Genomic DNA, 277,070 nt, shown 5'->3' on the forward strand with positions numbered 1-277,070 from the left:
CAGCCCCCTTGGTGTTTGCCAAGAGGCACCGAAAGGACTCTCAGACCATGAGAAACAAGATTCTCTGGTCTGATTAAACCAAGATTCAACTCTTTGGCCTGGATGCCAAGCGTCACATCTGGAGGAAACCTGGCACCATCCCTACGGTGAAGCATGGTGGTGGCAGCATAATGCTGTGAGGATGTTTTTCAGGGGCAAGGACTGGGAGACTAGTCAGGATCGAGGGAAAGATGAATGGAGCAAAGTACAGAGAGATCCTTGATGAAAGCTACTCCAAAGCGTGCAGGACCTCAGACTGGGATGAAGGTTCACCTTCCAACAGGACAACGACACTAAGCACACAGCCAAGACCATGCAGGAGTGGCTTCAGGACAGGTCTCTGAATGTCCTTGAGTGGTCCAGCCAGAGTCCGGACTTGAACCTGAGTAAAGGGTCTGAATACTTATGTAAATGTCATATTTCATTATTTTGTTTTTTTAATAGATTTGCAAACATTTCTAAAAAACAGTTGTTGCTTTGTCATTATGGGGTATTGTGTGTAGATTGATGTGGGGGGGGATGGGGACAATTTAATCCATTTTAGAATAAGGCTGTAACGTAACAAAATGTGTAAAAAGTCAAGGGGTCTGAATACTTTCAGAATGCACTGTATGTCTGGCTCTCAGGCGTTGTTGAATATGTATTCAGCAGGCGTAGGTGCTATCAGCAATGCTCATGGCATTACATGCATGCACCTGCTTGTCTCTGTCTCTACACTTCAAAGGACTTCTCCCCACTACAGTTCAACCTGTCAGCACAACAACAACATTCGAAAGGGCGTCTCCTAACAGTTATTACATAATGATGGGTTATTAAAATTTAAATTAAAATGGTCATTTGGAAAATATGACCTTTCTCTTCTCCCCTCCCATTCTCCCTTTTTCTTTCCGTCTACCTCACACCCTGGCAAGGTTTCTGGCTCTCTCTGTCTCTCTTTCTCCCTCCTCTCTCTCACACTGGCAAGGGTTCTAGAGTCATCGTTTCCCATAGCTGTTGGGTGGAATGCAGTCTCAGTAAGAACATTGGGTGCAGTAGTGTGGTAGGCAGGAGACAGCTACACCCCAAATTAAGTGTGAGAATCTCTTTCTCCGTTTCATGTAATGTACAGTACCAGTCAAAAGTTTGGACACACCTATTCATTCAAGGGTTTTTCTTTATTTTTACTATTTTCTACATTGTAGAATAATAGTGAAGACATCAAAACTGTGAAATAACACATATGGAATCATGTAGTAACCAAAAAAGTGTTAAACAAATCCAAATGTATTTTATATTTGAGATTCTTAAAAGTAGCAACCCTTTGCCTTGATGACAGCTTTGCACACTCTTGGCATTCCATCAACCAGCTTCATGAGGTATTCACCTGGAATGCATTTCAATTAACAGGGGGGCCTTATTAAAAGTGAATTTGTAAAATGTATTTCCTTCTTAATGCATTTGAGCCAATTAATTGTGTTGTGACAAGGTAGTGGTGGTATACAGAAGATATCCCTATTTGGTAAAAGACCAAGTCCATATTATGGCAGGAACTGCTCGAATAAGCAAAGGGAAACAGCAGTCTATCATTACTTTAAGACGTGAAGGTCAGTCAATCTGGAAAATTTCAAGAACTGAAAGTTTCTCCAAGTGCAGTCGCAACAACCATCAAGCGCTATGATGAAACTGGCTCTCATGAGGACCGCCACAGGAAAGGAAGACCCAGAGTCCCCCAAGACCCAAGTTCATTAGAGTTACCAGCCTCAGAAATTGCAGCCCAAATAAATGCTTCACAGAGTTCAAGTAACAGACACATCTCAACATCAACTGTTCAGAGGAGACTGCGCAAATCAGGCCTTCATGGTCGAATTGCTGCAAAGAAACCACTACTAAAGGACACCAATAAGAAGAAGAGACTTGCTTGGGCCAAGAAACATGAGCAATAGGCATTAAACCGGTGAAAATCTGTCCTTTGGTTTGATTAGTCCAAATTTGAGGTTTCTGGTTTCAACCGCTGTGTCTTTGTGAGACTCAGAGTAGGTGAACGGATGATCTCAGCATGTGTGGTTCCCACCATGACGCATGGAGGAGGAGGTGGTGAAATCAAAAGGTGGTGACACTGTCAGTGATTTACATAGAATTCAGGGCACACTTAACCAGCATGGCTACCACAGCATTCTGCAGCGATACGCCATCCCATCTGGTTTGTGCTTTGTTTGTGATAATTTGTTTTTCAACAGGACAATGACCCAACACAGCTCCAGGTTATTTGACCAAGAAGGAGAGTGATGGAGTGCTGCATCAGATGACCTGGCCTCCATAATCACCCAATCTCAAACGAATTGAGATGGTTGGGATGAGTTGGACCGCAGAATGAAGGAAAATCAGCCAACAAGTGCTCAGCATATGTGGGAACTCCTTCAAGACTGTTGGAAAAGCATTCCAGGTGAAGCTGATTGAGAGAATGCCAAGTGTCCAAAGCTGTCATCAAGGCAAAGGGTGGCTACTTTGAAGAATCTCAAATATAAAATATATTTTGATTTGTTGAACACTTTTTTGGTTACTACATGATTCCATATGTGTTATTTCATAGTTTTCATGTATTCACTATTATTCTACAATGTAGAAACTAGTATAAACAAAGAAAAACCCTTGAATGAGTCGGTATCCAAACTTTTGATTGGTACTGTATGTCTGTGTCTGTCAGCGTGTTTTGACATGGAGACAAAAAATGTTTTATCACATGTTCAGATCCTTTCTCCCTTTTTCTCTCATCTCAAGTTTCATTCTTTTCTGTTCTTTTTATTTTTTATTTTTACAATGACACACTCTGCCATGCCCATGTTAATGTAACTAGATGACTTTACGCAAACAGGTAAATGTTAAGGGGGTAAAATATACATGGCTTTTAGAGATGAACTGATATTACATTTTGTATACTGAACAAAAATATAAACGCAACATGCTACAATTTCAAAGATTTTGCTGAGTTACAGTTCATTTAAGGAAATCAGACAATTGAAATAAATTCATTAGGCCCTGATCTATGGATTTCACATGACTCGGAATACAGATATGCATCCATTGGTCACAGATACCTTAAAAAAAAGGTAGGGGCGTGGATCAGAAAACCAGCCAGTATCTCGTGTGAACACCATTTGCCTCATGCAGCACGACACATCTCCTTCACATAGAGTTGATCAGGCTGTTGATTGTGGCCTGTGGAATGTTGTCCCACTTCTCTTCAATGGCTGTGTGAAGTTGCTGGATATTGGCAGGAACTGGAACACGCTGTCGTACACGTCGGTCCAGAGCATCCCAAATATGCTCAATGGATGACATGTCTTGTGAGTGCAGGCCATGGAAGAACTGGGACATTTTCAGCTTCCAGGAATTGTGTGTAGATCCTTGCAACATGGTGCCGTGCATTAAAATGCTGAAACATGAGGTGATGGTGGAAGATGAATGTCACGACAATGGGCCTCATGATCTCGTCATGGTATCTCTGTGATTTCAAATTGCCATCGATAAAATCCAATTGTGTTCGTTGTCCATAGCTTATGCCTGCCCATACCATAACCTCACCGCCACCATGGCGCACTCTGTTCACAACGTTGACATCAGCAAACCATTAGCCCCAACTTCCTCCCCAGTGGAGGACCCTCCTGCAGGGGAGGATACAATGGAGCTGGACCGCTGGCCTCAGAGGGTCTACCACAGGGTTGCCAGGATGATACAGAGGACTTGGAGAAGACACGTGGTGGGTGGCACCACAATACGACACACACACAGACTGTGTAACCTCTCCATCTCCTATATGTAGGATACACGCGTTTCTAGTACTTCAAGAACCTTGTGAGGTTCTTTAACCAGGGAGACCCTCGACTCCTGCTCAAAAAAGTAAATCCCAGTGAGGTAGCACCCTACACACACACACACACAGACACACACATACATTGACCATTATGAATGGTACTATGGTTGTTATTGCAGAGAGATATTCTGGATGCTGCGGCAGGCAGGGGTCCAAATCAGATTCAGACTGGGAGGGGTGTTCATTTTGACAGTGCTAAAAATGATGAAAAAATACCTATCACTCACGATACTTGTGCCGGAATTTATTTAAAAAGCTATCTGTGATGATTTATGCAATACAAATAGATGTGTGCATGCTAATGTGAGGTTTGTTTGTCCTTTCCCACATAGACCATCTTTCCACCGAGCATCCACTATAAGATCTACTATATAGATCTACACCCACGACCCATCCTGGACATGTGTGCCAATAGCCCCAAAGGATACACACCCTCCCCCAGGCAGGAGGCCCGTCCCCAGGCAAAAATACAACCAGAGGCCCCTGGTGCAAGACGAACAGGCTGGCTGGTACTTCCGCATAGAGAACAACGGCTGGAGACTGCTCTCTGTGAAGGTGGGGCAGAAGTTCAGACCCAATGATATCACACTGTATCGCATATGGGTTCGTTCTGTATGATACGGTTGGAACCGCGAAGAGATACTATGTTGTCATCATTGCTTTAGTGCAGTACTCAGTCCCTCTGTGAAAGAAGATTATAATTTGAGAAGTCTATTGGTTCAGGTTGCTCTGTTAGGTGACATCATCACATTGGAGACCAATGGCAGGAAGGTGGAGTTCCACCATTCCAAACTGCAGTCAGCAGCACGTGAAGAGGAGGAGGGAGATCAAGTGGCTGAAGCAGATGTGAGTTAGTGAGCATCCTTACCTGCAATAGCACCACTCACTATGATATTCGCTGATCTGTATGCCTCAAACAGCGTCATTATTGCTAATCTACACTGAGTATACCAAACATTATGAACATCTTCCTAATATTGAGTTGCCTCAATTCGTTGAGACAGCTGCAATGCAGTGTACCCAAAGCAACAATGTTTTTTTTTACATTTCTGCAGGTATATTCATGACTGGAGGAATGTATGCACCAGTAATTCCTCTGAGTCTTGCAAAGGTACAATGATTTATTCCTTGAGTTATGGCACATTATAACCAAACCAACAACTTCAACGGGATTATAGCATCCCCCTGTGGTCAAAGGGAGTAACAACTCTCTCTCTCTTTATCAATTTCGATTTTAAAGGCTTTATTGGCATGGGAAACATATGTTTACATTGCCAAAGCAAGTGAAGTGGATAATAAACATAAGTGAAATAAACAATACAAATTAACAGCAACATTACACTCACAGAAGTTCCAAAAGAATAAAGACATTTCAAATGTCATATTATGTCTGTATACAGTGTTGTAACGATGTGAAAATAGTTAAAGTACAGAAGGGAAAATAAATAAACATAAATATGGGTTGTATTTACAATGGTGTTTGTTCTTCATTGGTTGCCATTTTCTTGTGGCAACAGGTCACCAATCTTGCTGCTGTGATGGCACAATGTGGTATTTCACCCAGTATATATGGGAGTTTATCAATATTGGGTTTGTTTTCAAAATCTTTGTGGATATGTGTAGTCTGAGGGAAAATGTGTCTCTAATATGGTCATACCTTTGGCAGGTTAGGAAGTGCAGCTCAGTTCAGTCAGCTCCGTATCCTCCAGCCTCATCAAGTCAGAACGCTCCAGGCCAATCTCTCTGACTGATGGCTGACTGACTATATCACTGACCAGACCAGAAAATTGCAATACAGACTAACAGAGACTACTAAACCATGACCGTATGCAGTGAGATTCAATTCAATGTGAAGAGAAATTAAGCAAAGTGGTGAATGTCACTTTATGTTGATATTACATTTTATATATTTGTGGATTAAATATTGGATTCTATATTTTTTCTACACCACCGTTTAACAAATTGTAATAAGTCTAAGGACATCAGATGTTGGTAAACCAGACACAATGTGCGTCGAAATGTTATACCTATTCATGTTCAAATTATCACTCAAAGAAGGACACACAAAAATGAGGGGGCACCCGGATTTGAACCGGGGACCTCTTGATCTGCAGTCAAATGCTCTACCACTGAGCTATACCCCCAACTTACAATGTTTGAAACTGAATTCATATATAAAGACAAATCTGCCTGACTGTATATAAAGTATTATAAATCATATACTAATACATGTACATAACAACGCAACAATAGTTTAGACAGCGGCAAACGTACTTTCCTTTTTTATTTCCTTCTACTAGCCTGGTTGTATTTATTTAATCTGATTCGGATGTGTCGTAAAACTGACACAACCCCAACCGGAAGTTTTTTTTAACTGAAAGTGAAAACAGCCTCATCAGAGCGACAATGGTAGCTATCATATTAGCAACATTTGTTGTTTAATTAATACAGTAAATGTGTAAAGTTGATGTTTGTGCGAGTTAACTATATTGTTTATACGAAATACCAATGAATCGTGGGGTTCTGGACCTTCATTACTAGCTGTATTTGTAGAGACGTTTTGATTTCGAGTAACTTAGTCACTCGTGCCAGTGAGCGAGGAGCTAGCTAACGCTAACTAGCAGCGACGAGGGAGCCAAAGTTAGCTAGATATCTCTGTTTGGTTAATGTATCTAACTTACGCGAAAAACAAATCAGAAGCCGAAAGCCTCAACAGAAGCTGGAGAAGCAAGCAGAGTGAGACGGGCGGAAAGGACGGGACAGGCAGAGCAGTGGCTGTATGCTAACAGGATAGGCCATAATTCCAATATTCTTTGCTGATAGCGATGGTGTTTCCATAAGTGGGTGAATGTCCAATTTAGAATGTATGGTAACCCCTCAACTCTTCACTACCTCTTCCAATTTAAATGATTTCGAGAGAAAAACGTGAATAATGACAATGTGTATTATTTTATGACTACTACAGCGCCAGCGAAAACACACATCCTTTCTAATTGAGTGAGGCATCAAAGCAGACAACCCACCTGCCTTCGTTTGGGTAATTTTAATGATAAACAATGCATTCTAAAATAAATCACTATCACCTTTGGTGAGTTTAGACCATTAGCTAGCTAACGTTAGCTTCATAGCAACGCGCCAATTATCATCCGGCCTGTCTTTTGTTTCGTGACAACTAACAATGTAGCAATTCTCTGACGTTAACTCGGTTGTTTGGGTTGCAGCAAAGTGTTACTATTCCTCTGTTATAATTCTAATCGAGTTGTTCTGTTGTTCGTCGCCAGAATACCCGTGGACTCAGATCACAGCTGAAAGACAGTGTACCGGTGACGGGCATGGGTCCACAGGTTGGGGCTTATGGCGTTCAGGACACACTCAGGAGCGGGTGAGAGTACTGTCTCTGTGTTGGACACTCATTTAACTCAAAGTATGAAACTAGCTAAACTATCAGTTTTTGATATAACTGCCGTTTTCTCCTCTCCCTCTGTTTCTCTCTCAGATTTAGCAGTGTGAAAAATGAGCTGCTTCCCAGCCATGTGTTGGAGCTTTCAGAAAAGAATGTGAGTGACCAACACATTTTGTAACAGTATTTTTATTGAAATTTCACAATTTTCACCCATATTAAGAGATACAACAGAGACAAAGCACACAGAACAAAAAGAAAAACAGCCCCCACTTACCCATATCTACGTGCATATATATACACATACATACATACACATACATACACACATATACATATACCCATGCATATACACACACATATGCATACATACACGCACGCACACACACACATATACACACCCATACATACGCACACCATTTTCCTCTTCCCGCTCTGTGCTTCTCACCCCATCACCATCATTGCGTCTCTCAATACATACATTTTAAACAAACTTACAAACAGAAATTAAACAAAAAAGCTCAGTTTAAACCAAGAGGTTAGGTTCCACACATGGAACGTAAAGTGTAGTTCTGAAATACATAGATCCCCGCCATTCTAAGATAATCCTTGCAGCATAATAGCTGATACCTCAGGTTCTAGATAATTTAGATAAGGTTCCCATACTTTGTAGAACTGTGACCAACACATTTGACGCACAAGGTCCTGTTTTACTGAGCTACAGTCTATGCATCTTTTCTGCGAGTAAATACAAGTCTTCAGGCATTTATCTCCTAACCATCTCTGCTACTTTAGCTCCAGCATTGAGTGTTTTCTCCTCTCCCTGCAGTTTCAGCTGAACCAGGACAAGATGAACTTCTCTAACCTCAGAAACATCCAGGGCCTCCACGCTCCCCTCAAACTACAGATGGAGTACAGGGCAGCCAGACAGGTATACACACACCATCTCACACACAATAGCATATCTCTGATCTTCATTGAAAACAAGAAACAGTGTCTGAGCAATTGCGATAAATAACTTTCCAACGTATACCTTCCCTCTTTCCTCCCCATCTCAGATCCAGCGCCTGCCATTCCTGCAGAGCTCACACCTGGCTCTGGACACTCTCAAAGGGAACGATGAGAGCATCAGCTTTGAGGACATCCTCAACGGTAAGACACACTAACAGTAGGTTTTCTACAAAGGTGGAGAGCAGAAAAATGATCAGGAACTAAAGCCAACAGGGAACACAGTTGAAGTGAAGCTGATGAGAACTCACGGCTATGTTGTTTTTCTGATGTGAACATGGTGGAAGTTCACCACCATTTTGTGTCCATCTCCTTCCAGATCCAGCCCAGAGTGAGATGATGGGTGAGCCCCACATCATGGTGGAGTACAAGCTGGGCATGATGTAAGAGCCATCCGACCCCAGGACGTTTGTGTTTACCCGCTGTTAACTAGTTACCGTGTGACAATGCATCTGCTTTAGAGATGGTCACTTACTTTCTCATGTGAGACCGCACTCAAGACTTTTGTATCATTGGATTCTTTTGTTTCTAATAAATCCTGTAACTCAACCATGATGTTGATTTATTGCTGGTGTGGTAATGTTTTTGTTGTACTTAATATCTAGAAATACACACTGAAGCACACGATGCATCAAATGTTTTTTTATTGTTCATACAAAGGCTAGATTTGTTGCAATGAGCTATGGTTAGTGGTCCTTATTTGGTACATTGATTGTGTGTAGGTTTAAAACTCTAATGATTTATCTTATCCATTATGACCACACACACATCTGTTCGTCAGATGCCCCTGACAGTAATTACTCCCCCTTGTGATCAAAACAACACTGAACAGCGCCCTCATGCTTCAGCACACCTGCCACCTGTGAGGACACCAGATCCACCACCCTCACCTTACCGTCATGTCCTGCAATCGCCAGCCTCTGGCAAGACGGGCTGAAATCCACCTCGTTGCTAGACTCAATGGTGAGCACGTCCTGATGTCACATAGCATGAAAGCACAACAAGATTCGCAAGTCGCCGGCGGGGCTGAAGGAAGCATGGTTAATGGAGCTGCGGCTGCTGTAGAGTGTCTTGAGCACACAGGTGTCCCACAGGGACAGGGACTTATCAGCTGGGGAGGTGAGGAACTCTACACTGTCTACACTAGTGTGGCTGCACAGTGTGTAGCTGCACCTTTCAATCTGCAGGCCCTACATCCTTAATAATAACTAGGCAAGTCAGTTAACACATTCTTATTTTCAATGACTGCCTAGGAACGGTGGGTTAACAGATTTTTACCTTGTCAGCTCGAGGATTCAATCTTCAACCTTAAGGTTAACTAGTCCAACGCTCTAACCACCTGATTACATTGCACTCCACGAGGAGCCTGCCTGTTACACGAATGCAGTAAGAAGTCACGGTAAGTTTCTAGCTAGCATTAAACTTATCTTATGAAACACAATCAATCATAATCACTAGTTAACTACACATGGTTGATGATATTACTAGTTTATCTAGCGTGTCCTGCGTTGCATATAATTGGTGCGGCATTCGCAAAAAAGTACTGTCGTTGCTCCAACGTGTACCTAACCATAAACATCAATGACTTTCTTAAAATCAATACACAAGTATATATTTTTAAACCTGCATATTTAGTTAATAATGCCTGCTAACATGAATGTCTTTTAACTCTGGAAAATGTGTCACTTCTCTTGCGTTCTGTGCAAGCGGAGTCAGGGTATATGCAGTAGTTTGGTCCGCCTAGCTCATTGCAAACAGTGTGAAGTCTATTTCTTCCTTAAAAAGACAGCCAACTTCGCCAAACGGGGGATGATTTAACAAAAGCCATTTGTGAAAAAAGCACAATTGTTGCACGACTGTACCTAACCATAAACATCAATGCCTTTCTTAAAATCAATACACAGATGTATATATTTTTAAACCTGCATATTTAGCTCAAATAAATCCAGGTCAGCAAGCAATATTAGGCTTTCGACTCTGTCAATAACAACATTCTTATTGGCAGACTCCACAGCCTTGGTTTGTCAAATGATTGCCTCGCCTGGTTTACCAACTACTTCTCTGACAGAGTTCAGTGTGTCAAATCGGAGGGTCTGCTGTCCGGTCCTCTGACAGTCTCTATGGGTGTGCCACAGGGTTCAATTCTCGGGCCGACTCTCTTTTCTGTATACATCAATGATGTTGGTCTTGCTGCTGGTGATTCTCTGATCCACCTCTACGCAGACAACACCATTCTGTATACTTCTGGCCCCTTCTTGGACACTGTGTTAACTAACCTCCAGACGAGCTTCAATGCCATTACAACTCTCCTTCCGTGGCCTTCAACTGCTCTTAAACGCAAATAAAACTAAATGCATGCTATTCAATCGATCACTGCCCGCACCTGCCCGCCCGTCCGGCATCACTACTCTGGACGGCTCTGACTTAGAATACGTGAACAACTACAAATACCTGGGTGTCTGGTTAGACTGTAAACACTCCCTCCAGACTCACATTAAGCATCGCCACTCCAAAATTAAATCTAGAATCGGCTTCCTATATCGCAACAAAGTATCCTTCACTCATGCTGGCAAACATACCCTCGTAAAACTGACCATTCTTCCGATCCTCGACTTCGGCGATGTCATCTATAAAATAGCTTCCAAGACTCTACTCAACAAACTGGATGCAGTCTATCACAGTGCCATTATTTTGTCACCAAAGCCCCATACACTACCCACCATTGCGACCTGTACTCTCTCGTTGGTTGGCCCTCGCTTCATACTCGTCGCCAAATACACTGGCTACAGGTTATCTACAAGTTTCTGCTAGGTAAAGCCCCGCCTTATCTCAGCTCACTGGTCACCATAGCAGCACGCACTCCAGCAGATATACAGTGGGGCAAAAAAGTATTTAGTCAGCCACCAATTGTGCAAGTTCTCCCACTTAAAAAGATGAGAGAGGCCTGTAATTCTCATCATAGGTACACTTCAACTATGACAGACAAAATGAGGGAAAAAATGCAGAAAATCACATTGTAGGATTTGTTATGCATTTATTTGCAAATTATGGTGGAAAATAAGTATTTGGTCACCTACAAACAAGCAAGATTTCTGGCTCTCACAGACCTGTAACTTCTTCTTTAAGAGGCTCCTCTGTCCTCCACTCGTTACCTGTATTAATGGCACTTGTTTGAACTTGTTATCAGTATAAAAGACACCTGTCCACAACCTCAAACAGTCACACTCCAAACTCCACTATGGCCAAGACCAAAGAGCTGTCAAATGACACCAGAAACAAAATTGTAGACCTGCATCAGGCTGGGAAGACTGAATCTGCAATAGGTAATCAGCTTGGTTTGAAGAAATCAACTGTGGGAGCAATTATTAGGAAATGGAAGACATACAAGACCACTGATAATCTCCCTCGATCTGTGGCTCCACGCAAGATCTCACCCCGTGGGGTCAAAATGATCACAAGAACGGTGAGCAAAAATCCCAGAACCACACGGGGGGACCTAGTGAATGACCTGCAGAGAGCTGGGACCAAAGTAACAAAGCCTACCATCAGTAACACACTACGCCGCCAGGGACTCAAATCCTGCCGTTCCAGACGTGTCCCCCTGCTTAAGCCAGTACATGTCCAGGCCCGTCTGAAGTTTGCTAGAGAGCATTTGGATGATCCAGAAGAAGATTGGGAGAATGTCATATGGTCAGATTAAACCAAAATATAACTTTTTGGTAAAAACTCAACTCATCGTGTTTGGAGGACAAAGAATGCTGAGTTGCATCCGAAGAACACCACACCTACTGTGAAGCATGGGGGTGGAAACATCATGCTTTGGGGCTGTTTTTCTGCAAAAGGACCAGGATGACTGATCTGTGTAAAGGAAAGAATGAATGGGGCCATGTATTGTGAGATTTTGAGTGAATACCTCCTTCCATCAGCAAGGGCATTGAAGATGAAACGTGACTGGGTCTTTCAGCATGACAATGATCCCAAACACACCACCCGGGCAACGAAGGAGTGGCTTCGTAAGAAGCATTTCAAGGTCCTGGAGTGGCCTAGCCAGTCTCCAGATCTCAACCCCATAGAAAATCTTTGGAGGGAGTTGAAAGTCCTTGTTTCCTAGCAACAGCCCCAAAACATCACTGCTCTAGAGGAGATCTGCATGGAGGAATGGGCCAAAATACCAGCAACAGTGTGTGAAAACCTTGTGAAGACTTACAGAAAACGTTTGACCTCTGTCATTGCCAACAAAGGGTATATAACAAAGTATTGAGATAAACTTTTGTTATTGACCAAATATCTCACTGGTCACCCCCAAAGCCAATTCCTCCTTTGGTCGTCTTTCCTTCCAGTTCTCTGCTGCCCATGACTGGAACGAATTGCAAAAATCTCTGAAGCTGGAGACTCACATCTCCCTCACTAGCTTTAAGCACCATCAGTCAGAGCTGCTTACAGATCACTGCACCTGTACATAGCCCATCTGTAAACAGCCCATCTATCTACCTACCTCATCCCCATACTGGTATTTTTTTATTTTGCTCCTTTGCACCCCAGTATCTCTACCTGCACATTAATCTTCTGCCAATCTACCATTCCAGTGTTTAATTGCTATATTGTAATTGCTTCGCCAGCATGGCCTATTTATTTCCTTAACTTACCTCATTTGCACTCACTGTATATAGACTTTTTGTTTTCTTTTGTTCTACTGTATTATTGACTGTATGTTTTGTTTATTCCATGTGTAACTCTGTGTTGTTGCATGTGTTGAATTGCTACGCTTTATCTTGGCCAGGTCGCAGTTGCAAATGAGAACTTGTTCTCAACTAGCCTACCTGGTTAAATAAAGGTGAAATAAAAATTAACTAGGTGAAATTGTGTCACTTCTCTTGCGTTCATTGCACGCAGAGTCAGGGTATATGCAATAGTTTGGGCCGCCTAGCTCGTTGCGAACTAATTTGCCAGAATTTTACGTAATTATGACATAACATTGAAGGTTATGCTATGTAAAAGCAATATTTAGACTTAAATATCCGTATTTCACTGAAAGAATAAACGTTTTGTTTTCGAAATTATAGTTTCCGGATTCGACCATATTAATGACCTAAGGCTCGTATTTCTGTGTGTTATTATGTTATAAAGTCTATGATTTGATAGAGCAGTCTGACTGAGCGATGGTAGGCACCAGCAGGCTCGCAAGTATTCATTCAAACAGCACTTTTGTGCGTTTTGCCAGCAGCTCTTTGCTGTGCTTCAAGCATTGCGCTGTTTATGACTTAAAGTCTATCAACTCCCAAGATTAAGCTGGTGTAACCGATGTGAAATGGCTAGCTAGTTAGCGGGGTGCGCCCTAATAGCGTTTCAAACGTCACTCGCTCTGAGACTTGGAGTAGTTGTTCCCCTTGTTCCCCTTGCTCTGCATGCCTGTTCTCATCTTCTGAGCAAGGGACTTAAACGTTAGCTTTCTTACATGGCACATATTGCACTTTTACTTTTTTCTCCAACTCTTTGTTTTTGCATTATTTAAACCATATTGAACATGTTTCACTATTTATTTGAGGCTAAATTGGTTTTATTTATGTATTATATTAAGTTATAACAAGTGTTCATTCAGAATTGTTGTAATTGTCATTATTACTTTTTTTGGTCCTCCAATAATCAATATCGGTATCGGCGTTGAAAAATCATAATCGGTCGACCTCTAGTTTCTACAACTTGATTGGAGTCCATCTGTGGTTAATTCAATTGATTGGACATGATTTGGAAAGGCATACACCTGTCTATATAAAGTCCCACAGTTGACAGTGCATGTCAGAGCAAAAACCAAGTCTTGAGGTCGAAGGGCTATGGGCCGTAGAGCTATGAGACAGGATTGTGTCGAGCCACAGATCTGGAGAAGTGTACCAAAACATGTCAGCAGCATTGAAGGTTCCCAAGAACACAGTGGCCTCCATCATTCTTAAATGGAAGAAGTTTGGAACCACCAAGTCTCTTCCTAGAGCTGGCCACCTGGCCAAACTGAGAAATCAGGGGGAGAGGTGACTAAGAACCTGATGATCACTCTGACAGAGGTCCAGAGTTCCTCTGTGGAGATGGGAAAACCTTCCAAAAGGACAACCATCTCTGCAGCGTTCCACCAATCAGAACTTTATGGTAGAGTGGCCAGCCGGAAGCCACTCCTCAGTAAAAGTTACATGACTGCCCGCTTGGAGTTTGCCAAAAGGCACCTAAAGGACTCAGACCATGAAAAATAAGATTCTCTGGTGTGATGAAACCGAAATTGAACTCTTTGGCCTGAATGCCAAGTGTCACGTCTGGAGGAAACCAGGCACCCCTCAACACCTGGCCAATATCACCCCTGCGGTGAAGTATCACCCCTACGGTGGCAGCATCATGCTGTGAGGATTTTTTTCAGTGGAAATGACTGGAAGACTTGTCAGGATTGAGGGAAAGATGAACGGAGCATGGTACAGAGATCCTTGATGAAAACCAGATCCAAAGTGCTCAGGACCTCTGACATGGGGTGAAGGTTCACCTTCCACCAGGACAATGACCATCAACACACAGCCAAGACAATACAGAAGTGGCTTCAGGACAAGTCTCTGAATGTCCATGAGTGGCCAAGCCAGAGCCCGGACTTGAACCCGATTGAACATCTCTGGAGAGACCAGAAAGTAGCTGTGCAGCGACACTCCCAATTCAACCTGACAGTGCTTAAGAGGATCTTCAGAGAAGAATGGGAGAAATTCACCAAATACAGGTGTGCCAAACTTGTAGCGTCATACCCAATATAACTCAAGGCTGTAATCGCTGTCAAAGGTGCTTCAACAAAGTACTGAGTAAAGGGTCTAAATACTTATGTAATTGTCATATTTCATTTTTTATTTTTTTAAACAGTTTTTCCTCTCATTATTGGGTATTGTGTGTAGATTGATGAGGAAAAAACATGTAAATACATTTTAGAATAAGGCTGTAATGTAACAAAATGTGGAAAAAGTGAAGGGGTTGAATACTTTCCGAATGCACTATATCAGTTTCTTTGGTTTTACTATTTATGGGTATGTGTTTGGGTAAAATGAACATTTTTGTTTTATTCTATAAACCACTGACATTTCTTCCAAATTCCTAATAAAAAATATTGTCATTTGGAGCATTTATTTGCAGACTGGTCAAAATAACAAAAAATATGCAGACCTCGAATAATGCAAAGAAAATAAGTTCTTGAACAACACATTTCTGATGTTTTAACTTAGGAAGAGTTCAGAAATCAATATTTGGTGGAATAGCAGGGCGTGCGAGACCTGGAGAGGCCTAGAAGCCACAGTGTCTCGCACCCGCTGTGAAATTTGGTGGAGGATCGGTGATGATCTGGGGGTGCTTCAGCAAGGCTGGAATCGGGCAGATTTGCCTTTGTGAAGGACGCATGAATCAAGCCACTGCTCTGACAATGTTCCCCAACTCTGAGGATCATTTTTTCCAGCAAGACAATGCTCCACCAGACCACCAGATCAAGACCCTGTCATGGCCAGCCCAATCTCCAGGCCTGAATCCCATTGAAAACCTCTGGAATGTGATCAAGAGGAAGATGGATGGTCACAAGCCATCAAACAAAGCCAAGCTGCTTCAATTTTTGCACCAGGAGTGGCATGAAGTCACCCAAAGTCACTGTGAAAGACTGGTGGAGAGCATGTCAAGACGCCTGAAAGCTATGATTGAAAATCAGGGTTATTCCACCAAATATTGATTTCTGAACCCTTACTAAGTTAAAACATGACTTTTGTGTTGTTGTCATTTTCTGCAAATAAATGCTCTAAATGACAATATTTCTATTTGGGATTTGAGAGAAATGTTGTCAGTAGTTTATAGAAAAAAACTAAAATGTTAATTTTACCCAAACACATACCTATAAATAGTAAAACCAGAGAAATTTATCATTTTGCAGTGGTCACTTAAATTTTTCCAGAGCGTATATGTACAGTAACCTGTCAAAAGTTTGGACACACCTACTCATTCAAAAGTTTTTATTTATTTGTACTATTTTCTACATTGTAGAATAATAGTGAAGACATCAAAACTATGAAATAACACATATGGAATCATGTAGTAACCAAAAAAGTGTTAAACAAATCAAAATATATTTGAGATTCTTCAAAGTAGCCACCCTTTGCCTTGATGACAGCTTTGCACAATCTTGGCATTCTCGCAACCAGCTTCATGAGGTAGTCACCTGGAATGCATTTCAATTAACAGGGGGGCCTTAAAAGTTCATTTGTGGAATTTCTTTCCTCAGTGTGTTTGAGCCAATTCATTGTGTTGTGACAAGGTAGGGGCGGTATACAGAAGATATCCCTATTTGGAGAAAGACCAAGTCCCTTTTTTGGCCCGAACAGCTAAAATAAGAGAAACGACAATCCGTCACTACTTTAAAACATGAAGGTCAGTCAATCCAGAACATTTCAAGAACTTTGAAAGTTTCTCCAAGTGCAGTCTCAACAACCATCAAGTGCTATGATGAAACTGGCTCTCATGAGGACCGCCACAGGATAGGAAGACCCAGAGTTACCTCTACTGCAGAGGATAAGTTAATTAGAGTTACCAGCCTCAGAAATTGCAGCCCAAATAAATGCTTCACAGAGTTCAAGTAACACACACATCTCAACGTCAACTGTTCAGAGGATCCTGCGTGAATCAGGCCTTCATGGTCGAATTGCTGCAAAGAAGCCACTACTAAAGGACACCAACAAGAAGAAGAGACTTGCTTGGGCCAAGAAACATGAGCAATGGACATTAGACTGGTAGAAATCTGTCCTTTATTTTGATGAGTCTAAATTGGAGATTTTTGGTTTCCAACCACAGTGTCCTTCTGAGACGCAGAATAGGTGAACGGATGATCTCCGCATGTGTGGTTCCCACCGTGAAACATGGTGGAGGAGGTGTGATGGTGTGGGGGTGCTTTGCTGGTGACACTGTCAGTGATTTATTTAGAATTCAAGGCACACTTAACCAGCATGGCTATCGCAGCAATATGCCATTCAATCTGGTTTGCACTTAGTGGAACTGTCATTTGTTTTTCAACAGGACAATGACCCAACACACCTCTAGGCTGTGTAAGTGCTATTTGACCAATAATGAGAGTGATGGAGTGCTGCCTCAGATGATCTGGCCTCCACAATCACCCGACCTCAACCCAAATGTAATTTAATTGAACCTTTTATTTAACTAGGCAAGTCAATTGAGATGGTTTGGGATGAGTTGGACCACAGAGTGAAGGAAAAGCAGCCAACAAGTGCTCAGCATATGTGGGAACTCTTTCAATACTGTTGGAAAAGCATTCCTGGTGATGCTGGTTAAGAGAATGCCAAGAGTGTGCAAAGCTGTCATCGAGGCAAAGGGTGGCTACTTTGAAGAATCCCAAATAAGTAAAATATATTTTTATGTGTTTAACACTTTTTTGGTCACTACAGGATTCCATATGTGTTATTTCGTCATTTTGACCTCTGCACTATTATTCTACAATGTAGAAAATATCAAAATAAAGAATAACCCTTGAGTAGGTGGGTCCTAACTTTTGACTGGTACTGTATATCTATAATGCAGCACCCCCACCCCCAAACTACTTCCCACAGCTATGCTACTAGGGAAACAATACAATGACTGGATACAAAATGGGTGTGCCATGACATCCAGTGTTGTAGTGGAGGGTATACACAGTATAGCCCCTAATTTTTCAGAAGGCTTTGGGTATACTCACTTCTTAATCCCCACTGATACCTATCAAAGTGGTGTAGTGGAAGTATATGCCATATCAATTAATACGGCTGATTGATCAGGTCAGAATGTTTAGCTTAAAATGTTGATAAATTGTTATTATAATTTCTTCACATTTTAGGCGCAACAATGTACACATGACGGTAGGCCTAGGCTTGAACGTTCCAAAAAGCGATTGCTTGAAACACTGCTTTAAATTGCACACTGCACATGCGAGTGGTTTCAGACAGAAATATCCCTTCCCGAAATTTTGAAAGAGGGGGATTTAAAGATGCAACAACCATCATGGGTTCCTAATATGACTAGGATAATCCCTTTGGTTGCTAGACAATGAAAGAAAGTTGAAAGAAAACCAATAGAACAGGAGAACACATATGAGTACGTCTTTATAAAAATATTATTGACTCCACGTTTCTATGGTGGGATTTTGGCTATAGGATACTTTGAAGCAAGGTACGACATGCCTCATATGAAGTAAAACGTCTAGGCAGTGGTTAAAAATACTTTAAAGTACTACTTAAGTCATTTTTTGGAGTATCTGTACTTTACTATTTATATTTTTGCCAACTTTTACTTTTACTTCACAACATTCTCCCCCAAAATAATGTACTTTTTACTCCATATGTTTTCCCTGACACCTAAAAGTACCCATGATTTGACAGGAAAATGGTCAATTTCACACTTTTATCAAGAGAATATCCCTGGTCATCCCTACTGCCACTGATCTGGCAGACTCACTAAACACATACTTCATTTGTAAATTATGTCTATCTGTCAATTAAAACATTAAGAATAAATTGTGCTGTCTGGTTTGCTTAATTTACAGAATTTGAAATGGTTTTAACTTTTACTTTTGATACTTAAGTACATTTTAGCAGTTCCATTTACTTTTGATGCTAAAGTACATTTTACTCGTAGTATTTTACTGGGTGACTTTCACTTTTAGTTGAGTCATTTTCTATTAAGGTATCTTTACTTTGACTCGAGTATGACAATTGAGTACTTTTTCCATCACTGCTTTTAGGTGTCAAACAATTAAGGAAAAGGAAAAATATAGCGATGCCAATGATAGGCTTAACTCGCTTCTGGTGGATGGAAAGGCTTTCCCAAAAACATTCTTTATTAAATGTTAACTAGCTACAAAGTAGCCTATGTTATGTTTAATTCCAGTGGCCATTTATTTTGCAAACTCCTTCTCATGTACAACAGAAACACTGCTAACCAAATCAACAGTGCTAGGTTCCTGTACACTTGAATTAAAAGGCAACTAACAACTACACTCGAAAATCGACATTTCTTAGTTTTTTTCCCCCAGATCTCAAAAGTGGTCTCCTGATTTGGTTCAAGCATTGTCATGGTATTAGAACATTAATTTGTTTACCCTTATTTTACCAGGTTAGTTGACTGAGAACACGTTCTCATTTACAGCAACAACCTGGGGAAGAGTTACAGTGATGAATGAGTCAATTGTAAAATGGGGATGATTAGGTGACCATGATGGTATGAGGGCCAGATTGGGAATTTAGCCAGGACACCAGGGTTAACACCCCTACTCTCACAATAAGTGCCATGGGATCTTTATTGACCACAGAGTCAGGAAACCCGGTGAATGCCCCATCCAAAAGATAGCACCATACACAGGGAAATGTCCCCAATCACTACCCTGGGGCATTGGGATTCGTTTTAGACCAGAGGAAAGGGTGCTTCCTACTGGCCCTCCAACACCACTTCCAGCAGCATCTGGTCTCCCATCCAGGACAAACCCTTCTTAGCGTCAGAAGCAAGCCAGCAATGGGATGCAGGGTGGTATGCTGCTGGTAAATATTGTATGTATATTGTAACGCACTCTAGGTAAAATATATCGGACTTTGATGTTTGTAAGTCTTTGTGGAAAATTTTCGGCACTCAAAAGTTGACAGTCCGGTGTGGAATCGGTACCGGTGACCCCTGTATATAGCCTCGTTGTTGTTATTCCTATTGTGTTACTTGGAATTATTACTTTTTATTTGAGTCTACTTGTCAATCTATTCTTCTTCTTGAACTGCACTGTTGGTTAGGGGCTTGTAAGTAAGCATTTCACGGTAAAGTCTACACTTGTATTCGGCGCGTGTGACAAATAAAGTTTGATTTGATTCGATTTTTGAACGCTTCGTGTTGCCATGGGAAACATAACTGCTGGACGAGATAACACGAGATTTTGCGGCAATAACGTTGCCTGTCTCTTCACACAAACATGGCGGACTACCGAGAAGCGCCCTTGGCCACTCGGCCAAAAACGTTGGACCCAGCTGAATATTTCAACCTTTCGCTGGACCAGAGACGTGCCGAGGAGGAGAGGGCTGGTTTAAGGGCTCAGCTGAAGAGACAATATCAGATGCAGCTAAACAACCCCCACAGAAAAGAGCTTATTGTAAGTACAGAGTGAGCTAACATGCTAACGCTAGCTAGCTTGCTAATGTCAGACCCACAGTTCACCAGTGTAATGCTAACGTTTGGTAGCCAGCAAGCATTCGCTAGCCAGACTGAGAAACCGACCCGACAAGTTAATGTACCTGCATTCGGCATTTGAGCTATTTAGCAAATGCCGTCTTATGTATATCTACGTAACTAGTTATCTTGCTAATTTATAATCCAACATCACAGGAAGTTTTTGAGAGTAAGCGATCTAACGTTAGGTAAGCTGGTTTTGTGATGCCTGGTGTTTGCTACTTTAGTTGATGTGACCTTGATGTTAGAATTTCATAGTCATTTTGCTATTTAAACAATTTTGGGTTGCATTCAGTAACATGTATTCTGGGACGACATGACTGTTTGCATTCAACCTTTTCCGCCCTGCGTAGTAGTTGACTGCAATAAGACTGGCATCGACTCTCAAAAAATGGCCATCATTAATGACAAACTTTTATTTGTCACCTGTGCCGAATACAACTGTTGTACACCTTACCGAGAAATGCTTACTTATATGCTGCTGCTTTTGTGTTTACAGGAAGACCCTGCCTTGACACGCTGGGTGTTTGCACGCACCAACCCCTACAACCACTTCAGAGCCACCAAGAAGACGTCGCTGCTAGGTGGGCTCTTTGGAGTGGTGCCCCTCTTCGTCCTGTACTACGTACTGAAGACTGACAGGGTATGGATGAGATGACACAACCCCTTATCCTGCTCATTTCCTGACATTAGGGGTCTATTTGAAATCCACCATAGCCTCTATACTAAGGCACTTTATTTAGATATGAAGGGATTGAATAGATTTGAGCAATATGGTGGACATTCCTCCCATCACAGGGCTTGGTGAAGTTATTGCCATATTGATCATACTGAAATAGTCCTTTGCCTTGGGTTAGGGGTTGATTTGCAACTGTTATGTAGTGTGCTGAAGATTGATCTTACAAAAATGTTTGAGAGAAACCTTACAAATATTATTGTCAGACAAAGCTTCAAAGCAGATTCGCTCCCCATAATGAAAAAAGTATCACTTCACCATGTCGATGAGCTAAGATGAATGAACAGAGTGATTTAATACTGTCTCTGAGGTCTCATACATCACTGCCATATTAGGCTACATTTGTGTCTGTTAGATGACTAGTGGGCACAGTCTGATGGCCCTGTTTGAATGTAGTAGGCCTACCTAACTATAGTCAGGAGGAAGAACATGTGCTGCTCATGTCTAAGTTCATCTTATACTCTGCAACCATTCTCTGTAGTGTCTGTGACATTTTAGTCTACATGGCACCCCTTCCTCCATTGTTATTGAGATCCTCCCCCTGAATCTGTGCCTGAATCAGAGAGATGTCACAGAGACCTTGGTACTGAGTGTGCCATTGTCACACTGTGCTGTAATTCCTCTGCTATTTTTCCACTGAGAGGAAGAAAAACGACCCTGTATTTATTCATGAGACATTCATTCATATTCTAAGCAGTGGAGGATGAGTAGGTTGCTTAGGTGATGATGCCATCTCTCTGTTGCCATGGGGACCACACTAACCCCCCTCTGTCTCCAGGACAAGAAGGAGGAGCAGATCAAAGCTGGGACCTATGATCGCAAGTTCAAGCTCGCGTACTGAGTTTGCTCATCACGGACCTCCAATGTAAAGTGTTGTAGAGATGTCAGTGTGTATCTATTATTGGTAACTGAATAAAACTTCCGTTATTGTTGAAAACAAAATGAGTGTTTGCCTGTCATTACAAACATCGAAGGGCTAAGAATGACATGAGCAGCAAAGTAATGAAAACACGCTAATAAGACTTCCAGAGTATTTATTCATTCATTTCTGTCCAGTGCAATTTATCAATGAACTGGTCAAAGAAACGAGCATCGACCAAATTAACCAAGCACTCAATATTACGCTGTGAGTGATATCTGAGGGATAATCAACAAGAGGCTATTCGTTCTAAGGAAAAGGAATGAACGACGTTGAAGGTGTGTTCCACGGCGTGACAGCGGAGTGACAACCTTCCACGTAGATGCATTATTTTACAGTTGGAACATCCACTGACCTACGGAAGTAGGTAGCAAGTTTACTGGATAGCTACATTAGTTGCCTTGGTAACCAAACAGACTTGCTAGTTTAGCTAACTAAACCATCAGTCCTAGCTCACTATTATGAAAATAGAATTCAACAATGGCAATGTCTTCAATTCGACTTCTGCTTTCAAAAGCAGCTCATACATAGAACATGTAAGAATGAACTAGAACCATTGAATTCTACCATGCTAATTTACCCTGCTACTGTGCTTTATAGGGAAATAATGCAAGCTCTAGAATGCCCTTCAAGCCATTCAAAAATGGGTGTTCAACAATGCCATTGTATTAAATGTATTGAGCCACAGTGTTGTCGTGTTACATTAAATCCTAGAGGATTTTCTGGTGATCTAGGGGAAGTAATGACTGTTCTGCCTCTGCTCTACTGTTTGCTGGGCCTCCAGTTGGGGTCAAAGTGTTTGCGGAGTGGCTGTCAGTAGCTCTTGTCCAGCCTCTAACACGTCTCTAGGCCCCACTTAGTTACCTCCATGCTGAACGACTACTCAAACATGAAGAGGGATGTTACTGGATGTCCCACTATGTACAGCTGTTCGATAATTGTGATTACATCGTGTGTGTTACCATGGACCCCTCGGTCACCCTCTCGTTTGAGGGGAGTGGTGCTGTTCTTCTCGAAGTAGTCTCCGTCAGGGCCGTGAGGGGTCATCATGCTGGAAGCCCTCCTCCTTGGCCTCTTATTGGCTCTTAATCAGCCCCATGAACTCACTCATACAGTTCCCTGGAACACAGACAGGGGGTGCTCTGACATAACACAAACACACAAAGGGACTAGTGACAGGGGAAAGGTAGTCACTAGAGGGGCATGCTAGAACGAACAAAGGTGTCAGTAACAGAACTAAAGACAAGCATAAGAAGTAGCTATTTGTGAGAGGGAGTAGCTATCTCTGAGGGTTAGTGTGTTTATTATACTGTGGTAGTAGGGGGGTCTAAAGGTGTGGTCAGCCACACCCCAGCGCGGGGGGAAGATGACAAAGTCAGCGATGGTGACTCCTGGACATGTGGACTTGGCCGTCAACACCGTGAAGATGGAAGGATCCTGGTGCAGAGATGGAGGAGAGGAAGGATAAGTATTTGTGGGAAGATCTAAATTCCATACTCCTGGCATCCTCTCCTTGTCACCTTCTCAAAACCCATTGGAGGAGAAGGTCAGAGGGGAGGGACCTCTGACTTTTTGCCTGTGTGTGAGGTTCTCACTGCATGATCGAAGGCCACACTTGATTACCATGAAGTTCTCCAGGTTGTATTTGTTCGGTGTGTAGTTCCCATGCCAGGTCACCAGGTTAAAGGGAGAGAAATCCTACAAATATATACACAAGAAGAAACAGAATAATAAACAAATGTATAGCAGGGACCGCAGCAGCACCGCTTGGTCTACCGCACCTTTGAACTTGAGATATAGCCTTACCTCAAGCCAATGTTCATTTTAGGTAAGAGGGCCCTTGATATTCAGAATTGAAAAAACAGCCGTAAAAACTGCATGAAAAAAAGAAAAACAAACTCAGGGGGAGGATAAGGGCTGATTTAAAACACAATGTACCTCTTTTCATTCTCTGCTCTTTTTTTATATTTACCCCGTTCTTTGTGATCCTCAGCTCCAGCAGGTATTATGCCGTAATTGGCTTCACAATCAAACTTTCCCAAACTTTCAGCGCTCGGGGAGAGGGGGGAGAGGGAGACGGTGTAGAGATATTTCTTCATCTTGATTGTTAAAACCAGAGCAATTTTATATAGCAGTGCTGTTCTGATAATGTCACTGTGAAAGAGACATTCAATGGTACCTCTAAAATCAATATAATTCATTACAGCTCAAGCTGTCTTCAGGGCTGACCCATGTACCTTGTCATATGTGCGCAAGCGCAAGCACACACACATTCTCACACACAGATATTCCTCCTACTCCCACAGACATACACCATAAAACACATACTAGCACACTTGCATACAGTACAAACACACACACACACAGTCACCATGCACCCAGGGGGTCTGAGGACCCCAAGGCAGGTAATCTCTTGGGCATTACAGTTCCTGTGATAACTCTGGCAGACTCGATTAAAAACGTAGCACAAGAAAACACACACACACAGACACACACAAAACAAAAACATATTGGCCCAGTCAAGCAAATAATAAGTTAATTTGAGCAATTTCATCTCTCTGCAGGAGGACCAAACAGCAGGATGAGACGCAGCAGAGATGGAATCTGCCCCACCCACTCCACTTCCAATCTGTGTGTGACACACACGCACTCCTTGCAGTCTCAGGTTAGGTGGGGGGAAAGAGCAAGCCCCAACACCTGGTCCGAACCCAGAGAGGGAGACAAGAGAGAAAGAGAGGGTTGGATGGAGAGAGGTTAACGAAAGAAAGAAGGGTCCGGTGTATACACCATGCAAATATTCCCTCTAACACAGGTATTTCCACAGTTACCTCCCTCACACACACACACACACACACATCCTTTCGCCCTGTCTCCTTAAAATCTCCTACTGTCAGACAAAATGAGTCGATCCAATTACCTGCTCGACAGGATGCGTTCAGAGCAGGGCGGGAAATCATTCCCCAGTGAAATATGCTGAAATTAGTGCTTAACTCAAGCAAGGTTTTCTCCCCTTCTGAAAGGACAGGCAGGTATCTGGCGGGAACTCCTGGACGAGCTAACTAATTATTAGTGATTAAGGCTGGTAAGGGAGACGAGACCGGAGCCTGCTGCTGAGAAGAACAGTCAGGCGTTTCACGTTAAATCATTGGGGATGGCAGTTCAATGTTCTGTATTAACTCACAGCTAACTGCTAATAGAACCCAATAGCTGTTCTGTATTAACTCACAGCTAACTGCTAATAGAACCCAATATCTGTTCTGTATTAACTCACAGCTAACTGCTAATAGAACCCAATAGCTGTTCTGTATTAACTCACAGCTAACTGCTAATAGAACCCAATATCTGTTCTGTATTAACTCACAGCTAACTGCTAATAGAACCCAATAGCTGTTCTGTATAAACTCTCAGCTAAATGCTAATAGAACCTAATAGCTGTTCTGTATTAACTCACAGCTTACTGCTAATAGAACCCAATAGCTATTCTGTATTAACTCACAGTTAACTGCTAATATAACCCAATAGCTGTTCTATATTAACTCACAGCTAACTGCTAATAGAACCCAATAGCTGTTCTATATTAACTCACAGCTAACTGCTAATATAACCAAATAGCTGTTCTGTATTAACTCACAGCTAACTGCTAATAGAACCCAATAGCTGTTCTATATTAACTCACAGCTGACTGCTAATATAACCCAATAGCTGTTCTGTATTAACTCACAGCTAACTGCTAATAGAACCCAATAGCTGTTCTGTATTAACTCACAGCTAACTGCTAATAGAACCCAATAGTTGTTCTGTATTAACTCACAGCTAACAGCTAATAGAACCCAATAGCTGTTCTGTATTAACTCGCAGCTAACAGCTAATAGAACCCAATAGCTGTTCTGTATTAACTCACAGCTAACTGCTCATAGAACCCAATAGCTGTTCTGTATTAACTCACAGCTAACTGCTAATAGAACCCAATAGCTGTTCTGTATTAACTCACAGCTAACTGCTCATAGAACCCAATAGCTGTTCTGTATTAACTCACAGCTAACTGCTAATAGAACCCAATATCTGTTCTGTATTAACTCACAGCTAACTGCTAATAGAACCCAATAGCTGTTCTGTATAAACTCTCAGCTAAATGCTAATAGAACCTAATAGCTGTTCTGTATTAACTCACAGCTTACTGCTAATAGAACCCAATAGCTATTCTGTATTAACTCACAGTTAACTGCTAATATAACCCAATAGCTGTTCTATATTAACTCACAGCTAACTGCTAATAGAACCCAATAGCTGTTCTATATTAACTCACAGCTAACTGCTAATATAACCAAATAGCTGTTCTGTATTAACTCACAGCTAACTGCTAATAGAACCCAATAGCTGTTCTATATTAACTCACAGCTGACTGCTAATATAACCCAATAGCTGTTCTGTATTAACTCACAGCTAACTGCTAATAGAACCCAATAGCTGTTCTGTATTAACTCACAGCTAACTGCTAATAGAACCCAATAGTTGTTCTGTATTAACTCACAGCTAACAGCTAATAGAACCCAATAGCTGTTCTGTATTAACTCGCAGCTAACAGCTAATAGAACCCAATAGCTGTTCTGTATTAACTCACAGCTAACTGCTCATAGAACCCAATAGCTGTTCTGTATTAACTCACAGCTAACTGCTAATAGAACCCAATAGCTGTTCTGTATTAACTCACAGCTAACAGCTAATAGAACCCAATAGCTGTTCTGTATTAACTTGCAGCTAACAGCTAATAGAACCCAATAGCTGTTCTGTATTAACTTGCAGCTAACAGCTAATAGAACCCAATAGCTGTTCTATATTAACTCACAGCTAACTGCTAATAGAACCCAATAGCCGTTCTGTATTAACTCACAGCTAATAGAACCCAATAGCTGTTCTGTATTAACTCACAGCTAACTGCTAATAGAACCCAATAGTTGTTCTGTATTAACTCACAGCTAACAGCTAATAGAACCCAATAGCTGTTCTGTATTAACTCACAGCTAACTGCTAATAGAACCCAATAGCTGTTCTGTATTAACTCACAGCTAATAGAACCCAATAGCTGTTCTGTATTAACTCACAGCTAACTGCTAATAGAACCCAATAGCTGTTCTGTATTAACTCACAGCTAATAGAACCCAATAGCTGTTCTGTATTAACTCACAGCTAACAGCTAATAGAACCCAATAGCTGTTCTGTATTAACTCACAGCTAATTAAACCCAATAGCTGTTCTGTATTAACTCGCAGCTAACAGCTAATAGAACCCAATAGCTGTTCTGTATTAACTCACAGCTAATAGAACCCAATAGCTGTTCTGTATTAACTCACAGCTAACTGCTAATAGAACCCAATAGCTGTTCTGTATTAACTCACAGCTAATTAAACCCAATAGCTGTTCTGTATTAACTCGCAGCTAACAGCTAATAGAACCCAATAGCTGTTCTGTATTAACTCACAGCTAATAGAACCCAATAGCTGTTCTGTATTAACTCACAGCTAACTGCTAATAGAACCCAATAGCTGTTCTGTATTAACTCACAGCTAATAGAACCCAATAGCTGTTCTGTATTAACTCGCAGCTAACAGCTAATAGAACCCAATAGCTGTTCTGTATTAACTCACAGCTAATAGAACCCAATAGCTGTTCTGTATTAACTCACAGCTAACTGCTAATAGAACCCAATAGCTGTTCTGTATTAACTCACAGCTAACAGCTAATAGAACCCAATAGCTGTTCTGTATTAACTCACAGCTAATAGAACCCAATAGCTGTTCTGTATTAACTCACAGCTAACAGCTAATAGAACCCAATAGCTGTTCTGTATTAACTCACAGCTAACTGCTAATAGAACCCAATAGCTGTTCTGTATTAACTCACAGCTAATAGAACCCAATAGCTGTTCTGTATTAACTCACAGCTAATATATAATATAATAATAATATATGCCATTTAGCTGACGCTTTTATCCAAAGCGACTTACAGTCATGTGTGCATACATTCTACGTATGGGTGGTCCCGGGAATCGAACCCACTACCCTGGCGTTACAAGCGCCATGCTCTACCAACTGAGCCACAGAAGGACCACAACAGCTAACTGCTAATAGAACCCAATAGCTGTTCTGTATTAACTCACAGCTAACTGCTAATAGAACCCAATAGCTGTTCTGTATTAACTCACAGCTAACTGCTAATAGAACCCAATAGTTGTTCTGTATTAACTCACAGCTAACAGCTAATAGAACCCAATAGCTGTTCTGTATTAACTCGCAGCTAACAGCTAATAGAACCCAATAGCTGTTCTGTATTAACTCACAGCTAATAGAACCCAATAGCTGTTCTGTATTAACTCACAGCTAACTGCTAATAGAACCCAATAGCTGTTCTGTATTAACTCACAGCTAATTAAACCCAATAGCTGTTCTGTATTAACTCGCAGCTAACAGCTAATAGAACCCAATAGCTGTTCTGTATTAACTCACAGCTAATAGAACCCAATAGCTGTTCTGTATTAACTCACAGCTAACTGCTAATAGAACCCAATAGCTGTTCTGTATTAACTCACAGCTAATAGAACCCAATAGCTGTTCTGTATTAACTCGCAGCTAACAGCTAATAGAACCCAATAGCTGTTCTGTATTAACTCACAGCTAACTGCTAATAGAACCCGATAGCTGTTCTGTATTAACTCACAGCTAACAGCTAATAGAACCCAATAGCTGTTCTGTATTAACTCACAGCTAATAGAACCCAATAGCTGTTCTGTATTAACTCGCAGCTAACAGCTAATAGAACCCAATAGCTGTTCTGTATTAACTCACAGCTAACTGCTAATAGAACCCAATAGCTGTTCTGTATTAACTCACAGCTAACAGCTAATAGAACCCAATAGCTGTTCTGTATTAACTCACAGCTAATAGAACCCAATATCTGTTCTGTATTAACTCACAGCTAACAGCTAATAGAACCCAATAGCTGGTCTGTATTAACTCGCAGCTAACAGCTAATAGAACCCAATAGCTGTTCTGTATTAACTCACAGCTAACTGCTAATAGAACCCAATAGCTGTTCTGTATTAACTCACAGCTAACTGCTAATAGAACCCAATAGTTGTTCTGTATTAACTCACAGCTAACAGCTAATAGAACCCAATAGCTGTTCTGTATTAACTCGCAGCTAACAGCTAATAGAACCCAATAGCTGTTCTATATTAACTCACAGCTAACTGCTAATAGAACCCAATAGCTGTTCTGTATTAACTCTCAGCTAATAGAACCCAATAGCTGTTCTGTATTAACTCACAGCTAACTGCTAATAGAACCCAATAGTTGTTCTGTATTAACTCACAGCTAACAGCGAATAGAACCCAATAGCTGTTCTGTATTAACTCACAGCTAACTGCTAATAGAACCCAATAGCTGTTCTGTATTAACTCACAGCTAACTGCTAATAGAACCCAATAGCTGTTCTGTATTAACTCACAGCTAATAGGCCTCACTTTAATAGTCTGTACAACTTTTCTCAGGGCCCGATTCAATCAGATCCCCTTTAGCCGACATCCGCATAGCTGATGTTTGCATGGAGTCAATGGTGAAACTGTGTTAGAGCTGTCAAATCCACAAGCAGCTCCAGGTATTATGCCTAAAGCAGACGTTGCCATTGGCTGTCGCATTAAGAGAAATCCCATGCAGCCTTGTTGACAAGTTGTAACACTGAAATGTGAGATGTAATCTACACCTGACTGATAGAAATCCTCATTATTTCTATATAGCCTACACTTTCTTGTTCTGAACTTCTAATGCGAGTGGGGTGGGCGTGGCTTCATGGCAATGATCACAAGAGCAGCTGCTTAGCGATTTGACAGCTCCAACACAGTTCCACCTCCGTCATTGCCAAAACATCAGCTATGCGGGTGTCGGCTATCGCCGGTTAACGCTTGATCTGATTGAATTTATGCCTCAGTGTTGGGATGGCTAGCTAAACGCTAAAATAGTGGTGTCCCATGTATACATTATTACAAGCTACTATCGTGAATTATAATGCTGTATATTGTCATGTTTGTGCAAGAACATGCACCCAAAGACACACACGTTTTTACTCACGCACATAGCAGAAATAAGCAAGCACGTCCTCACACACACACACCTGTTGGCTGGAGAAGAGCTTGCCCTGGTACTTGTTGATGACAGTGTAGCCTGTGGCTACCTTGCAGTCGTCATATCATGCTACCGGAGTCAGAGAGTTGACAAGGCATTGACACGTGGAGGGGTGAACGGTTGTCACACACACCTATGGGTCCCAGGTCGGTACACCTCCAACACGTAGCCTCTGGTCTCCCCGAACACATCCACACTGAAATGCATTTCTTTCTGCAACACACAGGGAACATGCAGGTGAGGTAATGGAAAGGTGAGGAGGATGGGTAAGAGAGTCAGGTGATGAGAGAGAGAAAAAGGTTAGAGGAATCTGGTGAGTCTTGACACAGGTAAAAGGAACAGCTGGGATTGAAAGGTTGAAAGGTGTTGCCATCTCACCTGGATGACGCAGATCTCGTTGGGTTCCACCATCAAATTCCCAAACTCTGTAGTGATCACAATCTCCCCCTGCTGGGGCACTGCAAGAGGGAGGAAAGTGGGAGAGTATATAAGACTGCTTATGTTATATTGTGTTTATGTATACTTCAAAAACCAAAGGCATATTTGACTGACAAATGAGAAAGTCTCCGTCTGAGTTGTTGAAACAACTGAAAAGCAGAGACTACTTTATTAAAAACTTGATATTGGGCATAGAGTTGTGAAGATCAAAGATGAGAGAGATCAAATTGTGTATGTAGTACTGTATGTATCATACAATGGAGACACACACACACCTGTCAACCATGGAGGTGTTGCAGGTGAACATGTGGATGCCGATCCTGTTGTGGGACTTAGTGTCTCCTGCTCCACATAGGGTGTGCAGACCCTATGATTGACAGATGGGAGAACCAATTAGACCCAGGAAAGAAGATAGGCTGTACCAGAAACAGCTAATCGCTATCATGGAAAGCCAGAGGGTTTAATGGATTTGGAGATGCTGAATGGCAGCAATTGCAGCTAACAGTGAGAAAAAAAATCAAAACCAAATTTCTGTTTCTTCCGCCTAATCTCGCACTCTAATTCTCTCCATTGTCTCACTTTCCAAACCCTGTCCATTAAATTTCTCTCTCGCTCTACCTCTCTACCTGGTTAGGGTCAGGTTCCACTTCATCCCACTTCTCTGTTAGGATCCCACAGTGCATTGCGGTGTACAGCTTGTGACGGACAAACGGCAGGATACGGTAGAACCAACTGGGAAACAAGGAAATGGAGTTAGGAAAGAGAGAGATAATATCTGTGTATGTGCATGATTAAGTGTATGAAAAAAGTCCTGTTTATTACATTTTTACATTTTAGTCATTTAGCAGAAGCTCTTATACAGAGCTATTTTCAGGGGCAATGAGGGTTAAGTGCCTTTCTCAAGGGCACATGGACATGTTTTTTTCACCTAGTTGACTCTGGGATTCAAACTAGCGACCTTTCGGTTACTGTCAGGGTTGTGGAGTAACTGATTACATGTACAAAAAAAACTATAAATGTAATCAGTTATGTTACAAGCAAACATTTTGTAATTAGATTATTGGATTACATTATGGCATCTTTCTGTATTTCCAATGGCATTTAATTCAGAATTTAAAAAAGGCGCAGGTTTACATTTGTTCAGAGACCACTATCATGACAAACCAAATGCCTTTGCTGGATTGTATTTTTGTCTTATTCTAATGCCTCTTAAGAGGAAAGTAATCAAAAAGTAACTAAAAGTAATCAGATTACGTTACTGAGTTTGGGTACTCCAAAAGTTACGTTACTAATGACAATTTTGGACAGGTAACTAGTAACTGTAACGGATTACATTTAGAAAGTAAACTACCCAACCCTGGTTACTAGCCCAATGCTCTTAACTGCTAGGCTACCTGCTGCCCTATACCTAGTGTTAACATGCGCCCTCTGTCCACGTTCTGATTGTGCCAACATTTTTAGATAAGTGTCGATGATTAAAAGACACATTTTGATTTGATTGTTCTGACCACCTCTAGAGGTAGCCAGGCACACATTGTGTCTAGATATCAATCAGGTATAAACAGATCTGGATGATCAAACTATTTAAATCCTCATTATACTGGTCTCTAAAATCATTGACAGGCAGTACCATTGACTTATGGCACCAATAATTGTCTTAAAATAAATACATTCCGAATATCTGTTAAATAATTTGCATACAAGGAGGCACCAGCTAATATCGTCTCATGCTGACACAGTGGATGGATGAGACATATTTTAATACAATGTGTAGACATGACAAACCTTGATCAGATAGGCTGTATCAAAAGACCAATTAGTAGCAAAAGATCAGAATTGGGCTGCCTGTGTAAACGCAGCCACAGTGTTTAGATCTTATTGATCAGATCATGAAACTCACATATTAGCCCCAGGTGTAAATGAGACTTCTGTGTAGGCCAATGTATTACACCATTATTTATTCAATCTGAGCGATGAAGGAGAAGTTTCTGTCAATAACTAGGATATACCTCATCTTATTGGTTGGCTGTGTGCAGGTGAAAGCGTAGCCGGAGAGTTGTTCAGCGTAGAGGCCGTAGGGACACACCTGAGGGTTGTTCTGCTGAGACAACAGAGCTGGGTTTAACATCCTAGAGGGGAGTAACGTACACTGGTATACCGGACACCCCCGCAGCCCCCTGCTTATGAGCTCTTGGGGCCCATGCGCCTGTCATCAATGTCTATTATTTTTGTTATTTAATACATTATTTTGACAGTAACCCCTCCAAAAAGTAATTCGTAAACCTTTTTACTTCCACAGGACGCTAAGTATTTGTTTCTTGGGGCACAACTTTCACTGGGGACGAGGGGGACATGACCCCCCCACATTCTAAAATTGTGTTTTGTTCCCCCCTCTCCCAGTTGTATTATTGCATTGTGATACAAAATGAGTCACTGGTGTGCTTTAGGACCATGCAGATTCCTCAGAGCGGTTGGGTATGCTATTTTCCGGTTTTAGACGGCTGGATTTAGAACCGCATGGACATCACAGAGCATGTGGACAGGCTAGCTGTGTGGAGGGAAAGCATCTAAAATGCTGGTGTATAGGACCAGCACGGGAGAGATGAACAGAGGCAGCTGCTGTCTGTGTTTGTTGCGCTTTTTCTCTGAGACGTAAAAGCAAGCAGAGCAAAAAATGGCTACTCTTTAGTTGACTGATCTAGCTGGCAAGTTAACTGCTGTTTGATATAAAAACAATGTATTTATTCCCAGCACTGAGCTAGTATTGTAACTGACATGTTACGTTAGATAATGTTTCATCGCCTCTCCAGAGAAGTGAATGAACTTCTAGCTGCTAGTTTAGTTAGCTAGTTAGTAGCTACCACAGTCAGTTCAGCTCTAGCTAGCCTCTAGCTATCTGTCATTTAGCAGTATCAAACAACTCTTGTGTGTATGGAAATGTTTTGTAGCCTTTGTTTTGTCCTGTTTCAACAGAAGTAAATGTGACGACGTACCATTGTACCATTAGTTGGCTAACTGTAACTAGCTAGCTAGCTCACTAACGTTAGCTATTATTTTTGCTTCAATCACACTAGACCTGAATCAAACAATGAAAGCAGCAGCCAAACGATTGAAGACTGATATTCTGACCTTTTTACCGCGCAATGCAAGTTTTTATTAGTCAGTATAGCAATGTAACGTTGTTGATCTGTCAGTTTCCCTAGCTAATGTCTTACTTTTCACACTGACACGGTATAAACAGCTCTACAGGCTTCACTGTCATGGTGCACAATCAGTACACAACACTGTGCTCATCATGTCTTAGCAGGATCAGATGGTGACAGATTTCCCTGCAGGGTCAGACAGCCAGGGAAGACCAGTCTACGGCACTCGGGTGAGTGGGAGGCCCCAGTGCACAACTGAGCAAGAGGTAAAGTACATTAGAGTGTCTAGTTTGAGAAACAGATGTCCCGCAAGTCCTCAACTGGCAGCTTCATTAAATAGTAGGGTTAGGGTTAGGGTCAGTCTCAACGTCAACAGTGAATAGGCGACTCCGGGATGCTGGCCTTCTAGACGGAGTTGCAAAGATCCTGGGTCTCGACCCTGCCCTGTGCAACTGGGTACTGGACTTCCTGACGGGCCGCCCCCAGGTGGTGAGGGTAGGCAACAACATTTCCACCCCGCTGATCCTCAACACTGGGGTGCCACAAGGGTGCGTTCTGAGCCCTCTCCTGTACTCCCTGTTCACCCACGACTGCGTGGCCACGCACGCCTCCAACTCAATCATCACGTTTGCGGACGACCCAACAGTGATAGGCTTGATTACCAACAACGACGAGACGGCCTACAGGGAGGAGGTGAGGGTCCTCGGAGTGTGGTGTCAGGAAAATAACCTCACACTCAACGTCAACAAAACTAAGGAGATGATTGTGGACTTCAGGAAACAGCAGAGGGAACACCCCCCTATCCACATTGATGGAACAGTAGTGGAGAGGGTAGTAAGTTTTAAGTTCCTCGGCGTACACATCACAAACAAACTGATTTGGTCCACCCACACAGACAGCATCGTGAAGAAGGCGCAGCAGCGCCTCTTCAACCTCAGGAGGCTGAAGAAATTTGGCTTGTCACCAAAAGCACTCACAAACTTCTACAGATGCACAATCGAAAGCATCCAGTCGGGCTGTATCACCGCCTGGTACGCCAACTGCTCCGCCCACAACCGTAAGGCTCTCCAGAAGGTAGTGAGGTCTGCACAACGCATCACCGGGGGCAAACTACCTGCCCTCCAGGACACCTACACCACCCGATGTCACAGGAAGGACATAAAGATCATCAAGGACAACAACCACCCGAGCCACTGCCTGTTCACCCCGCTATCATCCAGAAGGCGAGGTCAGTACAGGTGCATCAAAGCTGGGACCGAGAGACTGAAAAACAGCTTCTATCTCAAGGCCATCAGACTGTTAAACAGCCACCACTAACATTGAGTGGCTGCTGCCAACAGACTGACTCAACTCCAGCCACTTTAATAATGGGAATTGATGGGAAATTATGTAAAATATATCACTAGCCACTTTAAACAATGCTACCTAATATAATGTTTACATACCCTACATTATTCATCTCATATGTATATGTATATACTGTACTCTATATCATCTACTGCATCTTTATGTAATACATGTATCACTAGCCACTTTAACTATGCCACTTTGTTTACATACTCATCTCATATGTATATACTGCACTCAATACCATCTACTGTATCTTGCCTATGCCGCTCTGTACCATCACCCATTCATATATCTTTATGTACATATTCTTTATCCCCTTACACTTGTGATTTGATTTGATTTGATTTATTTGAGAGACAACTAATGCTCAGTGTGCAAATGTGTGTATTTTTTCAATAAACATTGGAGTCTAAATATAGTTTACACGTTGTCAACAATCTAAGCCAACCCCATCTGTTTTGCCTGATAGTTGTGCACAAGTCGGTTTTGTTGCTAAGCAACCAACCATCTATGGAATGTTACCTGACCTTCAGGTAAGGCTCCTGGACAGCAAGGGTCTTCAGATGAGAACTCATTCCCAAACCCACTCAGGTACTGGAAGAGATCAACAAATTAGGGGACAGACAGTTGGCTGGACAGTGATAGGCCTAGTCTTTAAAACAGACATATTGGGTGATATTGGGACAGTATACCTGTGTTTTTGCTTTTGGTTTAACATTGATAAGAACTTTGATTGGCGTCAATGTTGAGTCGTGCGACTTGTGTCATCTGTTTGCATACTTGTCACACAATGCAAACATACATGACTACTCTGATAGACATGCAACTCCACAGGGCGAGCCCTCTTACTATCTTTATCTGCTACACTGGGAACGTGGCTCGCGGTCAAATCCAAAAATGGTGCTGAGTCACCGCGGAGTCTGAAAAAGCGCACGGGGCTGTTTCCAATAATGCGCGCGCACACGTGAGTCTACATTTCTTGCGGAGTATGCTACTTTACTTTATGGAGAGAAGGGGAGAATAATGTCTAAAGTCTCAGTAAACAAAACAGTGGTAATATAATAGATTATATAAATGTTAACTGACGTTAATTGATAAAAGACACTCCAGAACTCTGCGTTCCACAAGCGACTTGGGCACAACATCTGAGCATCTGCTGAATCCAGCCCGATGATTGGGTAGAAGGAAACGCCCCTTCAGCGCACCGCTTGACAGCGAAAGTAGCCTATAGATGTATAGCCTACACACAGTTAAGTCTTACATATTGTAAGATTTCTGACATTTGTTGGTGCGATTGATAGCTCCATCCACCATAAAGTAAAACGTTCAAATGACATTGGAATAACAATTATTATCTTCACTATATGTAAAATAATATATATATAAAATGAAGAAAACAATTAATGAAAAATTTATGAAAAATAACAGTAAATCTCCGCAATAATATATAACCTGAACATTGCTTAATCATAAATGGAGGTAACATTTACTGAAGTTATGCCTCCTTACCTTGAGCCCAGCCATTGTGCTTACTTAGGAAACTGTCCAACTGAAATAAATACGTTTTCAATGTCCAACACCCTTGTTAAAACTTAACTATTTATCTCCAAACTTAACTAGGTTAGCTCCATAACCTATCGGTCACACAACCCCAACGTCCCGTGATAGAGTGAAGAAGAAAGGAGGGATGGATATGGCATCAATTAGGACCAGACTCAGTCCGTGACGTATATGGGGGGTTCTCTCTGAGAGAAGGGGTTAGATGTAAAAACAAAACAAACAGAGAAGGGGTGGAGAGACTGAGGTCGGGTTACTTAAAAGTGGGCAAACAAGGACCAAAGTCATAGCCAATGCAAATTACAACCAACCCCAAGCCACCTTTTAGATACACCATGGGTCCAATGGACATGAGACGTTTCACCGGTTCCTGTGTTCCAACCACATTGACGGTTATGGATGCACCGCGCGGATAGAAATAGAATCCATATCTATGGTGACCCCGGTAGGCCTACTTCACTAGCTGGCGATTTTGGAAAGGACAATAGTGGCAATATCGTCAGGCCTGTTGAGCATGTGGTATATCAGCCTGGGTATAGGCCTATGAATCATTGAACTTGGTATAGCCTAATAATCAGGCATATAGGCCTATATAATTGTGGATCAAATCGAAATGGACAAGCGATCTCTGGGATAAAGATTTGGAAATTATTGATTATTTTTTATCTGCTTGATAGCCTATACATACTGGGCAAAAACTGGATGAATCAACGTTGTTTCCATGTCATTTAAACTAAATGAAATGTGATGACGTAGAATCAACGTGGAAAACGGATTGGGTTTGGGTCATCAACATAGGGAATTTGTACTTTTTGTTAACCTTTTTTGTTAACCTTTTTGTTAACCTTTTGAACCTACAGTAAATCCAAGTGCAATCGAATTGTCATTTGAACAACATACAATATACATAACAAAATACGAAAAATATCTACATTATTCAAAATGTATTCAGTTAATTTTGTCAAAGGAGAGGACAAAACTGGGCACACCTAATCTCCCAGCAGTATCAAAAATAATCATTTTCCCTTTCTCATTCTTACTCCCAATCCACTCTCCTGTCTATTTCTTTTCTTTTTGGGAGGTGTAAGACTAGGGTAAATGATGGCAATTCTCATAGCGAGGCGCAAATAAACTCTGTGCGGCAGAAGTAACTGTTCTCCAGCGAGGCGTGCAGTTGCCGCGGGCGCCCCGCTGCGAAGCAGTTAGGGTGCCGCTTCTCAGACGAGAAAGCCCAATTGCGCAAAATATCGCGACCCAGTCTGCGGAAATTGATCTGCTCCTTGGATGGAAAAAAAAGTGATTTTAATTTCGCCTCCGAGTTTGATGATGGAATTCTAGAGTATTTGTCACCTCTCCAGGTAGGCCTGTGTGTTTTAAGAGAGGCTGAAGTAGTGAAGAATGGAGGAAAGTAGCCTATTCCATCCAGATGGTTGTATCTATGCATGAGTGAGTGGGTAGTAAATGGTTTGTTATTAGAGGCCTGCTGGACTCAATGTCTTGATGGGAAAAGGCATCCATATTTTAGCTCACCTGATACAAACCCAATCCACCCACCCAGCACGAGGCCTTCACACAGCACGTCAGATTATCTGGACCAGTCTGCATTTTGACACGGTTGAAACATAGACAAATATTTAATGACAAATATTTCTTGTTGTCTGTCACTTGTCTGTTGTATGGCGTAAAAAATACAAAACTTGAACACAACAAAACAATTGTCTTGAGAGAAGGCCTTGCCACGGGCTATACCAAAGACTGAATATCTCCTATCCCTCCTTTTCTCCTCTCCACTTCTCTCTCTCTCTCTCTCAACCTCTCTGAGTTGAGTCTCTCCTGCATTCTACACCACTAATGCTATGCAAATGTTTTAATATAAAGATAAAGACTGTTGCCATGCGTTACGCTCTCCTGGTTCATGCCCTCAGGTTTCCACGACGATAGTTCTAACACAAGAGCAATATTCGGGAGACATTAAACAGTGCCCTCTCTGACACACACACAAACACACATACACACTCTCTACACATGCCTTTTAGCACCCACTCCCAGTTTCTAACACATCACAGTGTCACAGAATAGAAAATTACACTCTCCACCCACAGAGAAAATTGCTTTGGAATTGCTTGGTTATAAAGATGTGCTTTAAGAGGTAGAGAAAAAAGATAAGTAATACAAAAAAAACACAGCACACAAACATAATTACTTTAGCGCTCTGTGGACAATTCATACTGCTGGTTAATCAGTGGATTTACCAATTATATATCAGAAGATATTTGTAGAGTGTGTATGTGTTGTGGTGTGTGTGTGTGGGGGGGGTGTGTGAACGAGAGAGCAAGAGAAAAGAGGAAATGTTGAATTACTCATGAATACATTACTTTTCCATCTCGCCAAGCGAAGCAGAAATGCAATCATCGCTGCTTAGAGGACTGTCTGGAAGGCTTCAGCTGATGGTCCCCTCATGAGGGCAAAGGTCAATCAGGGGTCACACTAGGTTAAAGGTCAAAGGTCTTCCTGAGTGATGAAAACAGTAGAGGAAGGAGCCTGGTGTCGCCTTAGTCTTGAGGAGTCAAGCAGAGGAACTGGAGAAGAGGAAGGTAGAAGATGAGATGGAGGAAAGGAACTGAAAGAGTAAAGGGTATCATCAACTGTTATGGAGATAGAGATGTAAAGAGATAGATAAATGATTTCCCTGATAATGGTTTTGGCACTAAGTCTCCTATGAAGGAACTATGATCAGACTTTAAAGGACAGTAAAGGGAGGAAGGAAAGTCATAATAAACGACATACAGAGAGAAGTAGAACAGCGGAACATGGATAACAGAGGACACTTGAATTGAATGTTCAGTCTCTCTATCTCTCACTATGTCTATCAGTGAGTCTGTTAAATCCCACCTTTCTTGACCCCTGGGCGACTCCCACAGGGACAGAGAGTGTGCAGTTATGACTTCCTTACTGTGGGGGGGACTGTGTGTATGTGTGTGAGGGTGTGTGTGTGTGTGTGTGTGTGTGTGTGTGTGTGTGTGTGTGTGTGTGTGTGTGTGTGTGTGTGTGTGTGTGTGTGTGTGTGTGTGTGTGTGTGTGTGTGTGTGTGTGTGTGTGTGTGTGTGTGTGTGTGTGTGTGTGTGTGTGTGTGTGTGTGTGAGAGTGTGTGTGTGCGTGCATCTGTGTGTGCATTTCTTACTTCCTAACCGCGGGGTGTGTATGGGGCCAGGCGATGGGAGAGGAATAAATCCCAATAGAGATTGCAGGGCTACGCTGCCTCCCACTGGGCACCACCAGACCTGCAGGCCGGGATCCAAGAGTTGTTCTCCCACTAAATGGTTCAGAGGGGCTGCAGAGGCGACCGAACCACCACCCCACACACTGGGGCTGCCTACAACCTAATGATGATGCTACAGACACACACACACACACTTTGACACACACACAGATATACTCACACACAACACACAAGCACACCCAAACCCACAGAAAATGACAGACTCTCCTCAGGTCTTCATCCCACTTCATGCCACTCAAAACCTCTGACACAAACAATACCAATATATTGCACTGCACTGCACTGCACTCTCTCTCTCTCTCTCTCTCACACACACACACACACACACACACACACACACACACACACACACACACACACACACACACACACACACACACACACACACACACACACACACACACACACACACACACACAAACACAAAAAGTTTTGCACACACACAAACACACACTTCCCTCTGACAGCCATGCACCCCTGACCACTCTATTTTCCATCAAAATGTAACAATATGATAACTGTCGAATTCTGTAAAGGAAGATGGGGAACGGGTGAAGAGAGAAAGAGAGGAGAAGAGTAATAGAATGACTGGCATCATGCCACATCGCTTGGCACAACGTCTGACCACCCTCCACACACACACAGCCCACACTGTGTCTTACGTGTCCCACCCACTCCGGCCATTTTGTGGCGGCCCGGGGAGCTAATTCCATCTGAGATGAAGTGTCTGACAAGCCACTGGGTAGCTGCCGTGATCAGGATCCAAATCCAGCAACACTGAATGCCCCTCAGGAGGACATTGCGGCTCTACATGCCTCATTACCAGCTCACAAGGCTCACTGTGGCGGCCATTTTGTGCCAACCGCAGAGTGTCTGCTACCCAGTTTCCCTCTAGAGGGTAATAAGATGCCTGAGGTTACTGAAGTAAATACAGACATGTAAGAGTGATCCACTTAAATGTTTCCAACTTTGTCTCGTTTATCATAATGGCAGCTTCAAAGACATCCTAGAACTATAGGCGATGATTTGATACATGCTGTTACTAGGCCTCGTACTGTTGGACATCAAGTCTCTTCAACATCAAGTTCACTCATCTGCCTGATATGCTACCAACCTCGGCCACAAGGTGCTAAAATCACCCAATTCAATATGGTTCTGAGGGCCTTAAACCCATGTCCACACAGGAACACATCAAAACACCCGGGGCCCTTGTGCCCATGCAGCTCCAGCTACAAATCTGTCCCACCTCCAAAGCCCTCCAAACATCTTCAATCTGGTCTCAATGAGTTAAAGTAGAGGTTTTGTTTGGCTCTGGCCTCAGCCATGGAAAGCGCACAAATGTCCGAGGCTTTAGGTCAAGCATCAGTGGAAATCGCAGCAGTGGAAATGGCCCATTATTACAGAATCTGACCACCTTGTTTACACCACACACTCTGCTCAATCCAGATCCAAAAGAACCTCAAATGTTTTATCTTTTGGCATCTGCAGTGCCAACTCTGAGAGAACGTTTAACTTGAATCAAAGCAGCTGAATACTGGGATAAATCTCCAAGGGTTTAGGCCTATTAATACATCTCCAAAATAGCCTATGAACTGATTAGCCATTTTCTTATAAAGGCATTTTTTTCACATTATAATGCAGTTTATCCTATCACGCAGATTGTTTCTATAATTTACATAAAACTCAGACAAGGTCAGATACCAGTGAGGTCCTTAATTTTTCCTAATCAACCATCATTTGCATCATGCCATCCACCACATTATTGCTGCTAACTGAATAAATGGACTTCTTCAGACTTGAGTGGGACAGGTACATTTTGATAAGCTCACAAGATAATTTGCATACATTACTTTGATTATCTCATAAAGGGGAGAGGTGATTCTTCTGCACCAATTGTTTGGAACTCTATTAACTGAACGGCTGCAATCAATAAAAAGGAAAATGCACACAAGTTCATGAGTTCTGTCACCTTCGCGCTACCCGTTTCGAGCTTGCCTAGTAGTGGAGACACAACAGTATCAGCAAACACCGTCGATGGACTTATAACAGCAAGTGGCTCGAGTGCCTTGATCCCTGCGATCAAAGCTGAGCGGAGAAAATGGGGCGGCCAGATTGCTGCAGTGAACGTGCCTGATTTATCTCGTGTTCATTTACAATTCCTTGGAATCGGGAAGGGCCCTGGGTAGACCCCGCAGACATCTTTCCTGGTCATCTGTAGAATGTAGGCTAAGAACGCCCTATAGAACGAAACCATGCACACAACGAGGTCTTACATGTGCTCCTTGGGCTTCTCAAAACAGTACCGCATAAATAGGCGACCACACATATCGCAGTCGATACGCTTGATGACTACAAAGTGTATTTTTTATTGTCATCATATTCTGTGATATTGGAGAATGGTTGGTTGCAACATATTTCATGAGCTTAACGTTGTATATGCATGGGCCAAAACACATTTGTAACATAAAGGCCAGCATGCATGGGCACTTCTGCTAACAGGCTTTTCTTAAGCAGAGTGATGGGCCCTGAGTTTATTTTTACTTAATCATTGAGGAGAATGAAGCCTAATCTTGGGGTTGAAATATTTAAGTCATTAATTATTTTCCTTACATAAGGGACTAATTATCCAGTCAGTTGAGTGAAATTAGAGCCCTTTGTTTTTTATCAGACCACATTATGGTTGGAAATTACCGATGATGACTGCATGTGCCGACGACTTTGTTGTTCCGATCATCGCCTGTCATTCTGAACCTCTCGCTAACAAAGTCATTAAATTGACTCCCTCGCGCTTTCATTATGCGGGGTTGTTAATAACCGCTAATTAACGTTGCTTACACGCGCCTTTAAAAGCCCCAAGCCCCATCCGTATCTCTCTCTTTCTTTCTCTCCCCCTGCTAGCCTGCCCAGGCAGAGCAGCATCCAATTACTTAACAGCGAAAGAATGAAGACAAGACACCGGCAGCGGGGCCACGACACTGGAACCTCGTGCGGGTGGATAACCTCACTGGCTCATATTCGTGTTGCATATTCTGTCAGATTCTGTCTGAACACAGGCTTTAACAACGTGTCACTATGACTGCGTTTACACAGGCATCCCAATTCTGATATTTTGTTCTACTAATTGGCATTTGACAAATCAGATCAGCTGATTGGAAAGATATCTGATGTGATTGGTCAAAAGACAGATTAGTAGACCAGATATCAGAATTAGGCTGCCTGTGTAAACCCAGGGTCTTTGTTATACGGTATCCTTGGGACGTCCATAACCCCCACTGAAGGTGACATTTAATAGGGATAAAGTAAGAGTAAGTTTTTATTTATTTATTTACAATGATGGCCTAGGTTAGCTGCTTTGTTCAGGTGCAGAACAACAGCTCGGGAATTCGATCCAACTAGTCCAAAATTCTAACCACTAGGCTACCTGCCGCTCCAGGATTAGGTAAAGGTTACGGTTAGGTCAGTCAACGCACAGAGAGAAAGAGAGGGCGAGAGAGATGTTGGTTGGTTACAATGGTGCCTGACCTGATAGACCTAGAACCTGTGTTGACCACCAAATATATATGTACAACTCTGTCCTAGTAGCATATGCCAGATATTCACAGTGTATATAATGGACACGAGACTTGCATCGGAGACATTCTACAACCCAGCTTCCCCAACATAATATTCATAGAAGGCTATATGAATAATCGCATCATGTAAATCACCACGTGATGTGATGTCAGAAGATAAACCACATTTACTCTCAAGGAAAACAATCACGAGATCGGCTTGTTGATTAATTATGCAATTATGCGTAATTGTCGAAAATCAGCCTTAACCAACGGAATAAAATATGTTAATTAATTAAAATCAAGACGTAAACCCTTACATTTTGTAATGAGCACTTGCTGTCAGTTAATGTTACTCCAGTTCACAAGTCTCTGATTATTAGGCTATTAATGGGTTATTAGGCAGATCTCTCTCCAGATGCAGTGACAGACAGGTTGATTAATCCAGAAGATGGCGCGCGTGGAATGGATGGAAATAATATGGAGGTCGTTGGTCCAACCTTTTACGCATTTGTGTGGACACAATGGACACGAAAAGAGACAGAGGCACGCACACACACACACACACACACACACACACACACACACACACACACACACACACACACACACACACACACACACACACACACACACACACACACACACACACACACACACACACACACACACACACACACACACACACACACACAATATCACATTGCAAAGCGGTGATCCATGGAACACTAGCTGGAAACGTTCCTAGATCTAAGCATTTTGAACGACACACCTGTGGTTAGGCCATATCCTTAACCACTGCCCCGGGACCTGTTGCTGTTTAACTTATACTAGAGATGGGGTGTGGAAGAACTGACCCTAAAGTCAGTAGTCTGCTGAAAGTGACCCCCAATACTTAGCCTAGTAAATTGACCCTGTGGTGAAAATGGTTTCTAGTGCCTATTCTGTTGCACATTAGGCTACACTTGCACGAATTCCAATTGTGACTATAACAGCAAAGTAACACAATACACTACATACGTGCATCGGGTGTAAAAAATTATCAAGTTAGGGTGTTATGAAAATACAAAACACACTTTGGCAAAGGGTAAAAGAGAGGGGGAACGGAAAGAGCTCGAGCCACAGTCGGACACTGCCTCCCCTCCTTCCCCAACTTCTGCCACCCGCATGCGGCGTGCTAAATAGAGCGAACATTGAAAATGTGAAAACTGCGCTTATTTCGTCCCTCGCTAATGTGTGCTGGCATAATTAGTGCGTTTAAACAAAGCGCGGATGTCCTGCTGGCTCAAACCGCGGCTGACATCTCTCTTTTCACGGGTTAATAACAGAGCGCGGATAAATGAATCAAATCGTGGCCCCCAAATTACATAGCGACGCTAAATACCCGTCTGTATTACATGCATCTGTTTGTGACCGCGGAGGAGAAAAAACGGAACATTTTATATTGTTATTAAATCTCATTACTTTGCTGATCTGAGAGCAGAAAACGAGGCCTGGAGTTTCTGACTCAATAAACGCGGCGAATTGTTTGTAATTGTCAGTAACGAGGAACATTTTGTTATGGTCACACGTTAGAGGCCTAATTAGAATGAATTAATGAAATCCTGCCTGCAATTTGCACCAAGATGAGTGAATCGTTTTGAAATAAGATCTGGCATACAAATAATGCGTCATCCTTAAAATGCATTCAATTCAATTAATTCAATATCCTATTGAATATTGTCTATGACATAACTGAATCTTGGGCATCTCCTGGCCATGGATCTACCGTGCGCTCTAACCAGAAAACCTAATTCATTTATTTTCACAAAATAACAATACCGTTCTTTGGAAATCCATGAACGAGAACTCAAACAATCAGAAGGTTCTATCACTTTTAAAAAGTTTTACAATTTTCTGAAGATATGTTTTATTGTTATTTTTCATGTTCTTCTGAATCTTAGTAACTGGGCAGCCACATAAAGGGAGAGAAGCAGAAGAAAGAAAGAGTCAATTGTAGCTTGTTGAAGTTTTGGGATTGAATTCTGAAAATGATCCTTTTAAAAGTGATGGGCTTGCGAGGCGAAGGATGGGGTCACGCCATTTTCAGCGGGTTAAAAAGACTTTCATTTAAAATTACATTCTCGATCCATCTCCCCTCTCTGGCGCCAGCCTGCAAGGCGTCCCGGCTCCCCACGCGCCTTCTCATCATCGCCATGCACCTTCACTTTTTAAGTCAATCATCCGGCAAGCAGACCATCTGATCGCCTCTGCAATTGCCGGAGAGAGGCTACGCAATTAGTGTTTCGTGTTGAAACAGTGTGTGTGTGTGTGTGTGTGTGTGTGTGTGTGTGTGTGTGTGTGTGTGTGTGTGTGTGTGTGTGTGTGTGTGTGTGTGTGTGTGTGTGTGTGTGTGTGTGTGTGTGTGTGTGCGCGTGAGAGATGGAAGGTGACAGGGCTTTTGAGAGCGTTTCTGTGGCTTTTGAGAGCGTTCTGTGTAATCAATAGCAATCAATTTATCAAATTGTCATGATAATTTGGTAGTTATTGCAGTGATTGTTTAATTATATTTACAGCTAATATAATGCAATTGTTCGTTGAAAAGGAGAGTGTATGAAGGTGCTCTACTGTAAAAATCCTTATTGTGTTATAAAACATCTAGCCTGTAATCTTACATTTGTCCCGTGTTTTTCTAATTTGTCCTGGGAATACAGAATATTAAAGTCCTAGTTTGCATTAGGCCTAATATAGGCCTACAGAATAAAATATGTCACTATTATTCGGAATATTTCTAAGATTACATAGGCCGAGAGTTTGGTATTTTTCATTTTCTCTCTTATTAGATAGGCTATTGATCCGAGGGACTTGATGGAATTAAAGTATGCTATAAAACGAGGGTGACAAGGCTCACAGTAAACTATGAACTAATACTGACCTTGCCAAACAGCCTATCGAAATATGGATTATTTAGTTGAGTTAAATAATCCAGCCAGGTCAACAGTGAAGCTCTCCCAATCTCACATCAGAATTAGACATTCATCCATGTTTGTCAAATGTCACATTTTTCTGTTGTTCCAAACGTCACATTTCGTGTTTAAGGTGATGTTTAGGCATTAACTCCGAATTTTTAAGGTTAGGGTTAAGTTTAGCCATTAACTCTGAAACCTTAAAGTCCAGCGTTTCCCAAACTCAGTCCTCGGGACCTCAAGGGGTGGCCATTTATTTTTGGCCCTAACACTACACAGCTGATTCAAATTATCAAAGCTTGATGATTAGTTGATTATTTGAATCGCCTGTGTAGTGCTAGGCAAAAAACGAAAACGTGCACCCCTTGGGATCCCGAGGACCGAGTTTGGGAAACCCTGGGTTAGGCATTAACTCTGAATGGTTAAGGTAAGTGTTAAGATCTGCGATAGCCTTAAAATAAAAATATCGAAAACAACTTTCGATTGGTGGATCCGGACATATCGAAAACAACTTTCGATTGCTGGATCCGGACATGCAACTTTTGGCACCAGAGCTAAGTTTCGGCATTAACTCTGATAGGCTTAAAACAAAAATATATTAAACTACTTTCAATCATTGGATTTGAACATGCAACTGTTAGCACCAGAGGTAGATGCTTACGCTCATCTACAACACCCTAGCAAAAGCGAAACCTGAAGGTAACAGAGCTCACTGTTGCCCCTAGTGGCCGGTTTCTACATCTAACTTCCTCAGACATGGATGCACATCAAATACTGACTTGTTTCATGGGTGCAGCCCAGCAATCATGCATCAGTTCTGCCCTTCAGTTAAAGGAAAACTCCACCTCAACTATCTTTTTAATATTTGTTTAGTCCATTGTTGATACACTCCCAAAATGTTTTGCATGTCAGTGTGAAAAATGTCACGCTGCTTGTTTAGCGAGAACCAGCTCCTCCCAATTTGGCCCATACACAAACTCGGGACCTCTGTCTTGCTAGCACACGTCTTCCCTCAACTGTTTTACCCGATCGTACCACCTCAAAAGCGAACTAATGAGGCAACACAAGAGGGACACTTCAGGCTGACAAAGTTTCACACATTGCCATGTGCTACATTCAACAGGGGCCTCCCGAGGGGCACAGCGGTCTAAGGCACTGCATCGCAGTGCTAGAGGTGTCAGTACAGATCCGGGTTCGATCCAACCCATGAGCCGGCACAAGAAATTGGCACAGCATAGTCCGGGTTAGGGGAGGGTTTGGTCGGCTGGGATGTCCTTGTCCCATCGCGCTCCAGATTTGGTGCGGCTGGCTTCCGGGTTAAGCAGGTCAGTGTGTCAGGAAGCAGTGCGGCTTGGCGGGGTAGTTTTTCGGAGGACACGTGGCTCTCGACCTTCGCCTTTCCCGAGTCCGTACAGGAGTTGCAGCAATGGGGACAAGACTGTAATCACGAAATTGGAGAGAAAAAAGGGTAAAAAGTACCATAAATAAATAAATAAATAAATACATAAATAAATAAATAAATAAAAACGTACTCAACGGCGACCCCAGCATTGAGCTAAGCGCCACTGTAGATCCGGGTCACGGCACCACTGTAAAGGGCATCACGCTGCTTGCTTAGCGAGTACCACCTCAACCCAATTTGGCCCATAACTGGTGTGAACTCAGGACCTCACAAACACCTGACCGCCCTCCTCAAGCATCTTAGTCAATCTCACCACCTCAAAAGCTAGCGGGAGACTTCAGGCTGAGGAGTAAGTTTCACACATCCCATCCCATCCCAACATACAGTATATAACCTTCAAAATACAGAAATACAAGTTTTGCATCACATGATGCTGCATTTTGCAACATACCTGCTGTATTTTTGTATTTTGAAAGTTATATACAATATATATTGAAAACTTGATTGCTGGCATGCAAAAAATTTTAGACTATGTCAACAATTAACTAATGAAACAAATACCCAAAGATTGTTTTTGGGTGGAATTTTCCTTTAACTGAAGGGCTGAACTATGATGCATGATTATTTAACTCGACAAAATAACCCATATTTGGATAGGCCAATATAATGTCTTTATTATTGTTGTTGTTGTTCTAATTATTATTATTATTATTGTTACTATTGTTGGGCTATTATAATTGTTATTAGCAGCATATTATTTGTAGGCCTACAATATCCTTTTGAAATCCAAAAGGAAAATCGAATACTGAGTTCAATCCATCGGAACCGGGTTCCACCGCAAGCTTTGTTTTTCTCCGTTTCTCCAAAATTAAGTTTAACAGCTAAAATATATAAAGCTTCTCTTTCCCCGACGCGAGCCAATCAGGGGATATAACACACGTCAATGCGAACACGCGGAGAGCGGGGCTTGAGCCAGCCAACAGTTTCTGTCATTAACGGTGGGTATAGGGAGGGATAGTGAGAGGAACAATCTCGGAACGTCAGAGAGAGAGAGAGAGAGAGAGAGAGAGAGGGAGAGAGAGAGAGAGGGGGACATTGAGAGAGTGAGGGAAAGAGATAGAAAGAAAGAGAGTGAGGGAGGGTGAGTGAGGATCATATTTAGGCTACTGCCGCTCTCCTGTCAAATAAGCGCTTCACTAAACAGATCAAAATGACTAGTCAGTTCGAAGAAGATATCCACGACCGGGGAGAATGTAAGAGTAAATCGCCCACTCTGCTCTCCTCCTATTGTATAGACAGTATTCTGGGCCGACCGAGCCCCTGTAAAGTCAGGCTGATAGGGGCGCAAAGTTTGACAGCTCTACCCGGGAGACAGGAGCACGACAAGCAGACCGAAGGTAAGACAACCCCGCTTATGAAAACATGGCTCGCCAACTTTGGAAAGGGTTTCTAAATGCTCCAATGACATGTTTTGGTTGTTGAATATAGCCAATATAACGGTGTGTGTTTATAACATGATAATAAACCATCAACATACAGCATTGGCTACAGTTGACTGCGGAATGGAAGTAAACATTTGCTAATAATGGTCCATCAGATGTAAAAGTGTCTGAGGTTGTGCGACAGTGGAAAATAAGATATCTGTCAACTTTATCGTCGATACGATACATAGGCTACTCAAATGTGCATGCAATTGTAGACAGAAATAATACATTTTCAAGTTTATTCAAACATTCTCACTTTAATGCATTGTGCATAACTTTGCATTGGACTGTGTGCCTTGTTGCGCTCCGGTCTCCATTTGCTTTTCCTGCACTTACACATGTCTCGTCGTCCTCTCCATACCTTTGACACCCTCACTATCGGCTCGACTAAAGATCTCATATCCCTAGACACAGACATGCACCTTCCACCAAAGATGCGCCGGCTCTACGGACCAGGGGGGAAGTACCTGGACCACGGCCGGGGTTTAGTTCATGACATAGGGGAGAAATTGGACAAGGAGAGGCTCCTGGTGGACCAAGCCTGCGAGAGCCTCAAAATCATCCAGGCTCCACAGGTGAGCATCAGCCGGAGCAAATCGTACAGGGAGAACGCGTCCCTGATCCGGGGAGAGGGAGGCCAGAGTCCCACTGAAGGGCCGGAAGATGGGCCTGGACTAAGGCTGGGCGAGTTAGGTTCGATGAAGTTTGACGAGGACGCGGGAAAAGAGGAGGAGAGCTGCGGGGAGACGATGGGTCTCTCCCCGAAGGACGACGAGAGGGAGAGCCTCCACGCCGGGGATGGAGACGTGAGGGACGGCGAGGACAGCGTGTGTCTGTCGGCAGGCAGTGATTCAGAGGAAGGAATGCTAAAACGCAAGCAAAGAAGATACAGGACTACATTCACCAGCTATCAGCTGGAGGAGCTGGAGAGGGCTTTCCAGAAGACACACTACCCCGACGTCTTCACCAGGTACAGTATTATCTACAGTTACAGCACAAACTCTGGTATTCATTCATATGCAACATCCCTAACATTAACGCCATCATTGTTGTAACACCTACAACAATGTCACCCAACCATGACAACATTTCGTTAAATGCACGTTTTGGATAGACGTTTCTATTTCACCGTACACTTTTTTCGTCTAAGCCTCATTAGTTGTATGCGACATAACGAACAAAAAGTAGCAGTGTGCCTACTTTAGTAATAATACTAATCATAATAATAATAACGGAATAGTTGAAGTCGGAAAATATAACATTATTTTATCTTTACAGAGCCTGAGATACAACTACCAGAGGCAAACATATAACTCAGAATAATGTGAAAGAATGTCACAAATCTGCTATATCATACAATGGTGTATCAACTTTTATAACATGAGGTCAAACACGCATAAGCCTTGTCATTTATGATACCTATATTTGAATTGTGATGTATGTGGTAACAACATTAAAACCCTTTATCGTCACTATTTATTTATGTAATAAATAGTAGGCCTAAAAAACAGTCCACTTTTTATCCACTTAGGTAATTCAACCCAGCTATAATTCGAGACTGATGAGTTGACACCTACCATGTAGCCGAATCAGTGCCTTACATAAGGCAGAACAATAGCTTAAAGTGGGAGAACCAATCCGTTTTGTCACATTTACCTAATCTCATTGTTATCGGCGATATGGATATTATTCTCATATGGAAAATTAGCTGGTGGCAGCTTGTCCGTGCGCACTGCTGATCTATTCAACGAAATGTAGGATTCTGAGCCTGCCCAAGCTCAATAGTATAAAACGCACACACACACATACACCCACACACATGCACACACACGATGACGCGCACGTCAACTCTTTCTTTATTCATTCATTAGCTGAAGGTCTAGGCTACGCATCTCGAGAGAACAGAGAACGTGAAAACAGCATTTCACACAAATCATCTGTTCCTGACAATTAAAGGCAAATAATGTTTTTGGCAGTGTCAAATATTAAATCGTGTCTGTTCTTTCATTTTTGTTAAGGCTACACATATAATTCTATTTCAGACTCATTATGTTTTGCTCCACAATCACGTCATGGAATGCAATAGTTTTTCTTCTGACTGATGAATTGAGAGTAAGTCACTGCTAAGGCTGCTCTAAATAAAAAATAAAAAAAATGTTTAAATGTAACCTTTATTTAATTAGGCAAGTCAGTTAAGAACAAATTCTTATTTACATTGACGGCCTACCGGGGAACAGTGGGTTAACTGCCTTGTTCAGGGGAAGAACGACAGATTTATCTCTATTTATCTTGTCAGATCGGGGATTCGATTAAGCAACCTTTCGGTTACTGACCCAACGCTCTAACCACGAGGCTACCTGCCTCTAGATACGTTTTTTAAATTACATTAAAAAAAAAAAAATTATACACGAGTAAGTCCTACTTCTTTTTTTGATGCAATAGACTACAAAATGTAGGCCTTTAAGGGAATATCAAATGTAAGTATTTTTTGAAAACCTAATATTATTGTAAAAGCAAATGTATAGGCCTATGTGTTTTCAGGACCCCACATGTAGAGTTGAATATTTAGATTTGAGATTAGATTTTTCTCATTAGCCTATTATCTTATTATAATTGTAATATTACAGAATGGAATATTACTATGCATAATGAAATGAACAACAGGCTTCAGAATGTCAATTTTTTTCATGCATGCAGCAGACAGACTGGTTAGCCTATCACTTTCAGTAAGGTAAATCATCTGTAGAACACGTTCAAGATAAGGAATATAAATTATGTTTTGAACGGGGATTTGGAAAATATTATTTAACAATGGCAACATGAGCCAAATAATAAATATGCTATTGTTGATCGATGTTTTTGTGCGTTTATTATTTCTAAGGCGAAATTGTGGTAATCAATTTGTGCATGTATAGACTTCTATTTCAGCCAAGCGCATGATGACTTTGTAATAGTTTGGATGTCATTATTTCCAAATTCCACCATTATGTTGTTCCACTGACTCTAAAGAAAGCCATTGTATAAGGCAGCTATTATGGGGAAAAAAGACACATTACAATCACCCTGACAATGTTCCTCAAACCATCGTAAGGAAAATAGCATAAAGGACCGTCGTTTCTCTGTGGGTTTTCGGTGTCTAAAAAATAACAATTTTCTTGTATTGTTACGGGTGCGGGAGAGATAAAAAAAAAACATTCGAGTTCTTGATCAAAAACGGTAACCTCTTTTCTTGCCTTTTCAGAGAAGAGCTTGCGATGCGGCTGGATCTGACCGAGGCGCGCGTCCAAGTAAGTGGCTTTTTAACGTTTTATTGCTGCAATTACGGCTGTCTGTCGCTTTCAACTAAAATGGTTATATAATAACATTAAAACATTTCAAATAGGTTATTGAAATAAATAGGCTACCAAATTAGAAACGAATATAAAGGCCAGTACCACTTAGGCTTAGAGTATGTAATGAAACAATTCCTATTTTATTATTATTAGGTCTTTGTCTTGTTATAATAATCAAAAACGTCAAATGCATATTTATACAATGTAGGCCTAACATAATTTCCAAGCATCTTCAGATTTACACCTTCATAGAATCATAATTTTACTAAGTCTATAATTATTTGTATTTCCCAATATTCCTACGTTATTTGCTGTTTTTTGTGTTGACATGACGCATACAATAAAGTTGGCACAAGTTCAGGCCTTTAGCAGTAGCTATATAGATAAAAGTCTTTATGAGGGTCTGAGTGATTTACCACCCTGAAATGTGTTAAATGACCCCAATCGCTGCGTAGCGAAGCTCCATCCTGTTATTGGAAGTTATTACATGCACGGAGGGACGTTTTAACGGTAATTAAGCGGACGCGGACGATTCATAAAAGCGCACTTAGTCCAAGAGCAAACACGAGCTATTCTCAGGGAGAAAATGGTGTTTGAATTACCATCGCCGGAACGAGAGAGAGAGAGAGGAGGTGTATGAGAGGGAGGAAGAGAGAGAGAGAGGGAGGGGGAGATGGAGATGGAGAGAAAGAGAAGAGAGGGGAGGGGGAGAAAGGGGTGGCTGCAGAATAATGCTATTTGATTTCTCATTTTGTGATTGCAATAGAGCCGCATTGATCCGATGCTTTGCACTTGGAGCGAATGAGGGACCATTAAAGGTGTTTGCTCCCCCCTCTCCCTCCCCTCCTATCTCTCCATAGAGAGCGTGGCTTGCATGTATTAGCCCAGGGCTCATAACCAAAGAGACAGTTCAAACACAGCGATGCTCCATCCGGGGTTACGGCCGGTATAAAACAACAGATGTCCCTTCGCCGGACCGTAGGTGAACAAATCACTTAACGGGCGCCATCGGGAGGTGATATAACTCGTACATTCCCGAGGGGCCGTGTAATGCTAAACAGCTTCCAACGGAATAGTGTGTGTGTGTGTGCGCGCGCAGGGCTAATATCGTTCACTTCCTCTTACTGTTGACATTTTCTTCCATTGTCAGAGCCCCTGTTTCAGCAGCGCAATAGGCAAGGGGGGGGGCGTGGGAAAGTTAAATACCCTTTGGAAATGACTTGTTCAACATTTTGAAGAATTTAATTTAAAGCGCATTAATTGTTATTGGACTCTGTTCAGCTGCTATTCTCCCCATCCTTTGTTAACACGGTTCTTAATTACGGCGCGCCACACCGATCTCAGTCTATCAGTCAGACTGCAGGGGGAACTGATTTTAATTAGCTAACTTTAGACTAACGGACCATGAGGGAGCGCGGGTTTTAGTGCTTGTGTAATTACCGCTGACTTTCTGCCTGTTTGTCACCTCATGAACCAGAGCGATGGGATCTTCCGTTTACACAGGAGTTTGCGCTCGAGCAGGTTCGATGTGGCACAGCAAGGGTTTCCCGGTCTTCCAAATATAGGCAGCTGCCTAAATAACCTTGTCACCTTATATCGCTCCAAAGTTGTTCATGTTTCTCAATATCAATTTGTAGGAAGCCAGCATAGGCAGACACCTTTGTTTTTATTCTGCTAAAATGTATCTATTCAATCAATCTAATAAACCTATACAAAATGAAATGTAGCCTATGTTAGCTAACCTCTGACCTCTCTCCCACTCTCTCTCTATAGGTATGGTTTCAGAATCGTCGTGCTAAGTGGCGTAAGCGTGAAAAGGCAGGTGTCCAGACGCACCCCTCTGGACTCCCTTTCCCTGGCCCCCTGTCAGCCGCCCACCCCCTCAGCCACTACCTGGATGGGGGTCCCTTTCCCCCACACCCTCACCCTGTCCTAGAGTCTGCCTGGACAGCTGCTGCTGCCGCAGCAGCTGCATTTCCTGGTCTAGCTCATCCCCATAGCAACCACTCAGGCCAGCACCTAGGGACACCGCTGGGCCTCGGAACATTCCTGGGTACAGCTGCTATGTTCCGTCACCCCGCCTTCATGGGACCCACCTTCGGCAGGTGAGACAATAGGTACCTCTACTTTCATAAACTTGTATACTTAATACCTGTACTGTACCCTATAACACCACCTCACTACTGTACCCTATAACACCATCTCACACCTGTACTGTACCCTATAACACCACATCACACCTGTACTGTACCCTATAACACCACTTCACAACTGTACCCTATAACACCACCTCACTACTGTGCCCTATAACACCATCTCACACCTGTACTGTATCCTATAACACCACCTCACACCTGTACCCTATAACACCACCTCACTACTGTATCCTATAACACCAACTCACACCTGTACTTTACCCTATAACACCACCTCACTACTGTACCCCATAACACCATCTCACACCTGTATCGTACCCTATAACACCATTTCACACCTGTACTGCACCCTATAACACCACCTCACACCTGTAACCATATAACATCACCTCACACCTGTACTTTACCCTATAACACCACCTCACTACTGTACCCCATAACACCATCTCACACCTGTATCGTACCCTATAACACCATTTCACACCTGTACTGCACCCTATAACACCACCTCACCCCTGTAACCATATAACATCACCTCACACCTGTACTGTACCCTATAACACCACCTCACACCTGTACCCAATAACACAACCTCACACCTGAACTGTACCCTATAACACCACCTCACACCTGAACTGTACCCTATAACACCACCTCACACCTGTACCCTATAACACCACCTCACACCTGAACTGTACCCTATAACACCACCTCACACCTGAACTGTACCCTATAACACCACCTCACACCTGTACCCTATAACACCACCTCACACCTGAACTGTACCCTATAACACCACCTCACACCTGTACCCAATAACACAACCTCACACCTGAACTGTACCCTATAACACCACCTCACTACTGTACCCTATAACACCATCTCACACCTGTACTGTATCCTATAACACCACCTCACCCCTGTACCATATAACACCACCTCACACCTGTACTGTACCCTATAACACCACCTCAGACCTGTACTGTATCCTATAACACCAACTCACACCTGTACTTTACCCTATAACACCACCTCACTACTGTACTGTACCCCATAACACCATCTCACACCTGTATCGTACCCTATAACACCATCTCACACCTGTACTGCACCATATAACACCACCTCACACCTGTACTGTACCCTATATCACCACCTCAGACCTGTACTGTATCCTATAACACCAACTCACACCTGTACTTTACCCTATAACACCACCTCACTACTGTACTGTACCCCATAACACCATCTCACACCTGTATCGTACCCTATAACACCATCTCACACCTGTACTGCACCCTATAACACCACCTCACCCCTGTACCATATACCACCACCTCACACCTGAACTGTACCCTATAACACAATTTCACACCTGTACTGTATCCTATAACTCCACCTCACACCTGTACCCTATAACACCACCTCACACCTGTACCCTATAACACCACCTCACACCTGTACTGTATCATATAACACAACCTCACACCTGAACTGTACCCTATAACACCATTTCACACCTGTACTGTATCCCATAACACCACCTCACACCTGTACCCTATAACACCACCTCACTACTGTACCCTATAACACCATCTCACACCTGTACCATATAACACCACCTCACACCTGTACTGTAGCCTATAACACCACCTCACTACTGTACTGAAGCCCATAACACCATCTCACACCTGTACTGTACCCTATAACACAACGTCATTACTGTACTGTATCCCATAACACCACCTCACACCTGTACTGTACCCTATAACACCACCTCACTACTGTACCCTATAACACCATCTCACACCTGTACTGTATCCTATAACACCACCTCACACCTGTACTCTATAACACCACCTCACTACTGTACCCTATAACACCATCTCACACCTGTACTGTACCCTATAACACCACCTCACTACTGTACCCTATAACACCATCTCACACCTGTACTGTACCCTATAACACCACCTCAGACCTGTACTGTATCCTATAACACTAACTCACACCTGTACTTTACCCTATAACACCACCTCACCACTGTACTGTACCCCATAACACCATCTCACACCTGTATCGTACCCTATAACACCATCTCACACCTGTACTGCACCATATAACACCACCTCACACCTGTACTGTACCCTATATCACCACCTCAGACCTGTACTGTATCCTATAACACCAACTCACACCTGTACTTTACCCTATAACACCACCTCACTACTGTACTGTACCCCATAACACCATCTCACACCTGTATCGTACCCTATAACACCATCTCACACCTGTACTGCACCCTATAACACCACCTCACCCCTGTACCATATACCACCACCTCACACCTGAACTGTACCCTATAACACAATTTCACACCTGTACTGTATCCTATAACTCCACCTCACACCTGTACCCTATAACACCACCTCACACCTGTACCCTATAACACCACCTCACACCTGTACTGTATCCTATAACACAACCTCACACCCTATAACACCATTTCACACCTGTACTGTATCCTATAACACCACCTCACACCTGTACCCTATAACACCACCTCACTACTGTACCCTATAACACCATCTCACACCTGTACCATATAACACCACCTCACACCTGTACTGTAGCCTATAACACCACCTCACTACTGTACTGAAGCCCATAACACCATCTCACACCTGTACTGTACCCTATAACACCATCTCACACCTGTACTGTACCCTATAACACCATCTCACACCTGTACTGTACCCTATAACACAACGTCATTACTGTGCTGTACCCTATAACACCACCTCACACCTGTACTGTACCCTATAACACCACCTCACTACTGTACCCTATAACACCATCTCACACCTGTACCCTATAACACCATCTCACACCTGTACTGTATCCTATAATACCACCTCACACCTGTAATGTACCGTATAACATCACCTCACACCTGTACTGTACCCTATAACACCACCTCACTACTGTACCCCATAACACCATCTCACATCTGTACTGTACCTTAAAACACCACCTCACACCTGTACCCTATAACACCATCTCACACCTGTACTGTACCTTAAAACACCACCTCACACCTGTACCCTATAACACCACCTCACTGCTGTACCCTATAACAGCACCTAACTACTGTACCCTATAACACCACCTCACACCTGTACCCTATAACACCACCTCACACCTGTACCCTATAACACCACCTCACACCTGTACCCTATAACACCACCAAACTACTGTACCCTATAACACCACCTCACACCTGTACCCTATAACACCACCTCACACCTGTACCCTATAACACCACCTCACACCTGTACCCTATAACACCACCTCACTACTGTACCCTATAACAGCACCTAACTACTGTACCCTATAACACCACCTCACACCTGTACCCTATAACACCACCTAACTACTATACCCTATAACACCACCTCACTACTGTACCCTATAACACCACCTAACTACTATACCCTATAACACCATCTCACACCTGTACTGCACCCTATAACACCACCTCACCCCTGTACCATATAACACCACCTCACACCTGTACTGTACCCTATAACACCACCTCACACCTGTACTGTACCCTATAACACCACCTCACACCTGTACCCTATAACACAACCTCACACCTGTACTGTATCCTATAACACAACCTCACACCTGAACTGTATGCTATAACACCACCTCACACCTGTACCCTATAACACCACCTCACTACTGTACCCTATAACACCACCTAACTACTATACCCTATAACATCATCTCACACCTGTACTGTACCTTAAAACACCACCTCACACCTGTACCCTATAACACTACCTCACACCTGTACTGTACCCTATAACACCACCTCACTACTGTACCCCATAACACCATCTCACACCTGTACTGTACCTTAAAACACCACCTTACACCTGTACCCTATAACACCACCTCACACCTGTACTGTACCCTATAAAACCACCTCACTACTGTACCCTATAAACCACCTCACTACTGTACCCTATAACACCACCTAACTACTATACCCAATAACACCATCTCACACCTGTACTGTACCTTAAAACACCACCTCACACCTGTACCCTATAACACCATCTCACACCTGTACTGTATCATTTAACACCACCTCACTACTGTACCCTATAACACCACCTCACTACTGTACCCTATAACACCACCTCACTACTGTACCCTGTAACACCACCTCACACCTGTACTGTACCCTATAACACCACCGCACACCTGTACTGTATCATTTAACACCACCTCACTACTGTACCCTATAACACCACCTCACTACTGTACCCTATAACAACATCTCACACCTGTACTGTACCTTAAAACACCACCTCACACCTGTACCCTATAACACCACCTCACACCTGTACCCTATAACACAACCTCACACCTGTACTGTATCCTATAACACAACCTCACACCTGAACTGTATGCTATAACACCACCTCACACCTGTACCCTATAACACCACCTCACTACTGTACCCTATAGCACCACCTCAAACCTGTAATATACCCTATAACACAATCTCACACCTGTACTGTACCCTATAACACCACCTCATTACTGTACTGTACCCTATAACACCATCTCACACCTGTACTGTATCCTATAAAACCACCTCACACCTGTACTGTACCCTATAACACCACCTCACTACTGTACCCTATAACACCATCTCACACCTTTACTGTACCCTATAACACCATCTCACACCTGTACTGTATCCTATAACACCACCTCACACCTGTACCCTATAACACCACCTCACACCTGTACCCTATAACACCACCTCACTAATGTACCCTATAACACCACCTCATTTCTGTACTGTACCTTATAACACCACCTCACACCTGTAGTGTACCCTATAACACCACCTCACACCTGTACTGTATCCTATAACACTACCTCACACCTGTACCCTATAACACCACCTCACACCTGTACCCTATAACACCACCCCACACCTGTACTGTACCCTATAACACCACCTCACTACTGTACCCTATAACACCACCTAATTTCTGTAGTGTACCCTATAACACCACCTCACACCTGTACTGTATCCTATAACACCACCTCACACCTGTAATGTAACCTATAACACCACCTCACACCTGTAACCTATAACACCACCTCACACCTGTACCCTATAACACCACCTCACACCTGTACCCTATAACACCATCTCACACCTGTACCCTATAACACCACCTCACACCTGTACTGTATCCTATAACACCATCTCACACCTGTACTGTACCCTATAACACCATCTCACACATGTACTGTACCCTATAACACCACCTCACACCTGTACTGTACCCTATAACACCACCTCACACCTGTACTGTACCCTATAACACCACCTCACACCTGTACTGTACCCTATAACACCACCTCACACCTGTACTGTACCCTATAACACCACCTCACTACTGTACCCTATAACACCATCTCACACCTGTACTGTACCCTATAACACCATCTCACACCTGTAATGTACCCTATAACACCACCTCACACTTGTACCCTATAACACCACCTCACACCTGTACCCTATAACACCACCTCACACCTGTACCCTATAACACCACCTCACACCTGTACCCTATAACACCACCTCACACCTGTACTGTATCCTATACCACCATCTCACACCTGTACTGTACCCTATAACACCACCTCACACCTGTACCCTATAACACCATCTCACACCTGTACCCTATAACACCACCTCACACCTGTACCCTATAACACCACCTCACACCTGTACCCTATAACACCACCTCACACCTGTACTGTATCCTATACCACCATCTCACACCTGTACTGTACCCTATAACACCACCTCACACCTGTACCCTATAACACCATCTCACACCTGTACCCTATAACACCATCTCACACCTGTACCCTATAACACCACCTCACACCTGTACTGTACCCTATAACACCACCTCACACCTGTACTGTATCCTATAACACCACCTCACACCTGTACTGTAACCTATAACACCACCTCACACTTGTAACCTATAACACCACCTCACACCTGTACTGTACCCTATAACACCACCTCACACCTGTACCCTATAACACCACCTCACACCTGTACCCTATAACACCACCTCACACCTGTACTGTACCCTATAACACCACCTCACACCTGTACCCTGTAACACCACCTCACACCTGCACTGTATCCTATAACACCACCTCACACCTGTACCCTATAACACCACCTCACACCTGTACCCTATAACACCACCTCACTACTGTACTGTACCCCATAACACCATCTCACACCTGTACTGTACCCTATAACACCATCTCACACCTGTACTGTACCCTATAACACCACCTCACACCTGTACCCTATAACACCATCTCACACCTGTACCCTATAACACCACCTCACACCTGTACTGTACCCTATAACACCACCTCACACCACCTCACACCTGTAATGTAACCTATAACACCACCTCACACCTGTACCCTATAACACCACCTCACACCTGTACCCTATAACACCATCTCACACCTGTACCCTATAACACCACCTCACACCTGTACTGTATCCTATAACACCACCTCACACCTGTACTGTATCCTATACCACCATCTCACACCTGTACTGTACCCTATAACACCACCTCACACCTGTACCCTATAACACCATCTCACACCTGTACCCTATAACACCATCTCACACCTGTACCCTATAACACCACCTCACACCTGTACTGTACCCTATAACACCACCTCACACCTGTACTGTATCCTATAACACCACCTCACACCTGTACTGTAACCTATAACACCACCTCACACTTGTAACCTATAACACCACCTCACACTTGTACCCTATAACACCACCTCACACCTGTACCCTATAACACCATCTCACACCTGTACCCTATAACACCACCTCACACCTGTACTGTACCCTATAACACCACCTCACACCTGTACCCTGTAACACCACCTCACACCTGCACTGTATCCTATAACACCACCTCACACCTGTACCCTATAACACCACCTCACACCTGTACCCTATAACACCACCTCACTACTGTACTGTACCCCATAACACCATCTCACTACTGTACTGTACCCCATAACACCATCTCACACCTGTACTGTACCCTATAACACCATCTCACACCTGTACTGTACCCTATAACACCACCTCACACCTGTACCCTATAACACCATCTCACACCTGTACCCTATAACACCACCTCACACCTGTACTGTACCCTATAACACCACCTCACACCACCTCACACCTGTAATGTAACCTATAACACCACCTCACACCTGTACCCTATAACACCACCTCACACCTGTACCCTATAACACCATCTCACACCTGTACCCTATAACACCACCTCACACCTGTACTGTATCCTATAACACCATCTCACACCTGTACTGTACCCTATAACACCACCTCACACCTGTAGCCTATAACACCATCTCACACCTGTACTGTACCCTGTAACACCACCTCACACCTGTACACTATAACACCATCTCACACCTGTACTGTATCCTATAACACCACCTCACACCTGTACCCTATAACACCACCTCAGACCTGTAATGTACCCTATAACACCACGTCATTTCTGTACTGTACCCTATAACACCACCTCACACCTGTACTGTACCCTATAACACCACCTCACACCTGTAGTGTACCCTATAACACCACCTCACACCTGTACTGTACCCCATAACACCACCTCACACCTGTACTGTACCCCATAACACCATCTCACACCTGTACTGTACCCTCTAACACCATCTCACACCTGTACTGTACCCTATAACACCACCTCACTACTGTACCCTATAACACCACCTCACTACTGTACTGTACCCCATAACACCATCTCACACCTGTACTGTACCCTATAACACCATCTCACACCTGTACTGTACCCTATAACACCACCTCACACCTGTACCCTATAACACCACCTCACACCTGTACCCTATAACACCACCTCACACCTGTACCCTATAACACCACCTCACACCTGTAGTGTACCCTATAACACCACCTCACACCTGTACTGTACCCTATAACACCACCTCACTACTGTACCCTATAACACCACCTCACTACTGTACTGTACCCCATAACACCATCTCACACCTGTACTGTACCCTATAACACCATCTCACACCTGTACTGTACCCTATAACACCACCTCACACCTGTACCCTATAACACCAACTCACACCTGTACTGTACCCTATAACAACACCTCACACCTGTACTGTAACCTATAACACCACCTCACTACTGTACCCTATAACACCACCTCACTACTGTACCCTATAACACCACCTCACTACTGTACTGTACCCCATAACACCATCTCACACCTGTACTGTACCCTATAACACCATCTCACACCTGTACCCTATAACACCACCTCACACCACCTCACACCTGTAATGTAACCTATAACACCACCTCACACCTGTACCCTATAACACCACCTCACACCTGTACCCTATAACACCATCTCACACCTGTACCCTATAACACCACCTCACACCTGTACTGTATCCTATAACACCATCTCACACCTGTACTGTACCCTATAACACCACCTCACACCTGTAGCCTATAACACCATCTCACACCTGTACTGTACCCTGTAACACCACCTCACACCTGTACACTATAACACCATCTCACACCTGTACTGTAACCTATAACACCACCTCACTACTGTACCCTATAACACCACCTCACTACTGTACTGTACCCCATAACACCATCTCACACCTGTACTGTACCCTATAACACCATCTCACACCTGTACTGTACCCTATAACACCACCTCACACCTGTACCCTATAACACCACCTCACACCTGTACTGTAACCTATAACACCACCTCACTACTGTACCCTATAACACCACCTCACTACTGTACTGTACCCCATAACACCATCTCACACCTGTACTGTACCCTATAACACCATCTCACACCTGTACTGTACCCTATAACACCACCTCACACCTGTACCCTATAACACCACCTCACACCTGTACTGTACCCTATAACACCACCTCACACCTGTAGTGTACCCTATAACACCACCTCACACCTGTACTGTACCCTATAACACCACCTCACTACTGTACCCTATAACACCACCTCACTACTGTACTGTACCCCATAACACCATCTCACACCTGTACTGTACCCTATAACACCATCTCACACCTGTACTGTACCCTATAACACCACCTCACACCTGTAGCCTATAACACCATCTCACACCTGTACTGTACCCTGTAACACCACCTCACACCTGTACACTATAACACCATCTCACACCTGTACTGTACCCTATAACACCACCTCACACCTGTACCCTATAACACCACCTCAGACCTGTAATGTACCCTATAACACCACGTCATTTCTGTACTGTACCCTATAACACCACCTCACACCTGTACTGTACCCTATAACACCACCTCACACCTGTAGTGTACCCCATAACACCACCTCACACCTGTACTGTACCCCATAACACCATCTCACACCTGTACTGTACCCTATAACACCATCTCACACCTGTACTGTACCCTATAACACCACCTCACTACTGTACCCTATAACACCACCTCACTACTGTACTGTACCCCATAACACCATCTCACACCTGTACTGTACCCTATAACACCATCTCACACCTGTACTGTACCCTATAACACCACCTCACACCTGTACCCTATAACACCACCTCACACCTGTACTGTACCCTATAACACCACCTCACACCTGTAGTGTACCCTATAACACCACCTCACACCTGTACTGTACCCTATAACACCACCTCACTACTGTACCCTATAACACCACCTCACTACTGTACTGTACCCCATAACACCATCTCACACCTGTACTGTACCCTATAACACCATCTCACACCTGTACTGTACCCTATAACACCACCTCACACTGTACTGTAACACCACTCACACCTGTACCCTATAACACCAACTCACACCTGTACTGTACCCTATAACAACACCTCACACCTGTACTGTAACCTATAACACCACCTCACACCTGTACTGTACCCTATAACACCACCTCACACTACTGTACTGTTCCCTATAACACCATCTCACACCTGTACCCTATAACCACCACACCTGTACTGTACCTATAACACCTCACTACTGTATCCTATAACACCATCTCACACCTGTACTGTACCCTATAACACCACCTCACACCTGTACTGTATCCTATAACACCATCTCACACCTGTACTGTACCCTATAAACCTCACACCTGTAACTATAACACCACCTCACACCTGTACTGTACCCTATAACACCACCTCACACGAGTACTGTACCCTATAACACCACCTCACACCTGTACTGTACCCTATAACACCATCTCACACCTGTACTGTACCCTATAACACCACCTCACACTTGTACCCTATAACACCACCTCACACGTGTACCCTATAACACCACCTCACACCTGTACCCTATAAAACCACCTCACACCTGTACTGTAACCTATAACACCACCTCACACCTGTACTGTACCCTATAACACCACCTCACTACTGTACTGTTCCCTATAACACCATCTCACACCTGTACCCTATAACACCACCTCACACCTGTACTGTAACCTATAACACCACCTCACACCTGTACTGTACCCTATAACACCACCTCACTACTGTACTGTTCCCTATAACACCATCTCACACCTGTACCCTATAACACCACCTCACACCTGTACTGTATCCTATAACACCATCTCACACCTGTACTGTACCCTATAACACCACCTCACACCTGTACTGTATCCTATAACACCACCTCACACCTGTACTGTAACCTATAACACCACCTCACACCTGTACTGTACCCTATAACACCACCTCACACGAGTACTGTACCCTATAACACCACCTCACACCTGTACTGTACCCTATAACACCACCTCACACCTGTACTGTACCCTATAACAACACCTCACTACTGTACCCTATAACACCATCTCACACCTGTACTGTACCCTATAACACCACCTCACTACTGTACCCTATAACACCACCTCACACCTGTACTGTATCCTATAACACCACCTCACACCTGTACTGTACCCTATAACACCATCTCACCCCTGTACCCTATAACACCACCTCACACCTGTACTGTATCCTATAACACCATCTCACACCTGTACTGTATCCTATAACACCACCTCACTACTGTACCCTATAACACCATCTCACACCTGTACTGTACCCTATAACACCACCTCACTACTGTACCCTATAACACCATCTCACACCTGTACTTTACCCTATAACACCACCTCACTACTGTACCCTATAACACCATCTCACACCTGTACTGTACCCTATAACACCACCTCACACTTGTACCCTATAACACCACCTCACACTTGTACCCTATAACACCACCTCACACCTGTACCCTATAACACCACCTCACACCTGTACCCTATAACACCACCTCACACCTGCACTGTATCCTATAACACCACCTCACACCTGTACTGTACCCTATAACACCATCTCACACCTGTACTGTACCCTATAACACCACCTCACACCTGCACTGTATCCTATAACACCACTCACACCTGTACTGCACCCTATAACACCATCTCACACCTGTACTGTATCCTATAACACCACCTCACATGTACTGTACCCTATAACACCACCTCACACCTGTACTGTACCCTATAACACCACCTCACACCTGTACTGTACCCTATAACACCAATTCACTACTGTACCCTATAACACCATCTCACACCTGTGCTGTATCCACAACACCACCTCACACCTGTATTGTACCTTATAATACCACCTCACACCTGTACTGTACCCTATAACCCCACCTCACATCTGTACTGTACCCTATAACCCCATCTCACACCTGTACTGTATCCTATAACACCATCTCACACCTGTACTGTATCCTATAACACCACCTCACACCTGTACTGTATCCTATAACACCACCTCACACCTGTACCCTATAACACCATCTCACACCTGTACCCTATAACACCACCTCACACCTGTACTGTATCCTATAACACCATCTCACACCTGTACTGTACCCTATAACACCACCTTACACATGTACTGTACCCTATAACACCACCTCACTACTGTACCCTATAACACCATCTCACACCTGTACTGTACCCTATAACACCACTCACACGAGTACTGTACCCTATAACACCACCTCACACCTGTACTGTACCCTATAACACCACCTCACACCTGTACTGTACCCTATAACAACACCTCACTACTGTACCCTATAACACCATCTCACACCTGTACTGTACCCTATAACACCACCTCACTACTGTACCCTATAACACCACCTCACACCTGTACTGTATCCTATAACACCACCTCACACCTGTACTGTACCCTATAACACCATCTCACCCTGTACCCTATAACACCACCTCACACCTGTACTGTATCCTATAACACCATCTCACACCTGTACTGTACCCTATAACACCACCTCACTACTGTACTCCTATAACACCATCTCACACCTGTACTGTACCCTATAACACCACCTCACTACTGTACCCTATAACACCATCTCACACCTGTACTTTACCCTATAACACCACCTCACTACTGTACCCTATAACACCATCTCACACCTGTACTGTACCCTATAACACCACCTCACACTTGTACCCTATAACACCACCTCACACTTGTACCCTATAACACCACCTCACACCTGTACCCTATAACACCACCTCACACCTGTACCCTATAACACCACCTCACACCTGCACTGTATCCTATAACACCACCTCACACCTGTACTGTACCCTATAACACCATCTCACACCTGTACTGTACCCTATAACACCACCTCACACCTGCACTGTATCCTATAACACCACCTCACACCTGTACTGCACCCTATAACACCATCTCACACCTGTACTGTATCCTATAACACCACCTCACATGTACTGTACCCTATAACACCACCTCACACCTGTACTGTACCCTATAACACCACCTCACACCTGTACTGTACCCTATAACACCAATTCACTACTGTACCCTATAACACCATCTCACACCTGTGCTGTATCCAATAACACCACCTCACACCTGTATTGTACCTTATAATACCACCTCACACCTGTACTGTACCCTATAACCCCACCTCACATCTGTACTGTACCCTATAACCCCATCTCACACCTGTACTGTATCCTATAACACCATCTCACACCTGTACTGTATCCTATAACACCACCTCACACCTGTACTGTATCCTATAACACCACCTCACACCTGTACCCTATAACACCATCTCACACCTGTACCCTATAACACCACCTCACACCTGTACTGTATCCTATAACACCATCTCACACCTGTACTGTACCCTATAACACCACCTTACACATGTACTGTACCCTATAACACCACCTCACTACTGTACCCTATAACACCATCTCACACCTGTACTGTACCCTATAACACCACCTCACACGAGTACTGTACCCTATAACACCACCTCACACCTGTACTGTACCCTATAACACCACCTCACACCTGTACTGTACCCTATAACAACACCTCACTACTGTACCCTATAACACCATCTCACACCTGTACTGTACCCTATAACACCACCTCACTACTGTACCCTATAACACCACCTCACACCTGTACTGTATCCTATAACACCACCTCACACCTGTACTGTACCCTATAACACCATCTCACCCCTGTACCCTATAACACCACCTCACACCTGTACTGTATCCTATAACACCATCTCACACCTGTACTGTACCCTATAACACCACCTCACTACTGTACCCTATAACACCATCTCACACCTGTACTGTACCCTATAACACCACCTCACTACTGTACCCTATAACACCATCTCACACCTGTACTTTACCCTATAACACCACCTCACTACTGTACCCTATAACACCATCTCACACCTGTACTGTACCCTATAACACCACCTCACACTTGTACCCTATAACACCACCTCACACTTGTACCCTATAACACCACCTCACACCTGTACCCTATAACACCACCTCACACCTGTATCCTATAACACCACCTCACACCTGCACTGTATTCTATAACACCACCTCACACCTGTACTGTACCCTATAACACCATCTCACACCTGTACTGTACCCTATAACACCACCTCACACCTGCACTGTATCCTATAACACCACCTCACACCTGTACTGCACCCTATAACACCATCTCACACCTGTACTGTATCCTATAACACCACCTCACATGTACTGTACCCTATAACACCACCTCACACCTGTACTGTACCCTATAACACCACCTCACACCTGTACTGTACCCTATAACACCAATTCACTACTGTACCCTATAACACCATCTCACACCTGTGCTGTATCCAATAACACCACCTCACACCTGTATTGTACCTTATAATACCACCTCACACCTGTACTGTACCCTATAACCCCACCTCACATCTGTACTGTACCCTATAACCCCATCTCACACCTGTACTGTATCCTATAACACCATCTCACACCTGTACTGTATCCTATAACACCACCTCACACCTGTACTGTATCCTATAACACCACCTCACACCTGTACCCTATAACACCATCTCACACCTGTACCCTATAACACCACCTCACACCTGTACTGTATCCTATAACACCATCTCACACCTGTACTGTACCCTATAACACCACCTTACACATGTACTGTACCCTATAACACCACCTCACTACTGTACCCTATAACACCATCTCACACCTGTACTGTATCCTATAACACCACCTCACACCTGCACTGTACCCTATAACACCACCCCACACCTGTACTGTACCCTATAACACCACCTCACTACTGTATCCTATAACACCACCTCACACCTGTACTGTACCCTATAACACCACCTCACTACTGTACCCTATAACACCATCTCACACCTGTACTGTACCCTATAACACCACCTCACACCTGTACCCTATAACACCACCTCACACCTGTACCCTATAACACCACCTCACACCTGTACCCTATAACACCACCTCACACCTGTACCCTATAACACCACATCACACCTGCACTGTATCCTATAACACCACCTCACACCTGTACCCTATAACACCATCTCACACCTGTACCCTATAACACCATCTCACACCTGTACTATACCCTATAAAACCACCTCACTCCTGTACTGTACCCTATAACACCACGCCACACCAGTACTGTAGCCTATAACACCACCTCACACCTGTACTGTACCCTATAACACCACCTCACACCTGTACTGTACCCTATAACCCCACCTCACATCTGTACTGTACCCTATAACACCACCTCACACCTGTACCATATAACACCACCTCACACCTGTACTGTACCCTGTAACACCACCTCACTACTGTATTCTATAACACCACCTCACACCTGTACTGTACCCTATAACACCAATTCACTACTGTACCCTATAACACCATCTCACACCTGTGCTGTATCCAATAACACCACCTCACACCTGTATTGTACCTTATAATACCACCTCACACCTGTACTGTACCCTATAACACCACCTCACACCTGCACTGTATCCTATAACACCATCTCACACCTGTACTGTACCCTATAACACCACCTCACTACTGTACCCTATAACACCACCTCACATCTGTACTGTACCCTATAACCCCATCTCACACCTGTACTGTACCCTATAACACCATCTCACACCTGTACTATACCCTATAAAACCACCTCACTCATGTACTGTACCCTATAACACCACCTCACACCTGTACTGTACCCTATAACACCACCTCACTACTGTACCCTATAACACCATCTCACACCTGTACTATACCCTATAAAACCACCTCACTCCTGTACTGTACCCTATAACACCACCTCACACCTGTACTGTACCCTATAACCCCACCTCACATCTGTACTGTACCCTATAACCCCATCTCACACCTGTACTGTACCCTATAACACCATCTCACACCTGTACTATACCCTATAAAACCACCTCACTCCTGTACTGTACCCTATAACACCACCCCACACCAGTACTATACCCTGTAACACCACCTCACACCTGTACTGTACCCTGTAACACCACCTCACTACTGTACCCTATAACACCATCTCACACCTGTACTATACCCTATAAAACCACCTCACTCCTGTACTGTACCCTATAACACCACCCCACACCTGTACTGTAGCCTATAACACCACCTCACATCTGTACTGTACCCTATAACCCCATCTCACACCTGAACTGTACCCTATAACACCACCCCACACCTGTACTGTAGCCTATAACACCACCTCACATCTGTACTGTACCCTATAACCCCATCTCACACCTGTACTGTACCCTATAACACCATCTCACACCTGTACTATACCCTATAAAACCACCTCACTCATGTACTGTACCCTATAAAACCACCTCACTCATGTACTGTACCCTATAACACCACCTCACACCTGTACTGTACCCTATAACACCACCTCACTACTGTACCATATAACGCCATCTCACACCTGTACTATACCCTATAAAACCACCTCACTCCTGTACTGTACCCTATAACACCACCCCACACCTGTACTGTAGCCTATAACACCACCTCACACCTGTACTGTACCCTATAACACCACCTCACACCTGTACTGTACCCTATAACCCCACCTCACATCTGTACTGTACCCTATAACCCCATCTCACACCTGTACTGTACCCTATAACACCATCTCACACCTGTACTATACCCTATAAAACCACCTCACTCCTGTACTGTACCCTATAACACCACCCCACACCAGTACTGTAGCCTATAACACCACCTCACACCTGTACTGTACCCTATAACCCCACCTCACATCTGTACTGTACCCTATAACACCATCTCACACCTGTACTGTATCCTATAACACCATCTCACACCTGTACTGTACCCTATAACACCACCTCACTCCTGTACCATATAACACCACCTCACACCTGCACTGTATCCTATAACACCACCTCACTACTGTACCCTATAACAAACACCACCTCACACCTGTACTGTACCCTATAACACCACCTCACGACTGTACCCTATAACACCATCTCACACCTGTACTGTACCCTATAACACCACCTCACACCTGTACTGTATCCTATAACACCACATCACACGTGTACTGTACCCTATAACACCACCTCACACCTGTACTGTACCCTGTAACACCACCTCACACCTGTACTGTACCCTGTAACACCACCTCACACCTGTACTGCACCCTATAACACCATCTCACACCTGTACTGTATCCTGTAACACCACCTCACACCTGTACTGCACCCTATAACACCATCTGACACCTGTACTGTATCCTATAACACCACCTCACACCTGTACTGTACCCTATAACACCACCTCACACCTGTACTGTACCCTGTAACACCACCTACACCTGTACTGTACCCTGTAACACCACCTCACTACTGTACCCTGTAACACCACCTCACACCTGTACTGTACCCTATAACACCACCTCACTACTGTACCCTATAACACCATCTCACACCTGTACTGTACCCTATAACACCATCTCACACCTGTGCTGTATCCAATAACACCACCTCACACCTGTATTGTACCTTATAATACCACCTCACACCTGTACTGTACCCTATAACACCACCTCACTCCTGTACTGTACCCTATAACACCACCTCACACCTGCACTGTATCCTATAACACCATCTCACACCTGTACTGTACCCTATAACACCACCTCACTACTGTTCCCTATAACACCATCTCACACCTGTACTATACCCTATAACACCATCTCACACCTGTACTGTATCCTATAACACCATCTCACACCTATACTGTATCCTATAACAGCATCATTCATCCTCAGTACTATTACGTAGACAGAGCAGGCCCCCCTGACCTCTACCTTTGTTGGTCTCAGTAGGATGTTAGTTTTCAGCCCTGAATGTTGCTTGGGGTGTTTTGCTCATGAGACTATGTTGGTGTGCATTCATGTCAGTGTTGATAGTAATTAGCTGACAGTGTGATGCTGACAACCAAGCTGTTAGCGGAGGTGCCAAAACAGACACACACTCCAAACACATGGCATGTATCTCAATAATCTAAAGTGGCTTCCTCTTCTTATATCCTTTTTTTCTGCACTGGTGTAAAAATGCTGGTGATTGCAAATACCTGGAGAAGCCATTTACATTCTGGTCTAACACTCTCTTCTTTCTCCCATCCCTTCATCGGTCATCCCTGCTTCTCTTTCAGGCTCTTCTCCAGTATGGGCCCTCTGACCAGTGCTTCCACCGCCGCTGCACTCCTCCGCCAGCCTGCCCCGCCCGTCGAGACTCCCTCCATCCCTCCGCCAGTCCTCTCCGAACCTTCTTCCTCCTCTCCCTCCTCCTTAGCTGCAGCGGATCGCAGGGCCTCCAGTATTGCAGCTCTGAGGCTGAAGGCGAAAGAGCACTCTGCTCAGATCACCCAGCTCAACATCCTGCCCAGCGGAGCTCCTGGGAAGGAGGTGTGCTGAACAGCTGTTACCCCACCCAGCACTCTCTTTCCTAAGCTTCTGTCCATCCCCTGTCCCCCCTCTCCACCTCTCATATCCCTGCAGATCTGGGAAAGGAGTGGTGGATGGATCCAACCCTGACCCCTGATCTGTCTCCTAAAACCTGATCCTCTCTGGGCTGAAGACTCCTTTCCCAACAGCCCCCCTTCCCCATACCTCTTACCCTCAAACAAAAAGCACGACCAAATTCAAATAGCACTGGCAAACCAGAGCGGTGTGTGTGTGTGTGTGTGTGTGTGTGTGTGTGTGAGAGAGCATCATCCCCCCCCCCCACTCTTCCAGGTCTCCTGGATGGGTGTAACCTTTAGCTGTAGAGCCCTTTCTTCCAGAATTTGACACACACACACCTCCATATTGAGTTAACCCATCTCTAGCTCATGCTTCCTGGTTCACAAAGTCCACTTTCTTTTCTGTGACAGATATAAACTACGATCTCAGCAGGGTAAACTCCATGACTACCTGCTGGTTGGACACACACATACACACATGCGCGCTCACTCGACTCCGGGGAGAGAGAAAGAATGAACCAGAACTAGGAACAGTGGAGACTGTGGCATTTGTCTGGACCACATGAACTCAGTGCCATAGCAGTCTGAGGAGGTCTCCATCCAAGCCAAAGCAACCAACCTGTCCATAGACCTTTCTGTCCTCTGCAACCCAACCTGTTGCTGGCTCAATAACCTGCATCGAGTTTGTTCTTTTGTCTTCACTGATACTTACATTATCATCTGGAAGAGTTATTGGAAGAAAATCTACAAATGTTCAGCTAATTGAGTTTGACTAAAGGACAAATGAAGTGAAGTTTAGATTCTATCCAGTGTCTCTTATATCTGAACTGTGTGAGAAAGAAAGTAAACTGCTGTAAATATTATTGTAAAAATGAAAAACAAAACAAAAAAGGATGATTTTCAAAACAGAGCCTTGTATATTTCAAAAAGACAATGTTTTGAGATGTTGCACTTGGTGTAGTGTTTTATGAGTATGAATGTGTCCCTGTGTAAAAGTCCCCCGTGTTTATGGAATATCATAGGTTTTTAGATGATTATTTATGTCAAAACTGTTCCACAACAGATTGAGTGCAGGGCAGGATTTATTTTTAATTGTTTAAAGTGATTGTCTACATTTCCTGGTTTAATAATAGATGGAAAAAAGAGAATTGAATAAATGAAAGTGGTGAAATGAAATATGCTTTAGATTATTATTTAAACCCCTTATAGAACTGACAAATGCCCAGGAATTAAAAAATTGTGAAATAGAATTATAGAACTATTAATAAAATTGTTATGAATAAACTGATGTTGTCTTGCATATTTATAAATAATATTATAATGAATGCCTCAAAACAAAATTATTTTATGAATCCATTCTATGTTTGAAAAGGAATTGTAAAATGATAGCATAAAGAGTTAGATCCAATGAGGTTGTTTTAATGATTAAACGTGGAATTACATTCATCACATTTCCTTTAATTATGCGAAATATTCAGACCCACTATCATAGAATTTCATATAATATAGGTCTATATCAAAATAACCTTTATTATAAGTAATTGCTTATTAAATTGCAGGACTTACATTAATTTTAAAGAATATTACCATAATTTAACAATTTAAAAGTAGTTTGGAAATAGATCCAAAACGGATCTAAATTGTTTTCAAGTTTAATTTAAAAAGAGAGGCTCACCAGAAATGAAAATAATTCAGTTGTGAGTGTGAGGAGCTGAGAACGGGAGTACAGTCCTATTTTCATAGGCACTATGGTGGCTGGTCACCTTGGATAGGCTAACTGAATGAGAAAATAGATTAGTTCAGCAATGGCAGATATAATTCTAGGCCGCTGTGTGCGTCTGGTCTCTCCAGCCGAGTTGACAAAATACAGACCCATATATTCATGAGCTAAATCCCCACATGCGAAACGGGCGACAAAGGCGAGGGGTTTTCAATTAGATCACCCACTTTATTTGGGGCCCTCTACAAAACGCGCTTTAAAAACTTTTAAAGGCGCTAAATTGGTGTTAACATCGGTAATGCCATGTCGATGGAAGCGAGTCCCTTTGTCATTAATGAAGTAACAAACCACTTTATCAAAACGTCTTTCTCTCGAGTCCCCCTCTTCTACCCTCCCTGCTTTCATCCATCCCTCTACCCACGATTTAATTCCCAAATCCCTAAGAAGCGGTTCTATTACGCGCCATCAATGCGCTTCCTTTCACCTAAATCATTCTCGCCCGTTTGACCCGTCCATGGTCTCGGACCAAACCGCGTGAAATTACCTTTCGGATTAATTTAGTCCGTTTTTATAGTCTCGCTCTGGTGGAAACCCTTTTCGTTCATCGGCCTTGTTTAATACACCTGCTAATCCAAGACATAATGACATCAGATCAGATGGATGTAATGATAACGCAATCAAAGATGGAAATTATGTGCGTCTCGGAGAGACAGAGAGAGACAGAGAGAGACAGAGAGAGAGAGAGAGAGAGAGAGAGAGAGAGAGAGAGAGAGAGAGAGAGAGAGAGAGAGAGAGAGAGAGAGAGAGAGAGAGAGAGAGAGAGTGAGAGAGAGAGAGAGAGGTGGGGGTGGCAAACTCAACTTTCTCCGGCTGGATCAGTCCTAATTTGACACTTAATATTTCCATAAATACCGCGTACTAAAGACCCCCCTTGCCACCCACCTCGAGCCTGCATTACGCGCCAATCTGACCTGCTATGTACACACAACTGCACACTCGCTCTCTGCGCTCAAGGGACTATTACGCAAAATAAAGACACACAAAAAAAAAAATAATAATAATTCTCTTGTACCCAAACCCTCCCCTTCTATGTGAACTCTGAGTGTTTTCAAAATTCTCATTCTATGGGGAAAAAAGACCAATAGAGCGTGTTTTTATGTAAAAGATTGTATATGAGGTCTTATTGTGAAAATTACTAATGAATGGCAGACCTATTTGCCCCTAATATCTAGGGAATGCCTGGGGCTTCGCAGGAGGCAGGTGACCCGCTGCGCTCGAGGCTTAAACTTTCTTTCCAGAGCGAGAAAAAAACGAGAAGATTGAAATAAGTTGTCGTGGCCACGGGGGCACTTGTTCATGGTTCTACTAATTCTCACTTGTTAGGTGCGCGAACATTAGAGAATATTGAACATTCTTTGACAGAGAATGGCCTGTAGATTGGATAGGCTCTCGGATTCAAACGACTTTGTAAAAAGGCCATAATGTAGGTCTATACATCAAATAATGAAAGTTCCTTTTAAAGATATATCTATGAATAGTTTCTGAATATAATAATATAACATTTTCAAATAGGGGACATTTTGAGTAAAAATGAGAATATATAGACCTATGGCCAACACGACCACAATCTTCTTATAAAGGTTGCCTATTAGAGATGTCTAAAATTGCTCTCCACAATGACGCACCCATTTCATCATATAGCTTACATCCCTGGTCTGCGCGAGACTGATTTGACCGCTGATTTCCGACTCTCCAGGACCCTCTCTCCCACCGAACCCTTCCAACAGAATAGCCCCAATCACTCCTCTCCTCACCCCGTTCCCGTGAGGCGCTCTATAAGCTGTTTTGATGAGGAGCCATCTCGCCTCCCCTCGGACTAGTGACGCAGACTGATGAGAGGAGTTGGGGAGAGAGAGGAGATGGAGGTGAATAAAAGGAGTGAATAGGTAGGCCTCTGGCACTCTAGTCCTTTTTTCCTTCTCCCCCTTAATTCCATACGCTCCCCTTCGCTCTCATCCAATTAGCTGGCTGTATTAAGCGGTTTATCGTCTCATAGCTGTCCTTTCATGACGAACAAGAGGGACACAGGAATAGGACCGGCTCTCCCTTTGACACCCTTCCTGGTACTTACATGTTCCACCACGCTATGAATAATAGGGATAGAACAGGCCGCTAATTACCTCATCAAAGAAGACCTTGTCTGACGCTTTGCTCAACGCCGCCATTCTGGTCAAAGAGGACAGGCAATAAAGCTTAACATCACGCACACAATACGACTTGTTCGCTCTTTATTAGTCTAGGACAACGTCGAATTATTGCGAAGTCTTGTTTGGGAGGTGATTCTGGAATCACCGCCTTATTGAAAAACCCAGTTGTTCGCCCATGCAGGAACGCACGTGGATTGACGTGCACATCGCTGCTGCTGTGAATAGGATGCTTTTTCCTTCCGCAGAGCTCGAGGAAAGGAAAGCATAAATACAAAAGCCGCGCCATTGATGATTTAATCTGGTAAAAGTAGAATAAAAACTGCCATTTGGTGTTAAACCCACCTTCACGATGTGATTTAATAAATATACTCAACAAAGATAAACGCAACATGCAACAATTTCAAAGATACTGATTCACAGATCACAGAAGGAAATCATTAAATTAAAATGAATTCATTAGGCCCTAATCTACGGATTTGACATGGACTGGTCAGTGCCACAGCTATGGGTGGGCCACCCATTGGGGAGCCAGGCCCAGCCAATCAGAATGAGTTTTTCCCCACACAAAAGGGCTTTATTAGACAGAAATACTATTCAGAACCCAGTCAGACAGATGTGGAGGTCCTGGGCTGGCATGGTTACATGTGCTCTGTGGTTGAGGCCAGGTGGATGTATGGCCAAATTCTCAAAAATGACATTGGTAGAGAAATTAACATTCAGTTATCTGGCAACAGCTCTGTTGGACATTCCTGCAGTCAGCATGCCAATTGCACACTCCATCAAAACTTGAGATATCTGTGTCATTGCGTTGTGTGACGAAACAGCACATTTTAGAGTGGCCTTTTATTTCCCACAGCACAAGGTGCACCTGTGTAAAAAAAATCATGCCATTTAATCAGCTTCTTGATATGCCACACCTTCAGGTGGATATAGTATGCTGGCAAAGGAGAAATGCTCACAGGGATGTAAAATTTGTGCACAAAATTGAGAAATAAGCTTTTTGTGCGCATGGAACATTTCTGGGATCTTTTATTTCAACCCATGAAACACGAGACAAACACTTTAAATGTTGTGTTTATATTTTTGTTCTATATATATATATATATATATATGAAATGCCACTATATGCACACACACACACAATAGGGAATGGTGGTTTAAGTGTTGAGCCTACTTAAGGTCTGTTCTAGCAGTCTGAGGCTGGCGTGTAGTGATTTCTGAAGCGGCGTTTATGGAAATGGTTCCTGCAATGATGATGAGACCTAGTAAAAATGATCAGTCTGTCATTATACATACACAACTACAGTGAAGGATGGAGAACACACAGTGGATATTCCCTAATATACTAATTTAAGAGGCCCTTAGACACACTAGAACACACACACACACATTCCTACTGTCACACACATCTCTCAAAGCCACCAAACAGCTAATTGAAAAGGCCAGTTCATACAAACATTTATCAACATACAGTACCAAGGAGATTTTCATTTAGTTATTTCACTTTTATTTAAGCTTCAGTATCAAATGTTGTACATAACACTTTCCGTATCTAAACAGAAGATTATGAATCTAAATAAAAAAAATACAACATTCAGAATGAGAAATAGTGGAAAATTACACACATTAAAAAAACAATTTTCATAGCAACAGAAAAGGAAAGTGTGAAGGAGGCTATTCCAATGACATCACTTAAACAGAGGAAGGTTGGAGAGCGACATCACCTGTTCAATACGGACATTAAAGAACAACTCCTGCCCCCCCTCACCCCATCTATTTCACCACCGATCCTCTCTCTCTCTCTCTCTCTCTCTCTGTCCATCACACACACCCACACCCACGAATGGGGGTAATTTTAACAAGTGTCCAATCACAGCAGGAGTCCAGTATACTCACTGGCCAGGGCTTGTATCATTGGCTAATTCCATGTGTGTGAGAAGTCATCTGCCTCCCTCACCCAGTCATCCTCTGGTGTCTCGTTTAGCTGTTTGTCACCCACCACCACCACCACCACCACCACCACCACCACCACCACCACCACCACCACCACCACCCCCCAAAAAGTGTGACTAGGTCACAGAGTGTGTGTTCGACAGTGTGTGGAGGGAGTAGAGTGTCTTTAGCCATCTCAGCAGCCAATCATAATGGGTTGATAAGAGACAGATGTGCTGATATGAGAGCAAGGGTCACACCGACAGGCTGTAATCTTTCACACACACATCACTATGTAAATCAAGGCCAAATTTCATACAAAGACCCTATACACTCTGTCCTCCTAATCGCATTCAAATGTAGTAAAATGATCATACATACAAAGAAAAGGCATCAAGAGCCAAGGGTCAATGCAACTTCATCAAACACACAAGCAACATGTACAACAAGCATTACCAGAATCATTATATGCCGTAACACCCATGCAACATGAGGGATGACAGTCACCAAGAAATATGTTGTCTAAGAAAACAAGTTTCTTTTCAGTAAACCAAGTCACATCCATAATGATAGTCACATCCAGAGGAGGTGGGGGCCTTCACTGTCCAAACGTGCATGCTTATAGGACTCCACAGCTGTAAATAATTAAATCCCCACTGGCCAATAACTGTGAAGGAGGAGTTGACGCAGGATTTACTTGAGGGAAGTGAAGGCTTGAAAGAGTTTGGAGAGGTTGACCTCAGAGTAACTGCTGGCAAGGAGGGAGCGGTCTGGAACATCTTTTAACTTCCTGTAGACCTCCATCTCTGTCTTCCATAATTTCTTAACCCTCACTGGAGAGGAGGATGAGAAAGAGAGGAGAGGTGGAGAGAGAGGGAAAGGGAGAAGAGGGAAAGAGGGGGAGAAGATAAATAATCGAGGAACATGGTCAGTCTAAGACAGCGTTCAGAAGCACAACAGTGTCAAATGTTGCACTGTAAGACAATATTCTCTCTGGTAGAAATACAGGCTTTGGGATTTATATCACTCTTAACTGGAGAGTTGAGGGATCTATAGTGGAGCAGTGATACTATCACTTCAAGTTGGGCTATGGGGTCGACACACATTTTGTGTCAGATGGAAATTCATGACTTTTCGATGACTTAACTACATTTCCATGACCAACAATTGTCAGCGTCTATGTACATATAAAAAAGTAAGCATAATGTGGTGTCGACACAGGCTGCTCTCTGATCCCATGTACCACCTCCTGTCGTTGTGCAAGGCACTTAACCCCTGACAAAGTGGAATACCTATTAGGCAACTGTATAAAACACATACGGTCAACCCTCAGTCTGTAGAGCTATTGGGTGTGCAGGCTCTTGATCAAGCTCTGCTCAAACACATCAGAGCCAGTTTATCAAGGTCTGGTTGAGCAGCTAATTTCTAAAATGTGGTTTGTTAGAGGGGGACTGGAATAAAAGCCTGCACACAAAGGTATTAGCTCTCCTGGAGAATGGTTGACCACCCTTGATGTATAACATTGCAACCAAGTACATTTGTCTTTGTAAATAATTTGCTTATTCAATATATCAAAAGATAGCCCCACAAAAATGGAGGAGACAGGTGGCAACGGGAGGTGGTAGGGAACTGGTCTATCTGCCCAATATAAATTATCAAAACTGGCGGAGGAATAAGAATAGCATAAATAGGAAAGTACGGCAGTTTAACTAGAGGACCAGGATGTTGACAGCTGTGCCATAAGGGTGCAAAATAGCTGGGAAGAGATTTTTGATGTACAGATTCCATGGTATGTATGAGTTGATATATAAAACAACGCATAAAACAATATTTGTTCTTAACTGACTATATAAATCTAACATACAATCTACCTGCATAGAAGCCGCTTAACTTTGACATTACATTCAGTCATCTTATAGAATCCCATCCAGTGTCCCACTGAAGCAACGAGGGCCAACACCCTGACCAAGAGCACATCCACAGGTCTCCCACCAAGTCAAAACTGGGACCCTCGTCCAGATCTCCCAACAATGCTAAATAAAAGGTCAAAAATAATAATAATACAAATGTCGCAGCTCTGCATTTTTTTTTTGTGAGGACACTGGACCATTTGTTCTGGTTTTACATTAGGTATCCTGTTTCTGGTCTCAGGTTTAGGAATGGCTGAAAAAGCATAATCTAAAATCCGGGTTGGTGGCCGAGCGGTTGGGAGCTTGGGCCGGTGGCCGATAGGTTGCTGGTTTGGGTCCCAGTTTTGACTTGGTGGGTGGTTATAAATGGTTATGGAAGGCTACAAATCCTTGTATTCCGCTGAAGCAAGCCAACAAATGTACCTCTTCTAGTTTAGCTCTATTTATCGAAGCTACCTTAGAAGTGTTTATTCTGCAGGCTGACTAGAATCTATTGAGTTGCAAAGTCCCATACATGTGGATGCTAAAATCAACTGGAAGTACCTACAAAAGTTTTGAAGGAACATAATCCAAAAGAAATGCCATATCAATTTTTCCCCCCTAAAATTACTGTTTGTGATTCACAGAGGGATGAGTATTACTTCTAGTATTACTTCTATCTGCTCTGATGACAAGTATTTTTCTCAGCTTCTTAAAATATATACAGTGTGGCAAAAAAGTATTTAGTCAGCCACCAATTGTGCAGGTTCTCCCACTTAAAAAGATGAGGCCTGTAATTTTCATCACAGGTACACTTCAACTATGATAGACAAAATGAGGGGGAAAAAATCCAGAAAATCACATTGTAGGATTTTTAATGAATTTATTTGCAAATTATGGTGGAAAATAAGTATTTTGTCAATAACTAAAGTTTCTCAATACTTTGTTATATACCCTTTGTTGGCAATGACAGAGGTGAAACGTTTTCTGTAAATCTTCACAAGGTTTTCACACACTGCTGGTATTTTGGCCCATTCCTCCATGCAGATCTCCCCTAGAGCAGTGATGTTTTGGGGCTGTTGCTGGGCAACACAGACTTTCAACTCCCTCCAAAGATTTTCTATGGGGTTGAGATCTGGAGACTGGCTAGGCCACTACAGGACCTTGAAATGCTTCTTACGAAGCCACTCCTCCTATGCCCGGGCGGTGTGTTTGGGATTATTGTCATGCTGAAAGACCCAGCCACGTTTCATCTTCAATGTCCTTGCTGATGGAAGGAGGTTTTCACTCAAAATCTCACGATACAGGGCCCCATTCATTCTTTCCTTTACACGGATCAGTCGTCCTGGTCCCTTCGCAGAAAAACAGCCCCAAAGCATGATGTTTCCACCCCCATGCTTCACAGTAGGTATGGTGTTCTTTGGATGCAACTCAGCATTCTTTGTCCTCCAAACACAACGAGTTGAGTTTTTACCAAAAAGTTATATTTTGGTTTAATCTGACCATATGACATTGTCCCAATCTTCTTCTGGATCATCCAAATGCTCTCTAGCAAACTTCAGACGGTCCTGGACATGTACTGGCTTAAGCAGGGGGACACGTCTGGCACTGTAGGATTTGAGTCCCTGGCGGCGTAGTGCGTTACTGATGGCAGGCTTTGTTACATTGGTCCCAGCACTCTGCAGGTCATTCACTAGGTCCCCCTGTGTGGTTCTGGGATTTTTGCTCACCGTTCTTGTGATCATTTTGACCCCACAGGGTGAGATCTTGCGTGGAGCCCCAGATCGAGGGACATTATCAGTGGTCTTGTATGTCTTCCATTTCCTAATAATTGCTCCCACAGTTGATTTCTTCAAACCAAGCTGCTTACCTATTGCAGATTCAGTCTTCCCAGCCTGGTGCAGGTCTACAATTTTGTTTCTGGTGTCCTTTGACAGCTCTTTGGTCTTGGCCATAGTGGAGTTTGGAGTGTGACTGTTTGAGGTTGTGGACAGGTGTCTTTTATACGGATAACAAGTTCAAACAGGTGCCATTAATACAGGTAACAAGTGGAGGACAGAGGAGCCTCAACCTGTTACTCCTCTACCCCCTACTTTTTCGAACATTCTGTTAAAAATCGCAACATTTCAGCACCCTGCTACTCATGCCAGGAATATAGTATATGCATATGATTCGTATGTGTGGATAGAAAACACTCAGACGTTTATAAAACTGGTTAAATCACAGCTGTGACTATAACAGAACGTGCGTTTCATCGAAAAGCGCAGGAAAATCTGATCACTGAAAATGGGAAAATATATCCATGCGCCACTTGACCGTGTTGTTGAATGGGAACCACATTAAATGGGGCAGAGGTTACAATACCTACAGCTTCCACACGATTTGCCTACGATTTGTTTCTTGGTCAAACGGACACAAGGCAGCGCATTTCTTCCGGTCTCCGACCGGATATTTTGGTTGAGATTTACCCGGACATTATTTCCAGACGTACAGCTATAGAATATACATTGCCTCGTGATCAATTTGATAGATTATTAACGTTTACTAATACCTAAAGTTGCATTACAAAAGTATTTCGAAGTGTTTTGTGAAAGTTTATCGGCAACTTTTTCAATTTAAAAAAATGACGTTGCGTTAAAAAACAATGTTTTTTTCCTTGATCACACAGTCTTCATAGATCGATATCTAGGCTAAATATGGACCGATTTAAACGAAAAAAAGACCCAATAGTGATGTTTATGGGACATCTAGGAGTGCCAACAAAGAAGATTGTCAAAGGTAATGAATGTTTTATATTTTATTTGTGCGTTTTGTGTAGCGCCGACTATGCTAATTATTTTGTTTACGTCCCCTGCGGGTCTTTTGGGGTGTTACATGCTATCAGATAATAGCTTCTCATGCTTTCGCCGAAAAGCATTTTAAAAATCTGACTTGTTGGCTGGATTCACAATGAGTGTAGCTTTAATTCAGTACCCTGCATGTGTATTTTAATGAACGTTTGAGTTTTAACGAGTGCTATTAGCGTAGCGCATTTGCATTTCCAGATGTCTAGATGGGACGCCTGCGTGTCGGGTAGGAGTAAGAGGTTAAAGAAGAAGTTACAGGTCTGTGAGAGCCAGAAATCTTGCTTGTTTGTAGTTGACCAAATACTTATTTTCCACCATAATTTGCAAATAAATTCATTAAAAATCCTACAATGTGATTTTCTGAATTGTTTTCTCTCTCATTTTGTCTGTCATAGTTGGATTGTGCCTATGATGAATTACAGGCCTCTCTCATCTTTTTAAGTGGGAGAACTTGCACAATTGGTGGCTGACTAAATACTTTTTTGCCCCACTGTATATACAGAGACCTTTTCCACATTTTGTTACATCAGTTTTATTCAAAAATTAATTAAACACATTTTCAATCTACACACAACACTCCATATTGGCAAAGCGAAAACAGGTTTTTAGATTTTTTTGCAAACGTATAAAACATTTAACAGAAACACCTTATTTACATAAGTACTCAGACTCTTTGCTATGAGACTCTAAATTGAGTTCAGGTGCATCCTGTTTCCATTGATCATCCTTGAGATGTTTCTACAACTTGGAGTCCACCTACGGTAAATTCAATTGATTGGACATGATTTGGAAAGGCACACAGCCGTCAATGTAACGGTCCTACAGTTGACAGTGAATGTCAGGGCAAAAACCAAACCATGAGGTCGAAGGAATTGTCCATAGAGCTCCGAGACAGGATTGTGTCGAGGCACAGATCTGGGGAAGGGAACCAAAACATATTTGCAGCATTGAAGGTCCCCAAGAATGGCCTACATCATTCTTAAATGGAAGAAGTTCGGAACCACAAGACTCTTCCTAGAGCTGGCCGCCTGGGACAAACTGAGCAATCGTGGGGGAGAAGGGCCTTGGTCAGGGAGGTGACCAAGACCCAATGGTCACTCTGACAGAGCTCCACTGTTCCTCTGTGGAGATGGGAGAACCTTCCAGAAGGACACCCATCTCTGCAGCACACCACCAATCAGGCCTTTACAGTAGAGTGGCCAGACGGAAGTCACTCCTCAGTAAGTCACATGACAGTACGCTTGGAGTTTGTCAAAAGGAACCAAAAAGGACAGACCATGAGAAAGATTATAAAGTCTGATGAAACCATGATATAACTGTTTGGCCTGAATGCCAAGCGTCACGTCTGAAGGGAACCTGGCACCATCACTACGGTGAAGCATGGTGGTGGCAGAATCTGTGGGGATGTTTATAAGCGTCAGGGACTGGGAGACTAGTCAGGATTGAGGGAAACATGAACGGAGCAAAGTACGGAGAGATCCTTGATGAAAACCTTCTCAGGACCTCAGACTGGGGCGACGGTTCACCTTCCTGGGGGCCTCCCGAGTTGCGTAGTGGTCTAAGGCACTGCATCACTGTGCCACTAGAGATCCTGGGTCAGAGTCCAGGCTTTGTCACAGCCAATTGGCCCAGCATCGTCCGGGTTAGGAGAGGGCTTGGCCGACAGGGAAGTCCTTGTCCCATCGCACACTAGCGACTCCTGCGGCAGGCCGGGCGCAGTGCACGCTGACACGGTTGCCAGATGCACAGTGTTTCTTCTGACACGTTGGTGCGGCTGGCTTCCGGGTTAAGTGGGCATTGTGTCAAGAAGCAGTGTGGCTTGGTAGGGTTGTTTCTCGGAGGACATACAGCTCTCGAGCTTCGTCTCTCCCGAGACCGTACGGGAGTTGCAGCGATGATACAAAACTAACTACCAATTGCATACCACGAAATTGGGTGGGGAAAAAAATGGGGTCAAATAAATAAATGGTTCATATTCCAACAGGACAACGACCCTAAGCACACAGCCAAGACAACGCAGGAGTGGCTTCGGGACAAGTCTCTCAATGTCCTTGAGTGGCCCAACCAGAGCCTGGACGACACGATCGAAGATCTCGAGAGAGACCTGAAAATAGCCGTGAAGTGAAAAGTCAGGGTCTGAATATTTTCAGAATGCACTGTATGTATGTACAGTTGAAGTCGGAAGTTACAGCTTAGCCAAATACATTTAAACTCAGTTTTTCACAATTCCTGACATTTAATCCAAGTAAGAATTCTTTGTTTTAGGTCAGTTAGGATCATCAGATTATTTTAAGAATGTGAAATGTCAGAATAATAGTTGAGAGAATGATGTCAGCTTTTATTTATTTCATCACATTCCCAGTGTGTCAGAAGTTTACATTAGAGGTTGACCGATTTAAATCGGAATGGCCGATAAATTAGAGCTGATTTCAAGTTTTCATAACAATCGGAAATCGGTATTTTTGGGCGCCGATTGATAAAAAAAAAACATTTTTATACCTTTATTTAACTAGGCAAGTCAGTTAAGAACACATTCTTATTTTCAATGACGGCCTAGGAACGGTGGGTTAACTGCCTCTTTCAGGGGCAGAACGACATTTTTTCACCATGTCAGCTCGGGGGATCCAATCTTGCAACCTTACAGTTAACTAGTCCAACGCAATAACGACCTGCCTCTCTCTCGTTGCACTCCACAAGGAGACTGACTGCCTGTTACGCGAATGCAGTAAGCCAAGGTAAGTTGCTAGCTAACATTAAACTTATCTTATAAAAAACAATCAATCATAATCGCTAGTTGATTATATTACTAGATATTATCTAGCGTGTCCTGCATTGCATATAATCTGACTGAGCATACAAGCATACAAGTATCTAAGTATCTGACTGAGCGGTGGTAGGCAGAAGCAGGCGCGTAAACATTAATTCAAACAGCACTTTCGTCCGTTTTGCCAGCAGCTCTTCGTTGTGCGTCAAGCATTGCGCTGTTTATGACTTCAAGCCTATCAACTCCCGAGATGAGGCTGGTGTAACCGAAGTGAACTGTCTAGCTAGTTAGCGCGCGCTAATAGCATTTCAAACATCACTCACTCTGAGCCTTGGGGGTTGTTTCTCTTGCTCTACAGGGGTAACGCTGCTTCGATGGTAGCTGTTGTCGTTGTGTTGCTGGTTCGAGCCCAGGGAGGAGCGAGGAGAGGGACGGAAGCTATACTGTTACACTGGCAATACTAAAGTGCCTATAAGAACATCCAATAGTCAAAGGTTAATGAAATACAAATTGTATAGGGAAATAGTCCTATAATTCCTATAATATATATATATATATTTTTAACCTTTATTTTACTAGGCAAGTCAGTTAAGGAACAGTGGGTTAACTGCCTGTTCAGGGGCAGAACGACAGATTTGTACCTTGTCAGCTCGGGGATTTGAACTTGCAACCGTCCAGTTACTAGTCCAACGCTCTAACCACTAGGCTACCCTGCCGCCCCAACCTAAAACTTCTTACCTGGGAATATTGAAGACTGATGTTAAAAGGAACCACCAGCTTTCATATGTTCTTATGTTCTGAGCAAGGAACTGAAACGGTATCTTTCTTACATGGCACATATTGCACTTTTACTTTCTTCTCCAACACTTTGTTTTTGCATTATTTAAACCAAATTGAACGTTTCATTATTTACTTGAGGCTAAATTGATTTTATTGATGTATTATATTAAGTTACAATAAGTGTTCATTCAGTATCATTGCAATTGTCATTATTACAAATAAATACATTTTTAAAAATTGTACGATTAATCGGTATTGGCTTTTTGGGTCCTCCAATAATCGGTATCGGCGTTGAAAAATCATAATCGGTCGACCTCTAGTTCACATACACTCAATTAGTATTTGATAGCATTGCCTTTAAATAGTTTATCTTGGGTCAAACGTTTTATGTAGCCTTCCACAAGCTTCCCACAATATGTTGGGTGAAATTTGGCCCATTCCTCCTGACAGAGCTGGTGTAACTGACTCAGGTTTGCTCGCACACACCTTTTCAGATCTGCCCACAAATTTTCTATGGGATTGAGGTCAGGGCTTTGTGTTGGCCCCTCCAATACCTCGACGTTGTTGTCCTTAAGCCATTTTGCCACAACTTTGAACGTATGCTTGGGGTCATTGTCCAATTGGAAGACCCATTTGCGACCAAGCTTTAACTTCCTGACTGATGTCTTGAGATGTTGCTTCAATATATCCATATAATTTCTCCCTCATGATGCCATCTATTTTGTGAAGTGCACCAGTCCCTCCTGCAGCAAAGCACCCCCACAACATGACGCTGCCACCCTTGTGCTTCACAGTTGGGATGGTGTTCTTCAGCTTGCAAGCCTCCCCCTTTTCCTCCAAAACATAACGATGGTCATTATGGCCAAACAGTTCTATTTTTGTTTAATCAGAACAGAGGACATTTCTCCAAAAAGCATGATCGCCGTCCCCATGTGAAGCTGCAAACCGTAGTCTGGCTTTTTTATGGCGGTTTTGCAGCAGTGGCTTCTTCCTTGCTGAATGGCCTTTGAGGTTCTCGTTTTAGGACTTGGTTTACTGTGGATATAGATACTTTTGTACCTATTTCCCCCAGCATCTTCACCATGTCCTTTGCTGTTGTTCTGGGATTGATTTGCACTTTTCGCACCAAAGTACATTCATCTCTAGTGGACAGAACTCGTCTCCTTCCTGAGCGGTGTGGTCACATGGTGTTTATACTTGCGTACTATTGTTTGAACAGATGAACGTGATACCTTCAGGCGTTTGGAAATTACTCCCAAGGATGAACCAGACTTGTGGAGGTCTACAATTATTTTGCTGAGGTCTTGGCTGAATTCTTTAGATTTTCGCACGATGTCAAGCAAAGAGGCACTGAGTTTGAAGGTAGGCCATGAAATACATCCACCTTCACACCTCCAATAGGCTAATTGACATAATTTGAGTCAATCAGAAACTTCTAAATCCATTACATTTTCTGGAATTTTCCAAGCGGTTTAAAGGCACAATCAACTTAGTGTATGTAAACTTCTCACCCACTGGAATTGAGAACTAGCTGGTTGAGATAATACCAAGGGTGTGCAAAGCTGTCATCAAGGCAAAAGGTTTCTACTTTAAAGAATCTCACATATAAAATCTATTTAGATTTGTTCAACACTTTTTTGGTTACTACATGATTCCATATGTGTTATTTCATAGTTTTGACGTCTTCACTATTATTATACAATGTGGAAAATAGTAAAAATAAAGAAAAACCCTTGAATGAGCAGGTGTGTCCAAACTGGTACTGTACGCATGTATGTACGTATATCCCCCCCCCGATTTATCAGCACCCCTACTTCCTGTAGCTATGGGCCAGGCCTACCTGCCCAACTGTCTCTCATCGCTCTTTGAGCAACGTGCCCACTCATCTCGCACACAGGTGATACTCGCAAACACAGATGCGCTAAAGTGTCATTCCGATATTGGCTGATATGTTGAGAAAGGCCCGAAGGGGTGTGGTATATGGTGCCTGGATAAAGCCCTTAACCGTGGTACATTGGCCATATACCACACACACCCCAGAGGTGCATGATTGCTATCATAAACTGGATACCAATGTAATTAGAACAGTATTTTTATTTTTCATAGGGGTCTGATATCCCACCGTTTTCAGGGGGTGGGTGGTATACGGTCAATATAACATGGCTAAGGGCTGTTCGTATGCACGACTCCACAAACCCGAGGTGCCTTATTGCTGGTTAAAAACATAATTAGAACGGTAAAAATAAATGTTTTGTCATACCCGTGGTATTACAACCCAGTTTCTAATCTCCAATTAAGCCTTTCTTTGTACCACTTTCATACAAAACATATACAGTATATATTCTAAATACGCACATATTAATCCCTCTATCCGATTCCACTCTCCTCTACTACACTCCTACTACCCATCCTCCTCTCTCTGTCATCCCTTCTTTCTCTCTCTCATTTTCTTCTCTGTGTGGTGCATTAGTGGGTGTTGTATAAATACACAGGGACAGGCTGCCCAGAGGGAACAAAGGTTAAACACACACACACAACAGAAGATGGCATGTGCAGGAACTGAGAAGGGAACAGATGGAAAAAGAATGATGTGCTCACTTCCTCACTAACACACACACAGGTTGGTGAGGCTGACCCAGCCACCACAAGCAACCATTACTAGATAATCCTCCCCTCAGAGGAAGGAGAAAGTGAGACAAAGGGAGGGAGGAGAAATGGCAGGAAGGGGGAGAGAAGAGAGAGAGAGGAGGGGGACTATTTATCTGAGTCATAGAGCGAGGGGGGACTATTTATCTGAGTCAGAGCAAGAGGAGGGAGTCTATTTATCTGAGGAATAGAGCGAGAGGGGCAGACTATTTATCTGAGTCAGAGCGAGAGGAGGGAGTCTATTTATCTGAGGAATAGAGCGAGAGGGGGCAGACTATTTATTTGAGTCATAGAGTGAGAGAGGGGGGGAGACCATCTGAGGAATAGAGCGAGAGGAGGGAGAATATTTATCTGAGGAATAGAGGGGGAGTCTATTTATCTGAGGAAGAGAGCGAGAGGAGGGAGAATATTTATCTGAGGAATAGAGCGAGAGGAGGGGCAGACTATTTATCTGAGTCATAGAGCGAGAGGAGGGGGGGACTATTTATCTGAGGAATAGAGCGAGATGAGGGGGGACTATTTATCTGAGGAATAGAGCGAGAGGGGGGAGAAGAAAGAAGATGATGCATGATCAAGCGAACGCAATCATGTCATCATTTCTGAAAGGTAGGAGAAAATAATTCTTTTTTTTCTCTAGTCTTCCTCCTGCTTTTCTTCATTCTTTCTCTTTTCCCCCTCAATCACTGTGTGTGGAATGGATAAAAGAATGATTTAAGAGTCAGAGTGAGAAAGAGAGGGAAGGAGGGAGGGAGGGAGAGAGAGAAAGATAGAGCCCAGTTCTCAGTAGGGGTTGCAGTTCAAATAAATGGCCTCCCTTTAAAAGAGCGAGTGAAAGGAGAAAAAGAAAAAAGATAGTAGGGAGAAAGGGAGGAATGAGGAGAGGAAGAGAGACAAAGCAAAAGGAGAAACGGAATGAAAGAAAAGGAACAGGAGAAAAGACTAGAGAAAAAGGCATGACGGAGAGAAGGAGACACCACGCACACAAGGCCGGGCCTGTCTACAGTGTATCAGGGCTGTGCGGTGCTCCACTCTATCTAGGTATACAATAACAAGGGTATAATTAAGTGTGCATGATGAAGTTAATGGAGATGGGCCAAAGCAATCCTGGCACCAACACTAACGTGATGAAAAATAATGGTGCCGGGCCATAGCGCTTGCTAACGCTAACATGAATATTCTATTAGCGCATGGCTGTTAGCAGCTAGCGTAGCGGGCAACTGGGACAGGAGTTAATTTAATCACCCGTCGGAGCATGGTGGAGCACGGTTAGGACGGGGAAACTTCTTTGTGTGAGGGTAATTGCACAGAAAGAATAATTGATTTGACAATCGCACCCACGGATTTACTGTCCTTATATGGACTGGTAGGGAGGGAGGGTTAAGGGAGGAGGGAGAGAGATCAGGAGAGAAGACAGAGAGTGGCAGAGGAAGAGAGGAGAGGGGGCAGGAGAGAGGAGGGAGGAAAATAGAGTGAAAGGAGGGGGGGGGTACAGTGCTGTGACGAGGGGCAGAGGAGCTCTGTATGTGATTGAGGCATCAGGAGAGGAGAATTTATATCTGATCAACGCAGAGAAATTAAATTATGGTTCACACACACAATCATATTCTGTTCACCACAGACAGCGAGACAGAGGAGGAAAGAGAGAGGGAGTGAAGGAGGGAGCAGACAAAGCTGAAGCGTGCCAGTAAATGCTGTGGAAGTCATTGATATGAGATGTTTAATTATTGCCAAGAATGAGATTGTTTTATCATGGGGGAATACTGCTGGTAGCTAGGTGTGTGAACGTCTGTGTATTCTATTAGCGATCTCCTGCCGGGGAGGAAATTACCTCTATGTTTAACTCAGTCACAGCAATCGGGCACAATAATGTAGGGTATATGTAGATCAGACAGATACCCATCTCCTCTCGGGTAACAGAAGAGTAGTTGCTGCAGCAAACACAAACCATGTCGGACTATCGAGGTAAAGATGGAAGAAATATCAGTGAAAGCAGAAACACTATTTGGATAGTCCATTTGTAGACGCTCTACAGACTATCAGTAACATTTCAACTAACTACCTACTAACCATAACCCTTACCCTAATCACAAGTTCAGCAAGCATTTGCTTATCAACAGATAGATTTCTCAGCAGATGTTCATACTACCAAATAAAGTGTGCCCGTGAAATCAAAAGGTTAAGGAAACTAAACTAGGTTAAAGGTGTGGTAACCCAGCAGGTAAGGAGTGTGTAGGGCCACTGTTGTCTGGCCCTATAATCCGAGCAAAGCTTCCCCAGAGAGTGTAATACAGTAATATGTGGTATTACTGCCCCGGGACCAGAGGATAACACACACAACATGTACTTTACAGCTGCACGGGTCTGTGTGTGTGGGTGTGCGTGTCGTCCCAGTCAGTCCACTAATCCAGTCACACCTAGAGTTATCCCAGTCTGAGCGAAGCCAGGGTGTGTGTTGTGAGGGTGTTGTGAGGGTGTGCGTGTCGTCCCAGCCAGTCCACTAATCCAGTCACACCTAGAGTTATCCCAGTCTGAGCGAAGCCAGGGTGTGTGTTGTGAGGGTGTTGTGAGGGTGTGCGTGTCGTCCCAGTCAGTCCACTAATCCAGTCACACCTAGAGTTATCCCAGTCTGAGCGAAGCCAGGGTGTGTGTTGTGAGGGTGTTGTGAGGGTGTGCGTGTCGTCCCAGCCAGTCCACTAATCCAGTCACACCTAGAGTTATCCCAGTCTGAGCGAAGCCAGGGTGTGTGTTGTGAGGGTGTTGTGAGGGTGTGCGTGTCGTCCCAGTCAGTCCACTAATCCAGTCACACCTAGAGTTATCCCAGTCTGAGCGAAGCCAGGGTGTGTGTTGTGAGGGTGTTGTGAGGGTGTGCGTGTCGTCCCAGCCAGTCCACTAATCCAGTCACACCTAGAGTTATCCCAGTCTGAGCGAAGCCAGGGTGTGTGTTGTGAGGGTGTTGTGAGGGTGTGCGTGTCGTCCCAGTCAGTCCACTAATCCAGTCACACCTAGAGTTATCCCAGTCTGAGCGAAACCAGGGTGTGTGTTGTGAGGGTGTGCGTGTCGTCCCAGTCAGTCCACTAATCCAGTCACACCTAGAGTTATCCCAGTCTGAGCGAAGCCAGGGTGAGTGAGAGTGAGAGTGGTCACATAGTCGTGTGTTTAGGCCTGGGAGATGAAATATAAATTTCTGAATAGTTTCAACACGGTGTGTTGTTGAAAACTATACAATAAAAGGTGTAGCCCTTTACACTTGTACCCGTATAAGGGTTGAAAATAGCAGACTTGGACACTGGTAAGTGCCTAAACTGTAACACAGTGGCTGTACAGAAACATGCTATACGTGATGTCAGAGCTCAGGCTCTGTCGCTTCACAGCGCTGTATGGGTTTTGACTTACAGCCGTTCTGAACTTGAGTACCGCGCCCGACTAGAAGTTGCCCCCCATCCCTCCTGGTAATCGGGTAACTTTTGCAACTCTTTTGTTGTCTGAGCGAGGGACATTCTGTAAACCACGAGGACTCAATGTATTTTGAAAGATGAGACAGTGAGGATTATATTATAAATACAGCTATGATGTCATACAAGTTTGCCAAACACCCGTGAGTCCAAATGTGCACTTCACATTTCCACATCATGAGACTCATGTCAGTGTCAACATTTCTGATCACTATGTTTGATGTACAGTTACAAGTTGACATGGTGTCATATCCTGAACAGAATGAGCCCGTTTGTTGTATTGTGAAGGAAGTTTGCCATGGACCAACACATCAGAACGCACTCATGACTCCTTTCTATGCGCACCAGATCGGCTTCTCAGAATTGCCTTGTGAAAGCCTACCACTGTAAGATTGTATCTTAGAATTTAGCTAGTCATGATTTAGCTAGTCATGTTGGCAATAGAACAAGCATTCAAATTATGCCCCACCTGACCCAGATTGCGATTTATAAATGGGACAGTTTTGGATTGTGCAAATAGTAATTGTGTGCTGGCGGGGAAGCAGTGCTGTGTTCCAAACAAAACAACTACAAGTGTGCTTGCTCTAGCTCCTCAACTGCACAGCTAGGAGAGCTCAAAAAAGCACTGTATAGTTGAAGACACTTCTTTTAGTCATAAAAGTGCATTGAAATTACTTAGACACTGCACACTTTGGAGAGGTTTGTGGCTACTTGGAAACACCAGTTAGACCTCTCAATCAAGCCCTTATGATTATTTTTTATTATATTGCGCCTACCCAACATTCTTATCATGTTACTGAATGTATCCAGAATATTTTCAGATTATATTAACAAATGCAGTGAAAGTACAGTAAATATAAAATGCACATAAAATCAAAACAGTGTAATGGTTAGATTCAGTCATGTGATAGGTGAACTGTTGTGTACCTCACCTTTAGTCTAATCATTTCCACAGTCTCCCAGTTCCTTTTAACTGCTACCATTGTTATGCATTCCATATTTCTTCTGTAAGAAACATTTCAATGTAGCCCTATCCATATAGGCCAATTCCCACGATCGTAAAGGGTTAAACGGTTATTTCTAAAGTTGACCAAACAAAGAACCTGACAAGGCCAGACGCAAAAGAAGGAAATAATGAAAAGCAAGTAAAGAAAGCAAGGCAGAAAAGGGGAGGGAAAGAAAGGATTGGCGTTGATTTCTCACATCAAAGAAAGAGGGGGAAAAACACAAAAGAAAAGAGGCTATAATCATGTTAGCCCTCCTCGCCGCCTCCACCTCTCCTCCATCCCCATCCTGCCATTCCTGCGCCATCCGTCTCCAGAGTGGTCATCTATTGATTACAACTTATATTTACCTCCGCTGCCTTGCTCTTTCGCTCCCTCTCTCTGGCCCTCGCTTTCACACATGAGTCTACACACACACACACACACACACACACACACACACACATACATACATACATACATACATACATATTTAATCAAATAAATAAATCTATTCGCAGAGCGACCCTTTCTAATCAAGTGACATCAATCAGCGGACTGTGGGTAAGGGGCCTCCGGAGCGAGCCCAGAGCGTGGTGTGTCACGGCTAAATGGGTCCGGGAGGAAATATACGCTCCATGTCCTATTAAGGCAGAAGGGCTATCCTTTCATCCGCTTGCCTATTACTCCCCCTATCATTTCCCCAAATCTAAAACCTGTTTTCAATCAACACTGGCAACAGAGTGGCTGTCGGAGAAAAGGAAGAGAGCGGGAAAGAGAGAGATGGAGAGCTCTTTCCCTCTTTCTCTCCGTGATTGGAGCAGTTTGCATTCTGTGTGTGTACGATTGTGTAAGATTCTCTGTGTCTGTGTGTGTGTGTGTGTGTGTGTGTGTGTGTGTGTGATTGAATCTGTCTACGAAATTAGGGCTGTCGACTCAAGGAGCTGAGTGTCCTTAACCCAACCCCCTCATAGCCCACGCCCATCCACCAACGCATGGGTGTGTGTCTACTAGTGATGCGTTGGTCAGCTGTTTGTTCATCCACACCTGACTAACTATGTGATAGTTCAAATCTGAGGCCCACATCCGAACCAAACACGCAAATATAGAAAATGTGATGTACAGTCAGAGGCGGAGCAATTTTTTGACAGGCGTTTTAGATAGGCCTGTGTTTCTGCTTATAATTTCAACATTTTGGTTGTCTATTTGTTAGTCAACTTGTCTATAACTAGATACATGCAGCTTATCTTCAGTCATTACTTGTTGCCTTCGAATACTAAATAAACCCGATAATAATCGATATAATGAATTCTTCAATCTAGTTGACATTGGTAAAGTTCTTTCTTCACTGCTTCACTCGGACAGCAAAGGGACCGGGGCGAAAATGCAATAAAAAAAAATAAAACGTAAATGATTTTATGTGCAAGATTTCCAAAATACATCAGTTAGACCAGTTTTAAGGAAATTAAAAGCTGTGAAAACTCCCTAACATGTTTTGGCTTGGATGCATATTTTATGATGCTGATAAAGATAGCACCTTTACAGACAGTCCCTAACCACGCATTCATTCTCTCAAAATGCTGAAAGAAAGAAATCATTCTGCAGGAGTAAATGTTATATTAGGCTATGTGAGAGGTTACAGACCTAGTCAGTGTCCAGATTTCAGACGACTGTTCCATTTAACCATCTGAACATTAGCCTACAGTTCCCTCGACATGCCATGTTAAAGTCCCCGTCGTGTGACTTGAATTTATATAGCGCCTCACAATCATCACATATGACATAGCCGGCACCGCTATCATGCTCTTTTACCACGTCACCAAATCGTTCCCAAACATTAAACTACTGTTCTGGCCCTCCTATTTATTTTCATCTGTCCATTTTGAAGCTTTCCTCTCATTAAATTAAACTCCGATAGTCTTTTCTGCCTCAGTGGATCAACGTCAACTTTTTCTGATCCCAAAGAATTTGGCAATTGGTGTGTATTTAGCGAGTGTACAGTTCGGCACTAAAGCGTAGGCTTAGGCTACGCACTAACGTCAAATAACAATAATAAACATTTTTAATGTAGCCTATAGATAAGAATGATATATATGGATTTTTTATGCATTGTTTTCTCTATTCAACCCACCTTTCATCCACCCACCCTTCATCCACAAAATATTTAATGTCCCTCAGCCTGCCCGCCAGGTGGATTTAACCGCGGGAACTGTGGGTTATGAGTCAACCCACGTATCACTAGTGTCTACACGTGAGTGTGACAGTCACGACAATAAACTGTATGTGCGTCTTAATACATAGGCCTCTAAGATGTATGTACAGTAAGTGGGTGTCAATTGTAATATTGATTGAATGCTAGTGCGTGTGTAGTTTTACTTCTCTCGTCGCTCTGTAGTACTTTGCTGACAGCGTACTCCCAGTCGAAGATGAACCTGTAGTAGCACAGCTGGGTGTACAGGGCTTTCTCAGAGTACTGTGGAGAGAAAACACACATTACTACACACTCATCAACAGGTACTGTAGCAGTCAAACCTGTAGTTTGTCAAATGAGAGAGAGAGAGAAAAAAGACTGTTCCAAGTCCCTTAATCCAACCCCAGTGTTACTAGCACCCAAGGTGCTCTGATAATATACAGGCAACTGCCAAAATAATGGAAATGCTAGTAAATTAGGGATATGAAGTGTTTTGAAAGCAGGTGCTTCCACACAGGTGTGGTTCCTGAGTTAAGCCATTAACATCCCATCATGCTTAGGGTCATGTATAAAAGTGCTGGGCAAGTCATTATTTTGGCAACCATAGCTATGCCCCCATAGGATGACAATACCCCCATCCGCAGGGCACGAGTGGTCAATGAATGGTTTGATGAGCATGAAAACGATGTAAACCATATGCCATGGCCATCTCAGTCACCAGAACTCAACCCAATTGAACACTTCTGGGAGATTCTGGAGCAGTGCTTGAGATAGCGTTTTCCACCACCATCAACAAAACACCAAATTATGGTATTTCTCGTGGAAGAATGGTGTCGCATCCCTCCAATAGAGTTCATGACACTAGCAGAATTGATGCCAAGGTGCATTGAAGATGTTCTGGCTCGTGGTGGCCCAACGCCCCCTGAAGACACTTTATATTCACGTTTTACCTGTATTTAATCAGATGTCATAAAATATACTGTCTCAACCTCCACCTCTTTCACTTTCCTCCCACATTCTCGGACCATGCTCACATCCCTGATCCTCTTATTTCCATCTCTCATCTATTTCCATCTCGCCATCCTCCTCTCAGGGAGCATGACCAATAAAGCCGTAGTTTGGTTTGTTAATTTCAGCAACAATTAACTCTAGTCGCACGCCTGAGTGAGAGAGAGCGAGAGAGAGAGAGAGAGAGAGAGAGAGAGAGAGAGGCTGAGATAATGAGGTAGTGGGTGAGAGCGAGAGAGAGGGAGGTAGAGAGGGAAATGAGGGAGAGGAGAGGGAAGAGAAAGGGAAAGAGATCTGATCATGTGTAAATCACCTGGCTTATAGTTTGTTGTGATAAGGTTTTTGAGAAAGAGGAGAGGCAGCTGAACAACAGCCTCCGTCAATGTGATTGCATGAGGCCATTATCACAACGCTAATTACACTGACTGTTACATTCAACTACAGGACACCCCCATAACTAGCATCAGGGGTATGTAGTATGTTATTATTATGATGCGTGTATGACAGTGTTAGTATCCGTAATACCGGTGTCCGCGAATGGATTGTGTTTTCAATGTCCATTAATGAGTGTGTGTAGTGTTTAACAAGTGTGTGAGTATGCATGTACACCACCATTCAAAAGTTTGGGGTCAATAAGACATTACCTTGTTAAAAAAAAGAAGAAGCAAATTTCTTGTCCATTAAAATAACATCAAATTGATCAGAAATACAGTGTGGACATTGTTAATGTTGTAAATGACTATTGTAGCTGGAAACGGCAGATGGTTTATCAAATATTTACATAGGCGTACAGAGACCCATTATCAGCAACCATCACTCCTGTGTTCCAATGGCACGTTGTGTTAGCTAATCCAAGTTGATCATTTTAAAAAGGCTAATTGATCATGAGACTGGTGTTTTGCGGGTACTGTTCAATGAATCTGCCATTTGAGGACTTGCAATTATGTTAGCACAGCTGAAAATTGTAGTTCTGATTAAAGAAGCAATAAAACTGTCCTTCTTTAGACTAGTTGAGTATCTGGAGCATCAGCTTTTGTGGGTTCGATTACAGGCTCAAAATGTCCGGAAACAAAGACCTTTCTTCTGAAACTCGTCAGTCTATTCTTGTTCTGAGAAATGAAGTCTATTCCATGTGACAAATTGCCAAGAAACTGAAGATCTCGTACAATGCTGTGTGCGACTCCCTTCACAGAACAGTTCTAACCAGAATAGAAAGAGTAGGAGGCCCCAGTGCACAACTGAGCAAGAGGACAAGTACATTAGTGTGTTTAGATTGAGAAACAGATGTCTCACAAGTCCTCAAATGGCAGATTCATTGAACAGTACCCGCAAAACACCAGTCTCAGTGAAGAGGCGACTCTGGGGATGCTGGCCTTCTAGGCAGAGTTCCTCTGTCCAGTGTCTGTGTTCTTTTGCCCATCTTAATCTTTAATTTATTTGCCAGTCTGAGATATGGCTTTTTCTTTGCAACTCTGCCTAGAAGGCCAGCATCCCGGAGTCGCCTCTTCACGGTTGACGTTGAGACTGGTGTTTTGTGGGTACTATTTATTGAAACTGCCAGATGAGGACTTGTGAGGCGTCTGTTTTAGAGGTCGACCAATTTATCGATTAATTAGGGCCGATTTCAAGTTTCCATAACAAATCGGTAATCTGCATTTTTGGACATCGATTGTGGTTGATTACATTGCACTCCACGAGGAGACCGCGTGGAAGGCTGACTACCTGTTACGTTAGTGCAGCAAGAAGCCAAGATAAGTTTAATGCTAGCTAGCAACTTATCTTATAAAAAACAATCAATCTTAACATAATCACTAGTTCCAACTACATATGGTTAATGATATTACTAGTTTATCTAGCTTGTCCTGCATTGCATATAATCGATGCGGTGCCTGTTCATTTCTCATAGAATCCGCCAACTTTGCCAAACGGATGATGATTTAACAACCACATTCGCGAAAAAAGCACTGTCGTTGCACCAATGTGTACCTAACCATAAACATCAATGCCTTTCTTTAAAATCAATACACAAGTATATATTTTTAAACCTGCATATTTAGTTAATATTTCCTGCAAACATGAATTTCATAATTATGACATAACTTTGAAGGTTGTGCAATGTAACAGCAATATTTAGACTTAGAGATGCCACCCCTTAGACAAAATATGGAACGGTTCCGTATTTCACTGAAATAATAAACGTTTTGTTTTCTAAATGATAGTTTCCGGATTCGACCATATTAATGACCTAAGGCTCATATTTCTGTGTGTTATTATGTTATAATTAAGTCTATGATTTGATATTTGATAGAGCAGTCTGACTGAGGGGTGGTAGGCAGCAGAAGACTTGTAAGCATTCATTCAAACAGCACTTTCCTGCATTTGCCAGCAGCGCTTCGCTGTGCTTCAAGCATTGAGCTGTTAATGACTTCAAGCCTATCAACTCACGAGATTAGGCTGGTGTAATGTGAAATGGCTAGCTAGTTAGCGGGGTGCGCGCTAATAGCGTTTCAATCGGTGACGTCACTCGCTCTGAGACCTTGAAGTAGTTGTTCCCTTTGCTCTGCAAGGGCCGCGGTTTATGTGGAGCCATGGATAACGATGCTTTGAGGGTGACGGTTGTCGATGTGTTCCTGGTTCGAGCCCAGGTAGGGGCGAGGAGAGGGACGGAAGGTATAATATTACACTGGCAATACTAAAGTGCCTATAAGAACATCCAATAGTCAAAGGTATATGAAATACAAATGGTATAGAGAGAAGTAGTCCTAGAATTCCTATAATAACTACAACCTAAAACTTCTTACCTGGGAATATTGAAGACTCATGTTAAAAGGAACCACCAGCTTTCATATGTTCTCATGTCCTGAGCAAAAAACTTAAACATTAGCTTTTTTACATGGCACATATTGCACGTTTACTTTCTTCACCAACACTTTGTTTTTGCCTTATTTAAACCAAATGGAACAGGTTTCATGATTTATTTGAGGCTAAATTGATTTTATTGATGTATTAAGTTAAAATAAAAGTGTTCATTCAGTATGGTTGTAATTGTCATTATTACAAATCAATAAATAGAAATCGGCCGATTAATCGGTATCGGCTTGTTTTGGTCTTCGGTGTTGAAAAATCATAATCGGTCAACCTCTAGTCTGTTTCTCAAACTAGACACTAATGTACTTGTCCTCTTGCTCAGTTGTGCACCAGGGCCTCCCACTCCTCTTTCTATTCTGGTTAGAGCCAGTTTGCACTGTTCTGTGAAGGGAGTAGTATACAGCGCTGTACGAGATCTTCAGTTTCTTGGCAATTTCTCGCATGGAATGGCCATCATCTTTCAGAACAAGAATAGACTGACGAGTTTCAGAAGAAAGTGCTTTGTTTCTGGCCATTTTGAGCCTGTAATCGAACCCATAAATGCTGATGCTCCAGATACTCAAGAAGAGTCTAAAGAAGGACAGTTTTAGAACTAGTTTTCAGCTGTGCTACCATAATTGCAAAATGTTTTTCTTATGATCAATCAGCCTTTTAAAATGATAAACTTGGATTAGCTAACATAACGTGCCATTGGAACACAGGAGTGGTGGTTGCTGATAATGGGCTTCTATACGCCTATATAGACATTCCATAAAAACAATCTGCCGTTTCCAGCTACAATAGTCATTTACAACATTAACAATATTTACACTGTATTTCTGATCAATTTGATGCTATTTTAACAGTCAAAAAAATGTGCTTTTCTTTCAAAAACAAGGACATTTCTAAGTTACCCCAAACTTTTGAACGGTAGTGTGTATATGTACAATTGAAGTCAGAAGATTACATACACTTAGGTTGGAGTCATTAAAACTAGTTTTTCAACCACTCCACAAATTTCTTGTTAACAAACTATAGTTTTGGCCAGTCAGTTAGGACATCTACTTTCAGCTTAACAAGTAATTTTTCCAACAATTGTTTACAGACAGATTATTTCACTTATAATTCACTGTATCACAATACCAGTGGGTCAGAAGTTTACAAACACTAAGTTAACTGTGCCTTTAAAGAGCTTGGAAAATTCCAGAAAATTATGTATCGGCTTTAGAAGCTTCTGACAGGCTAATTGACATTATTTGAGTCAATTGGAGTTGTGGATGCATGTACCTGTGGATGCATTTCAAGGGCTACCTTCAAATTCAGTGCCTATTTGCTTGACATCATTGGAAAACCAAAATAAATCAGCCAAGACCTCAGAAAAAAATTTATAGACCTCCACAAGTCTGGTTCATCCTTGGGAGTAATTTCCAAACGCCTGAAGGTATCACGTTCATCTGTACAAACAATAGTATGCAAGTATAAACATTAAGGGACCACGCAGCCGTCATATCGCTCAGGAAGGAGACGCGCTCTGTCTCCTAGAGATGAACGTACTTTGGTGTGAAAAGTGCAAATAAATCCCAGAACAACAGCAAAGGACCTTGTGAAGATGCTGGAGGAAACAGGTACAAAAGTATCAATATCCACAGTAAAACGAGTCCTATATCGACATAACCTGAAAGGCCGCTCAGCAAAGGAAGAAGCCACTGCTCCAAAACCGCCATAAAAAGCCAGACTACGATTTGCAACTGCACATGGGGACAAAGATCGAACTTTTTGAAGAAATGTCCTCTGGTCTGATGAAACAAAAACAGAACTGTTTGGCCATAATGACCATCATTATGTTTGGAGGAAAAAGGGAGAAAGTTGCAAACCGAAGAACATCCCAACAGTGAAGCACGGGGGTGGCAGCATCATGTTGTGGGAGGGCTTTGCTGCAGGAGGGACTGGTGCACATCACAAAATAGATGGCATCACGAGGTAGGAAAATTATGTGGATATATTGAAGCAACATCTCAAGACATCAGTCAGGAAGTTAAAGCTTGGTCGCAAATGGGTCTTCCAAATGGACAATGACCCCAAGCATACTTCCAAAGTTGTAAGGGGGCCTACAAACCTGACTAAGTTACACACGCTCTGTCAGGAGGAAAGGGCCAAAATTCACCCAACTTATTGTGAGAAGCTTGTGGAAGGCTACCCAAAACGTTTGACCCAAGTTAAACAATTTAAAGGCAATGCTACCAAATACTAATTGAGTGTAAACTTCTGACCCACTGGGTGATGAAATAAATAAAAGCTGAAGTAAATCATTCTCTCTACTATTATTCTGACATTTCACATTCTTCAAATAATGTGGTGATCCTAACTGACCTAAAACAGGGAATATTTACTAGGATTAAATGTCAGGAATTGGGAAAAACGGAGTTTAAATGTATTTGGCTAAGATGTATGTACACTTCCGACTTCAACTGTATGTATGTATGTATGTATGTATGTATGTATGTGTGTATGTGTGTATGTGTGCATGTATGTATGCATGTATGCATGTATGCATGTATGTATGCATGTATGCATGCATGCATGCATGCATGCATGTATGTATGTATGTATGTATGTATGTATGTATGTATGTATGTATGTATGTATGTATGTATGTATGCATGCATGCATGTATGCATGCATGCATGTATGTATGTATGTATGTGTGTATGTGTGCATGTATGCATGTATGCATGTATGTATGTATGTATGTATGTATGTATGTATGTATGTAAATGGTCATCTATGGCCATGCGAGACACACAGCTGTTGACCCACGATGCACTGCCTGGTCAATAATTAACCATGAATCCCATAATGGATCCTTGGTTACCGTTGCCAACGCAGAGCACACACAAACTAGCCATACACACAAAGTCGCACTGGACTTGACTGACAGGTGTCGAAGAGGCGTGGCTAAAGGTGTTACAGGTCGTTATTGAATTTAGAGCACACACAACCACACAGGCACAAACACCTCGTCATTCGGCTCAGTGCTTTGTTCTTGTACTGACACCATTTCAATTTGCACCACAAATCTACTGCATTTTCAGCCTGGCTGCCCAAAGAGCAAACCAGCTGTGAAATTGCCTCTCTAGGGAGCGAACAACCCCCCCCACAACCTCGCTAACTACCCCCCTCACTCAATCTGCACACACACACCCATATAGTAGGTGCACTTCCCTTTCTCATGCAAGTGAACCTGTAAAGTATGGGCTGAGAGGGAGAGAAACAAGGGGAGAGAGAGAGAGAGAACAGGGGGAGAAACAATTGTGGGAGAGCAAAGAGGGGGAGTGAAAATTGAAAGGGGATGAAAGGGAGAGAAAAAGGGGGAGATAGCATACAAAATGGGTCTAAATAGCTAAACCACAGCCAACAGTCTAAAACAGACCACAAAAGCCCACACAATAAACTGAACACGGTAAAATGACCCCCCCCCAAAAAACTACAATTAGTATTCTATTCAGACAGGTACTGGGAGGTCAATGACTACATGACAAAATAAGTGTGTAACTAAGACAGTCTCGTGCTCAGTATGAAATTCTTTCAGTAAATACAGCACAGTCAGCCATCACTAGTACTAATCCATAAACACTGGAGCTACATCTAAAGGTTACATGCCATACACTAAGTGTACAAACATTAAGCACACCTGCTCTTTCCATGACATAGACTGACCACGTGAAAGAAATGATCCCTTATTGATATCACGTGTTAAATCAACTTCAGTGTCAGGTTAAAGAATGATTTTTAAGCCTTGAGGCATTGTGTTTGTGTGCCCTCCAGAGGGTGAATTGGCAAGACAACAGACTGGTAGATGGTAGTGGGTGCCAGGTGCACCGGCTGGGTTTTTCATGCTCAACAGTTTCCCATGTGTATCAAGAATGGTCCACCACCCAAAGGACATCCAGCCAACTTGACACAACTGTGGGAAACATTGGAGTCAACATGGGCCAGCATCCCTGTGGAACGCCTTCGACACCTTGTAGAATCCATGCCCCTGAGGGCAAAAGGGGGCGTAACTCAATATTAGGAAGATGTTGCTAATGTTTTGTACACTCAGTGTATATTCCTCCTAGACACTGCTAACCTGCAGATCCAGTTGACCCCTTACACACACACACCACTGTAGCTGCAAGAGAGAGGAGAGAGAAATCACTGTGTAGCTGTGCGTTGTGATATCTGATAGGGTTTAACTCAGACATTGTAGCGTTGGGTTGAGTTCTCCCAGCGATCTGCTTCACAAGCCTCCATAATGAGTCAATATATGTAAATCTTTACTAGCCAAACACTGCAGGAAACAAAGACATTTAACTGGCGCTCCCGCTCGCTAGCGCAGCCCTGCACCAATGGGTAATTTCTCCCCATTCACAAGGCATAATTGCCTGCTATTTGAAGATATTCATGCTCAATTTTTGAAATTAATTTCAATTGGGGGGAAATGTAGAAATGTCAGCTTCAGTGAAAGGGATTTGATTTCAATTATCCTCGCTCAAAGGCCCTGTGATTTCCAAATACACTTAAGCGAAATTATGACAAGAATTTTTGTTCGGTGAATTTCAGTGTTTAAAGAGCGATTAGGCGATAATGGGGCGGCTTTGAGCCGGGAGTGAATGCAGCCGTCTCCCTCTGAAAGGCACTCAATTATCTCTGATTGCTCCAGCTATAATGTATCAAATAGAGATACCTGCTATTGCCGTAATTTGTGTGAAAATTAACATGCTGCAATTTCCACTAGAGAGGAAAAAAGAGCTTTAATGGGCGCCTGAACGTACATCAATAAAACTGAGGGAGAAAGAGAGAGGGAAGCAGGGAGAGAAAGATAGATAGGGAGAAAGACAGGGAGGGAGAAAGAGGGAGGGAGTGAGAGAGAGAGGAAGAAAGAGGGAGGAGAGGGACAGGAGAGAGAAAAAAAGAGTGGGAGGGGACTGAGCGCATTGGCTAAACCGAAAATGAAAGGGAAAAAAGAAGCGATAGAGAAACAGAAAATGAGAGAGAGAGAAACAGAAAATGAGAGAGAGAAACAGCACATCAGATACAAAACGAAAGCAAGGGAGGGGGAGATTGTTAAAGAGGGAGAGAGAAAGAGAATTTAATTTACTGAAAATATTACAAATTGCACCTGTGCATAACTCCCTCAAATTACTAACCAATCAACAAGAGTGGCTATTACTCCTCTATTACATGGAGATCAGAGTGAGGAAGAGAGTAGGGCGAGAGACAGACAGATAATGGGGGGGGGGGCAAGGGAGGGAATATGAGAAGGGGAGAGAGGGAGGTAGCAGGAGGGGGAGAGAGAGCAAGCAGAAAACACATCACTGACAGAGACAGGAACGAGGCTGTGGAATGAAGAGTAGGAAGAGGATAGAGGGATAAGATAAAGGAGAAGGGTGGAGGCAAAGGGGAGAAAGAGGGGATGACGGATAATGAGATAGAGAACGAGAAAAGGATGGAGGAATGAAAGTACAAGAGGGGAGAAAGAGGGAGAGAGAACAGAAAGGTGGGAGCAAGTGAGCGAGGAGTGAAAGGGAGGAAGGCTGAAGGAGGAATGGAGGGAGCAGGGGAGAACAGGAGGGACGGAGGGAGCGGAGGAGAGAAGAGGTGGGTTAAGTTAAGGGTAGAGGGGTGAGTTAAATGTTTTATTCAGCCAGCAGTTTAAAGTGGCAGGGCCCTCAGGCACAGAGAAGGACGCCTAAGTGGCCGTGGTGACAAGACAAATTGGCCTTTTGGGTTTCAACCTGTCGCCACACAACCCTACACACTGCTAGAGAGAGATAGAGGGAGAGAGAGATAAGGGGAGGGAGAGAGGATGAGGGGGGAAAAAGAGGGGGAAGAAGGGGGAGAGAGAAGAGGGAGGAAGAGGGGAAAGGGAGCTTGGGGAGAGAAAGGGGGAGGATCGAGAGAGAGAGAAGCTTGAAGCTTGTAGGGAAGGAGGATGAAAGTGGAGAAGGAGTGAAAAATAGCGGAAAAATGGAGAGAACTACAGAAGAAAAATACATTGAAACATCAGGGATAAAACGAGAGGGAAAGAGACATCAGATCAAGTGAAGGCAGAGAGACACAGATAGAAAAACATCTACCCTTCAGGCTAACCTGGTCTTCATAAAGGAGACAGTTTAAAAACTACCAGTACCCTCCTACAGACACACACTCAAGGCCGTAAGAGGCCTGTGTAGAGAACAGAGGATACCCTTATCAGTGTGTGTATGTTGTACTTCAACATGAATTACAAGTGTGTGTGTTGGGAAGGCCTGTATAAGAATCTCATTAAAGTATGAACACAACAGTTGAGGCAAGGACAGGGTGGGAGGGAGGGAGAGTGAAAGAGGAGAAATATGGAGGGGAGGTAAATAAAAAGGAGAGCAAAAACAAGGGAACGTGAGAGGGGAGTGAGAAGAGATCATTTAGACCATGTGAATGGAGGAAAGGATGAGAGAAGAGGACGAGAGGAGAGGACGCGAGATGCGAAGCGGAGGACTGAGACAAGGAGGGGACAAGAAGAGAAGGGGCTGAGAGAAGAGAAAAGGATGCGAGAAGAGGATGAGAGAAGAGAACGAGAGCTCACTTGCTTTCAAAATGGCTCTACAGCACCATCACCTGGACAAACCATCCAACATCGATAAGAGTGAGTGTGTGGGTGTGTGTGTGTGTACACATCCAGTGTGTTTATGCAAGTGGATTATATGTGTGTGGTGTGTTCATGCTTGTGGGTGTATGTGTGTTAGTGTGTCTCTGTTACCTCTGGTTTGAGTGTAGAGCGTGTGCAGGCAGGACAGATGGGTCCAGATCTGGAGAAGGATATAGGCAGCCTCCTAGTCCGGTTCTGACAGGCCTGGTCCTCACACACCAACCAACCCTGACATGGAGAGAGGGATAGGAATGAAGAGGGATTGGGGGGTGAAGCGAGATGGCATGAGAGAGGGACAGAGAGACAGACAGAGAAGGATGGGGAGAGAGAAGCAGAGGAAATATAATGATTTTACAACATTGTATTCATATCAAGGAAACTTTAAAAAACAAGGCGAACTTGCTGGAAACAATTACATAATTATCTGCCTAAATACACATAGATCAACTTTCTCCCGCCTTCTCTCTGCCTCCTCCCTAAATGGTATATTCTCAAATTTTCCAAGACAACCCCTCTGTGTGAATAAGGCACATCTGCTTGAGCCTGGGGGTCCTTCCCTTTTCAGACAGGCAGAGCAGAGGGCAGCAGGTGGTTAGGACCCCTGGGGTGAGTCAGTGGCCTTGGACAGGTGCAGAACCTACTCCCTCTGTTCCCCTCCGCCCAATATCTCCCTGGCCTGCCCTTTCGTGTTGGGGTTATTACCCAAATAATAACAGTTCAAGACATCCAACCCCTTACTACATACTGCACCTGTCCTATCACCTCACAAACCAAATCATCCCACACACACACAACGACCCAGTTGAGCACTCTAAGGGTGAGCCACACACCCCTATGCACCAGTCACCCCATAACTCTCCCAGATATACTAGGCCACAGAGAAAAGGAGGAAATATGGAGGTCTCTTTTCCCCTGTATCAATTACAATCATAGAGTAGACAGATAAACTGAAGGGTCTATTGTACTGTTATCAATCTCATTAACCTGGCTGCAACCACACACACACACACACACACACACACACACACACACACACACACACACACACACACACACACACACACACACACACACACACACACACACACACACACACACACACAGAATATTATCAGAGCCAACAGAGCAGTTTAATGTCCCATGATCCTCGTGTCTGTGGCGGTTGGCAATTTAGATAACGTCTCTGGCCCAGGGGGTTGTGGGTAATGCTGTGAACTCTGGGAGATTGTAATTGAATTGGGACATATGTGTGTGTTTGATTTTCGTTTATAGGCGATTGGCGGGATGTGGTGTGTGTGTGTTCATTAGGGATGTTATTGCCCGACTGTCTGATCCCAGAGTCTCCTGAGGACATAAGCCTAAACACACAGCACTGTTCCCATGGGCTGGAGATGCATGCGAACACACACACACGAGAAAGTGTATATTAACTGATAAAGTCCTGTGGGTCTTTGAGTGAAACTGAGCAAGAGGAGAGAAAGAGAGAAAAACATTAAGCCAGAGAGAGAGCAAGAAGGAGATGGGGGGGCTGATAATGACATAATTACAGCAGTCACTACCTGACACACTGAATCCAGCCGTCAGATGACTTCCACACCATTTAACTAAACAGATTAAACTGCAGTGAGACAAGACACAGAAACTAGCCTTACACTCCCTCCCTCTCCATCCCTAGTCCTCTCCTTTCTGTTCTCCTTTCACCCTCTCATTTGCACCTCATCCCATTTCTCCTCTCCCTCTTTTATAACATGCTCCCCCTTTCTTCCCCTGTCCAACTCTCTACCGCCTTGTCTCCCTCCATCCAGGGTGTGATAATGAGGCAGATAGTTGACTTTGTGGAGGGTTACTGTTTCACACAGTGATCTCAGACCAGTGGAACTCAACACACAGGAATCAACCTGGCGCACGCACATACACACTATTTTGACTGGTGGTTCTCAGGATAAAAGGACTAGAGAGAGAAGAGACAAGAGGTTCTAGCTTGTAAGGAAATCAATCCTGCCAGCTCTAGAGTTGAATAGGTCTGAAACCAGTCCACTTTTGTAGACAAAGCACGCAACCACGCAGGCAGGGACACGCACACACACAAACACGCACTCACCTCTCACTCTCTGAATAGAGCTGAAACCAGTCCACTTTGTACATCCTCCGCTTAATCAAAGCGGCTCCATTCAGCAATTTGACCTTTTGTTCAAAATAGGATTATCACCTTCTTCTCTATTTATTCCCTCCCTCCCTCAGCCAGTTTCCAGGGGTGACCCACATGACGAGAGTAATTGCAATAATTTGTTAAACGCCATGGCAACGGGTGTTTGAAAGGGGTAAATAAGAGGGGGGTCGGAATGACAAAACGAACCAACGACACTCGGGGGGGTGAGAAAGATAGATAGAGAGGAAGATTGATGGAGAGGAAGAGGCAGAAGAGAGAGGGATCAGTGTTTGGCCAGTCTAGCAGAGCAGGTTTATTGATAATAGCGGGGGGGGTTAACGTCTCTGTAGGAACACACGCGCACAGAGGTGCAGGCCAGGGCTTTCAGTCTATCTGGCCAGACAAACAACTCCATTTGAGCTCTCCCTTCGTCTGAAAGAAATCCTTAATTACCACTCTTCATCGCCCCCTCTGTGTGTTTATACACACGTGTATTCCTAGAGTGTGTGTGTGTGTGTGTGTGTGTGTGTGTGTGTGGTGTTAGTATTCAGTGGCAGCAGCTGTTTCACACATTACAAAGGGGGCGAGGGGCTCGTTCCCTGAGAGAGTGTATGTGCGTGTTTTTTGGGGGCACATTCGCCCCACTAATTGATTTCTGCTCAGCACTGTGGGAGAGTAACACCCCCTCCCCTACCTCCACACAATGCTCAATCTAAAAGACTAGCAGGCAACGCCACTCCAATCTTCCACTGCATTCCACAACCCTGAAGACAGCATCAGCGCTAGTTCTAGAAAACATAAGAGTTCTACTAAGCAAAAGTTCTGAAACCAATACAGAGAGTTCCAGAACAGTTCTAAAACCCTCCACACTATTTCTCCAACTAAAGATATCCAAATACAAGCTCCAGTCAGAGCCTGACTACTACAGTGAGCACAGTGTAGTGTATTCCAGGAAAGCACTTAAGCCTGAAAGAACTAAATTAAGTCCATTTGCAGAAGGGCGAGGGGTGTGTGTATTTATGTGTGTGTAGCAGAGGGAAAGGCCATTGTTCGGCATTCAGTAGAGAGTAGGAATAAATTGTAATAGTAAATCTGAGCAGGACAAAACTGCCTGCAATAAACCACACACACCTCTCTCCCCCCTCTTACACACCCCCATTGGTACTCACGCTGTAGTATTTCCTGATGTGCTTGCGGATGTCCAGTAGCAGCTTGTTGCTGATGTGTGTGGGGTAGTCCAGAGGACGCCCCCCACAGGTCGGGTTGCAGCATCGCAGCAGAGCCGCCTCCACCATCGTACCCTACACACAAACAGGATGGGACTTCGTCAGCACAGTGCTGGCGCGCGCACACACACACACAGGACCAGTCAAAGCCTGCTCTCCAGGTTTAGCAGTGGAGAACTCAGGACTGTAGGAATCATGCAGCACCACATATATATACACATATTATTTACGAAAGATGCATTTCTGTTTCGTGAGTCCGTCAGAACATAGGCAGTAGGGATGAGCACGTGTTCTCTTGATAAGTGCCTGAATTTCACAATTTTCCTGTTCTGCTAAGTATTCAAAATATAAGGAGGACTTTGGGTTGTCAGGGAAAATTGTATGGAGTAAAAAAGCACAATATTTTCTTTAGAAATGTAGTGAAGTAAAAGTGAAAGTTGTCAATAATATAAATAGTAAAGTACAGATACCCCCCAAAAAACAACTTAAGTAGTACTTTAAAGTATTTTTACTAACTACTTTACACCACTGGTTTTGCGCCTGTGCCAAATGATAGAATTGTCAACTTCAATACCGGTGCTCTAAAAAGTCAGGTAAATAATACTTACTTTTGTGGATATTTGGTGAAAAATGTCGATCATTTGAAGGGCCAACACCACAGACAATTGGCAGAGTAAGTTCAAATATAATTTTATTCAACATTCCGGCTTGTAGAGGACCTGAGAGGGCCATTTCCAGAATCAACACTGTCATGTTCCAGAAGTTGAATTTAGAAATTCACCGTCTGGTCCCCAGGCAAGTTTAGGGGCTGGTTGAGTTTTGTGGGGCTAAGTGAAACATTATCCTCCACTCTTTCTTAGCCACAGTGTTCGGTGTCCTTTTATAGTTGCCTAGTGAATTATGGTAGACCTACAGTAAAGTTAACATTGGGTAAGTGCAAATGGCAATAATGCAACTCTTAAGTTTGGCTCACTCCCTTTTCAAATACTGTACTTGGAGAACAGCAAAAACAAGCAAAAATTCCCCAGCCATTATCACATTGCTTGCTGTAACTTCATTCACCTCAGTCGATCTACAAACTCATAGCCTATTAGCTATATAATTAGCTGCTACACATTAAAGGCCCAGTGCACTCAAATTTGATTTTTATATACAGTTGAAGTCGGAAGTCTACATACACCTTAACCAAATTCATTTAAACTCAGTTTTTCACAATTACTGAAATTTAATCCTAGTAAAAAATTCATTGTCTATGTCAGGATCACCACTTTATTTTAAGAATGTGAAATGTCAGAATAATAGAGAGAATGATTTATTTCAGCTTTTATTTATTTCATCACATTCCCAATGGGTCAGAAGTTTACATACACTCAATTAGTATTTGGTAGCATTGCCTTTAAATTGTTTAACTTGGGTCAAATGTTTCGGGTGGCCTTCCACAAGCTTCCCACAATAAGTTGGGTGAATTTTGGCTCATTCCTCCTAACATACCTATTATTTGACCATGCTGGTTATTTATGAACATTTGGACATCTTGGCCATGTTCTGTTATAATCTCCACCCGGCACAGCCAGAAGAGGACTGGCCACCCCTCATAGCCTGTTTCCTCTCTAGGTTTCTTCCTAGGTTTTGGCCTTTCTAGGGAGTTTTTCCTAGCCAACGTGCTTCAACACCTGCATTGCTTGCTATTTGGGGTTTTAGGCTGGGTTTCTGTACAGCACTTTGAGATATCAGCTGATGTACGAAGGGCTATATAAATAAATTTGATTTGATTTGACAGAGCTGGTGTAACTGAGTCAGGTTTGTCGACCTCCTTGCTCACACACGCTTTTTCAGTTCTGCCCATAAATGTTCTATGGGATTGAGGTCAGGGCTTTGTGATGGACACTCCAATACCTTGACTTTGTTGTCCTTAAGCCATTTTGCCTTTGGAAGTCAAACTTCGGAAGTATGCTTGGGGTCATTGTCCATTTGGAAGACCCATTTGCGACCAAGCTTTAACATCCTGACTGATGTCTTGAGATGTGGCTTCAATATATCCACATAATTTTCCTCCCTCATGATGCCATCTATTTTGTGAAGTGCACCAGTCCCTCCTGCAGCAAAACACAACCACAACATGATGCTGCCACCCCCGTGCTTCACGGTTGGGATGGTATTCTTCGGCTTGCAAGCCCTTTTTCCTCCAAACATAATGATGGTCATTATGGCCAAACAGTTCTATTTTTGTTTCATCAGACCAGAGGACATTTCTCCAAAAAGTACAATTTTTGTCCCCATGTGCAGTTGCAAAGCGTAGTCTGGCTTTTTTATGGCGGGTTTTGGAGCAGTGTCTTCTTCCTTGCTGAGCGGCCTTTCAGGTTATGTCGATCTAGGACTCATTTTACTGTGGATATAGATACTTTTGTATCTGTTTCCTCCAGTATTTTCACAAGGTCCTTTGCTGTTGTTCTGGGATTGATTTGCACTTTCCGCACCAAAGTACGTTAATCTCTAGGAGACAGAACGCGTCTCCTGCCTGAGCGGTATGACGGCTGCGTGGTCCCATGGTGTTTATACTTGCGTACTATTGTTTGTACAGATTAACGTGGTACCTTCAGGCATTTGGAAACAACTTTTCTTGGATGATTTCTTTTGATTTTCCCATGATTTCAAGCAAAAAGGCACTGAGTTCTTTTGTAATTTTTTACCTTTATTTAACCAGGCAAGTCAGTTAAGAACAAATTCTTATTTTCAATGACGGCCTAGGAACAGTGGGTTAATTGCCTGTTCAGGGGCTGAACGACAGATTTGTTTGTACCTTGTCAACTCGGGGGTTTGAACTTGCAACCTTCCGGTTACTAGTCCAACGCTCTAACCACTAGGCTACCCTGCCGCCCCAGGGTAGGCCGTGAAGTGCAGTGCCTTGCGAGGGTATTCGGCCCCCTTGAACTTTGCGACCTTTTGCCACATTTCGGGCTTCAAACATAGAGATATGGAACTGTGTGTTTTTGTGAGGAGTCAACAACGGGTGGGACGCAATCATGAAGTGGAGCGACATTTGTTGGATGTTTCGAACTTTTTTGGCGAATCAAAGACTGAAAGGTTCGGCGTGCAAAATTATTCAGCCCCTTTACTTTCAGTGCAGCAAACTCTCTCCAGAAGTTCAGTGAGGATCTCTGAATGATCCAATGTTGACCTAAATGACTAATGATGATAAATACAATCCACCTGTGTGTAATCAAGTCTCCGTATAAATGCACCTGCACTGTGATAGTCTCAGAGGTCCGTTAAAAGCGCAGAGAGCATCATGAAGAAGGTCATAATTCATAAGGTGAATGCACCAATTTGTAAGTCGCTCTGGATAAGAGCGTCTGCTAAATGACTTAAATGTAAATATAGACAGATCAAGTAGACCCCCAGCCAATCTCCCCAGCCTGCAGACCCCCAGCCAATCTCCCCAGCCTGCAGACCCCCAGCCAATCTCCCCAGCCTGCAGACCCCCAGCCAATCTCCCCAGCCTGCAGACCCCCAGCCAATCTCCCCAGCCTGCAGACCCCCAGCCAATCTCCCCAGCCTGCAGACCCCCAGCCAATCTCCCCAGCCTGCAGACCCCCAGCCAATCTCCCCAGCCTGCAGACTCCCAGCCAATCTCCCCAGCCTGCAGACTCCCAGCCAATCTCCCCAGCCTGCAGACTCCCAAGCTCCAGCCAATCTCCCCACTCATTCACCTGTCAGAACAGGCTTTCATAGGCACCTACCTGGACTGCTAACACAATGGAAATTCCACAACTAGTAGCTAACTACTTCCTATCTGCTAAGGCCTAAACAATGTTCTCATTTAGTCAGTTACAGGACTGGGGAGTGTCTCAACAGGGCTATGCATTTATTGCACTGATACACACATTTCCACACAGTGGTACATCCACACAGTAGTAGTGGTATTCCTACAGGGTTTCCCTGCTTTTACAGAAATGGTGGATGGGGAGTTGGACTGACAGCCGGACGGCAGGACAGCCGGGCGTACACATACAGCAAAAGTTTGAAGTTGGGTTTTCATCCCCAGGAGATGACTAGAAAACATCAATTGATTTTCCTTCTTTCCCTCCCTCGCACTGTTTCTTCTCTTCTCTGGTTTTGATAACAGCCGTCTACCTCTCTCTATTTGATGTTCTCTTCCTCTCCCCCGTCTGTCTTTCCCATTCCCTCCAGCTCTTCTCCTCTCTTGCCACCCCCTTTCAATCTCCCTGGCCTCTTTCCTTCACTCCCCCTGTATCTCAAGTCAAGGCCCGCCTGAGTTGTTAGACCATGTTACCACTAATTAACGTACCACCTTATCAGTGTGTGTGATGTAAAAACCATGGGAGGACAAACAGAGGGGAAAGTGTCAGCTTCAAGAGTTTCTCTGCGACAAGAGAAAGCTGTGTCCGTCTAACTCATTACTGAGTGATAAGAAAATACACACCTCCCTTTTCCAGTGACCTCGGTTCAGGAATGGCTGTAGTAGGTGGGTAGGAGTGTAATGTGAGTGAGTGAGTGAGTGAGTGAGTGAGTGAGTGAGTGAGTGAGTGAGTGAGAGAGAGAGAGAGAGTGAGTGTGAGAGTGAGTGAAAGAGAGAGTGAGAGTGTGAGAGAGAGAGTGAGTGAGAGAGAGAGTGAGAGAGAGAAAAAGCACAAAAGACAGATCGAGATGGAGAGTGTGTGTATAGGGGTTTAGGAGCCTTTAAGTGCAGGAGTATAAACTATGTCAATGAACACAGACTGTGTGTATGAGTCAGTCCTGTCTACAAACAAGGCATGAGGTACAACACTGAAAGACTATAGCCTACTCCCTAGGAAGTATCAAACGTGTGTGTACGTACCGCTCCCTCAAACACATTGTCGTAGACGTTATCAGTGGTACAGAGAGGGCAGGTGAATGTGAAGCGTTCACAGTCTTTATATTTCTCCTCATCAGTGAGTTGGACCGGAGCTCCTAGGAACCCATCTCCCTCCTCCTCTCTCTGCGCCTGCTGCTGGGCCCGGAACTGACTGGGGTCCAGACCTGGGGAACACACACACAATCAATCACAATACCTACACAGAAGGTATTGGCGTCAGTTATAAACACACTGCTACTGAACAAACACACAAAACCAGTCTGAGGCAGAACCAATCAAGACTACATTGTCTGAATGTGTGTGGCAATGCACAGGGGTGAAGTTGACATAAAGTGCATTTGGAAAGTATTCAGACCCCTTAAACTTTTCCACATTTTGTTGCATTACAGCCTTATACTAAAACGGATGAAATATTTTTCCCCCTCAATCTACACAAAATACTGCATAATGACAGAAAAAAAAAAAGATTTTTGCAAATGTATTACAAATTTAAAAAATGGAAATATTACATTTACATAAGTATTCAGACCCTTTACTCAGTACTTTGTTGAAGCACCTTTGGAAGCGATTACAGCCTCGAGTCTTCTTGGGTATGATGCTACAAGCTTATCTGTATTTGAAGATGTTCGATCGGGTTCAAGTCCGGGCTCTGGCTGGGCCACTCAGGGACATTCAGAGACTTGTCCCGAAGCCACCCCTGCATTGTCTTGGCTGTGTGCTTAGGGTCATCGCCCCAGTCTGAGGTCCTGAACGTTCTGGAGCAGGTTTTCATCAAGAATCTCTCTGCACTTTAGTAGATTGAGGGAAAGATGAACGGCGCAGTCTCCTAGTATCTGCCTCTGAAAAACATACCCACAGCATGATTCTGCCAACACCATGCTTCACCGTAGGGGTGGTGCCAGGTTTCCTCCAGACGTGATGCTTGGCATTCAGGCCAAAGATTTCAATCATGGTTTCATCAGACCAGAGAATCTTGTTTCTTATTGTCTGAGTCCTATAGGCCCCTTTTGGCCTGAGATTCTTTTAGGTGCCTTGCAGCAAACTCCAAGCGTCCTGTCATGTGACTTTTACTGAGGAGTGGCTTCTGTCTGGCCACTCTACCATAAAGGCCTGATTGGTGGAGTGCTGCAGAGATAGTTGTCCTTCTGGAAGGTTCTCCCATCTCCACAGAGGATCTCTAGAGCTCTGTCATACTGACCATCGGGTTCTTGGTCACCTCCCTGACCAAGGCCCTTCTCCCACGATTGCTCAGTTTGGCCGGCGGCCAGCTCTAAGAAGAGTCTTGGTGGGACCAAACCTCTTCTATTTAAGAATGATGGAGGCCACTGTGTGTTCTTGGGGACCTTCAATACTGCAGAAATTTGTTGGTACTCTTCCCCAGATCTGTGCCTCGACACAATCCTGTCTCGGAGCTCTACGGACAATTCCTTTGACCTCATGGCTTGGTTTTTGCTCTTGACACTCACTGTCAACTGTGGGACCTTACATAGACAGGCGTGTGCCTTTTCAAATCATTTCCAATCAATTGAATTTAACACAGGTGGACAACAATCAAGTTGTAGAAACATCTCAAGGATGATCAATGGAAACAGGATGCAGCTAAGCTCAATTTCAAGTCTCATAGCAAAGAGTCAGAATACTTACATAGAAGGAATTTCGTTTTTCTATTTTTAAAACATTTGCAAAAATGTCTAAAAACCTGTTTTCGCTTTGTCATTATGGGGTATTGTGTGTAGATTGACGAGGGACATTTTTTGTTAATCAATTTTAGAATAAGGCTGTAAAGTAACAAAATGTGTTAAAAGTCAAGGGGTCTGAATACTTTCTGAATGCAATTAAAATGTAAAATTAAAAATGCATATATCAAGGCCAGCAAAAAAAAAAGTGCTCAAAAGTAAGGAATATCGCACAGCATCACATTGACTAGGCTGGATGCTGTGACAGAATTGAGTTGCCTAACTCATCTTTCTTCTCCATCCACAGGACATAAAACAATATAGAGGTAAGATATAGATTTTGAGACATGACATGTAGTATTTTTATATTTTACCATATGCTGTTAATAATAATGAAAAATTCCTGTTCTTTTTCGAAGATTTCACAAAACATGGGGTCGCATTAGCTTTCAGAAATCTGCATTTTCAAAACGCAGACATAGAAAAAAATCTGTAATGAAAAAGATTTAATCTGCATTTTATATTGAAAGTCAGTGTTTTTTTTGCTTCAAAAGAGTGGAATTCATGTTGTTTCTATTTTCAAAGCTTATTACATTTAATACAGCTTGTGTCATGCCAATTAAGCTTTTAGCGACCCGTGGAATAAACTTGACCATCACAATATGTAAATCCTCAAAGTTGCTGCGAGAAAGCTGCACGGCTGTCAGAGCTCGGTGATATCGGATGCATAAGGTTACGAAATCAGACTTTGTTGATATACTGTTAATCAAAAGTTAGAAAACCCCTACTGAACGACTCAGAACATTAATAAATCATATTTGTAATATGGTAAAATGTATTTTATAACATAAGGAAGAGATATTTTATCACCAAATCACTCTGGGGAGAGTGGGAGGACAGAACCCTAACATATGGTATGGTGGAGACTGTAGAGGAAAAGGTAGAGAGGAAGGACAGAGAGAGCGCAGATCGTGAGGGAGGTGTGATAAAAACAAACCGGAAATATCAGATTTTTGTAAGGATGCCAAAACAATCAAATCACTGTGTGTGTGCAAGCAGCTGAGATAATCATATCATTAGAAGCTGAGCAGCTGAACACCCATTTGGTATTCCCAGGTGAACCCAAACACTGACACACAGAAAACACACACCTTCCATGGCTAAGTGAATAATGTGTTAGTAAATCAGTGTTGAGGACTAGGCCACAGAACCACCCACCTCCCCTATAGCAACATACACAGTGCCATCTACAGACAGAATGTGAAGACCAAGGACACAGGTTTCTGTTAAGAACTATATATCTACTGTCTCTCATCTCTAAGGCCAGGATTGTTTCCAGACCATGTGACCTTATCAGTGAAAACTTCAGGCACCAGGCTAGGAAAGCCTCTACAATTCTACTCTAATAACAGTGAAACAGTGCTGAGAACTGAGACCCACCCAGCCATGAAGCGATGAGGACCCCATCGATACCCTCGATGGGCTCACAGATCCTGCCCACCACGGGGTGCACCTGCTGGGCAAGGTAGTACTGGGTGTCCAGGCTCAGCCCGGCCTGCTTCTGGAGCTGCTCCAACGCGTAGGCCCTCTGACTGGCTGCCAATGTAGAACCATCCTGGGGGAGAGAAGAGAGGGAGAAGGGAGAAAGGGTCAGAAACACTTCTGACTGAAAGTCCCTCTCCAAAAACACACATCTGTAAACTCATAATACACTTGCCATCACACACACACTCCCACATCACTACCTGGCAGATGATGTAGGAGACTGTGTCGCCAGCTTTAACCCTTCGTCCGCTCTGAGAGTTGATCCACAGAGCCACGTGAACATGAGGAAGAGACTTCTTGTCTGGGTAGTCCTGGGGGTCCTTAGTCAGGGCCTGGGAGAAGGGAGGGGAGATGAGGGAGAGAAAAAGAGGGAGAGAGCCAGGGAGGGGTGATGAGGGAGAAAAAGCGGGAGAGAGCGAGGGTGGGGTGATGAGGGAGAAAGAGAGAGAGAGGGAAGAGAGATGAGGGAGAGAAAAAGAGGGAGAGAGCCAAGGAGGGGTGATGAGGGAGAAAAAGCGGGAGAGAGCGAGGGTGGGGTGATGAGGGAGAAAAAGAGAGAGAGGGAAGAGAGATGAGAAAAATAGGGAGAAGATACAGTGGGCATTGATACAGACTCACACTGTAGACACGCATACCAACGCAAAGAATGTTGAAAAAACACACACCTTGTGTATCTCATACTGGTTGAGCGGAATGGTTCCGTTTGCGACCTTCTCTCCCAAATCCACAAGATGACGCTGGATGTTCTCCACGATGACATCCCGGTTCTGGTCCGACAGGATTTGACCAATCACATAGCTGAGAAAGAGGTGGAGGAGGAAGATGGGTAGAATCAGATCATTGATTAACATTGCCACGACTCAGGGGAATCAGCCAGAGCAAGGTTTGAACCAGCCAACCCTGCAGCAACAGCAAACACACTACCTTCTGTGCCAAAATGGTTGAGACATCTTGGCATTATACAAGAGGAAGAAGGGGATGAGTGGAAGTACAGTATATAGCGTTCTCCAGTTGATGAGTCCACCTACTTGCCACACTCCTTGGCGAGGTCACACCAGTCCCTTCTTACGATGTCCAGCCCCTTGAGTTCCTGCTTGGTGCTGTAGCGGCCATCCCCCAGCGGCTCCACCACCAGGGCGGCGTACTTCTTCTTCTTCAGCAGCAGTAGAGACTTGAACACCCCGTCGATGTCAATCTCCAGGAGCTTGTAGAGCTTGTTCACCTCAGCTTTCACCTGGGGAAGACACAGGCAATGTTAATCTCTCTTTATCCATCTGGCATTCTGTTCTCTCAATTCCACTTTCCATGCCTTTATTTCACCATCAACCCACAAAATATAACTGTTGGAGTTAAATTACGATGGAATCTCTTTCTCTAGACCCCTCTATTTCTCCCTCCCTCCCTCCTCCCTTTCCTTACCTTGTTTCCTAGTTTGTAGACCTCCTCCAGACTGGAGCTGTTGGTGTTGATCATGATGGAGTCTGTGTCGCCGTAGATCACTTCCAGGTTCATCTGACACACACAGGAAGTCAGAGGTGAGGAGTGGGGTCTAAAGTAGTACTGCGTTCTAAATGGTATGGAAATTCCCTATTTAGTGCAAGTCTTTTAACCAGAGCCCTGCGCCCTGGCTAAAAGAAGTGCACTATATAGAAAATAGGGTGACATTTTGTGCGCACCACCTAGCTCTTGGTCATCAGTAAGGATATTGTTACATTGTTCTTTCTAACATGGCCATGTAGTAACTACTGGTGAGGTATTCCATTGATCAGTTAGGTTTAGAGTACAACAAGTACTCACCTTCTGAACCATGTCTTTGGTGTGCATCAGGATCTAAAGGAAACCGTATAGAACATCATGAATACAAAAGCACTCAAATAGCATAATGAACTGTCAAGTAGGGCTGTTGCAGTGACTGCATTACTGCCAAACTGGCAGTGACGGCTGTCAAATTCCACGTGACTGTTGAGTCACGGTAACCTCCTCTTATGCACTCTGTACATGCGTTGGTAGTACTCAACTCACTAACGACCATCAGGTCCTAATGGTCTGGGACTCAGGGCTCTACTGTCCCTCCATCAGGTCCTAATGGTCTGGTACTCAGGGCTCTACTGTCCCTCCATCAGGTCCTAATGCCCTGGTACTCAGGGCTCTACTGGCCCTCCATCTGGTCCTATTGTCCTGGTACTCAGTGCTCTACTGTCCCTCCATCAGGTCCCAATGGCCTGGTACTCAGGGATCTATTGTCCCTCTAACCACTCTGACATCAATGCAAATGCAATGGAAAATCAAACATTTATCAAGAGTCTCATGCTCTTAAAACTGACCATTATTTTGTATATTTTTTTTTTTACCTCACTGTGATGATAAATGTGAAGAAAAGAGTTCAACAATAGGTTGAAACTCAGTAGAAAACATGGTTTTTGTGGATGTTGTTTCAAAGGCAAACAACACTAATGGACAGCACTTTAAGGTGATTCATTCAAAGCATTTAAGACGTTGCATGTAGAACACCCATACGCACATTAGAGCTTATGCACATGCCTATTTGAGCTCAAGCATAAAAAAAAATCATTTTTTAAAATTGTATTTTTTTTTTAAATAATGATTGTACCGTTATACAATACCTAGCCTAATATCCTACCGCATATGTCCAGTCTATACTCTAAAATAAAACAATTATAGTAATCACCCTTGAGTGTAGACTGTATTATTATGCATACTGGATGGACTGGTTACCTTATGCTACGCTCCAAACTTTCTATGCACGAGTCTGGGAGAGAACGCATAGGGCCTAGGCAATGATGTTGGTTCACTGATTGTGTAGAGTGGCTTACAGAGTTAGTCTACTATTATAGTGAATTTGTATTGTATACACTGTTTGTGTTTGTGTGTGTGTGTGTAAATATACTTTATTTTTCCCCCCACTGTCTGGACTGTGGCCCATCTAATGATTTCAATGTCAGAAAAATCCGCTGTTTTTGCATCTTTGTGTGTGCGTGTGTGTGCGCGCGGTCACGCGTAAATCCTTGGTGATTTGCTATTAAATGGAGGATAATTGGCTAATAGGGCCATTAGTCTCGCTGCAAAGGGCCTTCAAACCCACACACACACACACACACAGCGAGCCTAATGACTCCTAATGGCCTCAATAGCCAACAGAGTGAGTGACGGACCAGAGTGGGAATGAAAAAACAAATGAAGCGAGCGAGAGAACGAATGGAGCTGTGCTCAAATGGGGACAGGCAAAGAGAAAAAGAGAAGAAACACAGTGAAACCAAGAGTGAAGTGTCCGTTCAAATGCATCACGGAATGGTGTAAGAGAAAAATGGACAGAATAAGGAAGAGAGAGAGCGCCTGAGGGATAGATGGACAGACATTAAGGCACTCGTGCCTGTGTCCTCTGTAGCAGATGGATCCTAACAGGTGGGGGTTAAGTGTGTGTGTACAGTGCAAGGATCAGGAATGCTAATCTGAGGGTGGGGTAAGAGTGACTGGGTGCAGTTTGACCTGACACCAGCAACATGTCCCTTCACACACGCCCCAGGGTTTCTGTTAGCCGGTAGTAGACGACTTTTTGCAGATAAAAAAAACCCGAAAGGCGATAAATAAAATCTCCGCTGGGCAATTGTCCGGGAGAAGAAATCGCATCACAAAATAACGCTATTTATCCTATTCATTTATGAAAATACCAGTCAATGTAAATACATGCTTATCGATCTATGGGTTAATTTGCATGAATTTGTGGAATTAAATTGGAGCATGCGCATACAGCCTAGTTTCAGCTTAAAATCTGTCAGACAGCACATGAGTTGCAGCTACAGCTTGCTGCTGGAGTGAAATGTGTTCTATAAGCCCAATCATATCATCTAGGAACAATTATGAATTTAATCATGTTAAAAACAGTTTTGATAGCCACGATTTAAAAAAAAGCTACCATTTATATTTTTTCTCAACTGGTAATCGAAGCACACTTCCCATTCAAGTGCATATAATGGTAGGCAGGCTTCAGAGCGTCACATACCACTTTGCAATGAGCTGGAGGCAGTACGCATTTAATGGCTTGAAACATGAACGTTTTAGTACATTAGGAGGCATGTTGACCTTACTTCAAAGTAGCCTAGCCAAAATACGACCAAACGCGGAGGCAACTATTTTATAAACATTTCCATATGCCAATGAAACCAGTAGCTTCTCTCTTATGTTCCATTTGTTTTCAAATGAACTTTCATTGTCATGTAGCCAAATGCACAATCCTAGTCATATTAGCAACCCATGCTACTTGTTGCATCTTTAGATCTCCCCTCTTTCTACATTCCTAACAAATATTATTTTTTTTTGACAATGGTGTCATCCTCCTAATAGCATTATGGAATGAACATTCACGAGTAGCTGACTACATCGTGCGTATACTGCTCTTAAAATGTTAATAAATTAAGCTAAACATTCATATGTTGCTGTTTTTTATTTATTTTTTAAATGTAGCCTACGCTTACTAGTTGTATGAATTTGGGCTCTATCGTCCCACAAATGTCCTCAAATTAGTTTGGAATAGGCTATTTCTTTCTCGCAAAAATGACAAGCTGACCAATAGAATCGGTTAACTTTTCTATTACGGGGAATAAAAGATTGACAGAGTAGTGATTTTGCTGTTCGTTACTCGTCTTGCTGGTTGAGGAAAAGTAAATGGACAGTTATTCTAACATTCAAATTTGCAACGGATTTCAATAATGAGCACGCATGCAGTTGCTTCCTCAAGATGCATGTTCTGTTAAGATTAATTATCATAATCTGTCATTCTGAGCACCGTGGGTGGACGCCCTAAATCAGGCACCCAATGTATATGGGTCTGGTAAGTTTCTCAAATGTCCAGTAAATTAAAATGCTGCAGGTCAAATGTCAGGTGCCACATTTTCTGATCTGAAACGCTGACACACACACACAACCCTACGCAGGGACAAGGACAGGGCTATTTGAGACCGACAGCGCGGGGAGAGGAGAGGTTACGAGTGGTTTCCCCTCCCTGAAATTAGAGTGGGACTTAAGCTTTGTGGGCTGCTACATACCTCCGATACAGGATGGAGGGAGATGGGAGGGAGGAGGGGAAGTTTGAGTAATTACAGCACAGCCTCGTCCATTAGAGACAACCACCAAGGTCATCCTACATCACATGCACGCGCAGGCACATGGACACGCAAACACATATGCCTAAGAATGTAATATTGTGCCTAAAAATGTCAAAACAGTGAAGAAAGAGATGGAAGGAAAGAAAGCAGCTGAGATTAAAGAGGTGGAGCGAGGGAGAGGAGGTGAGGTAGTGTTCATATAATTGATGTGTGGTCTGGACGTATTTAGACAGTTTCCCATCTGCTGTCAGTGACCACAGGGTGGACCACTCAAGGAGCCACCCCACTGAAAGATTAGCCATCTGACCATGACTCTGGAATTTGTGTGTCGTATCCAAACCGACGACTGCACTGTACTAACCACCGCACTTCAGAAAATAGTCACACCTGGTGACTTTTTCTTAAAATTAAAATACTTATTTTCCACCATAATTTGCAAATAAATTCATTAAAAATCCTACAATGTGATTTTCTGGATCCCCCCCCCCCTCATTTTGTCTGTCATAGTTGAAGTGTACCTATGATGAAAATTACAGGCCTCTCTCATCTTTTTAAGTGGGAGAACTTGCACAATTGGTGGCTGACTAAATACTTTTTTGCCCCACTGTATATATATAAATATAAAAGAGAGAGACAGAGAGACAAACGGAGAGAGAGAGAGAGAGAGACTGTCCCCGACAAACAAATCTTGGTCAACCGAGAGTCGCCCTGTTCTTTCGACCAATCCATTGGTCTAAATGTTTAAACTTATTTTTCCATATATAGGGTATCTGTCTATGTGTTTGAATAAAAGCAACTACATATGCACTGACCTTGTCTGATGCTTTAAGCATAGCCTACTGTTTGATTAAATAATTAAGACACACAAATTACTCAAGAAAGAGCCCAATGGTCACACTATGTTAAAAGAAATGACAGCGAGTGCCTGTGACTGGCGCACGTAGTCTCGCTCTTCTCCCTACTGCTGCAAAAAAGGCACCACAGCACAGCAAGTGTTTATTGCAACATTTCAGAAATTTAGTTTCTTACTCGTTTCTAACTGAAAAGTTCTGTTATCCAAATCCATCATTTGTTTAAATCCCTCGACCCTTGCTCTCTTTACGTGAAACATGCAAGCATCAATAAATTGGTTATAACAAACTCTGTACACAGTAACACATGACACCAAAATGCATGCAGAAAGATGTGAAAAAGACACTCAAAACGGGCGATTGTTTACTGGTTGCTCAGGAGGGAAAGGGGAAGTCAGATATATGGAGGACTTGATTTAGTTGTGGAAAAATGATGGATATAGGAGCAAGCATTGGGTGAGTATTGTGTGTGCCAAACAGTTGCTGCTCGATTACAATATTTTTTTCCTGCCCATTTAGAACAGTTTAAACACTAAAAAAATAACTGCACAAAAGTCTGTACGAATGAAAAAAAGAAATATATAAACCAAGGCCGATTGCTCAGTTTCCGTTTTTTCAGCAGCAGACTAATACCTACTATACAAAACTAGTAATGATAACGAGATTACTTGATCATAATATTAATCGTTATAATAAGAATAAGGACATCAAGAAAATGGAGGATAAAAGAGTGAAAGCGGTGTGCATATTATGTGTGACAAACAGATGCTAGATTACAATATTATTTTTCAGCCTGTTTGGAACAGTGTACACACTAAATCAATTACAAGTAACACCAGTTTGTTCTAATGAAATCTTTTTATAAAGCCTTTATTCCAGCATAGCAAAGATTAAAAACAGCTGAAATTGCTTTAGCTGCCATTCTGCCATTGCATGAGGCTTGGTGCTCACGAAATCAGTAGGCTATTAAACAAACACTCAAACAGGCAACAGAAGCAAGAGGTCTAATTTCTGTAGATATATACAGTCCTTGTACCAAACTACATTATAGAATAATAGTGAAGACATCAAAACTATGAAATAAGTTCATGTAGTAACCAAAAAAGTGTTAAACAAATATTTTATATTTGAGATTATTCCAAAATAACCAGCCTTTGCCTTGACAGTTTTGCACACTATTGGTATTCTCTCAACCAGCATCACCTGGAATGCTTTTCCAACAGTCTTGAAGGATTCCCCACATATGCTGAGCACTTGTTGGCTGCTTTTCCTTCACTCCGCTGTCCAATCATTCCAAACCATCTCAATTTGGTTGAGGTCGGGGGATTGTGGAGGCCTAGTCATCTGATGCTGCACTCCATCACTCTCCTTCTTGGTCAAATAGCCCGGAGGTGTGTTGGTCATTGTCCTATTGAAAAAAATGATATTGTCCCACTAAGCACAAACCAGATGGGATGGCATATATCCGTAGAATGCTGTGGTAGCCATGCGGGTTAAGTGTACCATTAATTCTAAATAAATCAGTGTCACCAGCATAGCACCCCCACACCCCCTCCTCCATGCTTCACGGTGGGAACCACACATGCAGAGATCATCCGTTCACCTATTCTGCGTCTCCCAAAGACACGGCGGTTAAAGCCAAAAATCAAATGTCCATTGCTCACGTTTCTTGGCCCAAGCAAGTATCTTCTTCTTATTGATGTCCTTTAGTAGTGGCTTCTTTGCAGCAATTCGACCATGAAGGCCTGATTCATGCAGTCTCCTCTGAACAGTTGATGTTGAGATGTATCTGTTACTTGAACTCTGTGAAGCATTTAACTGGGCTGCCATTTCTGAGGTGCAGTTAATTGCTTATTTCTAAGGCTGGTAACTAATGAACTTATCCTCTGCAGCAGAGGTAACTCTGGGTCTTCCTTTCCTGTGGCGGTCCTCATCAGAGCCAGTTTAATCACATCACTTGATGGTTTTTGCGACGGCAGTTGAAGAAACCTTCCAAGTTATTGAAATGTTCCATATTGACTGACCTTCATGTCTTAAAGTAACGGACTGTTGTTTCTCTTTGCTTATTTGAGTTGTTCTTGTCATAACATGGACTATCTTCTGTATACCACAACTGATTGACTCAAACGTATTAAGGAAAGAAATTTCACAAGTTAACTTTTAACAAGGCACACCCGTTAATTGAAATGCATTCCAGGAAATTACCTCATGAAGCTGGTTGAGAGAATGCCAAGAGTGTGCAAAGCTGTCATCAAGGCAAAAGCTGGGTGTTTACTCGTCTCTGCTGCCTCTGCCGCATTTTTCTCAATCCCAATACGCTGGTTAACTTTGCGCTTAAGCACATAGCAACATAGGGAAAGGCGCAATTCTACGGCGCACTGAAGTTTGTTTCAGAACCGCGGACAGTGACCATATCAAACGCAGAAGAAAGCGCATTTGTTATAATATTAGATATATTAGTGTTGCACCATATACAATTTCAGTATCACATGTCTTTGAATGACGGACTGTGCCATCCCTGTGGCCTCCGCAAGGGATTAATCCACCGAGACAGGCTCGAATCAGACAGGTGCACCATGAAAGATTAAAAAAATAAATGAGACTGCTCGACTAAAGAAATCTCGGTCGATCAACAGCCTATCGACCAGTCAACTAAATAGGGTCAGCCGTAGAGTAGATGGGTGAGATTTTGTATATATTAAATCCATTTTGAATTCAGGGTATAACAAAATGTGAAATAAGTGAAGGGGTATGAATACTTTATGAAGGCATCGTAGTCCACACACACAACTAAACAACGCCACTCATGTTACAGATAAACAACTAGTTGTGGTGCCACAGGGACAGATGAATTATGATAGTGTAGTTTTGTGAAGATCGACTATAGCTAGTTACATACACTCAATCTTCTCTTTCCCTTGTTTTCCTCACCCTTTCTATCTTTTATATATATCTTCATTGTGTCTTCTCCTAAACTGCATTATCCATTGCTCTCTAACACTCTAGACTCCCTCTCTCACCTCCCTTCTCCACTTCACTCTACCTCTCCCCCATCCGTTCCCCTTCCCCTCCTGTCAGTGTATAATTAGTCTGGTCAGTAAATTAGCGGCTGGCTGACGGGCCCTCCTGCGGTGCCAGGGGCAGGTTCACAGACTTGAGACCTCTGGGTAACAGAATGACGTCCACAGGCGTCAAGCTGGGTTTTACAGGTCATCACTGAACGGGAGGTCAGAGTTCAAACTGTCACACAAGATGATACAGATACACCCAGGGAAAGACTTGAGATGTTCAGACTGTGATAAAGGTATATGTCCTAAACAGACGGGGAGAATGTGGTAAGGTAGAGATGGAGGAGGTGGCAGGGGAAGGAGAGAGAAGACGTGGCAAAAATAAGGAAAGACAATAGATGCAAAGGGAGGGAAGAAAGGAATGCAATGAGGAGAAAATGTATGGAAGGTAGGACAGGAAGTAACAGATGGATAAAGCCTATGCCCTAATTGATCAACGGTCAAGGCACTGGCAGTCAAAATACGCATGTCCCCTTAACACATTTCCTCACGCAAGACACCAAAAAGATATTTGCTCAGTGAAAGGGAATTCTGCACCCTCTACCCCAACACACACACAGTCCGCCCAGATCAGAGGAGGTATGTTAAGCCCTGTCAAAGAGCGGACACCCACACTCCTGTCAAAGAGCGGACACGCACAGACTTTCACACACTACATGAGTGACACACACCTGTCCTAGTGGATTCCTTGGCAGTGCGGTCATGTGTAATCTCAGGAGGGTACATCTGTTGTAAAACTAGGTCCGATTTAATACAACCACCTCACCTGAAATGTTATTTGTCACATGCTTCGTAACCAACAGGTTGTAGACGAACAGTGAAATGCTTACTTACACGCCCTTCCCAACAACGCAGACAGACCCGCAGAAAAAGAAAAAATAGAAATAGAAAAGTAAAACACGTAATAATAAATACACAATGAATAATGATAACTTGGCAATATACCAGTACCAAGTCGATGTGCAGGGGTTTGAGGTCATTGACGCAGATATGTACATATAACTAGGAATAAAGTGGCATAATAAACAGTATCAGCAGCGTATGTGATGAGTCAAAAAAGTTTGTACAAAAATAATAAATGCCAATAGTTAACCAAATAGCTACCCGGACCAACTATTTAGGAGTCTTATGGATTGGGGGTAGAAGCTGTTCAGGGTCCTGTTGGTTCCAGACTTGGTGCACCGGTACTGCTTGCCGTGCGGCAGCAGAAAGAACCGTTTATGATTTGAGTGGCTGAAGTCTGGAAAACTTGTAGGTCCTTTCTCTGACACCGCCTCGTAGAGGTCCTGGACAGCAGGGAGCTCAGCCTCAGTGATGTAGTGGGCCGTGCGCACTACCATCTGTAGCGCCTTGTGGTCGGATGCCAAGCAATTGCCATACCATGCAGTGATGCAGCCAGTCAAGATGCTCTCAATGGTGCATATGTAGAACTTTGAGGATCCGTGGGCCCATGGCAAATATTGCGGGTTGTCGTGCCCTCTTCACAGCTGTGTTGTTGTGTGTGGAACATTATATCTCTTTAGTGATGTGGACACCGAAGAACTTGAAGCTCTCGAACCGCTCCACTACAGCCCCTTCGATATGAATGGGGGTGTGCTCTGCCCTCCTTCTCCTGTATTCCGCAATCAGCTCCTCGTCTTGCTGACGTTGAGGGAAGTTGTGGTACCGGCACATCAATGCCAGGTGTCTGATCCCCTCCCTATTGGCTTTCTCATCATCATCAGTGAGCAGGCCTACCACCGCTGTGTCGTCAGCAATATGAACCTGTTTAAAGGTCTTACTCATATCGGCTACAGAGAATGAGATCACACAGCCGCCGGAACAAGTGCTCCTCTGCGTGGTTCAGTGTTGCCTGCCTCGAAGCAAGCAATGAAAGCATTTAGCTCGTCTGGTAGGCTTACGTAACTGGCCAGCTTGGGTTTCACTTTTCAAACTAACACGGAGTACAAGCCCCGACACATCTGACAAGCATCAGAGACTGCGTAGTAGGATTTGATCTTAGTCCTGTATTGAAGCTAGAGGTCGACCGATTATGATTTTTCAACGCCGATACCGACCATTGGAGGACCAAAAAAAAAAGCCGATACCGAATAGTCGGACGATTTTTATTTATTTGTAATAATGACAATTACAACAATACTGAATGAACACTTATTTTAACTTAATATAATACATCAATAAAAATCTATTTAGCCTCAAATAAATAATGAAACATGTTCAATTTTGTTTAAATAATGCAAAAACAAAGTCTTGGCGAAGTAAAAGTGCAATATGTGCCATGTAAAAAAAGCTAACGTTTGAGTTCCTTGCTCAGAACATGAGAAAGTTGGTAGTTCCTATTAACATGAGACTTCAATATTCCAAGGTAAGAGGTTTTTAGGTTGTAGTTAATATAGTATTTATGGGACTATTTCTCTCTATACCATTTGTATTCCATATACCTTTGACTATTGGATGTTCTTATAGGCATTTTAGTATTGCCAGTATAGCTTCCGTCCCTCTCCTCGCCCCTACCTGGGCTCAAACCAGGAACACATCGACAACAGCCCCACTCGAAGCAGCGTTACCCATCGCTCCACAAAAGCCGCGGCCCTTGCAGAGCAAGGGGAATAACTACTCCAAGTCTCAGAGCGAATGACGTTTGAAACGCTATTAGCACGCACCCATTAACTAGCTAGCTATCCTTTCCTGTGGCGGTCCTCATGAGAGCCAGTTTCATCATAGCGCTTGATGGTTTTTGCGACTGCACTCCAAACTTTTAAAGTTCTTGAAATGTTCTTTATTGACTGACCTTCATGTCTTAAATGATGGACTGTCCTTTCTCTTTGCTTATTTGAGCTGTTCTTGCCATAATATGGACAAATAGGGCCATCTTCTGTATTTACCCTTACCTTGTCACGACACAACTAATTGGCTCACTTTTTTGGTTACTACATAACTCCATGTGTAATTTCATAGTTTAATGTTTTCACTATTATTTTACAATGTAGAAAATAGTAAAAATAAAGAAAAATAATCCTTGAATGAGTAGGCATTCTAAAACTTTTGATCGGTAGTGTAGGTAAAACGGATTTCAGTTCCCCGGCTACTAGGAGTGACGCTTCTGGATGAGCATTTGTTTGTTTGCTTACGGTCTTATACAGCTTGTTAAGTGTCGATCTTAGTGCCAGCATCGGTTTGTCATGGTAAATAGACAGATGCAAAATAATCGTGGTAAATAGTATGGTCTACAGCTTGAGGTAATCTAACACAGGAGAGCAGAACCTCGAGTCTTAATATTAGAGATCGCGCACCAGCGGTTTTTAACAAAGCGACAAACATCCCCCCATGAGCTTACCCAACAATGTTGTTATTTTCTCTACACACACAGCTCAATAGTATTACATATACTGTCGTCATACAACAATGATCCCAATTATTACCTACAACATTAACTTTACATTACAATCAGATACTATGAGCTTAAAACTCTACGAAGAAAAATTTGATTTACCCAACTGTTAGACAGTCATTACCATTTTCATAAATTACACTTACAAATTCCTCCCACCCGTTGTTATACAGTAATAACCATGTAAATATTTATGTTATGAAAAGCCCTATAGAAGTTTAGTACTTTATTTTCAGTCTGGACAACGAGATAAGTAGATACACTCACACCCATTGAAATATACACTACATTTCCAAAAGTGTGTAAACACCTTCTTGTCGACCATCTTACTCCAAAATCATGGGCCTTAATTTGGAGTTGGTCCCGCCTTTGCTGTTATAACAGCCTCCATTGTTCTGGGAAGGCTTTCCACTATATTTTGGAACATATCATGGAAACCAAGAAGCCTAGCCCAAACCATGAAATACAGGCCCAGATCATTATTCCTCCTCCACCAAAATTTACAGTTTGAAATATGCATTGGGACAGGCAGCGTTCTCCTGGCATCCGCCAAACACCGATTCGTCTATTGGACTACCAGATGGTCAAGTGTGACTCATCACTCCAGAGAACGCGTTTCTACTGTTCCAGAGTCCAATGGCGGCGAGCTTTAAACCACTCCAGCCGATGCTTGGCATAGCGCATGATCATCTTAGGCTTGTGTGGGGCTGCTCAGCCATGGAAACCCATTTCATGAAGCTCCCGACAAACAGTTACAGTGCCGATGTTGCTTCCAGAGGCAATTTGGAACTCGTTAGTGAGTGGGGACAGACGGTTTTTATGCTCTATGCTTCAGCACTCTGTAGTCCCATTCTGTGAGCTTGTGTGACCTATCACTTTGCGGCTGAGCCGTTATTTCCACTTCACAATAAAAGCACTTACAGTTGACTGAGGCAGCATTAGCAGGGCAGAAATTTGACTGACTTGTTGGAAAGGTGGCATCCTATGACGGTGCCAGTTTGAAAGTCACTGAGCCCCTCAATATGGGCCATTCTACTGCCAATGTTTCTCTATGGAGATTGCATGGCTGTGTGCTGGATTTTACATAACTGTCAGCAACGGGTGTGGCTGAAATAGCCAAAACCACTAATTTGAAGGGGTGTTAACATGCTTTAAGATATATAGAATATTTACTGTATTTGTTTTGCTCAGACAACAGAAAACATACTTTTTGCCATAGTATACCTCTCCCAATGTGACTATTTTTTAAGTCCAGGCATATTACCAGCCAATCACACTATTTAGGAAGATTGGGGATTGTGCAAAAATATGGACTATAACACACACCCTGAGGGAGAGAGATGGGTTCAACTAGTGTATGGTGTACTAAGATACACATGTCCATTATTTATTCTTGGAAGTGGCTTCATTGATTGTAACAAATGTGAGTACAGGGGAAAAGGGGATACCTATGAGCACAGGGAATAGTATTTACCCAGATCTTATCACACACACAGGATTAATCCTGCCCACCCTCCCCTGGTACCCATAACGACTAGGGATGTGACAATTACATAACAAATCGTAATGTTTAAAACAGCCATTTATCGGTTTTCCATTAATACAATATATATATATTTTAAAATCCATGCAAATTCATAATGCTGCTGCCAGCAATGGTTTGCGTATCGCGATGCATCCCTTCCAGATGGTTAAGCATTGCACCTGTACTACCATTTCTGTTAGAGGCCAACCGATTATGATTTTTCAAAGCCGATACCGATGATTGGAGGAAGAAAATAAGCCGATACCGATTAATCGGATGATTTTTATTTATTTGTAATAAATGACAATTCCAACAATGCTGAATGAACAATGAACACTTATTTTAACTTAATATAATACATAAATAAAATCAATTTAGTCTCAAATAAATAATGAAACATGTTCAATTTGGTTTAAATAATGCAAAAGCAGTGTTGGAAAAGAAAGTAAAAGTGCAATATATGCCATGTAAAAAAGCTAACGGTTAAGTTCCTTCTTCAGAACATTTGAAAGTTGGTAGTGCGTTTTTTAAAATGAGTTTTCAATATTCTCAGTTAAGAAATTTTAGGTTGTAGTTATTATAGAACTATTTATCTTTATACCATTTGTATTTCACATACCTTTAACTACTGGATGTTCTTAAAGGCACTTCAGTATTGCCAGCCTAATCTCGGGAATTGATAGGCTTGAAGTCATAAACAGCGTTGTGCATCCCAGCATTGCTAAGAGCTGCTGTTTGAATAAATGCTTTACGAGCCTGCTGCTGCCTTCCACCGCTCAATCAGACTGCTCTATTAAATCACATACTTAATTATAATATAATAAACACAGAGAAATACGAGCCTTTGGTCATTAATATGGCCAAATCAAGAAACTCTTATTTCGAAAACTAAACGTTCAATCTTTCAGTGAAATTCAGAACCTTTCCGTATTTAATCGACCGGGTGGCAAACCCAAGACTAAATTGTTATTTTTTATTTCACCTTTATTTATCCAGGTAGGCTAGTTGAGAACAAGTTCTCATTTAGAACTGCGACCTGGCCAAGATAAAGTAAAGCAGTGCGCCACACACAACAACACAGAGTTACACATGGAGTAAACAAGCACACAGTCAATAACACAATAGAAAAAAGAAAGTTTATATACATTGTGTGCAAATGGCATGAGGTGGTAAGGCAATAAATAGGCCATAATAGCAAAGTAATTACAATATAGCAAATTAACACTGGAGTGATAGATGTGCAGATGATGACGGGCAAGTAGAAATACTGTGCAAAAGAGCAGAAAAGTAAATAAAAACAATATGGGGATGAGGTAGGTAGATTGGATGGGCTATTTACAGATGGCTATGTACAGCTGCAGCGATTGGTTAGCTGCTTAGAAAGCTGATGCTTGAAGTTAGTGAGGGAGATATAAGTCTTCAGCCTCAGCGATTTTTGCAATTCGTTCCAGTCATTGGCAGCAGAGAACTGGAAGGCAGCCAAAGGAGATGTTGGCTTTGGGGATGACCAGTGAAATATACCTGCTGGAGCGCGTGCTACGGGTGGGTGTTGTTATCGTAACCAGTGAGCTGAAATAAGGCGGAGCTTTACCTCGCATAGACATAGATGACCTGGAGCCAGTGGGTCTGGCGACGAATAGGTAGCGAGAGCCAGCCGACTAGAGCATACAGGTCGCAGTGGTGGGTGGTATATGGGGCTTTGGTGACAAAACGGATGGCACTGTGATAGACTGCATCCAGTTTGCTGAGTAGAGTATTGGAGGCTATTTTGTAAATGACATCGAAAGAAGTCGAGGATTGGTAGGATAGTCAGTTTTATGAGGGTATGTTTGGCGGAGTGAGAAAAGGAGGCTTTGTTGCGAAATAGGAACTATTTGGGCATAGACCTGGAAAGTATGACAGAACTTTGCAGGCTAACTCCTCCCCCTTTGGCAGTTCTATCTTGACGGAAGATGTTGTAGTTGGGGATGAAAATTTCAGAATTTTTGGTGGCCATCCTAAGCAAGGACATCAGAGTTGGCGGAGTGTGCTAAAGCAGTGAGTAAAACAAACTTAGGGAGGAGGCTTCTGATGTTAACATGCATGAAACCAAGGATTTTTCGGTTACGGAAGTCAACAAATGAGAGTGCCTGGGGACACGCAGGGCCTGGGTGAACATCCAAATCACCTGAGGAACAGAGGAGGAGTAGGATGAGGGTATGGCTAAGGGCTATCAAAGCTGGTCATCTAGTGCGTTGTTACATTGCATAACCTTCAATGTTACGTCATCCTTGTGTAAAATTCGGACAAATTAATGACGGTCTTTGTTAGGAATAAACGGCCTTTCAACAGTTCGCAACAGGCCAGGCGGCCCAAACTGCTGCATATACCCTGACTCTGCTTTTGCACTGAACGCAAGAGAAGTGACACAATTTTGATTTTAAGAAAGGCATTGATGTCTATGGTTAGGTACATTATTGCAACGATTGTGCTTTTTTCGCAAATGCGCTTTTGTTAAATCATCAAGTTGAAGTAGGCTGTGATTCGATGATAAATGAACAGGCACCGGATTGCTTATATGCAACGCAGAACAAGCTAGTTAACCTAGCTAGATGAAGTAAGCTCTAACATCTAATTAGGTTCACCTGGAAACACTGACCAACACTTTTTTTCCTACCCTGTCAATTTCCCCCTGGTTTATCCATTCGTTGTCATGTCAAAGAATATATTCAAGGTGCTGGCCACTATATTGCAACTACAGATTTAGAATAATCATTATATTTCCATGATTCCAACAGTTCAATTAACTAGGCCTATATTTTGTTGCACATATACTGCGTGGCAGTGTGGAAATGATAATACAGTAAGTGTGCAGTAAATTTAGAAATTGATCAAAATGCTGAAAATAATTTTTGTTTGGAATAGGATTAAACAGTATGAACGGAGAATGCCCCATTGAAATCACTTATTTGTGTTGCCACCCATGTGTCATTAACTACTCAAAGCATATTTGAACTTTTATTTAAAAACATAAAATACCATCAACTACCGCCATACCATCAAAAAGTCATTAGATTTGTCTATAGCACCGAGCCATAGATCTATCCTGTTTGATTAGCCATCAGTCTGACAAACATACACGGAGTGTACAAAACATTAAGGGCACCTTCCTAATATTGAGTTTCACAACTACCCTTTTGCCCTCAGAACAGCCTCAATTCGTCAGGACATGGACTCTACAAGATGTCGAAAGCATTCCACAGGGATGCTGGCCCATGCTTTCTACAGTTGTGTCAAGATGGCTGGATGTCCTTTGGATGGTGGACCATTCTTGATACACACATAGGAAATTGTTGAGTCTGAAAAACCCAGCAGCGTTGCAGTTCTGGAACAACTGGTGTGGCTGGCACCTACTACCATACCACATTCAAAGGCAATATTGTCTTGCCCATTCAGCCTCTGAATGGCACACAAACAATCTAGTTAGGTCTCAATTGTCTCAAGGCTTAAACATCCTCCCCATAATCTACACTGATTGAAGTGGATTTAACAAGTGACATCAATAAGGGATCATAGACTGACCAGGTGAAAGCTATGTCATGGAAAGTGCAGGTGTTCTTAATCTTTTGTACACTGTGTATATGTACACAAACAAACAAACAATCTAGCACCTAAGAGCTTTATTTAAAAAAATGGATTGATGACTGATTGAATACAAGTGCTATATAGCTTTATGATGATACTGTATCTGTGTGTGTAATGTGATTTGATTGATTGATTGGTTGAAAGTGCTGTATAGCATCATGATTTAGTTTATTAGAATTCTCATTAAATGTTTCTCATGCAGCTCCTACTCTTCCTTGGGTACCACATGATTATACTGTGTGTGTGTGTAAAATGGGAGGCGTGTTGTAACTATGACAATTTATTATGGAAACCCCTGAGGTGATTGTTAGAATAGTATGTGTATGGTTGAGGAAAAGAAAGTGAGGGAAGGAGTGTGTGTGTCAGTGAAAAAGAGATTATTATCCTGACCACAAATTATGCTTGGGAGGTATTCTGTATATACCGGGGTATTTGGAAATAGCCACAGGAGGGTTTTTCAATACCGTTGAAACATTTTCTTTGAAGTTATTCAAAACATTTGAATATTTGTATCTATATTTTAGGTAAATATCTGCAGTCAACTTGTGCAATGCGTTAGGAGATGAAGCAGATCGCGTTCTTCATTTCACAGGTCACATTATTTTACATTATGAAGCTCAAGTAGTTCACCAGAACAGTTGAGCCAGTCAGGTGTTTGTTTGTAAACGCGGGAGCAGGCGAGTCCAGCTGTGTATCGACGGGGGTCGCGTTTTATATTGAAAGTCCGTTTTTTTTTCTTTCTTCAATCAAGTGATCAGGGAGATGGAACTATAGTTTTCCTTCACAGGAAATACATTAGTGCAACACATTCGGCAGTAAATAGCTTCATTTTCATCAGATGACAGATGTCCAACACGACTTGGCGACAATGAAAAAGCCAAGTATCTTTTTCAAAAACTATGCATGGCCACCATATTTTAATGTTTAGGCCTATCGTAGAAAGAATGTAGTCAGCTACATTTCCTAATGTTTTGCTTAAAGTTGATCTTGCATTTTACCAGAGAAAAATAGGCTGTAGTGCTGTCTGCTGATAGAATGCCTGATGGTGATGATAGAATGCCATTTTCTAAATTCTCATCCGAGTTTAGAAGTGCAACTGAAGCACAAAATTATTCTGATGCCGAGCAGAAATTACAATAAGAATTTTAGATGTGTTTACAAAACACAGCAAGATATTTCTTATGCGTTTTATGTTTTTCCCCTGCATGAAAAATGCAGAATTCTGTGTTAGCAAGTTAAACTTAGGGGTTGTGTTATCTAAGTAAGCGGCTGAATTGATAAGGTGACGGGGCATCATATTGTGTTAGCTTTCTGCTGTGTTTGAGAAATCAAAGCCCCTTGGATTAGTTATTTGTACAGCTGCTATTTTGATTTCCTTGCATTTTTTCTCCTCTCAGTTCTTAGGCCTGTCTGCTCCCCCCCTATTCTCTGAGCAAAGCAGGCAGGCCTGTTGCCCTAGCGACTTCAGGACTCCACACAGACACAGCTGTAGATAAGCAGCTAGAGAGCCAGTGCCGTTCTTTCTTCAGACAAGCATGCCTCAAAACTGTTCATTTGCACAATGTCTCTCGTTCACATCTGCTTGTAAACGTCGAAACTCACCAAAAATGACATTCGGTAGCTCCTATGTATAACTTTATGGGCAGGATTGCAGGTCTTTGCAATTCGTTTAGCTCGTTGGCATATTTAATTAGCAGCCTCCATGGAAATTCGCCATTACTTGTGCTTATTTTGTAAGCATTCTGGTACTAGACGCCCAATGGGCTTTCTTGCGTTTTCTGGTGACCCCTTGCGTAGTAAGCCGGTAATAACGTAATTCCAGGGGTGAGAGGACAGTATGACGATATGAAAGTATGGATATCGCCCAACCCTACCACAATGGAATAATATTTGTTCCTCTGATCCCCTCTGTTACTGTTCCTCTAGTTCAGTGAAAGCAAGGGAAGTGATGTTGAGAGTCAGGGCTCAGCAGCAGGCAGGGAGGAAGAGTTAAGATGATTGGAGGGATAGAGATGTGGAGAGGAAAGGAAGAGGAACATTGAGAGGGAGAGCACACCAGAGGGGAGTCTATAGTTCCAAGCATGTGCAAAGCTGTCAAGGCAAAGGGTGGCTACTTTGAAGAATCACTTCACTATTATTCTACAATGTATAAAAAAGTTAAAATAAAGAAAAACCTCTGGATACACCTGCTCATTCAAACTTTTGACTGGTACTGTACGTTTTCACCTTTCCACAGAGGGGTCATATTAGTGTGTTGCCCAAACTGTTCGGACGCTACAGACAGAAGTTGGCAGATTGGCTGTGCCGAGGGTCGTAGAGCAAAACAGATACCACCATCGTGTTCGTGAGAGTCTCTTTCCATAGAGGGGTCATACTAGTTTGCAGGCCAAACCGTTCGGACGCTACAGATGATTGTACGAGAAGACCGATTTTCTGGATGTCTCACGGTCTGACAAACACCGCTCTCGCTCTGCCACTTTTCACCGCAGATGCAGAAGTGCAACATCGGCAGATGCGGTGCATTGAGTAGCATCCAACACGAAAAAAACAGATGCATCTTGCTTAAACTGAGATTTTTATGTTTTTTATTTACGCAGGGGAGCAGACATCGACTCTTGGGGGTTAAAGAGGTTGTGCTCTTTAAATTTAAGTTCACTTGTAATTGTCATTTATTCATTGTTTTTGAGCTGTGTCTGTTTGAAAATGTGTGAGAAATGGTACTTTATCTTGAAAATCCTCAGTAACCTACAGCAGCATTATAGAATTCTATTGGGGTCTAAAGGGTTACGAAGGCGACACTCCATCTTAACTCCTCAAATTTTACTGGATTGGTTGAACACTGCAGAAGACAACCTCCAGTTTTTTTTCTTTCATTCTCACAAAGGATCTAGTGGAGGAACTAGGTTCAGCTGTTTATTTTATGCCTGGCTACATAAATTAATCTATCGGCAATCAAAGCTGTATCTTGCAATGGAATGTTGTATCTGGCAATTTCTTGGCTTACAACGGTCTCGCAACTTCAGTAAAGCAGGGCATTCAACATGCAACAGACTGAAAACTGAACACACACCCACGTTATTTGAGCGTGTGAATGCTAAGCATCACGTCTTGAGGAAACCTGGCACCATCCCTACGGTGTAGCGTGGTGGTGGCAGCATCATGCTGTGGGAATGTTTTTCAGCGGCAGGGACTGGGAGACTAGTCAGGATGGAGGAAAAGATGAACAGAATAAATGAGAGAGATCCTTGATGAAAACCTGCTCCAGAATCCTCAGGACCTCAGGCTGGGGTGAAGGTTCACCTTTAAACAGGACAACGACCCTAAGCACACAGCCAAGAAAAAGCAGAAGTAGCTTCGAGACAAGTCTCTGAATGTCCATGAGTGGCCCAGCCACAGTACCATTTTGTACATCTAAGTCTCTACCTTCATCAAATGTAAAAAAAAAAAAAAAAAACACAATTTCAAATGTTGCTACATAAGACTGAATCGAGCGGGTCGGTCACATATGAATACGCCCCCAGGCGAGCCAGAGCGAGGGAGAGGGGTCAGGCAAAACAAAACATGGTGCGCACATGTCTCAGTCATCTGAATCTCTCAATGTCTTGACTCGCAAATTCACAAAAGTAGCCGAAAGTTCACATTTTTCTCAGGTTTTATTTAAAATTGCACAACTTCACCCAGGCCTTTATAGCCCATCATCTAGTTGGGCTATAATGTGGAAAATAATGTTTTGTGATAACTGAACTGTGATTGAAAAAAAAAGTTTAAACATGCACACCCCTAATAACAACCGTCCCCGAGCCTTAGCGCCATGCCTCTTCTTTCATTCTACCCCCTTAGCCCTCACCTACGAACCTGGCCATTCCTTCCATGCTGACTTCCCCAGGCGTCTTGTCAGTTTTTAAACACAGTCATAGACTCAATTACAACAAAGTGTTTTAGGTGTCCTCCGCAGTCCTGAAATATGGCCCTACCCTCACTATGCACACACACGGCAGGGTTTCCATCAGGAAAATGCAGCACCGGACATTTGACCAGCAGCATTTTAATTTAATGGACCAATATACATCCACCCACGGTGCTCAGAATGACAGAAATCACTTTTATATTATGGTTCTTTGTCTTAACAGAACATGCACCTGCGTGCGTCCTTCTTACCAAATTCCAAAGCACATCTTCAGAAGAAGCCAAGAAGAGAAGTAACAAACAGCAAAATCACTAGCCTATGTCAATCTAAAATCCCCCATAGTAGAACAGTTTAAGGTAAGTATACATGTTAAGCCAACTTGCATCTGTTATTTGTTCTGTTATTTAATGTTTCAACTAATTCATCTGGTTGTTATATTCATTATTTTATTTTATTATAAACCAATTCACATGTTTTATTAAGTTCTTGACAATGTGTAAGTTCCCACTCGTGGCCAGTCTCAAAGCTGAAAAAAAAAAAAAACGTTGGCTTTGAGGCTACCCTCAGATAAACACTTAAAATATATATTTTTAGTAGGCTTTCAGATAAGTGATCATACTTTATCTACAATTGAGACTAATGTGCTGATATATGCACGATAGCCTATTTCATGAGCATTCATTCCCATTTCTTACCAATTGAATATATGGGTTTTTCATGCTAGCAGTTGTGCCTGCATGTGAGTCTCACTGTAGCAACATAACTTGATGAACGAACTACAAGGTAGACTTCAAGTATTCACAGCTTACATTTTTCAATGCATTTTGTCTTATTTTGCAGTTAAATTGACCTTGCATTGTTATACAGTGCATTGGGAAAAGGTTTAGAACCCTTCCCTTCCTCATTTTGTTACATTCCAGCCTTATTCTAAAATGTATTCAATTTTTTTCTCATCAATATACACACAATACCCCATAATGACAAAGCGAAAACCGGTTTAGAAATGTTCGTAAATGTATTAAAAATTAAAAACAGAAATACCATATTTAACTAAGAATTCAGACCAGAGATGTTTGAGGAGCAGGAGTCCACATTCTTTTGGTAATGTAGTGTAGATTGCATTTTTGTAAATTTGACATTCATCTCAGGTGGGTTTAAAGGGTACAGTAGCCCAAAAAGCACTCCCTCTATACATAATGTAAATGACAATGAAGCATTATTGTTCAATATGCTCAATACTAACTTAGCACAACATTGTAGTTTATAAAGTATATTTATACCCCAAACCATTGGTTTCCAATATGTTATGAGTAGACTTTGCTATTCTGTCTTTCTCACCATAAATCACTTTTGTTCCAATTAAGGCCAGTATGATCCTATTACGCCTGGTTGGCATTGAAACACATGTGGATAGGTGACTTGATATGCCTAATAATCAATGAACATGAGCAAAAATATATATAAATTTCTTCAGATTTAAACTGATTAAAAACACACTAGTCATGCATATTGTGGATCTAGCTATGGTGCCTTTAACAAGATTAAAATCAATTATAAACATTTGTACCCTCTCAAAGACGTTTGGAGTGAACAAGTAGTCGTTGATGCAGAGAGAGAATAATTAGATCAGGGTTGAGGGATATCAGGGACAGAAGACCTACAAAGTGGTGGACAAAAATGCAAACAAATGGAGGGACAAGAAGATGACTATTGGGCGACCACTCATGCACTTTTTGGGTGGGGGATTGTTGTCTCATTCATCCATTCTGATTCTGTTTTTTGGTCCACCACCGGTATCTTTTTAATACATAGAGAGAGATTTAAAACTGTCTTCAGATAGGCTTTAGGGAGACAAGTAGATTAACAAGAATAGCAGTACAGCAAATGTAAATAATTTCAGATAATTAACTGAAAGTTGTGTGTGTGTGTGTTACGGTCATCTTTACATTGCTTCTTATCCAGAGGAACAGTGTGGGTGCAGGGTTGAGTTTTAACTAGGGATGCAGGATATATCGGCGAACATATCGGAATCGGCCGATATTAGCTAAAAATGCCAAAGTTGGTATTGGCCCCATGTTAACGCCGATGTGATAAACCGATGTCAAAGCTGACGTGCATACCAATATAACATAGGTGAATTACGTAATGACACCACATAAAATTGCGCTACACGTGCAACATAGCATTCCCATCCTAGCCCACAATGTCTGCTGTGTGGGTATTTGCGGGAACTGGATATTGTCGGGAACTGGAACTGGAACACGCAGTCGTACACGTCGATGAGACGTCCAGCGACATGGGGTCGTGCATTATCATGCTGAACGATGATGAATGGAACGACAATGGGTGTCTCGGTGCATTTAAATTGCCATCGATAAAATGCAACTGTGTTCGTTGTCTGTAGCTTATGCTTAGCCATACCATACAGTCACCATGGGGTATTCTGTTTACAACGTTAACATCAACAAACCGCTCACCCACACGGCCATACAAGTGGTCTGCCGTTGTGAGGCCGGTTGGACGTACTGCTAAATTCTCTAAAGCGACCTTGGGAGGCGGCTTATGGTAGAGAAATTAACATTAAATTATTAGGCAACAGCTCTGGAGGACATTCCTGCAGTCTGCATGCCAACTGCACACTCCCTCAAAACTTGACATCTGTGGCATCGTGTTGTGACACAAAACTGCTCATTTTAGAGTGGCCTTTTATTGTCCCCAGTTCCTTGATATGCTACACCTGTCAGCAGGATGGATTATCTTGGCAAAGGAGAAATGCTCACTAACAGGGACGTAATAAGATAAAGAAGCTTTTTTGCATATGATACATTTCTGGGATCTTTTATTTCAGCTCATGAAACATGGGACCAACACTTTACACGTTGCATTTATATTTTTGTTCAATGTAAAATGTTAAAGTTTCAAACAATTAAGTATATGTTTTCTAAATGCATACGGCCTCCAGCTCATTGCAAAGTGGTGTGTGACGCGCTGAAGCTTGCCGACCTTTGCCCATATGCACTTGAATGGCGAATGGGAAGAGCACTTCAATTAGCCTACCAGTTGAGAAATAAAAAATAGAAGAACTTTTTAAATCGTGGCCATAAAACTGTTAACACATGATTGCATTTAGAATTGTTAGGCAACGATTGGGCTTATAAAAGCACGTTTCACTCCAGCAGCAACGAATGAGCGGATGTTTGAGAAGTTGTAGCAGCAGCTCTTGTGCCGTCTGAACGATTTTCGCTCATAGGCTCTGTATCTGCATGTATGTGATAAACATAACTAACGAAAAATATACACGTGTCAATTTAATTTCCTACAGACCGATAAGCATGATTGGGTCAAATGTATTTCCATCAATGAATAGGCTAAAAAGCATTATTTTGCAATGGGATTTTTTCCATCTTCTCCCGGTAAATTGTCCAGCGCCAGTTTCATTTATCGGATTTTATTTTATTAAGAATTGGCCAGCTACTACTGGCTAACGGAAACCCTGACACACACGGGTCAGAGTTCAAACTAAGTAGCGTTCCACAACCATCAACAGCTCACACAACACCATGCGCCTGTTATCCCCTCACTACTACACCTTGTTACCCCTTTAACAATAAACCTATCCAAAATAACCATTGTGTCAAATGTGATTGTACATTACATCTGTGTATGCCCTCCTCTACCCCTGGCTCCCACACAAGGGAACCAAAAAAAAACACATTGGGGACATCTGTGCTGGACCCTGAGCCGTGTAAACCTAAACCCTCCACTTAATGCTCCCCATCCCCTAATACCCCCACATACCAGGGATGGGGGGACCGGGGCACAACAAATCTTTCCCTACAAAGGCCAGAGTTCAAACAGTGGAGTTGTCTCTCTGCCTCACAAACACACGCTTGTACACTTATGCGGGTGCAACTTGGCAGAAGGCTGGAGATAAAGGAGGGAGATTTCCCTTCCAACCTGGTAAATCAGACAAGAACATCCACAGCCAGGGGGCTGTCATCCCCTCCTAAGCCCAGGCATCTTAACCCCTCCCTGGACTGAGAACTCACCGTGGCCCCAGGCCTGACCTGCTATTCCCAGAGGGGTTTTGTCTCAGCTTAGACAAGAGTGAGAGAAAGAGGAGATCCCACACACAAACAAAGAGGGGACCACAAAGGGAGCTGCAAAAAGGCCTTTATAAGCAAAGCATTCTGGGTGAGTGGTGGTGTCGTGTAATGTTTATTTATAAACAGCCCTAAAATCAGATCATAAAAGGAAAGCATATTCAATTGATGATAGGTGTGTGTATATGGTGATACAGGACAGCTATGCGGTTTTAGACAAGTATAAATACACCAGAAAACACACTACAAACACCCAGCTGCCCTTTTTGGCTCCAAATCACTAAAAACTAACTTGGAGCTACTTGGCTTTCATCTGTCAGAAGTTTAATCTGAGTCAAGGTCTTTCCTTTTCAAAGTGACTTCTTAGAACTGCTTATTTTAGGGTTTATACCGTTGAGTAGGGATTGAATTAACAATAGAATTAGAACTTCCTCTAATTTTATAGAAGGGGAGAATCCTGTGTACATCACTGATAACTTACTGAGTCGCAGTTCGGCTCTGCAGCAGAACTATACAGGACAGCCCTGGGCTTAATGATGGTCCTATATATTCTACTGTCACAGAATGAGGTGTGAAATTAAGCTGGGCTAAGACCAAACCCAAGGCTCAGGGCTACACAGATACAGATATGGCACACCCGTTAATGTTGGTATCAGTCACTCACTCTCACAGAGCTGAACCAAACACACAAGCACACGCCCTGACCTCTATTAGGGAACACAATGGCGCTGTAAGGGGATCCCAATAAACAGCTCCCTGAGGATAACTGGAACACCAGAGGTATGTGTGGATATTGTTAGAGCTCATTCAATTAATACAGGTGTGGTGTGTGTGGTGACCAGCTACAGGTAAACCCCTGACTAAAATCAGAACTCTGTCACCTTCAGCATCCCCTGCTGTCCCTAAGGCTAAGAGGAAAAAGTACACACTGTTGCTACCTCACAGTCCAACCACAGACGATGAAATGAGATGGAGCAGATGTATTCAGAATCAGACATTACATTTGTCGATGCAAAAAATGAAAAGGGATTATCAATATCAACAGAAGAAGAAAAAAATGTGGAAGTAAAAGTAGTGGTGTGTGAGAGGCTGGTCTTGGACTGCCCTCTAGTGGGATTTGCTCCAGCATTCATACTTGACCAGTCGTTCGCTACAGTATACCCAGTAGGACGTAACTCACCTCTCTACCCTTGTGTGTAACGAGCGCGGCCAGTGGCTTGGCGTAGAAGCGGCTGAAGCTAAAGCCCAGACAGCCGTACATACTGTTAGCCGTCAGCTTCAGAGCCTTCTGACGGATGTCATACTGCACACAGACACAGAGAGATAGGACTGTGTTAGTCAAGAAAAGCCACCACCTACGCATTTCAGCTTCAAGCAAGTGTGGTCTGGGTTATGAGTAACAAATCAGGTTTCTGAAACTGAAAATCACAACAACAGAGAGAAACCTGACAGCTGAAGTCGTTATGCATGTACCTGCAGGTAAAGGTCAGGGTTGATGTCTTGTGCTTTCATCAGCTGTTTCACTTGTTTACGTCGTTCGACCAGCTTGCGAATCTCTTTGGGCAGAATTCCCATCTCCAGGTCGGCGTCCGGAACCTCTGGAATCTCATCAGGGTCATGCTCCTTTTGGCACAGAAAAAAGAAATGGTACTGTTCAAATACACACACACACACAGTGAGTCTCTCTCCGACTAAGACATACATACACACACCTCAGTCTTCTTGCGTGTGCTGTGGGCCTCTCTCTGTACGGTGGTGAAGCAGATGTTGAACTCTTGAATGATGGAGGGGTACAGACTGTTGAAGTCCAGCAGCAACACAAACTTATCATAGAAACCTACAGGGAGTGAATAGGAGTTACTCCTCACAGACCATTTCATCAAAATAAAATACATTTCGGTGCCACTCAGAATTCTTTGCTCCGGTGAATGTCACACTCTAGGATGCATTCTGACTAGCAGGGTACTTCATAGAAACACACGCCTGTCATTTTGATGGTGTCATTTTTATTTTTATATAGCATGATTCATATTAAACAAAGTCTGTAACAAAACAATAGTTACTACACACACCGTGTTCAATATGAAACCTAACGGAACTGTCCGTTTTATGGAACACACAAACCTTTTTCTGACAGTATGCAGGAAGCGAGTACAGTAGCCTCAAACAAAGACCATTTTATTTGGAGGGGATTACATTTCTGGGAATGATTAAAAACAATCCAATACATGCTACAGTACTATTGATGAGGTGTGTAGACAACACTTCAGGTAAGGACAGGAGAACGTCCCCACATGTTACTTTGTTACAGCATGGACATTTTGGGGCAAAATTCACACAGAATGTTACAAAAACATAATAGAAACTTGAGACTTCATAATGCACATATTGACCCCCCCCCCACCCGACTCACCCACTTTGGGGTCCAGTACCAGTCCACCTGCATAGGCTGCTTTCTTTCTTCTACTCTTCCCTTTCCCAGAATCCCCCTCCTCCTCTCCCACTGCCTGAGTGAGGGAATGTGAGAGAGCAAAATGGAGAAAGTGAGATGGAGAGCGAGAAAAACGTATAGAAACAGAGAAAGTGAGAAAAGGAGAGGTGAAGGTAAGAGAGAAAGGAAGAAAGTCCATCTTGCAGTAGGTCCATACGGTGAGTGAGTGATGACAGACAAATCTAAAATGTTTTATTACATTGGTAGGTTTCCTGTTCTTTTCAGTGCCAAAACCTAAATAAGCCAGACCTCGAAATCCCTAAAAACATGTGTGTTTAAACTTTAGTTTAGTGCATTTCTCTACCCTCTGGCTACGACACAAAGGAAACTAAATCAAGTGTCTAGTATTGGCCTCATGCAAGTGTGTATACCAGTTCTTGTTGGGCCTTCTTGAAGGAGGGTTTGTCAGGCACGATGTAGTTCTTGTCATGGAAGGCATGGAGCAGCAGATACTCATTCCTTTCAGAACGACCCCCCATCAGAGTACGAGACTAGAGCGAGAGTGAGACGAGAGAGAGCGAGAAAAAGAGAGAGCGGGTTCATGTGTTAAGAATTACTCAGCATTTCACTCAACGGTGCGTGTGTGTCTCTCTCACCAGCACGTTGCCTGCTATGTTTGTGATCTGCAGGGCGAGAGGCAGCACGTTGAGCTCACACATGATCTGGAGGATCAGCTTGGCATCCGTCCATGTCAACTCCAACAGGTACAACAGGTGGGGGGAGTCACTGATGGAGGGACAGACACAACAGGACCTTTACAGCTGAACTTTAGATTTTTATTGTGGGACCAATGTCGTGGAAGGATCAGAATTTGTTGGTAACATTTGTAAGATGTTTAATATTCATCAAATGTGTGTAAGTTACTTCACATTAGAATGGTATTTTTGATAATACTGTGGCGAGGTTGCAGTTATCTGTTCTATGTCAAAACTAAGTTGCATGGGCCACAGAGAGGGGAGAGGTCAAAATGTCATCATGTGTAAACATATCTTTTACTCCCTACCTTTTCTAGTAGGGAAAGAAGGGTGGCAGTGTCTGGAATCATTCTATGCTCCCTCTAATGTTGCTTTTATCATAACCAATAGCCTCACCCTCCTCTCCGTGAGTTTGTCCAGGAGGTTGTATTTTGAGTGGGTTGTATCTAAATGACAATTTGATATATGCCTGTTGATATGGAGGATTTGGTTTATGGTTCTGGGGTTTGGGAAAGGAGCTGAACGATGAATTATGTCTATGCTGTCTGACTATGTGTGTCTTTGCTATTAAAAGGAACTCAGTTGCATTGTAAGGGGACTTTCAGAAAGTTCACTGGGAGACACTGAATTATCTGAGAGTCACAGGATTGTGATAAGAGCTCATATAATTAAAGATGGACTTTTATAACTAACTCTGACGTGTGTGTGTGTGTGGTTTGCTCCCATGATTTGGTAAATAGAGGAAATTTCCACGACACCAAGCACTCATATGTACACACACACACACACACACACACACACACACACACACACACACACACACACACACACACACACACACACACACACACACACACACACACACACACCTGTAGAGGTTTTTGATGTTCTCAGCAGGTATAGTGGCTCGCTCAGTCTTCAGCACCTGAGCAGCCAGCTCAGTCAGGTGGTAGCTCTTACAGCGAATCAGCTCCTTGGCTGAAATCTCAACGTCACACACCAGACGGCCACAGGTGGCGCTCTTCTCTGCAAAGCCACTGCGACCCTACGCAGTACAGGCACCAGAGAGGAAGACCATTAACACCCACTCGAACCTCCACTATCCTTTGCTGTAGGCCTAGATATGGACCAAAGCCACTGCAAAGGAGTGAGACATGTCTCCTTCATTATGCTTGCACTTTAGCTCAGTGTGCTAACATAATATTGAGTTACTCTGAGGACCCAGGTTTCGAGTCCCTGATACTCACCCCTAGTTTGGGCATGTTGGACCTCTTGAGGCGTCCGATCTTGGACCAGTGGGGGACCTTACACACAGTGATTCTCTGAAGGAGCACTTCCAGGTCAAAGCCAAATATATCATGACCCTACAGGAAATAGATGAGAAGAGAGGTCAGCTGGGGTGTAAATATAGAGAGCAGTAATACACAGTGGATTCTGAAAGTATTCAGACCCCTTCCCTTCAACATTTTCTTAAGCCTAATTCTAATTCTAAAATTTAAATTATTTTTCAGTCAACCTACACACGATACCCAATAATGACAAAGCGAAAAGGTTTATTTTTTTTGTAGCAAATGTATAAAATAAAAATACCTTATTTACATACAAAAGTTTGGGGTCACAGACATGTCCTTGTTTTCCATGAAAACATACATGAAATGAGTTGCAAAATTAAAAGGAAATATAGTCAAGACACTGACAAGGTTAGAAATAATGATTTTTAATTGAAATTGTGTCCTTCAAACTTTACTTTCGTCAAAGAATCCTCCATTTGCAGCAATTACAGCCTCGCAGACCTTCGGCATTCTAGTTGTCAATTTGTTGAGGTAATCTGAATAGATTTCACTCCATGCTTCCTGAAGCACCTTCCACAAGTTGGATTGGCTTGATGGGCACTTACGTACCATACGGTCAAGCTGCTCCCACAACAGCTCAATAAGGTTGAGATCCGGTGACTGTGCTGGCCACTCAATTATAGACAGAATAACAGCTGACTTCTTCTTCCCTAATTAGTTATTGCATAGTTTGGAGCTGTGCTTTGGGTCATTGTCCTGTTGAAGGAGGAAATTGGCTCAAATTAAGCGCCGTCCACAGGATATGGCATGGCGTTGCAAAATTGAGTGATAGCCTTCCTTCGTCAAGATCCCCTTTACCTTATACAAATCTCCCACTTTACAACACCAACAATCACCCCCAGGCCATCACATTGCCTACACCATGCTTGACAGATGGCATCAAGCACTCCTCCAGCATCTTTAATTTTTTTCAGCATCTCACAAATGTTCTTCGTTGTGAACCGAACACCTCAAACTTAGATTTGTCTGTCCATAACACTCGTTTCCAATCTTCCTCTGTCCAGGGTCTGTGTTCTTTGCCCATCTTAATCTTTTATTTTTATTGGCCAGTCTGAGATATGTTTTTTTCTTTGCAACTCTGCCTAGAGGGCCAGCATCCCGGAGTCGCCTCTTCACTGTTGACGTTGAGACTGGTGTTTTGCGGGTACTATTTAATGAAGCTGCCAGTTGAGGACTTGTGAGGCGTCCGTTTCTCAAACTAGACACTTGAATGTACTTATCCTTATGCTTAGTTTTGCACCACTCGTTCTATTCTGGTTAGAGCCAATTTGCGCTGTTCTGTGAAGGGAGTAGTACACAGTGTTATACCAGATCTTCAGCTTCTTGGCAATTTCTCGAATGGAATAGCCTTAATTTCTCTGAACAATAATAGACTGACGAGTTTCAGAAGAAAGTGCTTTGTTTCTGGCCATTTTGAGCCTGTAATCAAACTCACAAATGCTGATGCTCCAGATACTCAACTAGTCTAAAGAAGGCCCACCTTTTTGAATCTTTAAAATCAGAAAAACAGTTTTCAGCTATGCTAACATAATTGCAAAAGGGTTTTCTAATGATCAATTAGCCTTTTAAAATTAAAAACTTGGATTAGCTAACACAATGTGCCATTGGAACACAGGAGTGATGGTTGCTGATAATGGGCCTCTGTACACCTACAGTGGCAAGAAAAAGTATGTGAACCATTTGGAATTACTTGGATATAGGCATAAATTGGTCATCAAATTTGATCTGATCTTCATCTAAGTCACAGCAATAGACAAATATAGTGTAGTCCCTAACCAGAAACCGTGGATTGATGGCAGCATTCGCGTGAAACTGAAAGCGCGAACCACTGCTTTTAATCAGGGCAAGGTGTCTGGCAACATGACTGAATACAAACAGTGCAGCTATTCCCTCCGCAAGGCTATTAAACAAGCTAAGCGTCAATACAGAGACAAAGTGGAATCTCAATTCAATGGCTCAGACACAAGAGGCATGTGGCAGGGTCTACAGTCAATCACGGACTACAAGATGAAATCCAGCCCAGTCACGGACCAGGATGTCTTGCTCCCAGGCAGACTAAATAACTTTTTTGCCCGCTTTGAGGACAATACAGTGCCACTGACACGGCCTGCAACGGAAACATGCGGTCTCTCCTTCACTGCAGCCGAGGTGAGTAAGACATTTAAACGTGTTAACCCTCGCAAGGCTGCAGGCCCAGACGGCATCCCCAGCCGCGCCCTCAGAGCATGCGCAGACCAGCTGGCCGGTGTGGTTACGGACATATTCAATCAATCCCTATACCAGTCTGCTGTTCCCACATGCTTCAAGAGGGCCACCATTGTTCCTGTTCCCAAGAAAGCTAAGGTAACTGAGCTAAACGACTACTGCCCCGTAGCACTCACTTCCGTCATCATGAAGTGCTTTGAGAGACTAGTCAAGGACCATATCACCTCCACCCTACCTGACACCCTAGACCCACTCCAATTTGCTTACCGCCCAAATAGGTCCACAGACGATGCAATCTCAACCACACTGCACACTGCCCTAACCCACCTGGACAAGAGGAATACCTATGTGAGAATGCTGTTCATCGACTACAGCTCGGCATTCAACACCATAGTACCCTCCAAGCTCGTCATCAAGCTCGAGACCCTGGGTCTCGACCCCGCCCTGTGCAACTGGGTACTGGACTTCCTGACGGGCCGCCCCCCAGGTGGTGAGGGTAGGCAACAACATCTCCTCCCCGCTGATCCTCAACACGGGGGCCCCACAAGGGTGCGTTCTGAGCCCTCTCCTGTACTCCCTGTTCACCCACGACTGCGTGGCCACGCACGCCTCCAACTCAATCATCAAGTTTGCGGACGACACAACAGTGGTAGGCTTGATTACCAACAACGACGAGATGGCCTACAGGGAGGCGAGGGCAATCGGAGTGTGGTGTCAGGAAAATAACCTCACACTCAACGTCAACAAAACAAAGGAGATGAACGTGGACTTCAGGAAACAGCATTGGGAACATCCCCCTATCCACATCGACGGGACAGTAGTGGAGAAGGTGGAACGTTTTAAGTTCCTCGGCGTAAAAATCACGGACAAACTGGAATGGTCCACCAACACTGACAGCATGGTGAAGGCACAACAGCACCTCTTCAACCTCAGGAGGCTGAAGAAATTTGTCGTCACCAAAAATACTCAAACTTTTACAGATGCACAATTGAGAGCATCCTGTCGGACTGTATCACCGCCTTGTACGGCAACTGCTCCACCCACAAGCGTAAGACTCTCCAGAGGGTAGTGAGGTCTGCACAACGCATCACCGGAGGCAAACTACCTGCCCTCCAGGACACCAACACCACCCGATGTCACAGGAAGGCCAAAAAGATCATCAAGGACAACAACCACCCGAGCCACTGCCTGTTCACCACGCTATCATCCAGAAGGCGAGGTCAGTAAAGGTGCATCAAAGCTGGGACCGAGAGAATGAAAAACAGCTTCTATCTCAAGGCCATCAGACTGTTAAACAGTCATCACTAACATTGAGTGGCTGCTACCAACATACTGACTCAAATATCTAGCCACTTTAATAATTAAAAATTGGAAGTAATAAATGTATCACTAGTCACTTTAAACAATGCCACTTTATATAATGTTTACATACTCTACATTGCTCATCTCATATTTATGTACTGTACCATCTACTGCATCTTGCCTATGCCATTCGGCCATCGCTCATCCATATATTTATATGTACATATTCTTAGTCATTCCTTTGTTGTGAAATTGTTAGATATTACTGCATGGTCAGAACTAGAAGCACAAGCATTTCGCTACACTCACATTAACATCTGCTAACCATGCGTGTGACCAATAAAATTTGATTACACATACTTTTCCCACCCTGCACTGTGAATGTTTACACGGTGTTCAATAAAAAACGTAGAATTGCGTGTTATTAGTTTAAGCAGTGTGTGTGTGTTATTAGTTTAAACAAATAAATCCATTTTAGAATAAGGCTGTAACATAACATTTTGAAAAAGTCAAGGGATATGAATACTTTCCGAATGCAATGTATGAAAATTACATAAAGTATCTCCTATGCAGCGCATATTCTCAATTAGCTTATTACATCACTCATAAGTATCTCACATGAAACTGGTCTGTATCTTTATGGTTCTGCTATGTAGCTCATACGTAGCTGGTATGTAGTTTCCCGTCTTACTCACCACCACGATGTCAGGGTCAAGTTTGTGCATCTTGGCCAGGAAGAATCCCAGGAGAGTTCTCTCAGTGGCTGCTATCTCCACCTTACCATTCTGACAGAGAGGGCGAGAGAGAAATTAGAGGGTTGGGGGAGGGGGAGTCAGTGATCAAGTCAAAGGAGGAGAGGGACGCATTTCTATGTATTTGAACAGGGCTCTGACTCTTCACCTGCTAAAGGACAGGATTTCAGATAAACCAGTGTGGTGTTGTTCTGTCATCACTCACCTTCTTCTTTACGGCATCCATGAAGTCATAGGGGAAGATACAGTCGTTGGGTTTACTGACCACTAAAACACACAAAGGACAGAACACTGAGTAAGCAAACATTTGAGACCGTAAAAAAAGCCAGAACATCCTTCCCCTCCCCTCCCCCCCTCCCTCCCTCCCTCCCAGGTTGTGACACCAACTCACCACAGAAGTGTGTCTGGTAGGGGGGTTGAGGGGGGGCCTTGTCCAAGTGGAAACTGTGGTGGACCAAGGCAGCCAGGGACACAATCTAGGGATGGACAGGAAGCAGGAAATAATAGGTAAGGTTCAGGCCAGTTGCATCACTAATTATTTAGTCAAGTCTAATTGGTCAGAGTCACTATCACACGCAATCACACCACACAGAGAGTCAGCGAGAGAGAGCGAGAAACGGGGTTCGTACAGACAGTGGCATGTTAAATTTAAGGACTTAAACACGAATATTCTAATATCCCCAACATTTTCCATACGCACAAAAGGCAGGGTTGAATCTACATTTGTCGGGCATTTTAGCTCTCAATGTGACGTTAGGTGGCACCTAATCATTCAGTTCTGTACCTGCCTGGCTGAGTGCCAGTGTGGGTGAAATGAGCGAGCTCACAGCACGAAAATCACAAGACCAATATATTTTTCTAATATTTTTGATAAACATATTTGTTCATAATCTGTGCTCCTCTCAATTTAATTCAAGTACATTTCAAGTACCAACTTGAGAAAATGTCGATTTTCAAGGTATTCCAGTACTTCAATTTCAGAGTGCCTTATTGAAGTACTTTAAGCACTTTGTGCAAACCCTGGATAGAGAGAGAAGGTGGATGGTTTCAGAAAACTCCAGACATGTAGGATTAATGTGTAACCATGGCTTTTCAGCCCTTTTGCTGCTCAGTGGCTGGAAAATTTGAAGAATAACATGCAAACACAAAGGTAACGAACGAGCTGTGGTGCCACGGAGAGGGTGTAACCAAAGCTAATCTAACAGGCCATCAGATCACAGAAAACATATAAAAGATAACAGAAACATATGGTTTCTACCATAACAAACCATCCCTACACTAGCCATAACAGGATTCCAATGGAGACCATCAGGGTTGTCGCATCCTAATAAAGGGATTATTTGCTATCTTATTGTATTTGAAGCCATATCCTTTCATATTTACCTACCCACAATAAAAAGGAAAGTAAAAAGGAAACCTTGTTAAGACAAGTGTTGCACTACATGCAATAACATCCACTATCCATTTTGATTGGAATGTGCATTATCTATCTATGGGCCAATTGATTTGATAAGAGATGGGCTCATTGTTCAAGTGAATGACAGACTTAAGTCATTTACTAGATTACTCACAGTGAGAGTGTAGCAATATAACTCATAGAATGGGAACATTGTCTCCTCAGACCGTGTCAATGCCATAGAATGGGAATATCTGTTCTAGTGTCTGAATGGGAATGTGTTCTAGGAATTCTAATTATATGGGTTAGTTAAAGGGTACTTGTTCCACTTGTTAGTTCCACCTAGACTAAAAACTGCAACAAGAAAATAACAAATACATTTTTAATGACATACCTACAGTAGGAGAATAGGCTACCAGTGCAGCAAGTAAGCTTTCTTGACTTGGACTGTCGGAAATAAAAAATTTTCAACACGTCTGACCTTTGTTAACCAGCTGCTCTTGGTGAAAATGTGTTTGGAGTTACCTTTCTAACTAACAGACTATGTTAGAGTTTACACCTCCTCTTCCAATTATAATATATCTACCAAATATATTACATTTTAAAATGTTGATTACTTCTCCTTGCCATTATCATTCACCTGATAAGATGTTACATTTCTCCCCCGTTTAGGTATGATGGTTTGCCTGGGAGGGGGTCCCTGGGCAAGAGAAGGTTGAAAACCCCTGATCTTAACATATGACAGACCTCGTTGTGGTGTGTCTTGGGGTTCTGTACAGTCTTCAGGCTGATGGACATGACAGTGAGAGGTGGAGGAGGCAGGTCTTTGACCACAGTGACCAGGTCACTACGCATCGCCACTGCTTCCACCTTACACCAGCTCACAGGCACGCTGCTCAACTCTACAGGGAGACCGGAGAGAGGGTTAGAGGTGTGTGTTGCTTGATTGTGTGAGTGTGTGACTATGAGAGAGTGCGTGTGAACATCTGTGTGTCTCAGAACGTGTGTGTCGTCTTACGTGGGGTCTTGATGTCCAGCCAGCAGGGTCCTTTGATCTTCCTGCTGAGGAGGAAGTGCTCCAGGCTGGAGGTGTTGGTTCCAAACACCTTGGAGAAAGTCGCACCCTTGAGGTCCGAGGGCAGAGACGGATACTCAGCCTGCACAAAAAATACAATAACAATGGATAAGAGACGCGCGCGCGCACGCACACACACACACACACACACACACACACACACACACACACACACACACACACACACACACACACACACACACACACACACACACACACACACACACACACACACACACACACACACACACACACACACACACACACACACACACACACACACACACACACACACACGAGAGAATACTCACAGAGTATCTGACTTCCAGGTACTCGGACTCTGTAGGGACATCAGCGATCTCAAAGGCGTAGCTCTTCTCCACTTTCTACAGACGGTAACAGAGAGCACAGCCAGCCTATCAACTAATCATTCAACGTGTCTATAATAAACATACTAAGGAAGTCATAAAATGAACATTGGTTCCCATGTTTAGGCTACTTCCTGTTCTCTGCTAAGAAAGGGAAAGGAGGATACCTAGTCAGTTGTACAACTGAATGCATTCAATTGAAATGTGCCTTCCGCATTTAACCCAACCCCTCTGACATCATTCTGTAAGTCTAATCCTTCTCTATCTGGTCCGAGGGGAGACGGGCACAGACCTTGGACTTGAACTTCATGATCTTAAACTTCTCAGAGAGGTCATTGACCTCCTGGTAGACATCCATCATCCCCACCGGAGTGTCTGTCTCCTCGCCTGTCTTTGGGTTCACCATCTGTCAATAACAACACACAACCAATAAGGAGACCCATTATAAAAACACACAACCTACCAGAAGAGCAATCACAAAACACACAACACAGTATTAGGTGGAAACGTCAACATTCCATAATAAAGCTCATCAGAGACAGTTTGGGTCACAGTTGATTCCAATAGTAGTCTAACATTGTGTGAAAACGTGGATATTCTGGAGTAGCTGATCATGTGACAGGAAACAGGACTCACGCGTTCGCGGGGCAGGAAGTGCATGGTCCTATCGATGTTCTTCACTGACACACAGCAGCTGACGTGGGCCTTGGCTGACTCGATCCACACCTTACCAAATAGGTACACCACACCTGGAAAACACATTACATAACCATAAAATTACCACATCTTAAACATGCCACATTTTGTTTGGGAAGGGCTCACTTTCTTGGTTGTTTTAGTGAGGATTCCTGGACATCTGATTGGTAATATGAACTCGGTTGGCTGTAATAGTCTATGGGTTAAGTAAGACCACACCTGTTTGGCTGTACTAGTCCATGGGTTTGGTAAGAACTCACCTGGTTGGCTGTATTGGTCCTCGAAGGCATCCAGCCAATAGAAGCGGAACATGAGCTCTCCCTCTGGCCCCTCGGCCAATGGGAGACGGCTGGGGTCGACTTGCACCTCCACGGGGGCCTCACTGTCCCCCTCCTCCTGACCCCAAGTCCCCCCCAGCTTGCCCCTCCTGGAGGAACAGAATATATGGGCTAATAAGGTTCTCATGATCCAGTGGTTGCTACTGTAAACCAGTGGAACTAAAAATACTTGAAAGTTCTACTTAAGAAGATTTTTGGGGTATCTGTACTTTACTATTTATATAGTAAATATATAAAGAAAATAATGTACTGTTTACTCCATACATTTTCCCTGATACCCAAAAGTACTCGTTACATTTTGAATGCTTAACAGGACAGGAAAATGGTCTAATTCACACACTTATCAAGAGAACATCCCTGGTCATCCCTACTGCCTCTGATCTGGCGGACTCACTAAACACAAACACTTCATTGGTCAATTACGTCTTGAGTGTTGGAGTGTTCCCCTGACTATCCATAATATAAAAGAAAGTCATGCCGCCTTTTAGAAATTTAATTTACTTTTGATACTTAAGTATATTTAAAACCAAATACTTTAACTCAAGTAGTATTTTACTGGTTGGTTCACTTTTATTTGGGTAAAAGTAAAGATACCTTAATAGAAAATGACTAAAGTATGACAATTGAGTACTTTTACCACCACTTATGTAAACACACACACATTTTTTTTATTTGGCCTCGACTCATAGTATAACCCATAGAGATAGAAGACTAGTGCCCAAAAGCCTATTTCAGCATTGGCAGCGCCACTGTGGACTTTCACCATTTTTGAAGTAGTCAACTTGATGGGACTTCATATGGGTTAAGGAAGGACCACATAATTCCTACTCAAGTCACCATGAGGGATCAGCCAATTAATTATACGTGAGCAAACATTCCATAAATGCAGGTGCCAGTAAATAACCAACTATGACTTTATACCTGTTCAAACAGTATGCAGCCTTTCAGTTTGTTTGCCAACTCATAAAGTAGAAGAAAATTGACTACTTCAAAATAGAGATGGCCTCAATGGCACTGCCTGTGCTCTCACAGACACCATGGGACAGATACAATGATGCCATGTCTAGCAAAGTCTATGGTAGAACCACTAACAGGAGACAAGCAAGCAGACACACACTCACAGTAGGACCAGGTCCTGTGGTTCTGCTTTAGGGTCCACTTTAACAGCTGGTTTGGTCTCTGGCTCCTCCTCTTCATTTGCAGGCCCCTCCTTTTCCTGTTCAAGCCCCACCTCCATGGGTTCATCAAAGTCCACCCCATCAAACTGCAGAGAGTTGTCCTCTGGGAGAGAAGGGAAGGGAGAGAGATTGATTGAGAGATGGACAGACTGACAGCTATTGGGGAAAAGGCAGCGTTTCCCCTTGGATCGTTGGTGTGGCCAATGGTGCACTCTCCGACTGAACATTTTAGATGCCCTCTTAGCTGTGGAATCAATTTAGCTGTTTTAAAGCTAATTTCCAACAATTCTATTCATTTGGCCATGGGGCTTAGAGAAAATGTGCAGTTTTAAAGTAACTGTCCAGTGAAATTCTCCCTTTTAAAAGTTTACATTCTGTTAAAAATAATGTTTTTGTTCTGTACTCGTATGTGGCCAATGCATAAATTGGGAGAAAAAAATAAAAAGCACTTAAAAACCCCACCTCAAACTTCTATCTTAGAGCATTTCAATACTTGCTATTTCCTTACAGAATATGTCATATTCCTGAGGAAGATGAGCTGGCAAATCAGCGGTCTAGAAGAGGATGAGCTGGCCAATAAGCGGCCACACCATTCAAACAAAAAAAGCTGCCTTTTAATATAATTATACTGAACAAAAATAAACACAACATGCAACAATTTTAAAGATGAATCAGGCCCTAATCTATAGATTTCACACAACTGGGAATACAGACACGCATTGGTTGGTCACATATCTTTAAAAAAAAAAGAAGTTTTTTAAAGTACGGGCGTGGATCAGAAAACAAGTCAGTATCTGGTGTGATCACTCTCTACTGCACAAGCTCTCTCTAACTCTGAATGCTCGACTATGAAAAGCCAACTGACAATTACTACTGAGGTGCTGACCTGTTGCACCCTCTACATCTATTGTGATTATTATTATTTGACCCTGCTGGTCATCTATGAATGTTTGAACATCTTGGCCATGTTCTGTTATAATCTCAACCCGGCACAGCCAGAATAGGACTGGCCACCCCTCAAAGCCTGGTTCCTCTAAGTTTCTTCCTAGGTTCCTGCCTTTCTACTGAGTTTCTCCTAGCCACCATGGTTTCTGTACAGCACTTTGGTGACATCGGCTGATGTAAAAAGGGGCTTGATAAATAAATTTGATTGATTACCATTTGCCTCATGCAGCGCAACACATCTCCTTCGTTTAGAGTTGATCAGGCAGTTGATTGTGGCCCATGGACTGTTGTCCCACTCCCCTTCAATGGCTGTGCGAAGTTGCTGAATATTGGCGGGAACTGGCTGTACACGCTGTATTACATGTCAATCCAAAACATGCTCAATAGGTGATCCCAAACATGCTCAATGGGTGACATGTCTGGTGAGTATGCGGGCCATGGAAGTACTGGGACAGTTTCTGCATCCAATAATTGTGTATAGATTCTTGCGACATGGGGCCGTGCATTATCATGCTGAAACATGAGTGGAGGCGACGGATGAATGGCGCGACAATGGGCCTCAGGATCTCATCAGGTCATTTACAAGTCCATGCTAGGTAAAGCTCCGCCTTATCTCAGTTCACTGGTCACGATGGCAACACCCATCCGTAGCACGCGCTCCAGCAGGTGTATCTCACTGATCATCCCTAAAGCCAACACCTCATTTGGCCGCCTTTCGTTCCAGTACTCTGCTGCCTGTGACTGGAACGAATTGCAAAAATCGCTGAAGTTGGAGACTTTTATCTCCCTCACCAACTTCAAACATCAGCTATCCGAGCAGCTAACCGATCGCTGCAGCTGTACATAGTCTATAGGTAAATAGCCCACCCATTTTCACCTACCTCATTCCCGTACTGTTTTTATACTGTTTTTATTTATTTACTTTTCTGCTCTTTTGCACACCAATATCTCTACGTGTACATGACCATCTGATCATTTATCACTCCAGTGTTAATCTGCAAAATTGTATTATTCACCTACCTCATGCCTTTTGCACACATTGTATATAGACTGCCCATTTTTTTCTACTGTGTTATTGACTTGCTAATTGTTTACTCCATGTGTAACTCTGTTGTCTGTTCACACTGCTATGCTTTATCTTGGCCAGGTCGCAGTTGCAAATGAGAACTTGTTCTCAACTAGCCTACCTGGTTAAATAAAGGTGAAATAAAAAAAATAAAAATAAAAAATCTCTGCGCCTTCAAAATTGACATATTTGAATGCAATTGTGTTTGTTGTCTGTAGCTTTTGCCTGCCCACACCATAACCCCACCGCCACCATGAGGCACTCTGTTCACAACTTTGACATCAGCAAACCGCTCACCAACAACGCTTTACAGGTTGTCTGCCATCTGCCCGGTACAGTTGAAAACCGGCTTCATCCTTAAACAGCACACTTCTCCAACGTGCCAGTGGCCATCAAAGGTGAGCATTTGCCCACTGAAGCCGATTACGACACAGAACTGCAGTCAGGTCAAGACCCTGGTGAGGACAACGAACACACAGATGAGCTTCCCTGACAGGGTTTCTGACAGTTTGTGCAGAAATTCTTCTGTTGTGCAAACCCAGTTTCATCAGCTGTCAGGGTGGCTGGTCTCAGACGACCCCGCAGGTAAAGAAGCCGGATGTGGAGAGAAATAATCTTTGCGTGTATGGAACATTTCTGGGATCTTTTATTTGAGCTCATGAAAGATGGGACCAACAATTTACATCTTGTGTTTATATTTTAGTTCAGTGTACAATTTTTTAGAAGGAAAACTATTTCACTCATATTGTAAGTAATTATAGGTCATATATTATAGGAACCCGGAAACACTGGAAAGTTCCTATGCTATCCAAGTGATTCAAACATAAAATCAATGGCGGCCCCATGCCATTTTTTTTATTTTAGATTTTCTATTTTTTATTCTGATGGTTTAGTTCTCAAACGTGATATTATTAAAAAATATATAGCTCCATTATCTTTTCTACATACTTTATATCTGGTTTTAGTCATTTAAGTTTACACTGAAAATGTTTTTACATCAGATCTTTTGGAGTAGCATCCACAATTAAGCAGAATATAGGGGAAACACTGAAAGGGTTAGCCGAGAGCTGGTTTACCAAAGAGATTGAAGGAAGAATCCAAACTATATTTTAGTAGTTACTTGCTTAGAAAACTGTTAATACCGTCCCAAATGTTTTGCATGTCAGCAGTGATGATATTGTACTTTCAAGAAGCAAAAATGTGTCACATGCCACATCAAAAATGCATCATGATGTGGCAAGCGACACCTTGCTTCTTGAAAGTTTCACTGACATGCAAAAATGCAATTTCAGCCTGGGGTGCCTGGTCTTAATACAGTCCCCAAATGTTTTGCATCTACCTATGAATTTTGGTACATTAACATTAGTATTTCATTTTAAACATTAGTTTACCATTGTCATGACATTGGCCTCTTTGGGTATAGCAAGCCCCATCCCCCTCTCCCCCTTCAACTAGGTTGCTGTGGTCAGAGACGTCGTAAATTCCTGAGAAGACCCTGTCACAGGGTCATAGAGGACAAAGGAATTCCTTCCACCTCACAGAACTCGAGGTACGAACAAATTTCATGTTCCAGAGAAAGTATAAAAGATCGGTGAAGAATCCAGCTACGAACTGGTCCGTTTGTCACAACTTGGGGAAGCTCATGGGAGACGGTGTGGCCACATTACCATAACGCTGTTTATATAATAGCCTCAGATATGAGGTTTACATCTAATTGTTGTATAAGATGAATGAGTGAGTATGATACTGTTTGTATTGAACTAAATCAGAGGACCGCCGCTGAGCCCAGTTAGGGTCAGACATCCTGGGACAGCCCTTCCCGAATAAAACCCCCACTCGGGTTTTCGATCAGCAGACCGAGCTTACCTCAATTACGAGATGGCTAAAGGTTGCAGACCATGTTTTTATCCTTTAGGAAGAAGACAAAGAATGTAAAACATTGCTGAATCTTTTAACCATACCATGTGGTTAAACTCTTAGAAAATCAATAGACAGAATACGAACAAGTCTTTGATATTAATTACTAGTCTGCAGCTAGGAATTCGGTTCACTGAACGTGAAGAACGACAACCGCCGAAACAGCCGTTCTATAAAGAAACAAATGAATGTCACTCTGAACTATCCACTATAACCACGATAGAGAGAGACGGACAATTCTACAAAATAAATGAACTTTTCACCAGCGATCAAGACGACATACCGAGCGTAAATATATATATTGATTGCAATTGTTCCCGAATGAGTGAGTGTTCATGTGCAAAGGATTAGCATTTCAATTGTTACAATTATCACTTTGTAGTGACTTCTTAGTTGACCCCCACTTCCCCTTTTGTCTAACAAGCCGCCTTGCCGGTTTAGCCCACTAGGGCACATTCTCATTTCATGTAACCACATTTACCTTGTTTGTTTGTTTGTTTACGCATTTCTGTGAATTACTTAGTAATAAATAAATAATTTAAGACAATTGATGTATGGATGACTCATAGTGAAGACTGGGTTCGTGCAGATAACCAACAATTTACAACTTTGGAATGAGACTAAAGTGAGGTAAAGTAAATAATTAATTAATTCGAAGACTAATTGATCAGATAAAATATCTGAAAAGTTATTTTAGGAAATTATAACTTTGTAATCTGAATATTTTTCCTTGGTGCCCCAACTTCCTAGTTAATTACATTTACAGGATTAATCAGTTGATTGCGTAATTCTAATTACAGAGAATCTTTGATAAAAACTATGTCTTCAATTTAATGATAGGAAAGACACGACACCATACTATCAACGTTATGAATTTTTACCACTTTAAAATGGACATACAAACATTTCAAAGCTAACTACATTGAATTACATAATTTCAAAGGCCATTTCAAAGAGAATGTTACAAACTGGACTACATTTAGTAACTTACTTTGAAGGGACGGTGATTGTGTCTAAATAGGCATTTGGTAGTCTTAATTCAGTGTACTTATCTTTAACTGACATTTCCTGAAAGTCAGACTCATCCCACAACTAATTTCTCTAAGCTTCAGAAGCATCTGCATCCACCAAATGTTGTGTGGACAAAATTCCTGTCATTCCCATGAAGAAAAGACAAATACAGGGGGCAGAGATTGGGGTGCCTTGTGAGAATTTGTTGGCGAGTGGTCAATCCACCTCTACCATCCGTTCTATTGGCCAACATGCAATCACTGGAGAATAAACTGGATGATCTCCGTTCGAGAGTATCCTACAAAGACATGTAATATCTTATGTTTCACAGAGTCGTGGCTGAACGACGACACGGATAATAAACAGTTAGCTGGGTTTTCCGTGCATCGGCAGGACAGATCAACTACGTCAGGTAAGACAAGGGGTGGGGGTATGTGTCTATTTGTCAATAACAGCTGGTGCGCGATGCCTAATATAAAGGAAGTCTCTAGGTATTGCTCGCCTGAGGGAGAGTACCTCATGATAAGCTGTAGACCACACTATCTACCAAGAGAGTTCTCATCTACATTATTCGTAGCCGTCTATTTACCACCACAGACAGATGCTGGCACTGAGACTGCACGAAACCTACTCTATAAGGCCATAAGCAAACAAGAAAATGCTCCCTTGCCCTCCATTTGGAAAATCTGACCATAATTATATCCTCCTGATTCCTGCTTACAAACAAAAACTAAAGCAGGAAGTACCCGTGACTTGCTCAATACGGAAGTGGTCAGATGACACGGATGCTACACTACAGGACTGTTTCGCGAACACAGACGGGAATTTTTTATTTTATTTTTATTTCACCTTTATTTAACCAGGTAGGCTATTTGAGAACAAGTTCTCATTTGCAACTGCGACCTGGCCAAGATAAAGCATAGCAGTGTGAACAGACAACACAGAGTTACACATGGAGTAAACAATTAACAAGTCAATAACACAGTAGAAAAAAAAGGGGAGTCTATATACAATGTGTACAAAAGGCACGAGGAGGTAGCCGAATAATTACAATATTGCAGATTAACACTGGAGTGATAAATGATCAATGATCATGTACAGGTAGAGATATTGGTGTGCAAAAGAGCAGAAAAGTAAATAAATAAAAACTGTGGGGATGAGGTAGGTGAAAATGGGTGGGCTATTTACCAATAGATTATGTACAGCTGCAGCGATCGGTTAGCTGCTCAGATAGCTGATGTTTGAAGTTGGTGAGGGAGATAAAAGTCTCCAACTTCAGCGATTTTTGCAATTCGTTCCAGTCACAGGCAGCAGAGTACTGGAACGAAAGGCGGCCGAATGAGGTGTTGGCTTTAGGGATGATCAGTGAGATACACCTGCTGGAGCGCGTGCTACGGATGGGTGTTGCCATCGTGACCAGTGAACTGAGATAAGGCGGAGCTTTACCTAGCATGGCCTTGTAGATGACCTGGAGCCAGTGGGTCTGGCGCCGAATATGTAGCGAGGGCCAGCCGACTAGAGCATACAAGTCGCAGTGGTGGGTAGTATAAGGTGCTTTAGTGACAAAACAGATGGCACTGTGATAAACTGCATCCAGTTTGCTGAGAAGAGTGTTGGAAGCAATTTTGTAGATGACATCGCCGAAGTCGAGGATCGGTAGGATAGTCAGTTTTACTAGGGTAAGCTTGGCAGGGTGAGTGAAGGAGACTTTGTTGCGGAATAGAAAGCAGACTCTTGATTTGATTTTCGATTGGAGGTGTTTGATATGGGTCTGGAAGGAGAGTTTGCAGACTAGCCAGACACCTAGGTACTTATAGGTGTCCACATATTCAAGGTCGGAACCATCCAGTGTGGTGATGCTAGTCGGGCATGCGGGTGCAGGCAGCGATCGGTTGAAAAGCATGCATTTGGTTTTACTAGCGTTTAAGAGCAGTTGGAGGCCACGGAAGGAGTGTTGTATGGCATTGAGGCTCGTTTGGAGGTGAGATAGCACAGTGTCCAATGACGGGCCGAAAGTATATAGAATGGTGTCGTCTGCATAGAGGTGGATCAGGGAATCACCCGCAGCAAGAGCAACATCATTGATATATATATATACAGAGAAAAGAGTCGGCCCGAGAATTGAACCCTGTGGCACCCCCATAGAGACTGCCAGAAGACCGGACAGCATGCCCTCCAATTTGACACACTGAACTCTGTCTGCAAAGTAATTGGTGAACCAGGCAAGGCAGTCATCCGAAAAACAGAGGCTACTGAGTCTGCCGATAAGAATATGGTGATTGACAGAGTCGAAAGCCTTGGCAAGGTCGATGAAGACGGCTGCACAGTACTGTCTTTTATCGATGGCGGTTATGATATCATTTAGTACCTTGAGTGTGGCTGAGGTGCACCCGTGACCGGCTCGGAAACCAGATTGCATAGCGGAGAAGGTACGGTGGGATTCGAGATGGTCAGTGACCTGTTTGTTGACTTGGCTTTCGAAGATCTTAGATAGGCAGGGCAGAATGGATATAGGTCTGTAACAGTTTGGGTCCAGGGTGTCTCCCCCTTTGAAGAGGGGGATGACTGCGGCAGCTTTCCAATCCTTGGGGATCTCAGACGATATGAAAGAGAGGTTGAACAGGCTGGTAATAGGGGTTGCGACAATGGCGGCGGATAGTTTCAGAAATAGAGGGTCCAGATTGTCAAGCCCAGCTGATTTATATGGGTCCAGGTTTTGCAGCGCTTTCAGAACATGTGCTATCTGGATTTGGGTAAAGGAGAACCTGGAGAGGCTTGGGCGAGGAGCTGCGGGGGGGCCGGAGCTGTTGGCCGAGGTAGGAGTAGCCAGGCGGAAGGCATGGCCAGCCGTTGAGAAATGCTTGAAGTTTTCGATAATCATGGATTTGTCGGTGGTGACCGTGTTCCCTAGCCTCAGTGCAGTGGGCAGCTGGAAGGAGGTGCTCTTGTTCTCCATGGACTTCACAGTGTCCCAGAACTTTTTGGAGTTTGAGCTGCAGGATGCAAACTTCTGCCTGAAGAAGCTGGCCTTAGCTTTCCTGACTGACTGCGTGTATTGGTTCCTGACTTCCCTGAACAGTTGCATATCGCGGGGACTGTTCGATGCTATTGCAGTCCGCCACAGGATGTTTTTGTGCTGGTCGACGGCAGTCAGGTCTGGAGTGAACCAAGGGCTGTATCTGTTCTTAGTTCTGCATTTTTTGAACGGAGCATGCTTATCTAAAATGGTGAGGAAGTTACTCTTAAAGAATGACCAGGCATCCTCAACTGACGGGATGAGGTCAATGTCCTTCCAGGATACCCGGGCCAGGTCGATTAGAAAGGCCTGCTCACAGAAGTGTTTTAGGGAGCGTTTGACAGTGATGAGGGGTGGTCGTTTGACTGCGGCACCGTAGCGGATACAGGCAATGAGGCAGTGGTCGCTGAGATCATGGTTGAAGACAGCGGAGGTGTATTTGGAGGGCCAGTTGGTCAGGATGACGTCTATGAGGGTGCCCTTGCTTACAGAGTTAGGGTTGTACCTGGTGGGTTCCTTGATGATTTGTGTGAGATTGAGGGCATCTAGCTTAGATTGTAGGACTGCCGGGGTGTTAAGCATATCCCAGTTTAGGTCACCTAACAGAACAAACTCTGAAGCTAGATGGTGGGCAATCAATTTACAAATGGTGTCCAGGGCACAGCTGGGAGCTGAGGGGGGTCGGTAAGCAGGCGGCAACAGTGAGAGACTTATTTCTGGAGAGAGTAATTTTCAGAATTAGTAGTTCGAACTGTTTGGGTATGGACCTGGAAAGTATGACATTACTTTGCAGGCTAACTCCCCCTCCTTTGGCAGTTCTATCTTGACGGAAGATGTTATAGTTGGGTATGGAAATCTCTGAATTTTTGGTGGCCTTCCTGAGCCAGGATTCAGACACGGCAAGGACATCAGGGTTAGCAAAGTGTGCTAAAGCAGTGAGTAAAACAAACTTCGGGAGGAGGCTTCTGATGTTGAAATGCATGAAACCAAGGCTTTTTCGATCACAGAAGTCAACAAATGAGGGTGCCTGGGGACATGCAGGGCCTGGGTTTACCTCCACATCACCCGCGGAACAGAGAAGGAGTAGTATGAGTGTGCGGCTCAAGGCTATCAAAACTGGTCGCCTAGAGCATTGGGGACAGAGAATAAGAGGAGCAGGTTTCTGGGCATGGTAGAATATATTCAGGGCATAATGCGCAGACAGGGGTATGGTGGGGTGCGGGTACGGCGGAGGTAAGCCCAGGCACTGGGTGATGATGAGAGAGGTTTTATCTCTGGACATGCTGGTTGTAATGGGTGAGGTCACTGCATATGTGGGTTGTGGGACAAAGGAGGTATCAGGGGTATGAGGAGTGGGACTAGGGGCTCCATTGTGAACTAAAACAATGATAACTAACCTGGGCAACAGTATACAAGGCATATTGACGTTTGAGAGAGACATACAGCGAGGCATACAGTAATCACAGGTGTTAAATTGGGAAAGCTAGCTAAAACAGTGGGTGAGACAACAGCTAATCAGCTAGCTTAACAACAGCAGGTAAAATGGCATTGACGAGGCAACGGGGCCGACAGATAAAACAAACAAGCAGAATGGAGTACCGTGATTAATGGACAGTCCAGCGTGCATCAGCTATGTAGCCAAGTGATCAGAGTCCAGGGGGCAGCGGTGGATGGGGCCGGGGGGCTGGACTGGCGAGTGTTATCCAGGTTAAAAAAACTAACAATGACTAAATAGCTTGTAGCTAGTTAGCTGGTTAGCTTCTGGAGGTTCTTGAGTGTGTTCTAAAAATTTAAAATAATAGCGATTCCGTATCACATTGGGTGAGGCAGGTTTCCGGAAGGTAGAAACACATTTTTTAAAAATCGGGAAGAGATAGAAAGTACATATGGGCCACTGCGTGTTTGGGACGCGGCGATGCAGACGGTTAGCAGGCCTGTGCTAACAAGCTAACAGATTAGCAGGCCGGGGTAAACAAGGTAGTAGTTAGCAGACCTGGGCTAAACAAGCTAGCAGTTAGCATGCCGAATTAGCAAGCAAGGAGATAGCGAGGGCTAGAGAGTTAGCCTTTGGAGGACGTCGCGATGGGGTGAGTCTGTTTATTCCTCTTCATGCAGTGACATCGATAGACAGGTCGTGGGTCCGGGTATTGTAGCCCAGGAGTATGCTAGGAGCACAGGAGCTCTGGCCGGGCTAGCTTCAAGCTACGTGGGTGGAAACGCTAGCCAGGAGTAATCAACCAGGGTTGCGGTTTAGCTCGATAGCTAGTTGTGAAGATCCAGCTGAAAAATGTTCCGTTTGTGGTGGGAATCCGGGGATAAAAAAATAAATAGGTCCGTTATGCTCTGGTTAGCGTCGCGCTGTTCGAACTGGCGAGAGCTTTCCTAGCTAAAGGTTAGCTGATGACCGGTTAGCTGAAGACCGCTAGCATAGCTGGTGGTTTGCTGGCTAGCTTCAGTTGAGTAGCTACATTGGGTGAGGCGGGTTGCAGGAGAGTATTTGGAAGCTTAGGTTTAGCAAAATGTTTTTAAAGATATGCGAAGAAAAATATCTAAAACGAAAAAGAGACGATATTTACAGAGACGATACGACAGGACGACTTACTGCTACGCCATCTTGGACGAAAAAAAAAAAAAATTATATATATATATATGGGGCGGCAGGGTAGCCTAGTGGTTAGAGCGTTGGACTAGTAACCGGAAGGTTGCGAGTTCAAAACCCCGAGCTGACAAGGTACAAATCTGTCGTTCTGCCCCTGAACAGGCAGTTAACCCACTGTTCCCAGGCAGTCATTGAAAATAAGAATGTGTTCTTAACTGACTTGCCTGGTTAAATAAAGGTAAAATAAAAAATAAAATAAATATATATATATGTTCGGGGATTCATCCAATGGCATTGAGGAGTACACCACCTCAGTCACAGGCTTCATCAATAAGTGCATCAACGACGTCACCCCCACGGTGACCGTACGTACATGTCCCAACCAGAAGCCATGGATTACAGGCAACATACGCATCGAGCTAAAGGCTAGAGCTGCCGCTTTCAAAGAGTGGGACACTAATCAGGATTTTTTTTTTTTAAACACGCTATGTCCTCAGACGAATCATCAAACAGGCAAAGCATCAATGCAGGAGTAAGATTGAATCCTACTACACCGGCTCAGACACTCCTCAGATGTGGCAGGGCTTAAAAACTATTATGGACTACAAAAGGGAACCCAGCCGCAAGTTGCCCAGTGACGTGAGCCTACCAGACGAGCGAAATGCCTTTTATGATCCTCAAAAGCTCTTCAACTGCACCATCGAGAGCATTCTGACCGGTTGCATCACCGCCTGGTATGGCAACTGTAAGGCGCTACAGCGGGTACTGCGTACAGCCTAGTACATGACTGGGGCCAAGCTTCAGCAATCGAAGGATCTATATACGAGGCGGTGTCAGAAAAAGGCCCAGAAAATTGTCAGACTCCAATCACCGAAGTCATAGACTGTTCTCTCGGTTACCGCACGGAAAGCGGTACCGGAGCACCAAGTCTAGGTCCAAAAGGCTCCTTAACAGCTACTACACCCAATTCATAAGACTGCTGAACAATTAATCAAAAGGCCACCCGGACTATTTACATTGACAACCACCACCTATTCTATTTAGTAAATATTTTCTCAACTTTATTTCTTGAACTGCATTGTTGGTTAAGGGCTTGTAAGTAAGCATTTCACAGAAAGGTCTCTACACCTGTTGTATTCGGCACGTGACAAATAAAATATAATATGATTGCCGATTTAAACCAAATGCTGGATTAAAAAGCACTTTCAATTTATATTTTTAGTCTAGAACTAGGCTTAATCTGGGTCCAGGAAACCGGCCCAGCGAGTGCTAGATTAACTCCTAGTCTGATTTCTTACCCTCCTCAATTTCTTCCACCTTCACTCTCTTCTTCTCCACTGGGACGGAGGGCCTGGAGGTGGGGAGGCAGGAGGGCACCCGGGGAGTCAGCTCACCAGGAGGAGGGTGTTTCACCTTTGACCCCTGGGCAGATGGAGACTCCTGCGATGGAGGGAAGTGACACATTACAACAGGAAGAAGACCAGGGGTGTACTCAGTAACGTTTGGCCTTAATGGAATATTAGAGGGGGCAGGGATCAATGGAGAGAGAGAAGTGTACCTTAGAGGATTGAGTTTTGATGGAGAAGGGGTTCATGGTAGTTCCGAGGGCCTTCTTCTTCTTCAGAGTGACGACCGGAGAAGTCAGGGGTGACGGCCTCTGAAAGAGGGGGCAGATGGAGACACTCAGACACACTGATAGCGTATTCACCCCCAGTGAGTCCATGTCTTCGTGAAAAATAATCAAACAACAAGCTGAAATCTAAGCATCTACCAAATGATCTAGCTGAACTTGGTTTAAGAAAGGGGAATTACAGGAGCTGGACTAAACCATACACAGCAAGCTGACAAAAAAAAAACATTAAGGCTGAAGCGTTGTTGAACCACTTGCGGAGTAAACTTCATGTGCGAGTGAGCTGACATGCACTATTTTTTCCCCGCTATGAGAAGGTGTGGAGGTTGACAGGACAGGAGAGACTGACATCAGAGTGCAGGTCCTGTAGAATGTCCCCTAGTAGGTCATCTTTGGATAGGTCCACATCTTTCTGTAAGAGACACAAAACACACAATCCTGGTTCAATTACAAAATAGAAACAAATGGACTAGAACACTAACTATTTAGTGTTTTGGATTGCATGTATAGGGTCAAAGAGGGTGAGAAACACACACCCATGATTAGCGAAGCGACTTTTGATAAACAGGTGCACAAACACTCACCTCAGCAGGTTTCTTGACGTTGCTGTTCATGAAGAGGTTTTTGATGCTGTTGGGTTTGGCCACCGCTGCCTTCTTAATGTTATTCTTAGAGTCTGCTCCCTTAGCGCCTGCTTTACCTACACACAAACAAACAACAATTAGGCTGGAGACACACACAGGCTTGTTTTCACACAGACACACAAACGCACACATGGTTCCTACCTTTGGCGCCTTTCTCTAACACATCATCCGCCAAATCCTCATCAAAGATTTCTCTCCCATCCTCCACATACCCTGTGCCATCTGAGAGAGAGAGAGAACTTGCTATAACTTGGGACTGAGAAGACAGAAAGGTTCTGAAGGCATTTCAGACCAACTCACCATCATCAATGATCCAGTCATCATCCTGCCTTTCTCTCACCATCCGAGAGTACTGTTCCTCATCCACCTCCTCATACACACTGGTCAAATCCTCCACCTACACACAGCACACACAGATTGCACACACAGATTCCACACACATGTTAAAACAAGGCTTGGCTATAACACCCACACGATAACGTACACTCTACAACTTGGTCACTTAACACACAGATTAAAAGGGGCGGACACAAACACACCTCTGTCAGATCAGGACTTGGACAACACCCACACACAACTCTCACCTCATATTTGACTTTCTCTCCCTTCTTGGCTCTCTTGAGCTGCTCCAGAGCTGACTTCCTCCCTGTCTTCTCCTTCTTCTCCCTCCTGGAGCGACCCATTGCCAGGCCGCAGTCATTCTCTGGAGAGAGAAAACAGGAAGAGAGTGAGGGGTGAGAGAGATATGGAGTGGGGGGAGAGATTGAGATGGAGGGAGCATAAAAGATGGGGGAAGAAAGGGGCAGAGAGAAAGCAGAAAGAGTTAAAAGACGAGAGTTCAAAACCCAGTTGTTCTCCTACAGGCATTTCAGGCAAGTGACTGCCAGCTTTTAAAAGAGATTCTCCGGGTACTGTTGTATATATTTTTTGCCAGTAGAAAGTAGAACTCAGGAGTGGTCGCTGAAAATGGTGTATTACTTCACATATTTGCAGATAAAGTAAGGACACCACATCATTGCGCTCTCTCTGCTGTTTCCACTGAGCTGTTGAGAGCCGCTCTGCAACCTCATTGGATTACGCTGGGTAGGCCTCTTGCTAGAAGAAAAACGCGAGGAGCTGAAGCTCATTGGCTAGAACTCTTAATTGCTGTGGACTGGCTGACCTGGGTGTGGAATTAAGGGAAAATGGCGTCCAGCACAGCTCCAAGAAAAGTTCCTCTCAAACTAGGGATTTTGTGGCTAATTGAGGTAAAACATTAGTTCTGCGCATATATTATATACATGTATTAACTACAGAGACACGTGTAGCTCAATGCGGGAGGTTTAAAAAAAATACTTTGTCGCCAAAGTACCAGCGGAGTATGTCTTAATTAAAGTATAAAATGTCAACATCACAGTAGCTAAATGGCCAGTTAACTGTGGGTAATTATGCAATTTATTAACATTAGGTGTTAATTTAATGGCACGTAGCTAGCTAAATGTAGTCATTCTATTAACGTGAGTTGCTTGCTTTGTTGTTAGCCCACGATAGTTAGCTGACAGCTTGTTGGCTAAATCGTTTCGGGTATTCACGCTAGCTTGTTTGCAGTAATATTCCGGTCAGACTCACCGCCGTCCGGGTTGTCCACGTCCTTCTCTGGCTTAGAAACCGGAGACATTGCTAGTTATTTCAAATGTATTGATAACCTTCAGCTCTTTTTTGGTAGCTAGCTTCACAGTTCAACGCAACAGAAGATTTCGCGCCAAAGCTCCTTCCCGGTGAAAGTCATATGCAGGAAATGACGCAAAAATAAAGCAACCAATCAGAATATCGCCGGAGTTTCGATTCTTGGCATGGAAATGTGGTTCAGTGTCCGCTTGATGGCGATGTTGTTTCATAGTCCATGTAGCCTACAGTAATGTTCGCAATGTCTTCATCACGTTATTAGTCTGGGCTGGGGTTGGGACAATAAGCAGTGGTGGGAAAAAGACTCAATTGTCATACTTAAAAGTGAAAGTGAAGATACCTTAATAGAAAATGACTCAAGTAAAAGTGAACGTCAACCAGTAAAATACTACTTGAGTAAAAGTCTAAAGTATTTGGTTTTAAATATACACAAGTGTCAAAAGTAAACAGAATTGCTAAAATATACTTAAGTATCAAAAGTAGAAAACATTTTAAATTCCTTAGATGGCACACATTTATAAAATAGATAGCCAGGGGCACTCTCCAACATAATTTCCAAACAAAGCATTTGTGTTTAGTGAGTCCGCCAGTTCAGAGGCAGTAGGGATGACTGGGGATGTTCTCTTGATAAGTGCGTGAATTGGACCATTGTTCTGTCAAAATGTAATGAGTACTTTTGGGTGTCGTGAAAAATGTATGGAGTATAAAGTACATAATTTCCTTTAGAATGTAGTGAAGTAAAAGTTGGCAAAAATATAAATAGCAATGTAAGATACCCCCAAAAATGACTTAAGTAAACATAGTTTAAGGTACTACTTAAGTACTTTACACCAATGAATGTTGTTCATGGTGAGTTTGTTTATTGCTTGCTTCATCAAGAACACTCGTGCTCTTGGTCTCTCTCTCTCTCAATTCAGTTCAAAGGGCTTTTTTGGCATGGAAACATGTTTACATTGGCAAAGCAAGTAAAATAGATAAACAAAAGGGAATTAAACCATAAATGAACAGTAAACATTACAATCACAAAAGTTCCAAAGGAATAGAGACATTACAGATGTCATATTTTGGCTATATACTGTGATGTAACGATGTGCAAATAGTTAAAGTACAAAAGAGAAAATAAATAAACATAAATATGGGTTGTATTTACAATGGTGTTTGTTCTTCACTGCTTGCCCTTTTCTTGTGGCAACAGGTCACAAATATTGCTGTTGTGATTGGACACTGGTATTTCACCCAATAGATATGGGAGTAAAGGTTGACCGATTAATCGGAATGGCTGATTAATTAGGGCCAATTTCAAGTTTTCATAATAATCGGTAATCTGCATTTTTGGACACCGATCATGGCCGATTACATTGCACTCCACGAGGAGACTGTGTGGCAGGCTGACTACCTGTTAAGTGAGTGCAGCAAGGAGCCACGGTAAGGTGCTAGCTAGCATTAAACATATCTTATAAAAAACAATCAATCTTAACATAATCACTAGTTAACTACACATGGTTGATGATATTACTAGGTTTACTAGCATGTCCTGCGTTGCATATAATCGATGCGGTAACTGTTCATTTATCATTGAATCACAGCCTACTTCGCCAAACGGCCGATTTAACAAGCACATTGTAACGGCGTTCTTCTGTCGAAGGAGAGTAGGACCAAAATGCAGCGTGGTGGTTACTCATGTTCTTTAATGAAGAATTGCGATACATGAAATAAATAAATACAAAACAACAAACGGAACGCGAAAACCTAATTACAGCCTAATTACAGCCTATCTGGTGAACACTACACAGAGACAGGAACAATCACCCACAAAATACACAGTGAAACCCCGGCTACCTAAATATGGTTCCCAATCAGAGACAACGAGAATCACCTGACTCTGATTGAGAACCGCCTCAGGCAGCCAAACCTATGCTACACCCCTACTCAGCCACAATCCCAATGCCTACAAAAACCCCAATACGACAACACAATAAACCCATGTCACACCCTGGCCTGAACAAATAATTAAAGAAAACACAAAATACTAAGACCAAGGCGTGACACACATTTGCAAAAACAAAGCGCTGTCGTTGCACCAATGTACCTAACCATAAACAATGCCTTTTTAAAAATAAATACACAAGTATATATTTTTAAACCTGCACATTTAGTTAATATTGCCTGCTAACATGCATATCTTTTAACTAGGGAAATTGTCACTTCTCTTGCGTTCTGTGGCCCCATCCGATGATACCCCCCCCCGGACAGGGCCAAACAGGAAGGATATAACCCCACCACTTTGCCAAAGCACAGCCCCCACACCACTAGAGGGATATCTGCAACCACCAACTTACCATCCTGAGACAAGGCCGAGTATAGCCCACAAAGATCTCCGCCACGGCACAACCCAAGGGGGGGCGCCAACCCAGACAGGAAGATCACATCAGTGACTCAACCCACTCAAGTGATGCACCCCTTCCAGGGACGGCATGAAAGAGCACCAGTAAGCCAGTGACTCAGCCCCTGTAATAGGGTTAGAGGCAGAGAATCCCAGTGGAAAGAGGGGAACTGGCCAGGCAGAGACAGCAAGGGCGGTTCGTTGCTCCAGAGCCTTTCCGTTCACCTTCATACTCCTGGGCCAGACTACACTCAATCATATGACCCACTGAAGAGATGAGTCTTCAGTAAAGACTTAAAGGTTGAGACCGAGTTTGCGTCTCTCACATGGGTAGGCAGACCATTCCATAAAAATTGAGCTCTATAGGAGAAAGCCCTGCCTCTAGCTGTTTGCTTAAAAATTCTAGGGACAATTAGGAGGCCTGCGTCTTGTGACCGTAGCGTACGTGTAGGTATGTACGGCAGGACCAAATCAGAGAGATAGGTAGTAGCAAGCCCATGTAATGCTTTGTAGGTTAGCAGTAAAACCTTGAAATCAGCCCTTGCCTTGACAAGAAACCAGTGTAGGGAGGCTAGCACTGGAGTAATATGATCAAATATTTTGGTTCTAGTCAGGATTCTAGCAGCCATATTTAGCACTAACTGAAGTTTATTTAGTTCTTTATCCGGGTAGCCGGAAAGTAGAGCATTGCAGTAGTCTAACCTAGAAGTAACAAAAGCATGAATTAATTTTTCTTCCTAACAAAGACAGCCAACTTCTCCAAACGGAGGATGATTTAACAAAAGCGCATTTGCGAAAAAATCACAAACGTTGCACAAATGTACCTAACCATAAACATCAATGCCTTTCTTAAAATCAAGACACAGAAGTATATTTTTTTAACCTGCATATTTAGTTAAAAGAAATTCATGTTTGCAGGCAATATAAATTAGGGAAATTGTGCCGCTTCTCTTGCGTTCATTGCCACGCAGAGTCAGGGTATATGCAACAGTTTGGGCCGCCTGGCTCGTTGCTAACTAATTTGCCAGACTTTTACGTAATTACAACATAACATTGAAGGTTGTGCAATGTAACAGCAATATTTAGACTTATGGATGCCACCCGTTAAATAAAATAGAGAACGGTTCCGTATTTCACTGAAAGGATAAACATTTTGTTTCCGAAATGATAGTTTCCGGATTTGACCATATTAATGACCTAAGGCTCGTATTTCTGCGTGTTATTATATTATAATTAAGTCTATGATTTGATAGAGCAGTCTGACTGAGGGGTGGTAGGCAGCAGCAGGCTCGTAAGCATTCATTCAAACAGCACTTTCCTGCATTTGCCAGCAGCTCTTCGCTGTGCTTCAAGCATTGCTCTGTTTATGACTTCAACCCTATCATCTCCCGAGATTCGGCTGGCAATACTGAAGTACCTATTAGAACATCCAATAGTCAAAGGTATATGAAATACAAATGGTATAGAGAGAAATAGTCCTATAACTACAACCTAAAACTTCTTACCTGGGAATATTGAAGACTCATGTTAAAAGGAAACACCAGTTTTCATATGTTCTCATGTTCTGAGCAAGGAACTTAAACGTTAGCTTTTTTACATGGCACATATTGCACTTCTACTTTCCTCTCCAACACTTTGTTTTTGCATTATTTAAACCAAATTGAACATGTTTCATTATTTATTTGAGACTAAATTGATTTTATTGACGTATTATATTAATCTAAAATAAGTGTTCATTCAGTATGGTTGTAATTGTCATTATTACAAATATAAATATATAAATTGGCCGATTAATCGTTATCGGCCTTTTTTGGTCCTCCAATAATCGGTATCGGCGTTAAAATCATAATCGGTCGATCTCTATATGGGAGTTTATCAAAATTTGATTTATTTTTGAGTTCTTTGTGGGTCTGTGTAATCTGAGGGAATTATGTCTCCAATATGGTCATACATTTGGCAGGTTACTCATTCTCACACTGTCCAACCTCCGTTCATGACCACTAGTCCCACCTCTGCGAGATACTGACACATTTCTAAAAAGGAGTCGAGTCCTATCTAAAGGGTTCTGACTGAGCTCGTAGCTGTACTCCCTCTAGGTACAACCTATCTAAAGATCATTTGACTGCGGAAAGTATCCCCTTTTTATCGCAGTGAAGCTTGTTTCCAGGGTGACCTTGGCTGGACTCTTGGGCACGCAACGCACAAAGATTCTCCTGTCCCAAATTGGTGGATGAAAGCGTGCTCGGGCGTGGGGGACACGCAAACGCATAATAATATTGGCACAGTGACACTACAGTGCGTTCAACCACCATTCCTACAAAAGTGCCATTGTAGCCCATGCAAGACTCTACTGCCCAGCTTTGTTCTTATTTTTGGCTTATTGAAGGAAGTAACACAGACAAAGAGGTCACATAAGACAAAAACATTTGATAAACAATGTTAATTTTACCAACAGTGGCCTCCAGTTTTCTTATGTCGAGGGCCTCCCTGGCAACAGGCCAAAAGAGGGAAGTAGAATGGGTAAGTATACCAATATGAACATAGGCTACTGTACATTTGCATACAAACAAACATACGTATTAGCTAGCATGACAAACAGAGACTACATTGCCACATTTCAATGGGGCTAGCAAACAGTTAGGCTAAACATAATACAATTTTTGGCTAGCAATAAAAGAAAGTTAAACTTCGATGGTGCCAGCATAGGGGTTATGAAAGACAGGATGACGAACGGTTAAAGATGATTACCTTCGGTATTGTCAAATACAGTAGCTAGCAAACAACAACCAACTACTTCCTGTTTTGTCTTCTGCACTTGCAAAAGGCCTGTGTAGTAAAGCTGTAGTGTTTTGACTACTTATTTACTACCAACATCAAGTAGTAAAAAGCCCCACCTGATTACTACTGGACACACTGTTTTCCTACTGAACACTACAAAACTCTACTTGTTTATCTTGAGTAGTGCATAAACTACACATTCAATACACAACCCCTACACGTCTCTACATAGTCACTACTGCACAAATAGGTTTTGTGTAGTAATTCAGTAGTACTTTTAATGACGGACAGATGGTCAGAGAGCCGAGGTGTGGCACATTTTATCTTGCCTATGGCTACTTGAGAGTTAATATATATATATTAACACTGCATTACACTTGCCAGAGTTACTCAAATTTAACACTATGGGATAATGAACAATTATTTCTATTCAACACTAGTGTTAATCTAAAGTTAACTCCTAGCATTGAACACAACATTTAACATTCACATTTCTGGTTACTCTGTCAGGTGTATAAATGTAGTGCCACCTGGAATTACAAAATAACAATGAATCCAAACAGAACGGTTGCATCATGTCCAAAAATGATTTATTCAGTGCCATGCTTCAAACATCAAATTAGATTGTTTTTTTTATATGTGCTGAGATTTCAAAACATAAGGAATTCTGTCATGTCAAGAGACACATAGATTCTGGAATATGATATCCCAATAAGAGCTGTACCTGTTTTCATTTCAACAATAAACAGTGTAAAATACTAATTTTAAAAAACAAGCACAAAATTGCGTCATCTGGGAAAGTATGCAAAATAGGGTACAGGTTTGGAAGAGATCATCGCCATTATAACACCTATTCACATTTTTGGTCCAGAAGCGCAGAGCATAGCACAATGACATGTTCAAAATGTGGTTCTGGCTACGTGAGTGAGCAGTCTATCAATCAGAACATGAGCACTAAGGAGATGATGAATATAAAGAGTCTGCTCGCTCGCGTTTCCTTAAGTATTTTTGAGTGGACCGTCTCCCTTTGCTGTTCAGTCAGATTATGCTAATCGAACATACAGCGTCTGTGTCAGTTTCCTCTTCATTGACTGCAGATTCTGCTGCATGGATCAGCTTCTGAAGTTTAGGTGTGGAGGCAAGGTCCTTGCTTTGCTCGATTATATTTAGCTTGAATGCAGTTGCCCACCGCTCCAAAATCCTGTCTGATGTTGTCTCTCCAAACCGCATAAATAAAATGACACAAGGACAGAACAAAACATTGGTTTTATGCAATCATGCTTTTTGCCCAAAATTCCACGTCTACTCAGATACTTATGGGTTTGACGCAGCAGTATTAAAACAGTAATTATTTAGCCAACAAGGGCAGAATTTTGCCAACAAACTGGTAATATCAACTGGTCCAAATGTATAGTTTTAATTTACACCGATGGTCCAAGTCAAGGATTAGAAACAATGTCCAACTACAACTACATTCAAATGTTGACTTTGAAGAGCTTGCCAGACTCTTCACATCCATGAACCGTAGAAATTCGGTCAGCAAAATCACAGCTTTTACTTGTCTTCTCCGATGAGGTTTAACGGCGGTTGGCATCCAATAAATGTTGCATTACCGCCACCTACTAGACTGGAGTATAATTCCCTTTTACTTTGCTTAAAAATATTTTGAAAATCAACAAATACCCTACCATAAACCCTACACTCACTAATAACCTACCAACATAATCCACTATTTAAACCTTAAACCTATCTAGTCCTACCTTTGCCCAACCGTCTGAAAGGATGGGACACCACCACAACACACCCTGTACCTCTTCTGACATCAAGTCTCTTACACCCAAATACCTCTGCAGCTGCCACCACAACCTCAATTTTCCATGACTTATGTTCCATCCCTGCAGTACAGTTAATAAACGCTAAAAATCCAATCTTACTTGTTGGCCTATCCCTCTGCACTAGTAAAGATCTACTACTCACACACTCCTTTCAGGATCCCTTGACCCATTGTCCTCTACTTTCTTCACTGCCTCTGGACTACTCTAACCCTGGAAACCTCAACCTGTCTCTCTCGCACTGGGCATTTCTGATCCCCAGCCCCATGGGCACCCCTCCAATTAACATTATACCCCTACTTTCCCCAATCCTACACATCCCTTTGTCTCATGCCCTTCTGCACACTTCTCCAACATAAGAATCTCCCTCCTACACACTGCTGCCACATGCCCATAAGCTTGACACCTGTAACAACGTAATGTATTCGGCACAAAAGCTCCTAACATAACTTTGTTGGGCAAAGACTCAAAAGAACAGAACAACTTTTAATTTTCAGTACTCATGCCACCCTGTCTGCATCGCACCAAATGACAAGCATCACGAACACCAGGAATATTCCCCTTCAGTTGGTCAACTTTCACATTTACTGCTACCCCAGTAATCATTCCTTTCAATTAAGCCCTTTTCTTGAGATCAAAACAATTCACCTCTCCTGTCCCCATTCATTTAACGCGGAGCTCCTGCTCCCTCTAACCAGCAGAAACACAAACTATTATCACCAGACCACTTCTGGTTACCTTCACTGATTCCACAGCACTCAACTCTGTTTTCACCCACCCTGAAACCACAAATGGATCAGCCAAAAGGCAAAAGTCCACATTTCCCCCAAATTTCACTCCTACCGTCACAGACCCATCTTTATCCTGACCCTCGGTGCAAGCCTCTGGGTCTGAGAACTTCACCACACCTACCACCTCAGATCAATAGAAGGCATCATTAGGAAAATGGCCTCCCTGCAATGTTCATTACTCAGGGTAACCTCTGGACTGAATGGAGTCTCTCTCAGTTGTTGGGCCGCCACTGAATGACTGGCTAGTTTCTCAGATGAAGCAGAATTCCCCTGGATGGTTTTGATTTCCCACGACAAGTAACCATCTCCAGTTCTTGGGTCAAAATAATGTTCCTTGAAGAAAAGGAGAACAAGTTCACTCATCTAAACACAATGGAAAAGTCACAGCAACATTTTGCTCACATACATTTCAACACACCTACCCAGACCACAAGTGCAAGTTGTGTAACATGCAATCCAAAATCCAAATGCATTCAAAATGTGACCTATACAAATATAGGATAGGCTATTGATGGTTGCGAGGCAGCGCCTGGTTATTACATGCCTGGGCCTGGTTGCATAAAACATAAGTCAATTTTCCCAGCATCTTTTCCCTTAAAGTTACCTTAAATTTAAGTCAGTTGCACAAAACATTTTAAAGTTAAGGGTCCCCATGAGTTCCCTTAAGTGCTTCATTCAGTATGGATATCAATGTAAACAGCATTTGTGGAGTTGAATGTTGCTTTCCTCTGGTTGCAAAAGGAAAACATCAACCAGTTAGCTAAGTGTATAAATAGCTAGCTACTTAGCTAACAATGGAAGGTGCGCAATCCATGGCTACAAAGTTAGCGGTCCAGATAGCTACCTACTCTGTAAGTTTATATGACGTGCTATAAAGTAATAGAAACAAGTTGAGAACAAACGTAACTAAAATAAACGTGGTTTATTATCTTCTGAATCATTTTGTTTATCCTATCTTGAATGTAGAAATTGTAGTTTGATCTACCAAAATAAATGCGATCTCTTTGACATTGTCAGTGAATTAGGTCATCTCCATAGTAACCAGGGACTCTTTCTGCCATACATGCCTTCAAACTACCAACATCTCCGGCTCCCTAACAAAAGAGATGAAATGTGGATCAGAAAAAGTTTCAAATTATTTTTTTTATGACAGTAAGTTAATTCCACACGTTGCCTTGATGCAAGTTGTTTGGGAAAAATATTATTTCGTATTATATTATGTTATATTTCATTATAGTCTTAGCCTACTATAAAATACATGTGTGTTGATTTGAACATTAGATAGATAGATGGGTGATGCAAAAAGTATTAGAAGTGGTTTTATATTACATTTACCTACATTCACATATACCTACATACCTTCCTGTAACAATATTGCAGAGATAAGAAATGTCTTGCAGAGTCAAGATCAGCTCCAGCAAGCTCATTTTGAGAACTAAAAAACTATACAATACCAATTTCAAAAACAACACACCACAACAGGACATTTCCTTAATCCCACCTGGCCTATCAGAGATTAAGATGGAGCTACAAGCAAATTGCTTACACCTATCCAATACCTCCAGATATACACTGGAAGTTGTTTCTAAGGACTTCAGGTTTATTTGGATTTCAGGGATTAGTGTCCAGGCCCAGATCAACACTGCATTTTTGTGGTCTAATGGCCATCACCACAATAACAATAGACTATATGTGCTATTAGGTATAGTAGGTCTGCCTATACTAGGGTTAGTAGGGATCAGGATTTCCTGACCTGTCATGGCATGTAGGGCATTGGTCACCAACCCTATTCCTGGAGAGCCACGGGGTGTGCAGGCTTCTGTCCCAGCTAACCCTATGAGGACTAATACACTGGAGGGTGTGTAAGTGTTGGGCTTGACTCCACATTGTTGAATAGTGTCTACTGTCCTGTTGCAGGTAGGCATGCTATATAATTACTCTAAAACCTAGCTTTAGGTTTAAGAGCAGCTATGGTAAGTAGACTAGGTCTACTTATTATAGGCAGGGTTGGACGATGTCCACTTAGCACCCACACGGCAAGTCATAAGTTACATTTGCTTTAAAACCTGAAATGTTTATTTGTAAATATGTTGCATTATGTATCTGATCAATTATGTGTATGTATCTAATAATATGTTCTTCTACATCTGCATTGCTTGCTGTTTGGGGTTTTAGGCTGGGTTTCTGTATAAGCACTTTGACATCTGCTGATGTAAAAAGGGCTTTATAAATACATTTGATTGATTGATAGTTATCTCTCTATGTTCTCTAGTTCTAGTTCTAGTTCAGGAGCCAAGGAGAGAGGATGCGCATGGAGAGGAGGGCCGTGGAGAGAAAGATTTATGTTAAGTACAATTCCACCAATATGAAATGGTGGCAGCATCTCACACTATGCAATTAAATCTCCACTTCAAATTGTGTGTGGTTTGCTCTCTCATTATTTGGTAAAACAGGAAATTTCCACGACAATATAGCACAGCTTTAGGTACGATTACGATGAAAAAGTACAATTACTTTTGATAAAATTATTAAATATGATTAAATAAAATAGTCTTCTTCGAAGTCTTCTTCTGTTTCCACCTCATCCTATGGTCTTTGCCCACCAAAGGGATTTCCAACCCTTACATCTTCAGGTGGTCCTTGCCATTCACCCTTGTCATCTCCATCACCAGGACAGTCCCTTGCAAAATGTCCTGGCTTGCCACAGTTGTAGCAGCTCCAGTCTCCTTCTCCAGAGGTGCATTGCACTCCTCGCCCTCTGCCTCTTCCCCCTTCCTCTACTTCCTCCTCAGTCTCGTCCTCCACCTCCATGGTATCCTCCTCCTCCAGCGAAAAACATCAACTGTGCACATTGTAGTTTCGCACCAGTCTTGGAGTTCTTCTGCCTGATCTGTCTTTCTGCATGGGTGATGTTAGGTTTGACATCAGAAAGGGTCTTTGTCTCCCACCCAATGCATGTAGTGGTCACAGCTGTCTTCAGGTCTTGTTGCAGGCCAGTAACCACAGCATGGCACAGCAGGCTGCCATATGATCTTGGTCAGGGGTCCGGCCAGGATGCTGGAAGAAGATCTTCTCCATTCGTTCTTGATAGACCTCAAAGCTCTCATCGGCCTTCATCATGGTGGAATGTTTTTTCTGCCGGTCTGTGTGTTTTGGGTATCTTGTCTTTACATTATTAAACACAGCAGTGAGTTGGTCAGCACGGTTGGCTATGGTTGCATCACTGTTCCAAACTCCCTTACACTGGTTCCACTTGAACTTTAAACACTGACCAAGTACTTCCTAAATTTCACAGGTGATGGGGTTATACATGGCAATGATTGCTCTCACTTCTTCTTCAAACTTCACAGCATCTTTCGCGGGTCAGTCACCTCCTTTACAATGGCATTCTTTTTTTTATTTTTTATTTTATTTCACCGTTATTTAACCAGGTAGGCTAGTTGAGAACAAGTTCTCATTTACAACTGTGACCTGGTCAAGATAAAGCAAAGCAGTTCAACACATACAACAACACAGAGTTACACATGGAATAAACAAACACAGTCAATAATACAGTAGGAAAAAAGTATATATACAGTGTGTGCAAATAAGGTAAGATAAGGGAGGTTGTCACATCCTGACCACAGAGAGTCATTATTGTCTATGGTGGAGTAGGTCAGGGCATGACTGAGGGGTTAGTCTAGTTTATTATTTCTATTTGGGTGTTGAGGTAATTACGATATAGCAATTAAACACTGGAGTGATAGATGTGCAGAAGATGAATGTGCAAGTAGAGATACTGGGGTGCAAAGGAGCAAAATAAATACAGTATGGGGATGAGGTAGTTGGATGGGCTATTTACTGATGCTATGGGCTATGTACAGGTGCAATGATCTGTGAACTGCTCTGACAGCTGGTGCTTGAAGTTAGTGAGGGAGATAAGAGTCTCCAGCTTCAGTGATTTTTGCAGTTCGTTCCAGTCATTGGCAGCAGAGAACTGGAAGGAGAGGCGGCCAAAGGAGGAATTGGCTTTGGGGGTGACCAGTGAAATATACAGTGCCTTGCGAAAGTATTCGGCCCCCTTGAACTTTGCGACCTTTTGCCACATTTCAGGCTTCAAACATAAAGATATAAAACTGTATTTTTGTGTGAAGAATCAACAACCAGTGGGACACAATCATGAAGTGGAACGACATTTATTGGATATTTCAAACTTTTTTAACAAATCAAAAACTAAAAAATTGGGCATGCAAAATTATTCAGCCCCCTTAAGTTAATACTTTGTAGCTCCACCTTTTGCTGCGATTACAGCTGTAAGTCACTTGGGGTATGTCTCTATCAGTTTTGCACATCGAGAGACTGACATTTTTTCCCATTCCTCCTTGCAAAACAGCTCGAGCTCAGTGAGGTTGGATGGAGAGCATTTGTGAACAGCAGTTTTCAGTTCTTTCCACAGATTCTCGATTGGATTCAGGTCTGGACTTTGACTTCGCCATTCTAACACCTGGATATGTTTATTTTTGAACCATTCCATTGTAGATTTTGCTTTATGTTTTGGATCATTGTCTTGTTGGAAGACAAATCTCTGTCCCAGTCTCAGGTCTCTAGCATCATTTTTATACTCGTGCACAAACCAGGCATCTCTGCTCTCATTGTGCAATAGGCTGATCATGACCTTGCACACACTGTTTCTAGGCGTTGGTCCAAAGTAACAATGTGTTCCCTTCTTTCTGTTCTCTTTCAATCAGTTCCCTTCTTGTGAGCAAATTCACAGAACACACTTACATGAAACAATACCCAACATGTAGTCACACATCTGCAGAGACACAGAGGACACAAACATTTCCACTACATAATTCACACTGTTACCCCAGTGGATGGTTTTCAAGCCATTTCCCTACATCAATCTTGAACTATCTCCCTGATTTAGCTAGCTACAGTATTATTTCCCTTTCATCTGTGTTATAATAACCAGCCTGGCTAGCTAGCATTATGATATTATGTTGTATAACCAAAAGTAGCTACTAGCTAGCTAGTACCAGCTATCTACTTAGCTAATATACTCACCAACCCCAGTGGTTTGATGGTTGACATACAGCAGGAGTGTCCATGTCAGATACATAGATCTCCTATGAAATTACTAGAGGGGACTTTGTCATAACCTCTCAGTTCCATAATGGGAAGAAAATGGCTGCCATCTTGGTCTGGGAGAAATCCAAAATTAGTCTATTTGCTTTTACTTATGCAGGAAAATAAAAGTAAGACGTGATGTATCAGAAATACACCAACTCACTTACAAAACTCAGTTTTGGACGTGGCTGACTTTATAACCATAATTATCCAATGTACACTTTGTAGTCATTTTTTCCCCCACCGGACCCTTCTCCTCCCGTTGCAGGCTGGCCTTCACAAATTATGCCATTATCTCCTGAAGTTGCCAGTAATAGGCTTCACAATATTGTTGTAACTATATTTGTAACAATATTTGAGAAGGTTAAGTGAAAATGAATTATTGTTTAACCTGCAAACCAGCAGAGTGCACCACTGAAGATTGTTTCAGAATCGCGGACAGCGACCAGCGCGGGAGAAAGCGCTCGCAAGATTGAGTTTAGCACCTTGGAGAGCGCCACTGCAGCGGCAGCACTCCGCACCTACAGCACCGCTCATGAGCCAGTTCTGCACACCTGTGGCAGAGTGGGGAACTGTATGCTACAGAGACAGAAATGTTTGGCGTGGCAGGAGATGGCTGACGGATGAGAGAAGGCCATCTGATTTGTTCCCTTCCCGTTTCCACAAAACTTTGGAATTGGAAATGTGTAGGGAATAAACCCGAAACTGCATTTTTCATCCCAATCTTGCTTCTAATCTACTGGTTATACACCACAGGCCTATACTTGTATTTGACAACAACCAGGTAACAACTTTCTAATTGCTTTATCGTGGTAGTTAATCTGAATTAGACCTACAGTAGCCTAAACTAAAACAGCCGAAGCTTATCACTGACTCCCGAGCACGAATGTCTCTCAAATATGATATATTGCTGAATGGGAAAAATCCAATAGGCTAAAAAATCAAGAGCAGTTCAAAATAAATAAATTATTAAGAACATAGCAGTTACAGCCAGTAGGCTTACAGCCAGTAGGCCTTGTATTCAATCAACAAAGTTGAACAGTATTACAGTAAATATCAAATCAAATCCAATTTGATTTGTCACATACACATGGTTAGCAGATGTTAATGCGAGTGTAGCGAAATGCTTGTGCTTCTAGTTCCGACAATGCAGTAATAACCAACAAGTAATCTAACTAACAATTCCAAAACTACTGTCTTATACACAGTGTAAGGGGATAAAGAATATGTACATAAGGATATATGAATGAGTGATGGTACAGAGCAGCATAGGCAAGATACAGTAGATGGTATCGAGTACAGTATATACATATGAGATGAGTATGTAAACAAAGTGGCATAGTTAAAGTGGCTAGTGATACATGTATTACATAAGGATGCAGTCGATGATATAGAGTACAGTATATACGTATGCATATGAGATGAATAATGTAGGGTAAGTTACATTATATAAGGTAGCATTGTTTAAAGTGGCTAGTGATATATTTACATCATTTCCCATCAATTCCCATTATTAAAGTGGCTGGAGTTGAGTCAGTGTCAGTGTCAGTGTGTTGGCAGCAGCCACTCAATGTTAGTGGTGGCTGTTTAACAGTCTGATGGCCTTGAGATAGAAGCTGTTTTTCAGTCTCTCTGTCCCAGCTTTGATGCACCTGTACTGACCTCGCCTTCTGGATGATAGCGGGGTGAACAGGCAGTGGCTCGGGTGGTTGATGTCCTTGATGATCTTTATGGCCTTCCTGTAACATCGGGTGGTGTAGGTGTCCTGGAGGGCAGGTAGTTTGCCCCCGGTGATGCGTTCTGCAGACCTCACTACCCTCTGGAGAGCCTTACGGTTGAGGGCGGAGCAGTTGCCGTACCAGGCGGTGATATAGCCCGCCAGGATGCTCAAGATTGTGCATCTGTAGAAGTTTGTGAGTGCTTTTGGTGACACGCCGAATTTCTTCAGCCTCCTGAGGTTGAAGAGGCGCTGCTGCGCCTTCTTCATGATGCTGTCTGTGTGAGTGGACCAATTCAGTTTGTCTGTGATGTGTATGCCGAGGAACTTAAAACTTGCTACCCTCTCCACTACTGTTCCATCGATGTGGATAGGGGGGTGTTCCCTCTGCTGTTTCCTGAAGTCCACAATCATCTCCTTAGTTTTGTTGACGTTGAGTGTGAGGTTATTTTCCTGACACCACACTCCGAGGGCCCTCACCTCCTCCCTGTAGGCCGTCTTGTCGTTGTTGGTAATCAAGCCTACCACTGTTGTGTCGTCCGCAAACTTGATGATTGAGTTGGAGGCGTGCGTGGCCACGCAGTCGTGGGTGAACAGGGAGTACAGGAGAGGGCTCAGAATGCACCCTTGTGGGGCCCCAGTGTTGAGGATCAGCGGGGAGGAGATGTTGTTGCCTACCCTCACCACCTGGGGCGGCCCGTCAGGAAGTCCAGTACCCAGATGCACAGGGCGGGGTCGAGACCCAGGGTCTCGAGCTTGATGACGAGCTTGGAGGGTACTATGGTGTTGAATGCCGAGCTGTAGTCGATGAACAGCATTCTCACATAGGTATTCCTCTTGTCCAGATGGGTTAGGGCAGTGTGCAGTGTGGTTGAGATTGCATCGTCTGTGGACCTATTTGGGCGGTAAGCAAATTGGAGTGGGTCTAGGGTGTCAGGTAGGGTGGAGGTGATATGGTCCTTGACGAGTCTCTCAAAGCACTTCATGATGACGGAAGTGAGTGTTGTGTTTAATAACGAATAAATGAATAACAAAAGAAAGAAGTTGTAGTCTATGACAACAGTAGACTAGGCTATTTTAAAGAAGCTTATGAAATCTAATGCTGAACATAAAATGTATTGTATAGGCCTAGGCCTATACATGTTCTCTCTCTATCTATGTTCTCTCTATCTGCCAACTGTATCGGACTGGCCTGCGTACTCACATAGACCTGGGCTGCCACCTACTTCCACAATCTTTTCAAGTTATGAGACAGGATTACCAGCTTGTCAACATTTTCTGCAGAAATGTTCTGGAAAACATCCGCTCTGATGGAGTGGAGGTGGCGGGATGGAGAGGAGGTATCTCGCTGCTCTGGCCAGCTTCGGATACCTGTCCTAATTTCCCCCCCACCAAGCTAGCAGTCCAGCGTTGACATTGATGTAGGCTTCTACCCGTTTTGCATCGTCAAATAACGAAAAAGCAGCATAAAAGCGGGGGTCTACGGCTTGGACATAGACTATTCTCAAATTGTCTGCAGTGAGCTGCCATCTTTTGTCTGTTTCCTCCATCAGAATTTGCTTTAAGACTTAGTGGTGGGGCTGTCATCCTCCACTGAGGCCAAGTGACGGCGTTTGAGGTTGGCCAGCATGGGCATGGATGCAGATAAGGATGCATGGTCCTCCTCGGCGTGCAGCGCAAACAGGGTGGCCATAGGCTTCAGCACATTCGAAATATCCTCTGCAAAGGATGCGTCATTTTTCCCGGTGTAGTTGGGGTCAGAGAAGATTGGTGTTAGGGGCTATCTCTGTTCTAGCAGACGCTCTAACATGGTCTTCTGTTGGATCAGATATCAAATTGTATTAGTCACATGCGCCGAATACAACAATACACTTTACAGTGAAGTGCTTACTTACGAGCCCCTAACCAACAGTGCAGTTTCAGAAAATACGGACAAGAATAAGAGATAAAAGTAACAAGTAATTAATGAGCAGCAGTAAAAAATGACAATGTATACAGGGGGGTGCCGGTACAAAGTCAATGTGCGGGGGCACCGGTTAGTTGAGGTAGTATGTACATGTAGGTAGAGTTAATTAAAGTAACTATGCAAAGGGACACAACAGAGAGTGGCAGTGCTGTGGAGAGGTGCAATGCAAATAGTCTGGGTAGCCATTTGACTAGATGTTCAGGAGTCTTATGGCTTGGGAGTAGAAGCTATTTAGAAGCCTCTTGGACCTAGACTTGGTGCTCCTGTACCGTTTGCCATGTAGCAGCAGAGAGAGCAGTCTATGACTAGGGTGGCTAGAGTCTTTGACAATTTTTATGGCCTTCCTCTGACACTGCCTGGTATAGAGGTCCTGGATGGCAGGAAGCTTGGCCTCAGTGATGTACTGGGCTGTTCGCACTACCCTGTGTAGTGCCTTGGTCGGAGGCCGAGTCTTGTTTAAGATCGCCATTTATGCTGCCCAGCACATCTGACTCCTTTAACATCTGCCCATTCCTCTTTCTGCCCCAGTATATCTGCACACAACCATGTTTGCGGTGTTTTCGTGTCCCACAGCGACCCTTTTACCCCCTGGATTTCGGATGTGTCAGAAACTTCTCCAAGTCTCTGCACAATGTTGGCAGAGATGTTCTCCAGCTGTATTCTCCAGACTGGTCAGCTGTAGGCTAGTTGTCTAGTGATATTGGTGACCATCATCATGTTACGGCTGGCTGAAGGACTGGACCAAGGTGCAGCATGGTAAGCGTACATTTTCTCTTTATTAAAAAATGACGCCGACAAAACGAGGATCAAAAACCAAACCGTGAAGCTTTGGGCTATGTGCCCTGAATAAACACAAAGTTAACTTCCCACAAAACAGGTGGGGGAAAAGGGCACCTAAGTATGGTTCTCAATCAGAGACAACAATAGACAGCTGTCCCTGATTGAGAACCATACCAGGCCAATACATAGAAATATAACATAGAAAAAAGAACAGTCTACCCACCCCAACTCACGCCCTGACCAAACTAACACAAAGACCATAAAAATAAACTAAGGTCAGAACGTGACAGTACCCCCCCCCCCAAAGGTGCGGACTCCGGCCTCAAAACCTGAACCTATAGGGGAGGGTCTGGGTGGGCGTCTGTCCGCGGTAGCGGCTCTGGCGCGGGACGTGGACCCCACTCCACCATCGTCTTGGCCCACTTAAGTGGCGCCCTTGGCGCGACGACCCTCGCCGCCGACCTCGGACTGGGGACCCCTGCAGCGGGCCCCGAATGGACGGGAGATTCCGGCAGCACCGGACAGGCGGGAGACTCCGGCAGCGCCGGAGTGAAGGGTGGCTCTGGCAGCTCCGGAGTGAAGTGCGGCTCCTGACTGACGGGCGGCTCTGGCAGCTCTTGACTGACGGGCGGCTCTGGCAGCTCTTGACTGACGGGCGGCTCTGGCAGCTCTTGACTGACGGGCGGCTCTGGCAGCTCAGGACAGACGGGCGGCTCTGGCAGCTCAGCTCAGGACAGACGGGCGGCTCTGGCAGCTCAGCTCAGGACAGACGGGCGGCTCTGGCAGCTCAGGACAGACGGGCGGCTCTGGCAGCTCAGGACAGACGGGCGGCTCTGGCAGCTCAGGACAGACGGGTGGCTCTGGCAGCTCAGGACAGACGGGCGGCTCTGGCAGCTCAGGACAGACGGGCGGCTCTGGCAGCTCAGGACAGACGGGCGGCTCTGGCCTGCCGAGATGCACTGTAGGCCTGGTGCGTGGTGCCTGTACTGGTGGCCCCGGGCTGGGGACACGCACCTCAGGGCGAGTGCGGGGAGGAGGCACAGGATACACTGGGTCATGGCTGGATGCCAGCTTTCCCCCGGCAAATGCGGGACTCTGGCACCGAGCATACCAGCCTGTGAATACTCAGCCTCGGTACCGTGCACATCACCCCATAGCACGGGGCCTGACCAGTCCCATGCACGCCACGTGGGAACACGGCTGGCAAGGAAGCCCGAGAGGCAGCCCCCAAAATTGTTTTTTTGGGGGACACGGGAGTGTGGCAGAGTCAGGAAGCAGACCTGAGCCAACTCCCGTGTCCCCCAAAAAAACAATTTTGGGGGCTGCCTCTTGGGCTTCCTTGCCAGCCGTGTTCCCACATACCGCTGGTTCCTTTCTCCGGCTGCCTCTGCTCTCCTAGCTGCCTCCACCTGTTCCCATGGAAGGCGATCCCTTCCCGCCAGGATCTCCTCCCATGTGTAGACTCCCTTGCCGTCCAGAACGTCCTCCCATGTCCAGGAGTCCACCTTACCATGCTGCTTGGTCCATTGGTGGTGGGAGGTTCTGTTACGGCTGGCTGAAGGACTGGACCAAGGTGCAGCATGGTAAGCGTACATTTCCTCTTTATTAAAAAATGACGCCGATAAAACAAAGAACAAAAACCAAACCGTGACGCTTTGGGCTATGTGCCCTGAACAAAGACAAAGTTAACTTCCCACAAAACAGGTGGGGGGAAAGGGTACTTAAGTATGGTTCTCAATCAGAGACAACAATAGACAGCTGTCCCTGATTGAGAACCATACCAGGCCAAGACATAGAAATATAACATAGAAAAAAGAACAGACTACCCACCCCAACACACGCCCTGACCAAACTAACACAAAGACATAAAAATAAACTAAGGTCAGAACGTGACACATCAGCTGATCAATAACACTAAATAAAGGGTATACTTTTTCTGGCCAAGGACTGCACAGAGAATATCAATACCCGCATGCACATGGAAAACAAAGCGATGAATGCTCTAAACAGCTGACTGACAAAAGCAAACAATTATAAATCAACAGATACATCTAATGTATTGGAATAAAGGCAAAATTGACATTTGTTTCAAGTGACCAGGCTGAGCTGAAAGCAAGGTTGAAGATACTGTACTGTAGTTAGCCACCTCCACCAAATATTTTTTTATCAAAACAAACATCATTACCATGACAAAAATGGAAGCACCAGTCATAATATAATAAACAGCCACTGTCTATTATTTAACATTACTATTAATATAGTACTAACTTAGGAATGGATAATTGTTTACAAGTTGCAAGTTATTCCATAAAGCCATCCCCAAAAACCACATAATTTTCAACTCGTTCTGTGTTTTGGTAACTTCCTGTTAAAATTGATGGACTCTGGCTGCACTAAAGACGACGCAAAGTTTGAAGAAATGCAATGTATGCGTCAGCCATTTCTCAAACGGAGCCATCAACGTAGCTGCTATACCATTCCTTTGCGGACGGTCCCAATTGAAATGAATGACATCTGGTGCAACGCAACGGACTGCGCAGATGTAATATACATGGAGCATCAATTGGACACAGCTGTGTTTCCATCCAATTGATTACACCTGTGATAACTCGCTAGCTACTCAACATTTGCTCTCCCAATCGCCCAGCTGTCGCTTGTTGGTAGCTACAGATAATGCTTTGATAGTCTTCAAGGGTAGTATCAAACAAACCACCAACCAGTTCCATGTGTCAATAAACACCCCCTTGTTTATGTCAAATCCCCATGAGTTCACCCCCAGTCCTAACAAGCTTGCTGGCTGATGTACCTTTTGTCGCACCAACAATGAAATGCAAGTAATCTAAAAATGGAAAAAAAATGACCGGAATAACTGAATAACTGAATTATTGAAACTGCAGTAAAAGTGCAGTAACTGCAGTCGACTGTGGTATTTTGGACGCAGTGATTGCAGAATAACTGTAATGTACTGCAGCTGAACTGCAGTTATCCTGCACTGTAACTGCAGTTACACTGCAAGATTACTGCAGTAAACTTTTTTTTAAATTTTGGACACAGTATCTGCAGCTAAATTGCATTCTGACTGCAATCTTTTTTTGTAAGGGACATCATTGGAAATGAACAGACAACTAATGCCCATAAAAGGAACTAGCTAAAGGGATTATCAGACAAATTACCTTCAAGAAAGACTGCCAGAGAAATTGAAATTAGAAAGAGAACAGCCACTTGGGAAAACCAATCCATGATGTGGAGTTGGCTAGCTAGCTAGGTTAGCAAGCCACAGTCACTTGGAATTGTCAAATAAATAATTAAAATAATTAGCTTGCCAATGCCATTATTTATATTTGATTTTATTTAACCAGGTAGGCAAGTTGAGAACAAGTTCTCATTTACAACTGCGACCTGTCCAAGATAAAGCAAAGCAGTTCGACACATAACAACACAGAGTTAAACATGGAGTAAAACAAACATAAAGTCAATAATACAGTAGAAAAATAAGTATATATACAATGTGAGCAAATTAAGTGAGATAAGGGAGGTAAAGGCAATAAATAGGCCACGGTGGCGAAGTAAATACAATATAGCAATTAAAACACTGGTAGATTTGACACTAGATGAGTGTGCAAAGTAGAAATACTGGGGTGCAAAGGAGCAAAATAAATAAATACAGTAGGGGGAGAGGTAGTTGTCTGGACTAAATTATAGATGGGCTATGTACAGGTGCAGTAATCTGTGAGCTGCTCTGACAGCTGGTGCTTAAAGCTAGTGAGGGAGATAAGTGTTTCCAGTTCCAGAGATTTTTGTAGTTCGTTCCAGTCATTGGCAGCAGAGAACTGGAAGGAGAGGCGGCCAAAAGAGGAATTGGCTTTGGGGATGACAAGTGAGATATACCTGCTGTAACACGTGCTATGGGTGGGTGCTGCTATGGTGACCAGCGAGCAGAGATAAGGAGGGACTTGTCGATGACCTGGAGCCAGTGGGCTCGGCGACGAGTATGAAGCGAGGGCCAGACAACAAGAGCATACAGGTCGCAGTGGTGGGTAGTATATGGGGCTTTGGTGACAAAACGGATGGAATGTGATAGACAACATCCGATTTGTTGAGTAGGGTGTTGGAGGCTATTTTGTAAATGACATCGCCGAAGTCGAGGATCGGTGGGATGGTCAGTTTTACAAGGGTATGTTTGGCAGCATGAGTGAAGGATGCCTTGTTGCGAAATAGGAAGCCAATTCTAGATTTAACTTTGGATTGGAGATGTTTTATGTGAGTCTGGAAGGAGAGTTTACAGTCTAACCAGACACCTAGGTATTTGTAGTTGTCCACATATTCTAAGTCAGAACCGTCCAGAGTAGTGATGCTGGACGGGCGGGCAGGTGCAGGCAGCGATCGGTTGAAGAGCATGCATTTAGTTTTACTTGTATTTAAGAACAGTTGGAGGCCACGGAAGGAGAGTTGTACACAGAATGGTGTCATCTGCGTAGAGGTGGATCAGAGACTCACCAGCAGCAAGAGCGACATCATTGATGTATACAGAGAAGAGAGTCGGCCCAAGAATTGAACCCTGTGGCACCCACAGAGACTACCAGAGGCCCGGACAACAGGCCCTCAGATTTGACACTCTGAACTCTGTTGGAGAAGTAGTTGGTGAACCAGGCGAGGCAATCATTTTAGTAACCAAGGCTGTTGAGTCTGCCGATAAGGATGTGGTGATTGACAGAGTCGAAAGCCTTGGCCAGGTCAATGAATACGGCTGCACAGTATCGTTTCTTATCGATGGCGGTTAAGATATCGTTCAGGACCATGAGCGTGGCTGAGTTGCACCCATGACCAGCTCTGAAACCAGATTGCATAGCGGAGAATGTACGGTGGGATTCGAAATGGTCGGTGATCTGTTTGTTAAACAATTTAAAGGCAATGCTACCAAATACTAATTGCGTGTATGTAAACTTCTGACCCACTGGGAATGTGATGAAAGAAAGAAAAGCTGAAATAAATCATTCTCTCTACTATTATTCTGACATTTCACATTCTTAAAATAAAGTGGTAAGCCTAACTGCCCTAAGACAGAGCATTTTTACTAGGATTACATGTCATGAATTGTGAAAAACTGAGTTTAAATGTATTTGGCTAAGGCGTATGTAAACTTCCGACTTCAACTGTAGTTTGGAGCCACCAAGACTCTTCCTAGAGTTGGCCGCCTGATGATCCCTCTGACAGATTTCTAGTGTTCCTCTGTGGAGATGTGATAACCTTCCAGAAGGACAACCATCTCTGCAGCACTCCACCAATCAGGTCTTCATGGTAGAGGCCAGACGCAAATCACTCCTCAATAAAAGACACATGACAGGCCGCTTGGAGTATGCGAAAAGGCATCTAAAGGAGAGCTCCTTGTTGAAAACCTACTCCAAAGCACTCAGGACCTCAGACTGAGGCAAAGATTCACCTTCCAACAGGACAACAACCATAAGCACACAGCCAAGACAACACAGGAGTCTCTGAATGTCCTTGAGTGGCCCAGCCAGAGACTTGAAGCCGATCGAACATCTCTGGAGAGACCTGAAAATAGCTGTGCAGCGACCCCATCCAACCTGACAGGTCTTGAGAGGATCTACAGAGAAGAATAGGAGAAACTCCCCAAATGCAGGTGTGCCAAGCTTCTGGCGTTATACCCAAGAAGACTTGAGGCTGTAATTGCTGCCAAAGGTGCTTCAACATAGTACTTAGTAAAGGGTCTGAATACTTATTTAAATGTGATATTTCATACATTCTTTTACACATTTGCTAACATTTCTAAAAACGGGTTTTTGCTTTGTCATTATGGGGTATTGTGTGTAGATTGAGAAGAATAAAAAAAAAAGATTTTTATCCATTTTAGAATAAGGATGTAACAAAATGTGGAAAAAGTAAATGGGTCTGAATACTTTCCGAATGCACTTTATGTGTACTGAGATTCATGATCAAGGGCTACCTCGCTGCAAGGTGCTGCCTCATAATGGCGTTGATGATAATGTTGAAGGCAACAACGGATATTCGTTGGTCTGACTTGTTATGTTTCTTAAGCTAATTAGAGTAAAACAATTACACCATAACTAGAGGTTATCCACAACCACACTAGGGGTCGTTCGATACTGCAGGTTGTTCAACCAAATACAGTGCCCTTGTTATCAGGGATCCTTGAGACGTCCCACCTCTGACACCACCTCATTGAAGTTGACATTTTAACTGGTAAGGGTTAGGGTTAGGGTAGGGGTTATGGTTTGTGGTAAGGACGTCCTAAAGATCCAGTATTACACTAATATATGGGCGTAAATAGTTTTGACACTGCTAATTTAACACTGATTTATACTCTACTCGGCCTTGTCTCAGGATGGTAAGTTGGTGGTTGAAGATATCCCTCTAGTGGTGTGGGGGCTGTGCTTTGGCAAAGTGGGTGAGGTTATTTCCTGCCTGTTTGGGCCTGTCCGGGGGTATCATCGGATGGGGCCACAGTGTCTCCTGACCCCTCCTGTCTCAAACTACTGCAGCATAAATACCGGAGGCTATGTGTCGGGGGGCTAGGGTCAGTTTGTTATATCTGGAGTACTTCTCCTGTCTTATCCGGTGTCCAGTGTGAATTTAAGTATGCTCGCTCTAATTCTCTCTTTCTTTCTCTCTCTCTCTCGGAGGACCTGAGCCCAAGGACCATGCCTCAGGACTACCTGGCATGATGACTCCTTGCTGTCCCCAGTCCACCTGGCCGTGCTGCTGCTCCAGTTTCAACTGTCCTGCCTGCGGCTATGGAACCCTGACCTGTTCACCGGACATGCTGTTTTCAACACTCTTGAGACCGCAGGAGCGGTAGAGATACTCTCAATGATTGGCAATGTAAAGCCAACTGACATTTGTGTTGACTTGTTGCACCCTCGACAACTACTGTGATAATTATTATTTGACCATGCTGGTAATTTATGAACATTTGAACATCTTGTCCATGTCCTGTTATAATCTCCACCCGGCATAGCCTGGTTCCTCTCTAGGTTTCTTCCTTGGTTTTGGCCTTTCTAGGGAGTTTTTCCTAGCTACGGTGCTTTTACACCTGCATTGCTTGCTGTTTGGGGTTTTAGGCTGGGTTTCTGTACAGCACTTTAATATATCAGCTGTTGTAAGAAGGGCTTTATAATACATTTGATTTTACTGTGCAGTGTTTTTTCAAGAGAACACCTAATTTGGCCACAAACCTTAGTAACCTGGACACAGCCTACTCGTTTGTTCAACCCACTTGGCCGCAGAACAAGACCCACCAATTGAATTAGGCATATGTCCCCGCTGTCCCCTAGTGTGGTCGGTCATGCGTGCGGTGTCCGACTCCAGCCAGCAGTTAAAAATGCGAACGCCGACCTGGATGCCTAACCCTAATCTTCTATACTGGCCGGTGTTTCCTGAGGCTCGTGCGTGTGCTCTGCCTCTCGGTCTAGTCCGCTACACTTGCACGCAGTGTGTCAGTGTCTGGGTCTCGCTGCCTGTTGGCAACGGGTGGAACGAGGGAAGGGAAAATCCAGGACCGTTTTTACATACTCAATGGTTGATTGACGACAGACATATACGGTTCTCTCAAGATGGTGGGGCGTACAAGCAATGGAACTCACAAGTATGCATGCGATCCTGTTGCACCGGGTGTGGCCGGACGCAGGAGGGAATCGGGCACGGTAAGTTCGCTAACCAACTGTGTACACTTACCTATAGCCTAAGTGTACTATGACACGATGTCAGGACCATTATGGCACGGGACATAATGGACTTGGGCTATTCGCATGTTAGAAATTAAGTGGACTATCAGGTACTTTCTCCCATGTTACTTTTAGTGGCTGTAGTGAAATTCAACACATGACAACTAAAGTTGTCTCTGACTATGAGACAGTGTCTTATATGTTTTTGAACTTTCATTTCAAGATGAAAAGTCTAGGAGACTCTTACATTAAGTGGTTGAAGGACGGAAAGTGAGAGGATGGTCTGGGAGTAGAAAGAAGTAAAGATAGAGAAGTAATAAGGTCTATTCTGTGTATCAGTGTAATTCAGTGGAAAACAGATACTGTTCCCTGTATATTCTTAAATGTGTTCTCTCCTCTTTTCTCCCATAACAACTGGTCCCCAAAAGCACTGGATAGGTGTGTCTACTGCTGTAAAAGCCTTCTGCTTTCACCTATCCTGATGTGGTCAGAGGAAAGGGGACAAGAAACAGAAGCTGGTTAAGACTGTTGGGACACCGCACAGGGAGGAACCTCAATGTGCATGTATCATACTACTTTCACCTATATTGTGTTTTCAGAGGAGAGGAGAGCAACTGTAGACTAATGAGACATAGCCTCCTAGACATTGATGCTCAATGCCGTCCTTCACGGATGGTCCTAGCCAGCTCAGCCAATCCTTGTTCTCTATGCAAATGATACAGTGGGATCTGTGCACTGATTGGAGCTCTCTCTCATATTTGTCGTCGCCATGGCTAGAGTTTGGAGGCGCTTGGCTGCTGGTCTGTGAGTGAGAGATCACTCTGCCAAAGAGAGAGGGGGAGGAGAGAGGGGTGGAATAGAGGGAGGGAGAGAAGAGGGCAGAGTGGGTGGGGATACAGAGGGAAGTGAAGAGGGAGGGGGAGAAGGCAGAGGGAGGAAGAGAGGGAGGAAGAGAGGGCGGTAGAGCGAAATAGAGAGAGAGAGAGCGAGAGGGATCATCTCACTGATGCTGAGTCACAGACACGGGGTTCAGCCGCCGTATCCCATGAGCCTTTAGGGGAAACATGGAGGAGCTCGAGCACACCTGCCCCCAGCCGCGCACGGTAGGGTGTGTTTGTGTGTGAAGGAGAGAAAGAGGGAGAGGCTGGCTAGTCTTCTTGTTATGAAACAGATCCACTGTCTGTGTGTGTCTTTGCGGGATGCTCTGAGTGTTGAATGGACTGTGTGTGTCTGTGTGGAGGATGGGGGGTTGGGCGTGTTTCGCAGTATTGGCAGGGGTGTGTGTGTGTGGGCATAGGCAGCCTGGCATAGATCTCCTGATGAGGACACAAAAACGCAAGGATACAGAGGGGCGATGCTAGCTCCATGCCAGCTCCATTCAGTCTCGGTCTTTGTTATTCCCTTTTATTATTTGTGCCTCTCTCCTTCTCTTCATCATATCCTCCTCCCTATTCCCACACCCCTGTGCCTCTCTCCTTCTCTTCATCATATCCTCCTCCCTATTCCCACATCCCTGTGCCTCTCCCTCTCTTTCTTTCCTCCTGTGTGCTACCATCACAGCGTTGTGGTTGTTTTTTTTAGTTGAGTTTTTTTTATTTTAGTTAATCCTTCTTAGACCAGATGTCTGCTGTGCCAGTTTCAGGGCTTTAGTGAGCACATTCGCTGCTGTCAATCTGATCTGTCGATCGTCCGAGGCCACCGCCTGCCCTTTGTCCACACTGGGCTCCTCCCCCTTCTCACCTTGCAGTGGATTGTGGGAGAAACGTTACCTCAGTGCGTCCTCCTCACTGTTCTGTTCTGTCCGATCTGTTACTATGGGGATGGGAGCTCACAAGGCGGTTGCTAGCCAAGACCATCTGATGATGTTATGATCATCTCCACCTCCTTTCTGTTCTTCATCATCCCTTATCCAAATGGAATATGTAGAGGTGGAACTACCTTTAAATATTCAGTGTTAAGGATGACAAATGTAGACATGTATTAATATGAACAATCTAACATCCCATTATCTCTCTCTGTGAATAAGATCTAGTCTCCCAGGGTAACATATAGTCTCCAGTATATGTCTGTTCTCTCCTGTGTTTGGGAGTGGATCCAAGAAGTTACTGGGGACAGAAAGTCATGCATGTTCCAATTCCTTTTTCTCTCCCCCCTAGAGAGAGAGAGAGAGAGATGGAAAACGAGGTGTTGGTAGAGGGAGGGATGAAGTTCCATTTTAGCCAGTAGCAGATCAATAGCACTGGGTGCTGCTCGTTCCCTCATCATGTAATCAATAGTTGTGATAGAGAATAGATATCAGGCCTGATCAATAATCTAATTACTGGAATTGTGCCAGAGAGAGACAGGGGATGACTATCCAGAAGGGGACATGAATGTCATTCAACTTTCCTTCTCTCCTCCATCGCCTTCCTTCTCTCCTCTTTTTATCTCACTATCCTTCCCTGTATCTCCTGTTCTTCTCTTCATACCCCTCTCAAATTACATGTTTTCAGGTTTTATCACATTATTTCCATCCTTTTCTTCCCCTCCTTAACACACTCTTCACCTATAATGTTGTGTCTCAGACTCCATACCATTTTTGGTTTGTTGTGAGGAGTGAGTTTTGTAGGGGTTTGAATTGGATGCATGTGCTGTTCTAATATGCTGTTGTTAGCACTATTATACTGAACAAAAAGCACGTAACAGTTCAATCTCTCATCCCTCTCTCAGATGCTGACTGAGCCTGCTCTCTTTGCTAAGGACACCAGCTGTGAGTGTCACGCCCCTCATGAGAGACTCTCCATTGCTCAAGCCCGCAGAGGGACCCCAGGTATACCTCCTCTCATCCTCTGTTACGCGCCCCTCTATCACTCTTTTCTCACTATTCCTCCTCTCATCCTCATTCTTCATCCTCTCTTCCTACCATCCTCAGCATCTTCCCTCATAACCATCTCCTCTCCTTTTCCACCTCCTCTCCTCCTCTCCTCACATTCACTTACAACATCATCAGGAGAGGAGAGGAGAGAGTATGTGTTAGATGTACACTCTGTGTGTCTGTCCTCTACAGTAGACCGTCCAGTGCGTGTATATGCAGATGGGATATTTGATTTGTTCCACTCCGGCCATGCCAGAGCTCTGATGCAGGCCAAGAACCTCTTCCCCAATGCATACCTCATAGTGGGAGGTATGCACACACACATGTAGATATGTACACAAACACACACATTCATAAACATGTGGATATAATGACTCTTAGTATGAATAACTCATACATGTTTTGCTATCTGTTTCTTTGTACCTGTTTCATGTGTGTTTGTTTGTCTGTGTATGCTTGTTTGTCTGTGTGTGTCAGTGTGTAGTGATGAGCTGACCCATAAGTATAAGGGTTTCACTGTGATGACGGAGGATGAGCGGTACGAGGCTCTGAGACACTGTCGCTATGTCGACGAAGTGGTCCGAGATGCACCATGGACGCTCACACAGGACTTCCTGGAAAAGCACAAGGTGTGTGTTTGTCTATTCCCATCAAAGCTTTCTGTGTGTGTGTGTGTGTGTGTAGAGACTATTTATGATGCATGCAGGAATGTCTCTTTTCTGTGTGTCAGTTTATCTGCATGTGTTATTTTGTTTCTCCCGTGCTATGTGTAGACTGTGTATAGAGATTGTGTAGAGATGGGGTATATATTGTGTGTAGACTGTGTAGAGATGGGGTATAGACTGTGTATAGACTGTATAGAGATTGTGTATAGATTCTTGTCTTGTGTTCTGATTGTTTCTCAGATCGATTTTGTGGCTCATGACGATATCCCATACTCCTCAGCAGGAACTGAGGACGTCTACAAACACATCAAGGAGGCAGGTGAGTGTGTGTGTGTGAAGCTGTATTTATGATCAGTGTATGTGTTCCTGTGTGCATGTTTATAATGTATTTATAATGTGTGTGTGTTCATGTTCGTACATGTGTGTATTTATAATGTGTGTTTGCGTGTTCATGTGTGTGTGTGTGTGTGTTCATGTTCGTCTATGTGTGTGTGTGTGTTCCAGGCATGTTCGTGCCAACTCAGAGGACAGAGGGTATCTCGACCTCTGACCTGATCACTCGTATTGTACGAGACTACGACCTCTACGCTAGACGCAATCTACAGCGGGGCTACACCGCTAAAGAGCTCAATGTCAGCTTCATCAACGTAAGTGTGTGTGTCTACCTTAAAAATAACGTGTGTGTACTCCATACACTGAGAACATAACTGATGTCTTTCAACGAACACACAAACAGACATACAGTATGTTCTGTCTGTATTTGTTGAGAGACACATATAGGTAACTGACAAAATAACAGAAACACCTGAGTTAATTAGGGATACAAAGTATATTGAAAGCAGGTGCTTGCACAAAGGTGTGGAATTAACATCACATCATGCTTAGGGTCATGTATAAAAATGCTGAGCAGGTACAGTTGCCCATTATTTTGGCTACCATGGCTAGAAGAAGAGATCTCAGTGACTTCGAAAGAGGGAGGATTGTTGGGGCACGTTTGGCCAGAGCTTCAGTGACGAAGACTGCTCAACTTGCTGATGTTTCACCATATGCCATGGCCGTCTGTCACCAGCTCTCAACCCAACTGAACACTTATGGGAGCGGCGCCTGAGACAGCGTTTTCCACCACCATCAAGAAAAACACCATATGATGGAATTTCTTGTGGAACAATGGTGTCACATCCCTCCAATAGAGTTCCAGACACTTGTAGAATATATGCCAAGGCACATTGCAGCTGTTCTGTGGTGGCCCAATGCCCTTTTAAGACACTATGTTGGTATTACCTTTATTTTGGCAGTTACCTGTATGTCAGTTACGTTCCTACAACATTCCTACAACCTTTCTACAACCTCAGGAGAAGAAGTACCGCCTGCAGAACCAGGTGGACCGTATGAAGGAGAAGGTGAAGACTGTGGAGGAGAAGAGTAAACACTTTGTCTACCGCGTGGAGGAGAAGAGCCATGACCTCATACAGAAGTGGGAGGAGAAATCACGGGAGTTCATCGGTAACTTCCTGGAACTGTTCGGCCCAGATGGAACATGGGTAAGCTAAAGCCTGTCTCTAATGCGCCACTCATGGACATACTCCAATCACTCATCTGACATTTCACTTCTTTTTCGCAAATTTGATCTATGAACCTAAACTGTGTTTAGCTTCAACCTCTAGCCTAGTCCTAGTCTTTGAAGTGATAGTTCTCTCACAAACCTCTCTCTCTCCTTACCTTAACAGAAACAGGTGTTTAGTGAGCGTAGTGGTCGGATGATCTCCTACGCCCTATCACCCCACGGGTCGCCTAGTAACAGTCCCCCCCGGCAACTGTCTCTGTCTCGTTCCCCGTCTCCCCCCTCGCGCTGGCTTCACCCCCGACCAGCCTCCCCTTCCTCACCCAAAGGGGCTTCCGCCTCTTTCAGTAGCATGAGTGAAGAAGATGAGAACGAGAAGTAGGGGCCTGGACTGTGGAACAGACACTTGACACCACGCATATACACACACACCTAACAGCTGATGCCATGCATACACACACACACACACACCCAAGACCACATACTCACTTACTGCCTGAAAGGTGCTGTCACACGCACACACATTCTCTCTCTCTCTCCGACATCCCCTTCCACACACTGGCAGCAATGACTGGATGCTGAAGGAAGTTGTAGATATGCAAGACAGAAGGGGGTCATGGGAAATGTAGTGTAGTGCTGTAGCACGAAGAAGCCATCAGTCTCTGTTGCCTGGGCAATGAAGCAGACAGGAATGTAGAGAACAGAAGACGATGCGACTGACCTGTTTTTGATTGCTCAGGTCTGACAGAGACGGTAAATAAAAGAACGCCTGTTGATCATATCATTCCATCATTTTATGTCCTCCTTTTTCTCTATCCTTTTGATTTTAAATCTCATGTTATGGTCATATTTTAGAGAAAAACCAGGGTAAACATGATAGAAGATATTTTCTGCAATTTCACAACAATTGTCTGCAGTATGACTATCTGCATTGTGATATTAAGTGAGTAGCAGGGTTGGGGTCAATTGCATTTTAATTTCGGTCAAACCAAATTCCAATTTGAAATGTTCCTAATTGAAAATAATCTGAATTTTAGTGTACTTCCTGAATTGAAATGGCCCCAACCCTGGTGAGTAGACCTACACCATTACAGAACTCTCCAGATAGAGATTGAATTTATAGACAAACCGAGACAGTTCTCTATACAGTAAGAGAATAGACTGTCTGCACCATTCTGTTTCTAATTGCATCATTCTGTAATGTGATGCATACTGACTGTGCCCTAGTTTGTAGGTTTAAGAGAGAAACACTGTCCTCTAGAGGAGTAAGTAACTGCAGCCTTCCTGGGAGACAAGAGGCCACTTCAGACTACGGACATGCAACCCACAGAATTACAAATAATTCTGTACCAGATTATTTGCCATAGCAACTAGTCTCCCTAGGCAGAAGTGTTGCCTCCCACAGTGCTAGGTGGGAGATTTCCGAGACTACATAGCAACACAAATTAATGGATGTTACATTTCAACAACAGTAACACCATGGAACTCAGTACGTGATTGGTGATTGCATAATGAACAAAACACTTGGAACTTCAGTATCAGGGATGTCCCCCCCATGCTTTCCCAATATAGCCGCCTGCCCGGCCCATCAATTGTAAACAGTGCTTTCAACTGGAGAAACTGATCTGTCAATTTATTTGCTTTTAGAGAATGTACAATTGTGACAGCTTATTCAGGAGCCTTCCTTATTAGAAACGAGAGATCAAAGGTTGTATAGTACAGAGATGGCCAGTGTTATCCACAAAGGGCTGGTGTGGTCCTAGAATCAGGTGTTATAACTTGGCTGGAATAAAAGCTTGCACCCACATTGGTCCTTTGTGAATAAGATTGATCCGCCCTGCTGTCGTAGAATCATTGTGCCCTCCTCTTGCTAGTCACACGACACAGAACTGTTCTTCAACTCGATGTCTCTCGCTACGACACCTCACAGGCCACAACTGTTCCACAGCGGATACCCACATAACATCACTTCCTGCCACACCTCCTGATCCACCTTAGTGACGTTCTTGTCCTGTATGCATCATATGTAATCCTGCACTGTGTGTACAAGATTGGGAATGTGTGTTTCTGTTTGTATCGTCTTATTTTCTAATGTCTAATTCCTAATGGCGTAATATGTAAATAAAAAAAAATGAAAGTCATTGAAAGTGAAGTAGATTGGTGATTGAGAGGAAACATCTCTTTTTCAACAGATTGACTCATTTGCACACACGCATAGAAAAAAAACTGTCTGTTTTGTTCTCTTTATTGTAGCTTTGGAAAATTGACAGTAGGTATTGCAAGCTTGACCTCATGCTGAATACCTCTATATGGTTGTATATCACTGTGTCTACTATCTACGGTAGCCGCTACTGTAGCACATGTATGCATACAAAAGTTACTGTTGTGATAAGATGGGCTGCAAATGTCTGCACACACTTTCTCTACAGGGAGGAGTTCATACAAAGTGCTCAGTCATCTCTTACATCAGAGATACAGAAAGGATGTATGAGTCATAACTTCACACCAGTTCAATATATTACCATACTATATATACTATATAAGCTACTAATACCTTAGAGGTACAAAAAGGTAAAGAAGGATTCACTACCTCATCTACAGCTAAGCCCACTTTAAAACTCATTTTAGGTGCCTCCTTGGCAGTGCTGGAATGAGTTGTTCAGGTTTTGCTGAAAACTGAGAATGGATGATGTCAGATCAGCGCTCCATGATTGGTCCAAGTTTGGCCCCACTTTTCATAAACCGGCCAATGAGAATGAGGATAACTAGAAACACAAACAAACAAGCTAATATTATCCCAGAGTTAACTAAGACAATTGATTCTTATCAGAGAGGCCTGAATGAAATGTAATCCACATACGAAGACATTGATGAAGAAAAACGGTATGTGTATACTGTAGATGATGACTTTTAAAATCAAAAAAGAGGGAAAGAGCCCTCTGGAATAATCATCATCCAGTTACACAAAAATAAATGCTAAAAAAATTGAAGTAAAAAACAAATTATCAAGAATCAACCATTTTCCTATGCAAAATAACCCTTGTTTCAAGGAACACAAGATGTTTGTTCAGGTCCATACTCCTGCACAAACAATGGAGTTTCAAAATGCCCGCTGTTGTACACTACAATGCCACAGATTCTTCTTCACACTTAAATACAAATATTAATCTCATCCAATCCCTTCCATCCTTGAAGAGCGTTATTCACACACTTCAACCAATGACAGCTATTACATGTCTTATCGGAAAACCATTCAAAATACTAGTTGATGTTCAAGTTCGTTCAATGTTCAGAAGGTTTAGTAATACCACTACTAGGTGAATTACAAGGTTGAGTCGGTGTGGCGTTGTTAGCGATAGTCTTTGTTAACGTGAGAATGTTCATATTGCTTTGCAGGGTTGATGGTGCCACAGATGGACAAACAAGGCTAACAAAATGTAGCCATCTTTAGGATCGGTCATGTAGCCTTTGCATGGTCTTATCAGGGTGTGGAAGGAGCTGGGAGGGTTAACAGTAACACATGTCATGCTGGAGAGGTTTATAAGCAATAAGCTACAGGAAAGACAAGGCTCACATGGTGAACCATCGTTAGTTAACATTAGCATCCTGAAAACATCCATTTTCTTTGAGACTCAGAGCAGTGTTTCCCATAGAAAACCTCCTAAATGGGGCACCAAGTTGTCCAATAGAAACCAATTAACTCCAAAGGTTTTTAGAAAAGGGGCAAGACAGCTAGGTGGGCTGTCTGAGTATACAGTTTTAACCTTTCAAAGGGTTCAGGAAGGATCAGTATCGCTGGTTAGGATCTGGGGCAAAGATTGAGGATGCCTATTTCACTAGGTTCTCCTCTCAATCCAACACAGTAAAAACATAATAAAACAGTTTAAATTAAACTATAGCCATCGGGGCATTTATCATGCAATACTGTTTCTTAACTCCTCAGTTCTAAGTCTCCCCCTCTTTCTGAGATAATGGAATAATAATTAATAAAAAAATACATCTGTTTGTTCCGGATGCTTTCTATAATATAATGCAACATGCGTAATGCATAATAACTATCTTCAGTTAGTTTAAAGCTTGTTTCCATTGTTCCTAAAATGTTCTTATAGGTCTAGTTAGTCACTGCAAATCTCTTTTCTATAACTTGGCATTGGCCACGCCGCTGTACCCATGACAATCGTAACTATGACAACTGCCCACCCTGACCCTCTTTGTGCCTAATTAACCTCGTGCCCGGGTCGAATTGCTGGCGCACATAGTCTGGTAACAGGGTGGTCATTGCTATCTGGGATCCTTGGGATGTCCCTACCTTAACCCTTTTACATTTCAACTTCAATGGGGTAGGGATGTCCCAAGGACTCCAGATAGCAGGGACTGTAATAGGGTGGGACTGGTTAGACCTTAGGGCGTGTTGATTTACTGAGTGCCATGCTAATCAAGTCAAATTCTAAGCGAATCACACAACTATGAGGCATGTCTTTAAATTGAGGCAGGAGAGGGTGGTCACTAGTTATCACAGCCACAACGTCATAAACCCTGCCTATCTCTAAAATGTCTCTTCTTAAACCTAACCTTAACCAAACTGCTAACTTTATGCTTAACCCTAACCTTAAATTAAGACCACAAAGTACATTTTTGTAGCCAATGTTGACTTTGTGACAGTGGAAGCTAGTGGTAACCGACAGGAAGTGAGAGATATCAACCGTTTTATTAGCTGGGACTTTGCAAAATTGTTAATCAAAATAAATGTTCTATTACATAAACAATATTATTTTGGGGAAACCCAATTGATTCGGAGTTTGGCGTATAAAGTTTATATATGAAAACAATTTCTAATATGCATACTTTCAGATTTTCCGAACTCACTTCCTTCTTTAAATCACTTATGCTTTGAAGTCCACAATGTAGCTGGGGTATGTTCTCAGGGTTGGGCTAGATGGCGATGGACAGAGATCAGACAATTAAAATTGACGTCTGTTTTCACCGCTCCTACCATAGTCTCCCATTCAAGTTCCATTCTGAGGCGCTGTGAGACCAGACGGATCAACAGAGAGCGCCGGCCGGTGGATGAGATTAGTGCCCATTCAAAACTATGTCCTCAAAGGGAGAAAAGGAGCTCATTTTCCCTTTTCTCTGTCGGGCCTGAAACCAAACCTTCAGCCTGTCACAGCTGCTTTGTAGGGGAGAGAAGAGAGAAACAGAGGTTCTATTATGTTTGACTGAACAAACCGAGACTGGACACAGAGAGAGCAGAACAGAAACCTTTCCCAGCCCAAAGACAGAGCCTCTAGCTGCAGTAGCTGGAGAGAACCACAAGGGAGTGCTGTGGTCAGTAAAGCTGAAGATAAGGGATCGAAGGAAAGAGTGGCTGAACTCAACCATCTCAAACTGACTGTCTGTCCACCAATCTGGTCACTGTAGTCCCACTTAAAACAGATTGTGAAGAGGAACAACTGACCAAATAACCTATCAGAGGAGTCAGGGGGTGGGGCTAAAATCCTGTTCCAAAGTCCACCCTGGGACAACAACATCAATGACTGCAGAGAGGGCGCTGTGTCGCCGCGGCAGCTGAAGTTAAACCCATGATGATTTTGTTAGCGAGGGGATCATTGAAGGGGCAGAGTTCAGTGTGCCAGGCAGGTGGGCGGGGGAAGCATTTTAGGGCAGAGTTATCGGTTGGCCTTGTAATTTGATTTGCTGGTGTCTCGTGGCTCTTTGCTCGGGTTGCTCCAATCGTCTGCCTCAGGGCTGGTCTGGTAGTGTCGCCATGCCGACTTATTAAAGACGGGCAGGCGCTCGAACGACTCACTGGACAGAGCCTGATTTGGGGGCGGGACAAAAGAAGAACCAATGAAAAGGGATGGAGTGATGTTGATAGTTAATTGTATTACAGAGCAGAGGTATATCAGAGTCTGAAAATCACAGAGTAACATCAAAATGATTTGTGGTGTGAGAGAAGCCCCTCCTACCTTGAGATAAATGACAGCATCAGTGCCAACCCCTTCCATGGAGTAGAGCTTCAGGTCTCCCTGAAAATACCTGGCATACAGCCTGGAGATGGGAAGACCATAGCCAAAACCAGCCTGGAAGCAGGGAGGGAGAAGGAAGATAAAGTTGGGAGTCAGAGATAGCAGACAAGAGGGGGGAGAGAAATGACATAGGTGACAGTGTAGTATAAGGGAAGTCACTTCTTCAGAAGAAGTTGTTTACAATCACTACAGAAAAACACTGGCATCTGTTACTGGCTTCAGAATGATGAGTCAGAAAACCTGAAAAATATGGGGAACAATGTGTATGTGTGTACCAGTGGGACAGTGTTGGAGGGTTCTAGGCTGGGCGTGGGGGCAGTAGAGTACATGTAGTTAAACAGACGATCGATCTTCCTCAGAGGTACACCTCCACCCCGATCACTGATCTGACAGAGATAGATAAAAGAAAAAGGGAGAGAAAGAGGATATGTCACGACTGTACATTTGACACACTGGGTAAAAGATGGTGAATATAACAATTTATAGAGCATTTATCATACATCCCACTCATAGACGGCATGTCTAAGTATTGGCAAGTGTGTGTGTTACCTTTATGGACAGGTCCTCTTTTCCTAGTGTGACTTTGGCCTTCACCGGAGGTAAGCCCTCCTTACTGTCCTCATGGAGCTCCACAGAGGCCCGCATAGAGTTCTACACACACCAAACACTTTTATTAGTATGATGATGGTCGTGCATTGTGTACTTGTGTGTGTGCGTGCGTGTCACACCTTGAAGAGTTCAAACAGCATGTGGAAGAGGTGAGAGGGAACATACACAGCCTGGATCGATTTGTCTTTGTCTTGTTTCACTGTGACACAGGGAGAGAAAATAAGATCTCTCATACACACACACACACACACACACACACACACACACACACACACACACACACACACACACACACACACACACACACACACACACACACACACACACACACACACACACACAGTGGGGCAAAAAAGTATTTAGTCAGCCACCAATTGTGCAAGTTCTCCCACTTAAAAAGATTAGAGAGGCCTGTAATTTCCATCATAGCTACACTTCAACTATGACTGACAAAATGAGAAAAGAAAATCCAGAAAATCACATTGTAGGATTTTTAATGAATTTATTTGCAAATTATGGTGGAAAATAAGTATTTGGTCAATAACTAAAGTTTATCTCAATACTTTGTCATTGCCAACAAAGGGTATAATAACAGAGGTCAAACGTTTTCTGTAAGTCTTCACAAGGTTTTCACACACTGTTGTTGGTATTTTGGCCCATTCCTCCATGCAGATCTCCTCTAGAGCAGTGATGTATTGGGGCTGTTGCTGGGCAACACAGACTTTCAACTCCCTCCAAAGATTTTCTATGGGGTTGAGGTCTGGAGACTGGCTAGGCCACTCCAGGGCCTTGAAATGCTTCTTACGAAGCCACTCCTTCATTGCCCGGGTGGTGTGTTTGGGATCATTGTCATGCTGAAAGACCAAGCCACATTTCATCTTCAATGCCCTTGCTGATGGAAGGAGGTTATCACTGAAAATCTCACAATACATGGCCCCATTCATTCTTTTACACGGATCAGTCGTCCTGGTCCCTTTGCAGAAAAACAGCCCCAAAGCATGATGTTTCCACCCCCATGCTTCACAGTAGGTATGGTGTTCTTTGGATGCAACTCATCAATCTTTGTCCTCCAAACACAACGAGTTGAGTTTTTACCAAAAAGTTATATTTTGGTTTCATCTGACCATGTGACATTCTCCCAATCTTCTTCTGGATCATCCAAATGCTCTCTAGCAAACTTCAGACGGGCCTGGACATGTACTGGCTTAAGCAAGGGGACATGTCTGGCAATGCAGGATTTGAGTCCCTGGCGGCGTAGTGTGTTACTGATGGTAGGCTTTGTTACTTTGGTCCCAGCACTCTGCAGGTCATTCACTAGGTCCCCCCGTGTGGTTCTGGGATTTTTGCTCACCGTTCTTGTGATCATTTTGACCCCACGGGGTGAGATCTTCCGTGGAGCCCCAGATCGAGGGAGATTATCAGTGGTCTTGTATGTCTTCCATTTCCTAATAATTGCTCCCACAGTTGATTTCTTCAAACCAAGCTGCTTACCTATTGCAGATTCAGTCTTCCCAGCCTGGTGCAGGTCTTCAATTTTGTTTCTGATGTCCTTTGACAGCTCTTTGGTCTTGGCCATAGTGGAGTTTGGAGTGTGACTGTTTGAGGTTGTGGACAGGTGTCTTTTATACTGATAACAAGTTCAAACAGGTGCCATTACTACAGGTAACGAGTGGAGGACAGAGAAACCTCTTAACTTCTTCGATATAGGGGGTTCTCTTAATTTTTGGATAAAAAAACGTTCCCGTTTTAAACAAGATATCTTGTTACGAAAAGATGCTCGACTATGCATATAATTGACAGCTTTGAAAAGGAAACACTCTGACGTTTCCAAAAAGATATTATCTGTGAGTGCCACAGAACTTATGCTACAGGCGAAACCAAGATGAAATTTCAAACAGGAAATGCCCCAGATTTTGAAGGCGCTGTGTTCTAATGTCTCCTTATATGGCTGTGAATGCACCAGGAATGAGCCTACACTTTCTGTCGTTTCCCCAAGGTGTCTGCAGCATTGTGACGTATTTGTAGGCATATCATTGGAAGATTGACCATAAGAGACTACATTTACCAGGTGCCCGCTTGGTGTCCTCTGTCGAAATTATTGCGTAATCTCCAGCTGCGTGCATTTTTCTATTTGCTTCAGAGGAGAAACCCAACTGCCACAAATGATTTATCATCGAATAGATATGTGAAAAACACCTTGAGGATTGATTCTAAACAACGTTTGCCATGTTTCTGTCGATATTATGGAGTTAATTTGGAAAAAAGTTTGGCGTTGTAATGACTGAATTTTCAGGGTTTTTTCTTAGCCAAACGTGATGAACAAAATGGAGCGATTTCTCCTACACAAATAATATTTTTTGAAAAACTGAACATTTGCTATCTAACTGAGAGTCTCCTCATTGAAAACATCCAAAGTTCTTCAAAGGTAAATCATTTTATTTGAATGCTTTTCTTGTTTTTGTGAAAATGTTGCCTGCTGAATGCTATGCTTAATGCTATGCTAGCTATCAATACTCTTACACAAATGCTTGTGTAGCTATGGTTGAAAAGCATATTTTGAAAATCTGAGATGACAGTGTTGTTAACAAAATGCTAAGCTTGTGAGTGAATATATTTCTTTCATTTCATTTGCGATTTTCATGAATAGTTAACTTTGCGTTATGGTAATGAGCTTGAGGTTATGATTACGCTCCCGGATACGGGATTGCTCGACGCAAGAAGTTAAAGAAGAAGTTACAGGTCTGTGAGAGCCAGAAATCTTGCTTGTTTGTAGGTGACCAAATACTTATTTTCCACCATAATTTGCAAATAAATTCATTAAAAATCCTACAATGTAATTTTCTGGACTTTTTTTCTCATTTTGTCTGTCATAGTTGAAGTGTACCTATGATGAAAATTACAGGCATCTCTCATCTTTTTAAGTGAGAGAAGTTGCACAATTGGTGGCTGACTAAATACTTTTTTGCCCCACTGTATATATAATCACAGCAGGACTAAATCTGGCCTCTGCAACCATCATCTCTAAATAGGAGCAGTCCTGTGGCTACATCACTTCCCTTTAAAGGTGGAGCTCTGTTATCTCTCACACAGAGAGGGATCAGAGATGTTATGAAACGACAAACATACTGTAAAGTGTGTGTTTCGACAGCATATAGAGATCAAAGATATCACGAGACAGTGAACAAAGTTTGTGTGTGTGTTGACTGTACATTAGTCAATATGGAGGGGGATCAGAGATGTGGTAAAACAGAGCAGATGTCTTACTGTTGAACTCTTGGATCTGGAGTGCAGGGGCAGCAAGGTAGTACTGTTCACACAGCATCTTGGCTGTCTCATAGGCATCTGAAACAGGAAGGCAGTGTCACATGATGGACAGATGGATACATGCCATCATACACACAACTATCTAAGAAAAGCAGAACCATTTAGGGGTGGTAACGAGAGCTGAAAATGGAGAAAGAGGAAGAGACTAAGGGGAGAGAGATGACTATTGTTTTGCTTCAGAAAACTGCCATCATCACTATTGTGTATCTATTATTACGTGTTTTTGCTTTCTATTATGTCTTTGTCTGTGTTGATGGAAAGGACTCGCAAGTAAGCATTTCACTGTTAGTCTCCACCTGTTGTTTACAGATCATGTGACAAATACACCTTGATCTGTTACCACTGCTTCTGAAAAACACAGTGAGTCAGACAAAGACACACACCCCCCTTGACCAGTCCTCACCTTTGACTACTTCAGCCACGTTGCAAGTGGGGTCTATGCTGCCTATATGTTTGGGGTGGGCTGGGTTAGTGTCATTGCCGAACAGGAGAGCTGAGGAGACAGACAGACATGAACATAATGGATACCATAGTTCCCCCAAAGACATAACGTCTTTACACACACACACTGTCCACATATCTTAAACAGCGTCCAGTGGACATGTGCATATTAACGTGCTGTAAATGTGTGTCAAGAGTGTGTGCTCTCACTGTGTTGGTTGATGAGCATGCGGAAGGATATGCGGTTGGTGTAGAAGCGGTCCAGAAAGTACTGGATGTTACTGCTGATGAAGGGGTCAAAGCCAAACTTCTCCTTGTACTCTATAACCCCCTGGGCCATGGTAGGGACCACGTCATTATGACGATTACGGATCTCGATCAACAACTCCAGGAAACTGAGAGAGAGCGAGAGCGAGAGCGAGAGCGAGAGAGAGAGAGAGAGAGCGAGAGCGAGAGCAAAAACAACTTATTTCTTCTGACTTACAGTGGTCAGCTGGGGTTGTTATCAGTGGTTCCTATCTAAATCTCTCTCACATGGTGTGAACACTGTTATGGTATAAATATACATGATTATCTGGACAGGTAAGTCCAGGGGTTTAGCATCAGGTGAGTATGAGGACAAGGGCACAGGCAGTTAGCAGTAAGCTACCCTCTACCCCTCCACCTCTTCATAGCTCCCCTCATCCCCCTCTCCTCCAAACATCCTTCTCACAGGTTCTCACACCTGCGGTCTTCAGTTCAACATCAGATGATTGATCTGTTGAACCAACAAGGAATAAAATATCTAGAAAAAACATTGTCCTCCATACTCACTCATTGAGGGCCTGAGGATCCTCTGGTTTTCTGTTCTCATACCCCAACAGCTCCACAAAGCTCTGCATGTACCTGAAGGGAACACACACACAGTTCATTCAATATGTTTGGGGTATGTAAATTGGGGTATGGGGTATGTTTGTGCTGATGTCACTAGCATGTTTGTGTGTTATGACTCATTCTCACTAGACTGGTCCCATATGTTTTTGTGCTTTTGCCAACTCCATTGCTCATCGTCAAGTGTTTGGCATGATAGCATAAACAGACTGGCACTCAGGCTAAATGTCTCACCATTTCTGCACCAGTTTGATTGAGGGCTGACTGAGCAGGTTATCAGGCAACAGGTTGACCTCTCTCATGGTGTTAGCCAGCCTCACCGGCAGCTCCTTCCTCAGGAACATAAAGGATGTCTTCTCACACGCATTGTCCCGACCTAGAGGAGGAGAAGGGAGGGGAAGGGAGGGGGTCTTTTAAAAGTTGACTGGGAAAATGCACTCTAAAAAGCAAATGGCATTCTACCATGATGTTCAACTTCTCTGTCTGAAAAAGCAACAAAAGACACCCCTCTATTGATGTGAACAAATGGACATCCCACCATGGTTTACAATGTGATTAATGCTGGAAATACCAGAGCTGCTGTGTGTTTGACTATAGGCACATCCCAGCATCTCTTTCTCACTTACATACACAGTCCACATGCTATCCATAGATACTTCAATGTGTGTTCGGAAACAGCAATGAGTAATGTTTGTTTAACTTCTAGGGAAAGGCGCCGAAGGTAACTAATGCTGGGCCGAGGCGTGGCTAATTTGATAAGAAAGGCTAAAATAGGCTGAACGCACTCAGAAAATAGGCAGACTGTCTCCCTATTTTCTGAGTGTGTTTAGCCTATTTTAGCCTTTCTTATCACAGGCAAGTATGCGCACACACACACACACACACACACACACACACACACACACACACACACACACACACACACACACACACACACACACACACACACACACACAGAGAGAGCGAGAGTTACAGTGGTTGGATAACAGCAGTGGTCCTCCTGAGCAGTCTCTGGTTCCCAGGCCCAGACACAAAGGCAGGATTATGAAACAATTCCGGTGACGCAACAAGACACAAGCTGTTATCACTGTAGACCTGTTCAACTAGTAATAAACAGCCCTCGGTACACCTGTGAGAGTAGCCTATCTGTATGACAGATGGAGAGAGAGATAGGGGGAAGAAACAGAAAGCTTTCCTTTTGACTTCATTAACTAAACTGTTGCTTAGCAGTCAGAAACTGATGATTTAACAGAAGGCACATAGGGGAGCATGTTATTAACCCATACTCAGCATTTGTGTCTTCTGACTGGACACAATGCCCCCAGTCATACTGTAGCTATAGGCTATAGCCCCCAGTCTACACTGTAGCTATAGGCTATAGCCCCCAGTCTACACTGTAGCTATAGGCTATAGCCCCCAGTCTACACTGTAGCTATAGGCTATAGCCCCCAGTCTATACTGTAGCTATAGGCTATAGCCCCCAGTCTATACTGTAGCTATAGGCTATAGCCCCCAGTCTATACTGTAGCTACAGGCTATAGCCCCCAGTCTATAGGCTATAGGCCCCCAGTCTATACTGTAGCTATAGGCTATAGCCCCCAGTCTATACTGTAGCTATAGGCTATAGCCCCCAGTCTATACTGTAGCTATAGGCTATAGCCCCCAGTCTATACTGTAGCTATAGGCTATAGCCCCCAGTCTATACTGTAGCTACAGGCTATAGCCCCCAGTCTATACTGTAGCTACAGGCTATAGCCCCCAGTCTATACTGTAGCTATAGGCTATAGCCCCCAGTCTATACTGTAGCTATAGGCTATAGCCCCCAGTCTATACTGTAGCTATAGGCTATAGCCCCAGTCTATACTGTAGCTATAGGCTATAGCCCCCAGTCTATACTGTAGCTATAGGCTATAGCCCCCAGTCTATACTGTAGCTATAGGCTATAGCCCCCAGTCTATACTGTAGCTATAGGCTATAGCCCCCAGTCTATACTGTAGCTATAGGCTATAGCCCCCAGTCTATACTGTAGCTATAGGCTATAGCCCCAGTCTATACTGTAGCTATAGGCTATAGCCCCCAGTCTATACTGTAGCTGTAGGCTATAGCCCCAGTCTATACTGTAGCTGTAGGCTATAGCCCCAGTCTATACTGTAGCTGTAGGCTATAGCCCCCAGTCTATACTGTAGCTGTAGGCTATAGCCCCAGTCTATACTGTAGCTATAGGCTATAGCCCCCAGTCTACTGTAGCTATAGGCTATAGCCCCCAGTACTGTAGCTATAGGATATAGCCCCCAGTCTATACTGTAGCTATAGGCTATAGCCCCCAGTCTACACTGTAGCTATAGGCTATAGCCCCCAGTCATACTGTAGCTATAGGCTATAGCCCCCAGTCTACACTGTAGCTATAGGCTATAGCCCCCAGTCTACACTGTAGCTATAGGCTATAGCCCCCAGTCTACACTGTAGCTATAGGCTATAGCCCCCAGTCTATACTGTAGCTATAGGCTATAGCCCCAGTCTATACTGTAGCTGTAGGCTATAGCCCCAGTCTATACTGTAGCTATAGGCTATAGCCCCCAGTCTATACTGTAGCTACAGGCTATAGCCCCAGTCTATACTGTAGCTATTATTATTATAGCCCCCAGTCTATACTGTATTATTATTATTATTATTAGCCCCCAGTCTATACTGTAGCTATAGGCTATAGCCCCCAGTCTATACTGTAGCTATAGGCTATAGCCCCAGTCTATACTGTAGCTGTAGGCTATAGCCCCAGTCTATACTGTAGCTGTAGGCTATAGCCCCAGTCTATACTGTAGCTGTAGGCTATAGCCCCCAGTCTATACTGTAGCTGTAGGCTATAGCCCCCAGTCTATACTATTATTATTATTATTATTATTATTATTATTATTATTATTATACTGTAGCTGTAGGCTATAGCCCCTAGTCTATACTGTAGCTATAGGCTATAGCCCCCAGTCTATACTGTAGCTATAGGCTATAGCCCCCAGTCTATACTGTAGCTATAGGCTATAGCCCCCAGTCTATACTGTAGCTATAGGCTATAGCCCCCAGTCTATACTGTAGCTATAGGCTATAGCCCCCAGTCTATACTGTAGCTATAGGCTATAGCCCCCAGTCTATACTGTAGCTATAGGCTATAGCCCCCAGTCTATACTGTAGCTATAGGCTATAGCCCCCAGTCTATACTGTAGCTGTAGGCTATAGCCCCCAGTCTATACTGTAGCTGTAGGCTATAGCCCCCAGTCTATACTGTAGCTGTAGGTTATAGCCCCAGTCTATAATGTAGCTATAGGCTATAGCCCCAGCCTATACTGTAGCTTTTGGCTATAGCCCCAGTCTATACTGTAGCTATAGGCTATAGCCCCCAGTCTATACTGTAGCTATAGGCTATAGCCCCCAGTCTATACTGTAGCTATAGGCTATAGCCCCAGTCTATAATGTAGCTATAGGCTATAGCCCCAGTCTATAATGTAGCTATAGGATATAGCCCCCATTCTATAATGTAGCTATAGGCTATAGCCCCCAGTCTATACTGTAGCTATAGGCTATAGCCCCCAGTCTATACTGTAGCTATAGGCTATAGCCCCCAGTCTATACTGTAGCTATAGGCTATAGCCCCCATTCTATAATGTAGCTATAGGCTATAGCCCCAGCCTATACTGTAGCTATAGGCTATAGCCCCAGTCTATACTGTAGCTGTAGGCTATAGCCCCAGTCTATACTGTAGCTGTAGGCTATAGCCCCAGTCTATACTGTAGCTGTAGGCTATAGCCCCCAGTCTATACTGTAGCTGTAGGCTATAGCCCCCAGTCTATACTGTAGCTATAGGATATAGCCCCCATTCTATAATGTAGCTATAGGCTATAGCCCCCAGTCTATACTGTAGCTATAGGCTATAGCCCCCAGTCTATACTGTAGCTATAGGCTATAGCCCCCAGTCTATACTGTAGCTATAGGCTATAGCCCCAGTCTATAATGTAGCTATAGGCTATAGCCCCAGCCTATACTGTAGCTATAGGCTATAGCCCCAGTCTATACTGTAGCTGTAGGCTATAGCCCCAGTCTATACTGTAGCTGTAGGCTATAGCCCCAGTCTATACTGTAGCTGTAGGCTATAGCCCCAGTCTATACTGTAGCTGTAGGCTATAGCCCCCAGTCTATACTGTAGCTGTAGGCTATAGCCCCCAGTCTATACTGTAGCTGTAGGCTATAGCCCCCAGTCTATACTGTAGCTATAGGATATAGCCCCCATTCTATAATGTAGCTATAGGCTATAGCCCCCAGTCTATACTGTAGCTATAGGCTATAGCCCCCAGTCTATACTGTAGCTATAGGCTATAGCCCCAGTCTATACTGTAGCTATAGGCTATAGCCCCAGTCTATAATGTAGCTATAGGCTATAGCCCCCCAGTCTATAAGCCCCAGTCTATAGCTATAGGCTATAGCCCCCAGTCTATACTGTAGCTATAGGCTATAGCCCCCAGTCTATACTGTAGCTATAGGCTATAGCCCCCAGTCTATACTGTAGCTATAGGCTATAGCCCCAGTCTATACTGTAGCTATAGGCTATAGCCCCCAGTCTATACTGTAGCTATAGGCTATAGCCCCAGTCTATACTGTAGCTATAGGCTATAGCCCCAGTCTATAATGTAGCTATAGGCTATAGCCCCATTCTATAATGTAGCTATAGGCTATAGCCCCAGCCTATACTGTAGCTTTTGGCTATAGCCCCCAGTCTATACTGTAGCTTTTGGCTATAGCCCCCAGTCTATACTGTAGCTTTTGGCTATAGCCCCCAGTCTATACTGTAGCTATAGGCTATAGCCCCCAGTCTATACTGTAGCTATAGGCTATAGCCCCCAGTCTATACTGTAGCTATAGGCTATAGCCCCCAGTCTATACTGTAGCTATAGGCTATAGCCCCCAGTCTATACTGTAGCTATAGGCTATAGCCCCAGTCTATACTGTAGCTGTAGGCTATAGCCCCAGTCTATACTGTAGCTGTAGGCTATAGCCCCAGTCTATACTGTAGCTATAGGCTATAGCCCCCAGTCTATACTGTAGCTATAGGCTATAGCCCCCAGTCTATACTGTAGCTATAGGCTATAGCCCCCAGTCTATACTGTAGCTATAGGCTATAGCCCCCAGTCTATACTGTAGCTATAGGCTATAGCCCCCAGTCTATACTGTAGCTATAGGCTATAGCCCCCAGTCTATACTGTAGCTATAGGCTATAGCCCCAGTCTATAATGTAGCTATAGGCTATAGCCCCCAGTCTATACTGTAGCTATAGGCTATAGCCCCCAGTCTATACTGTAGCTATAGGCTATAGCCCCCAGTCTATACTGTAGCTATAGGCTATAGCCCCCAGTCTATACTGTAGCTATAGGCTATAGCCCCCAGTCTATACTGTAGCTATAGGCTATAGCCCCCAGTCTATACTGTAGCTATAGGCTATAGCCCCCAGTCTATACTGTAGCTATAGGCTATAGCCCCCAGTCTATACTGTAGCTGTAGGCTATAGCCCCAGTCTATAATGTAGCTATAGGATATAGCCCCCATTCTATAATGTAGCTATAGGCTATAGCCCCAGCCTATACTGTAGCTTTTGGCTATAGCCCCCAGTCTATACTGTAGCTTTTGGCTATAGCCCCCAGTCTATACTGTAGCTTTTGGCTATAGCCCCCAGTCTATACTGTAGCTTTTGGCTATAGCCCCCAGTCTATACTGTAGCTTTTGGCTATAGCCCCCAGTCTATACTGTAGCTATAGGCTATAGCCCCCAGTCTATACTGTAGCTATAGGCTATAGCCCCCAGTCTATACTGTAGCTATAGGCTATAGCCCCCAGTCTAGCTATAGGCCCCCAGTCTATACTGTAGCTATAGGCTATAGCCCCCAGTCTATACTGTAGCTATAGGCTATAGCCCCCAGTCTATACTGTAGCTATAGGCTATAGCCCCCAGTCTATAGTCTATACTGTAGCTATAGGCTATAGCCCCCAGTCTATACTGTAGCTATAGGCTATAGCCCCCAGTCTATACTGTAGCTATAGGCTATAGCCCCCAGTCTATACTGTAGCTATAGGCTATAGCCCCCAGTCTATACTGTAGCTATAGGCTATAGCCCCCAGTCTATACTGTAGCTATAGGCTATAGCCCCCAGTCTATACTGTAGCTATAGGCTATAGCCCCCAGTCTATACTGTAGCTATAGGCTATAGCCCCCAGTCTATACTGTAGCTATAGGCTATAGCCCCCAGTCTATACTGTAGCTATAGGCTAGGCTATAGCCCCCAGTCTATACTGTAGCTATAGGCTATAGCCCCCAGTCTATACTGTAGCTATAGGCTATAGCCCCCAGTCTATACTGTAGCTATAGGCTATAGCCCCCAGTCTATACTGTAGCTTTTGGCTATAGCCCCCAGTCTATACTGGCTATAGCCCCCAGTCTATACTGTAGCTATAGGCTATAGCCCCCAGTCTATACTGTAGCTATAGGCTATAGCCCCCAGTCTATACTGTAGCTATAGGCTATAGCCCCCAGTCTATACTGTCTATAGGCTGCCCCCAGTCTATACTGTAGCTATAGGCTATAGCCCCCAGTCTATACTGTAGCTATAGGCTATAGCCCCCAGTCTATACTGTAGCTATAGGCTATAGCCCCCAGTCTATACTGTAGCTATAGGCTATAGCCCCCAGTCTATACTGTAGCTATAGGCTATAGCCCCCAGTCTATACTGTAGCTATAGGCTATAGCCCCCAGTCTATACTGTAGCTATAGGCTATAACCCCCAGTCTATACTATAGCTATAGGCTATAGCCCCCAGTCTATACTGTAGCTATAGGCTATAGCCCCCAGTCTATACTGTAGCTATAGGCTATAACCCCCAGTCTATACTGTAGCTATAGGCTATAGCCCCCAGTCTATACTGTAGCTATAGGCTATAGCCCCCAGTCTATACTGTAGCTATAGGCTATAACCCCCAGTCTATACTGTAGCTATAGGCTATAGCCCCCAGTCTATACTGTAGCTATAGGCTATAGCCCCCAGTCTATACTGTAGCTATAGGCTATAGCCCCCAGTCTATACTGTAGCTATAGGCTATAGCCCCCAGTCTATACTGTAGCCCCCAGTCTATAGGCTATAGCCCCCAGTCTATACTGTAGCTATAGGCTATAGCCCCCAGTCTATACTGTAGCTATAGGCTATAGCCCCCAGTCTATACTGTAGCTATAGGCTATAGCCCCCAGTCTATACTGTAGCTATAGGCTATAGCCCCCAGTCTATACTGTAGCTATAGGCTATAGCCCCCAGTCTATACTGTAGCTATAGGCTATAGCCCCCAGTCTATACTGTAGCTATAGGCTATAGCCCCCAGTCTATACTGTAGCTATAGGCTATAGCCCCCAGTCTATACTGTAGCTATAGGCTATAGCCCCCAGTCTATACTGTAGCTATAGGCTATAGCCCCCAGTCTATACTGTAGCTATAGGCTATAGCCCCCAGTCTATACTGTAGCTATAGGCTATAGCCCCCAGTCTATACTGTAGCTATAGGCTATAGCCCCCAGTCTATACTAGCTAGCTATAGGCTATAGCTATAGCCCCCAGTCTATACTGTAGCTATAGGCTATAGCCCCCAGTCTATACTGTAGCTATAGGCTATAACCCCCAGTCTATACTGTAGCTATAGGCTATAGCCCCCAGTCTATACTGTAGCTATAGGCTATAGCCCCCAGTCTATACTGTAGCTATAGGCTATAACCCCCAGTCTATACTATAGCTATAGGCTATAGCCCCCAGTCTATACTGTAGCTATAGGCTATAACCCCCAGTCTATACTATAGCTATAGGCTATAGCCCCCAGTCTATACTGTAGCTATAGGCTATAGCCCCCAGTCTATACTGTAGCTATAGGCTATAGCCCCCAGTCTATACTGTAGCTATAGGCTATAGCCCCCAGTCTATACTGTAGCTATAGGCTATAGCCCCCAGTCTATACTGTAGCTATAGGCTATAACCCCCAGTCTATACTATAGCTATAGGCTATAACCCCCAGTCTATACTATAGCTATAGGCTATAACCCCCAGTCTATACTGTAGCTATAGGCTATAGCCCCCAGTCTATACTGTAGCTATAGGCTATAGCCCCCAGTCTATACTGTAGCTATAGGCTATAGCCCCCAGTCTATACTGTAGCTATAGGCTATAGCCCCCAGTCTATACTATAGCTATAGGCTATAACCCCCAGTCTATACTGTAGCTATAGGCTATAACCCCCAGTCTATACTGATGGACTGATAGGCATATTGCTCATAACTACAAACAAACAAAAAATGACATGCTAATTGTAGCTAAAAAAAAAATCATACAAATGATATCAGAACAGAATTATCATTGAGTACTGTGGTATTATAAAAACATTTTGACCGAATTCAAGGGAATAAAAACAACACTTGCAAGGATGTTCACCTTCAGAGATTCACATCACCTTATGTTCGTTCGTCAGGATTTCATTAATATTACAGAATAGACAACAACCTCAAATTAAAACACATTGATAGTGACAGCCCATTACCAAGAGTGTCGGCCTAGTCTAGGCTACTTACCAAATTCCAAAAATTGCTTGATGGAGAGAGGCGACGGTGAAAATCTTGAATAATATTCAATTTTTTTGGTGTTTTTCAATAAAACCGTAAACAGCCTCATTTTGAATAGTTACTATTGTAGATGTCGTTCCGGAATGATGATTGTTAAATTAAAAACACTCCACCACATCCAATGACACTGACAGCGATGTGCATCCTCCACAGACAACGTCTTCATTTGACGTTTCTCTCTGTCTAGACCTGCAAATCACTGAACGATATAACTAAAAGTGTTACTGTAGCTTAATCATACAATATGTAACACTTCTATTTTCCGGAATGTCTTCGATTAAATATTGTTGCACAGGACAGTACGTACTGTCGCGAGCCCTAACTCAATCGCGCATGACTCCGAATCTGTTGATGTTTAACGGTGATTGGTCGACACTTGCTCTGTTAAACCCGGAAAAGAGAAAATGGGAGATAGCGATTGAAGTGTTGGTCTGTCTGCCAGAAAGGGGCGGGTCTGTAGCAGTTTAACAGACCGGTTAATTGGATAGAATTAAATGTTGCTTTGAACGGTAGCGGTTAATGTGTATCCTTGATAACCGATGTCAACACGCATGTAACTGATCCAGTTTTTTTGTGTGTATAGACGATCATAAGCTAACCTTGAATAAGTCATGGAGAGGGCAACAGATCAGCAACACAACTAGTGTACATAGAACTCCTGTGGATACAGTACCCAATTTTCATACTTGAGTAAAAGTATAGATACCTTAATAGAAAATTACTCAAGTTAAAGTGAAAGTCACCCAGTAAAATACGACTCGAGTAAAAGTCTAAAAGTTTTTGGTTTTAAATATACTTAAGTAAATGGAATAGCAAAAATATACTTAAGTATCAAAATTATAAATCATTTCAAAGTAAGTATTTTAAGCAAAGTAGAAGGCACCATTTTCATGTTTTTAAAATGTATGTATTGCAAGGCACACTCCAACAGTCAAGACATTATTTACAAAAGATGCAATTTTGTTTAGTGAGTCAGACAGGCTAGAGGCAGTAGGGATGACCAGTTTTCTCTTGTTAAGTGCATGCATTTGACAATGTTCCTGTCCTGCTTAGCATTCAAAATGTAACAAGTACTTTTGGTTGTTATGGGAAATGTATGGAGTACATTTTCTTCAGGAATGTGGTGAAGTAAAACTACTCAGAAATATAAATAAAGTAAAGTACAGATAACCCCCCCCCCCCCAAAAAAATAAGTATTTTAAGTACTACTTAAGTAGTTAAGTACTTTACACCACTGGATACAGTAGCCTCAACTAGAAAGTGGTAGAGCTTGGAACAGTTCAAAGTAATCTACTAATTATCCTTTACAATAATATAAATTTGCACCTAACATTTGTTACTAGTAAGTATGGTCACCTAGAGTTCTAAACCTGATCTGCAGAGTGCATCTGGGTTGTGATAACGCAGATTCCACAAGATGAAGGTCTAAAGACGAGAGAATAAAGAGGTGTGTCTGTGTTGATCTGTCAATGATCATGATAGAATGACCTTATCCAAATGTTATCAATGTAGGCCACTGCTCAGTGTCACTGGCAGGCGGACCCATTGGTTCATTCGGCCACCTAGTGGAGCAAGTTTGCAACTACAATGAATACAGGGTTCTTCTTTACAAATACATGTGTATGCATGCCTATGAAAAAACAAATGCCAAAACAAATCTTTAGAGCAAATGTTTCAAAATGTATATATTATAAATGGCTCATGATAATACACTATAATGTTCAACAAGGCTATGGCAAAAGATACAACTTCTGAGGAAAAATACATTTCTGAAATAATTCTTAGATTACAGTTACATAATAGCAACATTTTTTGATTCATTTTAACAGCATTGCTCACCCAGAAAATGCCATGACTGATTCAATTCTTACTGCAGACCTGTGTAACATAACATACACGCATACTCTTTCTCTTGAACACACAGTCTTTCTAACAAAACCACACGCACACTTTGTCTCTAATACATGCACATATACAGTCTCTCTTGCCCTCACGCTATGTCAGATTTATCGGCCGGTATAACCATCTTGGTGTGTTCATCGTCATTCTCGTCGTCAGGGAGTGGGTCATACTGGCGGCGGTACAACAGCCGGGTTACCAAGGTGATGATGAACATCTCCAGGATCAACAACTGTTGACTCATCACTACACACAGAGAGAGAAAAAGAGAAAGATAAAAAGAGAAAGAGAAAGAAAAGAGAAAGAAAGAGAAAAAGAGACAGAAAGAGAAAAAGAGAAAGAAAAGAGAAAGAAAAGAGAAAAAGAGAGAGAGAGAAAAAGAGAAAAAGAGAAATAGAAAAAGAGAGAAAAGGAGAAAGAGAAAGAGAGAAAAGGAGAAAGAGAAAGAGAGAAAAAGAGAAAGATAGAAAAGAGAAAAGGAAAGAGAAAAAGAGAAAGATAGAAAAAGAGAAAAGAGAAAGAGAGAGAAAGAGAAAGATAGAAAAAGAGAAAAGGAAAGAGAGAAAGAGAAAAAGAGAGAGAGAAAGAGAAAAGGAAAGAGAGAAAGAGAAAAAGAGAGAGAGAAAGAGAAAAAGAGAGAGAAAGAGAAAAAGAGAGAGAAAGAGAAAAAGAGAGAGAAAGAGAAAGAGAGAGAAAGAGAAAGAGAGAAAGAAAGAGAAAAAGAGAAAAAGAGAGAAAGAGAGAGAAAAAAGAGAAAGAAAAGAAAAAGGAAAGAGAAAAAAGAAAGAGAAAGAGAAAAAAGAGAAGAAAGAGAAAGAGAAAGAAAGAGAGAGAAAGAGAAAAAAAGAGAAAGAAAGAGAAAAAGAGAAAAAGAGAAAGAAAGAGAAAAAGAGAAAAGGAAAGAGAAAAAGAGAGAAAGAGAGAAAGAAAGAAAGAGAAAGAGAGAAAGAGAAAGAGAGAAAGAGAAAAAGAGAGAAAAAAGAGAAAAGAGAGAAAAAGAAAAGAGAAAAAGAGAAAGAAAGAGAGAAAAGAGAAAAAAGAGAAAAAGAGAGAAAGAGAAGAGAAAGAAAGAAAAAGAGAAAGAAAGAAAAAGAGAGAGAGAGAAAAAAAGAGAAAGAGAGAAAAAGAGAGAAAAAGAGAAAAGAAAAAGAGAGAAAAAGAGAGAAAGAGAAAGAGAGAAAAAAAGAGAAAAAGAAGAAAAGAGAAAAAGAGAAAAAAAGAGAAAAAAGAAAAAGAGAGAGAAAGAGAAAAAGAGAAAAGAAAGAGAAAAAGAGAGAAAGAGAAAAGAGAGAAAGAGAAAGAGAGAAAGAAAGAGAAAGAGAGAAAGAGAGAGAAAAAAGAGAGAAAAAGAAAAAGAGAGAAAAAGAAAAAGAGAGAAAAAGAGAGAAAAAGAGAGAAAAAAGAGAAAAAGAGAAAAAAAAAAGAGAAAGAAAAAAAGAGAAAGAAAGAGAAAAAAGAAAGAAAAAAAGAAAAAAGAGAGAAAGAGAGAGAGAAAGAAAGAGAAAAAGGAGAGAAAGAGAGAGAGAAAGAAAAAAAGAGAAAGAGGAGAGAAAGAGAGAGAAAGAGAAAGATAGAAAAAGAGAAAAGGAAAGAGAGAAAGAGAAAAAGAGAGAGAGAAAGAGAAAAAGAGAGAGAGAAAGAAAAAGAGAGAGAAAGAGAAAAAGAGAGAGAGAAAGAGAAAAAGAGAGAGAGAAAGAGAAAAAGAGAGAGAGAGAAAGAAAGAGAAAGAGAGAAAGAAAGAAAAAGAGAGAGAGAGAAAGAAAGAGAGAAAAAGAGAGAAAGAGAAAGAGAGAGAAAACAAGAAAGAGAGAAAACAAGAAAGAGAGAAGAGAAAAAAAGAGAAAAAGAGAAAAAAGAAAGAGAAAGAAAGAGAAAAAAAGAAAGAGAAAAAAAGAGAAAGAGAAAGAAAGAGAAAAAGAGAAGGAGAGAAAAAAAGAGAAAGAGACAGAAAGAAAGAGAAAAAGAAAGAGAGGAGAGGTCACTTAAGTTATGTGCTTGCCTGAGAGCAGTAGAGTTTGTGTGTAATAAGGTATATAGTGATGAAGGGATGGATGGAGATAAGACTCACAATATCCCCTGGCCTGTGAGGAGTATGGTGGCGTGCAGGCGATGGTTCCGTTCATAGCCAGGATGTTGATGATGGCCGACTGGAGCTGACTCAGCACCAGCACCAGCTACACACACAGCATCATGGGTAAAAACCCAACAACATAACATAGGTAAACACAAAAAAGGACAACACTCTGCAGAAGTAAACAAGTAAACACAAGTTATCATTTGCTGAAACTGTTGTCATTTCAGGGAATTAATTAACTGACCTCTGATTGGTTGAGGAGGGCCTTACTGTATATCTTTCCTCAGATTGGTTCATTTACATGGCATGTGTGTAATCTTACCTGGTACATGGCATATTTGGGGATGATCTTGAGGCTGCGCAGTGTGATCCTGAGGTGCATGAACATGATGGCTACAGGCCACAGTGCTATGATGGTCAGGACCCCCACACCTGGGTTAATCCAGATGGCTGCTCCTGTTATCGCCATCTGGAACACACACACACACACAGTGTTGGGAGTGTTTGTATTGAGAATGTGTTCTCTTCTTTTGAAGCCCAATTTTGTGTGTGTGTGTGTGTGTGTGTTGACACCCCACACTCACATCTGCGATGTCGAAGTTGCCATTGGTCCAGAGGATGATTGATAGTATGGTGAAGGCGATCTTTAGCACGGCAAACTGGAACGATCCCAACTTCAGCAGGAACAGACTCCGTCTGGGGAAAACCAGAGGAAAACATTCAACAAATATTTTAAATGGAAAATAATAATTACATTTGTACATATTTCTAAAATGTTGTTATAGTCCATGCCTATAGGGGACAGTGACCAGTAGGTGGCATACTTGGAGTGATAATGTTGTCAGATGAGCTGTGAGACATGGAGGGGCCCATACAGAGCCAGTGTGAGTGGCCAGGGGCACATTGAACCTGCCAGATCCTTTACAAATCCACTGTTTTACTGTTTTACTACTAATCTAGTAGCTGGACTCTGACGCAACTAAGAAACAGGTCTTGCTATGAAGTACATTTGATCCTAAACAGTGTGTGCGTGTGAGTACGTGTTTGTGTATGCATGTGTTACCGTGTGATGTTAACATGGGGTAGACAGGGGCAGCAGCAACAACAGGGACCAGTACTGATCCTCAGTTTGTTTTTCCCTGCTCGCCGTAGAAACGCCTCGTCACCCCCCACTTCCTCAATCATCAGCACCAGGAACTTAAACACTACGATCGCAAAATAGCTGCGGAGACAGACACACGTTACACACCCACACCACAAATATACAACAAGGGAAGGAGGGAATAAAAGATGGACAGAGGGAGAGATGGGTTTGGAAAGAACTACACAAGCACGGATTTAGACACTCAATATTGTAATAGTGTTTTTAGTATCGCTCTGTATGTTTTGCTGACACAGTGTGTGTCTTCCTACAGAGTTTCCTGCCTGTCACAGCAGGGGTCTGAGATCCACACTGTGAGAGAAGGAAGGTGGAGGAGAGGAAAGGAAAGAGGATATGTCAAGAAAGAGAAACTGATATGTAAAGAAAGCGAAAGACAGAAGGAAAGAGAGAAGAGAAAAGGAGCGAAGGATGAGTGACATACCAGGCAGAGGTCATGTCAGTGAACATGGTGGCTCGGGGAATCCACATCCCCAGACAGGACATGGTGGCGATCACCTGACACACACAGACATACAGACTTAGTCTGGATGCTTGTTCAACGCATCCTTCCTAACCGTGCTACTGCCCTAGAATTTCCTAGTAAATGGACAGGATGGGACCTGTTCACTGGACGTGCTACCTTGTCCCGGACCTGCTGTTTTGGACTCTCTCTCTACTGCACCTGCTGTCTAAATCTGAATGATCAGCTATGAAAAGCCAACTGACATTTACTCCTGAGGTGCTGACCTGTTGCACCCTCTACATCCACTGTGATGATGATTATTATTATCATCATCATCAGACCCTGCTGGTCATCTATGAACGTTTGAACATCTTGGCCATGTTCTGTTATAACCTCCACCTGGCACAGCTCGAAGAGGACTGGCCGTTCCTCTCTAGGTTTCTTCCTAGGTTCTGGCCTTTGTAGGGGGTTTTAGGCTGGGTTTCCCTACAGCACTTTGTGACATCGGCTGATGTAAAAAGGGCTTTATAAATACATTTGGTTGATGGGTCACAAGGTCACAAAAGTTTTGTTTTTGTTTTTTGGCCGCATGTGTTTGTACTGTAGCACAATGAGTTGTCACAGAGAGGACATGAAAGTGGTACATTTACATTACATTTAAGTCATTTAGCAGACACTCTTATCCAGAGCGACTTACAAATTGGTGCATACACCTTATGACATCCAGTGGAACAGCCACTTGCATCTAAATCTTTTTTTGGGGGGGAGAAGGATTACTTACCCTTACTTACCCTATCCTAGGTATTCCTTGAAGAGGTGGGGTTTCAGGTGTCTCCGGAAGGTGGTGATTGACTCCGCTGTCCTGGCGTCGTGAGGGAGTTTGTTCCACCATTGGGGGCCAGAGCAGCGAACAGTTTTGACTGGGCTGAGCGGGAACTGTACTTCCTCAGTGGTAGGAGGCGAGCAGGCCAGAGGTGGATGAACGCAGTGCCCTTGTTTGGGTGTAGGGCCTGATCAGAGCCTGGAGGTACTGAGGTGCCGTCCCTCACAGCTCCGTAGGCAAGCACCATGCTCTTGTAGCGGATGCGAGCCCAACTGGAAGCCAGTGGAGAGAGCGGAGGAGCGGGGTGACGGAGAGAACTTGGGAAGGTTGAACACCAGACGGGCTGCGGCGTTCTGGATGAGTTGTAGGGGTTTAATGGCACAGGCAGGGAGCCCAGCCAACAGCGAGTTGCAGTAATCAAGACGGAGATGACAAGTGCCTGGATTAGGACCTGCGCCGCTTCCTGTGTACTCATGGATGTTGTAGAGCATGAACCTACAGGAACGGGACACCGCCTTGATGTTAGTTGAGAACGTCAGGGTGTTGTCCAGATCACGCCAAGGTTCTTAGCGCTCTGGGAGGAGGACACAATGGAGTTGTCAACCGTGATGGCGAGATCATGGAACGGGCAGTCCTTCCCCGGGAGGAAGAGGAGCTCCGTCTTGCTGAGGTTCAGCTTGAGGTGGTGATCCGTCATCCACACTGATATGTCTGCCAGACATGCAGAGATGCGATTCGCCACCTGGTCATCAGAAGGGGGAAAGGAGAAGATTAATTGTGTGTCGTCTGCATAGCAATGATAGAGAGACCATGTGAGGTTATGACAGAGCCAAGTGACTTGGTGTATAGCGAGAATAAGAGAGGGCCTAGAACAGAGCCCTGGGGACAACAGTGGTGAGAGCGCGTGGTGAGGAGACAGATTCTCGCCACGCCACCTGGTAGGAGACCTGTCAGGAGCGTGGGCCGCGCCGGAGATGCCCAACTCGGAGAGGGTGGAGAGGAGGATCTGATGGTTCACAGTATCGAAGGCAGCCGATAGGTCTAGAAGGATGAGAGCAGAGGAGAGAGAGTTAGCTTTAGCAGTGCGGAGCGCTCCGTGATACAGAGAAGAAGTCTCAGTTGAATGACTAGTCTTGAAACCTGACTGATTTGGATCAAGAAGGTCATTCTGAGAGAGATAGCAGTAGAGCTGGCCAAGGACGGCACGCTCAAGAGTTTTGGAGAGAAAAGAGAGAAGGGATACTGGTCTGTAGTTGTTGACATCGGAGGGATCGAGTGTAGGTTTTTTCAGAAGGGGTGCAACTCTCGCTTCTCTTGAAGACGGGAGGGACGTAGCCAGCGGTCAGGGATGAGTTGATGAGCGAGGTGAGGTAAGGGAGAAGGTCTAAATGGTCTGGAGAAGAGAGGAGGGGATAGGGTCAAGCGGGCAGGTTGAGGAGAGGTGTACAAGACGCGAGATTTCATCTGGAGAGAGGGGAGAAAGAGGTCAGAGCATAGGGTAGGCAGTGTGAGCAGAACCAGCGGTGTCGTTTTGACTTAGCAAACGAGGATCGGATGTCGTCGACCTTCTTTCAAAATGGTTGACGAATTCATCTGCAGAGAGGGAGGAGGGGGGAGGATTCAGGAGGGAGGAGAAGGTGGCAAAGAGCTTCCTAGGGTTAGAGGCAGATGCTTGGAATTTAGAATGGTAGAAAGTGGCTTTAGCAGCAGAGACAGAGGAGGAAAATGTAGAGAGGAGGGAGTGAAAGGATGCCAGGTCCGCAGGGAGGCGAGTTTTCCTCCATTTCCGCTCGGCTGCCCGGGAGCCCTGTCCTGTGAAAGGAGTCGCCGAGCCACGGAGCGGGAGGGGAGGACCGAGCCGGCCTGGAGGATAGGGGACATAGGGAGTCAAAGGATGCAGTAAGGGAGGAGAGGAGGGTTGAGGAGGTGGAATCAGGAGATAGGTTGGAGAAAGTTTGAGCAGAGGGAAGAGATGATAGGATGGAAGAGGAGAGAGTAGCGGGGGAGAGAGAGCGAAGGTTGGGACGGCGCGATACCATCCGAGTAGGGGCAGTGTGGGAAGTGTTGGATGAGAGCGAGAGGGAAAAGGATACAAGGTAGTGGTCGGAGACTTGGAGGGAGTTGCAATGAGGTTAGTGGAAGAACAGCATCTAGTAAAGATGAGGTCAAGCGTATTGCCTGCCTTGTGAGTAGGGGGAAGGTGAGAGGGTGAGGTCAAAAGAGGAGAGGAGTGGAAAGAAGGAGGCAGAGAGGAATGAGTCAAAGGTAGACGTGGGGAGGTTAAAGTCGCCCAGAACTGTGAGAGGTGAGCCGTCCTCAGGAAAGGAGCTTATCAAGGCATCAAGCTCATTGATGAACCTCCGAGGGAACCTGGAGGGCGATAAATGATAAGGAAACTTGAAAGGGCTGGTAACTGTGACAGCATGGAATTCAAAGGAGGCGATAGACAGATGGGTAAGGGGAGAAAGAGAGAAAGACCACTTGGGAGAGATGAGGAGGTGCCACCACCCCGCTGACCAGAAGCTCGGGGTGTGCGAGAACACGTGGGCGGACGAGGAGAGAGCAGTAGGAGTAGCAGTGTTATCTGTGGTGATCCATGTTTCCGTCAGTGCCAAGAAGTCAAGGACTGAGGGAGGCATAGGCTGAGATGAACTCTGCCTTGTTGGCCGCAGATCGGCAGTTCCAGAGGCTACCGGAGACCTGGAACTCCACGTGGGTCGTACGCGCTGGGACCACCAGATTAGGTGGTCGCGGCCACGCGGTGTGGAGCGTTTGTATGGTCTGTGCAGAGAGGAGAGAACAGGGATAGACAGACACATAGTTGACAGGCTACAGAAAAGGCTACGCTAATGCAAGGAGATTGAATGACAAGTGGACTACACGTCTCGAATGTTCAGAAAGTTAGAGCTTACGAGCAAGAGTCTTATTGACTAAAATGATTAAAATGATACAGTACTGCTAAAGTAGGCTAGCTGGCAGTGGCTGAGTTGTTGACACTACACTAATCAAGAGGAGTGTAATAACAGTGCTGCTAATCGGGGAGCTGGCTAGCTAGCAGTGTTGTTTACGAGATGCTAAAAGAACGACAAGAGCTGGCTAGCTAACCTAGGAAAGCTCTAGACTACACAATTATCTTTGAAACAAAGACGGCTATGTAGCTAGCTACGATCAAACAAATCAAACCGTTGTACTGTAATGAAATGAAATGAAAATGTGATACTAACTGTGGAGCGAAGCGGAATGCGACCGGGTTGTTGTTGGCTAGCTGTTAGCTGTTAGTAGTTGTTGGCTAGCTGTTAGTTAGTAAGTACCAGATTGCACCTTTAAAGCCTCCTGATAAATCGGTATGTTCTTACCGGTGCTGCCCCATTGACCCAGATGATGGCGCTCTTCTTGTGGGAGGGAACCTTCCGGTAGATGTACCAACACTCCTCTATGTAGACCAGCATGGACACCACTGCCATGAAGGTCAGCACAGAGTATAGGATGATACCAAATATGTCCAACTCTAAGGACAGAGAGAGAGAGAATAGAGAGAGAGAGGTGTGAAAACGAGAGAGAGAGAGAGGGGTAAAAACGAGAGAGAGAGAGAGAGAGGTGTAAAAACGAGAGAGAGAGAGAGAGGGGTAAAAACGAGAGAGAGAGAGAGAGAGGTGTAAAAACGAGAGAGAGAGAGAGAGAGGTGTAAAAAAAGAGAGAGAGAGAGAGAGGTGTAAAAAGAGAGAGAGAGAGAGAGGTGTAAAAACGAGAGAGAGAGAGAGAGGTGTAAAAACGAGAGAGAGAGAGAGAGAGGTGTAAAAACGAGAGAGAGAGAGGTGTGAAAACGAGAGAGAGAGAGAGAGAGGTGTGAAAATGAGAGAGAGAGAGAGAGTAAAAAGAGAGAGAGAGAGAGAGGTGTAAAAACGAGAGAGAGAGAGAGAGAGGTGTAAAAAAAGAGAGAGAGAGAGAGAGAAAAAAAGAGAGAGAGTGTGAAAACGAGAGAGAGAGAGAGAGAGAGGTGTAAAAACGAGAGAGAGAGAGAGAGAGAGAGAGAGGTGTAAAAACGAGAGAGAGAGAGAGAGGTGTAAAAACGAGAGAGAGAGAGAGAGGTGTAAAAACGAGAGAGAGAGAGAGAGTTGTGAAAAGAGAGAGAGAGAGAGAGAGAGAGAGAGGTGTGAAAACGAGAGAGAGAGGTGTGAAAACGAGAGAGAGAGAGGTGTGAAAACGAGAGATGTGAAAACGAGAGAGAGAGAGAGAGGGTGTAAAAAACGAGAGAGAGAGAGAGAGAGAGAGAGTGTGAAAACGAGAGAGAGAGGTGTGAAAGAGAGAGAGAGAGAGGTGTGAAAACGAGAGAGAGAGAGAGAGAGGTGTGAAAACGAGAGAGAGAGAGAGAGAGGTGTAAAAAGAGAGAGAGAGAGAGAGTGAAAACGAGAGAGAGAGAAAGAGAGAGGTGTGAAAACGAGAGAGAGAGAGAGGTGTGAAAAGAGAGGTGTGAAAATGAGAGAGAGAGAGGAGAAAACAAGAGGTGTGAAAAGAGAGAGAGAGAGAGAAAACAAGAGGTGTGAAAAGAGAGAGAGAGAGAAAAGAGAGGTGTGAAAAAGAGAGAGAGAGAGAGAGAAAGAGAGAGGTGTGAAAACGAGAGAGAGAGAGAGAGAGGAGAGAGAGAGAGAGAGGTGTAAAAACGAGAAGAGAGAGAGAGAGAGAGAGAGAGGTGTGTGAAAACGAGAGAGAGGTGTGAAAACGAGAGAGAGAGAGAGAGAGAGAGAGAGAGAGAGTGTGAAAACGAGAGAGAGAGGTGTAAAAACGAGAGAAAGGTGTAAAACGAGAGAGAGAGAGAGGTGTGAAAACGAGAGAGAGAGAGAGAGAGGTGTAAAAATGAGAGAGAGAGAGAGAGAGGTGTGAAAACGAGAGAGAGAGATGTGTGAAAACGAGAGAGAGAGAGGTGAAAAACGAGAGAGAGAGAGAAAGAGGAGAGAGAGAGGTGTGAAAAAGAGAGAGAGAGAGGGTGAAAACGAGAGAGAGGTGAAAATGAGAGAGAGAGAGAGAGAGGTGTGAAAATGAGAGAGAGAGAGAAAGAGAGGTGAAAATGAGAGAGAGAGAGAGAGAGAGAGAGGTGTGAAAATGAGAGAGAGAGAGAGAGAGAGTGAAATGAGAGAGAGAGAGAGAGAGAAAAGAGAGAGAGAGAGAAAGAGGTGTGAAAATGAGAGAAGAAATGAAGAGAAGAGAGAGAGAGGTGTGAAATGAGAGAGAGAGAGAGAGAGAGGTGTGAAAATGAGAGAGAGAGGTGTGAAATGAGAGAGAGAGAGAGAGAGGTGTCCAAATGAGAGAGAGAGAGAGAGGTGTGAAAATGAGAGAGAGAGAGAGAGAGAGGTGTGAAAATGAGAGAGAGAGAGAGAGAGAGGTGTGAAAATGAGAGAGAGAGAGAGAGAGAGAAAATGAGAGAGAGAGAGAGAGAGAGGTGTGAAAATGAGAGAGAGAGAGAGAGAGAGGTGTGATGAGTGTGAGAGAGAGAGAGAGAGATGTGAAAATGAGAGAGAGAGAGAGAGTGTGAGAAAGAGAGAGAGAGAAAATGAGAGAGAGAGAGAGAGGTGTGAAAATGAGAGAGAGAGAGAGAGAGAGGTGTGAAAATGAGAGAGAGAGAGAGAGAGAGAGAAAATGAGAAAGATGAAATGAGAGAGAGAGAGAGAGAGATGTGAAAATGAGAGAGAGAGAGAGAGAGAGAGGTGAAAATGAGAGAGAGAGAGAGAGAGAGGTGAAAATGAGAGAGAGAGAGAGAGAGAGGTGTGAAAATGAGAGAGAGAGAGAGAGGAAAATGAGAGAGAGAACGAAATGAGAGAGAGAGAGAGAGAGAGAGTGTGAAAATGAGAGAGAGAGAGAGAGAGAGGTGTGAAAATGAGAGAGAGAGAGAGAGAGAGAAAATGAAGATGAGAGAGAGAGAGAGAGGTGTGAAAATGAGAGAGAGAGAGAGAGAGGTGTGAAAATGAGAGAGAGAGAGAGAGAGAGGTGTGAAAATGAGAGAGAGAGAGAGTGAAAATGAGAGAGAGAGAGAGAGAGAGAAAATGAGAGAGAGGTGTGAAAATGAGAGAGAGAGAGAGAGGTGTGAAATGAGAGAGAGAGAGAGGTGTGAAAATGAGAGAGAGAGAGAGAGGTGTGAAATGAGAGAGAGAGAGAGGTGTGAAAATGAGAGAGAGAGAGAGAGAGAGGTGTGAAAACGAGAGAGAGAGAGAGAGAGAGGTGTGAAAATGAGAGAGAGAGAGAGAGAGAGAGGTGTGAAAATGAGAGAGAGAGAGAGAGAGAGGTGTGAAAATGAGAGAGAGAGAGAGAGAGAGAGAGGTGTGAAAATGAGAGAGAGAGAGAGAGAGAGGTGTGAAAAATGAGAGAGAGAGAGAGAGAGGTGTGAAAATGAGAGAGAGAGAGAGAGAGGTGTGAAATGAGAGAGAGAGAAAAATGAGAGAGAGAGGTGAAAATGAGAGAGAGAGAGAGAGAGGTGTGAAAATGAGAGAGAGAGAGGTGAAATGAGAGAGAGAGGTGTGAAAATGAGAGAGAGAGAGAGAGGTGTGAAAATGAGAGAGAGAGAGAGAGAGAGAGGTGTGAAAACGAGAGAGAGAGAGAGAGAGGTGTGAAAATGAGAGAGAGAGAGAGAGAGGTGTGAAAATGAGAGAGAGAGAGAGAGAGAGAGGTGTGAAAATGAGAGAGAGAGAGAGAGAGAGAGAGGTGTGAAAATGAGAGAGAGAGAGAGAGAGAGGTGTGAAAATGAGAGAGAGAGAGAGAGAGAGAGGTGTGAAATGAGAGAGAGAGAGAGAGAGAGGTGTGAAAATGAGAGAGAGAGAGAGAAAATGAGAGAGAGAGAGAGAGGTGTGAAAATGAGAGAGAGAGAGAGGTGTGAAAAAGAGAGAGAGAGGTGTGAAAATGAGAGAGAGAGAGAGAGGTGTGAAAATGAGAGAGAGAGAGAGAGAGGTGTGAAAATGAGAGAGAGAGGTGTGAAAATGAGAGAGAGAGAGAGAGAGAGAGAGAGGTGTGAAATGAGAGAGAGAGAGAGAGAGAGAGGTGTGAAAATGAGAGAGAGAGAGAGAGAGAGAGGTGTGAAAATGAGAGAGAGAGAGGTGTGAAATGAGAGAGAGAGGTGAAATGAGAGAGAGAGAGAGGTGTGAAAATGAGAGAGAGAGAGAGAGGTGTGAAAATGAGAGAGAGAGAGAGAGAGAGAGGTGTGAAAACGAGAGAGAGAGAGAGAGAGAGGTGTGAAAACGAGAGAGAGAGAGAGAGAGTGAAAATGAGAGAGAGATGAGAGAGGTGTGAAAATGAGAGAGAGAGAGAGAGAGAGGGTGAAAATGAGAGAGAGAGGTGTGAAAAGAGAGAGAGAGAGAGAGAGGTGTGAAAATGAGAGAGAGAGAGAGAGAGAGAGAGGTGAAAATGAGAGAGAGAGGTGTGAAAATGAGAGAGAGAGGTGTGAAAATGAGAGAGAGAGAGAGAGAGGTGTGAAAATGAGAGAGAGAGGTGAAAATGAGAGAGAGAGAGAGAGGTGTGAAAATGAGAGAGAGAGAGAGAGGTGTGAAAATGAGAGAGAGAGAGAGAGAGGTGTGAAAACGAGAGAGAGAGAGAGAGAGAGAGAGAGAGAGAGAGAGGTGTGAAATGAGAGAGAGAGAGAGAGAGAGTGTGAAAATGAGAGAGAGAGAGAGAGAGGTGTGAAAATGAGAGAGAGAGAGAGAGAGTGTGAAAATGAGAGAGAGAGAGAGAGAGAGAGTGAAAATGAGAGAGAGAGAGAGAGAGAGGTGTGAAAATGAGAGAGAGAGAGAGAGAGAGGTGTGAAAATGAGAGAGAGAGAGAGAGAGAGAGGTGTGAAAATGAGAGAGAGAGAGAGAGAGAGAGTGTGAAAATGAGAGAGAGAGAGAGAGAGAGGTGTGAAATGAGAGAGAGAGAGAGAGAGAGAGGTGTGAAAATGAGAGAGAGAGAGAGAGAGGTGTGAAAATGAGAGAGAGAGAGAGAGAGAGGTGTGAAAAAATGAGAGAGAGAGAGAGAGAGAGGTGTGAAAATGAGAGAGAGAGAGAGAGAGGTGTGAAAATGAGAGAGAGAGAGAGAGAGAGGTGTGAAAATGAGAGAGAGAGAGAGAGAGAGGTGTGAAAATGAGAGAGAGAGAGAGAGGTGTGAAAATGAGAGAGAGAGAGAGAGAGAGAGGTGTGAAATGAGAGAGAGAGAGAGAGAGAGGTGAAAATGAGAGAGAGAGAGAGAGAGAGAGAGAGAGTGAAAATGAGAGAGAGAGAGAGAGAGAGAGAGAGGTGAAAATGAGAGAGAGAGAGAGAGAGAGAGAGAGGTGTGAAAATGAGAGAGAGAGAGAGAGAGAGAGAGGTGTGAAAATGAGAGAGAGAGAGAGAGAGAGAGAGAGAGGTGAAAATGAGAAGAGAGAGAGAGAGAGAGAGAGGTGTGAAAATGAGAGAGAGAGAGAGAGAGAGTGTGAAAATGAGAGAGAGAGAGAGAGAGAGGTGTGAAAATGAGAGAGAGAGAGAGAGAGAGGTGAAATGAGAGAGAGAGAGAGAGGTGTGAAAATGAGAGAGAGAGAGAGAGAGAGGTGTGAAAATGAGAGAGAGAGAGAGAGAGAGTGTGAAAATGAGAGAGAGAGAGAGAGAGAGAGTGTGAAAATGAGAGAGAGAGAGAGAGAGAGGTGTGAAAATGAGAGAGAGAGAGAGAGAGAGGTGAGAAAATGAGAGAGAGAGAGAGAGGTGTGAAAATGAGAGAGAGAGAGAGAGAGGTGAAAATGAGAGAGAGAGAGAGAGAGAGGTGTGAAAATGAGAGAGAGAGGTGTGAAATGAGAGAGAGAGAGAGAGGTGTGAAAAAGAGAGAGAGGTGAGAGAGAGAGAGGTGTGAAAATGAGAGAGAGAGAGAGAGGTGTGAAAATGAGAGAGAGAGAGAGAGAAAATGAGAGAGAGAAAGAGGTGTGAAAAGAGAGAGAGAGAGAGGTGTGAAAACGAGAGAGAGAGAGAGAGAGAGAGGTGTGAAAACGAGAGAGAGAGAGAGAGAGAGAGAGGTGTGAAAATGAGAGAGAGAGAGAGAGGTGTGAAAATGAGAGAGAGAGAGAGAGAGAGAGAGGTGTGAAAATGAGAGAGAGAGAGAGAGAGAGGTGAAAATGAGAGAGAGAGAGAGAGAGGTGTGAAAATGAGAGAGAGAGAGAGAGAGGTGTGAAAATGAGAGAGAGAGGTGTGAAAATGAGAGAGAGAGAGAGAGAGGTGTGAAAACGAGAGAGAGAGAGAGAGAGGTGTGAAAACGAGAGAGAGAGAGAGAGAGGTGTGAAAACGAGAGAGAGAGAGAGAGAGAGAGGTGTGAAAATGAGAGAGAGAGAGAGAGAGAGGTGTGAAAATGAGAGAGAGAGAGGTGTGAAATGAGAGAGAGAGAGAGGTGTGAAAATGAGAGAGAGAGAGAGGTGAAAATGAGAGAGAGAGAGAGGTGTGAAAATGAGAGAGAGAGAGAGAGAGAAAATGAGAGAGAGAGAGAGAGGTGTGAAAATGAGAGAGAGAGAGAGAGAGGTGTGAAAATGAGAGAGAGAGAGAGAGGTGTGAAAATGAGAGAGAGAGAGAGAGGTGTGAAAATGAGAGAGAGAGAGAGAGAGAGAGAGAGAGAGGTGTGAAACGAGAGAGAGAGAGAGGTGTGAAAAGAGAGAGAGAGAGAGAGAGAGGTGAAAAGAGAGAGAGAGAGAGAGAAATGAAAATGAGAGAGAGAGAGGTGAAAATGAGAGAGAGAGAGAGAGAGAGAGAGAGGTGTGAAAATGAGAGAGAGAGATGTGTGAGAGAGAGAGAGAGAGGTGTGAAAACGAGAGAGAGAGAGAGAGAGGTGTGAAAACGAGAGAGAGAGAGAGAGAGAGAGGTGAAAACGAGAGAGAGAGAGAGAGAGGTGAAAATGAGAGAGAGAGAGGTGAAAATGAGAGAGAGAGAGGTGAAAATGAGAGAGAGAGAGAGAGAGAGAGAGAGAGAGAGAGAGAGAGAGTGTGAAATGAGAGAGAGAGAGAGAGAGAGAGAGAGAGAGAGAGAGAGAGAGGTGTGAAAATGAGAGAGAGAGATGTGTGAGAGAGAGAGAGAGAGAGGTGTGAAATGAGAGAGAGGTGTGAAAATGAGAGAGAGAGAGAGAGAGAGAGAGAGAGGTGTGAAAATGAGAGAGAGTGTGAGAGAGAGAGAGAGAGAGAGAGAGAGAGAGAGAGGTGTGAAAACGAGAGAGAGAGAGGTGTGAAAACGAGAGAGAGAGAGAGAGAGAGAGAGGTGAAAATGAGAGAGAGAGAGAGGTGAAAATGAGAGAGAGAGAGAGTGAAAATGAGAGAGAGAGAGAGAGAGAGAGAGAGAGGTGTGAAAATGAGAGAGAGAGAGAGAGAGAGAGAGACAGGTGTGAAAATGAGAGAGAGAGAGAGAGAGAGAGAGGTGTGAAAATGAGAGAGAGGTGTGAAAATGAGAGAGAGAGAGAGAGAGAGAGAGATGTGAAAATGAGAGAGAGAGATGTGTGAGAGAGAGAGAGAGATGTGTGAAAATGAGAGAGAGAGATGTGTGAAAATGAGAGAGAGAGATGTGTGAAAATGAGAGAGAGAGAGGTGTGAAAATGAGAGAGAGAGAGAGGTGTGAAAATGAGAGAGAGAGAGGGTGAGTGAGTGAGTGAGTGAGTGAGTGAGTGAGTGAGTGAGTGAGTGAGTGAGTGAGTGAGTGAGTGAGAGAGAGAGGTGAAAATGAGAGAGAGAGAGAGAGAGAGAGAGAGAGAGAGAGAGAGAGAGAGAGATGTGAAAATGAGAGAGAGAGAGAGGTGTGAAAATGAGAGAGATAGAGAAAGGGAGGTATGAAAACGAGAGAGAGAGATGACCAAAATCCAGAAAATAACCGTTAAATTCTACAACTACCTAAAAAGAAGCGATTCTCAAATCTTCCACAACAAAGCCATCACCTACAGAGAGATGAACCTGGAGAAGAGTTCCCTTAGCAAGCTGATCCTGGGACTCTGTTTATAAACACAAGCAGAGCCCCAGGACAGCAACACAATTAGACCCAACCAAATCCTGATAAAACAAAAAGATATCTTGACACGTTGGAAAGAATTAACAACAAAAAAGACAGAGCAAAGGACTATAGAGTGGGAACAGTCTAAAGTAGCTTCCTTTCCTGGTGTCCTCTTCACCTACACTGGTGATACAATAAAACAGATTGATGAAAGCAATAGGAGGGAGCCCACAAAGCTAAAGGACCTGTCCAGCTTTAGGGACAATACACAGGCCTCATCTAGTGGCTTGGTGATTCATTTTACCATTTTCTCTGGAACTCATTTCTGACCTCCCAGTTCCAAAAAAAGCATATAATTGAAGAGATGTGTCAATTTCAGCGAAAGAGAAATATATGTTTTCTGGAAAACAAGGGTGTTTATGTGAAATCAAGACAAGTAGTAAAGAAAGAAAAAAAGTTGGCAGAAGGGCTTTGTGCTGTTTTCCAAAGACTGAGTAAATAACTCACACATGCAAACACAAACTAAGACTGCACTATCACATACACAAATACACTTCAACAACACAACACACGTGTCAGCAGACAAAGCCATGTGTTATGGATGTGGGGAAAGAAAGTCCTTTCTGGGAAGAGCAACTTGATTTGTGTAACAGGCATAGACAGACACATAAGGACATGATTAGAGAAGAATGGGGGAGTGAGATGAGGGCAGCCGCGTAGGCCCTCATCCCAAAATGATTGAGAAGAAAAAAGAAAAAAAATGCTCTCTACTTGTCAGTGTTCCAAATGGGACATTTGTCTTTTTACCTCTCTCTCTCAATTGAATTCATGATGATAGATACATAGGAAGTTTCTACATGAGTGTGCTATGTAGATAAACAAGGGAATGCTGCTCTCTCCTTACATACAAATAGATACAAAACACAATGGCGAGTTCTTGAACCATCACCATTGTGCCCAAGGGCAGCATCTAGTGCTGCATGCATATAGATAATATTCCCATAATCAAAAATCTACATACCTAAACATGCAAACACTATCAGATAGAATTCATAGCAAGAAGTGCACTGGAATGACTTTCAATCTCATGGGATGGGTGGCCAAAAATAACTAACTGAAAGCCACACCACCAATAAGCCACGAATATGACCACATTGAGGCATGTCACTGGGGTTCACTGGCTAAAAGCACCATGCCACTGCCTACTTCATTTGTACTGTGTTCATCAGTCAACACGTGTATATTTGAGCTTTAAAATAGCTATAGAACTGCACATTTTCCTCTCAGCCTCATGGCAAAATGTGTAGAATACCATGAGATTAGCTTTTTTTTTAAATGCACGTTTCTCTTTGCCCCATGGCAAAAAGTAGGACTAGTTAACTATCTCCCTGCCCCTGCAATGTTACAGATGCCAGTAACAGATGTTTTGATGCAGTGTTGTGAAATCATTGCTTCTTCACTTCAGCTTAGTTTACCACAACTTAACCATTAAGGAGGCAAACACATCCTCATTTCCAACACACACACACACACACACACACCTCAGGTGATGGTGTACAATATAGAACTGTTGGCCCTCACCCTAAAACCCCTACTGGTATGTTAATTCTACATTATAACAGCAGTTTGAAATCAGCAGGCACAGGAGAGTTTAAAAAAAATCATAAACAAGTCCCTGCCTGTCAGATTTAAATTATTTTATTGGATTAATGGGATTATTCGATTTGAAAAAGGTTAGGCTAATCTCTCCAAACTCCAACAGTCTCAATGGTGATTGAATTAATAAACAGCTCAATCTGTATCAATGTCGCCTAAAATTCTACCTTACCTAAATGTGTGTTTAATAGCCCAGTGACATGGGTGGCAATGCATGTTTACGTTATGAGTAGGCCCAACCACTGGCAGATTGAAGAAAATAACGGCACTTGTCCCAGAACAGTTGAAAAGTTATCGATAGGCTAGTATAAAGAAGACGTCTATAGAAAACATAGGCCTATTCGAGCGGTTCAACTCACGGGAAATGATGTCGATGGCCACGGGAGGTCTGTCCCTGCAGCTCGGGTCGATGGTTCTGTTCCCGTCCATCCTCAGCCGGTCTGAGTAGAGAGAGGGCGCCGTTGGCGAAAACAAAAAAACTATCTATCCGTGCTCTGTCCCTCTACCACCCACATGCACTCAGTTGGCAGCAATGTCAATATTGATAGAACATCTCAAAATAAATGATGTTGGAATGCTGCAAGGAACATGGGCTGCAGTTCACCTCTGGACTGCAACTGCGGGCAAACTCAGAGAAATCACCAGTTTCTAAAAACTTGGACCCGCCCTCTGCCCGGCTGCAGCGCACGTTGTTTTCTGTGAACAGAGTTGTCTCTAAACGTAGGGACACCTCCACAGGGTCAATTGTGAAATCACACCCAGCTCGTAGAATGTTTTTACAAAATAAAATCAAAGTCCTCCGTTTACTTGAACACAATATCAACTGTACAGTAGTACAGTAGTATATTGTGGCTTTATCAAGCGTTCTGTTTCTCTGATCCTACCCTGCTATTTTCATGCTGTTGTAGGAGGCTTATTGTTGAGTTCTTGTGGTTCAATCAAACTATATTTATAGAGCACATTTCTTACAGGGGATGTATTTCAAAGAGCTTAACAAATAAAATAATAAAAGGGCAGAAAGATAAAAGCACAATACGTTTTCTAAAATTACACAAATTAAAATAGTAAAACAATATTACAATAAAAGTAGGCTAGACATGGGCCTCCCGAGTGGCGCAGCGGTCAAAGACACTGCATCCCAGTGCTTGAGGCATTACTACAGACCCGGGTTTGAACCCAGGCTGTAGCGACCGGGAGACCCATGAGGTGACTCACAATTGGCCCAGCATCGTCTGGTTAGGGGAGTGTTTGGTCGGGGCTTTACTTGGCTCATTGTGCTCTAGCGACTCCTTGTGGTGGGCCGGGTGACTGCAGGCTGACCTTGATTGTCAATTGTCAGTGTTTCTTCTGACACTTTGGTGTGGCTGGCTTCCGAGTTAAGCGGGCGGGTGTTAAGAAGCGTGGTTTGATGGGTCATGTGTCAAAGGACACATGACTCGACCTTTGCCTCCCGAGCCCGTTGGGGAGTTGCAGCGATGAGACAAGATTGAAAAAGGATATATATATATATAGTCCCAGTCAAAAGTTTGGACACACCTACGCATTCAGGGATTTTTCTTTATTTTTTACAATTGTAGAATAATAGTGAAGACATCAGAACTATTACATAACACATATGGAATCATGTAGTAACCAAAAAAAAAGTGTTAAACAAATCAAAATATATTATATATATATGTTTCATTCTTCAAAGTAGCCACACTCTGCCTTGATGAAAGCTTTACACACTTTAGGCATTCTCTCAACCAGCTTCACATGGAATGCTTTTCCAACAGTCTTGAAGGAGTTCCCGCATACGCTGGGCACTTGTTGGCTGCTTTTACTTCACTCTCCGGTCCAACTCATCCTAAACCATCTCAATTGGGTTGAGGTTGGGTGATTGTGGAGGCCAGGTATTCTGATGCAGCACTCAATCACTCTCCTTCTTGGAGGTATGGGAGCCTGATGAGCCGGCTGAGGCATAGGAAGCCTGCCGAGCCAGCTGGGGCATCCCCAGTTGCTTCGGCAGCGGCACTTGTACCCGACATCACCAGTAAAAATGTAAAATACCTGTTGCTTCCCCTTGGTGAGGCGTTATTCTATAACGTGTATGCTGGGAGTCGGGAAGCAAGTACAGGGAAAGCAAATTAAATACATAGAACATAGAACAAAACAATTAACATGAAAAGCATAGACATGAAACAGAGTCAATAACACATGAAGAAAGAACCAAGGGGAGTGACAGATATAGGGAAGGAAATCAGGAAGGTGATGGAGTCCAGGTGAGTCTCGTGAAGTGCATGTGTGCGTAACGATCATGGCAGGTGTGCGTAATGATGAGTAATCTTGTGACAACGAGTGCCAGAGAGGAGGAGCGGGAGTAGACGTGACATGAGCTAAGCGCAAACCAGATGGGATGGTGTATCGCTGCAGAATAATGTGGTAGCCATGCTGGTGCCTTGAATTCTAAATAAATCACAGACAGTGTCACCAGCAAAGCACCCCCACACCTCCTCCTCCATGCTTCACGGTGGGAACCACACATGCGGAGATCATCCGTTCACTTACTCTGTGTCTCACAAAGACACAGCAGTTGGACTCATCAGACCAAAGGACAGATTTTCACGAGTCTAATGTCCATTGCTCGTGTTTCTTGACCCAAGCAAGTCTCTTCTTCTTATTGGTGTCCTTTAGTAGTGGTTTCTTTGCAGCAATTCAACCATGAAGGCCTGATTCACGTAGGACAGTTGATGTTGAGATGTGTCTGTTACTTGAACTCTGTGAAGCATTTATTTGGGCTGCAATTTCTGAGGCTGGTAACTCTAATGAACTTGGGTATTGGGGGACTCTGGGTCTTCCTTTTCTGTGGTGGTTCTCATGAGAGCCAGTTTCATCATAGCGCTTGATGGTTTTTGCGACTGCACTTCAAGAAACTTTCAAAGTTCATGTCTTAAAGTAATGATGGACTGTCGTTTCTCTTTGCTTATTTGAGCTGTTCTTGCCATAACATGGACTTGGTCTTTTACCAAATAGGGATATCTTCTTCCTAGCCCATGCTGGTCTGGTCAGGCCCAATTTACGCCCAATGAATGACACCGGAATCCCCCTACTAGACAGATGTGAGTCCGTGACTGGTGAGCACACACACCTGTTGAACACCTTATCTGGCCCAGACCCACTTGGCCAGAGACGGCAGGGCAATGCTGAGCCAATACATAATGAGGGGGAACTCAGAATGCCTCTCAATAGTCTGGAATGGCTTCCTCTCCTGGTCTTTTTTTTTAAAAGCAGGCAAGTCAGTTAAGAACAAATTCTTATTTACAATGACAGCCTAGGAACAGTGGGTTAACTGACTTTTTCAGGGGCAGAACTACAGATTTTTACCTTGTCAGCTCGGGGATTTGATCTTGCAACCTTTCGGTTATTAGCCCAACACTCTAACTAGGCTACCTGCCGCCCCAGGTAGCATTGTTTCAGCGTGCGTGTCTGTGTGTGATGCAACAGTACAGGGTGGTTACAGTGGCCTTGTGGGGTTGCCAGTGGGTCTGGTGTTGAACTGAATGGTGTTTGTTGTCTTCAGAAGCTCCGTGTGTCAGATCAACAGCACAGAGGTTATTCACCCGAGAGTACATTCAAACGCAGACATGCACAATCACACACATAATACTCATGTCTTTACACGTGCCCATACCCATATCAAATCAAATCAAATTGTACTGTATTTGTCACATGCGCCAAATACAATATAACAAGTGTAGACCTTACAGTGAAATGCTTACTTACAAGCCCTTAACCAGCAATGATGTTTTAAGAAAAATAAGTGTTAATCAGTCAAATATAAAAATAACAAATAATTAAAGAGCAGCAGTAAAATAACGGTAGCGAGGCTATATACAGGGGGTACCGGTACAGAGTCAATGTGCGGGGCCACCGGTTAGTCGAGGTAATTCGTATGTGTAGGTAGAGTTAAAGTGACTATGCATAGATAATAAACAGAGGGTAGCAGCATCGTAAAAGAGTGTGAGGGGGAGGGTGGACAATGAAAATAGTCTGGGAAGCCATTTGATTAGTGTGTTCAGGATTCTTATCGCTTGGGGTAGAAGCTGTAAAGAAGCCTTTTGGACCTAGACTTGGCAATCCGGTACCGCTTGCTGTGCTGCAGCAGAGGGAACAGTCTATGACTGGGGTGGCTGGAGTCTTTGACAATATTTAGGGCCTTCCTCTGACACCGCCTGGTATAGAGGTCCTGGATGGCATGAAGCTTGGCCCCAGTGATGTACTGGTTCCATACGCAGTACCCTCTGTAGTGCCTTGCGGTCGGAGGCCGAGCAGTTGCCATTCCAGGCCGTGATGCAACCTGTCAGGATGCTCTCAACGATGCTCTCGACTTTTTGAGGATCTAAGGACCCATGCCAAATCTTTTCAGTCTCCTGAGGGGGAATAGGCTTTGTCATGCCCTTCGTGACTGTCTTGGTGTGTTTGGACCATGATAGTTTGTCGGTGATGTGGACATCAAGGTACTTGAAGCTCTCAACCTGCTCCAATACAGCCCTGTTGATGAGAATGGGGGCGTGCTTGGTCCTCCTTTTCCTGTAGTTCAACATCATCTCCTTTGTCTTGATCATGTTGAGGGAGAGGTTGTTATCCTGGCACCACATGGCCAGGTCTCTGACCTCCTCCCTATAGGCTGTCTCATCATTGTCGGTGATCAGGCCTACCACGGTAGGTGTTGGTGTTGGAGTCGTGCCTGGCCATGCAGTCATGAGTGAACAGGGAGTACAGGAGGGGACTGAGCATGCACCTCTGAGAGGCCCCCGTGTTGAGGATCAGCATGGCAGATGTGTTGCGACCTACCCTTACCACCTGGGGCGGCCCATCAGGAAGTCCAGGATCCAGTTGCAGAGGGAGGTGTTAGCTAAGCTTAGTGATGAGCTTTGAGGGCACTATGGTGTTGAACGCTGAGCTGTCGTCAATGAATAGCATTCTCACGTATGTGTTCCTTTTGTCCAGGTGGGAAAGGGCAGTGTGGAGTGCAATAGAGATTGTATCATCTGTGGATCTGTTGGGGCAGTATGCAAATTGGAGTGGGTCTAGGATTTCTGGGATAATGGTGTGATTTGAGCCAAGACCAGCCTTTCAAAACACTTCATGGCTACAGGCGTGAGTGCTATGGGTCGGTGTCAATTAGGCAGGTTACCTTAGTGTTCTTGGGCACAGCGACAATGGTGGTCTGCTTGGAACATGTTGGTATTACAGACTCAGGGACATGTTGAAAATGTTAGTGAAGACACTTGCTAGTTGGTCAGTGCATTCTTGGAGTACACGTCCTGATAATCCGTCTGGCCATGTGGCCTGGTGACTGTGCACCTGTTTAAAGGTCTTACTCACATCGGCTACAGAGCGCTCGATCACACAGTCGTCTGGAACAGCTGATGCTCTCATGCATGCATCAGTGTTGCTTGCCTCGAAGCGAGCATAGAAGTGATTTAGCTCGTCTGGTAGGCTCGTGTCACTGGGCAGCTCGTGGCTGTGCTTCCCTTTGTAGTCTGTAAAAGTTTGCAAGCCCTGCCTACATCCGACGAGTGTCGGAGCAGGTGTAGTACGATTCAATCTTAGTCCTCTATTGATGCTTTGCCTGTTTGATGGTTCGTCAGAGGGCATAGCGGGATTTCTTATAAGCATCTGGGTTAGAGTCCTGCTCCTTGAAAGCGGCAGCTCTACCCTTTAGCTCAGTGCGGATGTTGCCTGTAATCCATGGCTTCTGGTTGGGGTATGTAAATACTGTGGGGACGAGTTGATGAAGCCAGTGACGGATGTGGTGTACTCCTCAATGCCATTGGAAGAATCCCGGAACATAATCCAGTCTGTGCTAGCAAAACAGTCCTGTAGCTTAGCATCTGTGTCATCTGACCAATTCTTTATTGACCGAGTCACTGGTTCTTCCTGCTTTAGTTTTTGTTTGTAAGCCGGAATCAGGAGGATAGAATGATGGCCAGATTTACCAAATGGAGGGCGAGGGAGAGCTTTGTACGCATCTCTGTGTGTGGAGTAAAGGTGGTCTAGAGTTTCCCTCTGGTTGCACATTTAACATGCTGGTAGAAATGAGGTAAAATGGATTTAAGTTTCCCTGCATTAAAGTCCCCGGCCATTAGGAGCGCCGCCTCTGGATGAGAATTGTCCTGTTTTCTTATGGCCTTATAAAGCTCATTGAGTGCGATCTTAGTGACAGCATCGGGTTGTGGAGGTAAATAGACAGCTACAAAAAATATAGATGAAAACTCTCTTGATAAATAGTGTGGTCTACAGCTTATCATGAGATACTCTACCTCAGGTGAGCAAAACCTTGAGACTTCCTTAATATTAGATTTCGTGCACCAGCTGTTGTTTAAAAATATACACAGACTGCCACCCCTTGTCTTACCGAAGGCGCCTTTTCTATTTTGCCGAAGCATCTTATACCCCACCAGCTGTTTGTTATTCATGTCGTCGTTTAGCCACAACTCTTTGAAACATACAATATTACTGTTTTTAATGTCTCGTTGGTAGGATATTCTTGATCGTAGCTCATCTATTTTGTAATCCAATGATTGTACGTTGGCTAGTAGGACTGATGGTAGATGCAGATTACCCACTCGCCGTCAGATCTTTACAAGGCACCCCGACGTACGTCCCCGATATCTCTGTCTCTTTGTCATGCGAATCACGGAGATTTGGGCCTTGTCAGGTGTCTGAAGTAAATCCTTCCCGTACGAAATGAGTAATAGCTGTCCTGATATCTAGAAGCTCCTTTAGGTCATCAGAGACTGTGACAGAAACATTATATACAAACATTACACTGTTGATTTTATGTGCATTTAAAGGGAAAATGATTAGACCAAATTATTAGACCAAAGGTGAATACACAACACCTGACAGAAGACTGAATCCAAACATTACACTGTTGATTTTACAGTGCCTTGCAAAAGTATTCACCCCCCTTGGCGTTTTTCCTATTTTGTTGCATTACAACCTGTAATTTACATTTATTTTTATTTGGATTTTATGTAATGAACATACACAAAATAGTCCAAATTGGTGAAGTGAAATGAAAAAAAGAACTTGTTTTAAAAAATTCAAAAAAATAAAATAAAATGGAAAAGTGGTGTGTGCATATGTATTCACCCCCTTTGTTATGAAGCCCCGAAATAAGATCTGGTGCAACCAAGATCAGGGTTGGTTATGAAAATAATCAGAGACTTTGAACATCCCACAGGGCTCCAGAATATGGCACCACAACAAACCTGCCAAGAGAGGGCCGCTCACCAAAACTCACAGACCAGGCAAGGAGGGCATTAATCAGAGAGGCAACAAAGAGACCAAAGATAACCCTGAAGGAGCTGCAATGCTCCACAGCAGAGATCGGAGTATCTGTCTATAGGACCACTTTAAGCCGTACACTCCACATTGCTGGGCTTTACGGAAGAGTGGCCAGAAAAAAATAAGCAAACATGTTTGGTGTTTGCCAAAAGGCATGTGGAAGACTCCCCAAAAATATGGAAGAAGGAACTCTGGTCAGATTGAGCTTTTTGGCCATCAAGGAAAATATTATGTCTGGCATAAACCCAACACCTCTCATCACCCCGAGATCAGCATCCCCACAGTGAAGCATGGTGATGGCAGCATCATGATGTGGGAATGTTTTTCATTGGCAGGAACTGGGAAACTGGTCAGAATTGAAGGAATTATGGATGGCACTAAATACAGGGAAATTCTTGAGGGAAACCTGTTTCAGTCTTCCAGAGATTTGAGACTGGGACGGAGGTTCACCTTCCAGCAGGACAATGACCCTAAGTATACTGCTAAAGCAACACTCGAGTGGTTTAAGGGGAAACATTTAAATGTCTTGGAACGGTCAAGTCAAAGCCCAAACCTCAATCCAATTGAGAGTCTGTGGTATGAATTAAAGATTGCTGTACACCAGCGGACCCATCCAACTTGAAAGAGGTGGAGCAGTTTTGCCTTGAAGAACTGGCAAAAATCCCAGTAGCTAGATGTGCCAAGCTTATAGAGACATACCTCAAGAGACTTGCAGCTGTAATTGTTGCAAAAGGTGGCTCTACAAAGTATTGACTTTGGGGGGTAAATAGTTATGCATGTTTACGTTTTCTTATTTTTTGTTTGTTTAACAAGAAAACATATTTTGCATCTTCAAAGTGGTAGGCATGTTGCACAAATCAAATGATAGAAACCCCTCCAAAATCTATTTTAATTCCAGGTTGTAAGGCAACAAAATAGGAAAAATGCCAATACACATGCAATCCATGTGCATTTTACATTTACTGTTCTTTCACAGGAATTTGTTGATAGCAAAATCTGAAAATACTCTGCAGACATTCAGTAATATGAGAAGACTATTCATGGAAAATGTGGGGTAGGTGCAACATAAGACAAAATAATTACAAGGGCTTGAGTGAGAGGTCTAACTGGTCTCTACAAGTGGCCACACACCTCTCCAAAGTTAGCACAGTTCTTAAGTAATTTCAATGCACTTGTATAACTCAAAGAAGAGTCTTCAACTGTAAGTATTTTTTAGCACCCCCCCGAGCTATGCTGTTAAGGAACTAGAGCAAGCAGTTGTTTTGTAGCTAAGTTATAAAATACAATCTACAGTGTTAGTCTTTCACAAGCAGTGACATGTATTCATGGATGCCAAGGGAAGGCAGGTTTCCCCAAAAGATTTACCAACAATTTAAAAAAATGATGAATCTTTCGTTTCTCTGTGTTTCATCATTTTCCTTCAGTTGGTAATAGGTTGTCTCTGTATGTGTTGGCCATCTATCTGAGGCTGTCTGGACAAAAATAGTATGACACTGTTGCCGCATGTGGCATTGAATGCAAAGGAAGACGGCAAGCATTTGGCTTCCCTTGATCATTTTTAAAATAAAATAATAGACAATCAGCGTTGAGCTAAACTGAGTGAGCTCAACTGTGAATGGTCCTGGCACACCAAAATAAAGTGTCAAGGGAAGCATGGGACTAAACACCTCCCTCTGCAACTGTATCCTGGACTTCCTGACAGGCCGCCACCCAGGTGGTGAGAGTAGGTAGCAACACATATGCCACACTGATCCTCAACACTGGAGCTCCCCAGGGGTGTGTGCTCAGTCCCCTCCTGTACTCCACTGTTCACCCACGACTGCATGGCCAGGCATGACTCCAACACCATCATTAAGTTTGCAGACGACACAACAGTGGTAGGCCTGATCACCGACAACGACGAGACAGCCTATAGGAAGGAGGTCAGAGACCTGGCCGGGTGGTGCCAGAATAACAACCTATCCATCAACGTAACCAAGACTAAGGAGATGATTCTGGACTACAGGAAAGGAGGACCGAGCACGCCCCCATTCTCATCGACAGGGCTGTAGTAGAGCAGGTTGAGAATTTCAAGTTCCTTGGTGTCCACATCAACAACAAACTAGAATGGTCCAAACACACCAAGTCATGAAGAGGGCACGACAAAGCCTATTCCCCATCGGGAAACTTAAAAGATTTGGGTCCTGAGATCCTCCAAAGGTTCTACAGCTGCAACATCGAGAGCATCCTGACTGGTTGCATCACTGCCTGGTACGGCAATTGCTCGGCCTCTGACCGCAAGGCACTATAGAGGGTAGTGCGTACGGCCCAGTACATCACTGGGGCTAAGCTGCCTGCCATCCAGGACCTCTACACCAGGTGGTGTCAGAGGAAGGTCCTAAAAATGGTCTAATACCCCAGCCAGGCCAGTCATAGAATGTTCTCTCTACTACCATATGGCAAGCGGTACCGGAGTGCCAAGTCTAGGACAAAAAGGCGTCTCAGTCACTTTAACCATATCTACATGTACATGCTACCTCAATCAGCCTGACTAACCGGTGTCTGTATGTAGCCTCGCTACTGTATATAGCCTGTCTTTTTACTATTGTTTTATTTCTTTACTTACCTGTTGTTCACTTAATATCTTTTTTGCACTATTGGTTAGAGCCTGTAAGTAAGCATTTCACTGTAAGGTTTACACCTGTTGTATTCGGCGCACGTGACAAATAAACTTTGGTTTGATTTGATAGGGTGCAACCTTAGGAGTAAATGTCAGTTGTCTTTTCATAGCCGAGCATTCAGAGTTAGAAATAGCAGGTGTTACTGTACAGCCACTACGTTCCAAATTATGGCACCATTTTCAACACATATACAGGTACGAGTGTAAAGGGTTACAGGTCCAATGCAGCTGTTTTTATCACAATATCAAATCATTTCTGGGTACAACGTAAGTATCTTATTGTGATTGATTTCAATTAAAATTGTCAAAAATAAAACAAGTTACCTTTTTATAAAAATAAAAAAATTAGTGGGTAGATCAGCTTTAATTTTGCAGATAGACTGTAGCTTCCATCAATGTAATTGTCTATATCATTTCCAATCCCCCATATATTTTTGAGGTAAATATATATATAATATATACTATATACTGTACTGATGGCGCAAAAGCCAGGGAGACATAGTGGAGTTGTAACGCGCGTGCAAGCAGTTTCTCCCGACGCCACTTGTGTACCCTGAAGCATCCACCAAGAGGCTCTTTCTCCCAAGGGAAAGACGTTTTGGACACTACAGGGAAAATGGTTAACTTTGTTACAGCAAGGCCACTGAACTCTCGTGTATTTTCTGCACTATGCAATGATATGGGCAGCGACCATGTAACGCTTTTACAACATTCAGAAGTGTGCTGGTTATCAAGGGGAAAAGTACTGACATATGTTTTTATTTATTGAGAGACGAGCTTAAAGTTTTTACTGACCATAATTCTCACTTGACACGACTGGCCAATGTTTTTTCTCGCCTGAATGATCTGAATTTAGGATTACAGCGACTCTTCGCAACTTTATTCAATGTGCGGGACAAAATTGAGGCTATCATTAAGAAGTTGGAGCTGTTCTCTGTCTGCATTAACAGGGACAACACACTGGTCTTTCCATCATTGTATGATTTTTTTTGTGTGCAAATGAACTCAAGCTTACAGACAATGTCAAATGTGATATAGCAAAACACTTGAGTGAGTTGGGTGCGCAATTACACAGGTACTTTCCCGAAATGGATGACACAAACAATTGGATTCGTTATCCCTTTCATGCCCTGCCTCCATTCCACTTACCAATAGCTGAACTCATCGAAATTGCAACAAGCGGTTCTGTGAAAATTGAATTTAATCAATCCTAAACTTCAAGCACATCCTTCTCATTAATCTGTGGTGAGTTATTCACCATTTTCTATGAAGAAAAAGTTTTATATGTCAAATGGCTAAATTAAGAGCAAAATGCTAGAGGCGGTATGCAGCTGGAGGTTGAATGTTTGAAGGGGTACGGGACTATAAAAAGTTTGGTAACCACTGCTATATACATTTTACAGACACAATTTATTTTACAATAGTTCTATTTTGTTTGCTTTAAGTCCTGGCCTCCACCTCTAACCTCCACCAACTAGTTCTGATGTCCATCCAGTTTGATTTCATTTTGCCATATATTTTTAACTGTGCTATTTCACAAAAGTTCTGCATCTATATGAATAGCTTCTTAGCTAAGAGCAATTTCTCAAGCAAGAATTGTGCTAGGATTGCTTGGGAGTGGTCTAAGTAAGGAGGGGGAAAATTACAACCAGCTGTTATTAGCAGAGCGGTTTGGAACTCTTTCTTATTGGTGTATTAACTCATGGCACAAGGCAGGCCAAAGCTCTTTCAAACAGCTCTTACGCTAAAAGGGCATCATAATCATTTTCAAAATATTATTCCAACCTCACAGTGTGGAAATAAACACAGGATAATCTAGTTTTTGACTGCACTGGGCATTTAACATAATCAGGAAAGTAACACGGTAGCAAGCCAGTACAACAGTGTTAGAGGTCTGGAGAGAGGATGATGAGGATCATGATAATGATCAGTGGCACTGCTCTGACTAACCTGGGATGGGTCCCATCGGAAGTGTGTGTGTGTTCTTGCAGATTATGATGAAATTAGAATGATTATGTGTGTGTGTGTGAGTGACTAACCAATGTTGCAATACCAAGACTGACTTCTGTCTACCTTTCACTCTTAAAGATGTGCTCCGGAACTTTGGCAACTAAGTATTTTTGAATCCTCCCGCTTTGGATTAGATATGTCAATGTGTAGTTCATATATGCATAGTCTATGGAAAGAAATACCTCAATTAGCCATTAAATCCCTAGTTTGAAAGCAACTTTTCTGGAAGCTGTGCTGTGCCATCCCCCCCCACGTGGGCCAGCCCCCTAGCAATTTGAGGTCAACCAATGAATTTCAGCCCCTCGCCATATGAGTGACAGCTAGCAAGATGCACATGATGCACACACAACAGAGCAAGAGAAAGAGCAATGAAGTGGTGCACATATGTAATTTAGGCCATTTTTGGGGACCACTCTTGGCTCGTGAGTGTTACTTTCAGAACTACGGGCTAAAAAGTATACAAAAGTACCAGAGAATTCCAATCGCTTTAGAGCAGTGTCAAAACCCTTTAGAGCACCAGAAAACTGCTATGTGCAATTTTCTAGTAGTATGTGAATTACGTGCTGTAAAAGAAAATGATTACTTTGCCATGTTATAGTGTATTCAGACCCTTTGACTTTCTCCACATTACAGCCTTATTCTAAAATTTTTTTTTTTTTTTTAAATGTTGTTTTCCTTCATCAATCTATGCACAATAATGACAAAGCAAAAACAGGTTAAGATTTTACATAAGTATTCAGACCCTTTACTCAGTACTTTGTTGCAGCACCTTTGGCATCGATTACAACATAGAGTCTTCTTGGGTATGACGCTACAAGCTTGGCACATCTGTATTTGGGGAGTTTCTCCCATTCTTCTCTGCAGATCCTCTCAAGCTCTGTCAGGTTGGATGGGGAGTGTCACTGCACAGCTATTTTCAGGTCTCGCCATAGATTTTAGATCGGGTTCAAGTCCAGTTCAAGTCCAGGCTCTGGCTGGGCCACTCAAGGACATTCAGAGACTTGTCCCGGAGCCACTCCTGCGTTGCCTTGGCTGTGTGCTTAGGGTCATTGTCCTGTTGAAAGGTGACCATTTGTCATAGTCTGAGGTCCTGAGCGCTCTGGAGCAGGTTTTCATCAAGGATCTCTCTGTACTTTGCTCTGTTTATCTTTGCCTCGATCCTGACTTGTCTCCCAGTCTCTGATGCTGAAAAACATCCACAAAGCATGATAATTCCACCACAGGGCTTCCCGGGTGGCGCAGTGGTCTATGGCCACCAGAGATTCTGGGTTCGAGCCCAGCCTCTGTTGCAGCTGGCTGCTCCATGGGTCCATTTAAGAATGATTGAGGCCTTCAATTGCTGCAGATATTTTTTGGTACCCTTCCCCAGATCTGTGCCTCGACACAATCCTGTCTCAGCGCTTTACGGCCAATTCCTTCAACCTCATAGCTTGGTTTTTTCTCTGACATGCACTGTCAACTGTGGGACATTATATAGACAGGTGTGTGCCTTTCCAAATCATGTCCAATCACTTGAATTTGGTGGACTAAAATCAAGTTGTAGAAACATCTCAAGGATGATCAATGGAAACAGGATGCACATGAGCTCAATGTTAAGTCTCACAGCAAAGGGTCTGATTCCTTATGTAAATAAGGTATGTTTTTTTATGTACAAAAATTTCTACAAACTTGTTCTCACGTTGACATTACCGTGTATTGAGTGTAAATTGATGAGGGGGAGAAAATTGTTAATTCATTTTAGAATAAGGCTGTGAAGTAACAGAATGTAGAAAAGGGTCTGCTACTTTCCAAATGCACTGTAAATTGTGACTTTCCAAAAGATAGAGTCAGCCTGCAGGTTTTAAAAAACATTTATTGTTATTTTTTTCACGTTAATAGTTTATAGAGGCATGTACTTCATTCACAAAATAGGAACAGGAAAAATTAAAATCAGACAAGAAAAATAGATAGGCTGACACCTTTTTTCCACTTTTTTTTACATTATCAATATATATATATATATATTACACAGTACACTTTGTAAAACATGACATTGAAAAAATTATAGGTCAAAGCTTGCAATAAGCAGAGTACAAATACATCTGCACTGTACATGCAGAAGACACATGTGTGTGGGTTAGTCAAATCAACCCTCCTAAAATATGACAAGAATGATCCGAATCTTCTTCCGTTTTGACAGGAGTCACTATTGTGGAATCAGGTATAATGGAGGGAACAGTTGATGGAGTCTTGTAGGGTCAAACTAAATGGATCTAGTTGTATAAATAATATGGCTGTTTTAACACCACAACCTCCCATCTATCCCCATAAACACATTTCCAGCTGAGCTCCATGCTGATGAGCATTAGCCGCATGTTATTTACACAGACTTTGATCCAAGTCTAATGTAAAGGCCACGTATGTTTAATGAAGTGTATTCTCCCAGAATTAAAACAGAGCACTCCAATTAATGTCAAACAACGACTTCTTAGTCTCTGGGTCAAGTAGTTCAGAGTGTAGCTGGAAGTAAATCTATTAGGTAGAAAAAAGTGGCCATATGAAAAGAAACAGCATTTTAATTATGGGTTCTAGAACACAAAGTGTAGAACACAGGGATAACTATTCAGAGTTCCAGCAGAGTGAATTTATAAACCTTGTCCGGTAGCAACCTTACCTTGGTTATACTAAGGTCACCATTCTGAGTGAAATAATCCTGTCTCGGGTTCATTGGCTTATGAGGGAGGAGCTAAACAAACAATGACCATCGCCGGGGTCAGGAGTTCAAACTAGAATGAAAGAACAACTAGAGGAGGTTCAAAAGGCCACACACTCAAAGGCCTCATTCCAAATTGGATCCCTTGCCACTCAACCAAGAGCACTTGTCGAGATGCAAAGGACTGGATAGGTATAAGCAATATGGTGGTAGCTTTTCACCATATTGCTTATACCTATCCAATCATTCCAGAATTACACAAGAAGCTAGAGGTAGGGGTTCCATAACTGTATAAAATATCATCATTATCCCTACTTATTACATTCAGAACTTAAACCACAATACGCAATGACACACACCTCTATGCCTACAACTAACTTACCCCACACCTCTGGTATGTAAACGTGTACATTGCTATGGCCAGGAGTAATCTACGGGAAATGTCATATATCACTACCTTTATAACGGTTGTCTTCACTTTTGACTTCAACTGAGGATAAAACTGTAAAGTTTTGAAACGCTTTTCCATTTATCTAAAACCAGTTGAGGAAAATATGCCCCTCCCCCCCGCAGATTCTGTCCACCCCTGTCACTGACACCTTCCAATCACAGCTGTTTTGACACATGGACACACTACACCACCACCTCACAGTTCACGCAAACTGAGCCCCGAACACTTTCACATCACAGGGAATCTTACTGCATATAATACATACTGGTCCACTTTAGACCTAAACTGTGAGGCACCTCGTTTTGGAGGAACAACAAGTACTGTACAACAGAAGGTCGCTAGACAGCTGAGAGGTGTCACCACCTGCTGGCCAGCGTCAGTACCGCAGGGTGGCCAAGCCTCAACAAGTAGGCACTGGGCACATATGGGTAAACCTTAAAAACATCAAGTCACAACGATAAGCAGTTTAATTTGGTTTCCATGACACAGGCCAATGACGTGAGAGCAGAGATGTATCAAGCATAGAACTAGAATGACTAGAATACTAAAATGGACATTCCCATTCAATGGTCTATGATTCTAATTATATGGCATCTGGTGTTGTAAACACTCCCAGTTCAGAGGTCAGAGCAGCTGATTGGTCAGCCCTTTATTTGGCAATGAATGGTGACCTCGGGCTGATCTCAAATCACAGCCTATTCCCCATATAACAAACAAGTTTAACCACAAACCCTACATAGCTCTGGTCAAAAGTACACTATATGGAGAAATAGGGTGTAATTTCAGACACAGCCTTCGTAAAAAGTGATGTTCAAGGTTGTAGTCTCTGATACGTTAAAAATAATCATTGATCAACGTGTAATAACTTGACCATGAGATAGAACTGGTTGAGAAGCTTGAGGCTATACTGTATACTCTCACATAAGACACCCTTCAGCAGCTTGGGAATGAATGAAAACCAAACTATCAAGCCATCCATCAACTAACATCTGAAGCTGATCCTTCTAGGCTGTTAGTTACAGCAAGCACCTGCCTGCACGCACACACACACACACTCTCTCTCTCTGTCCTAACAAATCTGCCTACATACACACTCATGTAGACACTCCCTCTTTCCCTCTTCACAAATCTGACTACACACACACCCACTCAAGGACACACCTTTCTTAATCTGTTTTTGGACATGAAGAATGCAGAACATGATGGATAATAAAACGTAATCTTGAGGGTGCAAATGCGCCATGTTGTGTGATGACATGATCAAAACCCGGTTGGAGACCCCCCATTTCACTTTAAAATTGGTTTAGTCCAGCATCCCCTCCAATGGGTCTTCTTTTTATAGTCCAGGTTGTCTTTTAAGCACCCCTTGTAACGTCTATCGATAGTACAAACCAAACACCCCTAAATTATTTGTAAACAAAATTAGGTTTCTTGGTGATATCTTCCAGCTTCATAACATCCATTTTATAAACGTTGGGTGAAAAATCTGTACAAAATGATTATGTCCCAGTACCTCCCAGCTCAGATTTAGTCTTCTCCCAGTCCAGGTCCTTCCTCAGCCCTGGTCCATTTAACACCCAGTCTGTCAGCTTTTGGAACAGGCATTCTCCACTCTGAAGTGTGAAGACTGATGACTTTTCCTGCCATCATCAAGTGATGCTGAGATCCATTAACAGTCCTGGGTGGACAATCTGGTCACAGTCAACTAAAATAAGAATATGCTTACAGTAGGCTGTGCGTGGTTCTTCTGTGCAACTGCATAAATAGTTGTGTGTGTAACTTTCTGATGATTAAAAGACAAGGCTATATCTATGGTGATGCGTGAAAGGAGTCCGTTTCCATGGTTATGCTGAGTGTGACATTTTTGGAACTACAGGGACGCGTTGGGAGACTGTTTCCATGGTGCCAAAAAAAAGAAAAAAATGGTGGTATACTTAAGGCATCGTATTAGATGGCTGGTTTCTTCTCCTGAGAAGAGACAGAGATACATTTAGTTGATTAAATCTAGCCTCATAGAAGACAGATGTAGTCAGGGGCAGAACTCGTGTTGGCTCACCCTGTTATGACTCCCTCTCCATGATGATTGTGATGGTCTCACTCCCAGCTGTAACAAGGAGGCCAGATGTCTTTATGACCAAAACTATCCATTAGCTACCATCAACACCATTCAGAGCAGAACCTACAGATCAATTGTGAGCAGATACCTACTGTCATTCTCCAGGTGTTCTGTGACATTGTTGGCATGCTGCTCGTTGCCAAGGAGATGGTTCTGCGACTCGCTGAGAGGACTGGCCGGGACGTCTTCAATACTGGGAAGAAAATAATCTATTTAAAAACATCTGATTGATAATGCATTACTGAACATGTTTAGATCCTATTTGATGATATGTCAAATAGAAGTTCTCAGGTTTCAGCTTAATCTTAAATCTGACAGCCGTTTGTTGGCATTGATTAACCTATTGATCATATTTTATTACCTTTTATTGGCCTCTGGCTGCAAGCTGACTGTGGGCTGTTCTGGGTCAATGTTGACAAGCCGTGACGGGAACGTCAGTCCATCACCCTGACTGTATCACATCACATGACTCAGTATCACATCACATGACTCAGTATCACATCACATGACTCAGTATCACATCACACCACATCACACCGTATCACACCACACCGTATCACACCACACCACACCGTACCACACCGTATCACACCACACCGTACCACACAGTATCACACCACACAGTATCACACCACACAGTATCACACCACACAGTATCACACCACACAGTATCACACCACACAGTATCACACCACACAGTATCACACCACACAGTATCACACCACACAGTATCACACCACACAGTATCACACCACACAGTATCACACCACACAGTATCACACCACACCGTATCACACCACACAGTATCACACCACACAGTATCACACCACACAGTATCACACCACACAGTATCACACCACACCGTATCACACCGTATCACACCACACCGTATCACACCACACCACACCGTATCACACCACACCACACCACATCACACCACACAGTATCACACCACACCGTATCACACCACACAGTATCACACCACACAGTATCACACCACACAGTATCACACCACACAGTATCACACCACACCGTATCACACCACACCGTATCACACCACACCGTATCACACCACATCACATCACACCACACAGTATCACACCACACAGTATCACACCACACCATATCACACCACACCATATCACATCACACCGTATCACACACCGTATCACACCACACCACACCGTATCACACCACACCGTATCACACCACACCGTATCACACCACACCGTATCACACCACACAGTATCACACCACACAGTATCACACCACACCACACAGTATCACACCACACCACACCGTATCACACCACATCACACCATATCACACCACACCATATCACACCACATCACACCACACCACACCACACCGCACCACACCACACACAGTATCACACCACATCACACCACACAGTATCACACCACACAGTATGCAACAGGTCACACCACACAGTAGGGGACACCACCTCAGTACCTCCAGGCTCATCAGGCCCTACCCAAACAAGGGCACACCACATCCACCTCTGGCCACATCGCCTCCCTACCACTGAGGAACACAGTTCCCACCAGCCCAGTCAAAACTGTTCACACCCACCAATGGTGGAACAAACACCACACGCACAGGACAGCAGTCACATCACCACCACACCGGAGACACCTGAAACCCACACCACATCACAGGAATACCAGGACAGGATAAAGCACCTTCTCACACCACAAAGATTTAGATGCACTATTGCAAAGGTGCTGTTCCACTGGATGTCATAAGGTGAATGCACCAATTTGTAAGTCCAGGCTCTGATAAGGCCCTAAATGACTTAAATGTAAGGGCAAAAATGTATCACATCACACCAGACCGTATCACATCACACCAGACCGGAAGTCACAGTTCCACCAGACCCAGTCAAAACTGACCGTATCTGGCCCCCAATGGTGGAACAAACACCTCACACGCCAGTATCACACCAGTCAATCACACCACCAGTATCACACCACACAATCACCCACACTGTATCACATCACATCACACCTAGGATCACATCACACCACACCGTATCACATCACACCACACCGTAAAACATCACATGCACCGTATTCACAGCACACCCACCGGATCACAGCACACCACACCGTGAATGCACATCACATCACACCACACCGTATCACATCACACCACACCGTATCAAAGCACTTAAACCGTATCACAGCACAAACCGTATCACAGCACACCAGACCGTATCACAGCACACCAGACCACATCACACCACATCACACACCAGACCGTATCACATCACATCACACCAGACCGTATCACACCACACCACACCGTATCACACCACACCACACACAGTATCACACCACACAGTATCACACCACACAGTATCACACCACACCGTATCACATCACACCGTATCACATCACACCACACCGTATCACACCACACAGTATCACACCACACACCGTATCACATCACATCACACCGTATCACATCACACCACACCGTATCACAGCACACCACATCACAGCACACCACACCGTCACATCACACCACACCGTATCACAGCACACCACCTGTATCACAGCACACAGTATCACACAGTATCACACCACACTGTATCACACCACACCGTATCACACCACACAGTATCACACCACACAGTATCACACCACACTGTATCACATCACATCACACCGTATCACAGCACACCACACCGTATCACAGCACACCACACCGTATCACAGCACACCACACCGTATCACAGCACACCACACCGTATCACATCACACCACACCGTATCACATCACACCACACCGTATCACACCACACAGTATCACACCACACCGTATCACATCACACCACACCGTATCACACCACACAGTATCACACCACACCATATCACACCACACCGTATCACACCACACAGTATCACACCACACAGTATCACACCACACCGTATCACACCACACCGTATCACACCACACAGTATCACACCACACAGTATCACATCACACAGTATCACGCCACACCGTGAGAGAGGAGAAAGAAGATAACAGAAACTCTGGGTTAGAGACATCCCTCACACTAACCTGGTGAAGATGGGTAGCAGCCAGAACTTCCTCTCGTCTCCAAACACCTGGGCGATGTTCTTCCCAAAGCCCAGAGAGAAACCGTTCTTATCAGAACCTGTTCTGAACACTGGAGCCCTGAATGCCTCTGAGGGAGAGAGAGAGGGTGTAGAGAGAGGTAGATGGGGATAGATGGGGAGTGAGAGAAAGAGAGAGGGGGTAGAGGGTGAGGGAGTGAGTGTCTGAGGAGCGAATGAGTGTGTGTGTGTTGAGGGACTGTGCATGAGTTATTTCTATTTTAACCTTTACTTAACTAAGCAAGTAAAGTTAAGAACAAATGATTATTTATGACGGCCTACCCCAGCCAAACAGGGACGACGCTAGACCAATTGTGTGCCGCCCTATGGGACTTCCAATCACGTGATACAGCCTGGAATCGAACCAGGGTCTGTAGTGACGCCTCTAGCATTGAGATGCAGTGCCTTAGACCGCTGCGCCACTTGGGAGCCCTTAAAAAAAGAGTGCGTGTGGGACTGTGTGTGTGTTACCTATGGTGGACCGGTTCTTCCCTACGAGCCACAGGTGGTAGCTGAAGAGGGAGAGAATGCTGATGCAGAACATGGCCGCCACAAAAAAGAGAAACAAGACATGGAATTTGGCGTGAGTGTCTGGCAGCTCATTCTGGGGAGGAGAGGAGGAGAAGAGAAAAAGAGAGAGGGAGAGTCAATGTCAAAAACCACATGGAGGGAGGGGTGGGGGAGAGAGAGAGGGAGAGAGGCGGGGCGCCTTGATAACCATGTCAACACAACAAAACACAGCAAACACACAACGCCATCACACAACATCCACAGGTGCACTTCATGCCCTGCAACAGCTACACTAAGGCTCTGGAGGCTGGGTTACCTTGGGGCAGTTCTCTGCCGATTTCCTCCGGCAAAGCTTTAGTACAAACAGAGACAAGACTGTTAGACACCAGGAGAGGTCAGACGGAGGGAGAGAAAGGTAGAGATTGAGGGGGAGGTGGTGAAGTGTTGGAAAATGGTTCAGGGATCATATAGGAGTCACCTGGTGAAATAAAACGAGGTGGAAGAAAGAAAGAAGGTGTATTAAAAGAGGACAGAGGAGCAGGCAGAGTCAGGGCTGGTGAGATGGCATGGACAGGAGGACATGGTAGAAATGAACAGAGAGAGAGGAGTGGGGTAGACAGAACAATAATAATGTGTGTGAGGAAAAGAGGGGGGGTCAGAGGGAGAGCAAAATGTGAAAAGCTGGGAGGGAGGCCAAGAACTAAGAGAACAAGGAGCGGAAGGGGGGGGGACAAAAGAAAGAAAGAAGGAGCTGCATAACAGTGAAGCAGTACAGCTGTGAGGCCACAGTGTTAAGCAGCAGGATGTGGGACAATCCAAGCGGTTACAACAAACACAAATAGTAGCATTTAACACACACACACCCCCACACTGTAGCATTTCATACACTATCTTATATGTGGGAAAAAGCACGCACGCACACACACCCACATCTGCAGCATTGAATGTATGGGTGGGTGGGGAATAACAAGACTAAAGCAATGGATGCCAGAACAGATGCAGGCTGCAGTGAGTGTGAGACCATTACTCACTGTCCAGAACTTGATGAAATACTGCAGTACGGTGGCTGCAATGAACAAACAGTACACCAGAGAGTAGCACAGGAACAGAATAAAGAATTTGTAGTTGGAGAATCCCACACAGTTGTTCACCCTGAGAGAGAAAGAGAGAGAGAAAGAGGAGAGAAAAAGTAAGTTGAGTTATGGTCATACTTCCTCTGAACATTAGAATACTTTGATATACTGTGGACGTGAGGAAACAGACAACATACCAGGGGCAGTGATGGTCCATCTTCAGCACACACCTAATACATGGAAGAAGAGAAAGAAGAATAAAAAATAATAAAACATTCTGAATCAGGCCATTCAACAGGAAAAGCAAGACTGGAAGAGAGAGGAGAGGAGACCGGAAATAGCAGACTCACATGTCGCAGGCAGAACAGTGGTGGCAGCGGTCTGGTTTAATCACCTGACACCGGTCACAGTAGCGGATCGCTGTACACAACACATTAATCCAACTGATAAGCTACACACTCAACGGGCCAGGGCTGGATCAATCAACTGGGAGAGAGACAGACTGACACACACAAACATAGATAGACAGACCTCCAGCCCCGGTGCGTGTGTAGAGGGGCAGGTTAGCGGCAGCCCTCCACAGGATCTCCTGCTGCGACTCTGGTCTCTCCTCCTTCACATACTGCTCCTTCTCTGCCTTAGGCAAGCAGAACTAACAGGAGAGAAAGATGGCAGAGAGAGAGAGGAGAGATAAACAAAACAGACACAGGAAAAAAACTTAAATGATGGTTAGTCCCTTAGCAACATTGTCCATCCACCTGTGTCATTGGAATAAATCTACTCATAGACATCTATCCAGTGAAGCTGTGAGCTACAGCCTTGTGGATGTTTCAGGGCAGGTATCTAAAAAGGCAGGGTACCTCTTTGGAGGGGTTGGCTGGTCTGGTGAAGATGGTCTTCCAGTAGGACCACACAAACATGACGAAGGACAGATGGAAGAACACCATGTAGATGACTGTAAGAGACACACAGACAGAGTCAGAGACACATTCACACCTGGCTTCAACATAGCCGATATTCATATTTTGACTACCTGCACATGCATCAAGTGTAGGTCAAGTGTAAGGGCGCAATTTAGTAGTGTCTACAGTGTGTATGTGTGTTTACGTGTGTCCAAATTGAGCCCAGTCCAGCCAGAGTAAATAAAAACGAACTTCCTCCATGGCCCTTGAACAACAATCCCAATGAGCAGCAAATGTGCCCATGTCAGTAAAAGCCAATCAACCAGTAGAAATCAATCCCATCCAATAGCCACTACTTACTCTTTTCTGCTATGCTGGGGATGGTGACTGCAGGGGGGGGAAGGAGATAAAAATAATGTTACGTTTGCATCTGGTGTATGTTGTGGGTGTCTGTATGCAGACATACTGTATGCAGCTAGCAACAACAAGACACATTCCTGTGGACATTGAGCATTCAACATTATTTTTCTGGCATTCCTGGCACGCTTTCACCTGTCCAGTTCTTGGACATCAATGCAGAGGAAGGAGAGGGAAGCCACGCCCACTTGAAACAAATAATAAGCATTCTTTATCTTTGCTTCTTCGTCTTTTACTCAGGTACATTGTTGCAGGTTGAAAATAATGTGAACAGTTCTCTACATCTGGCAAGATGTCGACTGAATAACAGATAACTGAGGTTGGTAGGCTATCGTTGTACCAATGTATGATAGCTTTTAATGAAGAGCTAAAATTGAACAGTTTAATTCGTTAGCTAGCTAACGGGTGGATACAGAAACAGATTATTTGGCTAGCTATAGCGCTACATTGGCAGGATCAAACTAGCTAACTAGCCAAGCCTTTGTTATCTAGCAGTAGTCGCTCCATTCACTTCCTGTGGCCAGCTAACGTTAGCTAGCTAGCACAAATATCAACCATAACACAACGACACTCGCAGTGAAACTCATTTTTTTTTTATACTTACAAATGCAGAGCTCTACGACGTAGGCATAGTAAGACCAACATACGACTAGGGCGATAAAAATAACAGGTATCCAAGCTAAGCCCCGTTGACAGCATCTCAATACGTGGGTGGGCGCCATCTTTACTCTTCCACCAAACCGAAGGGAGTGTTTGCGTGACGTCACGTACCAAACTCCCATGTGCAATTCCTTCGTCTCCCGGTAGTGTGCGCAAGTGTCCCACACTTGCAAGTGCAGTCCAAACAGCAAAGCTGGCCTGGACAGCCAACTAGTTGTTTTCCCGCCTCTAAAGTGGGGCTGTAGTGGAGCAGGTTGAGAGCTTCAAGTTCCTTGGTGTCCACATCAAAAACAAGTTATCGTGGTCCAAACACACTAAGACAGTCATGAAGAGGGCACGTCAAAGCCTATTCCCCCTCAGGAGACTGAAAAGATTTGGCATGGGTCCTCAGACCCTCAAAAATTATAAAGCTGCACCATCGAGAGCATCCTGACTTGTTGCATCACTGCCTGGTATGGCAACTGCTCGGCCTCCGACCTCAAGGCACTACAGAGGGTAGTGCGTATGGCCCAGTTCCTCACTGGGGCTAAGTTTCCTGCCATCCAGGACCTCTATACCAGGCGGTGTCAGAGGAAGGCCCTAACAATTGTCAAGGACTCAAGCCACCCCAGTCATAGACTGTTCTCTCTGCTACCGCACGGCAAGCGATACCGGAGCGCCAAGTCTAGGTCCAAAAGGCTTCTTAACAGCTTCTACCCCAAGCGATAAGAATCCTGAACACACTAATCAAATTGCTACCCAGACTATTTGTATTGTCCCCCCTCCCCCTCACACTCTTTTACGATGCTGCTACTCTCTGTTGACTATTTATGCATAGTCACTTTAACTCTACCTACATGTACAAATTACCTCAATTACATTTACATTACATTTAAGTCATTTAGCAGACGCTCTTATCCAGAGCGACTTACAAATTGGTGCATTCACCTTATGACATCCAGTAGAACAGTCACTTTACAATAGTGCATCTAAATCTTAAAGGGGGGTGAGAAGGATTACTTATCCTATCCTAGGTATTCCTTAAAGAGGTGGGGTTTCAGGTATCTCCGGAAGGCGACTAACCGGTGCCCCCACACATTTACTCTGTACCGGTACCCCCTGTATATAGCCTCGCTATTGTTGTTTTACTGCTGCTCTTTAATTATTTGTTACTTTTATTTTTTACTCAACACTTATTTTTCTTAAAACGGCATTGTTGGGTAAGGGTTTGTAAGTAAGCATTTCACTGTAAGGTCTACTACACCTGTTGTATTCGGCGCATGTGACAAATAACAATTGATTTGATTTCAACAGAGCAACAAATGTTTATTTTATTGTAGGCTATATCATTCGATTAAATGGCTTCTTATGGTAGTTGTATCTATATTTAAGTGACTGCAGAAGTATGTGTGTGCCTGTATGTGTGTTTTACAGGCAAGAACATTACTGAACCTGGCATGAGTACCACCTTTTCTTTTCAGATTCACTCACTGTAATACACTTTGGATTACAGTTAAATTATATGACAATATCCCTTTTATTGCAAAAAGTAAACACTTTCTCCATGTAGCCTACCTACAGTTAAAGTCGGACGTTTACATACAGCCAAATTAATTGAATTAAACTCAGTTTTTCACAATTCCTGACATTTAATCCTGGTAAAATTCCCTGTTTTAGGTCAGTTAGGATCACCACTTTATTTTAAGAATGTGAAATGTCAGAATAATAGTAGAGAGAATGATTTACTTCAGTTTTATTTGTTTCATCACCCAGTGGGTCAGAAGTTTACAAACACTGAATTAGTATTTGGTAGCATTGCCTTTAAATTGTTTAACTTGGGTCAAGCGTTTTGGGTAGCCTTCCACAAGCTTTCCACAATAACTTGGGTGAATTTGATAGTCATGTCACGACAAAGCACTTAACATGGTCCACGCACACCCACACAGTCGTGAAAAAGGCATGGCAGCACCTCTTCCCCCTCAGGAGGCAGAAAATATTTAGCATGGGCCCTCGGATCCTCAAAGTTCTAAAGCTGCATCTTCAACAGCATCTTGACTGTCTGCACCACCACTTGGTATGGCAAATTCACCGCCCTTGACCGCAAAGCACTACAAAGGGTGGTACGGACAGCCCAGTACATTACTGGGGCCGAGCTCCCTGCCATCCAGGACCTCTTTATCAGGCGGTTTCATAGGAAGGCCTGAAATTGCCAAAGACTCCCGGCACCCAAACCATAGACTGTTCACTCCATAGACTGACCAACAGACTCCGAGACAGTTTCTACCCCCAAGCCATAAGAATGCTAAATAGCCAGTCAGTTAAATAGTCAATTAATGGTACCCAGACTATCTACACTGACCCTGCACACACACACTATAACAACACTCCCACACACACATTAGTGGTTATTGTAGCTATTATGTCAAACGATCTTTCACACCTCGTTGATTTATGAGGGGGGCGGACTTCATTTAATTCTATTTATTTGTTATTTAACCAGGTAAGTTGACTGAGGACACGTTCTCATTTGCAGCAATGACCTGGGGAATAGTTACGGGGAGGGGAGGGGGGATGAATGAGCCAATTGTAAACTGGGGATTATTAGGTGATCGTGATGGTTTGAGGGACAGATTGGGAATTTAGCCAGGACACCAGGGTTAACACTCCCACGATAAGTCTAGGTCCAAGAGGCTTCTTAACAGCTTCTACCCCCAAGCCAGAAGACTCCTGAACCTCTAGTCAAATGGCTACCCAGACTATTCGCATTGCCCCCCCCCTCTCCACACCACTCTCTGTTGTCATCTATGCATAGTCACTTTAATTAACTCTACCTACATGTACATACTACCTCAACTAACCGGTGCCCCCGCACATTGACTCTTACCAGCACCCCCCTGTATACATTGTTATTTTTACTGCTGTTCTTTAATTACTTGTTTCTTTTTATCTCTTATTCATATTTTTTGAAACTGCACTGTTGGTTAGGGGCTTGTACGTAAGCATTTCACTGCAAGGTCTACCTACACCTGTTGTATTCGGCCCATGTGACTAATACAATTTTATTTGATTTGAGTGGCCGGGTCTTCACACTAGGCTTTGATACAGTATGTACGTACTTACCAGTTCAAACCATGGTTGTCCAAGACTCACAGTTGGAGACACCTAAGGCCCGCTGCTCCTGAGTCTATACGGGAGCAGCGATAGGACAAGACTGTAACTACCAATTGGATATCATGAAAAAGGGATAAAAAATGCTGAATATGAATACTATATGGCACAGTAGCTTGGTGATAGTTGAACTAAATTGAAACGTGTAGTGTTTTCAGTAGTTCATGACTTGTTTCCCATGTAGCTTACTACTAGAGCTACAAACAACTTTTTTGGCTAAATTTAATTATGAGTGAAGTAGGCAAGAATTTATTTTCTTTTTCAGGCATCCGACCTGCCAAATTCTCAATTGAAACATCGTTTTGTCTTCAATAGGATAAATTACACATTCTGTTAACCTCTGACTACAGAGTGATCTGTTCTTGCAATTAGTATTCTATGACATTTGGGATTATATGATCATTTTCCACAAAAAAAGTTGAGTCAACACTTTTTTTACAAGTAGCTTTAGTTAAGTAAACTGTTTCTTCACCTTTAGCATAGATTAACTTCCAGTGGGATGTAATTGGTCAACTATATTTTCAGAGCAGTTTCCCCAACACTGCTATATGGCCACCAGTTACTATTCAGTTGCGATTGAATGGACCCCCAGGTCACATGCTCCTGTTTGAATGCATAAACCACCTTAAAGGAATGATACATAGAAATGACTTACCTGTTTTTTCACTTTCAGATTCACAGATGGGACAGCTACAGTTATTTCATCCATGACCAGAGTATTTTCCAATTGAAAATAAAGGCATATTGGTTATTTATTGGTCCTTGGTTTACTTACACCTGTTGTATCAACTATACGTAACAAATAGGTCTAAACTTTGATTAGAGTGTGGGAATGTGTGTCTGCTCTCTAGCGTGCACACAGCTGTCACCTGATGACGGTCCCATTCGAGAACCTCACAATCCACAGCGGCGGGCGTGTGAGACTTGAACCGAGGGTTCTGCTTTGAGAATAACGGCTCTTGTCAGAAATGGGATTCGATGTCACCATCCTAGCGTGAGATGAGAAACGCCATCACATGGCAATAAGGCAGAACCCCAGCGTATACAGGATCAGACAGGAGGGAGAGATGCCCATTCTGGAGTGGCCAGATGAAAAGAGAAACTGGGCTCTGGACGGAGCTATACAAGTTCACTCTGGATACAAGACAGAGAAATGTGGCTACCATCAGAGCTCCCCAAGCTCCATCTTCTGTGAGTCTCTCTGCTCCATCCTGAAGCCCAACAGGAGGCTTACCTACATGGGCCAGACTCATCACCACCCAGTTCCCCTCAGAGGAAGGACGGAACGTAACTAAAACCACCAGAGAGCTGACAGATGAGATACCTGACATGCAGAAGTTTGGAAATGTGCTGGAATCTCCACTTATCCCAAAAGAAGAAGCTATCACACCAGCTCCATTATGTAAAAACGTTTTTTTTTAATGTACAATTTTATAACATGACAATCAACAGGACACAAACAGGAGGCAAATTGTCAGTTTGATTTCATAAATACACTAAGATGTACAATGGTCACTGCATTAATTCAAGTCTTTTACATTTCAGACAACAGAGTGCGTCCAAAGTATTTACACATGTACAGTTCTCAGGTTGCAATTAACCAAAGCAAGGCATGAACACCACAGAGAACGAGAGAGGGAGGGAGAACACGAGAAGGGTCATTTCAAAAAGCCTTGACCTCACACAAACATGACTACTCTGGGATAGGGTTAGGGGGCGGGACAGAGCTGGCTCCCCTCGCCTTGCGTTCATAGTTGACAAGCCGCTGGCCAACCAGGTACCTGCAGGAAAGGCAGAGAGGGAACAGGGGAGAAAAGAGTCATGTCAATCACAATACTAGAGCACTTACAAAGTTTGTGTGTCAGCAGCTGATCAAGACCTTGAATAGTTAAATCGGGTGTGGTAGTCTTGGCCGAAACAAAACCCTGCATAAGCTGAAGCTCCCCAGGACCAGGGTTGTACTATCACTGAATGAACAGGCCAGATATGGAGATAAGGGTGGGTGGTTACTTGTCGTTCTTGATGTGTTCGTAAAGGCGTTTGAACTGTCGTATCTGGAAGGAGAGGATGCCGATGATGGACACCACCATCAGGAGGAACGGATAGATCCTCCTCTGTATCAGAATCTGCATCTCGGGAGTCACACCTGATACACCAGGAGGGGTCCAGTGTTATTAGCACACACGCACACACACACACACACACACACACACACACACACACACACACACACACACACACACACACACACACACACAAACACGACTGACCTACGGTAGGTACGACCCCGGCTGCTATGACGTAGGGGACACACAGGGACAGCAGCAGCACTGAGATGACAGGGGCAGCCAGCTTACGGATAATGAAATGGAGGTCGATGTTCCTGATGCCGTTAGCATACACCTGACAGGAGGAGAGGTGGCAATGTTACCCCTCACTGGTCACTTTACACAGTATCAAAAGGTTAAAGGCTATATTGATCATGTAGAGGGAGTGGACATGTCTCATTGGTTTCCACAGGTTCAATTACAGTCACAATGTAAGCTGGGTAAACAGTGTGAGATTGAGAATTCTAATTCTATTAGGTTAAGGCAGTGTTGTCTTTTTTAGGAACTCAGTCTGGCTTTCAGATTACTCTTAAATTGTAAATGGTAGAATGTCATTTTTAAATTGGGTTGTGCATCAACAGTTTTCCTCGTCATGTCAGTCTACCTTAGAGGTATTTTTAACTTGTCAGAAATGCCCAGATCAACTAGACCATGTCAGCGAATGGTTTTTAGCCCATAGATTTTGTTCTAATGTTTGAGTCACTCAAATATCATATGAATAGACATTAGACATGTCAAGATGTATAGAACTGGAAGGAAATTAGCTTCAAAACAGCAAAATGATCTCTGCACCCCATGACAAACTGTTTAGAATTACAGAAAATAAGCTTTTTCTCTCTGCCAACAAGAGCGGTGTGAACAGTTTTGAGTCATGAACAGTGCTTGTGCCCATAGAAATAGATGTGGCACGGGATGTTCCCCAATGCTGGAAGAAACGCCAGGGTTAAGGAATAATGACGTGGAATAAGGTAACACACCTGTTCTATGACAGACTTTAACCACCACTGGGGACCCATGAGTGTGATGGCAGCGATGATTTTGGCATGGAGCACCCCCAGAGCCCAGTCCTACACACACACACACACACACACACACACACACACACACACACACACACACACACACACACACACACACACACACACACACAATGAGTTTCACGGTTTAAAATACACTGATCACTACTATTACATTGTAGCTCTCTAACACACTCAGTACCTGCCAGGGGTAGAAGAGAGGTGTCTGGTCCAGAGGAACGCGTAGAGGAGCAACGATGACCAGCTCAAACAGCAGGCCCAGCAGTAGAGGAATAACACCTGCCACCAGCAATGCTACTACCAGAGTCTTCAGAATCTACACAAACCCACACACAAAATTAAAGGCACGAGATGATCGGATGTTGAAATATTACCTAAAGTATCTTGGCATGGACATCTCGGCCTTGGACACACAGCCACATAAAAGGTATCCATCCAGCCACCTTCATAATGAGTACAGCCTACCATATCTTTGTCCACATACAGTTCCAGCAGAGAGTAGGTCTTACCATGAGAGTCCACTCCTGGACTTTGATCATGATGATGGTGCGTCCCTGGGGCATCCAGGCCAACAGCACGGTGGCACCGCGGATGGACAGCCAGCACACGTACAGACCACACGCTGCTGTATACAGCTCATGGATCTTAGAGCTACCCGTCCAGAACGACATCAGCCAACGGCCCGTAAACACTACAGTACACAGATGGGCTTCAGATACTTATGAAACAGATATACAGTGCATTCGGAAAGTATTCAGACCCCTTGACTTTCCACATTTTGTTACGTTACAGCCTTATTCTGGATGACCTTTTTTTAATCCTAAACAATCTCAACACAATACCTCATAATTCTAAAATGGTATAAATGTGTTTTTTTCCCTCATCAATCTACACGCAATACTCAGTACTTTGTTGAAGTACCTTTGGCAGCGATTACAGCCTGGAGTCTTCTTGGGTATGATGCTACAAGCTTGGCACATCTGTATGAGGAGTTTCTCCCATTCTTCTCTGCAGATCCTCTTAAGCTCCGTCAGGTAGGATGGGGATAGTCGCTGCACAGCTATTCTCAGGTCTCTCCAGAGATGTTCTTATCGGGTTCAAGTCTGGGCTCTGGCTGGGACACTCAAGGACATTCAGAGACTTGTCCCGAAGCCACTCCTGCGTTGTCTTCGCTGTGTGCTTAGGGTCGTTGTCCTGTTGGAAGGTGAACCTTCACCCCAGTCTGAGGTCCTGAGTGCTCTGGAGCAGGTTTTCATCAAGGATCTCTCTGTTCTTTGCTCCATTCATCTTTGTCTTGATCCTGACTAGTCTTCCAGTCTCTGCCACTGAAAAACATCCCCACAGCACAATGCTGCCACCACCATGCTTCACCGTAGGGATGGTGTCAGGTTTCCTCCAGAGGTGACGCTTGGCATTCAGGCCAAACAGTTCAGACTTGGTTTCATCAGACCAGAGAAACTTGTTTCTCATGGTCTGAGAATCTTTAGGTGGTTTTTGGCATATTCCAAGTGGGCTGTCATGTGCCTTTTACACTGAGGAGTGGCTCCAGTCTGGCCACTCTACCATAAAGGCCTGATTGGTAGCATGCTGCAGAGATGGTTGTCCTCCTGGAAAGTTCTCCCATCTCCACAGATGAACTCTAGAGCTCTGTCAGAGTGACCATCGGGTTCTTGGTCAGGGAGGTGACCAAGGCCCTTCTCCCTCGATTGCTCACTTTGGCTGGGCGGCCAGCTCTACGAAGTCTTGGTGTTCTTCAATGCTGCAGAAATGTTTTGGTACGCTTCCCCAGATCTGTGCCTCGACACAATCCTGTCTTGGAGCTCTACAGACAATTCCTTCGACCTCATAGCTTGGTTTTTGCTCTGACATGCACTGTCAACTGTGGGACCTTATATAGACAGGTGTGTGCTTTTCCAAATCATGTCCAATCAATTTAAATTTACCACAGGTGGACTCTAATCAAGTTGTAGAAACATCTCAAGGATGATCCATGGAAACAGGATGCACCTAAGATCAATTTCGAGTCTCATAGCAAAGGGTCTGAATACTTATGTAAATAAGGTATCGGTTTTTCATTTGTAATACAATTGCTAACATTTCTAAAAAACTGTTTTTGCTTTCTCATTATGGGGTAGTGTGTGGATTGATGGGGAAGAAAATGTATTTAATACATTTTAGAATAAGGCTGTAATGTAACAAAATGTTCTAGACATTCAGGGTAGAAAAAGGGCATACAATACATTTCCTAGCTCGAGATGAATCAATTATACTCATTTGATTTAAATTAAGAAACATGTCAAATGTGGCAGCTAGCCTAGTGGTTAGGAGCGTTGGGCCAGTAACCGAAAGGTCACTGGTTCGAATCCCCGAGCTGATTAGGTGAATAATCTGTCTATGTGCCCCTGAGCAAGGCACTTCCCCGAGCTAACAAGGTACAAATCTGTCGTTCTGCCCCTGAACAGGCAGTTAACCCACTGTTCCTAGGCCGTTATTGAAAATAAGAATTTGTTCTTAACTGACTTGCCTAGTTAAATAAAGGTAAAAAAAAAGAGATCCCTAATTGCTTTGGATAAGAGCTTCTGCTAAAAATGATAAAAATGAATCAATAAATAATGGAGTGTGTCCATCACCATGTCTCACCTGGTAACGTCAGACACACCAGGCTGGCCACCAGCAGAGTGACACACATAAAGCCTATCAGCAAGACGATCTACAGACAGGAGGAAAGAGACAAATTATAGGGGGGACTTTTCCTGAAGTGGTAGGGCTGGAAGCCTCTAGGTCCACCTGCTGTAATGTGTGACTCACCCTAAAGGGGAAGCGTAGAGGGCGTTGGTAGGGTTGGAAGCCTATAGGTCCACCCTGCTGTAATATGGCCTGATGGGCTGCATGAAGCCCTTCCCCCACAACATGGGCGGGGTTGTTGTTATGGTGACCGGGAGCAGGATTGTTGTTGTTGTTGACAGGCTGGTTGGCCTCATTGTCTTCCTGTTCACCCAGCAGGTAAGAGTGGAGGTCTCTTGAAGTGGGGGAGGGAGGAGGACAAGAGAGGGAAATGAGGAGAGAGTTAATAAATATATACTATACTGTTTGGGAGTGTGTGTATATATATATATATATATATATATAAGTGTGAATATGCAGTGCAGGGATCATCAACAAGATTCAGCCGCTGGCCGATTCGTTCTTGAGCGGATGGTCAGGGTGCCAGAACATGTAGACTGCAAATTGGCCACAAGACGGCCAAACAGACTAAATATTTTACTAAAACATTATTTCAAACCTAACATTTGTATATGGTCACGGTGCCTTCTGAAAGTATTCAGACCCATTGACTTTTTCCACATTTTGTTACAGCCATATTCTAAAATGTATTATTATTATTATTATTATTTTAAATGTCCGCATCAATCTACACACGATACCCCATAATGACAAAGCAAAAACAGGTTTAGGCATTTTTGCTAATTAGTCAAATAAAAAAAACGAAATATCACATGAACATAAGTATTCAGATCCTTTACACAGTACTTTATTGAAGCACCTTTGGCAGCAATTTGTTTTCATACATACAAACCATCGGCAGGCCAACAAGTTCAATCTTGATTTTATCAGACCAGAGAATCTTGTTTCTCATGTTCTGAGAATCTTTAGGTGCCTTTTGGCAAACTCCAAGCGGGCTGTGATGTGCCTTTTACTGAGGAGTGGCTTCAGTCTGGCCACTCTACCATAAAGGTCTGATTGGTGGAGTGCTGCAGAGATGGTTGTCCTTGAAGGTTCTCCCATCTCCACAGAGGAACCCTAGAGATCTGTCAGAGTGACCATCAGGCAGTGGTGTAAAAAGTACACAATTGTCATACTTGAGTAAAAGTAAAAAGATACCTTAATAGAAAGTCACCCAGTAAAATACTACTTGAGTAAAATTCTAAAAGTATTTGGTTTTAAATATACTTAAGTTCTTAAATTCCTTATATTAAGCAAACCAGTAGGCACAATCTTTTATTTTATTTACAGATAGCCAGGGACACACTCCAACACTCAGACATCATTTACAAACTAAGCATGTGTTTAGTGTGTCAGATCAGAGGCAGTAGGGATGAACAGGAATGTTCTCTTGATAAGTGTGTGAATTGGACCATGTTCTGTCCTGCTGAGCATTTAAAATGTAACGAGTACTTTTGGGTATCAGGGAAAATGTATGGAGTAAAAAGTACATAATTTTCATTAGGAACGTAGTAGAGTAAAAGTAAAAGTTGTCCAAAATATTAATAGTAAAGTAAAGTACAGATATCCCAAAAAACTACTTAAGAAGTACTTTATTTTTTACTAAAGTACTTTACACCACTTGCCATCGGGTTCTTGGTCACCTCCCTGACCAAGGCCCTTCTCCCCAGATTGCTCAGTTTGGCAGAGGCGGTCAGCTCTAGGAAGAGTCTTGGTGGTTCCCAACTTCTTCCATTTAAGAATGATGGAAGCCACTGTCAACTGTGTGACCTCGCATAGACAGGCGTGTGCCTTTCCAAATCATGTCTAATCAATTAAACTTACCACAGGTGGACTACAATCAAGTTCTAGAAACATCTCAAGG

At 43.4% G+C, this 277,070-nt stretch overlaps 10 protein-coding genes, 4 long non-coding RNA genes, 1 other non-coding gene and 1 pseudogene across 99 annotated transcripts in view; 8 read left to right on the forward strand and 8 right to left on the reverse strand.

Moving 5' to 3' along the window:
* Positions 1–5,961: 5,961 nt before the first annotated feature.
* trnac-gca (transfer RNA cysteine (anticodon GCA)) lies at positions 5,962–6,033 on the reverse strand. Its single transcript has one exon. It is a non-coding gene; the product is annotated as a tRNA-Cys (tRNA).
* A 136-nt stretch (positions 6,034–6,169) lies between these two features.
* Positions 6,170–8,846, forward strand: LOC118361652 (proteasome maturation protein-like). Of its 2 annotated transcripts, none has more exons than XM_035741758.2 (6): positions 6,170–6,298; positions 7,171–7,271; positions 7,386–7,446; positions 8,119–8,220; positions 8,348–8,441; positions 8,617–8,846. In XM_035741758.2, the coding sequence occupies exons 1-6, from the start codon at positions 6,296–6,298 to the stop codon at positions 8,682–8,684; spliced, it is 429 nt and encodes a 142-aa protein (XP_035597651.1). In that variant the 5' UTR covers positions 6,170–6,295; the 3' UTR covers positions 8,685–8,846. The 2 variants fall into 2 exon arrangements, with proteins under 2 accessions (XP_035597651.1, XP_035597650.1); XM_035741757.2 differs by lacking the exon at positions 6,170–6,298 and adding an exon at positions 6,316–6,666.
* An 11,407-nt stretch (positions 8,847–20,253) lies between these two features.
* On the forward strand, positions 20,254–22,215 carry LOC118361653 (NADH dehydrogenase [ubiquinone] 1 beta subcomplex subunit 4). Its single transcript, XM_035741759.2, has 3 exons — positions 20,254–20,460; positions 21,037–21,180; positions 22,052–22,215. Exons 1-3 carry the CDS (start codon positions 20,284–20,286, stop codon positions 22,112–22,114), a joined length of 384 nt encoding a protein of 127 aa, XP_035597652.1. The 5' UTR covers positions 20,254–20,283; the 3' UTR covers positions 22,115–22,215.
* Positions 22,216–22,375: 160 nt separating this feature from the next.
* On the reverse strand, positions 22,376–36,824 carry LOC118361169 (homogentisate 1,2-dioxygenase). The gene is given in 15 exon segments (XM_035740921.2): positions 22,376–23,109; positions 23,173–23,243; positions 23,245–23,311; positions 23,503–23,629; positions 23,788–23,803; positions 23,805–23,890; positions 30,359–30,453; positions 30,456–30,582; positions 30,748–30,827; positions 30,922–30,956; positions 31,083–31,174; positions 31,434–31,539; positions 32,817–32,905; positions 35,823–35,894; positions 36,810–36,824. Coding segments are annotated over 15 exon segments (1,233 nt in total). The 3' UTR covers positions 22,376–22,954.
* Positions 36,825–46,976: 10,152 nt separating this feature from the next.
* arxa (aristaless related homeobox a) lies at positions 46,977–75,091 on the forward strand. 6 transcript variants are annotated; one of them, XM_035741762.2, is made up of 6 exons: positions 46,977–47,060; positions 49,331–49,432; positions 49,913–50,489; positions 52,761–52,806; positions 54,625–54,956; positions 73,505–75,091. In XM_035741762.2, exons 3-6 carry the CDS (start codon positions 49,936–49,938, stop codon positions 73,764–73,766), a joined length of 1,194 nt encoding a protein of 397 aa, XP_035597655.1. In that variant the 5' UTR covers positions 46,977–47,060; positions 49,331–49,432; positions 49,913–49,935; the 3' UTR covers positions 73,767–75,091. The 6 variants fall into 6 exon arrangements, with proteins under 6 accessions (XP_035597655.1, XP_035597656.1, XP_035597657.1 ...); XM_035741763.2 differs by having other exon boundaries at positions 49,928–50,489; XM_035741764.2 differs by lacking the exon at positions 49,331–49,432 and having other exon boundaries at positions 46,997–47,060; positions 49,928–50,489.
* On the reverse strand, positions 55,017–60,693 carry LOC127912849 (uncharacterized). 2 transcript variants are annotated; one of them, XR_008083687.1, is made up of 3 exons: positions 60,462–60,693; positions 57,723–57,808; positions 55,017–56,698 (listed from the first exon to the last, which is right to left on the reverse strand). It is a non-coding gene; the product is annotated as an uncharacterized LOC127912849 (long non-coding RNA). The 2 variants fall into 2 exon arrangements; XR_008083688.1 differs by lacking the exon at positions 60,462–60,693 and adding an exon at positions 59,086–59,104 and having other exon boundaries at positions 57,723–57,872.
* Positions 75,092–79,766: 4,675 nt separating the features above from the next.
* On the reverse strand, positions 79,767–173,252 carry pola1 (polymerase (DNA directed), alpha 1). Of its 2 annotated transcripts, XM_035741766.2 has the most exons (37): positions 173,076–173,251; positions 172,052–172,170; positions 171,768–171,864; positions 171,609–171,689; positions 171,408–171,523; positions 171,173–171,235; positions 170,752–170,850; positions 170,492–170,633; positions 158,583–158,742; positions 157,384–157,550; positions 157,064–157,176; positions 156,720–156,833; positions 156,371–156,445; positions 156,003–156,141; positions 155,732–155,886; positions 153,980–154,064; positions 153,794–153,855; positions 153,532–153,621; positions 149,225–149,341; positions 148,847–149,022; positions 147,879–148,008; positions 147,654–147,773; positions 147,205–147,298; positions 146,504–146,628; positions 146,265–146,414; positions 145,972–146,094; positions 120,997–121,029; positions 120,619–120,711; positions 120,228–120,433; positions 119,865–119,997; positions 119,400–119,531; positions 119,095–119,269; positions 115,961–116,142; positions 111,064–111,195; positions 107,857–107,973; positions 97,409–97,505; positions 79,767–80,505 (listed from the first exon to the last, which is right to left on the reverse strand). In XM_035741766.2, exons 1-37 carry the CDS (start codon positions 173,122–173,124, stop codon positions 80,366–80,368), a joined length of 4,401 nt encoding a protein of 1,466 aa, XP_035597659.1. In that variant the 5' UTR covers positions 173,125–173,251; the 3' UTR covers positions 79,767–80,365. The 2 variants fall into 2 exon arrangements, with proteins under 2 accessions (XP_035597659.1, XP_035597660.1); XM_035741767.2 differs by lacking the exon at positions 97,409–97,505 and having other exon boundaries at positions 80,358–80,505; positions 173,076–173,252.
* Positions 172,608–205,412, forward strand: LOC118361658 (choline-phosphate cytidylyltransferase B-like). Of its 3 annotated transcripts, none has more exons than XM_035741771.2 (8): positions 172,608–172,714; positions 200,901–201,000; positions 201,238–201,354; positions 201,523–201,674; positions 201,951–202,029; positions 202,215–202,357; positions 203,063–203,251; positions 203,438–205,412. In XM_035741771.2, exons 1-8 carry the CDS (start codon positions 172,652–172,654, stop codon positions 203,651–203,653), a joined length of 1,059 nt encoding a protein of 352 aa, XP_035597664.1. In that variant the 5' UTR covers positions 172,608–172,651; the 3' UTR covers positions 203,654–205,412. The 3 variants fall into 3 exon arrangements, with proteins under 3 accessions (XP_035597664.1, XP_035597663.1, XP_035597665.1); XM_035741770.2 differs by lacking the exon at positions 172,608–172,714 and adding an exon at positions 197,827–198,170; XM_035741772.2 differs by lacking the exon at positions 172,608–172,714 and adding an exon at positions 199,117–199,294.
* A 74-nt stretch (positions 205,413–205,486) lies between these two features.
* LOC118361657 (pyruvate dehydrogenase (acetyl-transferring) kinase isozyme 3, mitochondrial-like) lies at positions 205,487–223,579 on the reverse strand. The gene is made up of 11 exons (XM_035741769.2): positions 223,177–223,579; positions 214,779–214,920; positions 214,488–214,559; positions 213,885–214,069; positions 213,637–213,726; positions 213,174–213,251; positions 210,029–210,108; positions 209,850–209,951; positions 209,576–209,686; positions 209,241–209,354; positions 205,487–209,090 (listed from the first exon to the last, which is right to left on the reverse strand). Exons 1-11 carry the CDS (start codon positions 223,274–223,276, stop codon positions 208,941–208,943), a joined length of 1,224 nt encoding a protein of 407 aa, XP_035597662.1. The 5' UTR covers positions 223,277–223,579; the 3' UTR covers positions 205,487–208,940.
* A 1,307-nt stretch (positions 223,580–224,886) lies between these two features.
* On the reverse strand, positions 224,887–242,889 carry LOC118361659 (organic solute transporter subunit alpha-like). Its single transcript, XM_035741774.2, has 8 exons — positions 242,583–242,889; positions 232,984–233,135; positions 228,784–228,857; positions 228,264–228,422; positions 227,785–227,896; positions 227,523–227,669; positions 227,195–227,300; positions 224,887–225,372 (listed from the first exon to the last, which is right to left on the reverse strand). The coding sequence occupies exons 1-8, from the start codon at positions 242,650–242,652 to the stop codon at positions 225,218–225,220; spliced, it is 975 nt and encodes a 324-aa protein (XP_035597667.1). The 5' UTR covers positions 242,653–242,889; the 3' UTR covers positions 224,887–225,217.
* On the forward strand, positions 233,190–233,661 carry LOC127912851 (uncharacterized). The gene is made up of 3 exons (XR_008083690.1): positions 233,190–233,309; positions 233,391–233,442; positions 233,619–233,661. It is a non-coding gene; the product is annotated as an uncharacterized LOC127912851 (long non-coding RNA).
* LOC127912850 (uncharacterized) lies at positions 234,853–237,757 on the forward strand. The gene is made up of 4 exons (XR_008083689.1): positions 234,853–234,890; positions 235,841–235,873; positions 236,253–236,351; positions 237,686–237,757. It is a non-coding gene; the product is annotated as an uncharacterized LOC127912850 (long non-coding RNA).
* A 13,172-nt stretch (positions 242,890–256,061) lies between the features above and the next one.
* Positions 256,062–266,290, reverse strand: LOC118361660 (palmitoyltransferase ZDHHC20-B-like). Of its 2 annotated transcripts, XM_035741775.2 has the most exons (14): positions 266,135–266,290; positions 265,474–265,500; positions 265,072–265,166; positions 264,743–264,863; positions 264,562–264,631; positions 264,409–264,441; positions 264,170–264,290; positions 263,455–263,490; positions 263,100–263,232; positions 262,573–262,699; positions 259,848–259,937; positions 259,579–259,679; positions 259,427–259,474; positions 256,062–259,338 (listed from the first exon to the last, which is right to left on the reverse strand). In XM_035741775.2, exons 1-13 carry the CDS (start codon positions 266,250–266,252, stop codon positions 259,431–259,433), a joined length of 1,116 nt encoding a protein of 371 aa, XP_035597668.1. In that variant the 5' UTR covers positions 266,253–266,290; the 3' UTR covers positions 256,062–259,338; positions 259,427–259,430. The 2 variants fall into 2 exon arrangements, with proteins under 2 accessions (XP_035597668.1, XP_035597669.1); XM_035741776.2 differs by lacking the exon at positions 263,455–263,490.
* Positions 266,291–268,171: 1,881 nt separating this feature from the next.
* On the forward strand, positions 268,172–270,759 carry LOC118361170 (uncharacterized; annotated as a pseudogene).
* Positions 270,732–277,070, reverse strand: part of LOC118361661 (E3 ubiquitin-protein ligase MARCHF6) — a 29,368-nt gene continuing 23,029 nt past the window's right edge. For 44 of the 47 annotated variants that reach the window (XM_052483496.1, XM_052483495.1, XM_052483494.1 and 41 more), the window contains 8 exons: positions 275,291–275,501; positions 275,123–275,192; positions 272,992–273,191; positions 272,664–272,798; positions 272,423–272,512; positions 271,608–271,740; positions 271,348–271,483; positions 270,732–271,118 (listed from right to left, as the gene is read on the reverse strand). In XM_052483496.1, coding sequence (XP_052339456.1) covers positions 271,031–271,118; positions 271,348–271,483; positions 271,608–271,740; positions 272,423–272,512; positions 272,664–272,798; positions 272,992–273,191; positions 275,123–275,192; positions 275,291–275,501 — 1,063 coding nt within the window. In that variant the 3' untranslated portion in view covers positions 270,732–271,030. The remainder of the gene's footprint in view (positions 271,119–271,347; positions 271,484–271,607; positions 271,741–272,422; positions 272,513–272,663; positions 272,799–272,991; positions 273,192–275,122; positions 275,193–275,290; positions 275,502–277,070) is intronic. The other 3 variants (XM_052483497.1, XM_052483544.1, XM_052483543.1) reach the window with 1 other exon arrangement.
* LOC127912853 (uncharacterized) overlaps positions 276,714–277,070 on the forward strand; it is a 2,452-nt gene continuing 2,095 nt past the window's right edge. For all 28 annotated transcript variants that reach the window (XR_008083692.1, XR_008083711.1, XR_008083712.1 and 25 more), the window contains exon 1: positions 276,714–277,070. This exon is cut by the window's right edge. This is a non-coding gene — a long non-coding RNA (uncharacterized LOC127912853).

The sequence above is a fragment of the Oncorhynchus keta genome, chromosome 28 (genome assembly GCF_023373465.1).
Source record: "Oncorhynchus keta strain PuntledgeMale-10-30-2019 chromosome 28, Oket_V2, whole genome shotgun sequence".
Classification (NCBI taxonomy): Eukaryota; Metazoa; Chordata; class Actinopteri; order Salmoniformes; family Salmonidae; genus Oncorhynchus; species Oncorhynchus keta.

Bases quoted from the DNA above. Each gene is read 5' to 3' on its own strand.
- LOC118361653 (XM_035741759.2), top strand. From the start codon at position 20,284: ATGGCGGACTACCGAGAAGCGCCCTTGGCCACTCGGCCAAAAACGTTG. The intron at 20,461-21,036 runs GTAAGTACAGAG...TTGTGTTTACAG, and splicing joins CCCACAGAAAAGAGCTTATT to GAAGACCCTGCCTTGACACG. The intron at 21,181-22,051 runs GTATGGATGAGA...CTCTGTCTCCAG, and splicing joins ACGTACTGAAGACTGACAGG to GACAAGAAGGAGGAGCAGAT.
- LOC118361660 (XM_035741775.2), bottom strand. From the start codon at position 266,252: ATGGCGCCCACCCACGTATTGAGATGCTGTCAACGGGGCTTAGCTTGG. The intron at 265,501-266,134 runs GTAAGTATAAAA...CCCCCCCTGCAG, and splicing joins CGTCGTAGAGCTCTGCATTT to TCACCATCCCCAGCATAGCA. The intron at 263,491-264,169 runs GTGAGTAATGGT...TTTGTACTAAAG, and splicing joins ATTTCATCAAGTTCTGGACA to CTTTGCCGGAGGAAATCGGC.
- LOC118361652 (XM_035741757.2), top strand. From the start codon at position 6,556: ATGTATCTAACTTACGCGAAAAACAAATCAGAAGCCGAAAGCCTCAAC. The intron at 6,667-7,170 runs GTATGCTAACAG...GTTCGTCGCCAG, and splicing joins GGACAGGCAGAGCAGTGGCT to AATACCCGTGGACTCAGATC. The intron at 8,442-8,616 runs GTAAGACACACT...ATCTCCTTCCAG, and splicing joins CTTTGAGGACATCCTCAACG to ATCCAGCCCAGAGTGAGATG.
- pola1 (XM_035741766.2), bottom strand. From the start codon at position 173,124: ATGTCTCCGGTTTCTAAGCCAGAGAAGGACGTGGACAACCCGGACGGC. The intron at 147,774-147,878 runs GTGAGAGAGACA...CTCTCGCTCTAG, and splicing joins ACATAGCAGGCAACGTGCTG to TCTCGTACTCTGATGGGGGG. The intron at 80,506-97,408 runs GTAAAACTACAC...CCTCCTCTCCAG, and splicing joins ACTACAGAGCGACGAGAGAA to TGAGGGTTAAGAAATTATGG.
- LOC118361659 (XM_035741774.2), bottom strand. From the start codon at position 242,652: ATGGACGGGAACAGAACCATCGACCCGAGCTGCAGGGACAGACCTCCC. The intron at 233,136-242,582 runs GTGAGTTGAACC...CTCTGTCCTTAG, and splicing joins GGCCATCGACATCATTTCCC to AGTTGGACATATTTGGTATC. The intron at 228,423-228,783 runs GTATGTCACTCA...CTGTCTCCGCAG, and splicing joins ACTGACATGACCTCTGCCTG to CTATTTTGCGATCGTAGTGT.
- LOC118361658 (XM_035741770.2), top strand. From the start codon at position 198,081: ATGGTGGGGCGTACAAGCAATGGAACTCACAAGTATGCATGCGATCCT. The intron at 202,030-202,214 runs GTGAGTGTGTGT...TGTGTGTTCCAG, and splicing joins CAAACACATCAAGGAGGCAG to GCATGTTCGTGCCAACTCAG. The intron at 203,252-203,437 runs GTAAGCTAAAGC...TTACCTTAACAG, and splicing joins TCGGCCCAGATGGAACATGG to AAACAGGTGTTTAGTGAGCG.
- arxa (XM_035741760.2), top strand. From the start codon at position 49,246: ATGACTAGTCAGTTCGAAGAAGATATCCACGACCGGGGAGAATGTAAG. The intron at 52,807-54,624 runs GTAAGTGGCTTT...CTCTCTCTATAG, and splicing joins TGACCGAGGCGCGCGTCCAA to GTATGGTTTCAGAATCGTCG. The intron at 54,957-73,504 runs GTGAGACAATAG...CTTCTCTTTCAG, and splicing joins ATGGGACCCACCTTCGGCAG to GCTCTTCTCCAGTATGGGCC.
- LOC118361657 (XM_035741769.2), bottom strand. From the start codon at position 223,276: ATGAGGCTGTTTACGGTTTTATTGAAAAACACCAAAAAAATTGAATAT. The intron at 214,070-214,487 runs GTGAGTATGGAG...GCTCTCTCTCAG, and splicing joins GATCCTCAGGCCCTCAATGA to TTTCCTGGAGTTGTTGATCG. The intron at 213,727-213,884 runs GTGAGAGCACAC...CTGTCTCCTCAG, and splicing joins CATGCTCATCAACCAACACA to CTCTCCTGTTCGGCAATGAC.